We start from the raw sequence: 288,358 nt of genomic DNA, 5'->3' as shown, positions 1-288,358 counted from the left end.
ATGAGATATAGCTTAAAATGAACCGTGAATTCGATAATGACACAAATGAGGCATTTGTCCCTGGGAAGGCTGGTTAGTGTAGAGCTGAACTGGGCTTTGAAAACCTCATTTCTTACACACCCCTGACTTCTAGGCTTTCCACACCTGCCTGTGTATGCTGGTCAGTTAAGAAACACAAAAGGAAATCAGACAGAATAGGCATGACATAAAAAACATAATAGGAAAATTACACTGGACTACTACAATTTTCATTAAAACCTTTTTCTCCAAGAAAAAAAAAAGGAATATGTTTTTTGAACATTTGTAGTTTTTAGAATTTAAATGGGCAGCATTCAGAGACAAAAAGCTCTTTAAGGAAGGTGTAAATTGTGCCTTTTTAAAATGACTTTTCTTCCCTACCCTAGTACCCACAGTAATGAACACTCCTACCCAATCAAAATATGAAAACAAAATTGGAGCTGTGTCAGCATCTTGGCTGCAAATAAAACTCAAAACAGGTTATAGCACATGCTAGGAATACAAAATAAGGTTAGAAATAATGCTTCAGCTGTGAGTTCTTCAGGCTGTGGAAATAATAGAGCATAATTTAGTAGAAGAGGAACTAGGCAGTCAGCATACACAGGAAAAATGAAAGAAGCAAGAAAAATGCAAGGGGTAGGAAACAGGGTTGGAAGAAATTGAAGGGGGGCAATGGGTGGCTAATTATTAGAGGAGAAGGAAGGCCCAGCTGGTCAGAGAACGTTCAGGAGCATAGAGGGTGGCCTGCTTCAAGAAACTGCTGGTCATGTTGAGTTTTCCGAGGTGATTCCAAATGGATATCAGACCTGAGAGAGGGATACTCGTGGCATAAGGGTTTATAACATCAGTGTCTGACTCCCGACGAGACCAGAAAGAAGGAATCCACTGAGACCTAAGCAGGTTTTTGCTGCCTGGTGACCAGAACATTCAAGGATGGTTTATTTTATTAGTCTAAGATTATCCCCTAAACCCTAACCAAATTTGCAGAGCAGCTCTGTAATTATCTTGGCTTACAGGTGCAGATGTCAGCTCCAGTGCTCTAACAAATGGGTTTTCTTTTTCTTTTTGCAACTTCATCAAGATATTACTAGACCAGATTCCCCCCACCCCGTAAGAGCACGTAACCCTGGTGAATAAAGACGAGACAAAAAGAGTTAACAGACTTTCTGCTTCATATCGTATTTGCAAGAGGCTTATCGAGACATTTCTCTCAAATAGCAGTTTGCACATTTACTTTCATTCTAACTCAGAGTATTTTTCTTAAATATTTATTATGGAAGTTCATTTGCCTTTGTACTTTACTTCCTGGGACTACCAGTTAAGAACCTGTTATCAGAAGAAAGAGCTGGCCTTCCTTTACTCTCTTCATACCAGGTAAAATAGTTCTAAAATGTGATCGCCAAGCATACACCAATCTTGAATAGGGCATCAGTTGGCTGATTAGGATGATGGCCGAAGTTTCACAAGCTGTGTTCACTGTGAACATTTTAAAAATAACCACACATGCAGTGCACATTCAGTGAAGATTTGTTAGGGATGAGAAATGAAATAATGACGATTGAAACTCCCCTAAATGTACTACAGCCTCTACTCCGCATGCTTTTTGAAATAATCATTTTGTGTAGAAGACACATCATTGCCAAAGTCAGCTCCTCCCTCCCACCTGGTCAGTTCTTTCTCATTGTCTGCATGTGATGAGTTCATTAGACATAACAAAAATCCATTTTATCAGGGCAGCCTTCACCTCTGTCTGTCAGTGCACCTGCTCTTAATTTTACCACTTATGATTCAGTGGTGAGATGGATTTTAAGCTTTGGCCTCTGGTTTGGTTTGTTCCATGCCTGTACTGTTCCATATTGATTTTTGTTAAATGAGGCCTTTAGCGGTTAGCTGTAGAAGCAATTATTTAACACTTTCAAAAATAGTATGGGAGTGGAAAATAAAAACTGAAAGTTCAGTTGAGGTCCAGCTAGTGATTTGGAGGCATATTGGTTTCCCATAACCCACATGAGAAAGAGATATTCAGCCAGCCTACAGCTCACACCTGGGCAAACCTGCCCACCCTTTCAGGTATGTTCACAGGCTCTTGGTGGAATTGTTTCTTTCTTGATTAACTTTACAGCCCCATCATGATCCCACGGTGCACATATGCCATTTCCTCATTACCTGTTCCATGCCCAGCTAGTTTCTGATGTGTTTCAAATTTGAAGTCGCTTGATGGATGTATCTGGGTATTGGAAGGAGTAAGTGCGTTGCCATCTGGCAAAAGAGGAGAGAGCGGCAAAGTCTTGTTAAGCAGAAAGTTTGCAGGATAAGCGAGGGTGTCATGATGGGGGGTGAGAAAACAAATGAAAACACAAATGGAATTTACTGTTGGCCCTTCCAATTCAATTTCACTTCCCCCAAGGAGACCTTGATAGGTGTGTGATTCAGCCTGGAAAACTCCACCCATAGGCCACCCTGCGTGGAGTACTTCCTGCATGTCAGGCATCTGTGCTGGGCGTGGTGGTGTGGAGTGATGAATGAGATTTGGCCCTGCCCTTTAGGAACTGACAATCCAATGAAAAGCAACCAGTATGTTGACCTTTTACCACAAGACACTTGAGGAAAAATGGAGCCTCTAGGAGCCCCAGTGTTAGAAAAACTGACCCAGGGGTCATGAAAATCTTCATAAAGGAACTAGCAATTAATCTTGGTCTTGCAAAGAAAGAAGTTTGCAGGTCCAGAAGGGAAGGTGAAGACAGGGAATAGAATACACAAACACAAGACGTGATCAAATGACCAAGAATATCTAGGGTACAGTGAGAGGTGCGGTGTGTCTAGACTAGAGCAGAGTTGAGTGATAGTAGGAAAAGATCTGGGAGCCCATATTGCACCCTTCCTGGGGACTTTCTTGCATTTCCAATTGGAAAGAAGAATGCTTCAAAGCTGATAGCTCTAGTTCCAACACCCAACTCCTCTATCATCAGCTGTGTGAAGTAGGGCAAGGTACTTAAAAACAGAAAGTCTCAATTTTTCCTGTGTAAAGTGGTTATTGTAATCCAAGATTTGCAGATGTGTTGGAAAGATCAAATGAGATGGCGTGTTTAGAGAACCTGCTGGTGTCCCCCAAATATTCCAGTTGGTATTATCTGCCTTTGTGTGTGTCTTTATCATGGACCACAGACTCAAAAGGCCAACTTCCCAGCAGGTAACATCAAGATATCAAGAAAGCCAAGGCTGAGGTGCCTAATGGTATCTATCCCACCAACTCAGTTTAGAAAAAAATACAAATCCCAACTAAAACGGGACCCATGCAGGCAGGAAGCCCTGTATAATCACACCTTCCAATTTTCCAAGAGGAGCTTGAAGCGCCACAGATTTCCAAGTGAAATTTCCCATCCTTTCTGTGTTCGTTACTAATCTGAATTTAAAACAGTGTAGGCAAAACAGTGCATGTCTATGGGCCATACACAACCTGTGGGCTGCCAGTTGACAGCCTTTGATCTGTCTTCTCTCCCACCACATTACAGGCTCTTACAGGGCTAGTGCTGTGGTTGTTAATGATTCATATCAGGGCCGGCTCATGGCAGATGCTTCATGGTTGGAGGGCACTGACTTTAGCCACATACAGACATCGACACCAGGGGCGAGGAAAAGCAAGCCAACAAGTGAGGTGTTCAAAAGTGCAGAATTCAAAGAGTGACCCAATGCCATAGCACAAGCCCAGGAATGAAAACTTTTAAAACTCGGCCCCAGCAAGAAGCTCCTGGGAGAGGAGCAGATCCTTGGGAAAAAAAAAATGTGCAGTCTGTGAAGGGCAAAGTTTGGCAATCTATTAAACAGCAAGTTACAATAGGCGAGTGCAGAGATCACAGAGGCTGGGATTAATGTACACACATCTATACAGGGAACTTTGATGCTTTCAAATGCCTCCTCGCCATCTGAAAATCAGGCAGCAGGCATCGCCTACATATTTCACAGCAGTCTACCTGTCTGGGTGTTTGGGCTTGACAGTAGGAAGCTCTTTGAAATGAGGCTGAGGCATTTCAAACACTTCTGCTTGAATATCCAGTTTGTATATTCTGTCGATGCCTTTTTAAATTGGCTTTATTTTACTTTATCATTTTATTTTACTAATTTTGGAATCTCTTATTAAGTTGAAACTACAAGAGAGCAAATTACAAAGCCATGATGCCTTTTGGCGATCTCAAGTGAATCATATGGACACAGGCTTACAGGCTCACACACAATCCCATGTAACAAGGAAGGAGAGAAGTTACATTCACAGAGCACGACTGTTTTCAACAAGAGTCCAGTGAAAAGTGCCAAATGTTTGAACCTTTTGACTTCTGCCCAGATAATATCATAATGAGTTAGGGAGGGATGTTTACAGCTTTCTATGAGTAATAAATAATTTAGAAGCCATTCATTAAAATCTTCTAAATTACAGACACTGCAGGCAAATTCCTTCTTTCAAGAAGGAAAGGATGACCTGAAAATTGGTCCCCAGTTTCTTGCCTTCTTCTCTTTGATTCTTTTTGTTTATTCTTCTTACTAGAAGCTAAGTGAGTAAAGTACCAGTATTGGGGGGTTTGGGCGGGCATGCGGGTTACAGCATTGCAAATACTTAGAGCTACAGTGCATGTAAAAATGAAGCTGGGCTGCCTTGGCCTGGTGAAATGATGCAATGGAAATCTGAAGATCTTGCATTTTATTCCAAGGTCCATAGAGGTCCTGTTCATGCTTCTCTACTCATTTTAACAAGAAGGTGCCAATATACTGTCAGCGAGGAGGAGAGTGGAAGGATTTGCATGAGGCAGGTTCTGTGACTCAGGTTTTCAAAGCTGTTTCATGGAAGGCAAAAAAAAATACTATCCTCATCCGAATCGTGATATAGGTGTGGTAGCTTGGCTATCTCTTCTAACACCACATTGCAAGGCCTTGATTGTGGGGTGTGGGAATCTTACACAAGACCTAACCAAGCCAGAGAGGATTAGCTTTAATATCATTCAAAATCTGTCAGTAGGAGAAAAGACTGTCAGTATCCTAAGGCAATACTTAGGAACAGGGAGAAGTAGGTAGGAGTGTTTTGGGAGTGACAGAAACACCATGATTCTGAGTTGATCTCCAGAACTCCCAGGACTGGCTCAGTGGGCATACGTTGAATTTATTTTCATTTGGTTTGGTCAGGGGTCTTGGGAGCATGCTAGTTTGACTCATAGATGTAAACAGTAAGAAACCAAACTGTTGACTTGGGCCAAAGTCCTTCTCTTTCAAAAATAGCCTGTATCAGGGAAAACAAGAAGGGGGAATTAGAAATGGGCCCTGGGTTCAAGGATATTCCCCATATAAAGCCATCCTTACTTCTAATGTAGACGTTTCAGATTCCCATGGCTTTGTTATCCATATTGAAACTGGGCATCAACTTTCCGATTGAATAGAAATCAAGGCAACACATGATGCTGTCTTTTGTGATGGCAGCCTCCAGGCTGGCTTCCTTTCATGGAGGCATACCACCGAGAGGACAGGCTTCCGGTTCCAGGCACATAAACCATCTCCAGCTAAATGATGATCCCATTTTTAAAGATATCCTTTTTATGGTTTCTTAAATGACAAGGCATTTTAAGTATAACATGGTAAAGGGGCACGATCATAAAGTAATGTGGATAGAAAGAAGGTATTTCAGAGTGAGCAGGGGTGTTGAAGCAGAGCTTTATCAATAAGTGGAATTTCCTGTAAGTAGAAAGATAAATGAATTAGTAACTCAGAGTAATTTTTTAAAAATACATATCCAGATGAAAGCTCGGATAAGTTTGATCCCTTTTAGCCAATGAAGTATGATCTCTAATTAGGTTTCCATGCAGACAGTGCAGCCTTGGAGTACATTTCTGAATCTAGTTGACCTTTTCAGCTGGAGAAGCCAAATGATTTCCATTCCATGCTCTTTAATTCTGGAGGAATTTCTAATTTGTTGCCAGAGATAAAAAACTCACTCCAAACATGAAAAAAGTTTTAAATAGTCCAGAGTCTCATTTATAGAATATTAAAATTTTAGAGCTGAGAGAACCCTAAGAGACCATTTTATTCTATCCCTTTATCTTACTGATAATAACACTGAGGACCAGAGAAAACTCAAAGACTTGCCCAAGGTCACTCAGGGACTGAGGACCTAGGATTAGAACCCATGCCTCCTGCTTCCCACCCCAGCTTCTCTGCTTGATGGGCCTCTTATTTGCCTGCCAGGCTTTTTTTTAATGTGGTCCAGATGTTGCTGCATCAAAGGCCCCTCGCTCAACTCCACCAACAGACCTGCTTCAGGGAAACTTCCACGGGCCAACACCTACCCTCTTGCCTTTCTTAATTTCTTTTGGAAATTCTCTATTCTCTCACCTTATTAATGTTAAAACAAAACGGGTTCTTTTATTGCCACAGGCAGCAGGAAAGTGAAGTTCTTGATGGAGGCAAGTGTCTTCCCTAGTGAGAGCAAGTAAATTAGTTCTGAGGTCCTCTCACTCACTGTAACTGTAATGAGAGACACCAGCCCTTCTTCATTAATGAGATGCCAATCACAAAGGGAGCAGCCTCAGAGAGCCTTTGGGGAAGGGGGCGGCGGGAGAGAGCAGTGATTGGCACTGTACTAAGAAGGGAGGAAGGGAAAATAAAAGCCTCCAGAGGTGGGAAAACACACGTGGGTGATCTCAAATCGGACGGGTAGGTCCAGCGGGAACGTGAGGGGCGCCTGAATGGGCGAGTCAGCCTAGTCTATGGCAAACATCTTTGAGCAGTAGAATTGGGGAGCTACCCCCACCCGCGACATATTTTCCCATATATGCTTTCCGAGGCAAGGTTGTGTTCATGCTAAAGTGTGTCCCACATGGGGATCCATATGATTGGTGACAGTTGGGGCTCATTAATGACTGGGTTCTCCTGGAAGGTTGTCAGTAGCGAACCTCCTCGCTTCTCTGCCTTAGATTTCGTCAAGAATTTAACATGCCGTGTAACCTCCTAAACTTTTGAAAAGGAAACTTTTTTTATTTTCTTTGAGACGGAGTCTCGCTCTATCGCCCAGACTGGAGTGCAGGGGTGCAATCTCGGCTCACTGCAACCTCTGCCCTCTGGGTTCAAGTGATTCCCCTGGCTCCGCCTCCCAAGTAGCTGGGACTACAGGTGTGCGCCACCACGCCCAGCTAATTTTTGTGTTTTCAGTGGAGATGGGGTTTCACCATGTTGGCCAGGATGGTCTCAGTCTCTTGACCTCATGATCTGCCCGCCTCAGCCTCCCAAAGTGCTGGGATCACAGGCGTGAGCCACCGTGCTGGCTGAAAAGGTTAACTTTCTAAAAGAAAGTTAAGGAACAATAATTTGATGCTTAAGGGAACTTTTTTTCTTGCATGAGATAATTTCCCTGGTAGGAGACACTGTTCCTCAATTTGTTCAAAGACCAGTTAACCCAAGGACTATGTTTCTAGGGCAGGGGAAACATCTAAATTATATTTGCTCAGCTCTTTCTCTCAAAAGTGGCTTGAGAGTAGGTTCTGCCCCTGGCAAGATGGTGCTTGCTGTCTTTCCCTCCCAGCTACCTAGAATGGCATTTGCAGCATCGTTGAGAACATTTTGGGAAAATATCTGTGCAGTTTTCCCAACTCAGTTTTTACCATCTGCAGCCTGCCTTTGCTTTGGTAGGCTGGCAGAAAATCTGTGCATATTGGAAACAGTACTTTTATTTGTAATTAAATGCCTTTTTCCCTGTTATTTTTTCCCTGAAAACATTTTTTTAATGAATATGGGTCTATATGAAGGTTAAAAGACTTTCAGCACTGAAAACAACTTAATAAAATGTCTGAGCACACAATTAGGCATGCTTATGTCCTTCAAGAATCAGGTAGCGGAAGTTCTAATTGGCAAAGCAGCATCTTGAATGTCATTTTCTAAACCCATTAGACCATGTCTAACAGAGAAAGAGGAGAAGCAGCAGCAGTTTACAAAATACCAGTAGTGTCCCCCTTGGAGACATAATTTTAGGGTAGCACTTAGATGATATTGAACTTGTAACAAAATGTAGCTACAAAGCCAGAGTTGCTTCAAGTAAAATGACATTTCTTGAGATTATGTGTAGGCTTACCTAATAATAGTAGGAGTAAATATGTGTATAAGCAACCTGGAGATGCTCCTTTATTCTCTCTGTGTGTGTGTGTGTGTGTGTGTGTGTGTGTGTGTTTCATGCAATTCTTTAAAGGCACGCAGTCAACTGTAATATATCCTCCTTTCTCTGAATTCTGGTGACCTTTCACCATATATTGTGCAAGGCCCAGGCCTGTGGTTTTGGTTTGATAGAAATACAGCACATCTGTCTTCAGTTATTCACGTATAATGCCTTAACCTTTGTGTCTGGCTGCTTCGGGTCTGTCACCGCTAAAATTTACATTAAGAACCGGAAGTTTTTAATACACTCAAGCCAAAGTTGAGCCTCCCAGAGATGTTGTCTTGCCTGGAATCCCCTCGTTTAGTTCAGCAGTACTTTTGGAAAATCTGACGAGACTTACCTAGAAATTCCATTCTGTGTTGAAGACCATAAAGGAAGAATCACCATGGAAAATAAAGATCCATAAAGCTGACTGCATTTTATTCTAGACACTATGTTTCTGCTGGAAACCTGTTTTTCAAAAACTTGGTGGACAAAATCTCATTTGTTTATTTTTCCCCTTATGTTTTAGACACCTGGGTTTTTAAAGATAGATAACATTCTTACAGATGTTTTGGATAGATTTGTTTTCAAAAGTGCTCAAGGACTTGATTTCCAAGGACCAGTTTTTTTCTTTTCATTGCCAACCCCAGTACTTTTAGAAGAGGGGGAAACTTAGCTTGCGATTGGCCTGAATGCGATAGAATCACACACCCTCCTCGTTTTAAGGAACATTTGAAACCAAATCATGCCTAAATGTGCCACCTGACAGACCTTTCTAAAAAACAATTGTCATTTTTGTCAGACCAAACTTCTCATATAGTGTTTTGAATTTAATTAGAACATACTTAAATGGTTAAGAAGAAGGACAGAAGTCTACCCTGGAAATGGCTCATAGGAAAATGAGAGAATTTCAGTTTTACTTACTCAGGCACACCATAGAAGAGGTACTTCTCCAAGCTGGTAAGTGAGCCATTTTTGCAAAAATAGAAGCAACGTTCTGGGTAAGCGCTTGAAAGTAGAAAAGCCTGGGATAGAACATTATTTTTTAAAAAAACATATCATAAAAGAGAATTGCCCAGCTCTTCTACACATTTACCATAAGATAATTGATGTTTGTAATGCTTCCCCTAAGGCACTACAGGATCCTAAAATGCCTCCTGAATCATCAAAGAGTGATTCATTGCGTTCTGGGTGGTTTTCTTGTTGAGTGTATTTTATTGTATACTAATCCCTTTGAAAATTGGTAATACATCTGTGATGGGTACCAGAGGTTTGCAATCCAGAGCACACAGCCACAACCGGTGAGTGGGAAGTGTCTTTGGTGCACAGGCTGGGTGCCACCCCCACATCCTCGATCCTGCTGCTTCGAAGAGGCAGTGTTGTCCATGGAATCTGCAGAAGTTGGTCTCTGTGAAGGTTTCATTCAACTCCTCCCTCTCCTCCCTTTCCTGCTCAGCTTGCTAGAAGGAGCCCACATGTAAACAGCGATTCCATATTCCCACCCCTCCCTGTGCCCAAAAGAAGAAAGGCGAGAAACTTAGGGTGGCACTAATTAGGCAGAGTCCTACAAAAATTCTGATATTTGACCTCTTTATCTACAAAAGCCACGTTTTCATGTGACCAGTTGCAGTGGTTACAAATATGAGGCACCTGTGTGTGTCTGGGCGTGTGTCTGTGTGTGTGTCTGCGTGTGTGTCTGTGTGTGTGTCTGCGTGTGTGTCTGCGTGTGTGTCTGTGTGTGTGTCTGCGTGTGTCTGCGTGTGTGTCTGTGTGTGTGTCTGCGTGTATAGACCTGCAGAGATCATTCAGTTACCCAGAAGACTTGATTAACAAGAACACCAAAGCTCCACCGGATCACACCATTTGCTGCCCCCTCATTTGTTAAACAAATAACTTTTTCCTTCTTTGCTGTTCCTTAGCCGATAACCAGGAATGGAGCCCCAGCATGTTCACAGCACTGCTATGTATTTGGTGAAAATGGCCTTCCTACTTCTTGGTATGCTCTGTTTATATTTTAATGCTATTTACAGATGAAATATTCCATAAATATTCATACAGTGCCTGTACAAAGGAAAGGATCCGAAGAGCTCTTTATTAACAAGCTCCCTTATGTCAGGGTAACTATGGGAAAAAGGGCTTTAATCCATCCTCCTGAAGTTCCCACACAAAAACTGAACTATCCTCTTTGCACATAATATTGGGGTGACCTGGGATTTACCAGCTAAATTCACAGCTAAAAGTGTCAGCTAATGAATTATTCCAAGTAAATTAACAGACTAAGGGAATCCTGGTTTTTAGTCCCATACCAATGCTCTCTTCATTAGCAAGTACGCTTAATGTGGGAGAGATCAACTAGGTGCCAGAGAATGTTTAGCCCACATTCATCCTCTGCGTGGTTCCTCGACCCCAGTGATCGATTGACATTTGTTAGAAGAGCATTTTATTCTTCCAAAGGAAGGCTCAGAAACATTAGAAAAAAAAATTTTTTTAAGCTCAGAGAGCTTGTAATGAAGCAAATTAAAACCTTTTTTAAAAACACACATACAAATTGAACTTTTTATAAAATATTCAGGACCTTCAAATTTAAAACTCTAAAAAACCCCACATACACTTCAAGGTCATGCTTTTAAAAAATTTAAAGTACTGAGCTGAGTGACTGACGTGTCCAAAATTCTGTCAGAGTAATCTTTGTAGCAAAGAAATTAAATCTAACAAATTATTTTTTGTCTCGTCGATGGGGGAAAAGGGGATAGCAAGTCGTATTTCCCCCTCCCATCTTTGTATCAAAGATGGTTAAATACTTCTTTCCATTCCGTCAGATTGTCTCAACTGGCAAGATACTACTTGGGAAAAGAGTAGGTACAAGTGAAAATGAAACTGGCAGCCCCTGAGGTCCACAGGGCATCATTTGGCATGCACTTCTTTGAGGCCTACCCAAAAGTGGTTAATCAGAGAGTAGGGACGATGTCAGATTACATTAGAGGCAGATTTCTCTGTGTTTATGGGCAAATCTGAGACGGCCAGTCTTTCAGCTCTGGAGCTGTGGTTGCACACAAAATACGATCCTAAAATGAAATGCCAGTATTTAGTCCTTCCAACTACTCAGCTTCCTCATTATTCTCTTGTGGGAATTGTGGTTGCTACTGACTCAAATTTGCCCCCTGTTCGATGATGTATTCATTCCTAGAGGTGGCCCCCATGTCCCCTTCAACCTGGATTCCTGTTGAGGATCCTATAGTGAGAATTCAGTTAATCTCAAGATAAAATCCAGCAACAAGAACTTTTAAGCCTTGAAATGCACAAAGCTGCGTGTGTATTTACGTGTAGTGCATTGTCCACCCTCAAACATAGTCCGGGCTGTCCTCTGTGGGGCAGGACTCTCAGTATGTTCTCTCAGGCTCTCCTTGGGGAATATTTCTTAGCAGAGTGCATTTTTGTTACATGAGGCCAGAGCTGCATGTGGCTACTGAATCAACCATTTTGACGTCAGCTAGTTCTTTCCAGTTGTCCTAATGACTATTCATTGAGCATTTGATTGGATTAGGATAGGTTGATGCAGTTCAACTGAATCAAGGTGTAGCAAGGAGAAAACCCACTGGATTGTAAATCTACAGAATGGTTTGAGCCTCAGCTCAGCTGCTAACTTGCTATGTGACATTCAGATCTCTTGACCACTCTGAACCTCAGTTTCTTTGCCTGTAAAGTGGTAACTGTCTAGCCTCTCTTATCAATCTTTCAGAATCGTTAATTCAGATTCAATGATCTGGTACACGTGAAAGCTTTTGAATCCATCTGAGTTATCAGCTGGAACTTTGTAGAGTTAGTTGGCACAGTGCTTCAGGAGATAATTTGAGGATGACTTTGCAGAGAATTCCTATGCCAATCAGAAAGCATTCTTTTATTATGTACCAATGGCAGTAAAAAAATGAGAGAGACCATTGTAACAGTTGGACTCGCTTGATCATCACCACTTTAAAGATGAGCAAAAAATAGTTGAGAGAGTTGTGGCAAATCCCTGGTATTCGCTATTACCATGGTGGTGAAGAGGAAAATTCCCACTCTCCAACTGTGTTTGAAAACAGAGAGGTCTAAAGCCTTGGAACAAGTTGTGGCAAATGGACAGGATGTCCTAGAATGACACCCTCGGTGTAAATAAATCACCGGAACTGATGGCAGCCACCCAAGAGTTTTGAAGGAACTCAAGGGTGAAATTGTGGAACTATTGGCCAAAACGTGTAACTTGTTACAAACAGGTATTGTGCTCAAGACCTGGCAAATCGCCACCATGACTCTGAAAGAAGAGAAGCACAAGTAGGTGAGCCTCCCTTTTATACCTAGCAAGCTGGTAGAGACTATCTGAGTGGGTAGTGTCACTGAATACATGCTTATCGTAGCATGGAGATTTAGGGAGCATTCACCCTGTGCCAAGCATTGTGCTGGATGCTAGAGGTGAACAAATGAAAGTGTCTAGAAGGCTGTTTGACAAAGGGGTCTGAAAACTCCAGTGCTACAAACATAGATTTGGGAAGTCATTGACATATAGGTCAAATAAAGCAAATAGCCTTCACCTAGAGATGCTGGTCCTATCGATTAGAAGATCCTGTCTGGAACAGCATGCACACATTAGTAGATTATCTTGAAAAGAGAGTGGAGATCTACTAGCATTGTCTGCATTGCTGGGCTATACCACGCTCTGTGTTTGCCATCTCCGTGTGAGTGAATGTTGGAATTCTGAGGGTGACAAGTGGCTGTGATAACCCAGCAAGAGTGTGAAAAGGAAGAACAGAAGAGGTTGAAAGGCAGACTCCTGCACAAAGCAAGCATTTGGGGGTTAGGACAGAGGGAAGAAACCAGCAAGGGAGGCTGAAAGGGTTCATCACGTATTCGTCTATTCCTTTATGCAACAAGTAAGCCTGGCCACTTTCTATGTGCCAGGCACCATTTTACACCCCTGGAGTCACATCCAGGGATGTTCTCTGTTTTTGGAACAATAAGAGAAATGTCAGATAGTGATAAATACTCAGAATCAGAAGAGGGATTGGTTGGGCACTGTAGCAGGGTTGGTCAGCTCTTATTGGAAATGAAACCTGAATGGCAGGACCCAGCCACTGATGCAAAGAATCGTGAGAAGAACATGCTAGGCAGAAGAAACAGCTAGTACAAAGGCCCTGAGACAGAGAAAATGGCAGAAAAATACTCTTTCCAGAAGTTTGGCTGTGTAAGGTAGCAGCTCGAGGGGGAGACAGCACTGGGAAGGAGGTTTCCTGATGCTGTGTATAGATGGTTGGCTGGCTGTGTAGAATACAGAGACCTGATAATGTTTGTGGATTTTAGGGAAAAAAGAAGTGGAAAAGGCAAGATTGATAATGCGGGAGAGAGAAAGGATGATCCATGGTGCTGAGAGGGACAGTTGTCTTAGAGAAGGTGCAAAGATGGTAAGGGCAAGGGCAGATACACAGAGTCTAGAACAGCATTCCCCAACCGCTTCTAAACTTGTAAACTCATTTCATAGTCATACATATAACTTGAACATTTTTTAAAACATCTAATCATTTTGCATATAATGCAACATGAAGTGGGTTAATGTTTTTAAATGTATGTGTCATTTTAGATAAGTATATATTAAAGATATTATTACAAAATTAATTGAATACAGTATTTACTAATATTCATGGATTATAATAATAAATTCTGAATGAGTTCCATCTAAAAAGTGATGCCCATGGTTTAATTTACTTTAATTATGTAAGAAATGACAATTTATGAAACATACATTAAAATGACATCCATTAGTATGCTTAGTTCGGCAACTAAATAAAAATCGAACTGTGGGTTGAAATTTAACTGTCTCATAGTATCAAAAGTAGAAAAAAACAGGCCAAATCTGACTTACAACTAATGGTAAAAAAGCTTACCTTTTGGGTAAAAAATGTGATTTATTTTTATTCCTTGTTTCTTTATTTCTAATGAAATAAAAGGATTTCTAGCTGCTATTAGTAAACACATCTGTACAAAAAATTAAAAACCAAATTGGACATAAGCAACACTAAATTTTCTATTATTTACGTTGATTTTTGAACTTACGGAGGGATCTTAATGGGTTATGTGAGAGGTAAATGCAGTTCTGAAATCCAGTGAAGAATACCTTGACATATATTTACAAAGTTACCATCAGACGCACACTCTTCATAAACTTTTAAAATTTTTACTTCAGAATTCTTCTACTATTTGTCTTTATCAAAAACCCATTGTGCGCAAGAATTAGACAACTCAATCAATTAAGCAACCAAAAATAAACTTTTTTTTTTTTTTTTTTTGAGGCAGAGTCTTGCTCTGTCGCCCAGGCTAGAGTGAAGGGACATGATCTTGATTCACTGCAGTCTCTGCCTCCCAGGTTCAAGTGATTCCCCTGACTCAGCCTCTCGAATAGCTGGGACTACAGGCACGTGCCACCACATCCAGCTAATTTTTGTATTTTTAATAGAGACGAGGTTTCACCATCTTGGCCAGGCTGGTCTTGAACTCCTGACCTCGTGATCCATCCACCTTGGCCTCCCAAAGTGCTAGGATTACAGAGATTACAGGCCTGAGCCACTGTGCCCGGCCAAAAATAAACATTTTAAATTGCCTGTTGGTTCAGTTGCCACAATAACTGGTAATATTCAGCTCTTCACTCAATGGTGGAGAGTGAGGAAGTCATGAGCACTGGTAGCTAATGCCAAACTCTGTACTTTTAAACGAAAACCATATGTAAGTAGTCATTACATTTATTCAGTTATTTACGTAGACATTAAAATATCTGCTGTTACCACCTTTAATGACATGAACACTGCAGAAACTTTTTGTGAAGCTCTGGGTTTCCCTCAAGTGGGGAGCTGTCACTTAGGAGAAGGTGGAGATATTAAGGGATGATAAGCTCCACCAAGGCAAGGATTTCATTTTGTTCACTGCTGCATCCCCTACAGACACTTTGCAGATATTCAGTGAACAAATGAATGAGTGAATGAATGAATGCAGCTTAGGCAGAAGTCAGAGTTTTCTGCAGAGGTGTGGAATAGAGTGGACATGATTTGAGTTGAAGAGAGAAACTGCTGTAAGAACAAGAGAAGAAACCAACAGGAGATGAGTTAGCAAACAACCTTATGGGTGAAAAGGCAGATTGTTTCCATCAGGAACATTTATCCCAAAACCATTTCTTGAACAGCTAGTATGTGTTGAGCTTGTGAAAAATGCTGTGGGATTCAGAGATGAAAAAGACTCAGCTCTCATCTTCAAGAAGTAGTCTGAGTTTATGGGGATGATAAGAGAGATATTCATTCCAGACTGAGAATACACAATCCATGTTCCACAGACTTTAGAAGGAAAGGAAAGGCAGTCTAAGGGAAGCTGTTCAAGAAGCAAGAGAATGGAGCCCTAGTTCCAGCTTTGGCACCAACTGGAAAGTCATTTGCCCTCTCTAGGTCCTAGTTCCCTCATCTGTGTAAGAAGGAACTAGGACCAGAGCTCCTCAGCGTGCCTGTGCAGCAAACCTCTGGCAGTCTATGGGGTTTGGAAATTCAGAGGAGGTGGATGTTAGTGTTGGCAGAGGTATTGTGGACATGTATCCTCAAGGATGTGGAAGTTGAGTTGTCCCTGAAGAATGAGGGAAGGGTGTCAAAGTTGGGGGTCAAGCATTTCAGGTACAGGAACCAAGCCATAAGAGTAAAATGGTCCAAATAATTTTTTGATGTCTATTTTATGAAGTAAGAGAAGTATGAAAAAGCACAGATGATATAGATTCTACACTGCAGAAGGAATGAGCAAGAGTTTGTTTGAAATGAAGGGTCAAATTCATCTCATTGGAATAATCCCAACTTTGGAAGCCCCACACACTGGTATTAAGAGGAATCTTCTAAAAGAGCTAAGTGAGAGGAATACACAGTGAAACCTCCGTGTTGGTGAAATGTTGATGATGTTAACAAAAGGTGATGGGAAAATGTGACACGTTCTCATAAGGTGGAAAAGCAGCCGATGATTTTCAAAGCAGACAAATAGAAAAATAGCTCATGCTATGTTGCAAATATGGATTTCTACCCAAAAAGGGATGCCATTGGGACCCAAAAGACCAACACAATATAGGAAGTGCCCATAAATCTATCGAGGCCAAAACTGAAAACATAATCCTAGCCTTGTTCAGACCCACTGAGAGGAGGTTGAGGGTAAAGAGCAAGTGACTAGCCACTGACCAGTGTTCCGAGTGTGGGTCAAGGGCCTTAGCCAGTTGCATAATGTTGGTCTCTTCGTCTGTCCAGTGGGAGTAATAATACTTTCTCCACGTGTATCACAATGCTGTTACAAGGATCAAATGGGGCAATGGACGTGGATTTGCTTTAAAAAGAATCAAGTGCTGTAGTCACTGGAATAAAGCAATAGAAATTCATGCATTTGTGACGTCTGTCTAGTGTATGAACAGCTTGTGCAAACACACTTAAAGCAGTTCCTTGTATTTGTAGAGTGCTTTAGAGCTTGTCAGTTTCCAAAAAAATATAAAGGGATGTAGTATGGCTTTAAATTCTGAAAACCTAGGTTGGAATTCCAATCTCTTTGCTTGCCAGTGTGATTTGGCATAGTGTTCTTTAACGCATCTGGGCTCAATTTTCTCATCTGTGACCTAGAGATAGAGATACCTATGCTTGCATGGTGACTGTGAGACTCAAATACGATAATGAGGCTGGGCGCGGTGGCTCACACATGTAATCCCAGCACTTTGGGAGGCTGAGGCAGGCAGATCATGAGGTCAGGAGTTCGAGACCAGCCTGATCAACATGGCAAAACCCCATCTCTACTAAAGATACAAAAATTAGCCGGGCATGGTGGCATGCTCCTGTAGTCCCAGCTACTCGGGAGGCTGAGGCAGGAGAACTGCTTGAAGCCAGGAGCCAAAGGTTGCAGTGAGCTGAGATCATGCCACTAAACTCCAGACTGGGAGACAGAGTAAGATTCCGTCTCAAAAAGCAAACCAAAAAAACAAATAGGATAATGGATGAAGGGTGGAGAGTCACTGCCTGCCCATGCAGGCCCTCAGAGCACAGTGGCTGTTTATATTTCCATCTTCTACTAGAACATAAGCTCCTAGGGCTGAGACCATGTCCGTTGGTATTCCCAGTTACCTGTAGAGTTCCTGAGACAGAATTGGTGTTCAATAAGTACTTGTTGAATGGATGGATTAACGGAATGAACGGATGGGTGAACACCAACCCTGTAATAGAGATGAAAGATGGTAATATCTGCTTTCTTGGGTACAAAAACCAACGCTCAGAGAGTTTGAGTAACTGTCGAAGGTTAGTGTCAGAACTAAACCGGGAATAGGACCTAAAGGCATCCCTTTTCTATGCCATCCACGTGCTGTTCCCTGTTCTGAACCTCTAACCTTTGGTGGGAACCCGGGCAACAGTTTTCTGAGCTGTTACTGTCATATCTTTTAGAGAAGCAGAAGCTTTTTTTTTTCTGGATTTTTGTTCAGGGCTCACAGAGTAAAAAAATTCAAGTCAACTTTTACGTTCTTTTTGTTTTTTTGAAAAGGATCCAAAAAGCAAAGCAAAGAAACATAAGCAAAATCTCAAATATCTCTGGTTTTGACAGTCCCTGGTTGGCTGGACATAGCTCCAGGAAAATGGATCTAATCTGCACCGAAAGGTACGGTTTGTTTCTTTCTCCTGCAGACAGACGGAAATGTGTGTTTGGGAGGCTGATTCATCCGATGGCCCCTGCACCAGGCCTGGGACCAGCACTATTCATTATTTGCTCTGTTCCTCCTTCGTTTACAAGGTCAGAGTCGATGTTTTGGTTGTTTTCCCAGCAGTGCTCTACTGACCGACTTCGCTGTAATCCCTTGATGTCACTTAAATAAACTCGAGGCGGGTGGGGGTAGGGGGAGCAATTTGAGAACTCCAATGATTTCCTACCGCTGTTGTTCTCGGCGGCAAATTAATTTGATGCTGTTATGTAAGTGTAATCATCCTCTCTAATCACATCACAGGATTGGGAACTGCCAGAAATAACAGAAGGGAACATTGGAGATATCAAAGGGGAGCCACTGAAATAGATTGTTTATTTAGGTACCAAATTGAAACTCTATTATTGGAAGATGGAAAACAACCCTCACGCTTTCCTTTCACACGTCCCTGCGCTTTACATACTGTATTTGTCAGGGTGCATCAGCCAGAAGGAAAGGGAAATACGAAATCAGAGCTTCCAGTGTGCCATCGGGAAGGAAATGGGGAAAGTCAGAGGTGTCTGAGCGTCAGCGGGTTTGTGCTGCTGCCTGAAATTTTGGTTGTGATTGCTGCTCTAAGAGGCTTCTCTCTTTGCCCAATGTTCTTTTCTGCCTTCTCTCTTTCTTATTCGCTCCCATACTGGCCCATTGCCTTCTCCCTCCCCATTTTTTTAGCAAGTCAAAGAAGACTCAGCCTAGCTCCGATGACCCTTCTCCCCCTCCTTATTGATGGCCCCTCTCTCAAGTGATGGTGACCCCGGGAGATATGTTATTCATGCATATGGCTTCCCTGTCTCCTAACACAGGTTGTCGGATCTGTCTCCTCTCCCTGAACTCTTTAACTCTTTTTCTTTTCTTTCTTTCTTTTTTTTTTTTTTTTGAGACGGAGTTTCACTCTTGTTACCCAGGCTGGAGTGCAATGGAGCGATCTCGGCTCACCGCAACCTCCGCCTCCTGGGTTCAGGCAATTCTCCTGCCTCAGCCTCCTGAGTAGCTGGGATTACAGGCACGCGCCACCGTGCCCAGCTAATTTTTTGTATTTTTAGTAGAGACGGGGTTTCACCATGTTGACCAGGATGGTCTCGATCTCTTGACCTCGTGATCCACCCACCTCGGCCTCCCAAAGTGCTGGGATTACAGGCGTGAGCCACCGCGCCTGGCCCCCAAACTCCTTTTCATGTAGTATGGATTTAAATTCTGAAAACCTAGGTTTGGATTCCAATCTCGTTGCTTGCTAGTGTGATTTGGCATAGTGTCATTTAACTCATCTGGGCTCCATTTCCTCATCTATGAAATAGAGAGAGAGACACCTACACTTGCATGGTGGTTGTGAGATTCAAATACAGTAATGGATGGAGGGTGGAGAGCCAGTGCCTGTCCATGCAGGCCCTCGGAGCACAGTGGCTGTTTTTATTTCCATCTTCCGCTAGGACACAAGCTCCTAGGGCTGAGTCTGCATCCATTGGTATTCCCAGTTACCAGCAGAGTTCCTGAGACAGAATTGGTGTTCAGTAAGTACTTGTTGAATGGATGGATTAACAGAATGAACATTGGAGATATCAAAAGTATCAAAGCCACTTTGATGGCTCCCCTCTCGAGTGATGGGGACCCCCAGAGATATGTTACATGCATACAGCTTCCCTACCTCCTAACACATGTGGTCAGATCTCTTTCCTCTTCCCAGATGCTTCTGCTTCTACCTAAACACAGAGTCATAGCGGTGACAAATAATGTCCCATTCTTACTCAGAGTATGTTTCACAGAGTGGTCTATGCAATCGTGGTAGAGGAGCTTAGAGGCTGTTTTTGTTCCTCAGCTCTGTTCCTCCCCACGAGCAGATTGATTACTGTTTCTGAGCCTCAGTTTCTTCATCTGTAAGAAGGGAGAGCCATGCTCAGTTCAGCCTGGTGCCGTGAGGATGCAGGAAGCTAACACCTGTGAAAGTCAGGCACGTGGTGGTCAAGATAGCAGGCACCGGAGTCACAGTCTGCAGTCAGAATTTGGGATCTAGGCCCCAGCACTACCACTCAGCTGCCCAGGACCTTGGTCAAGGTACTTATCTCCTTACACCTCAACATCCTCATCTATAAAGTGGGATAATGAAAATACTGATCAAAATAGCATAAAGATTAAATAAGCGTGCATATTTTAAATGGTTGGCATAGTGCCTGACCTACTAAATGCTAGTTTATGGTTATTATTATTATTCTCATTGTTATTATTTATTATTGTAATAGCAAAGCTTAATTAAATAATAATGATACTAATGATGATGATCCGTTTCCTGCTAGTCTGTCTTACTCCCACCACCGATCTTCACGCAACTGCCAATTCCTCCTGACGTTATTTGCCATAAGTAATCAATGCATGACAACAGCGTTGGAATCACTGTCAAAGGAGGCAGAACAAGGTGAACGTGGACAGGGCGTGGAGAGAGATGCCCCACTATGGGGAGGGAAAAGACATTCAGCTGAAGGCTGTTAGGAGACGTACTCCTTGGGGCCTCCAACTGTGGCCTCTCCCTGTTTTCCTGGTCTCTCAGGCCCTCTGCACTGTCTTACGTTCAAGTCGCCACCTGCCTTGTTTCCCTGTTCTCCTCACTGCCTGCTTGAAAATGCCTTCTGCCATCCAGGTCCTCACAGTGGAATGAAATAATCCCTGTATCGTGGGGTAACGAGACACCCAACTTGGAGTTGGAACTAAGATGCTTGAATCCTTCCCCGCCCTTGGCACCTTAGATGACTGTTAATGGACCTAGGTGGCTTTGTGTATGAAGCATGCATGGCAGAGAGCCAACCGATTTCCTCTTTCTGAAGCAACTGCTAGGATACTGAGTGCTACTTTTTCTTGCCTTCCCTGAAGGGGATACAAATATTTTTTTCAGTGAAAAATGAAAATACATTTCTGAAACTGTTTTCTACATGCTGATCACAAAAGGGAATAGATTACAAAAAGGAATAGATCCGCGGTCCTCTTTCACTCTTTTTCCTCTAATCTAATCTCAGTGTGATGTCCTCTCTCCTTGAAAGATTCTGTACATGGAGAGTCTAATTATTAGGCTGCCCAAAACAGCTGCTGTACCTGGACAGGATGCTCACTGTGGTTTGGTCACCAGATTCAGACAAGATTGAACATGGTAGCAACTGGGACAAAAATATGCTTGCAAAAATATGTTGAAACTGAAATTTTAAAAGGGATATTTTTTCTGTTTCCTAAAGAAAACTATCCGCACAATGATTCTCTGTATGTCACTTCATTCGGCATGAACTTTTCAAACTGCAGGTTTTAGCTAGCTAGTTTACGCCTAAAACAAAGGAAATACTGATTGAGGAGACAGTGGCAGCGTGGAGAGCGAGTCCTTTCTCAGCTGTCGATGTGACCTGGGTCTCCTAGGCTTTGGAGTCAGATTCGGCTCTGTGACTTTGGGCAAATTACTTAACCTTTCTGAGCCCTCCATTTCCTCAACTGTAAACTGGAGCTGATAACAGTATCCATCTGTAGGGATGTTGTGAAGATAAAATGAAATAACAAATCAAAAGTACTTGGCACATAGAAAGGGTTGGATTAATATTAGCTATATTCTTTTCAAGACAGGGTCTTGCTCTGTTTCCCAGGCCGGAGTGCATGGGTGTGCTCAGAGCTCACTGCAGCCTTGACATTCCAGACTCAAGCGATTCTTCCACCTCAGTCTCCTGAGTAGCTGGGACTGCAGATGCACACTACCACGTCAGGCTAACTTTTTTATTTTTAGCAGAGATGGGGTTTCACTATGTTGCCCAGGCTGATCTTGAACTCCTGGGCTCAAGCAGTCCTCCTGCCTTGGCCTCCCAAAATGTTGGGATCACAGGTATGAGACGCTGCACCCAGCCCTAATATTAGCTATTATCATTATTCTTTTTGTTATTTATTAGACATCCGAAATCAGGGAACAGATTTCTCTCTGTCTTATCTCCTGGTAAAAGGAGACACTAAGTGTGCTAACAGACACCCTGCAACATTTACCTGGGCAATTCTGGTTTGCATTTACTTTTTCCCACAAAATTTAGTCTATTAAGGCAAGGGTTACTTAAATTGATCGTGAGCTTACTCTCCCTCTCTTAGCTAGTATAAAAATAGCCTTTAAATTAATCTCCTGAAATAGCTAAAACAGTTCAGTATTTGACTACATATCATAACTCACCACTATAGAATATTAGTTAGAAAAAAATAAGCATTTACAGAAATCTCATTAATTTGCATTTCATCCCTGCTTAGAGCAATTTGGGATAATTCATTCTGGATCAGGGTACGTTAACTTTTACATCTATGTTTTATAGAAATAATTTACTGGAAGAATTAATGGTGCAAGTGAGATTGTAAGGGATACACTAAACTCTTTAAAGACAGTAAATATTTTTATAACAATAATAGTCTGTATAAAATTAAAATTTGTAATTTATATATGGATGTTGCTCAGTGAAGGCGTAGAGCCATGTTTCTCAAAATTCCACCCGAGAGAGAATAAGGGGAAAGTCCACAACTCATAAACTACACCCCACAGCTTCTTAATCAGGACCCCTGGGGATGGACTCTAGGAATCTGGGAATGTGCTTTTTTTTTTTTTTTTTTTTTTTTTTTGAGATGCAGTCTCGCTCTGTTGCCCAGGCTGGAGTGCAGTGGCATGCTCTCAGCTCACTGCAGCTTCCACCTCCTGGGTTAAAGAGATTCTGCTGCCTCAGCCTTCAGGTGGGACTACAGGCACCCGCCACCACACCTGGTTAATTTTTTTGTATATTTAATAGAGACAGGGTTTTACCATGTTGGCCAGGCTGGTGTTGAACTCCTGACCTCAAGCAGTCCACCCACCTCAGCCTCCCGAAGTACTGGGATTACAGGCATGAGCCACCGTACCTGGCCGGAATGTGCATTTTCTTAAGCTCCCTGGGTGATTCCTATATTTACTAAAATTCATGAGTATCTATTACACAAAATATTGACAATCACTTACACCTTGATTACAGTAACCAGGAAATTCCTTTGCAGCTATCTAGCATTCCCCTGTGTACTGGAAAACACTAGAGCTTCCTCTTTTTAAAATATTCTAGAATTCAAACATTCTCACCAGTGCAGACTTATCTCCCCCTTTAATAAGGAGATATTACTGAAACGTACACCAACTTCCCATTATCAATGCCATGCTTCCTGCAGTAGAACCCTGTAATGGAAATCCATACGCCTAAAAATTACAGTGGTAAGACTGAGATTCAGGGGAACCTGTCTGAGACCTGGGAGGCTTAGAACGAGAACCAGGATAAAACAAACAAGGACTCAGTAACTGAACCAGGAGCTGGATTGGCCGTTAGGGACAGGTTAGGAACCTCGTCAAGAACCCAGCCCAGGACAAGTTGACTGAGGCTGCCTTGATTTGAAACCACTGCACAATCCACCGATGAGTTGACATACAAGTCAAAGAGACGTGAAACATTAACGTATCTAAGAACCACATGAAGAAGAACCTCTTACTTTATTTGCATATGGTCTTTAGAATGCAGATGGTTCAATCTCTGGACCCATTTCCTTGTTAACAAAATAATCCCTATATCTGAAGGCGTGAGATTATATCTCCTTATGCCTTTTTTTTGCCAATTATACCAGTATTGGGTTAGGACTACTTTTTTCATCTGTTTCTTTATATACTGTATGGTGGAGATGTGCACACACATGCAAACACACATATTGTAGGCCAGCACATATATGTACATACTTAAAATATTCTAAGCTAGGCTTTGACTTAAAAACACATCTTTTCATCTTACTTTATAATGGCAAAGGATGTACAACAAATACAAAGTTGACCCCGAGGTTCATTTATGCCACTGTTTACTGGAGATTAAGACCATGGGGTGAGCAAGTTTGCTTGTAACTAAAGCACAGACTCTTGGCTATTTGCAACATTTTAAACTTTAACAAGTGGGCAATGCAATATAAATGATGCTTTAAACATTTATGCATTGGGTGGGAATCTATATTAATTATAAAACAAAAGGCCAAGTCCTAGAAACAAAGAAGCATTATTTTTTTTTCTTCCTGAGTTGCTTTACCAAGAATTAGATCCCTAAAGGAGAGGCATAGAAACAAGAAAGGTTCTACCTACTTGATTTGTAGCTTAACTGAGAGCCCAAGACAATTCATCTGAGAGCTTACCATGGCCTGTTTGTGTATTCCACTCCGTGCCTCGCTTGTGTCCTCCAGCAATCACATACTGCACGTCTCAAAACCGCCTCTCCTAAGGCACAGTAGTCGTTCTTGTGGTCCACATGGGACAGCCTCATCTATTCTGAAATCCTGAAATGGTGGAAGCAAGTCCAAACGATAGGAAGTTTACAAAGTGTCTTTGGCAGGTGATTGGGGCGTGTTAGAATTTTTCTTTCTGCATAAAAATGGTTGTATATATTCTTCTATTTAATAGAGCGAGGCTAAGTAAAGAGATGCCAATTTGAAAACATCTGTTTCATTATCTTTGCTCTACTTCCAGTCACTGGAGCCCTACACTTGATTTGGGGAGTAAATCAAGTTCATCCATACACTGCCATCTCTCAGGCAGTGTTCTCAAACTCCCTTGAAGCTGGCAGATAACAAACCTTGAACATGCCCATCTCCCAGTTAAAAAGATCTCAGCTTCCCTTGTTTCCAAGGATTTCGACTTTTTTGGAACTCTCCCTTAAGGATTAAAACGTTGCTGTTATCTGGGAGGTGGGCCATCCTCAGCTGTTTTCACCTTAACCGAAATCACTTTATTGGTTTTTTAGAGAAGAGATTGAGCAGGGGGATATTCCCCAGCCGGGGGTGCTGCCAAGCTTTAATAGAGGGTCTCTAACATTAGGGGTTAAGGGGAACAAGAGGGGAGGGCAGAAGGCTGTGAACACAAATGGTAATCAGTTCCCAATTCAGCCCGAGGCTGACGCTAACTAGAGTGGATCAGTGGGTTTGTACTCACTATTTTATTCAGAGTAATTTGATATGGAATTCGACTCTTCCCCACTGGAAAGGAAGTCCCTAGTTCCTTGGGTTTAACTAAGGTAGGCAACCTACAGCATGAAGTTGAAATAATAATCTGAATTATTTTTTCAAAACCACCTCAGGAAAGATATTTTTATGACCGCCTATCTGAGATGGTCTACATAAGACCAAGCATCCATTTAATTGTACCACCCTCTATTTCATCCCGTCTGTCCACACATAGTCTCAGCAAGACATAGCCATGCACAGTGAACCTAGGCTTAGAATCTTGACCTCTTCTGGAAAGTCAGTAGAAACTTCTGTCTCCTTGGATTTGTCTTTCAAAGGTTTCTGTTTTCTCTTGGGTCCGGCTACCAGGAGTCTGCGTCGTTGATCACAGGTAGTTTAAGGTCAGAATGTTTTTCTTCTCTCCCTTTCCAATTTTTAACCATGCTTATATTGTGAGTTCCGAAGACTAGAATTTATGAATCTCAAGGCTCATAAACCACTGTCCACCCACCATGTAGTTGTAAGCCGCAACTATACACATCTGCAGGGCATACCTGACATGTTCAGCTTCTGAAAAGCTACAACTGGGCAGCAAGCTGGAGGAGCAAACCTCCATTCATTAAAGTTAAAAAAAATGCACATGGGCCCACCACCCCTGGCAGCTGGCAGCCTATATTTTTACAGCTGGGTTTTAACTTAACACCTTTTGGGATGCTGTCTTCCAAGAGTATGGATTTGTGCTTTTCAAATCTGACTTTTGGATTTAAAAAAATGGATCCCAGAGACTGTGTTGGAGACATACTTATAAATCCACGAAGGCTTAGCCTACAGAAGCCACAGGAAATACTATGATATTTTGGAAAAGGTCGAGTTTCATGGATTCTGTAAGGCACTCAGCAGGTTGTAATTATTTCTTTTATTTAAAAGCCCTCCAGGTATTTTTTTTCCAGAGGGTCTGCAATTGAGGGTAGTAGACATTTTTTTCATACTGTACATTCTTTTTGGCTGAGTGCTGGAAATACACAGGAAATAAAGTGGCTTTGAAAGACCCAGCAGCAGCCAGTCCAAGGCATGAAGTCACTGAAACAGAATGGGAAATCTCCAAATCAGCAGCATCAGTTTTTGGCTGCCTCTGTCCCTGTCTTTGTGCAGGAAGGAAAAAATGAAGCAGGTGAACACACCGATCTGTTCTGTTTTAACAGAAACCAAATGTCACTGTGTCTACAGGCATGGCTCAGCAGCTGGAATCGCTCAGGAGGTTGAGACACAGGCCGACAAGACAGCTGTGTTGAGGCGGCCAGGAGAGTGAAATGAGTTGCCTGTGTCTTAATTCAAGATCCTGGTGCTGCTTTGGGCCCTGGTCGCTGCTGGCCTGGCTCAGAGCGAGGGCAGAACTGGCCGTGCCGAGGCCAAGGAAAGCAGGCCAGTTCCTTATTGACCAGCCTCTGGGCTGCCTCTTAGGAAAATCAGATGCAAGGACTCTTGCCTCAGACCAGAGACAGAATCAGCCAAGTTTTTGGTCTCAGCAACTAAAAACAAAAAGGAAAGATCTGCCTCTGAGGCAGCAGATAGATACCTGGACATGAGTCTGACTACTTTTGCACAGGGAGGTGCAGATCCCGGGAGTGCCGGGAACGTGTTAGGAGAGGCCTCCACAGAAGGTGGGCTCTTGGCTCCAGCCTAGCAGTTGCCTCTGAGGTTGGATGACATTCTCTTGGAATCCTGGAAAGAGGAGAAAACTCCCCTGGAAACAGATTTGGAGTATGCAAGGTCTTCACTCACTCATGTCTAGTTCGGTTTCTTTTTGGCTGCCTTGGGCTGAGTGGAGTTAATTCTGAGCAAAGAAGAAAGAGCTTCAGCCAGCGTGAATGAAGCACTCTCAAGACGAGTCACAAAATGGCCTTTCAGAAAGAGCCATCCATTGAGACGGGAGCCAGCGGGTGAGGTCACCATCAGTACAGGGCACGGTGGCCAGGCATAGGCTGGATTCAGGAGAATCCTGGCGTGGGCCCATCATGCCCTCCGGCATTTCCATTTAATCAGTGGTGGAGGCCCCGGGTGAAATGAGGTGGAGAAGTTGTCCAGTTCCCAGTAGGTTTCCTAGGACTGAGTTTATTCCTCCCTGCCTCCCGACTCAGAGAAGAGACCAGGAAGGAGTAGAGAAGAATTGCTAATGGCCCTGGGCAGAAACAGTCTCAGAACCATCCCAGCCACCATTGTTACCACCAGGACAGTAAGTCGGTGAATATCGTGCTGTCCAAGAAGCCTTAATCAGTAATGATTTGGGTGGCTCTTCACAGTCCTCAGAGCAAGCTGACATACCCTTACCGTACTGGATTCTCATAGAAGTCCAGGGTGCAGGCAGATGGCACCATCCTTGCCCCAGCTGGTGGTGAGGACACCAAACTTAGGGAGGGTAGGTGACGTGCCGTAGGCCACTCAGCTGGTGAGAGCGAGAACCAGGACTCAAATGCAGGTCTTCAAGTTCCTACTTCAGAGCTCTTGTAACTATGACAAGATGCCTCCCTGGATATAGCTGAATCAGCTGCATGGGTATGGGTGCCTGTCCTCTAGAAACCAAGACCCCTAAGCAAACAACACAGGGGTTTCTACCTAACTTGTATAAAATGGAGCTGCCTCGTGTCCCCGTGTCAGCACAGTGTCATCCCCAAAGAAGCACATACTGGTTTTCAAAAGTCATTTAAAAGCAATGTGTATCTTTATTACAGTCTTTCAGAAAATGCTAAAGGAAGAGTTCCATCCACAGCTTACAGCAGATTTTCTGAAAAATCTCTTTATCCATCTATCTCCTCAAAATTCCACCTATCACAATATGACAGCTGCCTTAATCACTTCTCCTTCTCAAAAAAAGAAAAAAAAGAAGTTTCCCAGAACTTTTTTTTAAATCTAGTGCTTTCTGATGCTTATATTTTTCTCACCTACCCTTTATCTTACAGATGTAGCGTTTCCCCTCCTGTGAGTCAGTTTCTCCAATGTAAACTAATCAGATGGTCTTGGCTTCTTTTTATTCTTCTCTTTCATCCCCGTTCCATGACTCTGATTGGAAAAACAAGGCCCCAGATAAAATTGGACGGAGGTTCTCTTCTCCCTAGAGGCAGGAGGGAAAGCGAAGCTGCAAATCACTTTTTCCTTGTCATATATGCATGAAACAGAGACAGTGACCGCGAACCTTAACCAAGCTCAGCCGTACATGAGATGGGGCAGCAGTGCCTCCCACTAAATTTGGGCTTAGAATCAGAGTCATACTGTCTGGAGATGGGTAGAGAGATTGGCAGATCCACTCACCATGCCTTGCGGGTACTTCTTTTGTCAACCTGAGTCATTTTTTTTTACTCAAACTAATGCTTCCTGCCTTTATAAGCCTCATAAGTGTCTGTAGCAGAGTGACAATGAGATTGAAGCTCACTCATCTTCCACTTCAAGTAGATATGCTGTTCACGGTTTTCTTATGATAGTCTTAGTCAAGCTTAAGGTTTTCACTTAAGCTTAAAAATAATTCTTTCATGGTAGGCATGTAAATAGGACCAATTAATAAGTAGCTACTTCTGCTTTGCTATGGAAATTAGCCTCAGTTTAATTTTTGCCAGCGTCATAGAGCTAATATCAGTCATGAATAAATGCATTTCCCGCCGGGTGCGGTGGCTCACACCTGTAATCCCAGCACTTTGGGAGGCCGAAGCAAGCAGATCACTTGAGGTCAGGAGTTCATCACCGGCCTGGCCAACATGGTGAAACCGTGACTCTACTAAAAATACAAAAATCAGCCAAGCGTGGTGGCATGCACCTGTCGTCCCACCTACTCAGGAGGCTGAGGCACGAGAATCACCTCCTGAACCCTGGAGGCAGAGGTTGCAGTGAGCCAACGTTGTGCTGCTGCACTCCAGCCTGGGAGACAAAATGAGACTCCATCTCAAAAAAAAAGAATAAATACATTTACATAAATAGGCATATCATATAACTTGTTTCTGTGTATCTGCATCCCCATGTTCATTGCAGAATTATTCACAGTAGTCAAGATATGAAATCAACCTAAATATCCATCAAATAATGAATGGAAAAAGAAAACGTGGTATATATACACAATGCAGTGCTATTTATTCCACTTTAAAAAGCATGAAATCCTGGTCATTTGTAGCTACATGGATGAACCTAGAGGACATAAAGTGAGTGAACTAATGAGCCAGGCACAGAAAGACAAACACTGCATGATCTCACTTATATGTGGAATCTTAAAAAGGCAAACTCATTGAAGTAAAGAGGAGAATGGTGTTAGCAGTGACTGAGCATTGGGCGGATTGAGGGGATGTTGGTCGAAGGACACAGAATGTTAGTTAGATGGGAGAAGTAAGTTCAAGAGATCTATTGAACATCATAGTGACTGTAATTAATAATGATACATATTTATAAATTGCCATGAGAGATGATGTCTGTGTGAGGTAATGCATGTTAAAGAGCTGTGATTTAGCCACTCCACTCTGTATACATGTATCAAAATATGCTGTATACCATCAATATATACCATTACCTGTCAGTTAAAAAGAAAAGTTGTGTCTGTGTGTAGTGGGGTTTGTGTGATTTTCACATTCTTCTGAATAGATTTCTGCACTTACCTATCTACCTGCTTACGTGAGCATATAATGTTTTTATAATCTGTAAAACATTAAAGTTATTTTCACTTTTTAAAAGAACAACAGCATTCAATGTGGGTGACAGTGAGGAGACACCAAGAAACTTGGTGACTGTTGAAGATTATAACTCCTAATATATACACTATGTATCTGTATATACAGAGAGATATAGATAGATAGAGATAGAGATAAATATATCTCCAGTTGTAGCCACAGGAATTATTTGCATTTCTCTCTAATCAATCTAGAATGGCTTCTTGGAGGAGGTGAGGTTTCAGAAGTTACATAAATGCTGTGAGAGAAACTTCTGTCCAGCTGAGAGGGAAGGAACTCGCAGGGCTGTGCTGAGGAGGCTTGGCAGGGAGTGGCATGTTGGTTCCCAAGGAGATTTGCACAGTTGTTCTGAGGCGGGTGAGGGGGTCAGCTGTGGCCATGCAGGAAGTGTAGAAAGAAGATAGGGTTGCTGAGGCCTCCCACTTGAATAATGGGGAGATGAAAACAGTGAGAAGGTCCCTGAGGCTCCGGAATTCCAGGGAGAGGGCTGCATCTCTTTGACCAACTCCCTGGTCCATTAGGCCAGTGAGGTGTGGCTCCCACGCCTCTGAAGTAAGGCTAGGGAACCAGACCTGCTTTTGGGAATTATGGGACATTTACTAACGCCCCAGGTATAAACCTCTACATTTCCAGTGCCGGACAGGGAGGAACCTCGCAGCAGTCTCTGCCCTGGACCACAACCCTCTGAGCAGTGTTGATAAGAATTTTTCGTCAGTCTGATCCTATCCTTTGCTTTATTCCATTCTCTAGAAGCTCTTACCCAAGGAGGCATAGACCCATCTCACTTTCCCCTGATCTTGGTTTTCATAGCATCAAAAAAGAACCTCTGAAACCCATGGCCTGTTGAGTCTAATATTATCAGAGATCATATGAACAGCGAGTAAGCAGTCTTTCTCCTCTGAGAGAGGGAGGAGCCTGAGACCGCATGCAGCTCCTCCAAGGTGAAGAAAGCCTCAAGGTCGTATGAAGCAAGAGCCACTGTTCCGTAGGACACTGGCCTCTGTGCACCATGAAGTTTCTGGCTGGGAACTGAATTGAGTCATTGGTTCACTGAACTTTCTCTTCCTGTCCCACATTATTTGTTAATGGTCAGTGTTGTAAGATTAGTCGCTTGAAGCACTTGGAGAGGATTTGGGGATAACTCCAACGGTTTATCACCGACCTGGAGCATGGAGTGTCCATTCACTCTAAACCACGCCATTGCCACTGCCCAAGAAGAATGCCTAGGGCTTATATTTTGCAATTGTTCAACGCCACGGAAACACAGGTGAACGGATTGCACAGCCTCAAAAAGCACCACAGCTGCTTTCTCGCTGGGGTTTGCTCGACCTTTCGGGTTGGTCCGGTAGGTTAACCAACCCAAGCCCTGTTGGTAGCAGTCCAACCAACAGGATTCTGCTAGCTCCTTCGATATGGTCATAAAACCCGCAAAGCCGTGAGAGAGAGGCGCTACGAACAGCAGACAGTTACAAGAAATACATCATTCGGTCCCGCCTATGTACCTAGCAATGTCACGTTTCTTTAAAAGTGAACCAAAAAAACCTAAGAGACTTATGGTTCGGAGTGCCACTGCCATTTTTCTATTATAATTTGTGCCGAAAGAAAAAGTCTTCCTGGGGTGGTTTCAACAGCTCCTCCATGTAAACGGCAGGCTCTTCATTTTTGGCAGGCACGCTCTCAAAGCAAAACTGTTATTCACCTCTGCCTGCTCAGAGAGGACCATTTCACAGAGACAGCCCAGCTTTCGACACAGCCTCACGGGCATTGTCCTCGGTGCCTTTCCTGTCGTAGGCTCCAGTTCACATCCAGGACTGTGAATGGTTTTGCCAGACCCAATTGTGTGTCTGCGAATGAGCTGGAGATTTTGCAATTTCAGTGGTCAGGCAAAGTTCATGCACTGTTTCGGTTCTCGCTTGATAGGCCTTCTCGGACTGTGTGGCTTTATTTGGCTGTTTTTGTGTAAGGTGATTTTTCTTCTGAAGTGGGGGGGTAACAAGCTGGGTAGCCCACACGTTGTTGGGGTTTATAGAATCCTTTGAGAATTAAACCATTGAGCCACAGACTGAGAAAGAATTCAGAGGCCTTTGTTGCCATGGACTGATAGTAACTTTAAAAAACTGAAGCAAAGAAAAAGGGAGTGATAATCTCAAGTATCCTTTCCAGTCTCCCCTGCTGCCTCTCTCTCCTTTCTAATAGAAGAGGAGTCAGGTAAGAAGAGAGGGTGGTGTCCAGGGGAGATGGACAAGTCGCTTTCTTTGGATGGAACCTCTCTTTCTACCCCTCTGTTTTGGATTGTCAGTGAAGACCCAGGGGCGAGCTGAATGTTTCTTTCAGGAGAAGAGAAAAGCTAGTTCATACGGGGAAAAGAGCATGCAGGTACATGGCTCCATGAAAATCAGATTTCTTTAAAAAAAAGAAGCCGTTTCCTTTCTCATTACCTAGTGGGGTTCAGCTCCCAGGACAAGTGGTAAATAAGCAGGAGGAAAAGCTCAAGGTGGAGGAAGGTTTGCTCCTAAATCAGAGACTGGGAGGTCCCCAATGCAAGGCAGTCGTTTGAAGCGGGGCATTGAGAGCAGATCACCTTCCCCCGGACTGAGTTAGTCCACACAAAGTCTTCCTGAAGCGTGGTGAAGTATTTCCTTTTAAAAAAAAATGTTTTTTTGAGATGAGGTCTTGCTGTGTCACCCAGCCTCGAGTGCAGTGGCGCGATCAGGGTTCATTGCAGTCTCTGCCTCCTTGGGCTCAAGTGATCATCCCCGCTCAGCTGCTCGAGTAGCTGGGACTACAAGTGTACACCACCACCACACCTGGCTAATTTTTGCATTTTTCTTGTAGAGATGGGGTTTCACCATGGTGCCCAGGCTGGTCTCAAGCCTGAGCTCAAGTGATTTACCCGCCTGGGCCTCCCAAAGTGCTGGGATTACAGGTGTGAGCCACTGCAGCCAGCCCCAAACCAAAAATGTATCTTCCCCAACCCCTGGGTGTTTATCTCATTTCTGATGCTACTGAAGACCCTGGGTTTCTATGTGGCCTTCAGAATCCCAGAAAAGGCCCTTGCAAGAGGTGACTTTCTCATTAGCCACAAGGCCACAGCCCTGTGTTATGGGTTGGACTCTGTCCCCCTTCCTCAAAACTTATATTTTGAAATCCTAGTCCCTAGTACCTTGGAATATGACCTTATTTGACAATAAGGCTGTTCAGAGCAATTAGTTAAGTTAAAATGAGGTCATCATGGCACAGAGTGGGCCTCTAATCTGACATGACTGGTGTCGTTATAGAAGGGGGACATTTGAAGACACACACACACAGGGGGAATGCTTTGTGAAGATCAGAGTTATGCTGCCACAAGATAGAGGACTTTGAGAAGCTAGGACAGAGGACTGGCATGGATTTTCCCCCAGCACCTTCAAAGGAAGCGTAGCCCTGCCAGCAACTTGATCTTGGACTTCCAGCCTCCAGATCTGTGAGACAATGCACTTCTGCTGTCTTAAGCCACCAGTGAGTGGGACTTTGTTCCAGCAGTCGTAGGAAACAACCACAGGCCCACGGGACTTGTAGGGATTGACGAAACTGCTTTCATTTTTATTTCTTTTCGAATCAGGACAAAATAAATACAAGAATAATGAACACATAACCAATTTGTCTTAATACTAACGAAATCATAAAATGTAGTTTTTATTTTTATTTTTTTCTTATGGAGAAAGGGGCTTGTGAAAGCAAAAGTGCTCAGGACCCACAAAAGATGTGATGTGGCCCCGAGACCCCGAGTTGATTTGGAACAGGGGAGTGGCCCTCTACGTCCTGGGGCAGCCCAGGAGTTTGTTGGTTGAGGCAGGAGTTAGCCCTGGGGACCTGGGAAAAGAGAAAAGTGTCGAATGGTCTGTGTAACTGTGTTGTAAAGTATTCCTCAGTCTTTGCTGACGTTCCTCCTTCCTCCTTACCTCTGGTATATTGAAGAGTCGTTTTTGCTTTTTATGTCTGAGAGAGGAGGACAGTTTCAAAAATGTCTCCATTTGGTACATTGTCGATGTTTGGCTGCAGCTGCAGCACAAAGTGAAACAGAAACCGCCATGGTCTCGGCTCATCCCTTGTGGAACTGCTTGCTTCACTAACATGAGAAGGTAGAGCTTCAAATTAAGTCTGGGCTCCCTCATTCAGCTCCCAATAGGTCTCGCTTTTCAAGCGTCTCTTCCCATTCACTTTCAAAAGCTATATTACTTATTTATGACCCAATCCAGTGGAAATAATATGCACTTAACTTGCACTTGTAACTGTTATCCTATTAATTACTCAGTTAAAATCTGTAAAAGTGGACGGCTGTCACCGAAGTCTCTGCTAGAATCATCACAAAAAGGAGCAGCTTTTGACAAATGTATTAATTAGGATCTTGTGTGTAGTTCTTCGAAGTCAAATAGCTCAGCTTCCAGGAGCCCAGTGGCCTGTGAATATTGTGTCCCATCCTCTCCAGTTGACAGTTAACACGGTCTGTGGAATGCAGGGGATGTCTCTTCCTGACAAGCAGCAACAAACAGAAGGAACCTAAGCCAAACAAGCAGGTGATTCAAAATTGACGACTGATACAGTCACATGATGCTCGTAGCCCCCGTTCTATAGACCGGGGGCTCTCAAAGGACTGAGCATCAGAATCACTTGGAGGAGTTGTTAAAAGCAGATTGCTGGGCACATGCCCAGAGTTTCCGATTCAGTCGGTCTGGGATGGGACCCAAGAATTAGCATTTCTAACCTAGTTCCCAGGTACTGCCCATGCCGCTGGTCCAGAGGCCACACCTGAGAACCATTAGTCTAGATGTTAACGTTCCATTGGTCTTTTTGCCAGTAGGTGAAAGAGACTTCAATTACTAGGGGACATAATGAATTTTAGACATAGGAATGGGTTGCATGAAGTTATAGAACTTACTTTCCTGGAAATAGGTAGGAGTAGACACCGTCACTTTTCCAGAAGGGCTGTGGGCAGTTGGATCATGAGACCACACAACATGATCCTCTTGATTGTACCCTCTCCTGTTCCATGCAATGTGATACCTTCCCTTCCCACCCCCTGGCATCCCCTCTAGTGATGTGTCACTGTTAAATGCTTGTAGCAGGATGGTCCAGGAGAAAGGTGCTGCCAGGGTAGGTCTGAAAATACCCTTGGATGCCGAGGCATTTAGAAAGAGCTGCACAGGCAGGGTCTAGGAAAGGACACAGTGGCAAAGAGTAGTGGTAAATGAAGGTTTAGCAAGACCTCAGTCTTCCCTCTTCCAGGCAGTGGGAAGGTGGCAAGAACTTGAATTCTCACTGCTGTGTTCCCTTAGCCAAGGTGTATCTATTTATTCTCCCATCCAAGTACTAACCAGGCCTGATGCTGCTTAGCTTCCAAGATCAGACAAGATCGGGCACATTCAGGGAGGTACAGCCATTGTTGCCTATATCTATTTATTGAATGTTTCCTCAGGATAAGTTTTTAGATTGAGCAAGGTAGAGAATGTTGAGGTGATTCATCCGGAGTAGCTGATGGTCTAGTAGGGGAGAGTGAGGCAGACCCCTAAATCCTTGTAATACGTGGTAGATAGGGCCACACAAACAGATTCACACTTCCTCAGAGATGCTCTGGAAATCACCATACCTCTAATGCACTGTTTTTTCAGGAAGAAAAAAGAGAATATCAGATCAGAGTTTGTTCAGGTCACAGAACATCAAATCAGACTTCATGAACTGAGAAGCCAAGGCTTAAACTGAATGCTGGACTATGCAAAGGTTTTCCTTTGGGTGCAGGAGTCCTTTTTAAAATAGTACTGAAACTGAAGGGTCTTCCTGATTATTGCTAGCTGGAAGAGGGAGACAGAATTTCAGATGTTTTCCTTGATCTTCCTGCCAGGCTGCTAACACCTCTGCCATCTGGTTCCTGTACCAACTAAGATTGCCACCATGAAAGCTCATAGCCCAAGCAGAAAGCACTGTTCCAGGATACTTTGGGACCAGGGGAACAAAAGGAGAAGACTGAATCTGGGCCCCAGTCTTAGCCAGCAGTGAGCTGACATCCCTAGTGAGAATCCTCCAGCCCCATAACTTCTTCAGCCCCTCCCCCAAACTCAGTCCTGGCTTCTGAGGGCATCGCTTTATCCCTAGATGTCTCCTTAGAATTGACAGGTAAGCAAGATAATTAGGAGAGGTGACAGCTGAAATGTGTGTTGTGAAGGACATGGAACTGGGGATGGAGGATTTCACTGGGCTTGGCTGGTCAAGTCAATAAGTCTATCTCCGATGGCGAGTTGACCTTCCTGCTGGTGACACTTTTGCTGCTTCCCAGTATTTCATCCCAAATGGAAGTGAGGGATTGAATTTTATCTTCAAAACCACTGAACCTTGAATCCATTGTGCTGCTTTGCTTGTGTTTCCTGCCAAACTGCCTTGTGAAATTTTACCCACTGAGCAAAGTTCATCTCTTCTATGAAAGCTTCTCCTGCCACATTTCAATTCACATGGAGTTCTCTAAACACAAACATTTTGAACTCACCTTCTGTTTACCTTGTCTCTTCTGGAGGCCAAAGTGCAAACTGGTCTTTTTTTTTTTCTTTTTTCTCTATGATGCTTAGCGTAGTTCTAAAGGTGGTAGGCTCTCGGCAGTGCATCTGGTTTTATTTCAATTAAGTAGCATTAGTTTGTATCCCTAAGTAGCAAATTAGGCAGTTACGATGGAGGTGTCATATGCTTTCCCAGACACAGATTAGAATGATGTCTACCGCAGATTTAATAACACTTGCTGTTCTCTCTTTTCTTAAAAGAGCTACAGAAATAGTGTTTAGCAATATTATATAAAAAAACAACCTTTTATAAAGCAGCTATGTTTAGTTAGGGGTCAAATAATGCTTTTTGTTCAGTATGTCTTGTCACAGATGTCTTTTATCATAAGCAACAAATCTTTCTGTGTTGGTGAACATCTCTGAGGTAGATGTCCTGTGACCCAGGGTGGAGGTTTATTCTTTGTTCTGTGATATATTTGCCTTCTCTTGAATTGCAGGCTCAGTGACTCAGCTTCTTTCTCTCCTCTGAAGAGATGTCAGTGAATGTTGTTTTGCTCTCTGATGCTTTGTACCTCACAGAGATTTGCTTTTGTAAACTGCATGGCTAAGGTACACACCTTAAATAACACCATTAAATAACTCTCTTTTATACCCAACTGTGCTGCCCACAGTCGTCTGCAAGTCAAGTCTGAGTGTGAATAGCAGATAAAATGAACAATAAAAGCAGGCTAGAAACAAATACCAGAATGATGTATTGGAAATGCAGGAACACAGTTTAGTTAGCCGTTGCCAAAAGTATCACAGCGATTTCTGGCCCCATCTGCCACCTCAAAGTCTCTACATGATTGCCATCACATTATACATCATGCTGAATAGTCTTTTGATAAAGTATGTTAGATCTTTCTACAGCATGTTATCAAGGTGTGGCTCTCTGTCATATCAGGGAAACCTACTTTTCTGTAAGCGTGTGAAAATGGAGAGGTCAGGGGTCCCACGAAACCTGATGGTGGACCATTACCTTGGTGACGGTCTCCTATTGGCTGAGACAAGCTTTCAGCTCCACAGACTCAAAAACTTGTCTTTGCAATGTTCAGAGATGAGAGGAGACTCAAATCTCTCAAGCTCCCAAAACTAATGTATAAAATAATCAGTTCCTGTGTTAAAATCAGAATGTTACCGTGTTTATTTTAAAAGAGAGATTTCTCCAGCTGTTTTTTCAGCACAGCTCCAGATGTGGTAGTTGGCTTGTGTTTAGGGGAGTGGTGTCCAAACTTCATTGTGCATCAGAATTGCTGAGAGAACTTGTTAAAACACAAATTGCTGGACCGCACCTCCAGAGCTTCTGATTCAGTGGGGCTGGGGTGAGACTCAAGTTTGCATTTTAATAAGTTTCCAGGTGATGCCGATGCTGTTGGCTCAAAGACCTCAGTTGGAGAACACTGATTTAGGGGTCCTGTTGAATTAACAGCAGCTGTAATTTAAACACTAAAACTTTTGCTGAGCACAGAGAGATGTTCATCTTCTGAGAAGCTGAAGAGGCTGATGAAGGATTAAGAGTTACATCTCTCATCTCCATCTCACTCTCTGTCTCCTCCCACTCTGTTGCCCTCTTTCATTTCTTCTTCCCTTCTTCATTCCCATCTCAGTCCTCTCGCTCTTTCTCTTTCCTCTGCCCCTGTTCCAGCCGCTCACCTGTGTGCAGAAAGTTGGATAAATGGAAGTTAGGCAACTCAACTTCCCAGCCACTGGGAACAACTGATTGGATCCTTAGGCCTGAAAAACCCTAAAAGGCCATTGCCTAGGTTTGTTTCCATAACTCTCCTTTCTCTCTGTGTCTGTGGCCAGGCTTGATTGTCATACCTCCTTCTCATGGATTTGTAAATTCAGGCCGGTTCCAGTCAAATTTTTGCCTTCCAGAAGCTCCATAAAGTGACTTTGCTTATCTCTGCCTGCCCCTTTTATGGGAGATCATACAGTTTAACTTTCAGATTATCGTCTTCTTTCTTCCTCAGTACTCATTCGTGAGGAATACCCTTGCTAGTTTCCAAATATTGGCAACATTAATATTTGCATTTTAATTAAAATCTAAAGATCTCATGTCAAAGTGTGTTCTTTCCTTGGAATCTCACAGTAGCACTGCTCACTTTTCGGTGGAGTGCGGCATGACATGAGTTGGCTCGGCCCACACAGAAACTGCTTGCCCTGGGGACTCACCCATACATCCTGGTCATACCACGTATGAGATTGCCATTCGTTTCCTCTTCTTCCACTGTCCTCACTCCCGTCTCAGTATTGTGCCTTGTTTCTGGCCTCTATAGTTGGTAGTTTTTACTAATTTGAAGAAATCACCCCAAGAAAGCAGGGGGAAAAAAAGATTGAAGTATGAGTTGGGGAGGAGGTTGAGAAGGACATTGACTAATGCATTTCCTTCTTTAGCTCCATTTCCATATTTAGGGAACTCATAAGAAGCATAATTGAGTCTCCTACTTACGAAAGTTCTGAGCCGGAATTCCTCCAGAGGAGCAGGCTAATGCCATCTTGGCAATAAAGGGGCCGGCTGCAGAGCAAGTGTGTGCTGATTTCCCACACAGTCCCCAAGGCCTGATGTTTATGAGAGTGTCTCTTTTGCAGATGGAGGTTTCTGTCAAAAGAAAGTAGTTTTTGTTTTGAAAGAAAATAGTATAATGGGGGATGGGGCAATATTTGACTTTGCATCTCCAAAGGCTGATAATAGAATAGTCTTTATAGGTGCGTGTGTGAATGTGTGTGTGTAGCTGTAGGTATGTGAGTGTATGTTTAAGTCTTCATGTGTCAGGGCATGTAGGGTTGTGTAAGTGTTCATGTGTTGGTTAAGTAGAGGGTGGTGTGTGTACGTGTGTGTGTCTGTGGGTGGGTATGTACGAGTAAGAGAGAGAGAATGAGAATGATTTTTTTTTTTTTTTGAGACAGAGTCTTGCTCTGTCGCCAGGCTGGAGTGCAGTGGTGCAATCTTGGCTCACTGCAACCTCCATCTCCTGGGTTCAAGCAATTCTCCTGCCTCAGCCTCCCAAGTATGTGGGACTACAGGCATGTGCCACGATGCCCAGCTAATTTTTTTTTGTATTTTTAGTAGAGATGGGGTTTCACCATGTTGGCCAGGATGGTCTTGATCTCTAGACCTTGTGATCCACCCGCCTCAGTCTCCCAAAGTGCTGGGATTACAGGCGTGAGCCACCCCGCCCAGCTGAGAATGAGAATGATTATTACATCTCAGATAAGCTGGAAGGGCTTGCTCAACCTCCCTCTGACACAGTTAAACTAAGCTGGCCAAATCAGGTTAAGACTTTCTAATTTAATTTGCTTAATTTTTTTGAGGACAACTTTTACACTGAAACTCCAAGTAAGCCTCCTGAAATGTGGTGGTGGATGTGGTGTGTCCTGAGCGCAGGGAGCTGGCTGTTTGCCGAAGATTTCCCACAGAGAGAAAAGCTTCAGCCTGACCTCTGCACAGGCACCCCGTCTTTGCTGCCTCTCAGGAATCTGGAAGGTGCTGGCTCACCCGCACCTACCTTTCCATCTTACATAATCCAACAATTTGACACTCACATCCTCTTCCTGTTAGATTCAGTCTCTGTTTTCCTTGATGGTTACTATATTTTAAAATGTTACATAGTATTTTTAGATAATAGAACTTTTTAAAAATAATCTAATTTGGGGGTGTATATGCAGAGATGGCCCTATCCAAACAAGACATTTTAAGGCAACATCTTTTTTAAATTCTCGAAAGCTCTGTATACCCAGCATCTGCTGAAGGTGCAGCCTATTCCATATCACAGATGATTTAGATGACCATTCAACTCAGCCTCTAAGGGGTTGGATGCTCAGTGCTCTCCTTTTACATGCTCAGAGCTTCTAGTCTGGTATGGCAGGATCCTAATCCATTAGCTAAGAGAGACCTCCTATTTTCCCAGGGACGTGTCCTCCTCTGCAGATACTTGGCTGTAAAAGAACCCTGACAGCAATTTTAAGCTTTTGCAATTCATGTCTACTTGTGAAATTCCAACTCATGGTTGCTAATAAAGGAGATGATGACTCCCATGACTGAATGACAAATTGTATTTCATCTTGGGCACTAAGTGCAGTCAATTGGTAGAGGCTGCCTGGAGTGCCGAGTCCTGGTTTGGTGGGAAAGAATTCCACAATAGATTAGTGATGTCTGCTGTAAACAAGGAATGGGAGTGTTAGTGTGCTTGCTCTACTTGCCTCCTCTGTTCTAGTTCGCCAAAGAAACCACTTACCTTTCTAAAACAATCTATTGTTATTCACCTGAAGTTAACTTTTCCTCTTAGCAGTTGGAGCCATCTCTAGGCAGGGAACTGATTCTTCAGCTATTTTGGAACCCTTGCTGTTTTGATGTTTTCTTCTTTCAGTACATCTTCTCTATTTTGTGTCTCCCCCTCCCCAGTGTTAGAATATTCTTTCACCAGAAACACTTGGTGTTGTCAGATTGAATCATGCTTTCTGGAAAGGAAAGCATCACACAAACTAAACTGTTGCTTATCCCAAACACCTATGCATGTTTAAAGAGAATGCTTAGTATTGGCCTTGTTTAGACGAAAGAAATGAATTTCTATTGTCGAAATTTAAGTGTATTGTTTGGGGGTTTGGGACATCATTCTTTTCTAAACACACCTGCTCAAATGACCTTATTCACCATCACTGATAGTTGGTTACTCTGTATGGCTCACCAGGGTTCACAAGCTTCTTGAATTAAAGATGCTGGGTTGCGTTCCTGCTTGCTGGGTTAGCCTTTATATGTGACAGATTGTTATTGAGAAGCAATGAATGTGGGAGGAAGGAGGAGATTAGGAAAAATAACTAATGGGTATTAGACTTAGTACCTGAGTGATGAGATATTCCATACAGCAACCCCCACGACACACATTTACCTATGTAACAAACCTGATGTATCCCTGGACTTAAAAATAAAAGTATTTTTTAAAAGAAGCAATGAAAATACTGTCCTTTCTGTCAAAAGAAATATTATTTTCCTATATGAGTAGCTCACTGAGATTTTGTTGAGACATAAACTTTTTATATTGTAATATACCTTTCTATTTATTCCTTGTAATACAAAACAGTGTTAGAAAGTAACCAAATATAGATACATTGTCTTGGAAATGAATCCATGATATAGTATTAAGTAAAATAAAATGATCGCAGGAAAACATACAAAGAGAAATTATATTGTAATGTACCTTTCTATTTATTCCTTGTAATACAAAACAGTGTTAGAAAGTAACCAAATATAGATACATTGTCTTGGAAATGAATCCATGATATAGTATTAAGTAAAATAAAATGATCGCAGGAAAACATACAAAGAGAAATTATATTGTAATGTACCTTTCTATTTATTCCTTGTAATACAAAACAGTGTTAGAAAGTAACCAAATATAGATACATTGTCTTGGAAATGAATCCATGATATAGTATTAAGTAAAATAAAAGGATCACAGAAAAACATACAAAGAGAAATATAAGTGAGCACACACATACATGCATCTTTATTTAAGCATATATTTAAAGCATGGACAGTAGGCTAGAAAAAGTTACATTTAAAAGTTGGACCTCCAAAGAGAAGAGAGGGATTCAGGAATGTGGGGGAAGTGAAAAGCTCCTTTGATTTGTATTCTACATACTACTGTATTTTTAAAGATATTTACAGCCAGCATGTATTCTTTCTATATTTTAAAGAAATAATGGTTGATTTAAACTAATTGGAAGATGATGACAACAACAAAAGGAATCAGGCCATAAAGGGTTGAGACCATTTAGCCAAATGCAGTTATTCAGAATGAGAAGAATGGCGCTTCCTACAGTCCTTGGTAGCCCCAGAGTTTCCACCTGCTAACAGTCACGTCCAAGGGTCATGCGTGCACACCTGAAACCGTGTGGGAGGAAAGCCATCTTCCTGTATAGAGGAGACCTTCCAGCATCATTTAGGGCAGATCTACTCCTGTGGTCAACTGAAGGAAGACAAGATGCTTGCGGCCTCATTTGGAACTGTAGGCTCTTTAAAAGTGATAGCAAGGTCTGCTTTTAAAAATTGCTTCCCCAACATTAGCTGTTTACTCTTGTTCACGGTTTTATTTGTGCTAGCATAACAGGAGATACATGTAAAAAGGGACAAGGGACAAGTCATGACAAGGACCACTTTGATTCAGTGCTGCTAGTGTTGCTATTTCCAGAAATGGAACCAGAAAAGAAGGAATGTAGCAATTTTTTTAAAAACTAAATCTATTGTTCACAACTAGCCTTAAAGCAGAGAGGTAAGATGTTCCATAGAAAATACCATCTGTAACCCTGACTGTATAAAGTATGAGTGAGATTAGACTTTATATTTTAGATTTAATACACAGAAGAACAAATCAACTAACAACTGTGTAAATGATTACAATCTACTTGGGATGGATTCAATGCTATTTGTTGGCACAGGTCTTGCCTCAGGACAAACCTACCCTACCCAAGGTAATACACACAAGTTTCCTGTCAAAAGATTCCCTGCATCTCACTAAAATTTCCTCTCATGTTTGTATTTAAATGTATTTACATAATTCATTAGAGCTTTATATTGCATATTATATCCTCAGAACATTGGGAATCTGCTATTGGTGAATTCTAACAATGGAGAAAATGGAGGCTCAGGTACATAAACGGATTTGTCCAAGGGTATTGTATTGAGTGACTAATCTGGGACTGTAATCCAGGACTCCTGACTCTGTTGTCTCCAGCTCTCCTAAGATGGACTTTCTTTTGGCTTAAGACTCATCTCCGGAACACTCTGTTAAAATACTATTACTGGAGGTTGGAATAAGGAAAGTGATCAAGAGATTGTGCCTTTCCAGTTAATGTGTTGTCCTCTTTAGTGGCATCCATGAGCCTCTTTGGCAATGAAGTTTTGATGGAGCAGAGCCGAGGTGGGCGGTACTCAGAATATGGGGTGGGGTAGGGGGATGTGAGAGGGAGCCCAGTGTTGGGGCCCACCTTCTCAAAGCAAGTGACACCAAAAACTGGGAGGTAAAGATCAGCCTCAGCTTCAGCTCCTCCTACTGGCTTCCAGCTCCTGTCCTGCTAATGGTACTTACACTTAGAAGAAAAGTCCAACAAAGAGAGTTGTAAATATCTTGCCTATGGATATAACAGTGTTAGCTCTGTGTTCAAATGGGACAACTCAAGGGGAGACCTCTACCAGATAAAATTAATGTTATCCTACATCTGTATTCTAATGTTATCGTTGTATGAAGTTTTTAAAAATCTGTACCTTTCTTATAGTACTTTTCGCACTCTGACTTGCAGTTGAATGATATGTAAATGTGTGTTACCTCCCCTACGACACTTTAAGTTTTTTTAGGGCAGGATCTGTGCCTGCCTCACCTTCAGGTGTTGAGAAATGACTAGCACTTGGCATATACTTGTTGCATTAATGAACGGAGCAGGGATGTTACTGCAGATCCTTTCAGTGGATTTTACTGGTAAAGGCATTTTACTTGTAAAATTTTTTCAAATGGGAGACTTATAACCTGTTCTTCATTTTTAATCCACTTGTTCAACTTTATAAGTGAATTGTGTGTCTCTATAGGTATTTTGGATGAAATGAATGATGATTTATTTAGTAGGGATGTTTTAAAGTGGAAACAAACTAACATCCTATGTTCTTCTGTGTTAATGAGCTGTAACTTGCTATTAAACCAAATAGGTAAGTGAGGAGGAGCAACCTAGTCCCTACACAAGCAAGGTCAATATAATTCCTATCCTATATTGCCTAGGTCCAAGGGTGAGTATGGGAAGGGGTGGTGGGTATACTGCAGATACTTAATATTCTTGAACAGTCAGAGAATATTTGTCTGTTGGTTATGGATTCTGTTTACAAAGAAAAAAGTATTTTAGCCTGGGCAACACAATGAGACCTCAATCAAAAAAAAACAAATAAAAAGCAAAAAAGGAAGCATCTTCTTATCTTGTTAAATTCTACATGAGGAGTAGTCACCTGGATGGGAAGTAGCAGTAAGGTTTTTAGTTCCAATAACGTGCAAGGAGAAATGGAAAAATTCCTTCGGCATTCATTATTTTGATACAGAGGAAAAATACTAAGCTCAATGTTTCACAGACTTTGGTGTCCCAGTCTCCAAGTTAAAGTGGGGATGTAGCCCATTGTGAGCAGGCAGACCTTTCAGATACGTCTGCTGTGTATTTGCCAGGAGGAGGTGAAGCCAGGTCCAGGAGTGCATTCAGAGGAGACGAATACCTTCAGAGCGCTGTCAATGTCAGGAGTGCCAGTGAACCTCTCCTACAGTTTCACTTGGCAGGCAGGAGCCCCATTGAAACTATCTCCCCAGGGATCTCATGGGATCTGAGATCCTGCTCCTTCTCTTACTAGGTGGGATAAGAGCGATGGCTGGTTCATTTGAGGACAGGGACAGATTCTTTTCACTTTCAAGCCATTTTTTATTAAAGTCCCAAACAACCTGTTCCAGGCCCTTCTCTCTTCTCACTCTGGTCCCAGTTGCTTTGCCTCTGGATACCGTGGGACCCCTGAAGTCTATAACTGTCTGCATTCTTTCCTTGTTCTGTTCTGTACCTAAAGTTTTCTAGTTGACAGTTTGGAGCTTTGGTTCGTAAGGGATCCGCTGTCGGGGAGAGGAATGTGAGGCTCTTATTTTGGACGGGATTTGAGCAGAGTCCGTCTGAATCCTTGCTTTTGTCTGGAAACGTGAAGAACTATTACAGCAATGTGTGCCCAGGAGTGTAGGTAAATCTAAGCAGGGGTCTTTTCACCAAAGAAGGTATGTTGGGAATTCAGTGCGTTTTGCAACCATGAGATGTTCCAAGTCACATTAAAGGTTAAAAACGAGCATAGGGAAGCAATTACAAAGAAGGGAAGGAAGCACAAGGATGGTTGGCTTTCGAGCTGTTCTTGCCAAAAAAAAAAAAAAGAAAGCAATGGGCTGAGTTCAGCGAAGCAGTGGAGTTAGCTGAGGGCAGAAATACTTGTCTTTTTGGTTATGAACAGCAGTGTAATCCCCGGGCTTGCTGGGGACCAAAACCAGCCAACCTGTGAGAGCTGCTGTTTGTGAGGCGTTCACAGGAGTTTGCGATCAAAACGATTGTGAATGTGAAAGTTATTACTGCTCAAAAAACACTTTATATCAGGGTTAATTATAAGGAGATTCTGTAGTATAATTAGTGTTCTTTCTATTGAGGATTAAGGGCCTCTCCTAAATGGCCTTTTTGATTGCCTTCTTCCCTTTTTTAATTTCCTCCTTGTCCTTTTTGATTATCTACCCCACGACCCTCAGGGCTCCTCAATGTAATACAATTAAAATAACATTTTTGTGTTAGAGGGTTTTATTTTATGAGCTATTAACCCCCTGCTTGCCTGAAGTCTGGTTTCGTCTCCTGGTACACCCGCCGGCCCCTAGACACAGTGGCGCGTCTGCAGCCCCACGGGAGACACGTGCAGACGGGGCTCTAGGCGGGGCCCACTCAGAATAAAGCTGAGGGACTACCTTGGTTTGGTCTTTCAAGAGATGATTGGCTGCTGGCTTTCCAGCGCAAGGAAAGGGAAATGAGTCCTCCTCGCCCAGCTGGCTTTCACATAAGCTGGAGCCTGGGTAATATGACCTTGTCGCAATTCTGTTGGTGACCTGTGCAGTGGCAAACTGCCTTACACACAGTAGGTGCTCAACACTGGCCATTAATTACCTTAGAACCATTGCCGCCTTCATTTTTGCAATCCCAAGACAACAAGGAAAGTAGACATTTCCACTTTCCTTCCTCATTGGCCCTGACCCCCTTCCCCATTGGTCCTGACCCTCTTCCCCATTGGCCCTGACCCCCTTCCCCATTGGTCCTGACCCCCTTCCCCATTGGCCCTGACCCTCTTCCCCATTGGTCCTGACCCCCTTCCCCATTGGCCCTGACTCCCTTCCCCATTGGTCCTGACCCCCTTCCCCATTGGTCCTGACACTCTTCCCCATTGGCCCTGACCCCCTTCCGCATTGGCCCTGACCCCCTTCCGCATTGGCCCTGACAGTCTTCCCCATTGGCCCTGACCCTCTTCCCCATTGGTCCTGACCCCCTTCCCCATTGGCCCTGACTCCCTTCCCCATTGGTCCTGACCCCCTTCCCCATTGGCCCTGACCCCCTTCCGCATTGGCCCTGACCCCCTTCCCCATTGGTCCTGACCCCCTTCCCATTGGTCCTGACCCCCTTCCCCATTGGCCCGGACCCTCTTCCCCATTGGTCCTGACCCCCTTCCCCATTGGCCCTGACCCCCTTCCCCATTGGTCCTGACCCTCTTCCCCATTGGCCCTGACCCCCTTCCGCATTGGCCCTGACCCCCTTCCCCATTGGTCCTGACCCCCTTCCCCATTGGTCCTGACCCCCTTCCCCATTGGCCCGGACCCTCTTCCCCATTGGTCCTGACCCCCTTCCCCATTGGCCCTGACCCCCCTTCCCCATTGGTCCTGACCCCCTTCCCCATTGGCCCTGACCTCCTTCCCCATTGGCCCTGACCCTCTTCCCCATTGGTCCTGACCCCCTTCCCCATTGGTCCTGACCCCCTTCCGCATTGGTCCTGACCCCCTTCCCCATTGGTCCTGACACTCTTCCCCATTGGCCCTGACCCCCTTCCGCATTGGCCCTGACCCCCTTCTGCATTGGTCCTGACCCCCTTCCCCATTGGTCCTGACCCTCTTCCCCACTGGCCCTGACCCCCTTCCCCATTGGCCCTGACCCTCTTCCCCATTGGCCCTGACTCCCTTCCCCATTGGCCCTGACCCTCTTCCCCATTGGTCCTGACCCCCTTCCCCATTGGCCCTGACCCCCTTCCCCATTGGCCCTGACCCCCTTCCCCATTGGTCCTGACCCCCTTCCCCATTGGTCCTGACCTCTTCTGCATTGGTCCTGACCCCCTTCCCCACTGGCCCTGACGCCCTTCCCCACTGGCCCTGACCCTCTTCCCCATTGTCCTTGACTCCCTTCCCCATTGACCCTGACCCTCTTCCCCATTGGCCCTGACTCCCTTCCCCATTGGCCCTGACCCCCTTCCCCATTGGCCCTGACCCTCTTCCCCATTGGCCCTGACCCCCTTCCCCATTGGTCCTGACCCTCTTCCCCATTGGCCCTGACCCCCTTCCCCATTGGCCCTGACCCCCTTCCCCATTGATCCTGACCCCCTTCCCCATTGGCCCTGACCCCCTTCCCCATTGGCCCTGACCCCCTTCCCCATTGGTCCTGACCCCATTAGACTTGCCAGCATGACCTCTCACTAACCTTCATTTCCTTCATTCTGAGCTTAAAGGGGGGATTCTGGACAGTGCACACAGTGAAAAGTGAAGGCAACTCTGAATGCAATATAGAGGAAACAGTATTATTTTGGAGTCAGGTGAACCTGGAGTCACACCCCAATCTCATCACCTAATAGCTATATGGCCTTAATTATGGGTAGAAGGGGAGGCAGCATTATGTCAACATCTGAGGGTTATGCAGACGGTTAAGTGAAATCAAGGGTGTAAATCATTTATCCTAGTTCCTAGGCTATGTGGCCATTCAAAGTATGTTGCGTGCCCCTCAAACCACCACCACCACCATTCACCCCTTGCCTTTCTTGCCTTTCACTTGTAGCCAGAATTTCCGCATTTCTGACCAGAATTCTGCCTGGAGACTGCTCTATATGGCCTCCCTCCACTTCACGTGTATGAATGACCCAGTGGAGGACATTTAATTAGGTTTATTAGAGGGACATAGTCTTTGATGAAATTTCATGGCCTTTCCCGAAGCACTGTGGAACCAGTTCTCAAATGACTAGATCCCAAGAGGCACAAGTCACAATGATCGCTTGTCAAGAAATTTCCATGGGAGTGGGTACAAAAAAGAAGAGTTACGAAGAATAAGACCTAGTATTTGACAGCACAACAGGGTGATTAGGGTCAAAATAATTTAATTGTATATTTTAAAAGAACTAAGAGTATAATTGGATTGTTTGTAACACAAAGGATAAATACTGGGGGGCCCCATTTTCCATGATGTGATTATTACATGTTGTTGCCTGTATCAAAGCATCTTATCTACCCCATAAACATAAACACCTATATACCTACAAAAATTAAAAATTAAAAGAAAAATTTCTATGGGCGATAGAAACATGGGTACCATGAACTAACAAAGCAGGAATTAAATAACAATTGAACACAATGACTCATATCACTAAGTTACACGTGATTAACCATCAAGTAAATAGTCCAGGTAATAAGAACACAGAAAATACGGAGAAAGACCATGTGAGAGTAGGAGAGAGGGGGTGCTGGCATTGTGCGAAGCTGAATTGGGGGAAAAGAAGACATTGAAATACCTGAACTCATAAGATAATTAAAAGTGCCCATTCCAGTTCTGAATGTGGCACTTCTGAATATGGTAAATTAGATTGAAATCAATTCAATTTTATAATTGCTAATCAGAAAGACCTTTTTCCTTGTAAAATGTGCTTGCTTTCTGCTTTGATAAAATCTGAATGCGTATGCTTTAGTATTCACAGATTGATAGTTGTTCAATTTTAGAAGCGTCACCTAGACAGGTAGAACTTGTCAAACACAGGCAGGTGAAGCTACAGAGCTATCATGAAGGGCCCGGTGTGAGGAGTGGGGAGGAGGGAGTCAGGACCTGGGAGTGCCTATCTGGGAGGGTGGCCAGAGGATCCCAGGCACAGTATTCACTAGAAAGTGGTGGGACCCTCATTCATTCAGTCAACCCACACCAACCTTTCTTAAACACCTGCTGTGGTTCATGTCTACCTCCAGGTACTCACAATTAGAAAGCGAGTAGGACACACTCTTTTCTTAAGGACCTCACCCTCCAGAGACACAGTACTCAGATAAGGGAGCTCCTATTAAACCGACCACAGGATCAGAGAAAATGGAGGCAATATTCAAGAAGGTCCCTAAGACGGGGTAGGACACAGCATCAGAGTCCCAAAGTGAAACAATAGGAAAGCCTGCTGAGTGTGACCAGTAAGCAATGGGCTTCTGAATACTGGGATAAAACACAAGGAACTGCTCCGCACTCACAGTGTATGGGTTGAAATCTTGGTTCCACCACAGACTAGCATATTACATAAACTCTCTGTGTTTCATTTTCCTTTACCATGATAGGGATCATAATTGTAACAATCTCAAGAGATTATTGTGAAGAATAAATGAGAAAATACGTGTAAGGTGCTCAACGCATATGAGCCCTCAGTGAAAGTTACCTGTGATAATAAGAATTACCATCTTTGTTATTGTTGTTAGTGATCTAGTAGGGTAATTGTATTTATCCTTTAAGAACGTAGACCCCTTTACTTCCCTAAGGATTTGAGGTAGCTTGTAATACTACATAGAATATTTAAGATAAAAATTCAGTGACTAAGTCAGGGTGGAAGGAAAACAAAGGTGGGAATCATAACATGAAACCAGAGGTAAAGTAAGTATACAGATTGCACGCTATCAGATTTGGTACATTTGCTAAGCATTAAAGGAATTAACACCTTTACCTTAAGCACTTAGTTTCTCTAAGACAAGGTCAAGGGCTACAGAGTTGGCTGTACTGCCTAGATTCATCTGGTATCTGAAGTGCTGAAGAAAGCTCTACACAACTGCACATGCTCCAACCTTCTTCCTTTCTCTCACCCTCCTGGTGGACTGAGAGCTTGCCTTGGTCCTTCTTGGAGCCTCCAAGCTCCAAGAGCAAGATCTTGCATAGTAAGCACTTAATAAATACTTCTTGATTTGTTTTGAATAGATGAATAAATGGATGTGTGGATGGCAGGATGGATGGATGGATTTGTGTATACTCCTGGGTACAGTAAGCACTCTGACCCTGATAAACTCGCATGAGTTTCTTTCATATTTGTTTTGGTGTGAACATCTCCGAGAAGGATCACTTGCAGAGAATCTATTGTTTATTTTATTTAGGGGAATTTGATCTTTGAAATCATTTCACTGAGAAAGTACTCAACTAATTTAACTTACCTTCTTCTCCTTTGCTTTTCCCCTGCTCCTGATGTGCCCTGAGGGGGAAAATTTTCCAAAAAAATGTAATTTCCCACAAATTTTCAAAGAAAGTGGCCATTTTATGTGAATGGGGAAGTGGTTTTGATAGGATCACATTTGTCAATCTCAACCAGTTTTGAGATAACAAATAGTCTTTATTGTTCTCTTTCAGCAAACCTTCTTCAACCCATAGGCACATCTAAACTAAGGGTGGCTGCTATTGCTAAGATAAAACTTCATCTGTTAAGCCATTTATTTATGTGTAATGATTAGCCTTTTTATAAAATTTAGTCTTGACATTATCTTCCTTGGGTAAGGAGTCCCTATGTATTATTTAAATAATACATTAAATTCCTTATGTGTTATTATAATATAATTATTGAAAATAAGTGAAGTTTAACTATCTGCATGCCCTTGAAAATCCCAGCAGCCTAAGAACAGATAATCCTGAGAGCTGGGGTTTCCTGAAAGCTAGTTTTCTTCTGTCTTTGCAGAGATCTGATAAGAAGTTAAACTCAAGGGGTAGCATGCATCAGCGGCAACATGCTCACCTGTGGGATTACTTGGGCTGCCCGGCTCACTGCACCCTGACCACTTCTCTGGGAAGTAGACTTGGTGTCTGTGAGACGTGGAGAGGGAAGGACAAGAAAGGGGAAGGAAGGCCTTCCCATCTGATGTTGGAAATGTTCATCAGAATGACAAGGTCTCCAATGGCCGAGGTTGTGCTCCCCCTTTCCAGCATCCTTCTGGGATGACTACAGGACAAGACTGGCCAGGAATGAGCAGGGCCCAGCCTTGTTTGTGAGATCTGGCATGGGGCACAGGTCAGGGCAACAGGAAAGCAAGTCCAGGGAAGTCAGCTGAACCAGAGAGGAGCACGTGGACATGATGTCCCTAGGTGGGACTCTGATTCTTCTGAAAGACAGCTTTCTGCTGTGTCATCAGCCTGTTGCATGTGAGTGATCCAGGTCCCTCAGGGGCTAATCAGAGCCAGAGGAAGGTCAGAGAGCTACAGGGAGGTCCTCTATACAAATAAGGCAGAACAGAAACACTCTGTTTATTTGTGTATATGTAGAGATGAAAGTTCTGAGAAAGAGTGCAGTGAGTGATGGGGGTAGGGAACTACTGTTTTAGCTGCACCTTAGTTTGCAGGATTATCTTTGTGATTTTAGTTCCTCTTCAGTTTCACTTACTGGAACACAAGCTCAGTTTTGTTAATGACATGTAGAGAATTTGATGTGCTTATGTGAATGATATACCATATGTTGATAACACATGGAAGTCTTCTTGAAATTCGGAATATAAGAAAATAAATAACAAACTGAAAGGGAAGAGAATAGAGTTACGGGAGAAAAGGGCAAGAATCCATATGATAATGTGCACTGATGTTATTTCTTTGATAGGTTTTTAGTAGAAAAGGTATTGGTATAGTTTCACTAATTCTGATCATTTAGACTCTGGCTGGGCTAAATCTGTGACAAAATGATTTGCTAAGAAAATGAATACAGGCATACTTTGTTTAAACAATTGATGTTTCTAAAGAGTTGGTTGCATGCTGTCTAGGGTGAGTCCTTCAGTAAAATGAATCACCATCCAGTAAGGAATGGCCCCAAAAGAGAGACACTCGGTCTGAGAAACAGGCACCTCTTACTAGAGATGACCCTCTGCAGAAATAATCTTTGCTCAAATTGCAAAATGTTTTGCTTTTTTGTTTTAATAAAGAAGACTGAGCCCTGATTTTGTCTGTTTTAGAAATGTTCCATATATAAATGTTTCCTATATCTGGTTTATTCCAAATAGCCTTGTGTACTGAAGGTGTAAATAAGTTTTCCAGCCATTATTTTTTCCTACTAGAAGAGCAACTTGATTACTAGCAGTTAAGAAATCGCTATTGACCAAGTTCTTCGAGGGTGCCCAGGTCTGCCTGCCCCACGGCACTTCAGACTGTGAATTCCACGTAGCAGTACTCAACGAATCTGGTCTGTATGAGTAAATACATATGTACTTAAATAATGTGCATGAGAAAACATAAATAAGAATATGATTGTGATGGCAGCCCAGCCTTGCTCTCCTCAGGGAGGTGCTTGGCCAGTGTGGTTTCAATTTCCTCTTATCTCTTTGTGACTTAGAACATACACTGGGCAAATTTATTTGTCTAGCTCTTGAGACCGTGTGTAAAATAACAAAACTGTATTCCAATCACTCTGATTTTTTTATTAATTTGCACTGCCCTCCCCCCGGCAACTGGTGCAGCTTAATAAGGTCATTTTTCTGGATCTGCAGATCTCTCTCTGAGACGTGGAGTCAGAACCCACAGCCTCTGTTTCTCTCTTCTGCCCCTGACTCATTCCATGACCTTTAAAACGAAGGCAACGCTACCCCAGGAAAGGAGGTTGAATTGATTGCAGTTGAGAACTGAGGTTTCTGTGTTTGTGTGTTTGATTGATGGTGGATGATGCGGGGAAAACAGTGCGCGGGGCGACTCTCAGGTGTGGGGGCAGGAAGTAGTAAGTTCGAGAGTACCACACAGTTCTCCAGGCTGAACCGAGAGCTGGCTGGGGGTTTTGGTTACATGGTGCTTGAAAGTCCTAGCAAGCCCCCAGACGAAATCTGGCAAATTCAAACGCGAGGAAAGCTGAGGAAGTCGTACCCACAAACTCTGGGAAATTACAGCTGACGGTTATTAGTCATTCTTACGGGCAATAGAGAGTGTTGTTGTAAACCATTCGAATCTGGTGCTATGAGCAAAGACCTGTTGTTTCCTGGACCAGATAATCACTGCCCGGATTGATTTGAGAAATTAATCGGAGGCCTTGTCCTGTGCTGCCAGCAAGCTTTGTTTCTTGTCAAGTGCAGCCTGCACGTGGGTGTTCGTAAGTTCTTGGGGAACCATCAGTACCCAGAATCCCAAGACACTTCCTTATTTACACACAAATACGGAGTTTCTGAGGGAAGCGGGAAGGGAGGGGCCGTGGATGGAAGCAGCCACCAATGGGGATGGTTCCATGTACCATGGATAAAAGGTGATTGGGTCCATTCCAATGTTTTTATTGGAGAGTTTGGGTTTTTCATTGGTTAGCTTAGATTGTGTCAGCTGTCGTCTGCCTCTTTCTGTTCGCCTTAAACTTGACAGCCCAAGCAGGACCCTTGCGTGCCGTCTTGCTGTCGGGGCGAGGACTACAGCTAGTGGGGTGATGGAGGCATAAGTCTAGCTGCCATATCACAGCCCATGTACTCAGGTGTGTTAGGCCCTAAGGGATTCAAGAGACCTTCATGGGTGTGAGACGTTGATCCTGTGTCACAGAAGCAGCACCCAAAGCAGGTCATGGCCTAGTGATTACAGTAACACACAGCAGTGAGAGAAACTCAATTTTAGGCTCCTGCTGCCTGCTTAGTGCTTCTTCCAAATGCTGCGGCTATTAAGGCTGGGAGGCGGGGCTTTGTGGACTTGAAATACTCTCTCCCGACGTGGTATATTTTGCATTGCTGAAAGGCACCACCGCAGTGTAGCTACGCCCCGCCACGTATATTTAGAGCGAGCTAGCTTCTTCTGAAGCATACAACACATTTATTTTACCTGTGAACCTCCACCCCCACCCCCAAATTAATTTTGCCAATACCCGAGCACCTCCACCAACCCTTGAGGTAGGAGTCTGCAAGGTGAATTTCCTAACAAGCTGACTTTTCAAAGGATTTTCAGCTCTCAAAAACATGAAAGCTGTGTTTAAAAATTTAAGGGTCTGATATGTACCAGTTCTGTGGAGCAGCAATAGGACGTAGCTTTTTGCCGTGCCATGATTCCCCAAGCCCCAACTCTTTAAATTAAGATGTTTATGACAGCTGCTCGTGCTTAATGGAATGCACATAAGATTGGCCATTAATTATTGCTCTTGGGTTTTTGCACCTATTCTCTGCGTTTCTCAGCAAGAGTCAGTATTGTTGTGTAAACTATTTTTAGCGCTTTTTAAGAAACCCTATTTTTTTGTGGATTGGATTTTTAAACTTTTATTGTGAAAATTTCCAAAAATACTTGAGTTGAGAGAAAGTGCAGCGCTCCAGTGAACCCATCATTCAGCTCCAGTGACCATCAACATTTTACCACTTGTTTCGCCTACCCCTCCTGCCAACACACACACACACACACACACACACACACACACACACGTACTCTGGGTATTTTATGAAAATTTCAGACATCATGTCATCTCAACATTAAATAATTCAATGTACATATTTTTAAAATATGTTTATGTAAGTATAATGCCATGATCAAACAACAGAAAATTAATAATTATTTAATGTTATATAATATTGAGTCCATTTTCAAATTTATAATTGATTTGATCCAATAAAGACCCAAATAAGGAAGAAAAACATTAAATCATAACCAAACAGTTTTCGTAAGGTCTTTTTGCATCTTTAACTAGAAATGCCACACACACATACACACACACAGATACACACACCACACACCACACACACAAAGCTGATGATCTTTTTAAAAAGCTTAAAAGGGCCAGTCCTTGAACTGACCTCTACACCTCACTTTCAGAACAGAATGGGAGCCTGTACTGACCAGAAGCTTTGCCTAGGTAATAATCCAGTGCCCTGTGTCACTTGTGGAAATCCTTCAGCTTTTAGAATTATTTTCTTGTGGTGAATATTTGTACAATTCCTTCTGATTTCCATCAGTGAAAGGCACAGGTCTTGGTGTGCTTTTGAGAGATTCTTTTCCACATATTAATGACTTCCTCATCTGCTTCCTGCCAAGTTTTGTATTTGGGTTAGAAGGAGGTCAAGACATGGATGGTTAGATGAATTCTTTGCTACCGGAGCTTTGTGTATGAAGTTCTCACTACTCGGCTCTGGCTCTAGGTATTCTTTGTAAGTCAGTTTGCAACATGGTGACGATTTTGACAGGAAAGTCAAATTTAGTAACAACCATTATTCAGTTGAATGTAATTAAACCACAGACAGATACCTTTCATTCATTTAGCCAGAAAACCTTACAGAGTGTGTTTTTCTACTCAATTTGTAAATCTAAGATTTTTTCATTTGCTAGACTCGTTTTTAAAAGTGAGGAGTGACCACTTTGTAGGTGCATGTCTTTACTTCTCTGCTGTCACCTTCATTTTGAATTCCACAATAAGAAAACCACCTTTAGAATGTTGGCAGGTGTGGTGTTTGCTTCTGAATGCAGCATCAGGGATACCATGAGAAACTTTAGCATTCTAGCATGATCCTTATACCGGTAACTGATAGATGAACTTTACAGAATAAAAACTCTGCCCAGTGATGTCCAGACCATCGTTTGTTTTGCCTGTATGTCGAACTAATTTTATTTATGCCAACTCTACCATACTGACATAACTTTACTGTTACGAAGGTCCTATCTACAGAACACCAAATCTTAGAATGAAAATGCAACATGGCTGTAATCCCAGCACTTTGGGGGACAGAGGTGGGTGGATCACTTGAGGTCAGGAGTTCGAGACCAGCCTGGCCAACATGGTGAAACCCCATCTTTACTAAAAATCAAAAAATTAGCCATTGTGGTGGTACATGCCTGTAATCCCAGCTACTGGGGAGGCTGAGGCAGGAGAATCACTTGAACCTGGGAGGTGGAGGTTGCAGTGAGCAGAGATCATGCCACTGCACGCCAGCCTGGGTGACAGAGCAAGACTCTGTCTCAAAAAAAGAAAAAAAAAGGAAAAGAAAAATAAGAAAATGCAACCAATTATCCAGAGTTTTCCTGCCCGAACTCCAGCTAATCTGGAAGCTGGTTGCATTGGAGATTTCATTTCTATTTTTGACTCATTGTCTGGCACATAACAGGGCCTAGTAAAGTGTGTTAATTAATTGGCAACACCAAATAATACCAATTTAGCGTTGATGACGAAAGACAAAGAAACATGATAAAGGTTTTATAATTTACTACCAAGAAAGGAAGATTGTACCTTGCCTTATAACTGCCAGTGCCATAGAACCCTTATTACCTGCTGTGGGTATTACAAGCTGTGCACTCCTTAAGTCTGTCCTTCTGGGACCGTGTATGAAGAACTGACTTGGGGCATGATGCTTGAAAGGAAAGAGGAGAGGGTGCTGCTGTTTGTTGCACTGTTGCATACAAGGCATTGTTCTGGGTGCTGTACATTCTCTTATTTAGCCACAATAATAACAAGCTCTGGGGTAGGTTTCTACTTTGGGAAAATTTCTCACAAACTGAGTTTTTCCTCTACTTACACACCAACACAACAATTCTCAACACAGAAGACTTCTGTGACCAGATGTGTGGGAGTTTTTTCCCACACACCAAGCAGCAGATACCACCTGGGTATCCTTTGATTCCATTCTCACGCTGTTTACCTGGAGGTATTGTCAAATCCCACAGCGTGAAGGCTAAGTCCCCAAGACGTCCCCCCATGCTTTCAGACATCAGTCACAAGTCCAGGCCTCCAGAACTTCTGGCCAACCAGCTTCAAGTTGGGAGTCCTACCACCACCACCCTCTCTTTGGGTTCAATTAATTTGCTGAAGTGGCTCATAGAACTCAGGAAAACATGTTTACCAGTTTGTTATAGAGGATATTGCAAAGGATACAGATGAGGAGATGTTTAGGGCAAAGTATGGGGGAAGGGGAATGGAGCTTCCACACCCTCCCTGGGACACCATTCTCCTGGAACCTCCACATGTTCAGCTCTGAACTCAGCCCTCTTGGGTTTTTATGGAAGCATCATGATATCAGCATTCCTTCCCTTCAGAGTACAGGGTGGGACTCTCTCTGAGGAGGGTCTTAAGACCTACAAACAGAAAGGTGGGGAAAGACTAGAGTCCTCCTTTGGGGCAGCTGACCGTAGGGCAGAAGGTCAGAGACCTGTCCCTGATGCCTCCTACAACCAACATTATAACCAAAGACTGCTACAAAGGATATGAGAGTTATGAGCCAGGAACTGTGGATGAAAACCAATATATATCATAACACCACAGTATCTCAGCTCCGTATTACAGATCCGGCTCAGAGATGAGAATCACCTGGCTTGTAAGTGGTATTGATGAAATTCAAACCCAAGTTTGTGTACCCTTCTCCCTGGGCCGGTGCAACAGGCTGCTTCCTTTAGGTTTGCAACTGCAAGTGCATTCAGAAGAGAGGGAAGGAAGATGAGACAGAAGGAAGTATGTCTGAATGAGGGGAAGATTCACAGGAAACACGGTACCTCCCTGAAGCCTACCATCCTAGCCATAAAATTAGCTGTGGCCCACTTCTTGCCCTAGTGAGAGAACTATGTTAAGTGGTCTTGGGCTAGAATCTTGCTACCCAAAGTTTATTCCATGGGCTGGAAGTTGTAGCATCATTCAGCAACTGTAAGAAGTATAGAATCTCAGGGCCTACCCCAGACGTACTGAATCTGAATTAGCATATTTAATAAGATCTCTAGGCAATTTGTATGCACATTAAACTTTGAGAAGCACTGGCCTAGAGGCTGGTGGGAAATGATAATTAAAGATGCTGACCGAGCAGTTCTAGTGTAGTGGAAGATCATTTCTGGGTGAAAGCAATTCCCTACATTAGGTTGAGAGAAAGAATCATAATTTTTTCATTTAAAAAAAAAGGTGTAGCAGAATTTCTCCCAACTGTGACTTTTAAGACTGATGACTTCAACTAGGAAATGGATCTTTCCTTCCCCTAACATTTAAGAGTAATTTTTTACTATTAAATGGTGAGTGTGTTTATACACATGTATACAGTTGTGTGCATTTACACAGACACAGCTGTGTACACAATTAGAAAAAAGCTAGCTCGTTACTTTCTTAGAAACTACTGTTGGGCACTATTTGGGAAGCTAAAGGAACCCCAATCGTGTTTTCATTACATTCCCTTTCTAAAAATAAAATTTTGGTTTTGTTTTTCAATGTGCAGAACAATTGGTGCAATTTCTGTGAATGCAAACCTTCAGGAGTGAATGAAGTTGTGGTTTTCCTAGCTTTGTTTGCCCAGGCTTCTTTTCTAGACAATCTCCAAGGAACCTCTTTGCAGTCTGCCATGAGACACCATATGAAGGTCTTTGGAGAAACACCATGAAAGTTTACACCAGCCTGTTGCTGGGAGGCTTTGGAAGAAAGCTAACCAAGGGGGAAGATGTTTTACAGCTGACTGTGCCACATCACTGGGTTCAAAGGAGCTTCTCATTATTGGCTATTTTCGAGCTTCCGCCACTGCAGTTCTAATCTCCTTTCATGCCTCTTTCCTCCTCACTGTGTCCTTGTATGTTGGATTCTTGCTCCTTGTAGGTCTTCCCATGGAAATGATGACACACGGGAGGCATGGCCAAGGCCCTGCATGACAGGCTGCTCAAGAATTAATAGGGTGTTTGTATAGTTATTAAAGCTTATCCTCTCGCACAGAAGGAGCTAGAATCAGAAAGTCTTGCAAGGCCCAACACCTTTCGATGGCATAGTCATCCAACCCACCTATTGGAGGTAGTTTGATGAAATGAAAAACTCATTTGATGGGAAGCCAAAAGACTTGAATTCCAGCCCCATCTTTACCCCTCACTTGATTTTGGTCATATTCTCTCAACTCTCAGGGGTTGGATGGCTCTTTTGTGAAAGAGGGCCTCATACAGCCTCTTCTAGCTTTCACATCAGAGGATTATAACATTATTCAGTCTATAGAATAATTTATAGACCACATTTCAAGTGCAGCAATGGTCTCATTAGATGGTCACATATCACATCAGCATATTTTCAGACTGAAAAGGCAGCACCCACTTTGACATCCCAAGATCCCCCTTAAACACAAATTTTCTATGTAGGAAGAAAAATCCTTTAAGAAGAGAATTTGCCAGACACAGTGGCTCATGACTGTAATCCCAGCACTTTCAGAGGCTGAGGCGGGTGGATCACGTGAGGTTAGGTGTTCGAGACCATCCTGGCCAATATGGTGAAACCCCATCTCTACTAAAAATACAAAAATTATCTGGGCATGGTAGCAGGTGCCTGTAATCCCAGCTACTCGGGAGGCTGAGACAGGAGAATCACTTGAATCGGAGAGGCGGAGGTTTTAGCGAGCTGAGATCTCACCATTGCACTCCAGCCTGGGGAACAGAGTGAGACTCAATCTGAAAAAAAAGAGAGAGAGATTGAGAATTGGCTGGGCACAGTGGCTTATACCTGTAATCCTAGCACTTTGGGAGGCCAAGGTATGTGGATCACCTGAGGTCAGGAGTTCGAGACCAGGCTGGCCAACATGGTGAAACTCCATCTCTACTAAAAAATACAAAAAAATTAGCTGGGCATGGTGGCACACACCTGTAATCCCAGCTACTTGGGAAGCTGAGGCAGGAGAATTGCTTGAACTTTGGAGGGAGCTTGGGAGGTGGAGGTTGCAGTGAGCCAAGTTCGCGCCACTGCATTCCAGCCTAGATGACGGAGGGAGACTCTGTCTCAAAAAAAAAAAAAAAAAAGAAAGAAGAAAGAGAATTAAGAAAGTGCTAATTCAATTTCTCTTGGATTTCTAGAGGCCCCAGTTTTGCCAAGTGAGAACACTTCACTCATTTGAAATGACTGGAGAGCTTCATTTCATCACCCTGCAAAGTCTTAGCTTGAAAGGCGAGGGCCAGTGGTCTGCCATTTGGCAGCTATTACTCTGTATTGCAAATCCTGTTGTAATCAGGTGCTTTCCTTAGAAAATTCAAATGATAATAGCAATTTATATGTATTGAGCCCTTCGTATATGACAGGTTCCAGAACTTGGCACTGTTGTTAACCTCACTTTACTGTTGTGGAGACCGTGGCATGAGATGTTCACTTCCTTACCCAAGTCCTCACGGTTAGGTAGGCTGAATTGGGATTGGAACACAGACAGTCTGAGGACATTACGTCACCTCCCTCCTGGGGGAATATTCCTAAGGGCTGAATATGACTTGGTTGAGGAGGAGAGAAAAGTGAGGAGAGTGGAATGTATGGGGGCGTGTATTTTTAAATGTTCTTTTAATTTTGGATCTTTTCCTCCTCGTTGCCACTGTTCAGTCTCAGTTTCACAAAACTCTTCAAATATCCATTCAGTGTTCTCTGAGAACTGGGAATGCTGACAGTAGGAACCAAGAATTTTAAGTGCAGAATTAAACATTCCCTTTGTCTTTTTGCCAAACTGATAAAAGGCGCCATTGGTTTTCTTAGTGGGTAAAGCGGGGGTAGGAGAAGCTGAGGAGCCATTTCCTCAAACCAAGTGACCGCTCCAGCCTCAGGCTGTGAAGGGAGGAATGACTTGTAAGCTCCAGTGTTAGCCGGACACCCTAATAAGGGGGAACATTCTTGGGCTCCTCTGGCGTGGATTGCTGGCTTTATGACATTTGTTTTCTTAAGGAAGATGGTTATATTAATAACTATCATCTACATAATTTAGAACAATTTGGTATGGTCTTTTATTGCCAGGGAAGCCCTGGCCACAATCTGAAAAAATAATAAAGGAAATGAAAAGTCTGTTTGCCTTGCTGATTAATGTAACCTAAATTGTTGTTTTTTTCCCCCCGCTTAACCCAGGCTCAAAGTATTCGCCCTATGGAATAAGATATGTGTCCAATAGCCATGAGCAGAGAGAGGCCAGGCTTTCTAGTCCAAGAGAGAGTATTTTCGTCTTCAGGGATTTTCTCCCATAGAAAGATAAATCTGTCCTAAGTCAAGCAACTGAACGACAATGTGAATTCTCACCGAGTGGTGTCATTAGCTCTGGATGCTGGGGAACCCACGTCAGGGAAATAAAGAAAAGCTGAGCACCAGCAGTCACAAAAGGCTTCCTCGAAGCAGTAGAGTTGTGTTGGGTCTTGTGCAGTCTGCAAGAAAGGCTTGCCTTCTGGCCTCGGGAAGACGTACCAGAGCTTGAATTGGGCCCAGTCCATCATGTAATGCCTTGCAATACACCGGGATCCGAATGCAAATGACTGCAGAAGTTAGGTGGATACCTTAAGCTGTCTGGGCACATATTAAAAGGATAAGCCAGAAAAAATCTAAACCATCATGCAAACCCAATGATAAATGGCAACTGACACATCACCTCAGTTCCACTAGACAATAGAGAGTGCTATGGATTGTGTCAACCAGAGAGTTTGTTTCCTGGCTAAAGATGGCAGCCACCCATTCAGACCAAATTTAATTGCATAATGCAGGAACAAAGGCCTGTATTCCCTATTTTCTATATTCAACAAAACACATCTTTTTAGAGAAAACATCTAAGTGTTGGAATATACTTCAATTATTTGGAAATGTTAGCTAATCACTTGTAACCCAAATAGAACATTTAGGGAACAACTGGTATACCACCTCTGGAATAAGTCTTCATCATCCCCAAATTAATGCAATGATATTTTCAACATGTCCTATGTAGGATATGAGTCCCATCTGAAAGTATCAGCCACACTTACTAAGATAACAAACATCACTTCTAATATTCATAGAAGAAAAACATACTGTCATTGACATTTCAGATTTCATTTCATTTTTTAAAAATCAGTGTATTATTAGATGATGTATCACAAAATAGTTTTATTGTAATGTTGCAGAAAAAAAGAGAATTGAAACCACTTCTATTATAATTTATAACATCTTGAGGGTGACTGTGGGAAGGCTAAGGAATTTGCTGCTTTATTATCATATAATTTGTTTCAGTGGTGGTGTTTTAAATGTTGGATCTTCCCAGTAAGTCATGGACGAAAAGGTGGGTGGCTGACAGGTTTTGAAAAAGCTGGAGGTCCAATCAAAGGTTGAATCATCTTCGCCAAAAGAAGTATCGTCTCCCTTTAGCCCTTGACCTGAGGGCCTCAGGACCAAAAGAGACAGAAGGTCAGAAAACTGAAGGATGGATGGGACAGAATTTATTAGCCAGCATTAGGGGTGCTTCTCACAAGACAGGGAAGGTGATCTCAGCCTAGCCTCCTCTTCAACCATAGAATAGCTCTATAAAGATAAGCCCTGGTTCACGGTGTGAGTCCATGGAAAGAGGGACACAGAAATGGGGAAGAAGAGCCACCTTATATTACCCCTTGTTGCAGTTGGCTTCTAATTAACTGCTGCCTGAAGCTGTCCATCTTCTTGAGTACTATAGGCAACTTTTTGACGTTTATACATTCATTTATTTAATAAATATGTATTTATTACCTGTTTTATGCTGGTAGCTATTTGGATAAAAAGTTGGCAGCTAAGAAAGATAGGTAGACCTGGGCCTGCAGAAGTTATGCAGTTTAGAAGTAGGAGTGAGGAATGTCTATGAGTGACTAGTCCCACGGAAAGTGAGAAATACACATAGCCTTGAGGGTGCCGAGACTGTGTTGGGAGCTACTCAGAGCAGGGACAGGAGTGACTCGTCCTTATGAGGCCATACAGAGGCAAAATCTCTTTTGGGATTAATGTGCCCAAATTGGGCTGCAGGGGCAGAGCAAGGCTGGAGAAGCTCTGATGATGTGGAGTTTAAAAAGCCCAGAATTCTAGTCTCAGCACACCACTTCCCAGCAGTGTTCAGCCTGGAGCGTTCTTTCTCATTGCCTTGGCTGTCCACCTCTAACTGCTGGAGTTGGAGGGACCATCTCTGAGGCCCCTTCTGCTGAAAGCTCTGCAGGTCCTAACTGTTTGTGTGCCCTGGAGCATAGACAGTTGGAGGTTTGCCTGGGATTCCTCCCTCCCTCTTCTGTGTCCTGGGACCAGTGTAGTAAGCAGAGTCCTGCTTTTCAGAGGCACCACAGGAGCTGTCCAGAAAGCCACCAACATCATCGCACTGCTCAGGAAGGAAATTGGGCTTCAATCATGAGAATGTGCGTAAACGCATGCCGGGCGAAAGCCACGCAGCCATTAATTGTCAACTCCTCATCACAGAGCTCTTGCCTGGGTTGAGACTTGAACATCTCCCGCACCATACCTTAGACAGGTTACTTATCTGCACTCTGACTGAAGACTTACACTGGCAGTGTTGTCTGTTCTGTTTTTTAATATAACTAATTCTTAACATAAGGAGAAACCTGTCTTCCCTAGTCTAAGTGCAACCAAGATAGGGCTTTGTCCAGAGTGGCATAACCTGGATGAGAATCCAGTCTCTCCTGTCAGACCTCCAGCCCTGAGTGTTTCTGAGACAGTGAAACCAAGGTAAAAACTCGTGACAGACCAGACACATGATATTTAAGTTACTTCTTCCCTCCTGAGCAGAACTTTCAGCGCACGCCTGCTAAATGCAGCCACTGCCTCACATGTGGCATACAGAGGCAGGGTGGTCTAAAGTAGTGGTCCCCAACCTTCACCAGAGACCGGTTTCATGGAAGACAGTTTTTCCATGGACTGGGGCAAGGGCGTGGGGGGTTGGTTTCAGGATGATTCAAGCACATTACATTTGTTGTGCACTTTATTTCTATTATTATTACATTGTAATATATAATGAAATAATTATACAACTCACCATAATGTAGACTCACTGGGAGCCCTGAGCTTGTTTTCCTGCAACTAGATGGTTTCATCTGGGGGTGATGGGAGACTGTGACAGATCATCAGGCATTAGATTTTCATAAGGAGCGCATAACCTAGATCCCTTGTGTGTGCATTTCACAGCAGGGTTCATGCTTCTATAAGACTCTAATGCTGCTGCTGAGCTGACGGAACACGGAGCTCAGGTGGTAATGCTCATTCACCCTCTGCTCACCTTCTGCTGTGTGGTCTCATTCTTAACAGGCCGCAGATCCGTACCAGGGGTTAAGGACCCCTGATCTAAAGGAAAACAATGGGCTTTAGAATCAAAGGAGACTGAGCTTTAATTCTCAGTCTGTTACTTAGTAAATATCAGGTTTTGAATCTTTGAGTTTCTTAATCAGTAAAATGAGAGTGATGCTAACGATGTCTCAATGTTGTTACAGAATTAAATGAATGGTGTATGGTAATACCAGGTGCATAGCAGAAACTCAGCAAATGGTAGTAGCTGTTAATTACTGCTCCTAAAAAAACTTAAATGTAGTTAGTTCAAAGATATGTTTACATAAAGTTAATCGAGCTAGGGTATATTATATTGTAGAATCCCACCACTGATCTTTCTGATAAAGTTTTGGGATGTGAAAGCCTGGAGGAAGGGACCGAAAACCAATGGTTTCCTGAAGGCCTCTGGGATTCTCCCCATGCCCATGGGCTCTCAGGAGCTTCCCTAGGATAAGACTGACTACCTGCTCACGTATTCCTTGCTAGCTCTGCAGGCACTACATCAAGGCCTTGGCCCTGTGTGGCTGTGCTGTTTGAGGTTAATAGTAAAGCTGACTGTAGAACATGGGTTTTACCTTATCATCAGTACTGTTTTCAGCCTGACCCCTGGATGCCCTGTTAGGGAATAGATGTCTTGATTCACTTCCTTTTCATCATTCTACTGCATAAACAAGCTTGAGCTCTGATATATAAATAATTCTAACTGAATACCAAACAGACTTAGCTGCGCTATTGCGGCTATACCCTGGGAACAGGGTGGGGAAAAAGCATAGGGAACTGAAAAGGCTTGGTGGGTGGGGGAAGACGTTAGGATTTCTATGGAGAGTCTGGGGAGTTAAGTGCAATAATTTTTGTGCAAGTTATTATGGAAAATTCCTTCATAACCCTTTATTCAATTGAAGCTATTTGTGTTTCTCCCACCCACCCTGGGACACACACAGGCATAAAATGACAAAGAGCTCAACTTCTGATGCTAAGCCACAGTTGAATGCCACTTGGATGTGCATTGGTGACATTTTTCTTTCCTTTTTTTTTTTTGGAGACAGAGTCTCACTCTGTTGCTCAGGCTGGAGTGCAGTGGCATGATCTCGGCTCACTGCAACCTCCGCTTCCTAGGTTCAAGAGATTCTCCTGTCTCAGCCTCCCAAGTAGCTGGGACTATAGGCGCATGCCACCATGCAGCTAATTTTTGTATTTTTAGTAGAGACGGGGTTTCACCATGTTGATCAGGCGACATTTTGTTTTATAAAAGAACATAGGTACCTAGGAAAGTCCTAGTTGGGCTATCTACATGAATAATACAGATGGCTCCTCTATTGCCAGAATGCTAGGAGGAGGTTCAAAGGACCCAACAGATAAGCTCTCTATCTTGAGAAACCTAAACTCTAAACCTCGGTCCAGGGAGATGACAGTTTGTTTGGAAGGAGAGGCTGAGCACACATCCACAAAAAAGGCCTGCAAATGGGTGGTAAACATGAACTCAGGTATGTATACAACATGTTCTATACAAATCCTACAGAGTGGCTGAGAGAAACAGGATAAGAAGCAGATCTGGAAGAACTCAGTTGTGCCCCAGTGGTAAAGAAGGGGAGAGGTTAAACTTAGAAGGTGGGGTGATATTTCAGGCTGGAGGATGGCCAGTGTACCAACCAAGAACTAGGCACAAATGGGAACTTCCTGGAAACAGAAGTGCTGTGGGAGAGGAAGAGGTCAACGAGGTTATTAAAAGAGGATTCATGTCAATGGGAGGCCTTAAGGACCCGTCGAGTGGCTTCAAGAAAAGATGACCGTAGATGCTTAAAGGGAAGTACTCATACTTATACGAGGGGCAGACTAGAGTGAATTCAGGGGATTGAGTGAGATATCTTCTCTTTCCAACAGCCAGAATGGAAGCCTCTTCCATTCTGAGAAGCTTCAGTAGATGCTCACCTTTCTAGTGGCAAACCAACCCCTACAGATTCCAGTGGCCAGCTGAGGGCCATCGAATGGATTTATTATGTTCCAGTGTGGAAAAAAGTGGTGTCTTCCCCCTGAGCGTGTTGTATGCCTCCATTTGCAAAACAAGTGACATTATTAGTGTCTTTTTCTTGTAAAACCACTATCAATTTCTCCTGAGCTAGGTAAGTAAGAATCAGAAACTATTGTCTCAACGTGTCAGAAATGTAGTTCACATCAGAGGCAACTAGTTTATTAATTTGACTGAATTTTCTCTTGGGGGCTTTTTCCTTTCTGGGAGGTGATTTTAGCTGAGCGCCAATTCCCCAGAAGGCTTGTCACTAAAAGAGTTTCAAGCTTAGGAAGTGCTACTTCGGCTTTTATTTGAAGACTTGCTCACTCTTTGCAGAAGCACTCTCCTCCTGCTCATCAGTTATTGATCAAGATGCTGGTATAGGCTTCTGTCTCTAGAGAAGATTTGTGACCATGGGAAGCTGAATTCTGCCCATGGAATGTTTAAAAATGAAATGGAGCCTCACTGCAGCAGGGCAAATACTTCCCTCTCTCAAGACTCTCAGGTTGTGATTTATCTTGATACAAAAGATGTAGACCCGGAATGCATCCCCTATTGCTTCAATAGAGAGAGGCCACCAAAACAGATTATTTAAGTCCCCTGCCCCTTTCTTACCACACTGCCTTCCTTCATGCCCCACTCCCAACCTACCCCATACAAACCCACTTGGCAGAGAACAACGGACAGACTCCAGGCAAGCAAACTTAAAAGGACAATGAGAAACAAAACCACAGCCACATGGCTGATGTGCTATTAGAGGGTGCTGTGTCAAGCAGCAAATGGGAAATTGAAGCCATCCATACTACCCATGCTGTGCTTCTGAAGAAACCACCTGACTAGAAGTCAGGTAATGTGGCTTCTTTCACTGGCAAATCTACTAAAACTCATGCTACGTGAGCCCAGCTGGTGGAAAAGGCAAATCATTCAGTCCAACGATCCTGTTCTTTTGCTCAAACGTGATTAGTTCTTCTTGTCAATGAGTGGATTTGGCGCTTTCAGGTCATGCAGACATAGCCTAAATAACTAGGCATGTACCCTTTTTACCATGCTTTCTAGCTCCATTTCCTCACCTGAGACACGTTGACGGTGCTGATGAACTTTCACAATACCCGCCACTTCCCTTCCACCTGGGGACCCTAAGAGGATTAATTAGATATTCTCTGTAATATACTTTACACTCCTTGGAAAAAGATGCTATATAAAAGCAAAGTATTACTATTTCTAAGAGAGATGATACTTAGTAGCTCCTTGTAGGATCATTAAGCAAATAGATTACACTTCCCTTTAGGGAAATTATCTCCCAGTCTTCCTAATTCTTACAGTCTATAGAACAGAATATATATTTTAAAAAAACATTTTTTAATAATAAAAAAATGTCAGTTCGTTGGTTAGTGAAGGGAATGGGGTGGATTTCCGATTCTAACCATAACTTCAGAAGCTTGTTTTTAAGGTTTTAGTTACCAAAGAAAATAGAGACTACAATCACCTCTGTGCTTTTAGAAAATGCCCTTGTCTCCTTTATAATAATTACATAGTAAGGACAGCTCTACAGTTCTAAGTTCATTCATTTTACGGCCTTTTGCCCCTACAATTGTTGAATCCTTTGATTAAATCCCATTGTAGTTAAGTAACTGTTCAGAAATCACAGGGTCATCATTACACACATACTTGGGGTGATAGTCTACAAATTGATAATGTAAGTTATGAGTGGAAAATTTTAAGTCCAAACTCCAGTCCACAGAAATTCCAGGGAACACTCAACCCAGTATTCATTTTATATTTGCCTCATTTTCCACATTGTGTAAAAATTCCTTATTTGGCATTTAATACAAATCTAGTCTTCAAATGAAACCAGTTCAGCATGCCCTGTGTTTTGGATAACAATAAAAACCACCTAGGTTTCTTCACTGTATAGGCAGGAAACTGCTCACTTTTTCTTTCTTTTCTTTTCTTTTTTTTTCTGGTACAAAAGTGTCATAATGAGAACGAGACTCTTACTAGGAGGAAAGCAAAACAAAACACAAAGCAACATTTTTGAGAAGAAAACTCAGAGTGAACGTCTGGCTCACAAAAAGCATTGCCAGCCCTCAGCAGTCACATGTGGAAGCTCATGCGAATCAGATCTTAATCCATTAGACTCATTCACAGTCAAACGTAATGTAGGTCAGAGTGGGGAGCAATGTGATGTCGTGTGCAAGCTCATTCACCATCGAGAGCAATATGAGTCGGGGGTGCAAACGTGGAGGACTTCAAGCCAATATTGTACAATACCGAAAGGTAACCACGGTCTGGAACCGAATCAATAACCAACAAGGCTGGCTGGGAGGGTCTCTCATATAGTGTTCTGTGAAGCGTGCCCATCCGACCTGGATTACGCATTTGAAGCACCCCGAACTTTAGTTCTAGCTCTACATTCTTTCTATGGCATTCCTGGCCACCTTTTTCAAGCTTTTACTTGATTTCCTTTTTATATTTTATTTCATTCTGAAAGAAGGTTAACACTTCTCTATGAAAGATTTAAGCCAAACCCAGCCAAATACTGTGAACAGTATGGGCAAGAAGAAGAAGACCACAGAAAACCTTGCCCAACAGAGCCCTGGCCATTGCTTTTGTATTTTTGCATCTCAGCTTCCTCGGCCTCACCCTCTAGGGAGTGTGCCTCCAGCACCTTCGGGGAGCCACCCAGGCAGTGTGACAACCGGGTTTGTGGGTTGCGTTTGCTCTTAGGATGGGTGTGATGCTGGGAGGCAGCAACACCCTTCTCTCCTTGCAACCGCACGCTGAGGTGGCCCCTCCCACAACTCACCTCCAAACCAAACCATGAAAAAGCACCAGAGAAGAGCTGCGATTAAACACTTTGGGAAAATCCTTAAATTTAGACTTTGTCCACTGAAGCTTGGAGTCACTATTTTTATCACGGCTGTGTTGCCTAGAGTCAGAGGTAAAATTTCTTGAGGGTAATAGGACTTTTAAAGCACATCGTATTCGAATTGATGTTTTTGGAGAGCAGTTTTAGTAAATGATCAAGATCAAGTTCATTTTATTGTATCCATCATAAAACAATACTATAATAATTATGGAGAAGACATAAAGGAAGAAAAATACTAGATACAATCACAGTTAAAATTTTGGTATGTGTCCTTCTAGACTTTCTTCCTTCCCTTCTCTCCTTTTTTTTCTTTCTTTCTTCCTTTCAAGTGCTCAAATATTTCTTAAATCCCAGGTACTGTGTTTTCAGGTGCAAGTATGAGGTATCTGGCAAATATTGTTCTAACCAGAACACAAGGATGTGTAAGAATGCACCCTAAATTACGACATAGACTTCTCCAGCTCCTTCTCCATTCATGTCATCAGAAAGGATGTGTGATGTGAGCTGGCACCTTCTCAGTCCCTGAAATAACCAGAGAAAATGTTAGAGTGGCATCAACCTAATCGCTATTAAGAAGATTAAGCCTCCTAGCTGTAGTGGTAAGACCGGCTTGTGTCTGTCCCCACCTAAGCTGCACACCCCCCTACCTTAGATCTACGCTGATTATTCATGAATTTGTGTGCATTAAGGCAGAGGGATGAACACGTGTGCCCCTCTGGTGCTCTCTGTGCATTCTATGTTCATTGAGGAACACAGAGCCAAGTGGGAATGTGGCCAGTGAAGCAACTGGCTTTCAGATGCAATTTTCTGTAACACATCTTAGTGCTATATTTGTCAATGGACTTAGGGCCTCAGAGAACTTTCCAAGGTGAAAACCTAACATCACTTCCATGGGCGTTGAGGGTAAAGCCCTTAACCCTGCGACTTAATGAGAACAAAATTAAGTGCTTCTTTAAGCAGCTTAGATTTATCTTGTCAATATATGTGATGGGAGGTTTCTTTGTGTGCTTTAGAAAAGAGATTGTGTGTGTGTGTGTATGTGTGTGTGTGTTAATCTGAAGCATCGTCTCCTTGCTCCATTATGTCACCATTCACACTGTTCCTTTATGATAGACAGGGTTCATCTATTCCCCTGCTCTAAACTTAATTACTTTGCAATTAATTCTTTGTTGAAAATAGCAAGACTCCTAAACTCGGAACATCTCATTGTGAGAAAGGCTGTTTATGGATAGAGGTCAAGAGGACGTATTGGAATATTCCGCAGCACTGCCACAGATATTTTGAATGAAAACGAGAAGAGAGAATAGGCCCATTCCACACAAGGTGACCATGGGAGGAGAGGGCTTCCTCCCAAAGAAACCGAGTTAAACTCAGCCTCTGAGAATGAATTTTCAAACAGGGCATCATAGAAAAATCTAATTCCAGTAATCTTAAAGAACTAACATTTTTAGGACCTACCATGTGACAGACACTTGCACATGCATTGTTTCAGTGAATCCTTGCAAAATTTTCCAAGCTAGGTAACAGTAATACTGACTTATAGGTGATGTGACTTCCTAAGTTTATTCACATACCCTTAAAGGAGTTCATTCCGCACTGGTCATTGCTTAATGGTTTGCAGACATAAGATCCTTGAAGCTGGCCAGGCGCAGTGGCTCACACCTGCAATCCCAGCACTTTGGGAGACCGAAGCAGGTGGATCACTTGAGGTCAGGAGTTTGAGACTAGCCTGGCCAACGTAGTGCAAAGCCTCGTCTCTACTAAAATACAAAAATTCTCCAGGCGTGGTAGTGCGTGTCTATAATCCCAGCTACTCAGGAGGCTGAGGCAGGAGAATCACTTCAACCTGGGAGGCAGAAGTTGAGGTTGCAGTGAGCCGAGATCACACCACTGCACTCCAGACTGGGCGGCAGAGCAAGACTCTGTCTAAAAAAAAAAAATCCTTGAAGCTGAATTACAGCCATATGAGAAGGTTACCATCATTATTCCAGTTTCACAGAAGAGAGAGCCAAGGCTTTGAGAGGATGAGTGACTTGCCCAGTGTTCCACCGCTGGTAATCACTGATCCCAGCCTCTAACCCCATCATCTGCCTGTGCTCTCAGCTGTAATCCTAAACTACTTCTCTCAGAAAGATCTTGTTTTTATCCTCCACTAGCTTGTGAAAACTATCTTTTAGACAATTTCCTGCGTGTTAGTTGATCAATTAAGTGCTCCTCAGGAGGGTCTCAGGGGAATTACAGAAGCGTGACCTTGATGAGAAGTTGCTGTTGTCTCACAGTATTCCAGGCCTTCGAAGAGTCAGAGACTGACGTAGCAGTCCCTGATAACCTCACAGCCCTTTCAAAACTCCGCCTCATCACTCTTCACTCCAGACTTCTGAGGTCACTGGTGAGCACATTTGCAATACGGAAGAAGCGGGCACCATCCCTCTCTCCTTTAAAAACAGCATGGGCGCACAAGGACAAGACCAGGAAGAATTACAGCAGACCGAGTCAGGGACAGGGCACTCCCCAGAGCGTGTGCTGTGGGTGGAGGGCCTGGGCACTGCCCAAGATCTGCATGTGGTAGGTGATGGATAAATATTGTGGTGAGTGATTGAGTGAGCAAGTGAATGCATTCTCACAGTTACAGGGGAGAGCAGAAGCAGTACATTGGTGAGTTCCAAATCCTTTGTTCACCGTACGCTAAATTGAGAGAAACTGATTCTCCAGTTAGAAGTTTCTCCGTGAGATCCTGTGAGATAGTGACTCACTTCCTCCGTAAAACTTCTCCTAACTTCTTCAGTCCCCTTTGATCCGTGGTGGTTCTTGCCCATGTGAAGCTTTTGTTACAGTACTTCTAGGAAGCTAAGGCAAACTTTGCATAAAGCTGCACGTTTCCTGAAGGCATATTTGATTCATTCGGCAAATATTCAACTGATATTTTCCAAGAGGCTATTGTGTGCCAGACACAATGGCAGGGACTTAGGATCTAGAGATAAAAGATATTGTCCATGTGCTTAATTGGAAGGAGTGGTGTTCTCTATTCTTTGATAGGGAGGATAGGAGGGGATAAATATACATGGTGGGAGTAGTGAAGAGACAGACGAGTAAACAAGAGAATACTAAGTGCAGAGAGGAGTAGGCCACCTTTGGGAGATTTTTTAAAGGTGCCTCCTTTGGTGGAGGCAAACCCAGACCTGGGCACATGGCTTGGTGAATGAAACATATCCCCACCCATCCCTTTACCCATGACCTTGGACTATGACCAAGCTGCACAATAGACCATAGCGGGCCGGATTAAGGATGTGCTAGGGAAAGACAACCGATCTACCCTGGGTGTGATGACACAGTGAAGCCCTGCTTTAGATCTTGAAGGATAAATGGGAGTTAGCCTAGTAAAGAAAAAAGAAAGAGCACTCCTAGAAGAGGGAAGAGAAGACCAAAAAACTTAGGGTCTTTAAACTCATGGAACATTTGGAGAGCTATAAAGGCTGAGAAGCCAGGTGTCTTTCTTCACTAAGTAACTTTCCTGATGCCTTGAATACAGTGTTATACTTGGGGAAACATTTATTGCTGATGAAAGACACCAGTGAAAAGATGCCTGACTTTTTTTCTTGCTTTGTCTATCAGACTGTTCTTCCCCCTCATGAAGTAGAGCATGAATGTAAATTATACTCATACCTTTGAGGAATGAGTTAAAAATGTCCTTTTGATTCCTGTCCCCTATCAGTGGCATGACAGATTTCCCTTAAGCATCAGCACATTGGCTCTGCTTCTTCCAGTTTCTGCAAAGTTAAGGATTTCAAGGATTTGGGGTATGGTCAGACAGGAGCAGAGTTCAACTACCTTGCTGTCCTTCTCTTCCTTCTCTTTAAGGAATGCATTGCTGCTGAAAATCATGTCCCGTAGTACCTTTGGGGTGGCAAATATCCTGGCAAAAGGGAGTAATAAAGAGGGGTTGTTATATTGTAGACATTTTTGAATAGAGTGGTAACTTGTTATTCACATCTCAGTTGATGGCCAGTGTGCACATTATTCTTCCCATGCTCCAGTTTTTTTAGAAAATATGTGCTTCCCCTCCCCGGCTAGTTTTCCTAATGAGCACAGTTCCATATCTGGGCAGGGTGGACCTCTCTGCAAAGAACTTTCTGTCTCTCTGACCTCCCTGGCTTTCCTTCTGGACAAAAAACAGAAAACTAGTGGGACAGCCTCAGCAGTGTCATTTCATGTTCTATATGTGTACTTTGTCTGAAATCAGCAAATGAAACCCTCTTAGCTTCTGGAATATAATCCTAATCTAAACAAGCTTCAGTAAATAGCACAAGGGGTCTTTTTTTTTTTTTTTTAATAGAATCAGCCCTATTTGGAAAATTCTTGGTAAACATTAAAATATCCTAAGTAGTTTTTGTGGCAGACAAAAACTAAATACAATAAAGATAAAATGAAACTTCCTGTTATACCAGTAATCTGTTACAGCAAGCGTTAAATTCAGATGCTACAATACTGTGCTTCTCTTACTATTATCTCCGTTTTACAAAGAAGTCAGAACTTGCCCAGGTTTACTCAGTAAAAACAAATTTAAGAAGTAGATGCCCCAAATCTCAATGGTTGGCCTCATTTTCTAAAGAGAGGTGAACCAACTCAAATTCTACACATAAATTTTTTGGGCTAGAATTTGGCTTTAAGCCTTTTTGATAATCTTGTTTTTTTTTTTTGTTTTCCTAACACAACAGACAGAGTGATGTATCTCTCGGGAGAACAAAGAAAGACATACGATAGTTGGTATGTTGTTTAGATTCGCATCTTGAGAAGTGGAGTGAAATAATTTATGTACAAGTTAAACTAGAGCAAGAAAAAAACTATATTTAGATCATTTTATTTGAATTTTTAAATTAAATATAAAAGGTAAAATCATATATATGTATATGTTTCTTTCTTTTGAAACGGAGTCTCACTCTGTCACCCAGGCCAGAGTGCAGTGGCACAATCTTGGCTCACTGCAACCTCTGCCTCCCGGGGTTCAAGCAATTCTCCTACCTCAGCCTCCTGAGTAGCTGGGATTACAGGCGCCCATCAGCACACTTGGCTAACTTTTGTATTTTTAGTAGAGATGAGGGTTTCACCATGTTGGCCAGGCTGGTCTCAAACTCCTGACCTCAGGTGATCCACCTGCCTCGGCCTCCCAAATTGCTGGGATTACAGGTGTGGGCCGCTGTGCCTGGCCAAATGTTTTTATGTATAGGTGAATAGGTTTTTGGAATAGATAAAGTCCTTATAGGCATGCAAGCAAAAGCAGAAACCATAAATAAAAGATTACTATGTTGGATATTTTAAAGAGGATATTTATAGTAGGATTATTTTTAATAACCAAAAAGGTAGAAATTACATAAAGAACTATGATTTTCAATAAGTGGTATAGCTAATTTACATGCACGAGAAACAACCTAAACAAAATTAAAAAGAAACTGGGAAGAAAAGCAACATATGATTAACTCTACAGAATTCTTAGAAATTAGTAAGTAGTAAAGGTTTAATACCACAATACAAAAATGAGCAAAGATTATGAACAGGCAGTTAACAAAAGAGGAAATACAAAAGTCAAGAAACTTAGACAATAAAAACAAATTTTTTTTAATGTAGACAGAACACCACGATAAATAAACAGAGACATGTCAATTTTAAAGGGACACCTTTATAGCCAATTAAATTATCAGGATTTATTTTTCATGATAAAATTCTGTGTTGGGATAAGTGTACACTAATCTAGGAATTATAAATTGCTAAACACTTTTCACAGAACATGATGATATATATTCAATGCTTTTTAAAAGTTAAACTTTCAAGAATGTACTTCTAAATAACCACAAAGGCCGAAAGAAAGATGTATAACAAGGATATTTATGGTAGAATTACTTGTAATAACCAAAAAAGTAATAATGACATAAAGGGCTATGATTATCAGTAAGTGGTGGCGTTCATGTAAATTTGAATTCTCTGCTAAAAATATTAAAAATTATTTTTCTAGATGTCCTACAGTGAATATATAGTACTTTCAGTATTTAAATGATGATGTATCCTTCTTAAGAAGGATATTGGAGTGCTTTCACAGTGCCATATCAACTAGAGGCAGGCATGGGAGTGGTTGGTCCAGTGATTTATTTTATCACTGACATTACTTAGAATTGTCAGCACAGGGTGATAATCAAAAGCAGGCCAGCTTTTAGTGGGGCTTTTTAATTGTTTTTAGGTCATTGCCTGCACACTCCCACAGCATTCCCCATTCTTGAAACTTGACTACAGCTGCTGACGCTCCTGGAAAGAAGGAGGAACAGACAACATCTCAGCTGAAGCATGGAGTATATAAAAATCACTTGAAACTGATACTTGATACAATTTCTACTATAAAATACAGAATCACTTCATGACTACAGACACTGAAGCGTTTTTTCCAGCTTACCCACGTGATCCTGCTTTAAGTGTAGCATGGCATCATTTTCACTTTGTAGGCGTTTATTTTACACACATGTGTGGGATACCCACAGGAGCCTTGCTTCTCATTATTATATAGGAACTTCACAAGCGAGAGTGCTGTTGGCTGACTGAGAGGTATGACTCTGTGTTTCTCTCCCAGAGGAGTCATGAATGAGATACCATATAATATGAATGGAGATCCCCTTAGGCACCCTATAAATTTATTATAAAGCACTGGATTTTGAAATAACAAAAATAACATATGAAATTTAAGGAAAGTATAAAAATTAGAAATTTATGGCTCTTCAGGGTCACCCTAGACCACAGATTCTACTGAGTAACTGGCCTGATTTTGTGAACACAAGAGCAGGCCTTATTTTACGTAGAGCAGACAGAATTACTGCAACGTGTGAGTGGCTCTGAAGTTTCCAGTGTTTGGGAAGAGAAAGTAGACTTGAAGGAAATAGCAAATGTAGATGACTCTGCAGGTTAAAGCAAAAAGAATAGATGGTTTGATGAGGTTTTATTCACGTTTAACATCCACTTTGTAAAGGATCCTTCAAAAAGTTGTCTTTGTCTTCCAAGTTGTTCTTGGAAGATGGGGGAAGGGAGGCTTCACTTGAGCAGCAGTATGGAAGACAAAGCACCTAACCTAGGCTTGTGGCTTTTGAAAAAACGGTATGTTGGGGTACACGTAGCTCTTTACTTTAGATGTTTATTCCAATGGGCTTGGCATTTGGTTATCTTTTAAGGAAGTCATAAGCAGAGGTAACACTTGTAATGTGAAATTACTCGAAATTCTGTAAACAGCAATCCATAGCAGTTGACGTTGCTTTTAGTTCGTGAGAGCTTAAAAATCTCTCCCCCTGTTTATTGTGGCAGCCAGTCAAGAATGAGAGCAGAACATAAACCTCGTTCGGAAATCAGGCCCGCATTTTTGCTCCCCTTACAAATCCTTTAGAATCCCAGAAAACAGTTGCCCTCTTTCCGTTGCCCACCCTAAATGCAGGTGATATTTACCTATTATATCAGTTTAATGAGCAGGCCTTCTCACACTCATTAAGTTGATTTGAAAAATGATCAGAAGAATCAGGACTGGGTCCTCCGAGAATATAAATGCCTCTAAGGCTATATCCATTTTAGGAAATCCAGGTCTTTTACCTTTGCTCTGGCTTCACCTCAGCATTTTCTTCTACAGCAGAAATAATGCATTTAGTCATTTCGAACACTGGCTTAATGCATTAATAATTGCAGGTGCTTTTCCTAAAATTTTGGCTCTGCAAGTGTTACACGGTGAATGGGTCAAAGGCAGCAAGCAAGGGTCACGTAAAGCGAGTATTTTATGCAATGTAAGCAGAAGCACCCAATATAATTAAAATAGTTAAGGAAGATGAGCCATGTATACTGTCAGAGGCGTATGTGGTGACGTGGTGGTGTGATGGGGTGGGAGAAAAGGTGGGGAGAATGGAAAGGCATGAAAATTATAGGAAATCAGACTAAATGCTGGCCTTCTCTTCCCTCACTTCTGGAATTAGGGAGTTGTTATATAATCCAAGCCAGCAGCTAGAGGGGATTTGGCTAATAGTTAACTTAATTTTTCTGGAATGTCTTTTTTTTTTTTTTTTTCTTTTCTGTAAATCAGCCTAAGTGGAAAGAAAGTGGAACTCTCGTCAATGAATCAAATGGCGGGAGGGGCCAGCTGGGAGGACTGATTCCCCCTGGATCCTGTACATATTACTCGGCTCCGTGGCTGTACTTGGAGTGCAGGTTAAGTGAATTGTTCCCATTAGCGAGCTGATAGGACAGCTCCTTTAGATGAAGGAGACTCTGAACTCTGAATGTCACCGCCAGGAAAAGAAAGTGCTCATAGAAAAGTTGGCAGTGCCACTTGTGGCAGGATTTTACTGTCATTGTGAAAACTATATAAAATGATGACTTACAGTAAGGCTCAGAATTTCAGCATAATATATAATAATAATAAGACTTCTGTCAGCTTATAAGTGATGTAGGAGTTCTTTGCAGCCTGGTGGTTTATCTGTGGCTTGGTGGTCGCAGGAGCAGTACTTTGTGCCAGACTTGTTGGCTGAGGCTGATTCGTTCTGTGACTGATGCTGCTGAGTCCAGTTCGCTCTGATTAGTCACTTTTGCCTTCATTTGCTGGAACTGAAATCCTAAAAGTTGATTTGCTTCCTCCGTGTACTTTCTCGAGCCATATTTAAAGCACCCTTCAGCAAGCCACAGGAAGTATGGCTGTGGGGGCAGTGCGACTCGGGGGAGTGTAGGGCGGGGATCATGAAAAATGAGAATGTAGAGCTGGCTGGAAACTGCCTGGTGTCTGAGATCAAAGCCGTCTGACCTTCATTGGTATGGGCATCACGGTGATGACTTGTTTTCTTTGTTCTATTACCTTGGAAACTGAGGCACGGGTTTCTTGTATGTAAATAAAGAGTAACAGGATCCGTTCTCTTCATCATATAGAGGTTGTAAAACTTATTTGGAATATTTAGATCCCGTAACAGGATCTGGTGAAATGCAAGTGAAAAAAAAAATCAAGATGTTTGTAGGAGGAAAAATATAAGCAAGAAGAGGTCCCTGTCATGTGCATTCTTAGATGGATATTGGCACCCTCCAAAAAAAAGCCAGGCCTCAAGTCACCAAAGATAAAAAGAGAACATGCTAAGGGTTAGGCTGAGTTTGTAGAGCCTGCGTGTTTTCAGTGTCCCTGAAATGCCTTTTGCTCCTGAAAGCCTGTGGATATGAAGAGCAGCGTTGGGGCCTCCCTAGGGAGAAGAGATGGCTTCTAGGAACGTGGGTGGGGCTGATGCAACATGTATGGGCAGAATGGAATTTGGGTCACTAGCAGAGGCTTTGGCTGCTCCTGGAATAAGAAGGCCTTTCCTCCTGAGCACCATGAGCACAGGGATCGTTACTCTCCTGTCTGCTGTTACATCCCCATCACCTAACATAATGCCTGACTAACACGGGGCAGGGCAGGAACAAACAATTACGAAGTCAGCCAGGGGTAGATGCCAAGCCTGAGATTTCACAGACAAATACATCCCACTTGGCGCTGAAAGATCAAATTGTTCTTACATTGTCCATTAATGAGGCATTCAAATTCCTCATTCAAGCTTCCCTTTGGCCCTGTAGACCTGAATTTAAAGAGATCCTGGGAACAATTAGTGACAGCTCTGAAATGAGAGGTAACTAAAGTGACCTCTCCGCATAGGGGTTGATTTCCCAATTTATAAAGGCCTTGAGAGTGCTATTTTTACATTATGCGGGGGAAAGCGAAGAGAAGAGAACATTTAGCTGGGTGTGGCAGGGTCGATCCACATGCATTTGGATAAGACAATGTCATAAGGGTCCAGTCTCCCACCCTGGCAGCGAGGAGTGTCCTCAAGGTTTGGCTGAGGCCCCTCCAATCCTGGACATCTCTTGCTTACAAATTCGAGGTGGGTAGAACTGAGGAGCAGTTATGTGCACAACAATATACCATCAAAACTCTCATTTGCCAAATCCAAACTGCACAAAATGAGAAGAGACAGCCAGGATGTAAAGCTAGGAGAGCCTATTGGTGAAAGGGTTAATGCTGCAAAAGCGTGGAGGCTATAGGGAGCTCTTTGAGCCAGAATTCAGGTGCTCATCTCTGTGCTTTTTGCTGGGTACCTTTGGCTTTTGATGTGGGAGGAGCACTTGAAGGACTCAGCCAGTGTCGACGAGGAGGAGGAAATCAGTTTAATGGCCACTGGAAAAAAAAAATCCCTTGACTGAGCTCTGGCCCAGCTCTGTCTTACAGGGACCATTTGACCTTAAACATGCCCCTCCACCTTTCTGACACTCAGTTTCCTCACTGAAAAATGGATCCAACAATATCTTCATTATTTACTTCACAGAGGGAGATGAGGAAATCAAAAAGTAGATTGAAAATATGCTGCCAGCTTTTTTGGTTACTGTAGCGTTGTAGTATAATTTGAAGTCAGTAGTGCCATGCCTCCAACTTTGTTCTTTTTGCTTAGGATTGTCTTGGCTATAGGGTCTCTTTTTTGGTTCCATATGAATTTTAAAGTATTTTTTTTTTCTAATTCTGTGAAAAAACCAATGGTAGTTTAATGGGAATAGCATTGAATCTGTAAATTACTCTGGATAGTATGGCCCGTTTCATGCTATTGATTCTCCCTATCCATTAGGATGGAATGTTTTTCCATTTGTTTGTGACCTCTCTTATTTCTCTGAGCAGTGGTTTGTAGTTCTCCTTGAAGAGGTCCTTCATTTCCCTTCTTAGCTGTATTTCTAGGTATTTTATTCTCTCTGTAGAACTTCTGAATGGGAGTTCACTCATGATTTGGCTGTCTGCTTATCTATTGTTGGTGAACAGGAATGCTTGCGATTTTTGCATACTGCTTTTGTATCCTGAGACTTTGCTGAGGTTGCCTATCAGCTTAAGAAGCTTTGGGGCTAAAACAGTGGCATTTTCTAGATATAGGACCATGTCATCTGCAAATAGTTTGGTTTCCTGTCTTCCTATTTGAAAGAAGATTTATTTATCTTGCCTGACTTCCCTGGCCAGAACTTAAAATACCATGTTGAGTCAGAGTGGTAAGAGAGGGCATCCTTGTCTTGTGCCAGTCTTCAAGGGAAATGCTTCCAGCCTTTACCCATTCAATGTGATATTGGCTGTGGGTTTGTCATTAATGGCTCTTACTATTTTGAGGTATGTTCCATCGATACCTAGTTTATTGAGAGTTTTTAAATGAAAGGATGTTGACTTTTATTGAAGGCCTTTTCTGCATCTACTGAGATAATCATGTGGTTTTTGTCTTTAGTTCTGTTCATGTGATGAATTACATTTATTGATTTGCATATGTTGAACCAGCCTTGCATCCCAGGAATGAAGCCAGTCTGAGCGTGGTGCCTAAGTTTTCTGATGTGCTGCTGGATTCAGTTTGCCGGTATTTTACTGAGGATTTTTGCATCAATGTTCATCACGGATATTGGTCTGAAGTGTTCTTTTTTTGTTGTATCTTTGCCAGGTTTTGCTATCAGAATGATGCTGGCCTCATCGAATCAGTTAGGGAGGAGTCCTTCTTTTTCAGTTGTTTAGAATAGTTTCAGAAGAAATAGTCCTAGCTCCTCTTTGTAGCCCTGGTAGAATTCAGCTATAAATCCATCCGGTCCTGGGCTTTTTTTGTTGTTGTTGTTGGGATCACTCATATAGTTTAAGAGTGATTAAACCTCTTTTTAAAGTTTTCCAGCCAGCCCTTACTAGCTTGAATTTTTGATTATGAAAATATCAAACATGTATGCAAAGAGGGGCAGCAGTGGAATGAACTGCCGAATACTCTGCACCCAGATTCAGCCTTACCAGCATTTTGTCACACTTGTTTATCTATCCCTTTTTCCCTTTGCTAAGACATTTTAAAGGAAATCCCACACATCATATCAGTTCATCTCTACATATTTTAGTATGCATCCTGCTCAAAATCAAGTGCCCAGTACCCTCACATTCTCCCTTGTGTCCTTTTCAAGGCTGCTTAGTACGTGTTGTGATTGTTACTGCGTTCTGCTTTCTGTTACCTGCTGTGTAACATGAACTCATTTTTCCTTTCTGTACTGCCCCATACACCTCCCATGTGGTCCAAAAGAGTATTAACCAAGAAATGATGCTGCATTGTTTTATTTAGGAAGAACGACCCAAAATTCACATACCAAGTGATAATAGTAATGAACTAAATATTTACAATTGGGATTATGCAAATATAAAACAGTGCTATCTTTAAAAATAAAATAATTTGGCTGGGCGCAGTGGCTCCTGCCTGTAATCCCAGCACTTTGGGAGGCCGAGGCAGGTGGATCACGAAGTCAGGAGTTCAAGACCAGCCTGACCAATATGGTGAAACCCCGCTTCTACTAAAAGTACAAAAAAATTAGCTGGGTGTGGTGGTGCGTGCCTGTAGTCCCAGCTACTCGGGAGGCTAAAGCAGGAGAATTGCTTGAACCCAGGAGGCACAAAGGTTGCAGTGAGCCGAGATCACACCACTGCACTCCAGCCTGGGTGACACAGCAAGATTCCATCTCAAATAAATAAATAAATAAGTTAATTAAATAATCAAGAAAAAAATCTGGCAAAGAGAGTTTTACCAAACTGCTATTCCACCTGATCCCAGCTTAGTTCAATGGCAATGGCATGCTGACTTTTATTATAAAATCACTTTGAATAGGAGAGAAATTGTTAAACTCAAGTTAACCTCTAAGCTGTTGTGTCTAAGAACTATGCATATTGAAATCACTGTTTCCAAAATAGCTTTCTCAATCTCAGAAACAGAAGAGTTATCCTGAACTGTCATGTAGGGGAAGCCACAAAAGCCCGGCTTCTTGCTGTATGTAGCATGCCGTTAACTGGAAAGTTGTCTGTAGATTCTTTATTATCCCAGAGCCAAGATGAGATTAGTTTTACAAGTTGGGTTATAACCTTTACAGCTTCTGGGTTGGGGATCTGCTGACAAGATCATAAAGATCTTTCTAACAGATGAGGCATGCATGCCCTGTGTTCAGCTCTGGTAATGACCAAATCAATTTTATCACAAGTGTTTAAAAGTGCCATTTTAACTTTTCCATTGATTGCCTGACCTTGGCTTTGGGTCCTGGGGTTAGTGTGTGTCTCTGCCCTCTCGCTCTTTGTACATAGCCTTCCAGTTTCTCTTTGGCTGTGCAAACCTCTCTTTAGATGTCCCCCAACCTTCTCAGCGCTTGTCTCGCCCTCCATGCTCCTCTTGTCTTCTCTCCATACTTCCAGTAGCTTTGGAGTCACTACTGGTAAACTAGATGTGTGGCTTTGGGGAGTCAACTTCATTCATTTAACGTATTTTTCTGATCTTCATTCAACAAGTTTTTTGTAATTATCTATGTGCCAGGCACCATTCTAGGCATCATAAATACAGTGGTAAACCAAGGATGGGAAGTCCCTGCTTCAAGAATTGAAATTGTTGGGAAGACATACAGCTGTATAATAGAATGTCAGGAGGAGGGAAATATCGTGAAGATGCAAAGTAGGGCAAAGTGGAGAATGGGGCAGGGAGAGTGATTGTGGATAAGCTGGCCGGGAAGCATTCTAACAGGAGATGAGAGGTGAGAGCTGAGCAGAGAGCTGCATGGATGTGAAAGAGAACTGCGGAGAACTGGAGGGAAAGGGAGACAGGCAGAGGTGACTAAAAACAGAAAGGACGTGAATCTGGAGTAAGCTTAGAGCTTTAGAGGAAATTTAAGATGGCTAGTGTGGGCCCAGTGCGGTGGCTCATGCCTGTAATCCCAGCACTTCAGGGGGGCCAAGGCAGGCAGATCACGAGGTCAGGACATTGAGACCATCCTAGCTAACATGGTGAAACTCCATCTCTACTAAAAATACAAAAAATTAGCCGGGTGTGGTGGTACATGCCTGTAGTCCCTGTTACTTGGGAGGCTGAGGCAGGAGAATCGCATGAACCCGGGAGTTGGAGGTTGCAGTGAGCCAAGATTGCACCACAGCACTGCAGCCCGGAGGACAAAGCAAGACTTTGTCTCAAGAAAAAAAAAAGATGGCTAGTGTGGAGGTGTGAGATGGGTGAGACAGAGAGAGAGGGAGATAGTAGGCTGGAGAACCAGGCAGGCTGCATCATGTATGACCCTCTTAACTGTGGAAGGAGTGTGAGCAGGGGACTGATGTGGTTGGATCTATAGTTCAAAAAGTTCCTCTGGCTTACATGGAGCTTCTAAATGAGGCTAGTGAAATTGTTCCTGGGTCCAGTTGATGTGTCCTGTGCGGTAACAGGAAAACTCCAACACGTCCAGGCCACAGAGCCCACAGAGCCACCCCTGTGTAGGGTGCCACTTTCTGCTCTGCCCCTAAATGGCTGGTTGACTTGAAACCAGTTGCCTAATCCCTATGAGTCCCAGTTTCAGTTTTCTGTCCTTTCTCAGGGAGAGGTACAATTTCTTTAGTCTCTTTTCTTCAGTCTATTCCAGATCTAACATTTGGGGATTTTAATCTATAAACTAGTTATTTCCTAACCCTGTGTATTTGTTAGGGTAAAGGTTGAAAACTGTTGTAGTAAAGAGACTCAAGAACACAGTGGCTTATATGAGGTAGAATTTGGCTTCTCTCTCCTGTGGTATTGGAGTCAGTGGAGGCTGCCAAGAAAAAGCTCTGCTCACAGGTCCTGTCTGGGTGCTCTCTCCTGTCTCCAAAGGTGGCCTTGCCCACATGGCCGGAGCTGGGTCGTGGCCTCATCCAAGTTCCAGCTCGTGGGAAGAGAGAGAAAGGATATTCAGAGTGAGCAGCTTCCTTTTAAGTGACATGGAAGTTATACACACCCCTTCTGCTCACATGTCTTGGTAAGAATCTAGTCTCATGGCCATACCCAGCTGCAAGGGACTCTGGGAATTACAGCCTCTAACTGGATGGCTACGTGTCCATCTAAAACCTGACTGCCCTGGAGGAGTGGGTAATCGATTTGGTGAGGCAACAAGAAAACAGCTGCGCTCTGTTTTTGGAAGATCTCAGAGTATTATTGCCAGACACCTTGTACTCATAAGAGTTCCTGGACCTTTGTATTAATTTCTTGGGACTGCGGTTACAAAGTGCCACAACCTGGGTGGGTTAAAACAGCAGAAATATGTTCTCTCGCAGTTCTGGATGCTACAAGTCCCCAAATCAAGGTGGCAGCAGAGCCTTGCTTCCTCTGAAGGCTCCAGGGAAGAAGTTCTTGAAGCCTCTCTCCTGGCTTCTGGTAGTTGCTAGAAATCCTTGGCATTGCTGAGCTTACAGCTACATCACTCCAGTCCCTCCTCCATCTGCATGTGGCCTTTTTCTCTCTGTGTTGTCTGTGTCCCCAAATGCAAATCTCCCTCTCCTGCCTCTTAGAGAAGTAGTTAATAGCCATTAAATTGAGACTAAATCTAAATACTTAGCCTAAGTATTCAGATGACTGGACCCTAGACCAGTATTACTTTATCTCCTTACATCTATAAAGATATGATTTCCAAATAAAGTCACATTCACAGGTATCAGGAGTTAGGACTTGAATGTGTCTTTTTGGGGGATGCAATTCAACTCATTACAACCTTTTTAAAACTAAAAAAAAAAAAAAAAAGAAAAACAGAAAAAGAATAAGTTAGAAGAGAAGAACTGTGCTAGTTGAAATCAGTCAAAATATGACAGGGTATGTCAATCTCACAAAGAACCCATAGTTTGTCTTGAAGCTCAAGGCCACCTTAGTGTCACAACCCAAGGACATGTGGGCCTTTTTTCCTTCCCTTCTCTATGGAACATTCCAGTGCATTCCTATAAGATGCATTGCCATCAGATATGTTGCTTAGGTAATAGAATTCGCTGACAGCTGACCACTTTCAGCTTTGCACTGCCTGTACCTTTTGATAATCACAGCAGCCTCATGGAAAAGGTATCCTTACTTCCATCCTACAGAAATTGAAACTGAGGCTCCAGCCTAGTAGCTTGCCTCGAGTGAAATGACTAGTTGGTAGGTGAAGCTGGGCTTGCAGCCTGGGTCTGATTCCAGAGATCCTCCTCTTTACGTTACGGGGCGCTAAGTCCTGAAGATGTATCGGGGGTCCTGACGAAAGGGCTTGCTGCTGCTTTGAGGGATCTGTGATCAGTCTCTGAGGCGGCACCTGTCCTGCAGCTGTCTCCACAGGCTTTTGGTTGCTGGTATGTATTGACACTGTAGTCATATGCCCTATAGTCACTGGCGTAAGGAAATGCCTGTCTGGTAGCTAAAGGATGGTGGTTTTCCAAGGAGTCAAAAGTTGTCTCACATCAGCCTTTAGGTCTCTCACTGCATTCTAGAGCACTATGTAAAATGCATGCACTAAGCAAGGCTTATTTTTCAGACCTTTATCAGCATATGGGTCATGATTACCATTTTAACAAGTATTATCAGATTATCCATCACCATAGGGCCCTCCTGAAAGTAACCAGCTATGCGATCACGCTTTCACTTCAGACTTCACATAGGGTTCTCTAGAAAGGATAATACAATCAGTGCTTGCCATAGGATACTGGGTCTCCTAACAGTCACAGAGAGGTGTTTGCAATATTAACCAATATTAGGTCAACTCTCACTAATTTGGAGTATGTATTGTTTGTCTTTTTTCTGTACGTGTTGTTTTTCTTTTGTGACAAAATGGTACACTATGCTTTGGGACTTTGCATTTTTCTGTTTCTCATAATGCAGCTGAAACATCTTTGTGATTTATTTTTCATGATTTTAATGATGGTAGACTATTCCGTTAGGTAGACATATGCTTTTTTTTTTTTTTGAGACAGAGTCTCACTCTGTTGCCCAGGCTGGAGTACAATGGTGTGATCTTGGCTCACTGCAACCCCTGCCCCCCTGAGGTTCAAGTGATTCTCCTGCGTCAGCCTCCCGAGTAGCTGTGCCACCATGCCCGGCTAATTTTTTTGTATTTTTAGTAGAGACAAGATTTCACCATGTTAGCCAGGATGGTCTCGACCTCCTGACCTCATGATCCACCCGCCTTGGCCTCCCAAAATGCTGGGATTACAGGCGTGAGCCACTGCACCTGACCCATATCATGCTTTACTTGTCATCCTCTACTGCTGACATTTGGGTGTTCCCTTGAATGTTCGGCTGATATAAACAGTGTTATGATAACTCTTGTGTATATTCATCATTGAGTCCAAAAACAACATTTCTAGTAGTGGAATTTTAAAGTGGAAGAAGAAATCTTTTTCCTCTCCTTTTAATGATGAGGAAACTGAGGCTCAGAGAGAGTATCATGCCCCAAATTATATAGCTGGTAAGTGGCAGAGCTAGGAATAGAATCCAGATTTCCTGACTTGAAAATTCCATATGGGAACATCGCTTACATCTCTAATCTAACAATACCAAATTTTTCTTCATAAAATGTGTGAATGCAAGATAAGTATTTTGTCGTTGTTGTTTTGGAGACAGAGTCTCATTCTGTCGCACAGTCTGGAGTGCAGTGGCACAATGTCTGCTCACTGCAACCTCTACTTCCCAGGTTCAAGTGATTCTTGTGCCTCAGCCACCTGAGCAGCTGGGACTACAGGTGTGCGCCACTATGTCCAGCTAATTTTTTGGGTGTTTTTTGGTGGAGATGGGTTTTCACCATGTTGGCCAGTCTAGTCTCAAACTCCTGACCTCAAGTGATCTGCCAGCTTCGATCTCCCAAGAGAAGTATCTTGATGGCTGCTTTCTTTCCTTGAGTTTTTATCCAGCAATCACCAATCCAGACAAACTGCACAAAATTCTGTAATCAGAGGGGAGTAGAGAGACTACAAATAGTAATGATCTATGATTTCATATTTTATACTTTAATCAGTTTTTCATATGTCTTGTTCAAAGTATTAATAACATTGGTACTCTTAAAAATTCTTTATGTACCCATAGTATTCTATATATTAGGGAATAACTGGTCACCACCTCTCTACTTTTAAATATCTGTTTAATACACCATTGGGTCCTAGGGCTTTTACTTTTCATCTGATCTGAGAGTAGATCTTATTTCCTCTAAATTTAGAACCAAATTTCCATTGTCTCCACTTCGGCAGATTCCCTCTCTTCTCTAGGTGATTCGAGACATGAGTGAATGCATGGGATTGTTCCCTCCTTCATCATAACATAGTCATACCCTTGCTCTCTCTATGCTTCTGCCATCAATAGCAGACTTTGATCTGGGGGGAGCTGCAGACCAGGTGATATTTCTTCTGTCCTTTTTTTTTCATTTTTCAAGAGCTATTTACTTTTTTCCAAATATTATCCCAAATAGGTGTTTTACAGACAACTGTCAATATGAAGTCAAACATTATATAGAAGGAAATCATTTTTATAGACATTAAGAATAATTTTAACAGAAAAGAAAAGCTCACATCTATTTAGATGTGGCTATGTTCCATGGGAAAATTTCAGTATCCAAAGTGCAAAAAAAAATGACTGTGGCTTTTCTTATCACATAAAATATTGACCATCTTCCCTTATAGCCTACTCTTTATTGTTAGTTGGGGTGCCAAAAAATGACTAGAATTTGGGCTCCACTGAACAAGGTTGGGGGCATAGGGGTCAAGCATCAGAATGAATTCAATTTTAAAAGAAAAACTGGCTTTGACCCCAAATGAACCCAAAGTTCAGCCAGCAGCACATTCGCGATAAATACAAGTTGTACTTTCACATTTACGAGGTTGTGCCACTCAACACTATTATGAACTGATCATCCAAATTAAAGCTGTGCATACTCCCATCACTAGTTCTGCCCTCAGTGTAGCCCATTTTTATCAAAGCTCCATGTTATAGCTCACTTCATAATGGGGAATAAAAAATTCCAGTTCTTCCGTCTTTACTTGCCTTGACTTGGTATGCTAACCAGGATCCATGCTCTATGAGGTATGATTTAGGTTGTCTATCCAAGGGCCTGATGTATGCAAACTGCCCACAATGTCTGACTTGCTTTGGGGCCAACAACTTCATCATCTTTGGGTCATCCTTATCCGATCAGTTCCGGTAGCTTCGACTTTGAGGGCTGCAGCTACAGCCACGTGTTTGACTGTCACCAACAGACAGTTCACGTCCGCACCTGCCCATATGAGTGACAAAGATAAACAGATTTAACAGATTGCAGAGACATGTAAAGCATTTCCTGGAAAAGCATGGAGAAAGCCACTGATGTTTACCTGAGCTGAATTATTCACTTATAAGATAAAACTGCTCCATTCTAGAAGGCTAAGCTGAAAGTGTTGATATCAGTTCACACCTCTGCCCTCAGAGCTCCAAGATCAAATTTAAATCAACCAGGTAATATCTAATGGATAGCATTGTTTTCCATACAGACACTCAGTAAAAGGAAATCAATTTGGAAAAATAAGGCTTCTTACGATTCTTACTACACATGAGTACTAATCATACATTGGGACCAGTAAATAACAAGAGAATTTACCCTCGTTATGTATGGACTTTTCGTAGTGCATTGAATAGTAATCTCTGAGAAGAGGAATGTTTCCCGAATAAGTTTTGTCTGAAGATTTCTTTCTCAGATAGACTGATGGTCTCGTTATGTTGCCTTTGCTGGGAAACCCGGAATGAGGCTTTGTCCTTGGAACTGTTTTGTTAAAGATAAAGGCAGGACTTGAAAGAGGGCATACTTCTGGTCTGCCTGTCCAAAATTAAAAGATATTTCTGGGCACTAATGTCAGGAAATATGACCTAGAGATGGAGAGCAATCACAGATTTTTTTTTTTTTTGAATTTAAAAAACAGGAAAAATTCCTCTCATCCATTCCCATAACCATTTTTCAAACAAAAATGGAATTTTTTTCATGGCGTCAAAAGCACCTTGGTTGGTAAAAGAGCTGAAATATTATTGCCGAAACAGCTCAACCTAGGCTCAAATCGAACATAAAAGAAACCTCCCATTACAGTATTATTAATGTTCATAATTAGTATATCTAAATGATTTTTAAAGGCTTTTTATGCAATTACAAAATGTTTGATTGTCGTAACACTGCTCATGCTTTGATGCCTTCCACATGTTGTCCTTGGTCCCTGCAACCCTGGCACATAATTTATTTCTCTTTTGAGTGAACTCTAAGCATTAGTGTCCATTAAGAATTTTTGAAACAAAGTCCAAAGATTACTTGGAGCACTTTGAGTAATATGTGCTGATTATCATTAATAGTTCTTTTGTCCTAGACAAGGACACTGTTTTGTAACATGATTTTTTTTGGCGAGGCCCTATGTGGGCTGTGCTCCGGATCCGCCTCATGCACAGATTTTCTTTTTGACTATGTGTAGAATGGAGCAGTCTCCCGGGACAACTCAGGATGGAGGAGCAGGGGGACACAGGGCCAGCACAAAGCGTTTTTTTTTTTTCTTTAGAAAATAATTATTAGCCATTCAAAAGAAGCAGCCTAAATTCTAGGCCTCGTTTCTTAGCTAGTGGTCATGTGCTGCATGTAAATTCACCGTTTTAGCTGCTAGCTCCTTACGATGAGGAAGTCAAAGAGAAGTTAAGAGACCACAAATTCTGCACTGTGCCTGCTAAGCATGTGGCAGCGAGTGGGTTATTTGGGTTTTATTTGGAAAATCCTTTCCTGGGCTCTCAAACACTAACTTCCCAGATTACCCCCTGTTTAATAGCAGTGCCTTAATGGGTATTGCCTGTGTGCATTCAAGGGCTGTCTCTCTGTTTATCTAATACAAAGTGTATTCACAAGGTGCATGCAATTAGAAACATACTTTAGTAGGAAAGAGGTACTATGTCCTGTGCCCCACGTGAATTATCTTAAATTTTACTGTAAACCTGGTTTTATTCCCATTTTATGGAATGTGAAAAGAAAGGCTCAGAGAAGTTAAGCAATTTGCCTGAGAGCTCATAGCTTAAATAATAGGTGTCTTCTTTAACTCAGACATCTTGCAGGGAGGGGGAATAAATCTTGTTAAAGCCTTCAGATTTGGAGCCCTCCCCTTCTAGGAAATAAAGGAAGAGTCAATGTGCAAGGCTGGTGTAGAGACATGAGTTGGGCCAATGAAAGACAGTTTATCACTCAACACATCTCTTCCTCCCAGCCACACTCACTTGCAGTGTAAAAATACTGACATATTTTTCAAATAAAAGAAAAAAGAAAAACTACACAGCATGGGTTTGAGTGTTTCGTTTGATTTTTAATATTAACACAGAATTTTTTCATGTTTATGATACCTCTATCTCAACAGTTGTTATGTCATTGCAAAGGAGGACGAAAGAAGGACGCACACAGGCTGAAGAGTGGCCAAGTGGCAGAGTGGCATCTTTGTCGAGTCTGCAGCCTTATCCAGAATACAAGTCCTCTGGAAATGCTAGATTGGTAGTTGCTATATTTGGGAAGAGGAAAAACGCCACCTTGTACTGAAAAAAAAAAAAAGTAAAAAAGTAAAATTAACTGGCTGCCCAGACAGTTGCTTACAAACCAAGACAATTAGAAGTCCATCAAGGAAGTTAATTGGTCCAAGATTTGGCACTGATGGGAAATAGCAGCTTACGTTCCTGAAGTGCTCTGTTCTGGGATAACTATAATGTAACTTCCCTGCTGATAACCATGGCAGTGCTAAATCTGTGAGAGTTTCATGACATATCCTTTGCTTTACTTTGAAGCATGGTCAGATAAAGAGAGTCAAGCCCTATTTTGCTTTGGACAAAATATTTATGGGGTTTTAACCCTCTTCGTTTAGGGGTTTAATTGGCAATTTGAAACTTCTGTCATATTGTTGTTACAAATTATGCTCAAGCATTACCTGGAAATAAACCTGCTGTGTATGTGTGTGTGTGTCTGTGTGTGTCTGTGTATCTGTGTGTATGCACGTGCGTGTGTATCTGGGTAAAATAGAAGGAGTCTTACAACTTTATCAAAAGGTGCCATTTTTCTCTAGCCCGGATAAGTTTTAAAGATCGCCCAAGAAAAGTGCGTCTTTTACTTATATAACCTTTTGTGGGTACTGCCGTTTTTCTTCTTTGGTTGTTAAAGGGAAGAAGAAAAAAGTTTCAGGGGGTTACCTTTGATTATGAGCTACATTGGATTTTTTACAGTGAGAAATAGCTCTGACAGCCTGTTGCTTGGGAAGACGTGGTCTGGTTTGATAGCTTAGAAGCAGGGCAAGGAGCCATTGGTTGATGAACTGGAAGAGAAATTAAGAAATCATGTTGGCTGGGCACGGTGGCTCACGCCTTTAATCCAGCACTTTGAGAGGCTGATGCGGGAGGATTGCTTGAAGCCAGGAATTCAAGATAAGCCCAGCAAGGCCCCCATCTGTACAAAAAAAAATGTAAAAATTATCCAGGCATGGTGCCACATGCCTGTAGTTCCAGCTACTAGGGAGGCTGAGGTGTGAGGATAGCATGAGCCTGGGAGGCCAGGGCTGCAATGAGCTATGATGGTGCCACTGCACTCCAGTTGGGACAACAGACTGCATATGAGACAACTAAGACCCAGAGAAGTTAAATGATTTGCCCAGGTCGTCCACTGTGTTCACTTTGGTCTCAGGTGTATGTGTATTTTAGGTTTAGAAACTTGGTTTCACCCCGTCGTTCACCACAACTCTATCAAGTCCCTATCTCTGTAGAGAGCATTACCCTGCTCTGTGATCTGTTTGTGAATCTCTGGGGAAGGATCTTGGTGTTCTTCCCAGTCATTTGGAAGTGAATCAAAACCTGTACAACAGCTGGACTTGGTTCGATGCCCTTTGGTGGTAGGGACCAAGGTCCTTGGCTGTGCTGACCGGCAGCCCACTTGGACAATGCAGCCACTGAATCGGGAGTACGTAGTTTCCTTTTGTTTATTTATTTCTTTTTTTAATTTAAGACTGGGTGTCACTGTGTTGCCCAGACTGGACTTGAATTCCTGGGCTCAAGCTATCCTCCTGCCTCAGTCATCAGAGTAGCTGGGATTACAGGTACCCACCGCCATACCAGGCTCCTTTCCTTTGACTTTAGAGAGTAAAGGAAATGGAGCTTGGGGTCTAGAATACAGTATACTTACTTTAAGGAATGTGATTCTCTGATTCTCTGTCTCATGCTCTCTTCCATCAAATATGAGGATATTTTCTAGTCAGAGTACTTGATCTGAAAACCAGAGTCCTAGGCCATGAGTCAGTGTGAAACTGAGGGACGTCATGAGTAGCAATGGCATAGCTTCCAGTAGCACATTGCGATTCAGCTTGGTTAAACTAATACTATGTGAGTTGCTCACCCCTTACCAAAGTCATTTAGGTCACACTTCCCAGTTTGTAAAGCTCTTCATGCATCCTTATTTCCTTTAAAATTTTCACAACAGTTTTTAAGTGTCACCATGATTATATGCGATTTTAAAAACCAAGAAATTCAAGACTAGAAAAGTTAAGTGACTTACTCAAGGTCTCTCAGCCCAGAAGCAGGAGAGTGGGTTGTAAATGCAAGCTCAGGTCAGCTTGACTCTAGATCAAGTTAATGTAGAGCTGCCTTTATTCTTTTCTATGCCTCAGTAGAATTAGAATTGTTTGCCTCCTTAAGACTTGCTGTAGTTTGTCTTTAGTAAGCCTAATTCTCCCAAAAATCTTGATTCAGAGGTACTGCTGGTGGTAGCATTAGGTTTGGATGCAATTTTTTTCTGAAGGCCTTTCTCCTTCCACTTGAGGAAGAACATTGGCAGTGTATGACTGCTGCGAGCTCACTGAGTATGAACTCTCTTCCTGGTGAGAAAAACAGGAATCTTGTAACCTCTAGGAAAATGAGAATAAGAAAAGGGGAGACCCATCCCTCATTTAAGGGTGAGAAAATGGTTGCTGGTAGCAAACCCAGGCACACATGCCTACTGTGAATGAAGGCCTAAAGCAGGAAAATGTGCATAATTCAGACATCTGGATTCCTGGCAGAATATTCTCTTTTAGAATATTCCAGAACATTCTAGATTCATTTCAGTATGCTCTTCTAGTAGTAGGGACTGTGGTTTCTATGTGTTTACATCAGCATCCAAGTACATCTTTCTCCCAAACTCAGGATGAGTCTTCACGGTTTAAATACGGCTGAGGGCACTCCCATAGGTTTAAATGATTTACAGAGCTGACTGCTGAGTGGTATGCTCCATGGAGTAAAACGTTTTTGGGATCTACTCTTTAGAGGGTACATCTACACTAGAGTATTTAAAGATTTGCCATGAGTATACTTCCAGTTTAATATAACTTTCCACAGATAAATGTTTTATTATGCTAATGAAGCTTTCCTGAGCCTCAGTTTCCTCATCTGTGAAATGAAAAAGATGTTTTCTGCTTTTTCTGGTACTTCTATGGAATCATTTACTATGAAGTACTGGTGCTTCTATGGAGAAGTTATGTTTCAGAGGAACAAAGAAAATTCCAGTACATTTCCTGATTTTTTTAATTAAAATTGCCTTTTGTGTGTTTGTATGGTTTTTGTTTGTTCACTTTCTCTAGGGAAATAGACTTCTGTCTTCAAAATGGCTAAGTTAAAAAAATTAAATATCATGCAGTCATATCTCCATAATTAAGTTGTAATGCAATTTAAAAATATATTGCTCTTGTACCAGGAGTATGTCTTCTAAGCTTTTCTCCATAAAAATGTGTGTATTAATTGATTGGTATATCTTCATTGGGTATAATAAATATAATTTACATTATTCCTGTATAGGTTAATGCTGCCAGATAAAATACAGAATGTGCAGTTAAATTTGAACATAAGATAAACAACAAATTAGTATCAGAAGTTCAAATTTTACCAGGTAGCCTGTATTTTACCTGCTAAATCTGGCAACTCCAGTATAAGTGTAGCTCCCAGTTATTTATATTGATTATTAATTAACAGTTAAACAAAACTGAGGGACTGAGAGATTGTGTTATCGCCAGAGTCCTGCTTCCTCCTGGAGACAGATAATGAAAAGTTTTAGCTCCATGCCAGCTACCGCAACCTCCAAGATCAAGCAGCCTTCTTGGGAAGATTTTCAAAATCTATTATCAATGTAATCGTCATGAAAATATTTGATGAGAACACTGCATCACGCTGTATAATAAATTTAAGTAGAAAAGTCAAAGCAGTGGTATTTTCATCAGGTCTTTGGATGGCAAGAGAAAATAGTTCCACACTCAGCGAATATAGATAGGCCTGTTTTGGGCTGTGTTAAATCCAATTGTGTGGAGGTTTTGAATAATCAGGAGAGACAGCCTAAGCACTTTCTCTTCAAAGTGATTTTACAGAAAGCACTATTTCCTAAGGAAAATACACGTATAGCTCTCATAATGCTGAAAGTGCACTAATATATCAATTTATTGGTGCTGGTGTCACGAGCTAGAGCTGCAAATTGTATTCAGATTTTAAACTTTACTCCCTGCTACCGTTGCGGGAAGTTCCCTTCCCACGATAAAGGTTATTTCAAAAAATTCTAGAACGCTTTTGTAGTTTTCATGTGAGATAGTCTTCAAGGATTTTTGTAGAAGGTTCTAACTTCACTTTGTGAAGCCAACTCAAACATGATTTAAAAAAAACAACAACAGTAGTTCTTCTCAATAAAAGTTCTCAACTCGGAGAAGAATCTGAGTTGGGCTATGTAATTTCCGCTTCCCTAAGTAAATCATTTGGAAAGTGTTTTGGGGAGCAAGTGTGTGATTTTAGTCTTGGCTCACAACTTTGGAACTAGCTTTTTAAAAAAATGTGTGCCGTGGATTTTCATAACAGATCTCTTCCCTGTACGACGTGTTCCCTAGCTAAGTAACAGTTCTGCCAAATTTTTCAAATTTTTCAACAACCTTTAAGGAGGGTTAAATAGTTCCCTTAATAACTTGAAAGAAAAAAAAATTCAAGGTTTACCACAGTTCTTAGTCACAGGCTAAATGTTTTCAACAGTTTTATTGCTTTGAACCACTTAGTCTCAAGAATGTCTCCCAATAGGAATGAAGCATAAAGGGTTCAAAATGTAGTAATTCTGAAATGGAGATAGTGTTGTTTGCATCAAACATACATTCATGCTGCCTTTATCAGGACTTCCCTGCCAAACGTTGCTTAGTTCTATTTGTCACCTGCCAGCTATAAATCATCCTGAAATATCAAGGGTGCTGACTCATGAGTCGCTCGTGTTTCCATAGTTTGTGTTTATACATTTCACTCAGTTGTGTTTCAACTGTATGAAACATTTGGGGGCCATTTATGGACAAGTAGCAGTGGTTCCCTTTCTGACCTAACGAGTACAGACACATAGGTACATTTGGTGGATGTATTTCCCCCTCACCATTAAAAGTTGTGCTTCATGGGAACAGGAAGGGGGATCGTTTTCATTAAAGAGTAAACACAGAACCAATGGCTACAGCAAATTAATTGCTCATCTTACCCTCAACTGAGTAGGCTGGCATTGCTCTCTTGTGTCTTAAATCTTTCCCACTCTGCCTAGAAACATGATTATCTCTCCTACTTAAAATAAAAAATAAGAGTCTCCTCTCACCCTGATTAATCCTGTTTAGCTACTGTCCGTGCTCCTCACTTTTACCACAGAACGTCTTAAACCGGGAGGTGATGGTCACTGCCTCGTCATTCACGGTTGCATGGCTTTGGGGTCGGTCTAGTGACCCTGCTGTGTGAGGTTAAAACTGGTCTTGCTTCCACATCACCATCTGAACTAAATGCCTTGCTGAACACACTGGGAATGACGGACATTCAAAGCAGCACACACAGGGCACATTCTAACCTATGTCATGGTTTCTTCTCTTCCAGGTATCTCAGTAACGAAGAAGACACATACATGTAAGTAATGCATTTTTTTTCTGTCCAAAGTTTTCTGAAGAGTTGGAATTCGCATATGTCTGGCTGCTGTGACCCTTCAAGTATAAACTAATGTTTCAGCTGTGATCCATGGTCAACAGAGGTCATTTTTTTTTTCAATCTGTAGTGGTCGGAAGTGGCACATCTCCACCTGTTTGTACTGAGTGTGTGTTGAAGAGAGAGGCTAGAGACATATTCTGATGAATTCCAGTGTTTCAAGCCATGAAGCTTTAGAAAAATCATGAAATCTAGCCAGGAGGATCAATTACTTACTGATCACCCTTATTCTAGATCCTTCTTAGAAGAGCTGGTATGTTTCTAGGAAACATCACCTTGATTTCTTTTAAACTTTGATCTCCTTTTCCTCACCACTAGTTCACAAATTAGGCCGTTTCGTACTCATGTCTGTGGAGCAGAGATGCTGACTGGGAATAGAGGCGCTGTCGCTCGACCACGGGCATGGCCTGCGAGGGCCTTGATAAATGGCATCGGTAGTTTGATGTGGAAACGTGTGCTGGATTTATGCTCTGTATTCATCCCACTTCTCAGGTTCAACTGCTTTCATCAGTTGCCTTCATTTGAAGTACACCATAAGTTACAAACTCACGTCAATGTAAGGTGTTGTGATTTGCAATCTGAGCAATGATGTTTGACTGTCCCTTGAACCTCAGGATGAAACAAGACATCATTGATGCAGGCAGTCAACTTTCACTGTACTTGACCAGCATATTATTCAGGCTTTGAATTAATGGTGTCATTAGAATTTGATGACTAATTTAGACCACAGATACGGGCTACCTATGAGATATCTTTGGGCATCCTTCTAAGGCAAGCAGTGGAGATATTTATGGCACAATACAGGGACGACAAGGATGTATCCCCTAATTTTTCCTAATTACACTTTAAATTTGTTTATCTCACGTGAAACGTTTGGGGGAAAACATCTGTGTAACATCAAAGTAGTTTATCTTGTGCCTCAGTTGATTCTTGAAATCCGCTCTTGGGTTTGTCTGTCTGTCTATCTGTATTTGTAGAAAACAAAAATGAAAAAAAAAAAAAAAAAGCAAAACCAAAAAACATCAAATTGGATGAGAAGCTGCCTGACTCTGAGGACCCTGTCCTGCAGTCTCTCCACGTGGCTCTCTCATGGGCTTCAATGGAACGTTTGCTTGCGGAACAATGAAAAGGTCAGGCCTGTACTAGATGCATGATCAGGACGGCACCTCCATCTCTCAATGCACAGTTCCAGTTGGCCGTCCCTCCATCAGGGTAGTCTGTGACCCTTAGCTTTTTTTGGGGTTGTTTTGTCGTTGTTGTTGTTCTTGTTCTTGCTGTTGTCGGTGCATAATTGAGCTCATGATGACTGAGAGATTGACAGTGCAGGAGACTGAAGTCCTCTGTATATCCGCAGGGCAGGCATGGTACAGAGCGCTTCCTTGCACAGCCTTGCCCATGAGCTCGTCCCTGGCCCGGAGGGACCCACTCTAGAGGTGGTAAGTAATTCAGTCTTTCTGCTAGCTCAGTCCTGGGCCTCTCCCCAACAGGGGCTGATGATTGTGCCTACTGTTTATGGTGGTTTGGGGTATGGACTCCTGGCCACCTGGCAATGTACAGAAAGCTACTGACTATTTGCATTATGACTTGGCTCTGAGATACGTGGACAAAACCGCTAGTTCAACTCCACTGGACATGAAGAGTACATCTCAACTAATAAGATAACATAAGACAGAGACTGAGATGTTAGCTGGTATACAGACAGTCCAGAGAGAGAGACATTCGAGGAACTGTCATCCCTGAAAATAATTTTCTTGGCCTATTGCAGAAATAATAACCTGTGGTTGAGTTTAAATTCATGGAAGGACTTAGGTGACAGCATGAGAGTGGTGGCTAGAGAGGAAAAAATTGTGTTCTAATAACAGACACTTGAACCAGGTGGCTCTCTCCACAAAGCCTTAAAGAATTTCATCAGCTGTACTGGTTTTAATGCAAAATCAGGATATAGCCACAGAGGGTGAACTCTGAGTGCCTTTCTAACTGTGAAAATCAGCAGGCATTAAGCTTAAAGTAAATGTAGAAAGACTTAAACCTCCTTTTATATAATTGACAGAAAGTTTTGCATCAGAAATCATATCGTTTTGGTTGATATTTACTTTCATGATTTGGGGGAGAGGGCTCTGAATGAAAATGGCCCAATGACAGATTGGAAAGAATAGCACCTGAATACACAGTTGACACACAGCTTTACACATGCCAGGGAGAAATTGAATTGTCCAAGTTACATGTGAGTGGAAGTCCTCGGTGCCACTTGAACATGGAGATTGTTTTTGTCACCCAGCTCAGCAGACAGCCCATCGTATTTCTGATCTTAGCATCTCCACAGGGCCCACAGCCTGTGAGGAGAAAGACAATCAATCGGTTTTTTTCTCTAATAACAGTCACCCAAATGACTTCTTCTTTAGCATTTGTCGAATTTTTCTTGAAATCTGAACTGTCCTAACTTGCCTATACGTTTTTTTTAAGATGTTAAATTCCGGCTTCTCTTAAATCATCTTGACATCTGTTCTTCAAGAAGTTTCACTCTCAGTGAAGTGTATGAATTCATTTTTGTACTGTCTCAAAACTTCCATTTTTAGCCAGGGTTCTGGAAACCTTAGTCAAGACTTGACTACATAATAAACGACAGCTGAAGTCACCCGACATTAGCAATTTCAGTCTTGGTTTCTTAACTGCCCTCATGGAGAGATTGTTCAACATACAAATTAATATGTACAGCTGCAGAATATATTATCAGACCAGCGTGTCAGCTCACAGGTACACCAGACAGAGCTGCAAGTACTGCAAAGTGAACCTGAATAGTTGTGACACCAGATAATATTTTAGTCCACCTTGTTATCTGGAAAGCGCAGGTATTGTTTCTTTAAAAAAAAAAATGTTTTGGGTGACTTGAACCAGAAATTCCCATGAAAGGAAATTTGATTGTTAGCTTCAGAGGAGTCCATGAACATAGTCTTTGGAGAGCTGGAGAACTCAGTTTCTCCTGAGTTCCTGAGAAGGGTACCTTAAATGTTTGTTTTCTCTTTAGTTGGCCAGTGGGAGAAGACAAAGCTTTGAGACATCTAGTGGTTCTTATACCCACATTCTTCAAGGACTTCTTATATTTGTGGTCTTCTTGAATCATTGATAGGAAATGTGGCTGTTGGTTGTTGGTGTGCAAACATAAAAGAGAGTTTTTACTCTTAGATCAATTTTACACTGTGGTGTGGAATTTCAATTTAATTTTCATGGTGATTATGTAGCACATGTATTTGGTTGGACCCCTTCAAGATTGCTTTGCTTTGGTGTTTCACAAGTTTGTTCTGGTCTCTTTCCTGCTGAAATAGTCACCATGCAGATAAGTATCATTTTCTTGGAATCAGCTGCTGTCTTGGTTTTTATTATTTGCCAAGGGCAACTAGTCATTCACTCCTGAATTCTTAATCTAATTCTTCTTGGACAGTTCTGCATTCACTACAACGTTACAAGAGGATAACTATGGAAGTGAAAAGGTGCAACAAATCATTCGAGCTCTTTCCAGCTACTGGAAAGTTTGACATCATGTAGTCCGAACCTTAGAGGACATGTATCAGACAGCCACCACAACACAGACCCAAAAGATATCTGGTAGGGCCCTGAACCATTTCCAGAGGCATCAGACCATTTCTACTTCCTTCTGTTCTCATCCTTGTTCACAGTGCTTGTTCCTTCTGTCCTAGCCTACCCTGCCTGCTTTCCGCCACACTGAGGGACAGATACGTGCTTCTGGAAAGTGCAGGTTACTCAGTGGAAGCAGTCAGGAAAATGTGTCAGTTTACTCCCAACTTGAGTTGTTAATTTTCCCCAGTAAAAATCCAAACAAGACATGCTTCTGAACCTTCTGAAATATTTTTATTTAACATGAATAGCCATTGTAAGATAATATAGTACATTTTCAAATGTTTGATTGCAGCAGGCTAATGACTACAGTATAAAATTAAAGCTCTGTATTATTTATAAAAAGATTTAGTTCTACAAAGTAAAATATTTTAGCACAAATCAGAATATTTCTTTGAGAATTAATCTTTTGCATCCATTTTAAAAAGTGTTTATTGCAGTCATTTAAAATGGAATCGGTTAATGTATTCACTTTTTACCCCAGAGACTTGGCTTTGAATTTGACTTAGAGAAAATTAGTTTTGAGGCCTCAACCTCCTCTCCTTAGACATCTGTTGATATCACAAAATGAACCCAACAGTTTGTCACAATTGTTGCCATTTACTCAGGAGATCTAAAAACTAGAATAATCTTATTTTCTCAATTTTTTTTCCTTTCCTTAAGGCCATACTTTTTTATTGTAGACTCTTAGCAACCCCAAACTTGGGGCTCACCCACATTGTTTTCACAGTCCAGGAAAACTCAGGAACCATTCTTGGCAAAGCTAATGGAAGGTGCTTTGGTGATATAGTTAGTAGGTTGCCGTGGCAACCTATGTGACTCACAGTGTGACTCACGGCAGTTATAATTTCAGTTGCTGGCAGGGTGCTTCATTAGGACAGATGTGAGAAGAGCCACGCTGAAGTTCTTTGAGTAGGCCTTCATCCAGATCCTGTCTGCCCATTGACAAATAGAAAAAGGGATAACCCAGTACTCACAAAGTAAGTGGAAGGCGCACTGCTTACCTTACCAAGGCCACCAGCTATCCCAGACATTAAGCTTGCTGGCAGTGGGACATGACTAAAATACAGGTCTTAAAGGGCTAATTACGAGACAGCTATTCACTGAGGACCTACTCTGTGCCAATAGGCTTTTACCTTTCAGGTGTTTACAGACTAGTTGTAAGTAAAGACTGGGGGGCGACAGGATGGGGGCTAGGGAGGCGTAGAAGTACATAGTTACATAAAACAATCTGCAAACACGAACGCCAGGTGTACCAGTTCCATAAGTCAGCTCATAACTGAAAACAGACTAAGCTGGACGTATGGGTGAGGAAAAGAAAATTAGAGAAAGCATCCAGGATTCTCCTATCACGATCCAAGCATAAAATGGCAATAAAGCCAAAGGCAGAAATTTAACCCTGGGTGCTAAAACCCAGCCCCACAATAGAGTCACATCTATTTAGTTTCTTCAAGATCAGCCAGTCTGAGAAAGTAAAAGTCTCTCGTACTGTCTGGAAACATTTGCCTTGTTTAGACTCAGCCTGCACAGCTAGAGCCAAGCCCTCCTAAGCTTAACAGGATTTCTCTGTCTCATCATATTAAAAATAAATGGACTGCATTTGGCTCTGCCAGTCAGTTCTTCCAAAGCAGAAGATTTGCATAGTCAAAGCTCACAGTTCATGGTGAGGACCTGTGAACTCCACAGAAAAACTGAATAGTTAGCAGAGCATTTCCATCCCAACATCTAGTTGCTTCAAGTTTGCCCAGTTAGTAGACTTGAGGTTCACGAATTGCACTTGGACAAAAAGTATTTGTGTTTTCACTTCATAACATAGGTTCTAAAGGGTGTGTGAAGATGATGATTGGCTCCTTAAAATCCATAATTACTACCAGGGAGAAGACAAAAATGCCTCGCCTACCAGGTATTGGTGTGGACTTGATAGACTTATTACATACTTGATAAATGCTTAGTTAGACATGATTGGATTTGTCTTTAAAGAAGCGCTGGCTGTCTATGACGTAAGTTTGCATTAGGCCTAGTTTAATATGCACAATAATAATGGCGGAAGTAATAGCAGTAGTGCCGTTACTTGTAGTAGCAATAGCAGGAACACCACCTACCAAGCAATTTGAATATTCTAAGCTTTATGTTTGATGCTTTATGTGCATTATCTCATTTAATCTGCTCATCAGCTTCATGAGCTGTGTACTGCTTGCACCCACATTTTAAATAAGAAAAGGTATGTGAGAGACAAGTAACAGCTTAGAGAAGTGAAAAACCTTGTTAACTAACCCGGCTGGGCAGAGCCTGGAGTCACAACAGAGTCGATTGCCTCCTTGTGCACACATAAGAGCTACACTGTTATCGCCGGTATTAACATTAACCAATCCTTATGGAGCACCTAGTGCTAGGCACTTCTCTAAGCACTTTCTAAGTGTTCCTTTATTTATCTCGACTGCAACTTTGTGAGGTAGGTGTTGCTACCGTCCCCACTTTACAGATAAAAACCAAGGCCCAGGGTCCTACAACTAGCTAGTATGTGGTGGAGCCAGGATTTAAAGGCAGTCCACAGTTTCAATGCTTTTAAAATTAAGAGCTTCATTTTTCAAAGTGGTTCTTCCACTCTAAAGTATAGGAAGAAAACCATACAATTGACCCAGGTTTCCTTTTACCTTACAACTATGCTACCTCCATAGGCTTCTAGGCTTGAAGAATGAACTGATTATAAGAAAGGGGAATATTATTCCCACTATGTGAAAAAAATTATTTGAACAAAGTAGTCTACTGGAAACTATACAGCCTTCTTACTTTATTATTTTTTTTTAGACAGGGACTTGCTCTGTTGCCCAAGCTGGAGTGCAGTGGCGTGAGCATGGCTCCCTGCAGCCTCGACCTCTTGGTCTTAGGAGATCCTCCTGCCTCAGCTTCCCAGTAGCTGGGACCACAGATGTGCACTATCACGCTCAGCTAATTTTTTTTTTTTTATTATTTTTTTTGTAGAGACAGGATCTTGCCAGCCAGGCACAGTGGCTCACCCCTGTAATCCCAGCACTTTGGGAGGCCAAGGCAGGCAGATCACCTGAGGTCAGGAGTTTGAGAGCAGCCTGGCCAACATGGTGAAACCCCATCTCTACTAAAAATACAAAAATTAGCCAGGTGTGGTGGCACACATCTGTAATCTCAGCTACTTGGGAGGGTGGGGCATGAGAATCACTTGAACCCAGGAGGCAGAGGTTGCAGTGAGCCAAGATTGTGCCACTGCACTCCAGCCTGGGCAATGGAGTGAGAGTCTGTCTCAAAAAAAAAAAGAGAGAGAGAGAGAGAGAGAGAGGGTCTTGCCATGTTGCCCAGGCTGGTCTTTGAACTCTTTGCTCCTAGCCAAGTCTCTTACTTTAAAATGACCATTACTTACCTTTTAACAATTTAACTTAGTGCATCAAAGAACTGATATCTACTTAATGTCACAACTGATTCCATAATAAAACAATTATTCAAAGTGGTTACTTCTGCTTCTAGGATAGCTATGTTCCCCGCACTGGTAGTAATATATATTTTGTGTAGCACAAACCCATCTTCCACAGAAACAAAGCCTTTAACGGACATTAATGACATTTATAATAAATGTATACTTTTTTGTTAGACCAGCTTAGTAATTCATTAATAACTTTCATTGCCACAAAGCACTACAATGATTCAGGACACAGTGATTTCTTTGAAACCTATCCAAAACCCTGGAAGCTAACAGAATGCTCAGGAAAGAGATACGTATATATATCAAAGGGATATATAAGAAAGTTACCATCTAGATTTTGAGGATGTTTAAGCATACCTGAATTTAGGACTGGATTTACACTTATATCAGCTTCTCTCTTTATTGGGATCTGTATGCAAAGGAATAAAAACATAGAAGAAACAGATATTCCAATGCGCTTAAAATGAAAAGAAAGTGATCATTCTACATTAACTTCATCAATTACACTAAATTTTTTACACTGATTTCTTTATCAATTCTGTGACCAGAAAGTTGGTGTATTTGTAGTTGCATGGCCCTTTGGATTATAATTGACATCCACATCTATACATTATAATGGCAGAGGTTTTCATTTCCAGGCTATTCAATTAACTGTTTTCCTCTGACTGCCAAAATCCCTCACAATGGAATGCTCTCCGCCCAATCCACTTCCGCTTCTGGGAAAGCATGTTCCTATGTAGGAGTGATAGCTGTTTCCCTCCTTGATTTTGTATGTCACCTAGGCATCAACTCCAGCTCCTAATGTCTTAAATAATTAATAGACAAGAATACCGATTAGAAGCCATATTGAGGAGTGGCCAGGTGCACCGTCTCACACCTGTAATCCCAGCATTTTAGGAGGCTAAGATGGGTGGATCAGTGAAGGTTAGGAGTTTGAGACTAGCGTGGCCAACATGGTGAAACCCCATCTTAACTAAAAATACAAAAATTAGCCAGGCATGGTGACATGCACCTGTAATCCCAGGTACTAGGGAGGCTGAGGCAGGAGAATCTCTTGAACCTGGGAGGTGGAAGTTGCAGTGAGCTGAGATCACACCACGGCCCTCCAGCCTGGGCAATGGAGTGAGACTTCATCTCAAAGAAAAAGAAAGGAAAAGAAAAAAGAAAAAGAAGGCATACTGAGGAGAAAAAAATGCTAGGATATATGAGATTAAGGTTTGGATTCAGTGGAAAGGTCTTAATCCATAAATCTTTGATTTTACATTTTCTTCTTGAGGGAAAGGGGAAGGAGATTATTTGGTGAGCAATTCAGACACTTGTAATATCAGAGTCTAAGGAACAGAGCCTGGAAAGGAGACTGCAGCCCATACCTACAGAAGGATAGGGCGAGGAGCCAGGCAGATGTTCTTAGCTTAATATTGTTTAGTACCTGCTCTGTGTCTAACATTTTGTAAGGCACATTGCAGTATAGATAATCTAACTTATATCCCTCCCTGTCTAACAGTTTCGCCTGTATCTAGGAGAAAGGACACACACATGTGAGGAACTTTCAGTAATGAAAGAATTGCTGGAAAATGCAAGGCTATGAAATTTTGCCATTTCAATGGCAAAAACCGCAGTTACTTTTGCACCAACCTAATAGAGTACGTGTTTAAAAGCTGTATGAGCTGGGAACATGTGTGATGAGCCGAGCTTGCTCTAGAGGGGCAGCAAGAATTAGGTGTGATCACGGATGAGTGTGTAGATCTGCCTGACTGGAGTAGAGTATTGACAAGGAAAAGAGAGACTCTGAAGAACAGAGAGCAGGTTTTGGCTTTCTGTCATAACCAATGTGGAGCCACAGAATATATGTGGAAAAAAAAGCAGTGACCTATAAACAATGTTTTTCTGCCACAGTCATTTAGTTAGGGTTATGTGAATCAGATGTTCCCTGCTTCAGTCTTTTCTCTGAACCCAGATGAATTTTTATCCTTAGATAGAACTTCTTCTCTGTGTGCTCCTGTGACCAACTATATTTTTTTAAAAAATGCTTATTGAGAAGGAGAAATCTGGTCCAAAAAGAGAAGGCTGTTCTGATTATTAAAGAAAAAGGTTGTTCACTTTTTCTCTAACTCCACAGTTTTAAGGTCTAATTTTGTAAGACCCGTTCTTGCCATTTCATTAAAATCTGAGGCATGGAATGCTCAGTGAAACTTGAAAAATACATAAGCACTTTGAATTTTGTGGCTAATGGTTCGCCTCGCTTTCTTTCATTTGAGCTGCTAATTGGCTGAAGGCTACTGTGCTACCGTGGGAGCCTCTGTCTTTCCAGCCCTTTTAAACTCAGCTACAAATAGCTTTATAAAAATTTAAACCCCAAATTGCAAACCTTGCTCACTCCTTAGGTAGGCAAAGTCAACTGCACTGATTATTACTTTTTCATCAGCACAGTGAATAATTTCCCTCATGAAGCTGGACAATTACGGTCAGAGGACAACTAAGCATCCTTTTCGCATTGTGGATTTTTCTTAATTTCCTTAGGATACGTTTCTGTCATTTTACTGAAACAATACCAAGGTCCAGATGAGGCATTTTCATTGGCTGCGCGTTCTTAGTCTCCAGTATAATGAACCATAACGAGTTAATTTATCTCTCCTCTTATACCATGTCTTTTTGTGTCGACAAAACTGAAAATTCACTTTCCCTCACCAAGTTGGGGCGTCGGGATAATTGATTGTTACCAGTCTCTGCTGTTAGTAGACAGGATAACACCAGTGCCTCTAGAGAACAGGTGAAAACTAAACTCTGTCCCCCGAGGCCAATGAAATAGCTGTTTGGTCCCTTGTGTGAAACTTCGTAATAACTTAACTGGGCAGCCTCTGGGTCCCTGGAGGGTTTCTCCACAAGAGTATTCCCTCTCTTTGTTAAGATTGCTTATTAAAAATGATTTTATAATGAAGTTGCCTCAAATAGCAGCCCTTTTCCTGGTTGTCCTTGAAGCTGTGGTGAAGAATCTTAGAGACAACTGTCTAGGGTTTTCCTCCTTGTTAAAAACTTCTCTCTTACTACTCTTGCTCTTGATTTTTAAGGAGACAAAGTCTAACTGACACAAGTCCCTCTCTGGCTGATTATGTCGCTTAAAACACTGTGCAAGGCATTATTGGTAGTTCAACTTGTCATTCGGGCTCAGGAATCGAACTGATCTACATGGAGTGAGGACAGTTAAGTCTGCGGCGGAAACAAGGCTGTCAGGCTTCCCCCTGAGAGCAGCAGCGAAGGAACGCTGTCGCAAACTCTGCCCCGACTCTAGTAAAACAATGATTGCCAATTATTTTATCTCTTAGGTCCTAGATTTCTTCTATCTGTAAACTAACCACTTTCCTGCCACAAGAGACTGTCATGACGAGGAATTAAATAATAAAAATAGAAATAAATAGAATCATACTCTTTAGGCCGGGTACAGTGGCTCACAACTGTAAACCCAGCACTTTGGGAGGCTGAGGCAGGAAGAGCACTTGAGCCACAGAGTTCAGAACCAGCGTGAGCACACGGCGAAACCGCATCTCTACAAAAAAAGAGAAAGAAAATGACCTGGGTATGGCGGTGCATGGTGATAGTCCCAGCTACTCAGGAGGCTGAGGTGGAAAGATTGCTTATGCCCAGGAATTTAAAGCTGCCACGAGCTATGATCGCGCCACTGCGCTCCAGCCTGGGCGAGAGTGAGACCCTGTCTCAAAAACAAAAACAAAAAGAAACAAAAAACGAACTATACTCTCTGCTACCCGTGGCCTGTATAAATTCAAAAACTTCTAGTAAATGTAGGCAGTTAGAAGAAAAATCAGTTTTTTGTTTCCACACCGTAACCTTAACTTCTTGGCTTGCAAGGGCTTAGGTATGGCGATGTATTTAACATAAAGCATGATAAAGCACATGGCGCGGAGGCTCCCGTCAGAAATACCTGCCTCCGATTTGGTTTCTCGGTGGCCAGGCATTCTCAACAAGCAACACAGGCAACCACAAACCATATAAAGTTGTTAGTGACAAATTCAGCTTGAAATATTTGTCTAACTTTAAGGCTTGTCAGGCAGTAAACCTGCAGAGCAGAGAACTCAAGGTGTGGCTTAGCCCGTCTTGTCTAGTTGTACCAAGCGTCATTGTGTGCTAAGATTGTGATTAAAAATGTTTTGGCTAAATTCTGTTCTCTGAGATGAGACATATTAGAAAACACCAGCCTTACATTCAGTAATTCCTGCTCCCCAGCCAATAAAACAAGAAAAGTAAGGAAAAAGAAAAACTGTGGCCTTCTCTAGAATTCCACTGCTAGCAGAATCTTCTTCTTCTACCTCCTTATTCTTCTTATTCGACTTCCTCCAAGGTTTTCTATCGCCTGAGGAGTCTAAATTCTAAGTATGGCATTCAAGGCCTTTTACCACCTGGCCTTCATCTTTCCACTGGTCTTTTCGTGACTTCTCCCGTGCAGGCAGTTTTTGCCATCCTCGATGATCTGTTCCTAGGAGACGCCATGCAGGGGCATACCTCTGTGCCTTTGTGTCTTGTTTGTCCTGGAATGTCCTTCGTCATCTTCCGCACCTGTAAAGTCTTACTGCTCCATCAAAGGCCAACACAAGTAGCATCTGCCATCCAAAGCCTTCTCCGATTCCACCTTGTTAATTGCTGCAGCTCCTCTGCTCCCACAGTACATTGTTAAGGTGACGGTAGAAAAATGTATTGCAGAATAGTTGATGTTTATATAGCTTTGTCCTACTAGGTATTCTTTAATTTCTTTGGGCGGCTGTGGTGGCTCACGCCTGTAGTCCCAACACTTTTGGGAGGCTGAGGAGGGAGGATTGCTGAGGCTGGGAGTTCAAGAACACCCTGGACAACATAGGGAGACCAGTATCTACAAAAAACTTCTGTGAAATAGCCATGCATGCTGGCACATGCCGATAGTTCCAGCTACTTGGGAGACTGAGGCGGGAGGATTGCTTGAGCCCGGGAAGTCAAGGCTACAGTTAGCAGAGAGTACACCAGTGCACTCTAGCCTAGACTACAGAGCAAGACCCTGTTTCAAAAAAAAAAAAAATTATCTTTGTATCCCTTGGGCTTAACAGAAGGTCAGTATCTACTATGTGTTCAATTAATATCTGTAGATTTTAAATAAGTGTGTCTGTATGTGTGTGTATACATATGCAATTTTATGACCAGACACTCTTGTCACACATTTTAGTTTGGCCAAAAATAATGATCTTCTCATTGTTAACAGCTATAAGAAAGAATAGGCTGGGTGCGGTGGCTCACACCTATAACCCCAGCACTTGGGGAGCCCAAGGCGGACAGATCACCTGAGGTCAGGAGTTCAAGACCAGCCTGGCCAACATGGCAAAACCCCATCTTTAGTAAAAATACAAAAATTAGCCGGGCATGGTAGTGTGCGCCTGTAATCCCAGCTACTAGGAAGGCTAAAGCATAAGAATTGTTTGAACTCGGAAGGTGGAGGTTGCAGTGAGCTGAGATCACACGACTGCACTCCAGCCTGGGTGACAGAGTGAGACTCTATCTTTTAAAAAAAAAAAAGGAAAGAAAGAATAGGTATTTATTACTTGAAATTATATTGTGAGATTTGCATAATAATAGTTTGGAAACTGATAATATAACTCAAAGGGCTTCTTGATGTCTGGCAATGTACCATATGCTTTTTGAGTGTCAGTTTTAAGGCTGACTTTTACAGCTGATAGCTTTAAAGTTTCTTTCTGCAGTTTGTAAGATTTAAGTCAGAATCTTATCCAGAGGTTTAAAAATACTTGCCTGTCTTTCTAAATATGAGGAATGTGTTAATTTACTGAGTGACCCCTTGAACACCGTTTGTTTGCATTATCCATGTAAATCGGATGATCAACTCTACAGAGTAAAAGGTAAAGGGACATTTTCAGTCACCATTGGCATCTACATTTATGCAAAGTGGGAATCTACCCACTAGAAAAGAGAACTGGCTGACCTTTCCAAGAATGAAGGGTATATTCTGTCAAGGGAAATATCCTGTGTTTGTCCAGTCTAGAAAAGAAAAAGTAATCCTAAAATGTTAAACAGTTTCTGAAGTAGATGTTCTGATAATCCCAGATTACTTATTGAATTTTAAGGTAAATTCTGGAAAGAAATGACATTTATTTGTTCAAGGTCAGAACATGTGACTTGCTGTGTTTGGTCTAAAATGTAAGCATGTTTCCTTAATTTAGCAGGAACCAATAATTTCAGAATTACCGTTCCCCTCATGAGTGGCTGCACGCAGGCATAGTTTCTGTGCTCTTTTCCTTGGAATCCTTTTAAAAATGTCCTTTAAGCTTCAGATGCAGCTTCCTCCCTACTTTTGTTTGTAACTTTTTCTTGAGTCAAAACAAGAGGAGCAAAATTATCCCCTGCAGTATCAATTGCTTGAGTGGAAGCCTTGCTCATAAATGAGAGGATGAGATGTGACCCAATAAAAGAATCTATTTTAATTTTAATTTATTTCCTGGTGGCCTTTTCTGCCTCCTTAGGCGATGACCTAACCAATTCTATCTTAACACTGATTTTCTTCTTCCAAGGTCAAAAAGCACTTAGGAATTATTGTAAGAAGAAAAAAAAATGTCCCTTGCCTGTAACGTGAAGTCCATCTCTTCGTAGGAAATTTGAATCCTACTTTCTCAGCTTCACAATAATTCTTTTCTCATGAGACATCTATTAGCAAACTAAATGAGAACACGATGAAGGAAGGAGATCTTTTAGGCTTCTGAAGTTGAATTTTTGATAGAAAGGCCATCTCTTATAGCCTCCTCCACCCATTTTCTTTCTCAGATGGGAGTCTTTAGCAGTGCAGTGAGAGGAGCTATTGTCATTTTGTGCTGCTCTTTCACACAGCCAAGTGCAATCAAAGTAGAAGCTGTCCTGGAAGGCCTATGGGTTTTGATGTTGGAAAAGGAAAAGCTGTTACTCTCACACACACAGCCTCACCACCATCCTCCTCTCCTCCTGCTCCCACCCACCTCAAAAAAAAGAGTCCTGCCTGATATCTCTAAATCAAAGAACTTTCCATGGCCTGATTTGTGGAAGTTACCTAATCCTGTGTATAATTGGGGTGATTTGAGAGATGGGAAGATGTTCTCATTTTCACTAGGGGAGGCACTCAGAGACAGTATCATTTAGGAGAATGTTTTTATTGCCCTAAATTGCTTCACCTGAGATTCTGTTGCGGCGTTTCTCTTAGGTTAAATTTCTGATGAACAAAATGACCAATATGGGTGTCATAGCCCTTTACCTACTCTTTGGTGGCCAGTGAGTTCTTCCTCGTTCTGTCCCGGAATCTCACTTATAAGAAGAATTCTGAAGAGTTGGGTTAATTATGCTACTGAAACATAGAAGAGCCAAATTCTCACTTTCTGTGTGTGACTGATCATCTACACACTGTATGTGATTCTTCTATTATTTTCAATAGCAAAGCCTCATAAACTTTTCCTATTGTGACCAAGAGCAGTGGCTCATGCCTGTAATCCCCACACTTTGGGAGGCTGAGGTGGATGGATCACCTGAGGTCAGGAGGTCGAGATCAGCCTGGCCAACATGGTGAAACCCCATCTCTACTAAAAATGCAAAATCAGTGGGTGTGGTGGTGCATGCCTGTGATCCCAGCTACTTGGGAGGTTGAGGCAGGAGAATTGCTTGAACCTGGGAGGCGGAGGGTGCAGTTAGCCAAGATTGTGTCATTGCACTCCAGACTTGGCAACAAGAATGAAACTCCATATTAAAAAAAAAAAAAAAATCCTGGCTCAAGCCTGTAATCCCAGCATTTTGGGAGGCCGAGGTGGGCGGATCACGAGGTCAAGAGATCAAGACCATCCTGGCCAAAATGGTGAAACCCCGTCTCTACTAAAAATACAAAAAAAATTGGGTGTGGTGGCACGCACCTGCAGTCCCAGCTACTCGGGAGGCTGAGGCAGGGGACTTGCTTGAACCCAGGAGGCGTAGGTTGCAGTGAGCCTAGATTGTGCCACTGCACTCCAGCCTGGCGCCTGGTGACAGAGTGAGACTCTGTCTCAAAAAAAAAAAAAATCCTCATATTGTACCATTACCATTAATTAAGCTCACCTTGCAATGCTGGACTTTTTGAAAAACTTCTAAAACCAACCCTCTTGAGATAAAAGCTAAGCTGGGTCTATCTCACGTTGAAGAAAGTGAAGTTCTACCATATTCTGAGCTAAAATTCATCATTATGCCCAGCTAATCACTCCACTAAAGTATCCTTAAATAAATGAAAGTATCTTAGATTGAATTCCCCAGAGAATAGATGCTCAGATTCTGAAATTGGCATACAGACAATTTGTCGGAGCGTGCTTATAGGGACACTGCCTATAAGGAGTGAGGGGAGCTGGACCGGGCAGAAAGAAGCCTGGAAGTGCTGTGAAGTTGCAATGTAGGCATCAGCAGATGCCACAGGGACATCAGAGCATGGGTGGCCCTTTAGTGATGTCCCAAATTGAAGCAAGGGGATTTTCCCAGGTAGAAAACCCTTTTACTCTGCATCAAACAGCCACTGGGTGTAGGCTGCACCTAGAGAAGAGCACAGCCTTGGGCAAGGCAGCTTCACTTTACCTAAGGACAAATCTCAGGAAGCGGTTCAGCTGTGAGCCACTGGCGGTCAATACTCTGGGCCCCAGGGGGAATGAGGACCTCCATCCTAAAGGGAGGGACCTTGGCAGCACACCACAGCATCAACTGCAGGGACACACAAATGGATGAGAAATTTAACTTTTGTGAAAAACATATTCTCTTTTATTTAAAACGACACACATTTTATTGCTTAGCTAGGATTTAAACTAATAAAATACATGCTTGGCCTCAGCATGACAGTATACCAGAATTGCAAATACTGAAGAAAAAAATTTTTTTTCTGTTGAATAGAAGCTTCTTCATTAGGATTTCTGGTCCTGGAAGCGTGCATTATAAATCATATGTGTGTGCAATTCCATATAATGTTTTATTTTTCCACACATGGACATTCCAAAGCGTTAACACATTTTTCTCAATTATAAAAATGAATAACACATTTCCAACCATTTGGGCTCACATAAAATGTATTCACATAGGAACAAAGAGAACGCCTGCAAAGAACTGGTTACACATATTCCATGGTAGTTTTTAGATTTTGACAGTTTGCTACTGTCTAATAATTGAGATACAGTATCTTAAATATTTTTGCAGGGCCTTTTTATTTGCATAGCAAGTCTCTCTTTTTAGTGGTTTATGAAACTCCACCCTCATTTTGCCTGTTAGCAACTACTTGCAAATGAAGCCAGAATTAAGTAGGAGATTAGTGGTAGCTGTCAAAGATGGGAGCTATCATAAGCTAATAATACCATCCCCCAACTGTTGTCATACGAGAAAAAGCTTCTCAGAAATAACTGATGATAAAGTACAAAATGAGTTTTAGTTTCATTCATCAGAATCCCAACATTACCTCTGATTTAGTGAAATTTGACTTTCACTTTACTTCTAAGAATGGGAGATCCCAACCGGAGACAATAAATCCAAACCATCTTCATAGAGTGTGGTCAGCTGAGGGAAAGAGGTTAGATGTTTCCACTCTTTCCACCTAGGTTCAATGTACATCTCCCCAACACAGACCTCAGCCTTCTAAAGTCCCAAGGTTTTCTTCATGCACTCGTGGGATTTTAACAGTTCAAAATACCCCTGTTCCCTCTGGGACCAGAAGCTTGAGATACCAGACAGTTCTAGACAAGGGCTTCTAGTTTCACAGGTGCTGAAGTTTCAGACAAATATCTGAACCTCTCAGGTTCAGATGGAGTCAGGGTTTATCTAAATGGAATTAAATCTTCCATAGCTTTCCAGCGTTTAGTTCCCGTGCCTCTGCCTTGGAAAAGAGGGGGCCCTTTCAGGTTGATAGTGAAGTTAATTCAGATTATTCTTTCCCTTATTCAAAAAGAATTAATAGATGAGAGAAACCCTTTACCTGGTCTCAAAGCTTCCATGGTTGCAACAGCTTCTACCTGGGAAAATCCCCAGCCATTCTTTTGGAGATCCCTGTGTCTGAGTGAAAGGAATTCTGAAGCTGCCCATAGACATAAATGGCAGCTTGATCAGTCTGCCCTGGGTATTACCATAATAATTACAAGGTCCCAGGCAGATAGCAGCTTTTCAAGTGGCAAAATCACTGGTAGAACAGTGTCCTGTAACTCACTCTTGGGCCAGGAATCCCATGTATGCTATATCGAGTAACCCATCTAAATTTACCATTTTACAGATTGCCCTGGCCCAGCCCATCCGATCACATGCCTTGTGCAACTGCACCACTTCTTTACAACACTTGCTGATAGTGCAAATTATAGTGATTTTTTTAATATATAAAGGTAGCTAATGAGCTGAAATGTAAAGTAATTGCTATTTTCAATGGACAGGATGAATCTGCTCTTTAATTTTTTCCTGAAAAAAAATAACTCTCTATTTTTTTTTTTTTTGCCAGAATTTCAGTGAGTGATTCACATTACTGTCAATTACACGCCCTTATTATGGATTACAGCCACTAGGCAGCTGTCCAGGAAAACACAAGTCTGAAAATGCTTCTGTTTTAAGAAAATTAAATTCATGGTTGCTCCTCCTGTGGGCATGTGCAGCAGGCAGGAAGCCTCTACTTTCTTGCCAAGGAAAGGGATAAGGCCTTGCCTACTTTATCTGGATTAAATAGCCACTCTGACATCTTGAGATCTTGATACCAATGCCCAGATGCAGGGCTTGGTTTTGGTTTCTAAATAGTTTTTTTTTTCTTTCAGTGTGTGTTACAAAACACAGACTGGTGTTATAAAACAGTATTTGTAGCTATGAGTCACGGCAGTGCCTGTGTGTTTCCAGAGAGGCCTCATGGAGGCTGAATGGAGAAACTGTTCACCTCTCTTTTCCCCAAAAGTCAGAGTTGACAGTTTGAGGCTCTTAGCTCTGTTTTCAAAGATGGCCTCGTTGCCGCCATATTCAGTTAGATTTCTTTTTAAGGTGCAGGTGAAGCTACAGCTGAAAATGCTACCTATGCTATTAGGCTGCTCCACAGTCTAAGAGATCGAGCTTTTATATGGGAAAATAAAAGCTGCTAGAGTCTGTCAGAAGTATTCTTCCTAGGAATGGTGTAAGATTTAGCAAAATATCTTTAAAGCATTCCATTAAGGTTGCCTGAATCATTTATGCATTTGAGAAAACTGTGAGAATTACTGGAGATTTTTCCAGTTCTGAGCCTTTAACTACATTTGTATCTGATTCCCAGAATAAGGCATTTCAAATAATACAGCAGTGAAGCTGACCTTCACATTATCTGTGTTCCAAATACATTGTGTCTAAGTAATGTTAGCATCTAAAAGAAATATTTTAAAGACAAAGGATTGTGAATTCGGTGAAATCCCAGTTTCACCTCTTAGCTTGTTTAGATGCCTATTCAAGCCAAAAACTGAAAGAAAGGAAAAAAAAACATTTTAGATGATTGATGAAATTTGAATATGGATTGGTTTTTTATATGATAGTAAATAACTTTTTAATGCTGTCAGGTGTAGTACTGTCATGGTAGTAGTTTTTAAAAAATCCTTAGCAGTTGAGATGAAGACTGTAGTAGTTATGGATGAAATGACAAGATATCTGAGATTTATTTTAAAATGCTCCAGAAAATAACTACATTGGGGAGGACTGGGAATAAATAAAGGCAGAGTGGTGAAATGTTGTTTTAGCTGGGGGATGGGAACCCGGAGGTGGATTATGCTGTTCAATTTTTGTATGAACTCAAAAATGTTTGACTGAGTTCTTTTTTTCACCTCCTTGTTGTCTGTGATTTATAAGATGATTATTTTTACATTTGGAGTTTGATCACTTTGGATAATTAGTATTTAGTGAGAAGTACGTGACAAGGATGAGCATATCAGATTCAGGCAGTCAATAATGATCTCTTGAACTATACAAAGTGTATGCATTGCTATGTAAATTATGCATTGATCGTTAGCATACAAGTAAGAAAAGTTCCCTTTTATAATAAGGTTGCCTGGCCTTCCTATCAGGTAGCAAAAAGGCATTACTTGCTCTTGTTTTAAAATTTTTTCCATGTTTTCATAGTCATGAAGGCCTAGATTCGAGTGCTGGATGGACCAGAGGGTTAACTTCACCTCCCATGTTAGAGATGAGGATATTTTCTCAGGGCAGTGTAAGGTGTTTTGTTGAAAGTCAGTTCCACCTGCTTACAGAAGTGGAAGCAAGGCTGAGACCCTTCAAAACTAGTACCCTTTTCAACTCTATCATGCTTCCTCAATCTTGTCCTTTAAAATACTCATTAACAATCTACCCTCCGGGGATCAAAGCCGTTTTCTAAATCCAGACCAGTGACTGCATGTCAGATGTTCATTCCAGGTAGTGTGGCCCCAAATTATCTTTTCTTTTATTGAACACTGTTTCCAGGTTGTGTGATGAGTCCCAGAAGTGATCCGTTTTAATTCTGTTCTTGTTAATGCTCTGCAGCAGGTTTGCGGCACGTTTCTCCTCCTCGGGCTTGCATAGACTTTCTGTCAGGGATGGGTCAATATACTCAAATGACAGTCTGGGTAGGAGGGAGGAAACACTTGACCAGCTGATTCCACGAGGACCATCAGCCACTTCTGCAGTGCCTTTCGGAAAGGCACTCTAGAAACAGTGCCTTTTTTATACTTTAAGCTGAAATTCCAAACATCACAATTGAAACAGAAACATTTTTCTTCACGTGGGAAAATGGACCCTGTTTAGCCTTTGTGGCCAAAACTCTTTAAGCACCTGTATCGTGTTAAGTTCTTTGCACTTAATAGCAGCTCACTGAGGATAAAGTAGATTGAGTCGGCATTTATAAAATAATTTTTACAATTTAAAAGAAGGTTTTTCAAGAGTTTTACACATGGAAACCCTCTGATTTCTAAACATATGGTTGTGCAGATACATGTGAAAACAGAAATACATAGAAAAGGGCTTTGCCCTGTTGGTGTGGTCTGTGGGGAAACCTACCTGAAGTGTTTGGTCCTCTCCTCTGCTCATTGCACAGACTCTGGGTTCTCTTGTCCATCAGATTCCTAAGAAATGCAGATTTTATTTATTCATTCTGGAATCCCCTTGATCTCACTGACCTCCTACTATAAGGACTAATCACGAAGGATAAGAAAGAAAAAATGGGCTGGGCATGGTGGCTCATGCCTGTAATCCCAGCACTTTCAGAGGCCAAGGAGGGCGGATCACTTGAGGTCAAGAGTTTGAAACCAGCCTGGCCAACATGGTGAAACCCCATTTCTACAAAAACTAGCTGGGCGTGATGGTGCACGTCTGTAATCCCAGCTACTTGGGAGGCTGAGGCAGGAGAATCACTTGAACCCAGGAGGCGGAGGTTGCAGTGATCGGAGATCGCACCACTGCACTCCAGCCTGGGTGACAGAGCGAGACTCCTTCTCCAAAAAAAAAAAAAGAAAGAAAAAATATAATCTCCTCCCACTTGCCACTTCCTCCTTTTGCATTTTTTGGAGGAGGCAGGGGTAGACAGAGAGAAAGGACATGAATGCACCCTCTAAATACTTTGGATAGAGATGCCAAGAAAAGAGACAACGTAGGAAACCCCACCCCCGACTGGGGGTCCTGGAAGTCACCGTGGATGAAGTGTTGGCTAAGAAATATTTCAGAGCCTGAAAAGCAGTGCAGGAGGAACCGAGAGAGCATCTCAGATGCAGATAAAGGGAAGTGCAGTATAAAAACATGGCTATTTATCTGTGTCCAAGGTATAGTTAATCCTTAGGATTTTATAAACTTATTTCATCTTTTCCTTTTTTTTCTTAAATTATGCCTTATAAAAGACATCTACTTAGCTTACTTACAACCCAAGATAGTAATTCTGCAGAAGAGTCACCAACTGGACAGGTGAACACAGGGAAGTACTGTGTTTTTATTTCAGGCTCCCAAGGAGGAGGTTTTAAAGGATCTGCACGCGGGCATCGCTTTTCAGGAATTGGCTCTGTTGTCTATACAGGGAAGTTCATTCCTTTTCTGGGCCCTCAAATGCAGCATAATCTGACTGGGGAGTAACTCTTCTAGTCCTCCAGGGGCAAAAGAATCCACTTACCTTGGTTTCTTTCATAGAAATATGGTTTGTCCCATTGTCCGGAGCTCTGTGGATTCCGCGTCAGCGGAATGTTGTCATGGAGAGGGCCTGCTTCCCCAGGGGGGTATTGGCAGAAGCAAAGCTACAGTTAGAGCCACCAAGATGCAATATCCAAAATGAGAGGAGAGGGAGGGGGAGAGGAGGAGGAGAAGAAAGAGACGGAGAAGGAGGAAATGCATAGGGAACTTTGGAGCTCACCCAGGGGCTTCTTTCACAAGCCTCCAACCTGGCAATCCGAAGACAAGCCCTTTTACTTTGTTCAAGAAACCCTGGAGATTTGTGGTTTCTAATATTCACGGCGTTGTGTGCCAACCCACATAGCCAATTCTGCAAGCAACTAGTGCTGCAGATACATGATCCATATTTCTCACAAATCCCACTATTCAATGGTCTTTGTATTCTTCTAATTATACCAAGAAGACAGTCACTAGGGAGTAATAATCTCTTTTTGCTATTACTTTGTAGTTGGGTCCCAGACCAAGGGCTTTCCTCTGTCACAGCCTGAGTGTGGTATTTTTATTTTAGAGCAAGCCACTACTAATGGGGAGGAAAGAGACCTTGGCCTCCTGGAGTGGTAGTCAACAGATTTATCCTTTACTTCTTCCTTCCTTTTTAAAACTCGGTGCCTTATTTAATTTGGCTTGCCTGGACAGACGGGGAGATACCTGCCCAGCAGATTGCAACCAATGTGCATTGTGTGGTCTGGCTCTGTGGCTTCGTTTTCCAAATCAGATACTCAAATAGTGTGTGTTGTGTAATCCTTAACCAAGTTATATTCCAAGTACTTGTTTTCGAGGAATCTTGCAAAATGGAGGAAGTTCACTATTTCACAAGTTTGATTGCTATTGTTTTTAAAAATGAAAAAAAGCATCGCAAGGTTCAGTGACTTGAAGATTCCTTTTTAATCCCTACCTGTCTTGTAGAGCATACTGCTCTTTACTTTGTCGAGTCATTTTTTAATAGACCTGTGTGTTAACCTCCCCTGCTAGATTGTAAACGCCTTGAAGGCAAGATCGGCATTTGTCTGTTTTTGTGTACTTCCAAACTTGCTGTGCCATTATGTAATGAAACAAGGCAGACACATATGCATATTACATTGGGGACTCACAAGGCCCTAGTTTTGAGCCTGCTGTTTTCTGGCTGTGTGATCTGAGGAAATTCCAGCGAGGCCTGCTTTCCTTATCTGCGAAGCGAGGAAGCAGGACTTCATGATCCCCCAAACTTCTCTCTTCCTAAATTCTGATTCTGAAGGCCAATCAGATGTTGATTTGGGGGAACTAGAGCTATTCCAGTCTTTATCATTAATTTTTTTTTCTGAACCTGTATCTCAAAAATAGATCATCTGAATTCCTCTAGTTTGGTAGAAAATACTGATTTTACCTCTATAATACATCTAAAAGAATACAAAGTGAGAAGTACTGTACATCACTAATAGAATCACTGAGTGTTAAATTCTTTGGGGGAATTATTCTTTAATTAGCCAGCATGGCTTAGTTTATTTTTCTTTAAATTAAAAGGCTTACATGGAATATTATGCAGCCATGAAAAACGATGAGTTTGTGTCCTTTGTAGGGACATGGATGAACCTGGAAACCATCATTCTCAGCAAACTGACACAAGAACAGAAAATCAAACACTGCATGTTCTCACTCACAGGCGGGTGTTGAACAATGAGAACACATGGACACAGGAAGGGGAGCACTATACACTGGGGTCTGTTGGGGGGGAAATAGGGGAGGGACAGTGCGGGGTGGGGAGTTGGGGAGAGATAGCATGGGGAGAAATGCCAGATATAGGTGAAGGGGAGGAAGGCAGCAAATCACACTGCCACATGTGTTCCTATGCAACAATCTTGCATGTTCTTCACATGTACCACCTAAAATACAATTATATATATATATATCAAAAAAAATTAAAAGGCTTACAAATACTGAACAAGGGAGAGGGTCCCAGAAAAGGTGCGATACATTGCTATGGTCTGCAGTCCCTGTGTTCAGAATATGTGTGGCCTGTTGACAAATTACGTGTCTGTGTCTGAGGTTGAAGGGTTCTTCCCTTTGCTCTTCTTCTGCAGATATGAAGAAGATATTTTATTTTCATAAAATCCTATGAAAATGAACATCCAAGGAGACAGAGAAGGTAGAAGTAGGAGTAGACTGACTTCTACTGTAGGAAGCATTAGGAGAGGTGGGTCATGCTTATGTGCTAGCTCGGAATGTCATTCATCCTAGCACTTGCTTCCTGAGTGCCTACTATATGACAAATATTCCTCAAGGTGCTGGTATTTGCTGATTGTATTCTGCACTGTTTGACACTGCCTCTCTTTCCTGCCTGTCTCCCTGGAGTTTTGAGTCCCTGGAAACACTAAACAGGTATTCTGAAATCAGTTGGCCTCTAAGTGCTGTTTATCGTGGCCTGTGGTCTTCTTCACTTGCTCCCAGGAAAGAGCTCGCTAGGCCTGAAGGGCTAAACCACGACTGTGTAACCACTGGGGCCTTACCATGGATATCTGGGTAACTGTATACCCTTCTGAGCCTTAAAGGAATGTTCCTTTAATCCTAAGAAAGAGGAAACTTTTTAAATCAGAAAAAGTTGCCATGAATTTGGTACATTCCATTCTCACGACATCTTTCCCTTATGTTTTCAACTCATTCCATCGATATTGCTTTATGAGTCCGTGTCATGTACCAAGCATAGTGCTAGACACAAGAGATGCAATAAATGGTCACCAAGTGTATTCCTTTCGTATTGCTTTTATAGCAAAGTACCGCAAACTCGGGACTTAAAACAATGCAAAGCTATTCTCTTAAAGTTTCAGAGGTCAGAAGTACAGAACAATTTTTTGTTTTGTTTTTTTGTTTTTTGTTTTTAAGATGGAGTCTCGCTCTGTCGCCAGGCTGGAGTGCAGTGGCATAATCTCGGCTCACTGCAACCTCTGCCTCCCGAGTTCAACCAAATCTCCTGCCTCAGCCTCCCGAGTAACTGAGATTATAGGCACGAACCACCACACCCAGCTAATTTTTGTATTTTTAGTAGACACAGGGTTTTACCCTGTTGGCCAGGACAGTCTCAATCTCTGGACCTCATGATCCACCCGCCTCGGCCTCCCAAAGTGCTGTGATTAAAGGCGTGAGCCACCGCGCCTGGCCCAAAATCTGTTTTATTGGGGAAACACCCGGCCAGTTCCTTCAGGAGGCTCTAGGGGAAAATCTGCTTCCCAACTTCCAGTTTTTGAGGCTACCTGTATTCCTTGTCTCGTGGCCCCTTCCTCTGTCTCCAAAGCCAGCAACGTAGCATCGTCCCGTCTCTTCTGCCCCTCTGCTTCCATAGTCACATCACCGGCAGTGTTTCACCCTCTGTCCACTTCTTATAAGGACCCTGTGATTACATTGAGCCCACCCAGATAATCCAGAATAACCTCCCCATCTCCACATCCTGAATTTAATCACAGCTGCAAAGTCCCTTTTGCCTAAAATAACATGTTTCTAGGTTCCAGGAATTAAGATGTGGACATTTCAGGGTTGGGGTAGGGGCACATCACTGAGTTTCCTGCCCTAAGGTACACAGCATTTCAAACTCAGGGAACCTAGGCTCTACTTGCGTAGTTGCATGGCACGGTAACTGTGGGATGGGTTTCTGTGAGCTTGCTTGCCTGCTTTGTTTTTGATGCTGTATTCTAGTCATGCAGTTTCAGTACAAATAAATGTGTAAAGTGAAATACGGAAAAAAAAATTTGTTAAATTCTAATTGTGTCCAGGTTAAAAATAAATCTGCCTTTTCTAAAAGTCTACCTTGAAAACAGCTCAGTGTACCGTGGAACATTTTCGGGTAAAAATCAAAACAGTTGCATTACCCCTGTCTCGGGATGAGAAGTTTGGAATCTTTATTTGCAAAGAGAAGAAATAAGACTTCTCTGACCTTAGCCGGTGAGAAACTTTGGTCAATAAGTCTTTATTCAGCAGCTCCTTTGACTAAAATGTCATGCTAAATCCCAGCTATCCAAAGAGGCAGGCTTCACAGGAGAAGCAGAGAAGCTGCTTCGTCATGTGACGTGTTGGCTGCAAAGGTCAGGGTCTCCTGATAGAATCCACGCTCCTGTTGAGATTTTAATTGTCCCTAAAGCTGTTTGTAGTTTTGGACATTTAAACATGAAAACAAAAATGATACCCTGGAGTACCTGAAACACAAACCATAACATTAGGGAAATAGGACAGCCGACATGGAGGAGGAAGAATTTGGCCACTATTTGTAGAAAACATATCAGAGTGAAAAAAAAAATGAGACAAAGTGACTGAAACCGGGCTTGAGAGGCAGCTACAGTCAGACTCTGAACTGAGAAAGCCTCTGAAAGTGGACAGTGCCATGAAAAGTCCACATGCTTCAGAGACATTACCATGGACTCAACTTCCATCACAACCACCTACGAGTAATGTGGCTGTGGGCACGTTATGTAATCTTTTTGAGCCTTATCTGTAAAATGGAGACAGTAATACCTGGCTGAATAAATAACAACTTGTTGGTATGAACACGTACTTCCTCCGTGACTGGCCGATCAGCGTGCAGTCCATCCTAGCAGTCACTTTGTGAGGAGGGTGAGGACAGGAGCCCTAGGCTTAGCCCTCCCATCATTCCTTGCTGCAACGAGCCTGCTTCATCTTCTGGTGGTTGTCCTTGATATTCACTTTAGCCAAACAGAAGACACTAATTTGCACTTCTGATTTGCTTCATGACCTGAACATGTTCAAATACACACACACACACACACACACACACACACACACACGCATGCATGCATGCACCTGTACACATTATGCTAAAGGAGGACCTTATATCTATGGCTCATATGTGGGAGCCAATTTTCCCAGCAAACTCAAGCACTATAATAAGGGTTTGGGCTTTGCCCAATCAGTTGAGATTTGTCTGCAGGCTCATAGGTCATTCCCCCTAGCAAGCTAAAAAATTCACTTTCAAAGTGGTTCATAACCTGTAGAAAGGAAAGCCCACAGTGTAACATCTCAGGTAAAAAATCCAGTGTCACTCAGATCAGGCTTACGGGCTGCAGTCTGGTGATTATGAAGTGAACTCTGTTGTTGCAAACCTGTGTGAGCATCAAAGTCTGTCATCACTTTTATTGGCAGGTGCCATGGGCTCAGACAGCAAGAGGGCAGGATGGGAAAGTGCCACTGAGCTAGTCAAACAGAAAACAATGGAAAGGAAGAGAGCAAGCAGCAGCATCGAGCATTTTGATTTTTCTAAAAATGGACCTATTTGTGCAGTGGGAACTAATTAAAACTTATGGCCATGTGGCTTGTGTTAAATGTTAAGTGTTTCAAAATGGTTAGATGTGTTCTGTGCACTTGACGGAAATGTGATTCTCTACCAACTAATTGAGGGAAGGGGGAAAACATGGAAGGGATTAGTTTTCTAGAAGGAAAATGGAAATGAAAAAATATAATGTCAATTTACTTTTCTTCCGCATAGGGGATTTGAGAAGATTTATCTTAGCTTTTCTGGAAGGACACATATGCAAATCATAGAACCATGGAATTTCAAGATTAGAAATCCTTTGCAGTGGCCAGTCTAAACTCCTATCTATTCTCGGGATCTACCACCCTGCATCCGGCTTATGCGCAAAACCTGTCACAGAGAATATTCACTTCTTCATTTCTTTTCAAGGCAGCCCATTCTATTTTCGAGCCAGTCTGGCTTTTAGAAAGTTCTTCTGTCTACTAAGTAGGCAGTCTGTCTTTTAACCATCTCTACCCATTGGCCCTACTTATGCCTTTCTTATACTATTAATTATCTTTAATAATTTCACAGTTGGATAAACAAGCTAAGTTGGGTTAAGTAACTTGTGCATTATTTCATAGCTACTAAATAGCAGGGCGAGGATTTAAATCAAGATCTGTCAGAACTCCGCATCTCTTGCTCTTTCCATATGTCACCCAACCTTTCACTCTAGAGGGAAAAAAAAGGAGTCTGCTACCTAGCACAGAGGACACCTGACAAGAAGTAAAGGAGAAGTTGAGGTCAGAGGCGGGAAGGGAGAATGGGTGAGTGGAGTGATGGAAGAAGGTAAAAGGACACCCCTCTCTGATGCAGGGCTAGGCTTTCTTAAGCCAGGCCCCCGTGGTTATCTCAGTGTAACTCACATCCAGCTATTGACGGCTTTCCACCTGGTGACATGCTTAACGGCCCGTGAAATTCTAGCCCTCAGGGCTCAAGCCTGATATTTATGGTTCCCCACATAAACCTAAAGTGGGTTGTAAATTTATCTCTCTCAGATTTAGGTGGCTAAAGTGGCTGTTCAAAACTCTGCAAGGGATAGTCGACTTTATGGACATGTTGTACTAACTTTTTAAAAGATTAGGGCTGGAGGAGGGTACAGAAAGCTGTTGCTGTGTGTGGGAATGCTCCCAGAAGCCCCCCAGAGTGGAAGCCTTTTCAGGTTGTTCAGCGTATTGACGTTATAGGGGAAGGGAGGTTGGGGAGAGGGACGTAGATTGATTTTGTACCTTAGAGTAGTTGCATGTTTTGTGTAATCAAAATCTGTTATAATGAAAAAGTCATGACAGTTTGCAAAGGAGCAAGCCAGAGAAGTTGTTCAGCTTAGGCAGGAACTTTTTCGAAGCTCCAGAAAATATGCCAAGTGGATATTGACATAGCTAAGTGTGTCTGTTGTGGGACATATCTAAACAGGAATACTCCATGTTGAAATTTGGGCAAACCTTACCCGAGACCTTCTCCAGAGGCAAGCAACATGTGGTACTTATATTATATGAGATTTGACACATCTAGAAAGAGCGGCTTTTTCATCTCTTGCTTCTCAGAGGTGAACTTGCACCATATGCAGGGTGTGACTCAAATTTCACTGGCAAGTTCTGACATGTATGTTTAAGAGAAAACCTCCACATGTTTCCATGAAAGGATGGGAATGTCGTAACAATAACCAAAGTGATAATATTTCCTCTGCCTCATGTCTGCTCCCCAGTCAAAACTCTTCGGTATTCCACTTCAAAAGTTTCTGTCTCTTTCCACCACTGACAATATGGACTGTTAGCGGAATTTATTGTATAACTTTGGGCTTGTTCCTGAATCTCTAAGCCTCACTTTCCTAATCCATCAAATGGGCATTAAAAATACCAACCAAAACATGGTTATGAGGATAAATGGCATGAACAATTGAAAAGTAAATAGATTTACAAAACAAAAATATTGTTTGCAAGGGGTTGGCATAGTTCCTCCTTTATTCTGGAAGATGATTTGCTTGAAAATTCAACCATATACTAAATCTTCCTCCCTAGGGACCAACAGAAAATTGCAAACTCCTGAGTGGAATCCGACATGAGGGCTCCACAAATTGGCGCTCTCTTCTCCTGGTTTCATCCCACAGGAAGAGATAGTGTCCCTGTATGAATGTTTGCACCACAAGAAACCTTTCTCACCCTCTCCCAGTGGAATTTCTCTCCCCAGTTTTTGAGATATCCTCCACTCAAGGCCAAAGCAGTGGTTTGAAAGTGTTTGGAAACCAGTGTAAACCAGAGTCCTTTCCCTCCCCCACTCTGAGGGTGGGATTTTCAGGCCAACTTTTCTGAAGCTACTTGTGAGTTAACCTGAAGTTGGAATGCCCTCCTGAGGTCGAGGCATAAAAGCCAGCAGCGTAAATAGAAACCGAAGCTGAAATAACCATAAATGTTCTCGAGCAACTTCAATAGAGAAAGCCTTGTTTGATCCTCTCTAAGCTTCCTGAAACCAAGCTGAATATTTGTTTGTTTTGTGGTAGCTCAACCTTTTTTTTTTTTTCTGGGGCTTTTAGTGCATGACTGTTGGTTTCTCTGTTTAAAAGGAAAATGCTTTTTCTCAGTAACGATATTCGCATTCTGAAGTTGGTGATACCCACTTCTAAAGGCCATTTTATTGTAAAGATAGAGTTCTGCGAAGCCTTAGGATGAAAAGATAAAGGATGTGGTCAGTTACCATGACTCGTGCTTACCTCCCAAAGTGTGTCATTTGGTGCACATACCTCAAAACGTGTGAACAGAAGGTTTCTAGGTTTATTTTTATACATGGAGATTTGATTCCACAGCGGAGGGAGGGCGTCAAGGCAAATGACTGTGCAAAAATGACAGAGCTGCATTTTGAGCTTCCGGTTGCCAGAGATACAAAGGCCAAGTTAAGGTGAGTTTGTTACTCGATTGCTTTTTGAGGGATCTATTGGTAATTAGCACGGCTGTTTATTAATCTTCATGGAACTTCAGTGTTTACACAGCTCCATGGATGCTCAGTCCAGATGAAACACGCCCAAGAGCAGCACAGGGAGAAAACACCCCAGGGCAAAGTGAGGGGCTGCAGTCACGAGGGATCGGATCATCTGCAGAAGAGAGCAGTAGAGGGGCCCTTCCTGGCATCCTTTCTGGCAGATGTGTTTCAACACCATTAAACTACATATGACATTGGGCTGATTGGCAACTCCTAATACAGAATGTTCTGATGTTAGAAGAGCTAGGAAGTGGCATGTCAGAGCTGACGTGCTTGGCAGAGTTTTCCTTCTATAGCTTGCCTCCAAAATGCCAATGTCCCTAGGTTTCTGTTTGTGGCAGAGCCCCTCAATGTGTGTGTGGGAGACAGCACTTGAAGCCAAGACAGCGATGGCCGGATCGCCTCTCTGCAGCCACGAACATAAGGACAAAGTGCCAGGTGTCAGGAGCAAGAATTTTATATGCCATGGATTTTTTTTTTTTTCCTGGAAGCAACTGGAAACCAACTTAGTGACACTTAAGTCCTTCACCTGCTACATGACTGCAGCCAGTGTGTGTGAGTCAGAGTGGTACCAAGAAGGGCCCTCATCTGAGCAGCCACAAAAGCGCCGGGCTCTGGCTTGGAGTGGGACTGTTATACTACGTTCAGAGTCATGGCAACTTGAACTTGGCAGCCGTATCGGCTTCTGAGATTACGAGTGCCCCACAGCCAAGTGCACGTGTGAGGAGAGTCGACTGTGGAGTGGGACATAGACTGAGAAACCTCTTTTGGAGCTGACAGTCCATGTGAACTCCATTAATATGTGGATGGTTAAGTAGCAGTTTAAGTGTTGGAATGACCTGGCCCTGCTTTACCATCTTCTACATAAGACACACTGGGAATTACCGAACGCTTTCCTCCCCGCCTCAAAAGGGTGGACGGTGCTTAGAATTAAAAGGATGCTTCCAGGGTGTCTTTTGTTTCCATTGTCAAAGCAGATAAAATTAACTCTATTAGAAATGAGACCCCTGCATGAGGTATGTTAGTGATAAGTTCTCTTTGCAGAAAGGCTAGTCTTCAGAGGTTTGTTAAGATCAGATTTCATGACAGACATGTTTCAACATATTTGTACTTCTCTGAACACGCTACATTTGCCTTCGTGTGTTGTGATTAGCTGGTTTCCGTGTTTAATCCATGGCATGTGGCATTTTTCTAGCATTGTTTCTATGGAAAACTTTTTTCTAGGCTTGAGGGAGACCATTTATAATGCTTTGGTTAAAGTACGTCCAACATTTCTAAAAGCTGCAGTCTTCCAAAAAAATGATCTATGAGCACCTAGGGTTAAAATCTTCAGACTTATTTTTTTGTGTTTTCTTAAAGCAATTTTTAAATGAAGTTGAGAAATGGTTCTAACAACGTATCCAATATTGATAGAATTAGGATATCATCATATTCTGCTAAAGTTAACCTTCTTTAATATGTTCATATATAAAGAGGCCTGTGGTTTATTGTATATCAGAGTTTTCATTTATCTAAACCTTCTTCAGGATCGTATTTAAAAGGTACCTACGTGTTCACTTGCAAACAGATGAGACACCGTCATGCTTTCTAAAGCGTGTTCCCTCCTGCCCTTCTCCTCCTCCCTCAGTCTGCCTCATATTACCTTAGCCAGTTGAAGTCAGAATTACAGCCTCCCCTTTGGCCTGCGTTCTCCATCCTCCTAACATAAGCCTTGGTGGCCCCACACCTTTTCACAGCCACTGGTCCGGCAGCCTGTAATAGCTGTGTCACTCTTCCTCCTCCTCACCTGATGCCTGCGGCTGACCCAGCTGCCCCCGAGCTGTGATCCCACAGATTCTGACAACAGCTGCAACAGGCTGAGGATGACTCCCTGGTCATGCCCATCCAGGGTACCGAGAAGGCCCTATTTCAATAGTGGGCATCCCCTGACATGTGCTTTTCTTTCAACAGTAAACACCTCACATGATGTTTCTCTGTATCTCCTGAGTATGAGGCTCTGGGCTCTTCTCTCTTTCTGAAGAGTTTTGCGTCTTTAGTCCTAGTGCAAAGACAGCCTTTGTGATTAAAAGACCAAAAAAAAAATGTACTAGTAATGACAAGGTTTTCCAAGGCACTCACTCCATCCCCTCTTCTGGTTCGTTTTTCTGTCTTTCCCTCACCTCTTCATTCTTGCCTTGGGACTCGTTGTCCTTTTGCTCAATTCATTCAGCAAACAATTAGCAACAAAGCCGCAGGCTCTGGCAGTGATCAAAACACTGGCTGAAGCTGCCAAGGTCTTCCAAGCACTTAGAAGAAAGGCTGGGATCCACAAAGCCAGGCAGTTTTAGGGTGTCACCTTTGCAGGGCTTCATAAGTCTCTGTCTTTTCTGGCTCAGGGAACCACCCCATGGGGTCACTCACAAACTCGTATGCCTTCCCCCAGCCTTGTATCTGAGTGTGGCTTAAAGGTATAGGGACTAAGGAAAAAGCTTAAGCCATCACAGCATATCTGAGCATAAGGGTAAGACAGAGAAAGTCCTGTACAAGAAAACTGAGGTGTAGAGTCAGCAAGCCATACCCAGAAAGTTAGCAGCAAGGGCCACAGAAGGTACTCAAACAAAAGCAAAGAATGACATGGCCCATTTCCCAGTCAATACCAAGTGAACCATTTTGGAATGAGAATAGCTAGTTACATCTCTTGCTAGACTTCTCTTGAGGCCATAAACACCTCCTACCACAGGTTACTGAGCCCAAAAATAAATATGGGAAATTTGCGTGTATGCTGCACTTTGTATTTTCTGCCTCCTTCTCAATCTTTAATTAAGCTCTACAGCCACCCTGTGAAGCCGGTCATTATCATTGGGTGAGGAAACGGAGTCCCACAGGAGCTATGTGACTTGCCCAAGCATACGAGCCAGACAGGCTGGGCAGGGTGAGACTTTCCAGTTTCTGATGCCCACACCCCATGTGCAATCCAGCTTCGTCACCCTGCGTCTTGGCGCAGGGAGTAAATAAACAAACAAATGATCACATTGCTTTTACTTCTAGAGAGCAATGAGTTCTTATTCAAAATAGGAACAAGGGGCAAAAAAAAAAAAATGGCGGCTAGTAACAGAATTATTGGGGGACAGTGGTGCCCCCATTTCGGGGTTTAGAGGGCTGATCTTCCTGAAGCAGGGCATTCACTTTTCAGTTTCACTTTATTGCTCACATACCCAAGTTTTGTTCAGCAAAAGTGACATATGTCTCACTAGGCAATGGGAATTCAAAAGTGATACCGTGAGGTCCACTTTGTATTAAGGTTGAAAGCCATGTGATCCCATGTGATACATGCTGTAATAGAGAGATATCTGGAGAAATACAGAAGTTCAGAAAAGGAAGATTATCCTCCCTGGGGGATCAGGGAAGGCTCCATAGATAAGGTGATGTTTAAATAGAATCTGAAAAGATGAGTAAGAGTTCGAAATTTGGAAGCAAAGAAAAAGAGCATTTGTGCAGCCGTGGTAGAGGTTTGACAAATTATAACTTCAGAGTCTACCGCCACATTCAAATCATGTTCCTATAACCTACGAGAGTACAGCTATGAAACAGTAAGCTCAATGTACTTTCCCAGCGCCAAATGAAGGTCAAGACCTTACCAGGATTTCTGAGAATTCTTAGCTTTGAGAGCATACGGGGGAGGCCCCGGAGTTGTGTTTTCATGCTCACCGATGGTGCCGAATTTCTGCTTTTCACTGATTTGTTTCAGTTTATCTAGATATCTCTTATAGAGAGAGGTGTGTATATGTGTCTGTGTGTACGTGGCACATATGTGTATATGCTATATATATGTATGATAACATATATACAAAATCAATACCTTAATTAAAAGAAAACACACCCTATTTCACTGAACATTTTACTGCAGCGGGAAGAAGAGGATGGGTAGTAAATAATGGGTTTCCTTCATATTAACATAAATGACTTCAAACTGATCTGTAGGGAAGCTGGTCGCCTTGGCTGATGCCTGTAATCCCAACACTTTGGGAGGCCAAGGTGAGTGGATCACTTGAGGCCAGGAGTTCGAGACCAGCCTGAGCAACACAGTGAAACCCATCTCTACCAGAAAATACAAAAATTAGCCAGGTATGGTGGTGCATGCCTGTAGTCCCAGCTATTCAGGCGGCTGAGGCAGGAGAATACTTAAACCTAGGAGGCAGAGGTTGTAGTGAGCCAACAGAGTGAGACTGTCTCAAAAAAAAAATAAAATAAAAAAAAACTGATCTGTCAGGACTTTGTTTTTAGAATCCTCCAGCAGCTCAGCCACTGTAGATTTCTTTTCATCATAGCCATTCCACAGGCCCTTTCATCTCCCTCCTTTCTCCTTTTTTCTACTCTCATCTGTCTTCTCTCTCTCCCACCCTGAGATTCCTACTTCCCCATCTCCTCCTTCCTTCTCTCCTTACCCCCGTCATGCCACGATCCTCCTCGCCCCACGGTCTCTTGATTCCTGCCACTTATATCCTCAAGGTCATAGCTTATCATGGAATTTTTGTAAACCAGGACAGTTCCTTCCCTGAGAGAGATTTTGGAATTACGGTGTTTTTAATTTCTACTTGTTTATCTGTGACACGTTATAAATCAGCACATAACTTACTTCTTGGCAACGGGGGAAGTCAATATTATTTGTTTTATAGGTGATTCAGTTAATGAAATAGTACTTTAAGAAGGATTGCCTTTTCCTGTTGTTTTACTATTCTGTAATTCTGGCCTTGAATACTGAAAAAAAGAAGGCTTAGCCATCTTCATATATAAGACAGGCCCAGTGACTGGCCCCGGCAAGGTGAGATCCTCCAGCCACTGAAGTCAGTCTGCCTAAATACTCCAAAGGTCATATGCATTAGCCCAAGTGGCTACTTGGTCAGGCCTGCATTAAAATCCAGGATAGAGGACACACACCACCCACAGAACACGGTTTGTCTCTTTGGGAGGAGAAAGAAGGAGGCCTGGAAATGTGAAGGGTACAACCATAATCTTTAATTTCTTTTGAAATGAGCCCAAGTAGGTTGGTCTAAATGTAAAACAGTTGTGAAAATCGGGGGATAAGTATGTGCGTTTACCAAGTCTCTGCGTGTTTATATGTTAATACTTTCTCATTTAAAAAATATGTCATAATTGTAAAAAAAAAAAAAAAAAATCCCAAGTCAAAGATGCCATTTGAAAATGAAGTTGCCCTTCTAATGAAGAGACATTTCAAAATATAATCCTCTTCCAAGAAGAGACGTATCTGGGGCTGTCAGCCCCTCAAAACAAGACATGGCTTTCAGTGAGTGTTACTAGCGTGGGGCAAGTTTCAAGTTTCACAAGAAGTTGTTGTTGCTTGAGTTCTTTGAGCTCTTTGCCTCTTACCACTGTTCCGTGTTTAAATCATTGAGGGCCTGTGTCAAAGACTCACATACCTGTCCACAGCAGCCTTCCCCGGTTGTGTGAAAGTCTTAAAAGCTTGGTAAAATAGTCCTCTCCCCTCTCCCTCATGCTGTCTGTATAAGAAATGTTACAAAGAGCTTCAAGGAATTTTCTCAAATTAGTCCCCTCCTCAAGTCTTTTTCAAGGCAACATGGAAATAGTATTGCAAAATCAATCTTTTTATTTTTTTAATCCCACTGGCTTCCTGTGCTATTCTAGTAAGTTCCTAGGAAGGTGAGAGAAATGCACAGACATTCCCAAAGTCACTTTGGTTACTAATAGGTCTCAGAGAAGCCCTCGTCACGAGGTTCCGTCCAAGTTGCCACACACTGTCCTGAACCTTCCTTCTCAGTTTTTTTATTTATTTTTTCCCATTCTAGAACAGCCAGCAAATGATTTCACACCTTTTTGTTTAGCTGCTAAAAGCAACACAATAACTCCCCTCAGGGCTGCCTCTGTGGGTTCCAAAAATAAAATGGGCTCATTTTCATGCTAAGCATTCAAAGGCTCATAGGAATTCTAATGAAAGGCAAAGGAAGGAAAGAAGGAGAAAAGAGGGGTCAGGCTTGGGGGAGTCACCAAGGAGGTTCAGCTTCTGCTTGGAGTTGTAAGCCACCCCTGCTGAAAGGCATAGGTAGAAAATAACATAGTGGCTAGGCTACTGATTAAAAGGAGATCTAATACAACTCTTAAATTCTCTGCCTTATCTTCTTATCTTCTATCCCCAAACCCAGGGTTATTCTTGGAACACAAACTATTGTTCACCAAGAAGAGTAGTAGCCTACCTCAGCCTTCCAGATTAGAAATCTCTTGAATAGGAAATAGCCAGTGACTTGCTTCCAAGTCAGCATATGCAACCATGGATCTCTGAGATTGTAGTTAACTTATGAAAATTCAAAGCTGTCTGGGCCTATGTTACTAACAAGAGCAGACTTACCACATTCCACACATGACAGAGGAGAAAAAACACTATTGATACAAATCAAATAATATTAGTCAACCTAGAATATGCAAAAAGATTTCTTCTTTAGTTTCATTTAATGTGTGTATGTATGTATGTATCTCGGTCTTTGTTTTGAAAGCGAGTTTTGCTCTATCCCTCAGGCTTATCGCTGAGGCTGTATCGCTCAGTGTAATGGTGCGATCTCAGCTCACTGTAACCTTCGCCTCCTGGATTCAAGCAATTCTCATGCCTCAGCCTCCCAAGTAGCTGGGATTACAGGTGCACTTCACCAGGCCTGGCTAACTTTTGTGTTTTTAGTAGAGACAGGCTTCATCATGTTACCTAGGCTGGTCTCAAACTCCTGGGCTCAAGCAATCCACCCACCTCAACCTCCCAAATGGCTGCCACTGGGCCCGGCCTGTATTTATTTTTTAATGACGGTGTCTCACTGTGTTGCCCAGGCTGGAGTACAATGGTGCAATCATAGCTCACTGCAGCCTTGAACTCCTAGGCTTAACCAATCCTATCCCTTCAGTACCTAGAGTAGCAAGGACTGCTGGCATGCCACTACCACACCTGGATAATTTTTAATTTTTTTTGTAGAGCTGGGGTCTTTCTTTGTTGCCCAGTGTTGGAAACGGGTTTATATTGTCAGGAAAAATTCACACCGAGACAACAGATAACTCGGCAAGGCTAGTTTACTTCCTGCAGGAAGGGTGCAACTCGCTGCAGTCTTGCCACGAGAGCACACCTGAACAAAGAAGACAGGGACATTTATAACTTAGCCTGATGCAATCGCCCTACTGCTGTGTTGCTTCCATTGGCTGGAACGAGACCTCACATTCTATGCTTGACCTGATTGGCTAAAAACTTGGAAATTTTCTAAAGAGGTAAAGGCAGAGGAGAACAAAGGAAAATAAGTAATTTGAGGAATGCTTAGAGAAGCGATAACATTTACAAATAAGGAAGGGGAATAAGCTATGACCTAAGATTTGCCTGGGCTTGTCCAGGCATGTCAGGGCAAACATCTAGGTTAAAGTTTAAGAACTAAGAACACGGGATGCACGTATTTCTTTATTATCACTAACAGCTACTTTAAGATTATTAGCAAAAGCTTTAAAGTAAATTAACCTTTGAAGAAACTATTATTTATTCATAGTGAACTACGAGAAAAGCTTTGAAGAGGAACCTTTTATTTATTCTTATTTCCTACATCCAGGCTGGTCTTGAACTCCTGGGCTCAAGTGATCCTCCTACCTCAGCCTCCCAAAGCACTGAGAATACAGGTGTGAGCCAGTATGCCCAGCCGTGTGAAGAGATTTCACTGAGAGCTTGCCAGAAATCTGCATGTTACTCACCCACAGTAAGAGGAATCCTTGTAGGAAGGACATTGATGACTAGTGGTTTACTTGCCTGAAATTTTAACATCCAGAAAAGGCAGCTGCTCATTATATTTCCAAACAGGGCTTTACTTAGGTATGAGGCCAGACTGTTGGAAATGCCCTCCACTGACTGGACCAACTCTACCTTTCAGTAGCTTCTACTCATCGGTTCCAAATTTGTCCCATGGAATGGCACCAAATCTGTATTTTTGTGAGAAAGCTTCCAGTAATTGACAACTCTCAGGTCTCCACAGTCCCCTCCTTTTTAAGTCAGGTATTTCCATTTTCTTCTATTTTTTTTCTCCTAACATGGTTTCTACTTCCTTCCGTGGGATGTGATCCACTTTACAGTGTCCCTCTGAAAGCACGGCCCCAGAAGTGGTCTCACGTGCACAGAGCACAGAGGAAAGAATGACTCTCTGAGCTAAAGGACATGCTATTCACACAGCCTGAGCTCACCTGAGCCACTGCTTTCAGCAGATGTGTTATGTTGTGGGGTCACTCTCCTTTTCAAGATCTGTGAAGAAAGGGCATGCTAAGCAAACTCTAAATAGGTTTGCTCAGAGAATCGCAGTGCTACTTAAAGGTACAAAATTTTAAAACGGGTTAGAAGGATCCTTTTATATACAAATACTTGACATCCAAAATGTAAGTCATTATTATTTTTTTATTAAAGCAGATACCCAAAGTGCTCTTTACTTGGTAAACTTAATATGAGTTCCTATATGTGGAGTATTTGAAAAATTTTTAACTGCATGTCTTTAAAATTATCCCAGGATACAGCCTTTCTGACCAAGGAATCATAGAATCTTTAGAAATGGAAAGGATATAGATTTTTCAAATCCAGTGACTGACTTTCAGGATGATATTATGACCCCATTTTACATATTTATTAAGAATCCATTCGTCACATGCTTCCTAAGGGTCTCCTAGGTACCAGGCATTGTTCTAGGCTTATTCAGCAATGAAAAGCATAGTCCCACGCCAGGCACGGTGGCTTATTCCTGTAACCCCAGCACTTTGGGAGGCCAAGGCGGATGAATCACTTGAGGCCAGAAGTTTGAGACTATCCTGGGCAATGTGGCAAGACCCCATCTCTACAAAAATACAAAAAATTAGCTGGGCATGTTTGTACACACCTGTAGTCCCAGCTACTCAGGAGGATGACTTGAGCCCAGGAGGTCAAGGCTACGGTGAGCTGAGATCACACCACTGCACTACAGCCTGGGCGACAGAGCGAGACCCTGTCTCAAAATAAATTAAAAGAAAAGCACAGTCCTTTTTTTTTCATGGAGCTCACATTCTTGGTGGCGGGGGGAACAGAAAATAAACAGATAAGCAGTATTTAAGATAGTTTCACATAGGGACAAGTGCTATGAAGAAAATAAATTAGGGCTGTGATAGAGAGTGACTAGGTCAAGGATGACAAATTTTAGGAGGAAACCTTTGACCTAGGAGAAGGTTTCAGCCACAGGAGAGTCTAGAAGAAACATCTTCCAAGCCATGGAAACAGCAAATGAAAAGGCCCTGTGGGAGAAATAAACCTGGAGTGTTCTGGGAACTGAAAAGGTCCAGTACAGCTGGAAAAAAAAATTAACAGAAGCAAAATGCAATAGCAAATGGAGTCTATAAAGAAAGCGGCAGTCAGGGGCTTGAGCACTAGGGCCTTTGAAGGCTGTGGTGAGGAGCTTGCATTTTACTCTAAGTTCACCCATGGGAGGGTTTTAGGAAGGGTAGGGGCATGATGTGATTTACATTTTTTAAATGCCCTCTCTGCCTACTGTACAGAGATGGATTGCACAGGGTTTAAAAACAGAAGGAGGAAAACTAGTTAGGAAGGCATCGCGGTGGCCTACGCATTGGACTGACATGGCAGCAATGACAATCGAGAGAAGTGGATCAATTCTGAATGTATTTCAGAGGTAGAATTAATAGGACTTGCTAAGAAAGATGCAACTGAAGTCCAGGGAGCTTAAATGATTTGCCTAAAAGGGGAGAAGGGGAAGGGCGCCGATGAAAGCTGAGCACTTAGTAGTGCCATGTACTTTACTCATAACATGAATCCCAACGATGGTGTGAGGGGAATATGATTTTACCCCACGTCTTATAAATGAGGACTCAGGCTCAGTCAAGTAAAGTAATTAACTCCAAAGCTAGGATGCCAACCCACGCCTGTTTGGCTCCATATTTCAAAGTCTCCCTCCACTATACAACAGTGTTTTCCAAAGCAGTGGTAGAGGAGGAACTCTGAGCACAGAAGACTCCTGGGGTAGGGCTCCTTCTACTCTTTCCTTGCAAATATTGATGCTTTATGAGATTGTAGCAAACACCATCATCAACTGCACATCTTTCCATGTCATTGTGTTTAACCAAAACAAAGACACCTTTCTCTCATTACTCTTCAGTCACCTTCCCTGGTCCCTCACAACCCATGAGTCAGGGTCGGCTCAGCTCTATGCACTTTATCGATCAGAGACAGGAGCCCACCTCCCTTCCTGGGGTGCTGTAGCTGGAAATTGCTTGTGCAACCCGATGACAACTTTTCTATATTTAGCAGAAAAAGTGGTGGCAAGGATCTGTCCACCTCAATTTTTTTGACGGTTTCAATGTTCGAAATCTCTCAGACAATCTCCTGAAAGGCACATTGGCCTTGACAGTATGTGAGCGGAAGGAAATTTCCCCCATCTCACAGGGGTGTCCACTGGAGCCCAGGACGTGGAGCTCCACTGTAGAGCAGAGACTTGACATGCTGATTCCTCCTCCCACACCTTGCTCTACACCCCACTAACCGGGGTGACGCTGGTCCTGTGGAAGCTTCGATGGCTTTTAAGTGTTATTCTAAGGAGGCAAAGTAAGCATGAGAGATTTAACGGGGAAATGGACTATTGCTTAATTGTTTATGCCTTTAATTGACGTGTACGGCGCTTGGGTTTTATTTCTTTTCAATGTTGCATGCAAAAGAAATACAAAAGCCTGCTTATGGTTTAAAGAACAAAGATACACTCGCCTGATTGAAACAGAGGAGGGGGGTGGCGAAAAAATTGCAGTAGGTATTCTCAAGTGCTTACTATGACAAAATCATTGCCACAGAGACTGCCCATCACTTAGACTTAAAGTGACTAATTCGAGAAGGAGGCACGGTTTGGCTGTTCTCAAGCCGGACTAATGCAGACATCGTATATTACCCGTGACTCTGACCCTCATCCCCATTGGTCAGCCGGAGAGAATTATCTACTAATGAAAAGCGTAACACTTAAGAAGAGCTAAGAAAAGGGGAAAGTGGAGACCATTAAAGTAAAATGGGAATCTTTAAGACAGCAAAATAGGGCCAACTGTATCACAAAAAGAGAAGGTACAGGGGAAAAAAAATTATTTCCACTGAAAACTTACTTATAGCCCTCTGCTTTTTAACATGCAAGATGTATCAGTCATTGGTCGTCAAGGGAAAAAAAGGCCACTGCAAAAGAATTCCTATTAGCTTTAGAAATAGCAGTTTTAAGAAGTAGTTTTTTCATAACTTCATCCAGGCCCCAACCTCATTTTGGGTGAAATCTTATTCGGAGGAAAAGCACTTGGTTTAGAAATGTCCTATCTCATTTTCAAAAAATCTCTTCTAATGAGATGAGTTTTAATGTTGCTGTGTCTATTAAGGTAAGAAGTGAAGAAATAAAAATTCCACTTTTTGTAACTTTGCACTTCTTGAGACTAATGTTTCCAGTACTGGGTTCTTGATGTTAATTAACAGGCCATTATTAAGAAAAAAAAAAAAAAAGGCTTTTATACAATTTGACAAAAAAATGAAAATACAGTGAATAAGAACAAGAAAAAAGTCACTTATAACAGTCCCTCACCCTAAGCTACGCACTGTTAACAAGCCTTAAAAAGAAAACAAAATTATTTGGCGCACACCTTGTGGAACCCAACTGGACTATCATAATTCAGGCCTTCTCCCATTTTTTATTTTGTGACAGTTTCTGGCAATTTTCTACAGATGGGTGAGTTGATATCTTTACTCGTGCCCTAGAAGCCTGAGCAGAGAGGATCTTTTTAACATTAAATCTCTCAATCTCCTCACAGGAAATTTTCTTTTCTTAAGATGAACCAAAAGGTCCCTAATTCTTCTTTATATTAATGTTTCTACAAATGTCAAGAAAGTCCTTTCTGATTTTCTGTGTCATACCATGAACCCCACCCTTTATAGACACCAGAGCTAACACTGCATCGTTTTCACCTAAGACCTAAAACTTTAAAGGCAAAGATTCTCTTTCTCTAATAGTTTTAGACAGCCTTCTGGTATGTCATCTTGGCCACCTTTTAAGTTGAAAGAAATGAGTATAAGAATAGCTAAAAGAACTTTGAAAAAAAAAAAAAAGAAAGAAAGGAAAGAAAGAAAAGGACTAGGGGTGGAGAAACTACTGATAAATGAATAGGCAAAGAGATCAGTAAAGTGCTGGAAGAAAACCCTAAAACATAATCTTGCATATGTGAAAAGAGTCTCGCATCTGTATAAAGAGAATACATATATAAGCTTCGGGGAAAAAGTAGTCAACAAATTGTGCATGATGATTTTTTTAGCTTAGCATAGCAAAATAAATTTTTTCATGCCATATAACAAATTAAGTCCCAGATTAAACATTTTGAAAAATTAAATAAGGAGAACATATTTCTGCACATTTATCTAGATATGGGAGATTTTCTATATAGTAATAGAAGAAATTACAGAATACAAATGTCAATACATTGAAATATAGAGAAAAACAAAATTTCTATATGTCAAAAATGATCATGATCAGCAAAAAGGACAAAAGCAAACTGATAAGAAGATGTATTTTTTCAAAAATTAAGGCACGAAGTTAATAACCTTAATATGTAATGTGTTTAACTAATTAGTCTGTAAACAATTTCCAGCCTCACCAGCAAATACAGAATATCAGAGGGCTAACAAAATAGCATGATTTTAAATGACATTAATTAATTCAGTTTCAGGAAGACATTAATATAATGTTAATATTCAAGTTTCTTGGTGATAGGCACTAAAGTCTTGAAAAATGATGATACTCTTTGATTTGGTAATTCTACTTCCAGTCAGTTATTCTAAGGAAATAATTTTAAAAGTAAAGATTTATGAACTCAAAAACCATGTTTATTTAATACTAGTTATAATGGCTAAAATTCTAAACACTGTGAATGACCAGTATTAGGAAAATCATTATTAACAAATTGTAGTCATATGATGGCAAATTATACTGCCATTAACATAATATTTAAAGAATTAATAAACATATCGGAAAATATTTTTGATAGAACAAAATTAGTATGTGAAATTCTGTGCAGAGAATGACTTTAGTTGTGAAGATTTTTTTAAAATCATAGGAAAAAAATAGAAACAAGATTGGCAAGAACCATCCCTGGATGTTCCTGGTGGTTGCATTTGGCTAATAAGATAATATGATGTGGTGCTATTTTACATGCTTCTTTTAACTTCTTTCTACATTTCAAATTTTCTACCATGTATATATGTGTTATTTTTAGAACCTTTTAAAAAGTAAGAAAAATCAAACTACAAAAATAAAAAAGAGCCAACGGTAGGCATCCTTTTCCTTCAGAAATCTATGTCTTGTACTGGTTAGTAGGGATAATCAGATACTTATAAGCCAAGAGAAGTACTGCTACCTACATTTAGTTTACTCCAGAGGGCAGATTGCTAGATGATTTTGGGGGGCGAGGGTTCGCTATTAAAAGTAATTGCAAAAACCGCAATTACCGCAATTACTTTTGCATCAAGCTAATACTTTCTCTTCTTCCCCTTTCTCAAGTTTTCATTTCCTCTTCTCTTTTATTCCTTCCTCCCACATTTGACCCAAGTAAAAGCCAGAGGAATATAAGCATCACATCCCTACCTCTTTCTAAGAGGAGAAAGATGGGGTTGTTTTCACCTGCTTTCCAAGCCTAAGTGGACAGACAGAAGATGAAGAACATGGGTTTCTTGTTCAGGAAGGGGAAGAAGTGGTTTCTGTGGGACGTGGGTGAGCTCCTCTAGCTCTTATTCTTGGAGAACCAATGTTTCTAGATATGCACAGAACGTTCTTCCTCACAGAGTTCATTTGAGAATCAGAAAGACTATTTAACCTGAAGAGAGCCTTTGGCGTTTTAAAATGGTAAGTCTTACAGACTCCCTAACTGCTACCACTGCCGCCACCACAACCACAGAGAGAGCCAGATCTGAAAATACAGGAACTGAAAATCCAGTCCATCAAATTTGAAGTTGATTTGAGCAGAGGATAGGAGATGAACAGGCTGAGGATATTTCTCCAGCCGAGACCAGAGTGCAGCACTTTTTTTAGTTGAAATTAAAAACAAAATGCAGAGTGTACTTTGTCTGACTCATTTACCCTGACGATTTTAGGCATGCTTCTGATCCTAAGGAAATGGAGGGCCCCAGTCTCTGATTCATTTCCAGAATGCCACATAGCATCCTTGGATGAAAGCGTCTCTATCCAGGACGACTTTGGAAACGCCTTTTAAAGTGTTCTTTCCCTTTAAATCTTGGAGTTCCATTTTGATTGCAGAAACTATATTTTAATCAATAGAGGCAAATGCAATTAAAATCTGAGTACATAGAATTTGAATATGTCTGGCAAGAAACACCTTAATAAAGATGACAACTTGACAGCCTTCTACAATTTAGTACATAATTAATTGTGGCTACTTTTTAAATATCTAGAACCCAGGAACCAGGAAACTCTAGCTTTTAAAATCAAATTACCTTTGGATGCAGTGCTCCCCCCACCAAAAAAAAATCTAATTTATTCCAAAATACAGAATTCAGCAATATACTACCATCACCCTAAGGTTTAACATTTTTCCTACTAAGAATAAGTTAAAACAGCACATTATCCTCAAATTTGGAGGTTAGGAAGATAAATATATGGGAAGATATAACCTAACAGCTATCCTTAAATTGCAATTTGAGGGCCACCGTCATTTTCATTCTGCTTGCCCTGAGGCGGCACATCCATGTGCAGAGTCATGGTGGCGGCAGCCTGGCCTGGGTGACAGAAACCATTAAAGGGAAGCAGAGGGCCAGGCCACGCTCTGTGGGTTTCATTAGCTTATTCCTTGTGTAGGAGGCAAAAGGTATCTGGAGGGCTCTGGGCTTGCCAACCAAACTGTTAATCGCTTAGAAACAGCAAGAAGTTCGCTAGTGAGATGTTTATCACATACCTGGAACAAGAGCTGATGTTCTGTGAAACATCATTCTGGAATGAAAGCCAAAATCTCTCTGCTGTTCAGTTGAGCCTGAAAAAATAATCACATCAGAATTAGTAAAGCAAAAGACAAAGAGAGAGAAATGAAAACAAGCTGGTATTCAATAGGGCTGGGCAGGGTCGTGGCGGGTAGGGAATTACCTGAGCTTCAGTAATTACAGAAGAGTTGGGGTTTTGAGAGGGTCAGAAGTGGTAGCACTGCTTCTCTCAGAAAGACAAATGTCTAGAAGCCCAAGTGGCATTGAACGTCTCAGGCCATTGAGAGAGGCTGGACAAAGGACTATGGGGAGGTGCAAATACGAGGTGATTTTAAAGGACATCCCAAAAATCCAGGTTGAAGTGATTTTTAATGAGAATGTGCATGTTTTGTATCTTCCTTTTTTACCTATTATAAAAGTAGCCAGGCGCAGTAGCTCACACCTGTAATCCCAGCACCTTGGGAAGCTGAGGCTGGCAAATCACAAGGTCAGGAGTTTGAGACCAGCCTGGCCAACACAGTGAAACTCTGTCTCTACTAAAAATTAAAAAATCAGCTGGGCATAGTGGTGGGCACCTGTAATCCCAGCTACTCGGGAGGCTGAGGCAGGAGAATTGCTTGAACCCAGGAGGTGGAGGTTGCAGTGAGCCGAGATCGAGCCACTGTACTCCAGCCCGGACAACAAAGTGAGACTCCATCTCAAAAAAAAACAAAACAAATCAAAACAAAAAAAAAACCCGATTGCAATTACTTTGAAACTCCAGCATTACAGGAAAACATAGTGGAAAAAAAGACCCCATCCATTTCCCTAACCCAGAGATTATCACCTGTGAAAAGCTGGATGTATTCTTCATATTTCTAAAGAATAGGCTAACATATATTTTACTATGTATGTGTATATTTAATTCTTTGCTTCAACAAGCCCTTGAAGTTGCAAAGGATACTCAGTTTGCAACTTCACAGCCATGTGAAGAAGAAAAGAATATTTAGGGATCATTGGTACATAATACCTTGCATCTCTCTGCAGTATATGAAATTGAGTTTCAGTCCTATTTAAAGAAGAATTTCCCGGGTAAAAACACCTTTATATACATTTCTCAGGTTGGAGGAAGATAAAAGAAACCATGTATGAGATTTGGTCTGGGCAATTGATTTTAATCATGGTTCCTCTTAATTACTCAGCAATTTCAGGCAATCGTCCACTTTGACACTAAGGTTTTCCCCTGTGTACAATGGGAAGAGTGATAGAAAATCTGAACTTGGGGACTTGGTCTCTGAGCACTGCTACCAACTACACCTGCCTTTTGGCAAATACCCAACTCTTCTCAGCTGGGGTCACACATTCTGCCAGCTCGAAGGAGCCAGGAGGCTTAATTACCTGTATTTTCAAAGACCTCTGGACTCTCTTAGGAAGGAGGCTATTTAAGTTCAGTGTCACGTTATCCAGTTACTAAAGCATTCATTTTATAGAGATACAGAGGAAAAGTTCAGAGATTGAGCTGTGCTCCAAAGGAAGTTTAGAAAAATGTTTTCTATATAAGTTAAAGAAATGCTTTGTGGTTTGAGAAAAATCACACTATACTTCCACACAAATAATATACATCTCAGAAATAAAACGCTTAAATTAAATATTAATTTAAGATCATCAACATTTGAACTGGCACATGTTCACCTTCTCTTTCCTTTACTAGAAGGTGCTCTGTGGTTATCTGCTACCAACGCACACCTGTGTAAACTACAGCCTTGCTGCTGTCATTTTACAGGTGCAACTGTGGCACAACCTGATCTGCATATTCTCAGATCTCAGAGCCAGCACCAGATTGTGATGAAATTTCCGCAAAAATGAGGGCAACCCGTTGTAAAGCTGCCAACTTTATTTAAAAAACAAGGAAGAGTGTGTCCTTCCTACTTTTGGGATATTGAAATGTTGCTTTCTTTTATGAATTAATGGTAATTGAAGATGGTGGCTGTGGGGTTTTTTAAACACCCTTTTTTGATCAGATTTATACTTGGCAACAGTATATCGATCTTCTCACAGTTTCCCAATTTCCTCTTCTTTTCTTTTTGGATTTTACTGGCCTGCAAAATCCAGTCTCTGGAAAACATCAGTTTATGGCTAATTCTGTCCATATGGTAATAGAGAGAATGCAGATAATCACCACTTTTAGCTCAAAGTAGCAAATCCCTCCCCTCCCAAAACTTGTGCCTCAGCTAATGATAAGTAGGACACCCGATGCGTGTGAGTTGTGTTTCTCCCTCTACCCTCTAATAGGATTCCTAAAATTAAACCGCAGAAGGTCAGAAAAGAATGAAGCAAGGGGAACAATAATATTAATAAATAAACCAGCTGGTTAATGGACCCAGTGTTGATGAACAATGAATAAAAGTATGTCCTATCATTATTTGGAATATACTAGAAAATTCTTCATTGTGCATTTGAAATTCAGATTTAACTGGGAACTCTGATTTTCTCTGGCCAACCTACACCCAAGTCTATTTGACCTTTTAGAAAATACATAGGTAGGCCGGGTGCGGTGGCTTACACCTGTGATCCCAGCACTTTCGGAGGCCGAGGTGCGCAAGTCACGAGGTCAGGAGTTCGAGACCAGTCTGACCAACATGGTGAAACCCCATCTCTACTAAAAATACAAAAAGAATTAGCCAGGCGTGGGGGCAGGCACCTATAATTCCAGCTATTCAGGAGGCTGAGGCAGGAGAATCACTTGAATCCAGAAGGCGGAGGTTGCAGTAAGTTGAGATCGCACCACTGCACTCTAGCCCAGGCAAAAGAGCCAAACTCCATCTCAAAAAAAAAAAAAAAAAAAAGGAAAAGAAAAGAAACTACATATGTAGGGAAACATGAATTTAAGCAGCTACTACACGTAAATGATTATTAATAAAAATACTCTTTCGGTTCTCTTTGGGCTGTGTAGTTTTCTTGTCTGCATGTGAAATATTTAGATTACTAGGTTCTTATAAAATTAAAACCACCTTGTATTAAATCCACAGAAGAGTAAAGCAAGTTAACCTGCCCCGGTTGGCTTACCTTGTAAAGGAGTTGATAGCCAGTGTTTACAAACGGGCCCTGCCAAGTTGCCCCCGCAGCCCACCTGTGAGCTGGCTTTTCTGTTGCTGCAGAGTAATTCCCTCCAACCCACACTGAAGCTACAGGATCTGAAAGTTTGTGGGTGGGAAGTGAGGAAAGCCAGGATCCTGCGAGGTTGCCCCTAGCCGTATTGGGCCTGCGGCCAGCCCACACATTCTTTGTTTCTTGTTTTCCCCTCTGATGTTAAAACTAATACAAAGTTCACAGCTCTACATTTTTTGTCCGGTATTCTACCTGGCAAATGTAGAGTCCCCCACCTTAGCTCAAAACAAAAGTAATAATAAAACTGTCAAGGAGTGCCAGTAACCTCTCTGGTAATATTTGCAGGGAAATTACTTTCCATCTACCATGTTGACACCTATTTTCTGTTAGGGAAACGAATTGATATGAGCTGGAGATTGGCAGGGAAGTAAAGTCTGGGTCAGATACCTGATGTGTAGTTCATTAAAATGCCTAGGAATGTGGGTGGTGTTTTTTCTTTTCCTTGACCATCTCAAGGTTGTTATAGAGGTAATATGAGGGAAAAATGCCGACAGTGCTTATACATTCAAACACATGGAAGTGAAAATCAAAATGTGCAGTCAGAGGCAGTTTTAGTGGTCAGTCACATATCTCCAGATGGGCTGCTTAGGATTGGGAAAAGAAAGCTGGGTTAGAAAGTCTTGTCCTGGCTCAAGTGCTAGCTACCTGTGTGACTTCGGGTGGGTTGTGTTGTCCTCTGCACACCAGTTTCCTCCTTTACAAATGAAGGGGTTGGACAGGCTAATCCTGGGCTCTCTCTTAGCCCTAAATCTCTAAGGAGGTCCAGAGGAGAAAAGGAATTGCTGCGCTGTACACGAGACTCACCCACTTACCTGCTGGGACTTCAAAGGCTATAGATCTGAAATAACAAAGACACACTCCTCGATTTCTTGTTCTGACCTTCACAAACACAAGTGTAGTCATTCTTTCTGCCTTCCACTGCCCGCCCCTACCTTGTCAGAAGACTGTTGGGTGGACCATGTGCTTGGTTCTCCCAGGAGCCTGGTGAGCTCCGTTGCTGATGGTCTCTCTGGACTCTGTACCCACAGGTCATTGTTATCTCTCTTTTTCAAAGCTGTTACTTAGATTGGATAAAAAATAGCCGAGTTCAGCCATCGTGATTATTTATATGGGCATACAGAGATAAGACGCACCACTCTTTTTGTTACTAAATCATACTCTGGAGTCTCAGAGTTTCTTTGCCGTACGTTTTCCAAGCCTTTTCCCACTGGGCTAGTTCTAGGCAGAATCTATATAAAACACTGCCCTTTTGGTCAGCAGTTCATCATGAACCTGGATGGAAAATATACACCTTCCAAATCAGGGAATGCATATCCTGATTCTGTCCTTCGCAACAATGTAGAAAGCTTGGTGGAAAAGATCAGAGATTTCTATGGGGTTCTTTCCATTCTGAGCCCTCAAGCTCATTGTTTCATTTTTCTAGGTTTCCTCATTTGATGGCTGTCCTTTACTATAGCCCAATAGCCAAATCACAGGTCTTCCATTTTTATCTTTGTTACTCAAAAGTATTCACCAGAGTTCCCTTTCTCTTCTTGGGCTTGTGATAACACTGCGGAAGTTAGGCTAGGATCCACCCTGGCCTTCCAGCAGCTTTCGTGTTACTTTCATGCATGGAATACATTCTCAGTGTTGGTTTATGCGGACACTCCTATAGCCCTTGACCCTCCCTTGACCCCAGTTATTTCTAATCCCCCCCATCTTTGTCCTGTGAATGCTGGCTGGCCTTCTCAAGATGGAAAATCACTGGGTGACCCATACATCTGTGCAGCCCACACCTAGTACATTGCTGGCCTTTGCCCAACTTATGCCACCCCATTCGGGATGACCTGACACCATTGTGATCAGTCTGATGACTTGGCAGCATCCCATCTGCCTACCCAGTTCACTCTTGCTCCATTTCAATGCCTCTTACAGCAGCTGCTCACGTGTCTTCCTGTCACTGTCTCATGCCTTCTCAGTCTCAGCCAACATCAGCCCATTCATTGATTCAGCAAGATAATTTGAGAACCACTATGTGCTCTGCTAGAGTGAATAAAAAAATACAGTACTTGCCCTCAAGGAGCTTAGACTCTAACGAGAAAGATGGACAATAAAGAATAAACAGTCAATCTCTATAAATGTTGACAAAGCCAGGAAGAAAACAATCGGGGTGCTGTGAGACAGAGAGGCAGGTGGAGCCTATTTCACATAGTTTAGGTCTGCAGAGATCACATTTAAGCTGAAGCCTCAAAAATGAGAAGCCCTCCAGACATGAGAAGGGAGGGGTAGAAATACCTTTGGACTTCAAGCTCAGCATGTGAGCAGACCCCAGGTCAGGGAAAAGCTCCGTGTACTTGAGAACCGAAAAGGGCCTCTCTAAACTCATCCCCTTCCCAGACACCTCTTTCACACAGATGCTGACTTCACCTGCTCATCCTGATTAATTCATCTCCGGAGCTGCCGTAGGTCATTCTCTGGGTTCTCCTTACTTGACACTTGGGTACATACTGTCTTTTATTATTCAACTGTGTGGAGGATCTTCACTGGACTTCAGTTCCCTTCTTCACCTCTACAAGGGCATCAGTCAGGCTTCTATTTATATAGAAGATGCTGAAGAAATACTTGAATTCTATTCAGTTCAGTAAACATTAATTAAATGTCTGGTCTGTGCTAGGTGGTACATGCTGGGTATTTAATTCAGTGCTGGTGTTTAAAAATAATCAAGCCTGGGCAAGATGGCGAGACCCTGTCTCTATTAAAAATCTAAAAGTTAGCTGGTGCAGTAACACATACATTTGGTCCTAGCTACTTGGGAGGCTGAGGCAGGAGGATCCCTTGAGCCCAGACATTTGAGGGAGCAGTGATTTATAATGACATCACAGCACTGCAGTCTGGGTGACAAAGCAAGACCCGTCTCCAAAAGAATAAATAAATTAAATAAACCCAAGTCTAACCATGAGAAAAACATCACACAAATCCATTAAGGGAGATTCTACAACACAGCTGATCAGTACTCCTCAAAACTGGCAAGGTCATCAAAAACAAGGAAAGTTCGAGAAACCGTCACAGACCAGAGGAGGCAAAGGAAACGTGACAGCTAAACATAATGTGAGATCGGATGGGATCCTGTATTTGGAAAAGGGCACCGGGTAAAAACTAGTGAAATTTAGTAAACAGTCACATGCCAATGTTGATTCCTTAATTGTAACAAACATACCACAGCAATATGCTAACCAGACAATAAAGTCTACAGGAACTGTCTGTACTATTTGTGCAACTTTCTGTAACTCTAAAACTATCCTAAAATCATCTATTTAAATTAAACAATAAATAAATAGATAATTAAGACATGTTCCCTGCCCTCCAAAAGCGTATACTCCAGGAGAGGAAGCACTCAATAAATATTTGCAACTCAGTATGATAAGGGCAACAATGCAAATGTATGCCAAGTACAAAAATGGTCCAAATGAAGGCATGATTATCTCAAATTTAGAGAAGAAATCACTAAGGAGGGCAATGCCTGGAGCTGGGTTTTGAAGGATTAATAGGAGTTTGAAGAATGTGAAAGACAAGCTTGGAAAAGGTTAATTTGAGCCAAGGAAATGGCATTTAACAAAGTATGGAATTCTTTTCAGCCCGTTTGGTATTGAAAGAAGGCAAGAAAGAAAAGAAAAGAGAGGAGCCCAGCTTTGGAATTTAGTGATTAATTATGGGAGAATAGTTAGTAACCTCATTCTTTGTGGCTTGGATTCCACTGCCCATGGTGGCAGATTCGCAGACCCTCTGAGCATTATCCCCCAGGCTCCTCCCCATCATTCTCCACCCAGCTGTTGGAGCCATCTGTTTGATCGCCTTAGACTCCATAGTACACAGGGGCAAGGCACAGCCCCAGTTTCTGGAGGCAGATGGATAACCAGGAAAAGGCATGAATGAGGGGACCACAGGAGGCAGTGACTTAGAGAAGGAGGCAAGAGTGCCGTGGTCAATCACGGGTCACTGTCTCTGAACTGGACAGGCCAGAATGTCTGCCACGCCCACACCTACAGGTGAAGGAGCCAGAAGTTAAGAGCCACTGAGAGCAAGTTCTTTGCTCTGCTGATCACTGTGTACCACCCCCTGCCCCGACCCAATGTCCGGCTTAAAGTCAGTTCTCAAAGAATATCTGATGAGTGAAGGAAAAGATGAAGCCCACGAGGACTGTTACCTTTCAGCCACGAGGAATGAAACAAAATGGGAACCTGAGGTGGGATGCCCACCCCGAAGGTCAGGAGGCGACCAGTGACGTGGCTGGCCTCCAACACAAGGTTGAGCTCTCCAGTCCTGTCTTGGGGAAATCTGAACAGGAGGAGGCAGTTAGGCAGCAGCCGAAGCACAGAGATTTGAGGTGGAGAAGGTCAGGAATCCCTCTGTAGAAGCTGCTGTTAGAAGGAAGCAAAGTCTATGAATGAGCCCAACAGTGGGTAGCGAGTCTGCTGGTATCAGAACAGAGAGGCAAACATGCAGGGAAAAGCAGCAACCTGAAAAGAGGGAAACTGTTCTGCCCACGAGAGGGACAGCAAGAGAGCAGCAGATTTTCCCGATCCCACTTCTATGGGGCCCACCACTCTATGGTGACAGTGACCTCTATGAGCCTAAATGTCCTGTAAAATGGGGGTAATAACAGCGACCACCTCATGGGTTTATGATGGGGTTGAAAGGAGGTAATCCACACAAAGCACTTAGCACCATGCTCGGCAGCTAAGTACTTCATCGCTGATACTTTTGAGGTTGTTGTCTTACGATTCTTATTAAATTCCATGAGAACGTGGCTATTCTTATTGCTCCACGTGTGTTCTGGCGGCCATCATCCTCCAGTTTGGTGAGTCTTTGTTCTTTGCAACAGCAGCAGCAACAAAACCCGAATTTCAAAAGGATCCTTGGTCAGAGTTGCAGGAACTGTGAAATATGTTTGACACAGCCCAGTGGGGGCCCTGATCCCCAGAGATCACTTTCCCTGTCCGTCCTAACATGGGAAGTCCCTGTGTGCTCGGATAGATGTTTGACAGTGACTAGGACAGCTTGCGGGCTTCCGGGTTTGGGGAGATTGAGCTCAAACAGAGCCCAGGCTACCCACCCGGGGCTGAACTGTGGGGAATTAGAGAAGTCAGAGGCAGGAAAATAATCATGAGCTGACATGGGCCGAGCTTTCCTGGCATCCCCTTGGGCCCCCTGAGGCAGCAGGGTGCTGAGAAGCCTGGCCTTGGTGAGGAAGGAAGAACTCAGGAGCTCTGAAGACACACCTCGTTGACCCCCATCCCCAAAACATGTTACAAAGCTCATATTTTCACTTCGTTGTTTAATCAGTGGCTTCATAGACATTAACTTATTGTCTGAATAGGACACATAGGTACATGATAAAATATTCAAAACGATATAAAGTTAGAGGTAAGCCCTACGCCTTAGCCTCAGTTACCAACATCTTATGCAGCCTTCCAGAAATCCATTCTATGAATATATGAGCATGATGAATTCAGGCATACATATTCAAATATATCTGTTTGTACACACTGCTCTGCATGTTGATTTTTTCAATTCACACTACATCTTTAGAGATAATTCCGTAGCAGTCTTGTACAGAATTTCCTTGTTCTTTTTAACAACTGTGTGATACTCCATTTTAATGATACACCAGATGTTATTTAATCCCCTACTAATCAATTTTTAGTTTGTTTTCAGGCCTTGCAAATACAAACAAAGTTACAATGAATATCCTCAAACATGAACCATTTTGTACATATGCGAATAAAGGTACAGGATAAGTTCCTAGAGGAAGAATGGCTAGGACAATGGTAAACACATTTATAATATTACTAGACATTGCGAAGTGTTCTTTCATGGAGACTTTGCCAGATTATGTGGCCACTGACGATGTATGCGTCTGTTGCCCTATAACCTCACCAGACAGAATGAATACGTTTTTTACTTAACAAAACAAAAAAAGATTTAGTTTTATGGCAAATATAAACACGGACAAAGGCCTTTTTTCTGCTTTTTTTCTGAGGCCCAGTCTGTCTTTCTGTATGTCTCTCTCTCATAAGTATATGCACACCCACGGTCCCTTGCCCTCTCTCCATTGGAGCTTGGTTGAAAAGCTTTAACATAATTATTTCTTTTCCATATTGCAATAGGTTTTAGTCTTTGGTGGTTTTAATTTGCAAAGGAAGAAAAGTAGTTCTTGGGCAAGTGTTTTCACTAAGCCCTACATTTCCCAATGTAGAGGGTCTTTAATGCTTTCCAGAAGTGATTGCTGCTCTCAATATGCCAGGCCTCATTTCTTGGTTAATTTTTCCAAAGCCTTGGTAATACTGAGGGGACTGATACTGGGGTTGCTAATGCTCAGTAATGCTCAGTATTTACAGAACTTCTTTGTCTGAGATCTCAAAGCACTTGACAGCGTTAAATCATTGTTCCCTTGGCCCTCTCAAAAGCATCTTTGAACATAGATGGATGCTACGCAGAAATGAAAGCTGTGCTTTCTATCCAGATTGCCTGAAAGGTGACCAGGAAGAGAATACCAGCTAACCAACATAGTTTCTACCCATAAGAGCATGTCCCTTTGTTTACCTCAAATAATTTACCTTTTGTAGATACATTTCCAATGAGTAATTGTGTGTGTGTGAGTGCGTGCATGCAGCAAATATATATATATATGCAGCAAATAGAAGAGGACCTCTTTCATGCATGTGGTAAAGGGCTTAAATTATATCAGGGGGTCGTGTCCCTGGATTCAAAGGAAAATATACTCAAGTCTTTAGGCCTCTTGACTCTCTGTGGTCTAAGTCTCTGCTAGTCTTTCCTATTGGATAAAATGTGTTACTATGGCCAAACATTGCTTCCAGTGGCCCAGAAACAGAAAGAAGGAAGAAAGGAGGGGAAGAAGAGAGGGATATAGAGAAAAAAGAAGGAAGGAAAGAAAGGGGGAAAAAATCAAAATCCTAATTCAGATCTGATGTTTCTTTTTCTTTCTAATGTTGAACGATATAATACCTTATAAATAGAAAGCCAGCCCCTCCTCATGCATAATATCTGATCCTACCAGTGAGTAACTGTCCCATGGAGTATTTCTGTAGTCACACCACCATGGGCCTTCCTACCCTTTCCCATCCCCTAATCTCCACCCGCTCCGAATCTTACACATACCATACACAGAATTTCAACCTTCGAGCAAGGATTTTGGTGGGAAAGTATTAGCTCATATTTCAAATACAGAAACCAAGTCACAGAGAAGCTAAGATTCTATGTTAGGCACATAGCTCAAACTGGATCTCCTGGGTCAAAAGTGATCAAACAATAGGTTTGATTTTTAAAAAGTATTTAATACATAAATAACACTGAGCATTGAAATAAAAGTAAACATCACGGCAGTCCTGCCACCCCAACCGATCACACTGCTTTCATCTCCCCTCTGTAGCCTTTGGCCATATTCACATAAAGTGGTCACCAGAGCCTACAGCAGGATAATGTTGTAGGCAAGAGCCTGGCTCTGGAGTCAGGCCACTTGTGCTGGCTTATATCCAGTTCCACCACTAACCAGCTGGGCCTTAGTTCCCTTGTCTGTTAGTTGGGAACGTTAGCAGTACCTACCTCACGGTGCTCTCATGGGGGAATATCGATTCCATGTTAAGTAGTTAGCCAAGTGCCTAGAGTATAGTCAACACTTGGTAAATATTAGCTGTTGCTGTTATTCTTTTTAATTTTTGCTTTCTGCTTTTAAATTTTTATCATAAGCAAGTACAGTGGAATTGTACTTGCCCATAGATCCCAAATCCTTGCTAAGCTGACTGCCCCCTCCTGGGTGAAACTACTTTCTCGAGATTCCTGGGCTGTCCCTCCACTGCAGAAAGGCAAGCAATATCTTTTGGGCCCTCCTTTTTCAGGAACTTTGCAGACCATCCCTGTGGTGGGCTTCACTGCTATTCCGGCCCTTTTACACTATAAATCTCAAGGTTTCGGGAAAAAAAAAGGGAGTGAATAAGGGAGGAGGGACTCACAGAAGACATGGCATTCCTTAAGGTTTCCAGGGTCTCACTGCATTGCAATCAAAAATATGTCCTCGCCGGGTGTGGTGGCTCATGCCTGTAATCCCAGCATTTTGGGAGGCCAAGGCAGATGGATCATGAGGTCAAGAGTTTGAGACCAGCCTAGCCAATATGGTGAAACCCCATCTTTACTAAAAATACAAAAATTAGCCGGGTGTGGTGGCTCATGCCTGTAATCCCAGCCCTTTGGGAGGCCAAGGCGGATGGATCATGAGGTCAAGAGTTTGAGACCAGCCTAGCCAATATGGTGAAACCCCATCTTTACTAAAAATACAAAAATTAGCCGGGTGTGGTGGCTCATGCCTGTAATCCCAGCCCTTTGGGAGGCCGAGGCGGATGGATCATGAGGTCAAGAGTTTGAGACCAGCCTAGCCAATATGGTGAAACCCCATCTTTACTAAAAATACAAAAATTAGCCGGGTGTGGTGGCGCATGCCTGTAATCCCAGCTACTTGGGAGGCTGAGGCAGGAGAATCACTTGAACCCAGGAGGTTGAGGTTGCAGTGAGTCAAGATTGTGCCACTGCACCCCAGCCTGGGTAACAGAGTGATACTCCATCTCAAAAAAAAATTTTTTTTTAATTATGTCCTGAGTATTGCTGATCCTTTTCAGGATGATGGTAATAAAAGGCATTGCCATCTTGTATTTTATTTCTTTTTGTTTGTTTGAGGCAAGGGTCTGTCTTATCACCCAGGCTGAATGGAGTGCAGTGATGGAGTTTTGTCTCACTGCAACCTCCACCTCCCAGGCTCAGGTGATTCTCCCATCTCAGCCTCCCGAGTAGCTGGGACCACAGGCACACACCACCATGCGCAGCTAATTTTTGTATTTTTAGTAAAGACAGAATTTCACCATGTTGCCCAGGCTGGTTTCAAACTCCTGAGCTCAAGCGATTCACCCGCCTTGGCCTCCCAAAGTGCTGGGATTACAGGTATGAGCCACCACGCCCGGCCAGCATCTTGGTGTTTTAAAAATGGATTTAGTATCTTTTGTATTTCGTACATTTTTGTTAACATTTTGTGTTAGTATAATTTCAAACTTATAGAAAAATTGCAACTATAGCACAACTAATTCCCATACACCCTTTATCCAGATTCAGTAATGGTTAACATCGTGTTTTACTTGCTTTGTTATTCCCATCCCCATGTATAAATACTGCTATATATACTATTATAGAGGCAGTATACACATCCTATGGGGACTACGTGGAGGGGACATTCCCCTTCAGTCTTTTTTTTTTTTTTTTTTGAGTCGGAGTTCCGCTCTCGTCACCCAGGCTGGAGTGCAGTGGCATTACCTTGGCTCACTGCAACCTCCGCCTCCTGGACTCAAGAGATTCTCCTGCCTCAGCCTTCTGAGTAGCTGGGATTACAGGCATCCACCACCACGCCTGGCTAATTTTTGTATTTTTAGTAGGAGAGGGTTTCACCATGTTGGCCAGACTGGTCTCAAACTCCTGACCTCAGGTGATCCGCCCACCTCAGCCTCCCAAAGTGCTGGGATTACAGGCATGAGCCACCGCACCCGGCGCCCAGCCTTTACTCTTTTTCAGGATGGATTTCCTAGGAACATGGCCTTTCTCTTCCATGATCACAGTACAATGATCATAATCAGGGAATGTAACATTGATACAATACTGTTCTCCAGCCCACAATCTGTTTTTGTATTTTTAAAGCCTCGCTTAAAAAGCAGGTGTGGGACAAAGATGATAAATGTATATCACAGCCTAATTAGGCCACTTGTTCACCTGGTGACCTCCTCACTGGAGTCATTCTTCAAAGCCCAGCTCTAACAAGGAGCCCCTGCAAGCCTGTGCGGGCTGCTGTCCCCACCTGGCAGAAATAATTCTCTGCCAGGCAGCTCTCTGTGTGTGCCCTGGTTATAGTCCTTCATGTCATACAGCAACAATTTACTCTCTGGCTCCGCAGTGGACTGTGAGCTTCTCTGGGTTTCCAGGGCCTAGCTGGGTAGCTGACAGATAATCGGTGCTTAGGAGATGTTTGTTAAAAAGTAGGTGGGCAAATAGACAAATGGAAGCCTCTGATGGGTTGAACTTGATAAAGAGGCTTTTTTTCTTTAAACAAAAAAAAAATCTATTCGATGAAAGTTCAGAGATACACAATACATTGGGTGAAATTGTAAGTTTTTCTTAGGAACTGGGTAGTTGGGTAGCTGACAGATAATCGGTGCTTAGGAGATGTTTGTTAAAAAATGGGTGGGCAAATAGACAAATGGAAGCCTCCGGTGGGTTGAACTTGATAAAGAGGTTTTTTTCTTTAAACAACAACAAAAAAATCTATTCGATGAAAGTTCAGAGATACACAATACAGTGGGTGAAATTGTAAGTTCTTCTTAGGAACATCTTAGGGCAAGGAAGAAATTGTGTATGGGTTCTTGGCTCGTGTCTCCCTGCCACTCCCTCAAACTCGTATCTCCTCCCTCTACGCCAAAACATAGTAACTGCTGAGAGAATACAGTTATGTGCAGGAAGCATGTATAGACTAGACTCCCCAAAGAGCCGGTGCCTGTGAGCATAAGAAATGCAGCCCGGGATTGCAGCACTTGGCAGCCCTGGGCTTTCCATCATTCCTGCCACGTTCGCACGCAGTAACTTTCCGTGCCGGCTCTGGGCGGCTAGTCGGAGGCGGAGCTACAGGCCGTGCCCCTCTCCCCAGCAGCCACCAGCGCCAGGGTGCCCGGCAACTGTGCCTTGGGCTAACCCGAAAAGCCACACGTCCCAGACCTGGGAGCACCCCAGCTAAACGAGTTTGCGGCAGAAGCTGGTAACGTCCAGGGCCTTTGAACTGGAGTGCGGAGCTTACTGTGTTCCCAAACACTGCTCCTCCGGGAAGGCACTGTCATCAGCCAGCCCCTTGGTCCCAGCCGCTGCTCCCTCCCAGGTCCACGCTGGTGCAAGTGTCACAAAACAGACAGTAGTTGAGTTTAGCCTTTATTGAGCAGTTACTCTGTGGCAGGTACTATGCTAGATTTGGGCATTACTGTGTTACTTAATTTTTATTTTCGTTTAAAAATACATAGTATTTACTGCGTGCCTGACACTGTTCTAACCACTTTGCACATATGAACTCATTTGATCCTCATGACAGTCTGTGAAGTAGGTTCTGTTACGATTTTAATTTTTTGGATATGGAAACTGAAGCACAAAGAGGTTAAGTCACTTAAGAGGGTGAGATGGGGTCCCTGTGCTTATTTGAGCTAATGCCATGATGTCTTTTTCCCTTTCACATTTTCTATGTTATTTTCACTTACTTACTTTCTATTTGATGGTTATTTCAAAAATATTATTCAGATCCATCAGACCCATCTATAAATATGCATTAATACGTCCTGTGCACCAGATACCCTGGGACTCCAGAGAGGTCTAAGGTAGATTCCTCCCTCTAAAAATGACAGAGTTCCGTTAGGGTAATGAAGCATCTATAGTTTAGCAACAAAAGGAGACAAGGAGAGATACTGATCATGGAACCTTCAGGAGTTGAAGGGAAGGAGAGAGTCTTAGGGGCAGGAGTGATTGGGGAAGACCTCAGAGAAGGTGGATGGAGCTCTTGGAAAATTGAATACATGAACAGAGACAGTCAGTCTTGTGGACTAAGGCTGTGTGTCCATTGAGGCCTGCAAAAGCAGGCACAGATGCTGTACACCTTCTGCAGAAAGTGCCTTAAACAATGCCTGTGGTTCTGGATCTTAAAAGCATAAAGCCCTGAAATCTTGAGCGGTTTGGTGCAGATCCTGAGCCACAGTGATATGGTCAAGATGGATGATCCTTGTGTGATAATACATTATGACTCATTATGATAAAGTGACCATACAGAAAACGTGGGGACCAACTTGTATGCGGAATTCCAGCTTGTATGCAGACAGATTTCAATGCTTTGAGACGAGAGGAAGGAGGGAAGCAGCTAATGTGTATCGTGTTACAGGATTACTACTAGATTTCTCAGTTGACTTATATGTTATGATATTCTTATGCTATAAAATTTGAAAAGATTTTAGGAAACAAGGCAAAACAAAATTTTCTCAGCCCCGATGATTATGAAGAGACGTAAAAGGCATCATCGTGATACATCATCTGTGAATACGGGTTGCCATATTTGTAGCCCCAAGATAGTTTGTCCCCAGACTGATCAAGTGCAGCTGAGATGGCTGCTGACAGTGCATAAAACTAAATCCAATCCTCAATAATAGGAGGAGTCAGAACGTGTCTTTGTCTCCAAAGAAATATGATCTATTGGAGAATGTGTGTCAATTTTGGAAGTCATTTTGTTACCACGATCATGCTTTAAATCGAAGAAAGCATCACTGAATTCTGGAGTGCACTTTACATTATGAAACATTATGGTAAGCAGCTTATGTCCAACATGATTGCAATTAGAGTTTAGTGAACCACAAGAAGGGACAATCCATGTAGGATGCATTAGTGTAACTGTGTTTGCGAGGAACAAGTTTTAACCTTTTGTACAGCTGTTGAGGGAAAGGTGCCAGTATTCCCTATGAGAATACCTGTCAACTTTGCATTTGAACAGGGAACACCTAGTTTATGTTTTTGAAGACCACTCCCTTTTTCAGCTGAGCACCTTTGGGCATGTGTCAGCAGGAGGTGTTAAGACAGATGGGAAAAACAAATGCATGAGCTTCAAACCCAGCAGATTAGCAAGATTTGGAGAAATGGCAAGGCAGGAAAAATTACAAAGAAATCGCCTATTCCCATAACATAGAAATATTGGGAGGCGACATTTGGAGAACGAGAAGAGGATTATCTTTAAAATAGAAAACTCAAAGGAAAGATGACTTTCTCCTATCTTGAAATGAGAAAATACATTAATTTTTCTTTTTTTCATCAAAGTAGAGAGAACATGTTACCTATGTATCCTGCCTCTCATAAAGCTCCTAGAAAATACATATATGTTTTTAAAGTTGTGTTCACATATTTTATAGTGAGTTGAAATTTGGTAGGGCAAGTATAACATGGAGCAGGTCTCCTGCCTCCTAATATTTTAATTCAGTCATCCGACATTTGACAGGTTTTTGAGGCACTGCTGTGTGCCAGGTGCCCAGGGTGCGATACTGGGCACAAAGGATAGGCTTCAAGATATGTGTGTAAGAGCTCTGTGTCACCCCGTGCTACGCGTGTCTGTAAGGGGCTGTGTGGGTGAGCAGGGGTCAGAGAGGACTGCATTGTAGCAGAGGTTGTCTCTTATAGAGGCTTGAGTGCTGGTACCCAAGCATTGCTCCATCACTGTTTCTGAGGATGGTGTTACTGTCAGATTCTTAGAGTCCCCAGTTACCTCTGCCCCACCTCTAGGAATACAGAAGAAAACCAGCCAAGTGTTACTGGCCAAGAAAAGAAAGATATGGGTAACAATGAAAAGAACATGTTTAACACCTTGTCTGTGGCCTGTAGTAGTCTATTCCTATCTGATAATTAAAAATTGCCCTCGATACAAGCCCCATTCACTTCTCTATGACTTCTCAGTTTTAAGGACCAGAGTTTGGCTTGGCAAGAGTACAGCAAACTTCTCAAGCACCTCTTCTCCTTAGCTGCCCTCCATATCCTTATCTTTCCTCCTTACCACAGCAACACCCAAGTTCCTAATATACCTAGGCCCAGCCTCTGCAACAGTCCTGCCCAAACTTGGGCATAGCAACTGTTGTCAAGGACTGGATGAACTGACATGTCCTTCCCACCACAGGGCAAATCTGCCCATCACCAGGTATGAAGTTCTTAATGAAGGCCAGGCGGTGAAGAAGCTCACAGTTTTAGGTCTTTCTCTTTCTCTCTCTCTCTCTCTCTTTCTCTCTCTCTGTCTGTTTTTTCTTTATTCTTTCTTCCTTCCTGATTGATTAATATAGCTTATCATCCACTGTGCTATGAATCTGTAACACGCATTGAAATTGGCCAGGGACAGTTCTGCAGGCAGTCCCTCCAGGGCATTCTGTGGATAGACGTTCTCCAAGAACAATGCTCAGTGTCACGTTCTGCCTCTTGTGCAGTTGCTTCCTCAGACCTTGCTGCCTTCAAAACTCAGTACAGAGTTTACCCTTTGCTACTGTGTTGCTGTGGTAAAAATAGGGACTCCACATTTCAGTGGCACCAGGTACAATTTATTTGCCTCAATTAGTAGATAAGCACTTACTGAAGATTGGGTCTGGGTTCTCTCCCTTGTATGATTGATTGATTGATCGATTCAACAAATACAAGCAATAAAAATGGTACGTACTGTATACCAGGCACTGTGATGGTCTCTGGGCCCGTGACCCTGAGCCAGAGAGATATACTGCCAGCGCTACTGGGCTCACTAGCAAAGAATACATATCATCATATCGCCCCTGCCTCTGATAAGTTGTGCTAGGATAGAAAGGTGAAAAGGCTTGAGGCTACTGTGTTGTTGTGGGCTTTTTTGTTTGTTTATTTCAGAAGCAATTCAATATTGTGCAAGTCTTCCCCCAAATGCATCGTCTTTTAGATGAACCTTGCCTGTCACAGTAAAAGCATGTCCATCAAGTCTTCTTCAAGGTATTTGCTCTGAGAACTCAACTTGTTTCTTACAGAGGTTGGTGTGAGGCTGGTCTGAGAACAAATGCGGTTTTGAGGACCAGGGGGTTTCCTACAGCCTTTCCCTTGACCCAGCAAACCTTGGGGCTGGTCAGGCTGAACCTGGAAGTGCCTCAGCCACAGAACACAGGTGTGTTCATTCTTATTTGTGCAAAGTACAAGATTACTCAGGGAAATCAGTTCATTTGTACCTGAGAAACTTTCTTTCTTAAGCTCTTTTCCTGAAATGTAGTTTTTTTGTTGTTTGCTTGCTTGTTTGTTTGAGGCAGAATCTCGCTCTGTCGCCAGGCTGGAGTGCAGTGGTGCAATCTCAGCTCACTGCAACCTCCACCTCCTGGTTCAAGCTATTCTTACTGCTTCAGCCTCCCAAGTTGCTGGGACTACAGGCACACGCCACCATGCCTAGCTAATTTTTTTTTTTTTGTATTTTTAGTAGAGATAGGGCTTCACCTGTTGGCCAAGATGGTCTCGATCTCTTGACCTCGTGATCGACCCCGCCCGCCTCAGCCTCCCAAAGTGCTGGGATTACAGATGTGAGCTACCGCGTCCAGCCCTGAAATGTACTTCTGACATGTTTAAGGTCTGTTTCGATTCCAAGATAAGAATTTCTTAAGCCCTGTGACCCCTGGAATTCTTCACAACTTCCCCCTAACACCCCTTTGCTGCTCTTCCTGACTCCTGTTTCTTTCTGAGCCTTCACAAGGACTCAAAGAATATTTTCTAACTTTTGGTTCGCAACAGATACCGGTAAAACAACAAACAAATCAGTTTCTCAATCCTCACCAACCAGTGTCAGCCCTCGTGCAACTGGGAGGAACCTGGCAGGTGTGGGAGGCGAGATTTTAATAGACAACAAGGTGAGAGAGATGAGAGGGCAGACACATGGGCTAGCATCAGTCTCACGCACGCTGAAGACCCGTCCTAGCACCACCCTGAGCGCGCACACGCCCTTATGGGATTTGATCAGCACCTTCATCAAGTTGTTTAACACGGTCAATTCACATGTTCCTTGATTTACCTTGCTCTTGGTAGATCCCCAAACCCCAAATAAGTATGTGTGCATATGTTTGTACATGCATACATTAAACAGGACATAAAGTGTTTTATGCGTGTGAGTGTATATATGTTGACAAAATTTGAGGTATTTTATAACAGTCTTCACAGTGAGTTTTATGAGTCCAATAGAGGCGTATTTGCTTTTCCTGGAGCAATGGCACTTTTTTTGGAGGAACTAAATTCAGTACTCCCCAAATCAGACATGCCCATAACGATAATGCTTATGGGTTGCTCACGTGTGAAAAGCATGGGCATGTGGGTGGATGGAGAGTGAGAAGACAGAGTTCTTTTCAAAGCAGCCCTCTCAACCTTCATCCACAGAACTCCACGCAGCTAAGGGGTTCAGGCAGCAGGGCCTCGTCAGTCATTCCTTGCTCATTAGCAAACTGGCTTGTCATCTGAAGAACTGTTTGCCATGCGTCGATTGTTAGGAGTTCAGGACAAACAGGTTTCAGCAGCACACAAAGGTTTTTTGGCAAACAGAAAACATAAACAGTTTCCTTATGAGCTGGACTGGCAGGGAGCAGCTTCCCCGACCTGGGCTATCTTGAGCTCACATTCTTCCTCCGCCCACTGAAGATTGTTCCCTGTTGGTTTTGCTGGGTAAACTCAAATCCCATTATCAGCCTTCTGTTCCCCGGCTGCTGCTGGAGCACACGGTACAGAGTTACCTGCTTAGTGAGCTCCCGATGATAAGTCCTCAGAGCCCCATCTCGTGAGACTTTGGAGAGAATCTTCCCTCCCCTTCTCATTTTACACTTGTTGCAAGGTGAGGGTTAGAGATACCAGCTGGGGTGTTATTATTTCCTGTTGCTGGTTTCCCAGATGAGATAGGCAAACCTTTAGGACTTAGAAGCAGTCGATCTCAGGGCTCAGTGGAGAACAGAAGCCACCCAGTGCCCCTTTATCTATATCCCCTGACCCCAAGCATGGTCAGCACGGGCTATGACAGGATTCAAAATACAGGAATCAGAGCCATCAGCTCCGCCAGGTGCACCAGCGCTGAGATGAAGAAACATGAGAGAGCATTAGGACTTGGGCAGCTGTCGATAGTGGCAGCTAATCCACCACCAGGTTCTAGGAAGCAGAAAGGGGGCTGTGTGTGGGGTGGCGCTGCTCTGTTTTCCCTGACAGCTCTTCAACCTGTAGCTCCCTGAGCAGGCTGTTCTGGTCTCAACTGGAGCATATAAACAGGGATGGAGCCCAGCAGAGAACTTTATTAATTTTATTATCTTAGGATGGGAGTTCTTCTCTTTTCTGCTCCCTGTGTTGAGAACAGGTGCGTTGAGACCTTACTATGTTCCAGGCAGTTTACACCTATGTAATCATGTCAGTCTGGATGTACATGTGTATAATCTCATTTAAACCTTATGATAACAATAAATATTAAGTATCCTATTTCTTGAGAAAACTGAGTTTCAGGTGTTAAGCCGCTGGCCTAGCACACATGGCTAGTGCGTGGCAGAGGTGGGCTTGAACCTTATTCGGTCAAGCCCTGAAGACCTTGTTCTTTCTCCTGTGCCATGCTGCCCCCTCCCCACAAGTGTTCATAGAAACAATGCAGAAGCCATGTCTTTATAAACCAGATTGTCAGTGAGCTGCATTCCAAACTCTTGAATGCTTTTCTCGGGACCTTCTCATCAGTGCACCCTATGAATGCCTCTTTTCCTCAAAAGTACACAGAAACACTCCAAAAGAATCAATCTTAATGCTCTTTCCTACACAACTAGAACCTTCCAGAGGCTGCATTTGTACTGCTTTGCCTTGCTGCTCCAACTTCTTTATTTCCATTTAGGGTCCACTATCTCCAGGTCTGCTCCCCTCAGCTGATGGCTCACGCTCCAAAATTGTCCTTCCTTCCTCTTCCCCAGAAGTCAACGCCAATGCTTGCATTTCCCCTGTGCGATTAGGAGAAAAGTATTCCATTAAGCCAAACTGTACTTAGCTTCCTGAGATACTGTCTTTTTCAACCGATAGGCCTGGTAGCCTATCAGCCTAAAAGAATGAATTTCCAATCATACAATTCTCTATTTACCACTTAAATGTTCAAATGTCATATAAGAATAAAGTATATTACAAAGGAAAAAATGACCATTTTTCTTTTACTGATCTGCCAAAAATATTTCCAGTTTTCCTTTTTTGTCTTTTATCATATACATATATCATTTTATGTTTTTGCAATTATGGCACAGATTCAATGTTGTAGTCTTCTTTTTTCCACATAATTTAGCAATGTTAGAGATCAGTTGTTTGTCTGAAAGAAAGGCTACCGAGGTTGCAGAAGCAAATTTACTGTTCCATAAGGCCTTCCCATGAACTCTACCTGAGATTTTGGGGGTGCCCTTTTACTAAATAGGAAGGAGAAAGTCTTTCTCTTTGACACCTTTTTTTTTCAGATGACTTTGTGGCAGTAATCCTAACACACACACACGCACACACACCCCATATCAAATTGAGATTTTATGATTATTTTATATATGAGTAATTTTTAGGATTTTCAAAAGAGTTCACAAAGAAACATTCATTTAATGAACGCCAGGTGTGCCTAGCAACCTGGTGGGAGTTTTATGGCAAGTTGTTTTATTTAAATCATAGGACAACCCTGTGGAAAGACACCATTACCCTCACAGGTGAGGAAACAGAGGAAGGAGGACGCTCCCTGCCCGACTGACAAGTGACAGGACAAGATTCAAAGTCAGATCTGACTGCAAAGCTCTTTTTAATTTGTCGCCAGACTTTCTCTCCTTAGAAAAACCTTCACTCTATAAGGGTTAGTCTACATGTCATTTCCAAGGCACATCAGAGAAAATGTAACTAAGAGAAGGAAATAGAGAAGCTTTTATGGTCAAGTGACACCATTGTATATTACAGGCACACAGAGATACAAAACAAATGTAAATTTATTCAAATATTATGAGAGAGGCGGTTGTAGTGATACATGTTAACAGGAGACCTATTACTCATAATTGATTTTACTAATATTTTAGCATCTGACCTGTTTCTCTTAATTGAATTGAAATGACTTATGCAACACATTTGTTTTACTGACTTTGGAAAGATATAATCACCTTCACCTACACTTTAAATAGAATTTTTAAAAAAAATCCTCAACAGTGGCCTTAAAGACAAGTAAAAAATACAGAGTTTTCTTCCCTAGGAAATGCCTAGAAAATTGCAGTTATTTTGTTTTAAGGAGGGGGAAAAAAAGAGAGGGCATATTCCACAATGATCAGTGAGGTCACCCTGAACGAAAATAAAATATGTCCATTAAATCCTTCCCAAGAATCACAGATTGAGTCACTTGGGAGAGTACTAGGATGCTCTGCCCTTTTTAACTTAGTCAAAATTAGTAATTCCAAAGCCCTGAAAATATAAACTAATTTTACGTTTGCAGAAAATACTTACCCCTGGGGACAGAGTGAAACAGAGAGACAGAAGAGAGAGAGATTCTTCTAGGTACAGAGGTGTCTCAGATCTCAGCTTCCTTAGGACAGCAGGCTTAGCAGGCTTCTTCCATCAAACTGCAGAGAATGCCAGTCTGCTGGGCTTGCCAATGCCTGGTTCTAGCAATATACCAAGAATGACAATTCAGGAACATACCAGGGAATTGTTCACTAAGGGAGGTAAAAATTATGACTCCAACCTCAGGCTTCAACTGGGCATACATCCACCAGTTTCTGCCCGGGGTTAGTTGAGGCTTGGAGGAACATGCCAAAATGAGGGGAGGTTCATTTTTGTTTTTCAAGTTGGCAGGTCTTGTCTTGGAATAGAAACAGAATTGGTACACCAATTTTAATGGATTAGAAGATGACTGGGCGTTGGACGAGGGCACAGGGGGAGAAAAGGCAAGCAAAAAGGAAAAAAAATATTTTTGAGAACTTGCAAAAAATCAGTCTTGCTGGCCAACCCTGGCCTTAGATTGACATCTGTTGTACGTTAGTTTCAAATGTGTCTGTTTCTTAATACATGATCTCAGAACTTCAGTGATAGCATCCAAGGAAAAATTAGAAAATGAGCTTGAGGAAACATTTCTCTGGGTTCCTTCTCCCTGTGCCCAACAGGGAAAGAGCCGATAGAAGCCCTGCCTAGTCTAACTTGAGGCCACCCATTGGCTGGTAGGACTAGGATGAAACATCAGCACCTTTAATGTGGGGTTGAAAAACGGAATGCCAGGAAGTTAAAAGGACTTAGGGGAAAATGTCCTTTGGCCTTCCGCTGCGTGACAGGATTCTGAAGTGGCAGCTAGTGAGCAGAGTAGACTCAGTTAGTCCAGTCAGAGGAAAAAAGCAGCAAAACCAGAGGACCAACATCAGTAATATCTTTGAGTGCAGTGATGAAAGAGTGAGGATGGCTCTGCCAGAAAGGCGGGTCTCTCCATCAGGTTTCCCAAAGCAGCTTGTGTCTATGGCCAGCTGTCAGAGGAAAGGAGCCCTGCCTGTTGGCTGGTATTTATTGAGCACCTACTAGGTGCTAAGAGTTCTCTAGACTTCTCGTGCAAAGAAGACACCACCTTTTTTTTTTTTTTTTTTTTTTTTTTTTTTTTTTTTTGCCGAACTCAAGATTGTTTGAGGTAAAGACAGATGTTGATTTTGTTTTCTACCAGGAGAAAGAGAATGCAGAATACAGTTATTAAAAAGATGCATTTTCTGATTGCTAGAAAACTCATAGTACATAAACACAGAAGACTTTAAGGAAGGTTAAAGCTATGGTGAATTGAATCCCTTTTCCCTCCACTCATGTCCTATTCTGGGGCTGATTCAGTGCTGGAAACATGGTAGGATATGAAATGAACAACCAAGGGTGAGAGACAGAAGATACCGAAACAAGGGTCTAGCCACTCCTGCTATAGAAAGTCCCTTGGAGAGCTTTTGAGATCTGAGAGATTAAACCCATTCAAGAGGAAAGAATTTTCCATTCCCCACTGTCTATGCAATAATACCCAGCCTGGCAGAGTGAAGATAATTAAGCGGGAATAGAAATTTTATTTACCTCCAAATGCAAATTCCCTTTAACTTGCCCCTACTTAGAGAAAAATGTTCTTTCTCCCTTTGTCTGAAATTAGGAAAGACCACTGGCCCATATGCTTTAGGCAACATGACTTCTTAGCATTATCTACTAGAAACTTTTTATTGTCTTCTGATTTTTCTACCTTGCACAAACCAGAATACTCAGTTCTGAGAAGTTATCAACGTCAATCTGTAAGAAAACAGAATCATTTTCTAAAGTCTCTGTATTTTATCTCCACACTGCAATTTATCCACATGGCACTTGAATGAAATTCCAAGGTTTTATCTGGATGGTTGCCCTGGATAGGACACAGTCCTAAAGAGCCTCTCTGATCCTTCGTTTTTGTTTTTTTTTTCCCCCTTCTCTCTCTTTCTCTCTCTGATCTCAGTGTTACTGCTCAATTGTGCTGTTTCTATCACTGCCTACTTAGTAACAGCAATGGGCAATGAGCCTTGAAAGTGATCACCTATCATATATACATATATATTTTTCTTCTGCTGGTCTCATAAAAAACTACCAGTCATTTGTTTCATCTCACTTATTGTCGATCAGTCCTGCATTTTTCACCTCCTTACCGTGATTTTCTTTGTGCTGTGGTTCCCAGCCACAGCCCGCTTCCTGCTGAATTAAACTGCAACCCAGACAAAACCAAAGAGCACATCTCTCCCAAAGTTCACTGAGAAGGTCACCCCTGGTGAGATGGACATTGCAGATGTGCTAGAAAGATTAGAGGCTGCTTTGATGAAACCTGCGTCTGTTCTTTGCTCCTGGTCCTCAGAGTGGAAGATCGGATGGATTGCCATTGCCTTGCATTATTTAAGACTTTTGATGAGCACCTCCCATCAAAATTCCCCACAGACCCTGGACTGTGTGTGTGTGCGTGTGCGTGTGCGTGTGCGTGTGCGTGTGTGTGTGTGTGACTTACAGAACACTTTAGAATGAGTGAGATGTTCAAAAGGACATTGCCATGTGAGCTCTTTGCAGGGCCCACATTCCATTAGGTTGCCCTTCCTTAAGGTCTCTTGGTGGCCCTTCTGTTCTATTTCATAGCAATTTCTGTTCATTCCAGATTGTATTAAATCTCTTTAGCAGCTTCAAACGGCTTTCTCGAGCTACAATTTTAGCATGTGGGTGCTGATCACATCAGTCCCTGGACTTTTGTTATTTCTCACCCCTTTGATGGTTTTCCTCCCTGCTTCTGTTTTCATTGGCTCCCACTTTCATCTCCACTGTCTGTTCTGCAATGGTGTTATCTATTCATTCGACAGAGTCCAGCCATTCAGCCCTCTGAAGAAGAGGCCATTCCCTCACTTCTCTGTCCCCGCTGTCCCAGTGGGTAGTCCGTGATTTGTGCCTTTCATCAGGCAACCGTGGAGACCCCTCTTTGGGCAACCACTTTGGTGATAGGATGAGGATTCGTGTATCATGATTTCATTTTTATCAACCTCTTCTGTGTCTTCCCGTTTTGGGTTGAGATGCGGCGGTTTCTGTTATGGCAGGTATTTTTATAGATGGCTTTGTCTGTGATCATGGCAAATGATGAAAGGTAGGCCACCTCATTTCCATCTTATGGACTTTCCACAGATATATATTTATTGTCTTTTCCTGGAGTGTGACCGAATGGTCAGAACATTGAGCAGGTATGAGACTTGAGGATTTTATTCCCAGGTCTGCCATTCTCTATACCTGAGACTTTATATAAAAGTCATTTAACCCTAAGGCTGCCACATTTTTGTTCCCTCTCAAATCCCTGCCATTAATGTTGCATGTTATTTTGCCTAATTAAGTATTTCACATTTAAATTCAAAAGCCCTAGTATCTATTATGGTTCTTTTCTTAATTAATTCAATATTTCATACCAAGCATGGTGTTAAGAGCAAAGGTCTGTGCAGCAGAGATGCCAAATGATCATCCCTTAAATGTGGAACGAGGTCAGTTTTAGACTTAATCATAGGAACCCCTCCTTTCGGCTATTGGTAAGCAAATATGAATCAGCCTGCCTGGACCTCCCCCACCATGTGAATGTATTAAAATGTACAAGAAAGGTTTAATGAAATTAATGAAATACAGAGCCATAAAAATGAACAGACATAACTGCAAATATATTCTTAACTTCTAAGGCCAATGTCATGATAGACACCGGGGCCCTTTGCACATGATGTGTGTTTCTGGTTCACACAGAAAGGACCAGAGACTGTAAAACCCCCATCCTATGACCAGGCTTGGTATATGCTCAACATCATATGATCTGGTTTACTGTAGATTGATATGAGGTCTGATTTATTAAAATGTGTTTCGTGATTTATTGGCGGCATGTTGTTGAAGAGCCATGTAAATTATCTCTTGTGGCAGGAATGATTAGACAATATAAAAATGGATGAACAGAAAGAAAGATATAAGTGATGACAAAAATCTTCTGAAGAAGAAATGTAAGACAGCCTCCTGTTTCCTTTTCAAAGTCTTACCATGGAAAACTTTCCTTAGAGTTGCCAACCTGATGTTTCTCAAAATATAAATGCCTCAGGAACAGGAAGACAGTTTTCAATACTTAGCATGTTGCAACATGTAGTGAGCACTAGAGTGGGAGTAGAAACCCTCGTGTAAGTCCTAGCTCTACCATCAGCGGTGTGATCCGCTGAGCCAAAGGCCTCTCTGAGCTTCACTTACCCCATCTGTGAGTGGGGATGATTCCTGCCTGCTGGATTTTTGGCCATTTTTAAGTGTCAAACTTAGCCTTTCGGCTGTATTCTCATTAACAACAACACAATGATAATACTAATAACATTTAAAAGCAATTTGGAGGTGACCATGGTGACTTTAATACAAAAAGTATTATTCTCTGCATCCTGGACAATATGTGGAGTGAAAGAGACAGAAACCCAAAAGCATCTGAGCTCCGCGTCCATTTCCAGGACATTCTCAGAAATAACTTCCCTTTCCTCCGTCTATGCAGGAGCCGAGAAAATATGTCTCGGGACCCTCAGCTCCTGCCATTGTAGAGCCTGTACAATGTGGATCTAGCTTGGCAGGTGGAGAGGCAGCAGTTTCCATGCCTCCAACAAATTAACTAGTTTTCACGGATGTTTTGCAGCTGCCTTGGAAACAGGCTAGCAGTTTTGAAAAAGAATTGGTGCAGCCATGAAAAAGGTATCGGTATCATGCGTGTGCATGGATAAAGCGTACTTTTAAAAACCTGTCACTTCACCTGCACTGAACGGAAACAACGCCAAGTTGTGTCGATGGCTTTCTTCTTTGTTTCCCATTGAACTTGCTTTAACTGCTAATCTTTCTTTCTCCAGAATTCTGGCAGGTTAAACATTATTATATAAATAGCAATGATAACAAATACCTTCACAGAATGATATCTATTTAAACTTTAGCCCTGAACACTCATGATTCAAGCAAAAATATTCAAGCTTTAAATGGGGGAAGGGGTTGTGTTTGAACAGTTTTTGTGTTATTGATATTTGGCTAATATTAGAATTAAATGAAATACCTGTATATAATGCAGGTATCCTCCTGTGAAACACGCTTTATTTTTCCAGTGTGCTTCAGAACATAGCTCAGCGAAACAGGAACACCTAAGTCTTTGAGTGTAAGGGCTTAAGTAACTAGGGTTATTATTTTAGGTATGTATACCATGCTGCTTTCAAGGCTTTATCAGAAAATGAAGTACATCATAAAAATTAATTTTCTACAGCATAATTCTTAAGTGCCTAAACTACTTCACTTTATAGGGGGAAGGGGAGCTTTCAAAATATATTATGTAAGTCCCCATCTTCTTATAGACTTCGTGGGTTAATACATTCTTAGTGATTCAAAGTCATTATAACCATTAATTATTATGGTGTTCACAGTATGCTGTAATACAGGATGCACTCAGACACTCTGCAGGTGTGGTTGACTGTTTGTCCCCATGCGACACGGCTCCATGCTACCATATTGTTTGAGTTCTTATGTCTAACTTTTTATCATTTTTAAAATCTCTTCCTTCACTATTTATTGTTTCTCTTTGTGCCTATGAGCAGAAGTCTCTGTGGTGCTTCTAAAATATCTCCTGTATACCGGACATTCAGATATCAAGGTTATCAGAATTATGTCTTACATAAGAGAAAATCGCCTCGGATAAATGTCAGAGGGATGCTTTTTAAAGCACATATACAAACTTTGGTCCTTGGAATTTTAGCAGTGTCTTTGCTGATCTTTGTTTCTTTTCTTTTCTCTTTTGTGTTTTTTGGCTTTCTTCTATCTTCCGTTTCACAAGGCTTTCACGTGAGAGATGTCTGATTATGAAAAGTATTATAGCAATTATTTATATTTCTCTGATACCAGTTCTAATTTAGTTTTTCTTTAGATAGCCACTCGCCTTACTGGAAATTGCTGCATACCTTCTACTCCAATTTTGGGGGCATATTCAAGAATAGAACTTTTTCCTTTTAACTGTCTTTTTCAAACGTTTCACATAGTGCCTCACCCAAAGTCTGCTCCGAGAAAATATATGATGATTAACTGAGATTTAAAAATAATTGTCACATACAAGCTACATAGAAATGAAACCTTCTACGAAGTATACTGGTCTTTCGTGTTCTGGAAAATGCTTCTGTGCTTTTCACATCTTTGTTTAAAAAAAAAAAACCAGAAAGACCAAGTTGAGCATAAATAATAAAAATAATTTGTAAAGGAGCTGAAAATAGAACTTTTCATGGATAGTAATTCCAAGTACCTTGCAGCTTTCCTATGGGATTATTTTGTTGATGGAAGAATTTGTAGCTCATAATTAGGAACCCTTTAATTCATTCATTCGTTCCAACAATAGTATTTACTGAATGCTTGCTGAACCCCACCAGGGATGCACAGGCATATCAGACACAATCTCAGGAAACAGACATTTTGGCCAGAATTTAAAGGTTGCTGTGAGTCACAGCCCAGCTGCCATATGTTAGAAGCATTCCTCCAGTTAAAACTGAAAGCTTTAAAGTGAAGCTTAACTTGTTTTTTCAAGCTAGTCTTGAATCAATTAAAATGATCCCAAGTATTTCATGTTCTGGGAAGAAATCTGGAGAAGTGGTGTCATAATGTTTTCCTGTTCGCTGACAAGTCATTCAGTAGCCCTGTCCAAGATCATTTAAAATAGCCTGGGAATAATCAGAAGTGATGTGCCTCTGCGGAAAACACTTGGAGGATGCCTGTCGGCAAATGATGTTTTAACCCTAGGTTTGATTCAGAACTGTTGTTAAGTTCCTAATGATAATTTATATGTTTAAAAAATGTCATCTCCAGAAAAGTTAATATGAACATAAGCTAAGAAACAATGAAAGTTTCATATAATATAATTATAATTGATTCTGCGGTTTTACTTATCTGTTCTGCTTTGTAATCAAATACACTTATCATCTCTCCCTCCCTGCTATTAGCTCGTTTTGTTAGTGAGTCATCATGTTTTGCCTCTATTAAAGACCAGTAATCTTAAATCATGTCATTAATCATATCTGATCATCATAATTTTGTAAGGAAATCATTTGTATAAATTTTGAGTGAAGTAACCATATGCACTGTTTATGTAGTTTCTTTTCCACTATATATTAACATTTACATTGTGTTGTTAGCCTTAGTTATATGTGGGAAGATGGACATAATTGTATAAAAATTATTGGTTTTTTTTGCCTTGAAATCTTAAGGGATACAATAGGTTTTTGTAAGAAAGCATTTCGTACAGAATCATAGTAAGCTTCTTAACTAAATGTCTTTGTTTCTCTAGGAGTGCTTGAAAGCAAAAAAAATCTTGTTTCCAGGGAGTACAAACTCTAACTACATTACTGAAGAATTGCTTTTAAATGTTCAGGAATTTTTTTAGTGCAGTAGACAGATTATCAGTTTTTATCGTGACACGTACATGGTATATAGTCTGTAGAACCTTTGAGCCTGAAGAGCATCGCTAGATGGACAGAATAACAAAAGATCTACTTCTAAGGTGAAAAATTCTCTTAATTATTTGGGTGCTCAGAGTATATAACACCAAATACATGGAGAGTTAGCACTATCTGTATGTCCAAATAAACTTACCGTTCACACTGTTTGTTAGTATATTTTATGTTGCTCATGCAGTTATAAATGTCTAGTCGTAGGTCATATACCACTGCAATCCAGTGATTATTGAGTTATCAGCAGTGTGCCAGGTGCTAATGGTTTTCGTGTTTATTGCCTTACTTTTAAGGTATTAAAAACATCTCTAAAGAGAGGTGTTAGGTTGTACAGGTGAGAAAACTGAAGCTCAAAGAACATAGGTAACTTGCCACCAATCACAAAGCCAATGTTGGAACTAGAATGGAAAACCAGATTTTCCAACTCCAATTCCAGTGCTTTTTCTTGCATACATACTACTTTCAAAGAAGTATTCACTGCTTCAACAAATATTCACTCAACATCTATGAATGCCAGGCACCTATGGTCAGCCTTAATGATGTAAGGAATACAGTGGTGAATAAGACAGGTATGTGTCCTGACTCTAGTGTGTAGAATCTAGAGAAGAAGACAGAAAAGATAACAAATGATTCAAAAAGAGGGTGACGAATCAGGTTTACAAAAAGAGGAGAACAAGATGACTATAGGCAGTCATAGACCATAGAATGGCGAAAATGAACAGGTAAACAAGGTTAGTCTCTTCACATTACTGGAGGATTTTGTGTTTACAAATTTGCATACTCACTCTATTTGTTTATAACCCCAAAATCCACACTGGCTGTGCAGTCATTGGCAGACAAGTGTGTGCACACAGCGTCCTAGCACAGATTCCCCACTGAGGTTCATCAGGGTGATGTTCTGCCATCTTGTTTCAGCTCTAATATTATAAACAGGTGTCCTTTTTAAAGTCTGTTCAATGCCATGTTTTTCTAATGTTTGTGCCTTTTTTTTTTTTTTTTTTTTTGAGATGGAGTCTTGCTCTATCACCCAGGCTAGAGTACAGTAGTGCAATCTCGGCTCACTGGAACCTCCATCTCCCGGGTTCAAGTGAGTCTCCTGCCTCAGCCTCCCTAGTAGCTGGGATTACAGGCACGTGCCACCATGCCTGGCCAATTTTTTTTGTATTTTTGGTAAAGACAAGGTTTCACCATATTGGCCAGGCTGGTCTTGAACTCCCAACCTGAGGTGGTCTGCCTACCTCAGCCTACCAAAGTGCTGGGATTACAGGCATGAGCCACCATGCCTGGCCCTTTTTGTGCTTTTTGTTGGTAATCTCACTGTTTAAAATGATGCCCAAGCACAGTGCTTGCTGAAGTGTTCCTAAGTGCGAGAAGACTGTGATATGTCTTAATGGAGAAAATACAATGTGTTAGATAAGCTGTCTCCAGCCATGAGTTATACTGCTGTTGGCTGCCAGTGCAATGTTAGTAAATCAACAATACATACCAAATAAGATGTCTTTAAACAGAAACACACATAAAACAAAGTTATGTATTGATCAGTTGACAAAAAACCCATGGGTACAGACTCACAGAAACCTAACCCTGTATTTCTTGTAGGAGAAATAGTTTTGTCTCTTTAAATTCTGTGTTCCTGGGAACTTTATAAAACTTAACTACTTTGAAGAGCCAAAATCAACAATGAACGGATAAATATTTAACAACACCAAGTGCTGGAGAGGATATGGAGCAACTGGAACTCTCATATATTGCTGATAGAAATGCAGAATGGCACAGCTACTCTGGAAACCATCAAGCAATTCTTATCATTAAATGTGTATATCCGTTCCATATGATCTAACAGTCCCATTCCTAGGTATTTAACCATTTAAATGTAAATTTAGGTTCACACAACAGCCTGTACCATGAATATTTATAGCAACTTTATTTTTGATTGGCATAAAATGGAAACAACCCAACTGTCCTTTAATTGGGGAATGAAAACAACTGTGGGATGGAATATTACTCAACAATAAAACGAAGCAAATTATTTGTGTACTCAACAGCATGGGATGAATCTCAAATGCTTTATGCTAAGTGGAAGACACCAGTCAACAGGCTCTATAGCATACTATTCCACTGAAATAATATTCTTTAAAGGCAAAGCTGTAGGGACAGAAACATTTCTGGTTGCCAGGATTTGGGGTGGAGGGGATAAACTGGCTATAAAGGGGCACAGAGAAATATTGGGGGGGCAGGGAATAGAGCTGTTCTGTGTCTTGATTGTGTTGGTGGTTACACAATTAAATGCCTTAGTCAAAACTCAAAGAATCATATCCTAAAAACTGTGTTTTCCTATTTGTAAATTATATTTTAATAAGAAGATTAAAAAACTGAGACCTGAAAGACGAATCAAAGTACAATTCTTCTAGTTTTACACAGTGACATCAGAAAATACCATTAAAATAGAGAACACCCTATATGTTTACAGTAGTTCTAGTTGATAAAATACTGTCAGTGTAAAATAAACACTATGTGGTAATTTATGTTACACTGCAGATAGAGCAGTGATCTCTCGGAACATATAAAACATGTTTTCTTTTCTCTTGTTCCGTTATGCCTAAATCTAACATGGTGACAGGAAACAGTTTCTTACTGGTTTTTTGACAGTTCTGTAATCTGCAAATCATAATATGATTCCAATATATGCGTTATTCATAAGAGGACAAACTTTTGTTTGATTTGGATTACCCAGTTAAGTGACAGTTGACTTTGGGATAATATAACAAGACAACAGAGCAAATATGATAATATCACTTATCTTGCTTATATGTGATTATTTAATGATAGGCCTCTGTCAGAAACAGACAGTTTAACTGTTTGTGTCCTTGAAAACAGAGGGACTTACCATATGCCCTCTGTGAATGTCTTCAACTCTGATAGTTCCCTTTTTTATTCTTCCTTGTTTAGAATGGCTTTGCTACATTACCTCTGTTAGATTTCAAGGAGCAAAGATGTTGTAAATCAAATCACCGTTACATTCTGGTTTATGAAAGTCAGTTTCACCATATAACATGTACCTAACCTTTGAAGTAATGGGCGAGTTGGGCTTTCCGAGACTATTACTGTACTTGAGGCTTTACAACAAATTCAATAACGCATATCAGTAGTTTCTCAATAATGTATACTGTAGCTAACACACACAAGTCACTCTCACTTATATTGTATTTTGAAGATTATTTTATCTATGTTTTACCTAAAATGTGTTGTCAAAACATCCCAAGGCTATGTATGTACTGCGTTCTTATATAAATAACAAGACTATGCATCACTACAGTCCCTTAATAAACATAGACAACAGTTTACTCAAAGGATATTGAAAATAAGTGGCTCTGCTTAAGATTATTGTGCTGTCAAAGCCATTTGTCGGATGATTAAAGTAGGTGAACAAATTGCTACATTATATGACATATGTTGCAGAAACTGTGAAAAGAGCTGCAGTGAAATAATTTGGAAAAGTAAAAACAGTAAATATATCTTGTATTTTTTCTGTAGAATATCATGAACTGTGAAATCGTTATTTTTCACCTTTATAATTTTTTTTGTTTGAAGTCTTTTAGGAACGTCAGCATTGGTTTGTGCATTTTTTAGTTTCCTGTAATCCTATCTAACATCCATTAACACCATTAACAACATTTAGAATTGTCTGATTATCCCAAAATACAAAATAAACTTCCCTCAAGAGTTAATTCAGTATGTAGCAAGTGTTTCTTAAATGTACAAATGGCAACATTGTTTTCCAACAGGATAATTACAACCATGTAAACTATGTTTCCTCATTGGTAGTAATTAAATAATTTACTAAATTATGCAATAATTCATAATGACACATGCTAACCTTGCTCAATTACAGGAGCCAGTGATCAAAGAATTTCTCACACACATGCCTAGATGTTATTAGAATAGTACTTTTTGATTTCTGGAGAAGTCAGCTTGCTATTTTCAAAATACTAAGCAGTGCTGAATTCAAGGACGAATTAAAACAATTGTTGAGAGTTACAGCATAATGTCTAAGAGTACACATGCTAGAATCAGTGTACATAGATTTTTCTTATGTTTCCACCAGTGACTGGCCCTGGCCTGTTGGACGAGTCACTTAATTTCTCTGTGTCCAGTGTCCTCATCTCTAAAGTGAATGTAATAAAAGTACAGAATGTTTTTGGGTGAATGAAATGATTTTTAAAAAGAGCATGAAATCAATGCCTTCCACAGAGGAAATTCCGAGGAATGGTTAAGAAGTAGGGAGGTGGCAGCAGCAACAGTAACGGCATTATATAATTATTGGAAAGCCATTTTGATTTCACAGAATTATTTTTGGGGACACAAGGTTTCGCTAGATACTAAAAATCTAGCATGAATTTTGGAACTTCTGACTAAAATGCCTAATTTAATCTACCTCCATCTTACAAAATGTAGGAAGAGTTTTTAAGAGAAGAGTGGTTTTTTAAAATGTGGATCTAACATATTTAGAACATTTTAACATTTTTTATTAAAACAAAAAATACCCAAATCTATTCTCGTTTTAGTGCTCACAACACACTTCCACAGTGTAGGACTGGCCATAAATAATAGATCTGCTTCTGAGAGCAGAGAATAGACTTCTGATCAGACACTGTCAGCCCAGATGAATCCCATCCTATAAGCTGGAGCTTAAATGTGAGCATCAAAACCACTATTGGCATGTGGCACAACTGTCTGAAATGTCAATAGTTATAAAAGGAGTATTTCATAATGCAGAATAATTGATTACTTTGCTTGACTGAACAGGAACATATTTTCTCTGCAAAAGCAAAATAATGCGAGCAGTTGCTCCTGGAACGCTCCTAGCTGCGAGATTTGGATTTCCCAATGAAGCCCACGTTACTCTGCAGCCCTTGATCATGCATGACAAAAATAGGGAAAACCATCTGTAACCGCTTATCTTTTCTCCATTATTTGAAAATATATTTTAAGATAGTTCTTTAAAAAATAAAATATGGCCTATATATGAAGCATCTATATTAATAGAACTGTCTCAGATAATTTTCAGAACTGAAATGGTTGAGATACAAAATCAAATAACATTCCATTTATCTTGTTCATCCTAAAATGCTCTGCTTAGCTTTTCACTCTGATGAAATAACATCCATTTCCAGTTTTATTCTTCCTCGGTGTGCTGTGATGTGGAACTCTTTTTCTCTATGTGTTTTATTAAGTGTAATTTAACTTTATGACTATCAAACCAACTATTAATCCTTACAATAAGACTGTGAAATAGGCAAGTCGCAAAGAGATTTATTTTCTGAAGCACAATTCCCTTTTTCTACTTCCAATTATTTTTTCAAAAATCATCCTCTGCAAGTGTATAGTTTGCAGAGCTCCGTGCTGGGCACTGTAAGGGAAGGCAGAAGAAATAGCTACAACCTGCATTTTCGGCTTTCTCCTCCTTCTTATCTGTGTGTATTTTATCTATGGTAAATGCTCACTATTAGTTTCCTTGAGTCAACTTTCTGTCTCTGTACGTTTACAACTGTATTCTCTTTTTTGGGACCGTCTTGCTCTGTTGCTGAGGCTGGAGTACAGTGGTGCGATTTCTGCTCACTGCAGCCACTGCCTCCCGAGTTCAGGTGATTCTCCTGCCTCAACCTCCCAAGTAGCTGAGATTATAGGTGCCCACCACGCCTGGCTAATTTTTAGTAGAGACAGAGTTTCGCTGTGTTGGCCAGGCTGGTCTCAAACTCCTGACCTCAGGTAATCCGCCCACCTTGGCCTCCCAAAGTCCTGGGATTACAGACACGAGCCACCGCACCCAGCCTGTACTTTTACAAGTGTGTTCTATCCTCCTTCTAAGAGGCTCTTCATTTTCACTTCTATCCACCAAGATGTGATTTGGCCTTCAAGCTCTAGCTCAAATCTCCTGCATGAAGTCCTTCCTCTCTTAAAGTTTCAGATGAACCCTGCACACAGTAACCTCTCTTATTCTTGACTTACATAATACTTTATTTCTGGAACACTTAGAGTCTGTGGCACACATTCTGCCTTACGTTATAAGCATTGCGTTTATTTTCCTACTAGATTGCAAGCTCCTTGAAGGACAGACTGATGTCTTGATCTTTGCCCTTCCCTCTCGACATCCTAGCACAGTGTAATGCACACAGAAAGTGTTTAGTCATTGCTCATTGGATGGGAACTTGCTCTCCTATAGGAAATAAGACATAAAAAGCCTGCTAGACCACAAGGCCTCTTAGGCCAATGGGTAATTTAATTCTTATTCATCTTTGTGTCCCCAGTACTTAGCAGGTGCTTAATAAATGCAGTTGATTCTTAAACAAAGTAGGTGTTAAAAGTGCTGACCCCCTTGCAGAAAAAAATGTGCGTATCTCTTTTGAATCCCCGAAAACTTAACTACTAATAGCCTACTGTTGACTGGAAGCCTTGCCAATAAAATAAGCAATCAATTAACATATACTTTGTATGTTATATATATCATATATTGTATTCTTACAATAAAGTAAGGTAGAAAAAAATAAAATATTATTAAGAAAATCATAAAGAAGAGAAATTATACTTACTATTCATTAAACGAAAATGGATCATCAGAAAAGTCTTCATCCTCATCGCCTTCACAGTGAGTAGGCTGAGGAGGATGAGGAAAAAAAGGAGTTAGTCCTACCATCTCAGGGATGCCAGAGGTGAAAGAAAATCCTCTTATAAGTGAATCTGCACATTTCAAATCTGTGTTGTTCAAGAGTCAACTGTACTTGTTTTATATACACCACACACACACACACACACGAGTTTCAAAATTGTAGAACGCTCAGCAAAAGTGCATGCTGAGAGACATTTCAGCAAATTTTGATTAAGGGTCAATAGTTTATGTCAGGTACAGGCTGTGTGTGTGTAACAAGGTAGGGGCTGATGGAGTGGTGGCAGTGCCATTTGTAAGCTCTACTGAGAGATATCACTTTTTCCTTTCTGTCTATTTAATTCTCCTAGTGGCCCTACAGGACTCTACTCTCCTTATTGACATATGGTGAAACAAAGGTTTGGTCAAGCTCATACAGCTAGCGAATGGGATGTAGGTTAGTTTTGAGCCCAACTTTAATGCCAGAGCCCATTCCACCATATCATGGAGTTCAAGGAAATAAAGAAGGCTTCTTGGAGAAGCAGCAGACATGGCACAGCGCAGAGAAACGGAAGAAAGCGTTCCTGGAAAGTGGATGGGGAATGATTCTGAAAGCAGTCACAGGATGTTTGGGTTGTAGGGCCCGTTGCAGTCATTTCCTACTCCATCAGGCTACAGTTGAGGGGCCTGATGTCCTGAAAGGTAAAACGGCTTGCCCAATGTGACGTAGAAAGCTAGTGACAAGTGCGAAACTATCCTGGACCCAGGATTCCAGATTCTGAGTTCACTTGTACTTCTTGTATTCTCTTACCTAAATAAATATATATATATAGTTTCATGAATGACTTGTTCCACTGCCAGGTATAGGAGTGGGGTGAGGACACAGCATGGGGACATAAAGGAATGGAGGTCTCCCTTGGCCTTGGTTTGCATTTCTCCCCTTCCTGCCTTGGCTGTTGTGTGCATAGCGAAGCACCTGCTACCTACCTATTCTGTGGAGGTTGCTCAGCTCTGTATGCCTGTGAACTTTACCCTTTTCCTTATTGTGATGATTACAAAACATAAGCCAGTCCTCTGAATTTCGTAATAGGTGTATGAAATATATGATTCCAGAAATCCCAGAAGCGCTGCACTATTGTCTCCATTCAGTCAGATCTTTCACCTCCAACATCCCATTACACTAATAGCCACACTAATGATTTGCAGTCATCTGTCAACTGTTAGTAAGTGGCAGAGTGCTGCGCAAACATCTTTTCAGTGGGCAGCCAGACAGGGTACACCTTTAGGAATGTTCGGACCGACTCATGACACTCTACAGTTTTCAGAGCACGGGTCAGCTGATTTGTGACCTTCTCAAGATCAGGGCTACTGTCTTATTCTTGTTTTGATTCTCCATCACAGTGTCAGTATAATACCTACGGTAAGTGTAGTTGATTATGAGGGAGTGTGTGTGTGTGTGTGTGTGTGTGTATGTAAAATTGTAGGTGTCTCTTGCCACCAGAATGTAGTTTATTTCATTGTGTTTCATGGACTATGCATATGCATACATACATGCATATTTCAATCTACATCTATATTTGTTTTAAAATCATGAATAAGGCAGATAAAGCACATTAATCCATTTGTCCTCTCCCCCTTAACACTCATAAATAGCAGAGCTCTTTGTCTTACTGTTGGTTTCTGGGTCTCACCAGTAGGACTCCATTTGTAAGTGTTCCTTTATGAGACACTGGCTGCTTCTGGACCCAAATTTAAGCAAGGCTGTGATCTCTTCTAGGTTAGTTTGTGACATGTCCATAGCTTCCCAAGTATCCTTGCTTTAGAGCTCTCTAGGTCTGACCCTATTTGGTTTATGGGAAACCTGGTCCCCTGGCTCTATGTCAACCAGAATGGCTCAGCTCCTAAAGGTCACAGTGCAGTGGTGGCTAAGGATTCCATTGAATCAAGCTACCTAGGACCACATTAACCTTTCACTGATCCCTTTCTTGTTCAGCTAGAAAGAAATTAATTGAATTAGCAAGCAGCCACACACTGGAGAGAGACACGCGGGATCTGGGTGACACAAATCCAAAATGCTGTCCCTCACGAGCATCAACAAATGTTGAAATCACCTTTGTCCTAGGAGCCACTTGCAGATTCAGGATAAATGTGCCAGTCTACTGGTTTGTCATTCTCCCCAATAGCATTGTATCTGTGATTTGGGGTGGCACATTATGAGATCAGAACTTGTGTGGTGAAAAAATATACTCTCAAAAAGTGAAGTATCATTTATTTAACCTGTAATGTAGGAAGATTGGCACCAATTTACTAATATTACTCCAGTCTAGACTCCTGCAAAAACGTACCAGGCTTTTCTCCTAGGTGTTCTTAGGAACAACGTGGCATTAGAAGTGTCTCTCTACTTTCTCACTAAGTGACAGACTCAATGTGGAACCGAGCACACAAGGACACCACGTGGGGCTGTGACTGACTCTGGGAGACTCTGAGATGAGTTACATGTGTTTATAAGTATGTTGTGTGCTTTCTTTTTCTGAGATTAGCCAACAGAAACCTTTGAGCTGTGAATTAATATAATAACAAACTCCCACTCCTGGTAAAGAAGTCCCATTCTGTTTAATTATCTTCATGTAAGCAATATTACTTTTTTTTTTTCAGAACACTTGGTAAAAAGATAGAATACATTCCTTAGCACTGTGTTCTCCCCCATTGTTGGCACTCATAAGCATTTGTTTAATAAAATCCAAACAATTATTCCAACATATTTATTGCATTTTAATATTTTATTGTATTTTTACGTGATTAGTTTTTTGTTTTTTGTTTTTTCTTGAGATAGATTCTTGCTCTGTCACCCAGGCTGGGGTTCAGTGGTGCGATCTCGGCTCACTGCAACCTCAACCTTCCGGGTTAAAGTGATACTCCTGCCTCAGCCTCCCGAGTAGTAGCTGGGATTACAGGCATGCACCACCACACCTGGCTAATTTCTGTGTTATTGTATAGAGAGGGTTTCATCATGTTGCCCAGGCTGGTCTTGCACTCCTGACCTCAAGTGATCCACCCACCTTGACCTCTCAAAGTGTTGGGATTACAGGCATGAACCACCACACTGGCTTTTACATGATTGTATTTTAATACAGTGGGTTAAAGTTTGTGCTGAAATGTATCATTTATGGCTCTAATTTGATATTACTGAAAGGAGATGTGTATCCTTTTATTCCTAACTGATTTGTCATAGAAGATGTGTATTATTTGAAATACACATTTAAAAAATGTTTAAAAAAACATTTTTTTTAACATTTTTAACTAGAGGTTAAAAAAAGGCCTCTAGTTTGTACTCTCAAAGAGCTTTGTGTTAATATAAAGAACAGTAATATACCCTGGGTTAAAAGCTGAAGACATTTAATAGAGGCATGTATTACAAATAGCATCTAGCTGTACCGCAGGGTTAGGACTTCATATCTGAAGTCCTGTTGCTCATTAGTTGCAGGAAGTGAATGAAATACCTTTCTAAAGGGCAAGGTCAGTATTACATTATTCTGGCAATGTCTTTGTTGAATAAATGTGTAAATATTTCAGAGAAGTATTTTGAGATTGTATTTCTATTGGGGACATATCTATAGTATGAAAGATTCTACTTGTAATTGCAGGAGCAGATGTCACGTTACATGTTGTTCCCAATGACTGATTTCATTTGAAATGATCTGGAAATAAATACTGATTACTAGTGATGTCAGACTATTCACCTTGGAGTCAGATGTCTGACAGGCAGGCTAGCGCTAATAGACTTGGTTATTTTCGAAACATTGTTTTCTAAAGAAGGATACTGTTTTAAAGTAGCATGGTGAATTATCTGAATTGTATATCTGGCTTCCTTTGCATTGAGTATGGAAGAACATACTTATGAGCATGCAGTCTCCGATGCTTTTCCATCCTTTAGCGATACAAAAGAAAGAAAATTGTACCTGGGACCTACCTGTAGGAGAGCTTGGCAATAGTCGTTAGCACAAGGGAAATCAAGAACCAAATTTGAATGATGGTGTCAGTGTAACTGAGGGGCGTTGCCTCATTGGGAGATATAGTTGCATCATAGGAACATGGTGTGATTTAATTTCATAATTGTAAACATTGCAGTGGGTATGGTTGATTCATTTGAAACTCTTGTCCACTTCGCTATGGCTGGACAGCTGAGTTAACATGGGTAGGTCTTGGGTTCACCTTTTTATAATTTCTTTTCTTTGTAGTTTTATTTGGGGGAAAAATCTAAAAGAAAAAAAACTATTAGAATGAATTTATCTGAAATCAAACTTTGATAAAGCCATGCCTTGACTGAAGGACAATGAACTTTATTGGCCTTCTAAATCAGAGCGCTGTATAAATGTTTGGAAGACTCAATTTTGCCTTGAAAGGAGGCTGGGGAGGGAGTGTATGAATCCTTGTTTTTGCAGTGCTGATTATCTGCTTGTGTTTTACATTGTGGCCCAACTCAGGGGCAAGAGCAACTCACTTACACGGAGAAAAATAATGCTAGAATTATCCTTGCTTAATCATCATGAACGCAGCAGCTAATAGCCATCTAATATTTTAAGTTGTGCGTGGAAACAGACCAACAGAAAAGAAAGCAGCATGAAATTTCGTGAAGGAACAGCAATAGGTACGGAAACTTGACTTTTGAGAATCTTTTTTCTGTTATGCTTGGTACTATAGACATCCTGACCAAAGTTTTAAAAAAATGCAGACTCTGGGTATGTAGCATGTGAAATTCATCATAAAGAGATTGATCTGTAAAATAATAACGTCATGATTTACAGTTCCATAAGGACAGTAAAAATAAGCTTCAAAGTTTAGAGGGAATTAAGTGTTAGTTGCATGTTAAAATGTACAAAGTTGACCTTTAGAGATCTTTATTTTCTGTCAAAAATACCACGACGTTTCATTTTTAGGGTATGCAAACGATAGCTTTTCCTACTTGTACATGGGTTCTCTGGGGAGGTATGGAAGAGCCTGGGAATTTAGCGGCTCAGATCAGCTGGCAGCTGGAGTTCATTTAGGTGATTCACGAACAATTTTCGGCTCTCCTTGCAGGTGTCAGTGGTCTTGGACACGGGGAAGGGGATCTGGGGAACAGGTGTAGACCAGGACCTTGGAGATTGGTCTAACTGCCAATATCTAAGGGTTGCCAAGGGTTGCCAAGGGTTGCCAAGGGTTGGGTGGGCGGAGTTCCCCCTGCCGAGGCCGTGAGTCTCTCCAGAAAGACAGGAGGAGCTTACTCCACTCCCCGGACGGTCCCAGTAGCTTAGTTCTCCACGGCCCAGGAGGGGCCCGTACCTTCCGAATAGAGCTGGGGCGCTCTGGGAAATGAGGGTGGCCGTAGGTTCCCAAACCAAATCTGTCTTTTCCGTCAACGAGCTGGCGCATTCATCGCCCCCGAGGGCCCCGGGAAGCCAGCGGGAGAGTGGTGTCGGGTTGCGAGCCTCTTGCCCCACCGAGTGGGGGGAGAAAGTGGTCAGACGCGCCTTCCGCGGAACGCTGCGTGCAGAAAAGCGACCGGCGGCCACAGGTGATCCCGAAGGCGAGGGGAAGGCGAGCGCCGGGGCGAGGGCCCGGGGCGCGAGAGGGCAGGCCCCGCCGGGGTGGGCCAGCCGAGCCGCCGCAGCTCACCTGCCCGCGGGGGCGGGGCGGGGCGCGGCGCTGGGGCGCGCCGGCCTCCCGCCTCCCGCCTCCCGCCTCCCGCCCGGGGAGGAAGCGGAGGGGCGCGGTGTAAACAGAGCGGCGGCCGTGATGTCAGCCGGTCACATGGAGCCTCTTATGGCTCGGGATGGCTCTCGGCGGGCGGGCAGCTGCGGCAGCTGCTGCTGTGGCTCGGGCGGCGGCGGCGCGGCGGCGGCAGAGGGGGCTCCGGGGTCGGACCATCCGCTCTCCCTGCGCTCTCCGCACCGCGGCTTAAATGATGTATTTTGTGATCGCAGCGATGAAAGGTGAGTCCGGGCGCCGCGCCTGGGCCGGGTGGGCTGGCGGCTCCGGGGGGTGGGGAGGAGGGTGCGCAGGGGGAGGGGTGGGCGCGCCTGCCCGAGCGCACGTACTGCCCGGGGCTCAGCGCCGGAGCCCCGCCAGGGCCTTCTGAGCCACCGCCGGGGCGCCACTTGAGCCCGGCGACGGGATCAGCCTGTCTCCGATTAGGGGCAAAGGCGCACGGGGTGGATCCCCCTCTGCTGCCCTCTCCGGCTCCTGTCAGTCTCCTGAGTCCGCTTGGCACCCGGCGGGGCTCCCAAAAGAAAGTTTGCCGGAGTCGCCGCGCTTCTGGAAGGAAGGGGAGGGTCTACGGAGTTCAGAGGAAGCCCGGGATGCCCCGCGGCCGGTCCCTAGAGCCCGCACCCGGGACAGCTCCGGCCTAGGTCGGGGAGGCGCAGCGACCGGTCAGGGCCGTGGGTGCGCGCGGTCGCGATGCCATCCCCGGGAACTGGTCAGCGCCCCAGGCCTTGCGCCCTTCCCCCGCGGCCGCGAGCGCCCCAGCGGCCGCCGGTCTGGCAAGTGTCGCAGGTCCGCTCTGGGTCCCGCGCTGGGTCCCTCCGCGGCCACTTCCGAAAACGCGCGGGCCAGAGCGAGACGGGCGCCTCGAGCGTGCCAAGACGCCCTCGGCCGCCCCGGGAGCCGCGGCGCACCCCCGCTTGACACTTTGGCTGGTGGATGGAGGTGGGGAGGAATTCGGCAGCCCACGGGATCTGCGGGCAGGGGCGGAGGTTAGACCGTGGTGAGGGCCGACGCGCGCGGGTTAGTCGCGGCCAAGCCTCCCGGCCTGGCCTTCCGCCCTCATCAGGACTCCTTAGCCGGGTCGGGGCCGGGAGAGCAGGGGGATCTGGTTGGAGGGAGGACTGGCTCGAGGTCCTCTGAGATGAGGAGGAGAGAAACCGTGGCAAGTCAGGGAACTTTCTGCTGGGAAAGCCAAAGTTTGGAGGTGTCCAGGAAGTCGCCCGTGCTGCCGGAGAAACCGAGACTCGCTCTTGGGACGGTTGCAGACAGCTCCGGAGAAACTCAGCCCGCAGCACGCCGCCCGCTTGTGCGCCCGCAGGTTCCTCGCCGTGGGTAATCTGCCCGAGCGGCTTCGCAGGCCCGGCCGCCAGGCTGGGGGATTTAGAGCCCCATCTGTTTGCGGCGGACGCGGCTTCCCTAATGGGCAGCAATTGTGCAGACCCAGACTGTCCTGCGGGTCCTGCCCACCCGTGCGGGTGCCAAGCGTTCGTTAAACGTTTGCTAGGTTGGGGTTTTCTTGCAATCTGGAATGAAGGACACCAGTTTGGTATCTGCACTGGGTTTACTTTCGGATCACCGAGCTTTGCCTTTCTTCACTAGAGATTGGGTGGCATCTCTTTTATTAATTATTAACAGGCCGAAAGGTACTGGACGTTAAGATGAGCTGCTTGAGATGAAATCTTTCTATAAAATGTGCCCACAGCAAATTTTCTCTTTTCCCCTGTGGCTTGAGGGAAATGGGATTTAATCATTTTTAGAATATGCAACTCATAAGTAAAAGGAAACCTCCAGTGATCCATGCTCTTAAGCACTTAAAATTATTTGTGAGGAAAAGTTATTAAGGTTTCTTACCGACTTCTTATGTTAAAAAATCTATTTACCTCCTCCCTATGCTATTCCTGCATTTCATTAGCCCTGTAAGCATAAAACAGATAGCCTCTGCAGTTAAAACATTTTTTTGTCTTTAAATTATAAAATAGATTTTGCTATTTGGAAGATGTCAGTGCCAGTCTTTATCCAGTTTGTTTAATATAATTTGTGTTGGTTGGAGGAAAGGCAAGAGGCTGCCACATTTTAAACTGCTTTCTCCCCTAATGAGCAGTAACCACCCACGGAACAATAAGGAAAGTACATTTTAATATTTTGATTTAATGTTGATGCTTCCTAGTACATAGGCTTTTGCTTCTGTAGTTCTTCAAAGTGAAGTTCCATACTATCCCTTACTAATAGAATAATGAGAATCACACACTACCCCCACACATTTGTCTTGGAGTGACCTCTGTCTGCCATAAAATAATAGATTCATAGTATTGGGCTTTGAAAACAGTGGCTCATAAGCACTGGCAGTGCAATTTTTCTATAAATTCAGCTGCCTGGGGATGGCGGGAAGGGGGGCAGGGAAGGAGGGAGAGAGAATGCATCTGGACGATTAGAATATTTCACTCCCAATATCATAACATCCTGTATTTTAATGGGATTATATTGCTTTGGTGCAAAGTTAAGCTGAAAAAAAATTGTGGGAAAGTGAGGAATGCTGTAAATGTTTCCATATCAGATTTAAGGGGGAAAAAACTGGCCCAGAATCTTATTAAATACTTCCCGATTGCCTCAGTTTTAATAGTTAATTGGTTCCATATGTAAGAGTTTGTATAATTAGGTTCTTCGTGCAAAACAGAAACACTATTTACAATATAGCCTTTTGGTATGTGGATGCATGTGGACGAGGGAGAAGAGAAGATGCCACCATAAAAGAGAAAGATTCTCTTTGTTGGCTGATTTACTTATGTTTTTAAACATCATTAAATCAGGCCTTTTGAACTCGCCAAAGAAGAAAATCCTCCTTTGCATTAGTTGTCAAATAAGTTTAGGCTTTAAAGTAGTTTCATGCTTGGATGTAATAAATCTTCATTTGAGCAACTCTAGTCCCTTCCTTCAATTTTGCTTTTGTTTAATTAACAACAAAATTCCAATACCATTTGGATTGTTTCTTGGGCAAAGGGAGAGAGCCAGCGATAACATTTATAATCAGGGGAGCACTTGCTCTGTTCGTCATAAAAGTGCATTGGCCAAATGTATGCGGCGGCTGAGTACTGAAAGGAAATGATAGAGCTTCATCAGTTTCAGATGATACACCCCTTTGCTTCATACGCGTGTTCAGCCTGTGTTCGTGTAAATGGAGTTACAAGGGCACAGGGAGGCTTAAAGGGAATTCATGGCCCATAATAGATTCTTCCTCCGGCCTGATTCATGTGCAGATGCAAGACTTCACCATTTTGAAAAATACTGTATGTGTTGGTAGTATGTCCAGCTCTAATAAGTATAATTTTATAGTTTTGAAGAATTTGGCCTTTCTTTTTACCAAATGAATTTAGAATTTGATCTCAGATCTCGTTGTAAGGACCCTTTCCCTAGTATCCCTTGTACCATTTTTGTTACTTGTGATGGGAAGGATTGGGAAAAGGTGATGGCTGGATCTTAAGAAAACCCAAATGGTTGCCACTACTGAGCAGAGTGCTTATCTGGCAAGAAGGGATCAGTTCTTTTAAAGACAAAGAGGATTTCTGAATTCATTTATCCATGGGAGGAGGGGGAAGCCTGGACCTTCCATGAAGTAGAGTGTATTTTAAAAGCACCATTTTCATGAGCAGCCTCTTGATTTTATATATTTCAATCACATTACTGGGGATACAAAGGAACATCATATACAAGTCCTTTTGCCCTCTATTTGAATTGAGAACCATATAATTTATTTAATGCTGCCCCGTCATGAAATAATACAATTTCTAAACAGAAATAGTCATTTAAGAATATATATACAGTATGTCATCTAAATCTTAGCTCTTTAATATGTGGTAGTTATACTTGTAAATATATTAATAATTCTCGGTAGTTTTTTTTCTCCTATCTTTCCCTCCCACTCAAGTGAAACACAATAAAAATGGATGAGATCAGCAAGGTGATAACTGCAAAGCACCTACAATAGCACCCAGCCACTTGTTTATATGCTCTGGAGTCCCTAGGAAAATAATACCCAGGAAAAAGATAGGACCATTTACTGGGGAAAAGAAGTGGGTAGATGGATGGATGGATGGATGATTTGTAGAGGTAGATGTGGGGTTCAGTTTTCTTAAAAATCTCTTAAATTATTAGGGGAGCAACAAAAACCCTTATATTGAAGAAATTTCTTAAGGATACTCTGCCATGAAGTGGTTTCTCCACATATACTAACTATTTACAGCATTTATTAGTAAATCAAGGCTGCCCTAATCTGTATGTTTCATATTTAATAGTTTTTAAGACCATAATTAGACACTCAGAGTCAGCAGCTACACCATTTTTATACTTATGTACTTAAAACATAGTTTTTATGAAGCCATCCACCAGTGACGAGTCAAGTGTGAGTTGACATTTGATAGTATCTCAAAGACCACATACAGACCCTCTGAGGAATGATTTACAAGTTCTCTCTCCCCCATCTAGCTATTCTACTGAAGATAACTCCCTTCCATCCCAACCTTTTGACTTATGAACTGAGAGATTCATAGTCAGAGCTTTTTCTGTCCATCAGTATTTAGTGTGACATGATAGAACATGGTTTTTCTGTTAATTGTCAAGAGTGCTATATCCAGAGATAAGAGGGCTAAATATATGGATAATAGTGTCTGTTAGCCAGTGGACAAAATGCAAGGAATCAGCTGAAATCTTTTGTTTTTGGATTTTCTTTTTGGAATGAAATTTGTTAGCCCTCATCATATTTTCAGGAAATAATATGATAACTTTAAAAGTCTTTACTCCTGTGGGGAAGAAAAAAAAAAAAAAAAAAAAGTCAAGTTTATTCCCTAGGTTTGCCAGTGATTTCATTTTTTAAAATGTTACTGCTTTTGAAGTTTACAAGGCTTTTCATAAACAAATAGGGAGATGATGTTAATCTGTATTTATTTTGTGCTTTGTTTTATAAAAACTCTTACATTATTTAATCCTCTGTAGAAAGTCACTGATAGTCCCATACTTTTTAGCTGAAGAAACTAGGCTCACAGAGGTTGCGTTATAGCCTAGCCTTTCCAGCTGATACATAGTGAAACAAGAACTACAACCCTCATTTCTATCTTCATGCCTCCCCTGGAGGAAGCTGTGAAAACGTCCTGGATATAACTTTGTCTCTAGTTAGTGGAAATTATCACTCTGGCATTTATACGGGGGGAAAAAAATAGATCCAATTATGTAATGCTTTGCTGAGCCTAATATCTTTAAATTACTATTTAATAAAATCAATTTGGTACAAATGGGGTTATTCTTACTTGCTTACCATTAGCTCTCTTCATCCATGATTTTCATTAAGTCTGCTGTTGTAAGAGGATATGAGTGAAACGGAAGCATTATTTTCCTGAAGAATACAGAATATCGTGAAGTAGTGCTAACCTGTATATCCAGTCGCCATTGTGATAGAAGTGAGAGATTTATCAGTATGTTCCACTTATCCTTAGGCACAGGGAACATTCACAAATGCATCTTCTAGTTTTAGTATGCCTTTATGTAGTATAAAACTTAAAAATTCCTGTGCTTAGGGGTGGTGTCCTGTTTGTTTCTATGACAGCTTAGGGGCGTGATTGTAGATATATTCTGGAGAAATCGGTTGTCTTTTAGAACAATCACGTGAAGTCTAAAAGTTTTCAAGTAGATCTGAAAAAGCTCATTTCTCACTTAGTGGGGACTGGCCTTACTGACTGCTGGATTAAGGTGTGTTTGTCTGAAAGCAAATAAGGATTATTTCAGTCTCAGAAATAGAAGAAACCTTATAAGTCACTCAGATGAATGTCCCCACTGGCATTTGGACCCTGCCCACAATATTTCTGCCAAGTAGTTATCTGGTTATGCTTGAACACCTCACGATGGGGAACTCACTATCTTTAAAAGTAGCTTATTCCATCTTGAATTAGAAAAGTCTTCTTACATCAAGCATAACTGTCTCCTTTGTGCTTTTAATCCCTTAATTCTGATCCTTTCCTTTGGGCTGAGCAGAACACATTTACTCCATCTTTCAAATGAAAGACTGACATTTGAAGACTAGTAGCGTATCACACATAGACACACACAGACAAGCGCACACCCTCTCTAATACATAATCTCTGCTGTCCCTCTTCCGTCCTTTTTGCTAAAAGTGTGGTTTTGCCTTCCCACCCTCTTGGTCAGTTTCTTCCTCAAACACACTTCAGTTTGCCTAGAACCACTTGAAATGTTGACGCCAAAAATGGACTCCAAGTGCCAGTTGTGATATAATTCACTTGACACTTACCCCACCATGTAGTAGAGAGGAAGTCATGGCTTAAAGATGAAAAACTTGTTTTAAATTTTTGAAGATAACGTCAGCTATGCTGTTTCTCTAGCACCTCTCACCACCAGTGTTTGTGATATCATTGTTTGTGAAAGTGGACTTTTAAACTGTTTAGGAATAATTTTAGTTCCATTTGAAGTTGATTGTTAAATATCCAGGAAAATCAAAGATACTACAAAAATAATTAAAGGAGCATTAGAAGTATTTTAGGTATTTTTCTGCGGCATGTCAGATCTGAGATAAGGCTGCCCTCTAGCGGTTAGTTGACCATGGAAGGCTAAACCTGTAATGGTGCCAGTGAATTTCCCATCAGGCTAGTGGGAAGGTCAAAGGTTAAAGTTTTTTCTCAATTGGAATGAGACATTCTACATCAGATTCAAAAATTTAACTCGTTGTTTTTTATGGTTATCAGAAATGTAACTTTAAAGGAGATACTGAATTTTAAAAGTTGGCTTGCCAGGATGTAAGGGAAAAAAATTTTTAAGATAGGTTAAAGCTGATTTATTTGCTGTTTGGCTCCATATTAAATTTAAGTGAAATTTGGTTTGTGAGTAAACAATTATTATGACCTTTATAGTAATCCTTGTATTTTTTAACTTTCATCCTCCATTCTATTTCCCAACCCTTGAATATTTTTTTAAAAGAGGTCATCATTTGATGAGCTAAATTCAGTATTTCCCCTTTTTAAATCTAGAGCTTTTCTTTTTAAGAAATGATAAACATTTAGAAGAAAGGTAAACTACAGTAACTGATTGGGGGGCATTAAAAGAATTTTAAACATGGATGAAAAAACTATTAACCCCTTGGTTTCTGAAGATTTTTGGTTAGATCATTTGGTTCACTTAAGTATATACAGTTTGCCTAAAAAAATAAGAGTGTATGTCAAAAAATCTGCATGAGGTAGAGACAAGCATTTGTTTGCATAATTTTTAAGATAAATAAATAATACAAGTGGATTGTGGATTTGTATTCTGGTATTACAACAAGTATGCAACAATCATAAAACAATCCGATTTCTGTTGGAATCCGAGGAATAAATATAAATCTTCCTATTTGCTTAAATAATATTTGTTCCTGATGCTACACAGAGGTATAAGTATGCACATTTTTATGAATTTTGCGTTGCTCAGGAAGTCAAAGCTGATCTGAGGTAGAATAACCAGGGTAATAATAATGACAAATAATCACCAGGGTTGTAAAGGATAACAGTGCTTACCTGCTCCCATTAGAAAGGTGAAATTGCATCATTTCGTGAAACACAAAGAAGAAAAAAAAAAAGCAAGGAAAACCTGCTGTTTAAACCTTCCTATCATAGAAATAAGGTGGTGGTTCAGACGTCAGGACTTGTGGTTAGGTTTCAGATCAGTTACTGAAGCCAACCGTTTCACAAACTGCGCCACCCAGAAGTGTGATTCCTTCACCACATGAGAAGTATTCTTTTTCACAGAATGTTATTTTCATTTTTCAGTTGTTGAGGTTTTTTCTTTTTATTTATCTCACTTCAAATCTTCTGTAGAATACTGGGTGAAAATAAGTAAATACATTTGTTTCAGCAAATACTTAAGTGCCTATTATGTGCTAAGTAATTCAGGTACCACCTTTGCACTTTTGTAGTAGAGCTGAGACACCTTCCTCCCAATCAAGTGTCTTCAGCCGTGAATCAGCGTCTAAAAAATGCACTGAGAAGCTGGCAGCCCTACTTAGAGAAGACTGCTTTAGGACTGTTGGACTTATAGGTTTGCAGTTGCCGTAAGCTACATGCCATTTAAAACAACGGAGATTTTTGTGACATGCCAAACAGGGCAATGAAATGTTAATGTAACTGTATAAAGTCAAACCCTGTGCTTACAAATGAACATGATTTGCTTCCACCTAAGCCATAAGTTAGCTCTAAAATCCTGCCTGAAACAGTGGTTCTGAAACTGTAAAGTACAACCCATACTCCAGAGAGTCTTTTTTTTTTTTTTTTAAGAGTCTCGCTCTGTCACCCAGGCTGGACAGTGGACAGTGCAGTGGCGCAATTTTGGCTCACTGTGACCTCTACCTGCCAGGTTAAAGTGATTCTCCTGCCTCAGCTTCCTGAGTAGTCAGGACTACAGGTGTGTGCCACCAGGCCCGGCTAATTTTTTGCATTTTTAGTAGAGACAGGGTTTCACTGTGTTAGCCAGGATGGTCTTGATCTCCTGACCTTGTGATCCACTCGCCTTGGCCTCTCCTAGTGCTGGGAGTACAGGCGTGAGATCCCTGGGTGTCACCCAGAGTTTGATTCTGTCAGTCTGGAGTGAGGCCCACGAAGGTGTATATTTACACAGCATCTCAGATGTTTTCTGAGGCAGCTGGTCCTTAGGCCTCACTTTGTGAAGCTCTGTCCTAGCCTGTCAGAGCTGGGGTAGGCAGCAGAGTCCTCTACTCCTTTAGTGGGTCCCAAATGTCATTGATCTTCACAGTCATCTGGGAAGCATTTAAAAAATAAAGGCTGTTCTCCAGTAACACCTGCACAGATTCTGCTTACAAAGGTCTAGGGGGAGACCAGGGAATCTTCATTTGTAAAAACTCCTCTGGTGAGGGTAAGGCGGGTTTGTGAACCACTGCTTGGGGCTCTTTCCTCTTCCTCATGAGGAAAGGGAATCTCAGAAAGGTAAATGGTATTAAGGTAGGCATTCACTTCGCTTTGGTTCAGTTCTTCAGGGTGGAAGAGGTGCCAGATGTGAGCAGTTTCTGCTATTGTTATTAACCCACTTGAAATACTTTTCTGGTAACTTTGGCCTTGCGATCAACCAGCATGCAGAAGAAAGTGGGCAGACTGTTACCCCAAATCTCTTACCCCAAGCGGCCCAAACAGGAGAGGACCCTGAGGCTGTTTTGGTGCTGGAGGTGGCTATGAAACTTGCCAAATACTCTCTTTCGGCATAAAGCTTTGGAAGCTCCAGCCTCTGCTTGTGGCATAGACACAATGCCCTGTAGCCTTCAGTGTGTGCCTGGGCCGGGTCTTGCCAATACTGTGACCACTTAGCAGAGGCAAGCTGGGGGTTCTGTTGCTGGAGTCAAGGCCAACTCCGTGGAAACAGTGAAGTCTTTTCAAGGTTGCTTTAGTCAGCAGCAAAGTAAAGCTTTCAGTGCCCTGAAGCCGATCAGTGCCTCGTGTTTAGCACATGGACTTTCTCAGGACTGAGCATCTGGCATGTATTTGCCAGCGTCCAGGCTCTGGAGGTGACGTCCAAACAAGGGAGACCAAATGCTGCCTTCTTGCAGCTTAGGTTCTAGTCTGGTGGAATAGATCAAAGTAGACTTGCTCTGGCTGCTGTGAAGAAGGCCCACCAGACCCCTTCCACACTGCGACATCAGCCCCCTTTTTCTTTTGAAAGTGCTGGTGTAGTATTGCATTGTTGTGGCAGATGTGACACTGGTGGCCGAGGGGACAGCAGTGATCATGTCAGACATAGACTCTGGTCTCTGCGAGTGTACATTCTGGTGGGGGAGGTAGATAATACTTAGGTAAACATATCAATAAACTAGATAAATACAGATAATGACAACTGCTAGGCTACTGTAGAAACAGTGTAATGGTTTAGAAATGCTTACGGCCTCATGGGTCAACATCAGGGAACTGAATCAAAAAATGTTTCCAGCTGATGGTGAATATTTTGCAATAGACCCAGAAGGGAGCTTACAGGTCATCTGCTCCCAACCTGGTCCACATATTAATCTATCTACAGAGTTTTTTAAAGATATACAAGCCTAGTATTTCAGATTTCTGACTTTATTGGTCCAAGGTGTAGGGCTCAAGTATTGCTACATCTTTGAAGATGCTCAGATAATTCTGGTTGAGAAACCTCTGAAGTCCAATACCCTCCCTTTATATGTGAGTCACGCTGTCTGCAGTGTAGCCAAACAATGTTGAGTAGTGGAAACCCCCTTATGCAGGGTGGGAGGAAGATGAAGACATGGGTTCTTGTCCCAGATCTGCGATGCAATAATTGTCAGGTTAATCCTCACTTGTTCACTTTCCCCATTTTTAAAGCTAAAGGGTTGGACTCGATAGCCACCAAGATCTTGTCCAGCTCTTCCGTTCTATGAAAGGGTTTCTGTTAAGACAGAAACATGCTCTAGTTTCTTGTTTGAGACTTGGAAGAAGCAAACAAAAGCCTCCTACTTTTCTTATTCCCTGTCTCTATCCTTAATTGCTATAGGTGCTTCGATCAGCTAATCAGTTCGTTTTGGAAGTGAAAATTTAAGGTAGAAAGAGGTAATTACTTTATGCTGACTGTTTAAATAAATTTCAGTAGAAGCAAATTTTAATTAATATTAATAATAAATATGCCCAGACTTAGTTCTAGTAAATTACAGTCATACCTTATTTATTAAATTCTAGCCCAAAGCTTTTTCCGTGTTTGATGGTTGATTTAAAACCGAGGGGCGAGGGCAGTTGTTTAAAAATGGAAACCCTGGAATAGCTGTAACCATTGCATACCACAGTAATTTTATTCTTTACCAAATATTCCAGGCCAGGAACCCAAAGAAATTGAGTCTCTCCCAATGTATGGTCTGCAGTTTATTAGCAAGCAGAAACAGTGTATATCTTGTGATGCCATCTTATTTTATTAAAAAAAAATCAGAACTAAACTCCAACATGAAATATATCATTTAATTTCCTCATTTGAGACCTGGCATCTCTAAGAACTTGATTTTCATTGAAACATTTATTCAAAAAGACAGCAGTTCATTATAAACCAGCATGGTGAGCACCTTAAGTTTATTTCCTTGTGTGGAATTTCCCAGTGGTGTTTGATAATATTCAGCAGTTTCAGAAGCGATAAAGGAGTTCGAAAAGAAAATCTGATGGGAGCTGGTAAGTGAAATTAGAGCCATATCTTTTTCAATAGAGATCTTTAAAGATTTGCACATTGCCCATTTTCTGTCTGTATTTAAGGAACAGTGCATAAATTGTATTCACAGCCACATGTTTGCTTTAGACACAAGATTATGAAAAATCATCTTTCTCTAACTTAAGTTGCATCCGTAATAGCAAGCAACTTTTGAAAGTATTGTTGAACAAAACAATTGGTTTAATAGAAATCCATCTCAAAAGCAATGTTTCTACCACAAGCAAAATCTTGTAAAACAGAAGTGTTTTGTTTCCACCATTGCAGAGAAACAAAGTTGTTTAAGATGAGTTAAGATGTCTCAGAGTTTTGGCAGTCTTTGTAAGCCCCCTGCTGCTGTTGCGTTCAGAATCCCTTTTGAAGTGGCTTGGAAGTTGCTATGCAATTTCAGTGGCTGCTTAGGGGAAATATTGGCTAAACTATTCATTTTGACTGTTAAGATGGATTGAGCGTTTTCAGAATGTTTTCATTTGCTAGAAATGTGTTTTGCACTCGGGCTCCTCTTGTTGAAGTAGGAAGGTTGGTTACCAGCCATCTGATGATGCCTCAGGCTGTTTACAGAAAATGTGGGTGCTGTAGTTATATTTGAGCACAGCCCTCCCCCAACAAAGATAGTGTGGTAATCAGCAGGAATGTGAAAACATGTATTTAAGGATTGATGCTTGTAAAAGAGGTACTGTAAAGAAACATGGTCGTTCAGATGTAAGAAATGACTGACAGCTCTCCTTGTAGGCATGCTAGTAACAATAAAGTCTAGAAGTTCAACATCAAAGCGATCACAGCTTACTCCACCAGTGACTTGCACATCAAAGAGGGAGCACAAGACAAAGGAAGTACACCGAGGTATTTTTCTGCCTCATAGCCAGATCCTCAGGGGGAGCTCCCAGAGCTCCTTTCATGAATGCATAGTGATTTTTGCAGATCAGCGTCTTCATTTCGTAAATGACCGGGAATATAAAAGCAGGGCAAATGAACGCCTTAATTGCCCCCATCACTTCAAGTTTGGGTAGGAAAGATTCAGCACAGCAGCGATTGGTCTCTCTGGTTTCCTTGAGTAGTGAATTCTATCCCTGTGTGGGCAACTCTGACTTCACCTAATATAGTACAGGGAATTATTCACAAAATAAGAGAGAACACAGTGGATACATTTCAAGTTGGTCATTTGGAATTATGCTTGAGAACATAAAGCTGGACCTAAGTTAGTGCAGTATGCCTCTTTTTTCTTTCCTCCTGATTGCCTAATTTTTTGAGATTAACCTTGTGGGTGGATTTCTGCTGAATCAGGTGTGCATTACTTAACAGGTGTGTGTGATAATGAAATTTAGACCTGTTAAACAAGTTCGAAATTAATCATCAGACCTGTGCCTCAGTTCTCCAACTCAAATCATGTGCATCCAAAATGGCAAAAGTAGAACAGGAAGAAGAGTCTGGGTTTGACTTTTTTTCCCTCTCTTGATAGTAAATTGAAAATGAAATTAACCATGCAAGTATTATGAGAGGTTTGAAATAATGTGCTTTTTTTTTTCGCTTGCCTTTGAAATTTAAAGTTTTTTCATAGTTCATCTTTAGTAATTTACTCATTTTTTAAATGCTATTGAAAAATAGTAATGCTCTGTGTAGTCATTAATAAATACAAAGCAGGTTTCACAAGGCTCTAGGGAGACCTAATAACACAACTGTGTTACTAATTGATGCTATACTGAGCTAACAAAAGTAGTGCTTTGGTAAACAGAAGTTAGAAAGCAAGAAGTTAAAGAACTATAGGGGATTATGTAGACATCAAGGGTTGGAAATTATAATAAGGCCTCTTTAGGGGAGCATTAATTTGCATGTAGCTGAATTAGGACAACCAATTATTTTTGAGGACACTACTAAGAGCTTGTCCAAAATACCCACAAAGTGAAAGGTTTGGGAGAATTGGGAGCTAAGTGAGATGGAGAGGGGACTGAGCATGTCATATTTCCTGTAACTCATGGTAGTCGAATAGTTTTATCAGTAGCGTGTTAGAATAGCTAGCTTTCTTTGTTAGAAAATGCTGACGAAATCAAGAGTACTGTAATTTCTTTGTTCTACATACTCAATTTATGTTGAACTATCACAGTGGAATTTTTTTTAAGTAGGAAGGGCAGGAGAATGGAGACAGAAATAAACCTTTTAAATCTTCTTTACGTGAACCCCACAAGGACATAAGCATTTAGCAGATTAGAGCGTGTTTGGACTTATAGATACGGTCCTCTACGGTAGTGGTCTTCAGTGGGTGATCCTGGGACCCCCTGCTGGTCCCGAAGGCCCTCTCAGGAGCTCCAAGAGATAAAATTAAAAAATAAAATAGTTCCATAACAATCCAAGGCATTATTTGCCCTTTTTACTTCAGTGACCATTTGTATTAATGGTGCAGAGCATAGGTGGGTAAAACTCCCGGCACCTTAACAGGAAGCAGGGCAGTAACGCCAACCTGTACTAGCAGTCATGGTATTCTTCATTACAGCGCAGTTACTGTTTAAAAAAACATTGCCAGTTTCATTTAGGAATGTCCTTGACGAAGCAGAAAAAAATTATTAACTTTATTCAATTTTGACTCTTGAGTCCACACCCTTTTAACGTTCTTTATGGCAAAATTGGAAGTAGGCGTAAAGCGCTTGTGCTCCGTACCTAAGTACCACGTTTGTCTCCAGGGATAAGTAGCTGTGTCATTGTTTGAGTTAAGAGCTGAACTAGCTGTTTTTTGAATGGAATGCCACTTAATAGAATAACAGACTATAATTATTCAGATTTGGGTATGTTTCATATATTATTTTCTCAAAAGTGAACTGTGAGTCTGTTTTGTCAAGAAAAACCATTCACAGTGTTTACTGCCCATAAATTCAGGCATAAATCAGAATTTTGGAAAACTTGTAGCCAACCCCATGAATTTGACAGCTTCCCAATACTTAAAAACTTTTCTGATAATATGGGTAGTGATATGAATCAACATAATTCCTTAATATAACCACATCTAATAATGAAATGTGTCAACATCTGGAAAGATATACACAACTCAGTGAACCAGTAGTGTCCAAGTGACCCATGCATGATATTATAAAAATACACATAGGTAAATGATCCACTCAAAGCGCAAACCGTACTTAAGTATTTTAATTTAACAGAGTACAAAAAGTCACTGATAAGGATTCAGTTTCCATATTCGAACTATTCTTTAAGGAACTACCACTTGTTGAGTTTTGGTGTAGTACCACAGAATAATATCCAGAATTATCTGCAAAGGCTATTATAATACTTCTCCTTTTTCTAGCTACATATATTTGTGAGGCCAGATTTTCTTCACATACATCAGCCTTGAGAACATAGCACGACAGATTGAATGCAGAAGCAGCTACGAGAATCTACTTGTCTTCTTTTAATAGCCAGATATAAAAAGATTTGCAAAAGTATAAAATAATGGTCTTCTTCATGCTAACTTTTTTGTCTTATAAAATATACTTATTTTCATATGTTAATATGCAATGTGTTTATTACTATTAATTTAAGATGAATTACAAGTAAGTGGTTTAAATGTTCCCAGGTTTTAACTTCTAATATGGTAATGATTGGTATATAACCCACAAAAACAAAAGCTGTTTTCTGGATTTTTTTGTTTTGTTTGTTTGTTTGTTTGTGTTTTGGAAACAGAGTCTTGCTCTTACACCCAGTCTGGAGTGCAGTGGCATTATCTTCGCTTGTTGCAACCTCCACCTCCCAGGTTCATGCGATTCTCCTGCTCCCTAGTAGCTGGGATTACAGGCACATACCACCACACCCAGCTAATTTTTGTAATTCAAGTGGAGACAGGGTTTCATTTTGTTGACCAGGCTGGTCTCGAACTGCTGACCTCAGGTGATCCGCCTGCCTAGGTCTCCCAAAAGTGCTGGGATTACAGGCATGAGCCACCACACCTGTCCTCTTTGCAGTTTTTAGGAGCATAAAAGTATACAGAGACAGAAAAGTTTGAGAACTCTTGCTCTATAGTTTAGGAGACACAGTCAGAAAATTGTATGACAAAGCACAAAGACACTGCTTTCTGTGAACTGCCTAGCTCTTTGCTGAAGGTTGTAGCCCTAGGTAAGGCTAGCATTAGACAAACGGAGTTATATTTTCAAAGTGCATGTTTTCAAAGCACAAGGTAACAATAGAAGGGGCTTTAAACTCAGGCAGATTTATTAGATGAGCCATAAATTATACTAAACAAAGAGCTTTCAAACATGAATTCAAGAGCAAATATTTTAATCCTCATTTTCTTTGTAATGTCTTCATCCTTAATCACAGTGGAAGACCAGAATCTTTGCTGATATTCTATTTTCAGAGATTTTGTTGTTTTCTTTATTAGTATAGCGAAGATCTGGGCATAAAATTTGCAGTTTACGCAGGCTTACATTTTATCTTTAATCATCTGCAACCTGTGCTTGCAAAAATAGTACTAGTAAATGACGGCTGTTTTTCTTTTTTTGTTTGGGCTTGGGTGGAGGAAAAAGTTTCTATACAAATAGTACCACTTCCAGAGCTATCTCAGCTCCTGAAAGACAAAAGTGAAACTTTTGTCACACGTGTGGGCACTTTGGAGAATTTTATTACTGTGTGTAGAGATGAAAAGCCCTTGCAGGCCCTGCCACCATGCAAGTGATGGGCACCTTAACACATACATCATTCTCCCTCCCTCAGACCTTCTCCACTGGAGAAGAGTTCTGCCCAGATGGCTGTCAGCACCTGAGTGTGACAAGGAGGCTAAGCCCTCAACTAACAGATACACTTGGCAGAATCAGTTCCATTATACTAATTAAATATGTGAAAGCCCAACCTTCCCTGAAATTTCTTGTGAAAAATAACATGCAGTTTGAAAGCAGTGCCCCTAAATACTTGTCCCTAATTTTATAATCACTTTGTTGGCATCTGACATATAGACATTCACATTGCCCTTTGTGGCTGGGCCATCTGCCTCTTTGTTATTATCAAATAGGGGGCATGCAGGTCTTGCATTCCATTTGGTTTCCTATCAAAAGGCTGTCAGTTGAGTGGGAGCAAATGTGTTTTGGCACATTCTGCATTTCCAGGGTCTTGCTTATGACTCTTATCACTAAGAAAGAAGTTGGTGCCCGTAGAGCCAAATCAGTCTCAGAGTATTGGGATGTCTTGCTCCCGGCGTCATTTTATTGGCCAGTTAAAAGGATAGGCTGAAACCCACTCACTGTATAAACAGAGGTTGTGAAATGGCCCACAGCCACCCTGCCCATGAGAAAAAGCACCTCCTCTCTTTGTGGATCTGCCCAAAATTAGAAGGGCTGAGGAGAATGAGATGGCCCACTTTCAGAACAACTCACAATGGTGATGTGGGGGAAGGATGAGAGTGAAAGGGAAGGACAGCAAAGCTAGCCTTCCTCTATTCTTGGAGAGGATGTTAGGAAGGTGAGGAAACCCTGGCTGTTTAAAGGGTGAGAGAAATAACTACGTGCCCACTCATGGTAAAAAAGAAAACAAAACTTCTGACTTTCCAATTTGGGAAATAAAAGTGCAACATAATTGTTCTTGTTGAAATAAAATGGCTCATGTTTAGGCATTGTATTTTATTAAATTTTTAGCATTTTCTGGCTAACGGGACTTTAAACAATAGATTTTATATGCTAAGTTTTGCATTATTCACTGGTTTTGGACCAGGCATGGAAAACTATTTAAAAAAAAAACCAAAGGGACTTTTTTTCTTGATCTGAGAGTACGGACTGTGAAAATTCATCAGGCTTACATTTATTATTTCTGTCTGTTTCTATTTGCATATTGCAGTTCAATAAAAAGCTTACCAAAGGGCAGAGGATTCTAGTAAATTTTTTTTGTGAATAATATATTCTCAGTACTGAACATATTCTTTAGACTCGACTTTGGAGTTTTTCCACTCTGTCATTTACCAAACATTTTGTTTATTCTCAGTTCCTTCATACCACCGCCTCACAAAAGGAAATTTAATCTACGACCTTACAGCAGGGAGACTAAAGGCATTTATACTTCAAGTACGTGTACAAAGGCATAACTCTGTATCATGAAGGCCCAGTATCAACCTTTACGGATTCTTTTCTTGCTTTATTATCATTGGCTTTCGAATGACCTGCTAGGCAAGTGGGGAGGAAAAAGTGAATCAGAAGATTTGGTGACGTTGCTATTGGAATAGGAAGGTCTTCTAAGACCTCATGCTTTCTGTGCACTTTCTAGCTCTTTGCCGAAGGTTCTGGCCCTAGGTAATTCTGGATTAGACAAATGGAGTTACGTTTTCAAAGGTCATCATCTCCTCTCTCAGGGCTCTCAGTGGCCTTCTGGTTTAGCTGAGGGCAGAGTTGCCTTCTCACCACATAAAAATCGAGTACATCTCCCCAGACCTCCTCTTCTTCTCCTGCCCCCGACTCAGTGTTTTGATCTTGTGTCCCATTCTCTCCTGGCTCTTCTGGGTGACACAAGATACATAAATAAGAAAGACTATCAGAAAGTTGGCATAGGCATAAGAGCAAGCATGGATCTGGAAATTTTTCCAAATAGAAGGCTTAAGTCCCAGAAATGCCACGTATTAGCAGAAGGATCTTGGGCAAGTCTTGTAACCCCCCTAGACCCAGTTTTATCATCTATGAAGCAAAGATGATAATAACATCTACCTCATAAGGGTGTTTGGAAAGGAGGAAGTAACACATGGAAGGTACTTAATGTAGTGTCTCACATGTGACAGGCATTTAGCATACGGTAGGCACTGAAGAAGTGTTAACATCCTCATCCTCTCACCCTCTTGTACACATGGTGAATGGTACACAGCATATATTCAAATTGAAGTTAGGGTAATGATTTCATCCAGCCTCAGCTAGCACATACTGCATTTTAACAGGGGCCTTGGCCAGCGCCCAAGCGTATGAGTTATGTGGTCTGGTCAGATGGGGGCTGATGGAAGGAGAACTTGCACGATATTTCTCATCATATAACATAAGAGGCTTCTAATTCTGCATTATCCAAGCCCTGCTATTTGTAACCAGTAATACATGTTCTAAGCCTATCATTTAGAAAGCGCTTCCTCTGTGCCAAGCACCATGAAATGGATTACCACATTTAATACTTACATTAGCCTTTCATCCCCCTTTTTACAGAGGAGGAAGCTGAGACTCAGAGACGCAGAGCAACCTGTCTAGGATCACAGTGCTAACACATAGCTGCAGTTGGGGCTGAATCTGCCAGACTCCCAGGGCTGTGCTAACCCCGCTCTGTTCTGACCCAACAGCCCCAGCACCACCGGAGTCTCAGAAACACACATTCTTCCAGCTTCTGAGATTAGGAGATATGCAAATTGAGGTTAGGGGTTCTTTACGAACACTTCAGTAGAATGGGAGTAGACAAAATACACATAGAAACGGATGGAGCGTCTGATGTGTGCCAGGCACTATAAAAACTGCAGGAACCAGAGAGATGAAAAGATGTGGTCCCTGCCTTAAGGAGCTCACAGGCCAGGGAGGGCCCAAGGTGAAAATAAAATCATGACACAGTATAGATGCCAAATTAGAGGAATGCAGGAGATGATACGAGCACAGAGGAGGAGCACAAAGCACACTGTTAGGAACAGCTTTTTGTAAGAGGTGAAGGCTTAGCTGAGCTTTGAAGCAAAGGAAGGTGATGGCCAACAAACGGTAGAGCTTGTGACAATCCTTGAAAGCTAGACAGCGATCAAGGCAAGTGGGGGACTGCAGGAGATGAGGCATGTGGAGGAGACCCGTGGGGTCTGGATTATCACACGTTCTCACCCTCATTCTATGGGAGTTGTTCTTTCTACTGAAGATGCTGGGAGGCCACGGAGGGAGGTCGCCAGATATTTTTAAGGCACATGAAGAAACACAAGGAACAATCAGATATCCTCAGTATCTTCCTTTCCCTTCATTATTTCTGGGGGAAAACTGCTTTTTGGATGCGGCAAAGGACCCTTCTGTGGTATGATTTGGGTTTCTGTGCGGACGCTCTGCCTTTTGTATGCTGTTGAGAGATGTATGAAAGGCATCCGCCACGAGTCTCCTTCCATGGATTTCGGCACTTTGCTTGTTGTAAATTGATTCAGGGACTTCATTATGATGTCGCTAAGATGAATGGGGCAGTAGTGTTTTGGCTTATCGCTGCCAGAAGGAGGGAAAGCAAGTTTTGTGGTGCCGCAGTTCAATCACGCTGCTTACAGAAGTGGGGCCACGAAAGGCTGGAGGAGTGTGCCTTTGATACTAGAAACGCTGCAGCCCTGTTGCTGCTACAAGCGAATGCTTAAATTAAAGGTTGGAGCCTGCTTTCAAGTATTGACTATCGAGCAGAAAGCTCAGCCCACACTCATGTACTTACTCAGGCTTGTTAAAATAAAAATACACTCTCGGCTGAGCTCGTGTCACAGCCAGTGTAATTATTACATTAAAGATTGTTGTTTGAATTAGAGTTGCTGTAGCACACGTTTATTTAAAGATAGGCGTGGTAATTTAGTACGTGTTAGTCGGGACTCATGCCCAAACTGTGAAGACGTATTCGTTGCCAGCCGCCCCTCAGGTTGTTTTTGTATTCAAGGTAAACACTTGAAACTTGGCAAATTGATCCAGAATAGTGGTGATTTGACTGCCCCGCCACGGGGCCAGCGGCTTGACTCACTCAGCTCCCGTCTCCTGCCCAGGATGAAAATGCCATCAACCTCACTGGATTATTTTGAGGATTAAATAAGGTAATACATTTAAGGTGGTTGGCCCATCAGTAAGTGCTTCTTCGTAAATATACTTTTGTTATCTATGTTACGTATGGATTTGTTTTTAAATTGGTAGAATGGAGGATGAGTAAAAAGCCACTTTTTTTTTTCTTGCTACCGATGGTAAAAGCAGGATGATCAAGTTGTCTATAATAGCCATGTGTTTATTAAGCCCCGTGGGTTATATGCCCTATATATCTTGTGGTTCACTATGCCCAGGGCATTCAAGTGTGTAGTAAAGTTGGGAAAGACTGTGCAAACAGGAGGGACAATGTCCGTTTTCTGGTAGGTTTCTCATGGGATTCTTTCCCCCGCCGTACACATTTCTGAGTGATTCTCCCCCCCTTGCCCTTCGCTGACCATGTGAAATGCAGAATCTCCAACAAATGAATCCACTTTAAAGCCACTCACCGACCTGCTTTCTACACTTAAAGCTACTCAGCTTTGCTATGTAATTTTAAGGCCCCCAAGTTCAAAGCATGGATATTGAGTAACGGATAAGGGTATACCTAGTATTTTTTCCATAGACTTACAGAATCTCAAGCATGGAATTTAGATATCAGGCCTCTCTCTCCTCGTCTGGGAGTGCTGAGATTTATGAGCTACCCCTATTCGCTCTGGAGTATGTTCTGGTATGTTTAAGGTAAGGTATTATTCTGTTTACATAAATCACCCTCACACCTTGTACTTTTTCATGGATTATTACTTTTTTAATGAGGTAACAGAAATATGCTGAGGTCAATTTATGTGTTGGCATAACATTCTAAAAAGTGAATTTTGATAACTTCCCAGCAGGGAAGAAAATTTTCATCGTAGAAGGTGGCATAGCTAAATACAACAGTCCCACAGCTAGCTGCACACACAGACTAGTAGACCCGTAAGAGGCCTTAGCGGTCATCTAGTCAAGTCTGCTAACTTTATAATCAGGTAGTTGGGAGATTAAAGGCCATGTCCAGGATAAGTTAGTGGCAGGCACTAAAATCAGGGACCCCTCATGCCTCTGCCACAATCTTTCCATAGCAAGTGCTTCGTCTGAGAGTGCCACAGACAGCTCAGGTGTAATATGATGGTATCAAAAAGTGCTGTAAGTGATGTACTAGGCCTCTTTAGCTCTTTTAAAAACTAAGGCTGTTAATTTCTATCACAAAGTTTAATTGGCCCGCACAATTATTTGTGTTTTCATGGAAAAGGAAAAAAAACTAATTCTAGTTAAGAGTAGCAGCACACAGTAAGACCCATATGCACTGGAGCTTTAATTTAGTCTTTAAAGGCACAAAAAAACACAGGAAACCACTTCAAATATACCATTACGATGAATTCAAACTGTGTCAGCGACAGCAACAAAACGGTGTCCCTTCATGCTGAGTGTTGTGAAAATGTATCCTCGTTGTTTGCTGCGGTCTCCTGTGGGAGGCCCATCAAAACTACTACACCCCCCGGGAAAAAAAAAACAGCAAGAACAGTAAATAACAGGCTTCAGATAATACAGATGGGTAAACATTTCCAGAATTGATTATAGAAACTACTGTTGACAAGCCTCTAGCAGGCAAAATGAGGAGAGAGGGGAAAAAAAGAACTTTCATCTGCCATTCAACACTGGGCATACAAGGCAGGATACGGACAGGACGAAATAAATGATTAATATGGTAATGCACTCCATGGCACGTGTGGGATCGTGAGAGAGGCCTGCCTGAGAGTTATCTGGTCCAAGCCGCTCCTGTTACTCCAGAGAAAACAGAAACTCAGAAAGGTTAAGTGGCTGGTCCAGCATCACACACTTAGCAGCAAAGCCAATTTTGGAACCCTGGTCTCTTGACTCTCAGTCTAGTGCTCCAGCTACTGTACTGTGACCCTCTAATTGAATCTATAATGGCACCTGTGTCAGGGGTACAAGCTGAGGCTCATGGAAATTTATCCAAATGAATAGCTATTTTAAAATCATCATTAAAACTATTCCATGGGCCAGGCATAGTAGCTCATACCTGTAATCCCAGCACTTTTTGGGTGGGCAGATTTCCTGAGCCCAGGAGTTCAAGACCATCCTGGGCAACATGGTGAAACACTGTCTCTACAAAAAATAAAAACATAATAATAACTGGGTATGGTGGCACGCACTTACAGTTCCAGCTACTCAGAAGACTGAGGTAGGAGGATAACCTAAGCCTGGGGAAGTCAAGTCTGCAGTGAGCTGTGATCACACCACTACACTCCAGCCTAGGAGACAGAGCAAGACCCCGTCTCAAAAACAAACACTCCATACACACACATATACAAACACAAATACCGTCCATGGTTTTAAGCATTCTCCAAAAGACAAAAGCTTGTTAATATGGTACCATATAAAATCTCAGTTTATCTTCACATCCAGAAAGGAAGGCATTTTTTGTGCACATTTAGTTAACAAATATTTATGAAGTGCCCGTGCTGTGTTTGTGTTACGGACAGCCCATGATCGGCTATCTTCTCTCTTGTCTCTTAGTCAAAGAAGCAGGGGGATTGTTGGAACTGTCCCCGTCACCTCCCTTCTGTCTAAGGATCTCATGCTCACATTGTCTTCCTTTTCTCTAGTCTTTCCTATCCTTTTAATCTGATCTTTAAATGTCAGTCTCTGTTCTCATCTCCCTTTTTAACGAGTGTGGGTTTCTCGTGTTTATCTTGCTCTCCTTTTGCTGACGTATTTGCATCACTTTAGCCACAGTTAATATCTGCTAAATCAAACCATATTGGCTTGAATAGCTTCCATTGATTTGTGAATAAAAGAATGCTTCAGCTGCCTGGCCCTGCTCTCTGTACGGTCTTTGTCACCAGTAGGTTTAACTTACTCAAAACCTTCCTTGTCTGCATCCCTCTTTTACCCCTGCGTTATTCATCCTTCCCCGTTCAAGCCAATTGACCCTTTTGAGCTGTCGTTACTGTAAGGGGGTGACTGCTATTTCACTTACTCATTGTTCAGTGAATGAGGAGACTAATTGTCATTTTGCTTCGCAGTTGCCCGGTTTCCCCTTTTAACCAACCCCCTTCTGCCCAATTATCGTGAGGACCAAAATCACTGTTGTCATTAGCTAGCCTGTATTGAGCATCTACTACATATTTACTAAGCATCATTCGGAAGACCTAAATTTTATAAAAATGAATCCTTTGGGTTTTTTTCTTTTTAAAGAGACAGGGTCTCACAGGCTGGAGTGCAGTGTTGCAATCATAGCTCACTGTAACCTGGAACTCCTGGGCTCAAGTGATCCGTCTACCTGAGCCTCCCCAGTAGCTGGGACTATAGGCATGTGACAGTACCCCTGGCTATTTTATTATTGTTATTTATTTTTTATAGAGATGGGTCTCTCTATGTTGCCTAGGCTGGTTTCGAACTCAGGCTCAAGCAGTCCTCCCACCTCGGTGGTTTCTTTTAAGGAGTACAAAATGAACAAGCCACTTTCGTTGATTAATTTAATTCAACCAATTTCCTATTATAATACCTCTTACCACAGAGAAATGATTAGATTGTAAATGCCAGAAGGTAGAGGTGTGAAAAGACACTAACCACAAAAAGGCCTTTTGTAACTTGTATTGTCGACCTATTTTACACTCCAGAAAATGCTATCATCTTGAGATTTTTTTTTTTTGGTGCAGAACCATCTAAGCTGAAATCCATATGAAAAATAACAAAACTATTCAATCAACTTTTACCTACTTCTTCACTTTGTCGTTCAACAACTCCCTGTTCCTTCCTTGCAAAGCAACTAATCTTTTCAGCTTATACTGGGAAAACATACAGAACCATCCTGACAGTTTGATGATGTATCAACAATGCTTAGATTCAAGATAAATGTATATTACATGAAAAGTGAAAGAAGCTTGGGTGAGTGAGCTCTGGGTCAAGGGCCTTCCAGCCGAAGGACAGGAGGTCCCGGACGTTGGTCTGATGTATTCCAGGATCTGTGCCAGGCCTGCTTCCTGCCTCCCAGGTGTAACCAGCAGCAAGTCCTGCTCTCCCCATTGAGATCTAGACTAGACTACCCCTGTGCCTTGTCGAAGAGAAGAGGCTCCTTCCTTCCTCAGAAGCATTCTGACACCACACTGTGCCGGGGTATGTGAACAGGGAGATTTGAATCTTGAGAGTAGATCATGCAAATTCCTTTCTTCTTTCCCTTAACCACATCAGCAGTAGAGAAGAGAGAAAGAGAAGCCTTCACTGCCATGCTGCCTTGTGGAGGTGCCGAAGGTTCTCCCAGGTAGGAGAGGACTTGGGGCTGCTTTTGGCATCCCTACGTCAGCATGCCTGGCTATTCCACCTTTCTGTGGGTGGGGCAACCCTTGTCTCTGGCAGTACAGAGAGGTGCACAGGGGCAGAGGTAACAGCAGGAGACATGAGCATTTGTCCTATCCCTTTTCCAGCAGAGCACCACTCTCCTTTCCAGAGAAAATAATCCTGGAAACCATTCTCTCCATAAAACAGTTGTTCTCAACTGGGGGCAGTTTTGACCACCAGGGAACATTTGTCAATGTCTAGAGATGGTTGATTAATACAATTAGAGAGTGCTTTTAGCATCTAGTGGGTAGAGGCCAGGGATGCTGCTAAACATTCTGCAGTGTTCGTGACAGCCCCCACAACAAAGAATTATCTCACCTAAGACGTCAGTAGTACCGAGGCTGAGAAGCTTGGCCACAGAGCGTGCATTCTCCTTGCTGTTCATCGTAGGCCCTTTACATCTGACATCTTCATTTTCATTTTCAACCCAAACACATTTCATTTAACGCCATATAATTTCAATGTTAGGTAAAGGAATAAATGGAAAACTTTATTGGCATGAGAAAGAAAAAAAGAGGAAAGGAATGCAGTACCAAAAAAGCTGGAGATAAGCAGTATATATGAACTTATACAACGGTAGAATTATTCTTGCTAATAAAAGAGGGTATTGGCTGGGCACGGTGGCTCACGCCTGTAATCCCAACACTTTGGGAGGCCAAGGCAAGCGGATCACTTAAGGCCAGGAGTTCAAGAGCAGCCTGGCTAACATGGTGAAATCCTGTCTCTACTAAAAAAACAAAAATTAGTTGAGTATGGTGATGCTTGCCTGTAGTCCCAGCTATTCCGGAGGTTGAGGTGAGAGAATCACATGAACCTGGGAGATGGGGGTTGCAATGAGCCAAGATGGTACTACCGCACTCCAGCCTGGGTGATAGACCAAGACTCAGTCTCAGAAAAGAAATAAAAAGAGGGTATCTCTCTAAAAGAAAAGGTATAAACCCAAACATTCAGTGCCCCTGGGCAGATGGTGTGAGTGTGGCAGATAGAGGAGGCACTTGGACCACCGGACAGCACATAAATGCTTTGGAGAGGGAGCACCGCCCTTGGCTCTGTCGCCGTTTGGAATAACTGGTCTGTCATCAGCAGGTCTTTGATTTTCTTTAAAGAGATTCTATAAATCTGAACATTAATGTGAAATTCCCTGGTTATTAATGACTAGAAAGAAATTTTAAAAACTTACCTGTATTAGTATCTTTATCATTATTGAGATTGTGTGGTTGAACATTGGACAGATGGGCTCTAACACGTAATCTAAACAGGCTCCCTTCTGTTCTGAAAGCTTAAGGCACCTGGAAAATAAGTCCAAACTCCTTAACAGAGTGTTCAAGGCCCTTTGGGATTAGGTCTCGCCAACCTAGCTACCCACTTTCCATCCTCACATGGAGCCATGTGCTCCTCTCTGCCCTGCCTCTGAGACACAGTGAGCCTCTGAACACATCAGGCACGTTCACGCTGGGACCTCTGCTTGGCTTTTCTTCACTCCCATCACAACTTTCACTGCCTAGGGAAATGTGATCTTCATTCTTGTGGCCCAAATGAAATGACAAATGATCTTCCTGAGTTCCCTAAAAAAATCTGGTTTGGTATATTCTGTTATTATGATCTTTCTAAGTTGCTATCATGTATTCATCTAGTCATCTCCCCAACCTCAAGTAATATATAAGACTTGGAGGCTAGGAACCCCACTTCAGTGCTCTCTTTTTCATATAAACCTAGCTTTCAATAAATTTAAATCACCTTCTTCTTAACCATCCAGCAGTATGCACTGTGATTAATAAGGCAGTTTCTGCATTAACACCAAACTTTCCCTCTTCCCTTCCTATGACCAAGTTTTCAAAAATATATATATATATTAAAATGTTATTAATGGCAAAAGGGAATTAGGATTTTTTGAATCATCTATGATTTCTTACTAAGAGAAAAAACAAGTGATGAGTAATACTAAATATTAGGAGTAGCATTAAAATAAGTATTTTTACCGAGTTAAATATTTGCATCTATACTTAGATGTATAAATTACTATTCTTTGAACTTGAAGTGCATTTTGAACTGTGCTCTCCATAATTATAATAATCATAAGCTTATTTATATATAGTTGGGGTATATAGACATTAGCTAATTAATCCTTGATCACATCACCTAGTAGGAAGACTTTCCTTGATACCCTATTTTTAGAGTGCACATATGAGTGTGAGTTAATTATAGACCTCTCTTAATAACTTTGCATTATATTACCCAAATGCTTACTTAACAGTTTACCAGCATCAGGGTATAGGTGCACGGGAAACTTGTATCAGAATTCACTTCTGTGTTCAAGCCAGGAGGTGAGTGACATTTATAAATCCGTCAAATACCTAGCCTTGAATCCAAGGACAATTCATTTTCCTTAAGTGTTTAAGTGATTTCTTTGAGAGGGTGTGTTGACTTTATCAATTCAGGCCACATCATAATTAGCTAATTAAAAAAAAAAACAGGGGTGGTATCTGTGTATGTTTGAACCAAATTAAGTTTTATTATAATCCTGGTTCTCTGTAGGTGATATGGCTAATAATTAAGTTATCCCCATTAGGTTATACTTTCAGAAGCTGCTGTTGCCTGCTGCCTATTCCATTAAAAACTACCTTTATCACTAATTTGAACATGAAACAGATCCATTTGGAGAAGAGTTGGCTGTTGAATAACACTGGTTTAGGCTCAAGTCCGGATATAAATGTGATACAGATAGGAAGATATTGGACAAATGCAATTTATTCCATTATTCAGCAGCGAGGTATTCCACATGCCTCTGCTAATGAATATATGAAAATAGATGACATATAATGTGCACACTACGAGTTGCATTTGCAGAATTATTTTTGCCATCTCTAGCACTATCTGAAACCAACACTGAATAGCAGTAGTACTTGAGCTTCCAGTTGCAAGAAAAAGCAAGTGTCTTATCTGTAGAATTTACTTTTATGGGATAATTCTTGGGACTATAACAGTTTTATCTCGGTCACATCGTGTTGTCCTGTTAAACCTCTATTGTCCCTTAAAATCAGCCCACATGAAAAGAAGACAGTGTTCTTCTTCAAAGCTCTGATGGATGACTTTAGAGACTGAAGTTTCAGGAACACTCTGTCTTTTTGCTGAGGTGTTGGTAGAACACAATAGATAACATTTACTGAGCTCATAAGGGGGTCACTGCTTGCCCATGGCAGTTTATAAGCTGTTGGTTGTAGCATTAATGTAAAGTCCCACAAAGTAAAGCAAAAATATATAATAATGATACTACTGTGCTGGTTGCAGGGTTTTAATTTGAGTGTAATTGGGGTATTGAGTTATTTAAATATCAGAACTTTTATGTTCTCATATAATTGTCTTAGAAGAATCACTGTTTTGCACTGATAAAATACTTTTAATCTAGGATTCTCTCAGATGCCCTATCCCCCAAATATATTTGAGTAATAAACCTGTTGAAAGTTCAGCACATCAACGGTGACTTGCTCTAACAAGCGGTAGTCGTCCCAGGCCCCTGCCTTTCCTGGTTAGAGGATTATCGTGATGAGACCAAAAGATCAGATTTAATACACTCAGCAGACTTAGAACACAGGAAATAGTCTTTTGTGGCCCTCGGGTTACCCTGTCCCTGGCTAGCTGTCTCATAACTGAAGGTAAAAGCAACTAGATGAGAGTGTGGATCATTCTCACTAAATTGTTATCACTGGCAGTAAAAAAATGACTCCAGAAAATGATCTTATTTGGTGGGCCAAACATGAAGAGCATTATGTTAAGATAAAAAGGGAAACAGCTGCATCTTAAGATGCCATTTATTGCATTTTTTTTTTCTATATACCAAACACTGGGCTAAACACTGAACAAGCAGGATCACTTTTAGCTTTCAACAACTCTGGGAATCACCCAGAATGGGGATAACCTTTCTATAGATGAGGGGAACTGAGGGTCAAAAAGCTTAAAATTTTTGCACCAGTTCACACAGAAGTGTGAGCTGGGATTTTAATTTAAGCATCTGGTCCCAGAGCCTCTCAACCATGTCTCCACAGCTGTGCTGTATACCAATTGTTAGCATGTGTATTTCTCAGACTTTGAATTGATTATCTGGATGTCAAAGTCACAGGCTAATAAAAAGTATGTAGTAAGAAGTGTGCTCAAGTCAGGCAGCACATGAGAGGCTGTACAATCGAGGGCAAAGTGAAAGCCACATGCGGGTCTGCGGGGTACTGTGGGATGTTTCCTACAATACTGAATGCCATGTTTGCTGGAAAACATTGCTTGAAAATAAATACATAGGCCATCACTACCTGTGTGTGTACTTGCTATATTGGAGCAACCTTCCCAGTGGCCACCAAGAATGAACCACAGTGAACTAGAAGACGTGTCCTCTGATAAACAATGTCGGTGATGCAGCCGCACAGGAAAAGCCATGGTTTGAAACTCTGGGGAGCCCGTTTCCTGAGACTCTCTGGGGCACAAGAGTAAGAGCTGCTGTTTATTGAGAGTCTCCTGTCCGCCAGGCCTCGTGCTAGCTCAGTTTGGTTTTAGGACGCTATGAGGTAGGTTGAGTGGTAAGATCCCCAAGCTGCAAATGAAGAAACTGAAACTCAAATTTCCCTAAAATCAACCATGTAAGTGGCAGAATTGGAATAGAAAGTGTTACCGATGACTGAAATAATTGGAAATACACATAAGGGCTAAAATCTCGTGAAAGTTCCCTAATTAAATTCACAAGGTAGACTTTGTTTTGAAGTGAAGTGAGATACCTTCTAAATCAAAGGTCTGTTTAATATTCTCCACCATTAGAAAGGATGTATGCTGACGCCAAAGTACAAGGAGAATTCCATGTGGAAGACTGCAGGTGTGTCTAGTTAGGCCAAGAGGTATAAAAGGCTGGGCAGTTGTCTGGCACACCTGCTATTTGCTTCATCAGCTTCTTGCGCGTAGTGGATGCTAAGCAAATATTTGTGATTTGTTTCAATAGCAGGGATTTTTGTCTGAATGTTTAAATATTCACCTTAGTTTGGTTTTCCTTTGGTAGACTGACTCCATGTTCGCTTTGGGAGAATTTCAGCTTATACATGTCAGTCTTAAATAATGTTCAGAAAATATGATTAAGTATAGCATTTCTTTGAGCCCAAACTTGAGGATAGCCACCTGGGAGTACAGATTCAAGTTGCATTGCACACTCGGATTAACAGCAGTTACAAGTGAATTTTTAAAGGAAACAATAAGAAGCAGCTCTTAAATTGTTTACCAAGAATTTGTATTTAAATAACGTAAGCTACTGTCTGGGCACGGTGGCTGATGCCTATAATCTCAGCACTTCGGGAGTCTGAGGCGGACACTTACTTAAGCCCAGCAGTTTGAGAACAGCCTGGGCAACATAGCAAGACCCCCATCTCTACAAAAAATTTGAAAACTAGCTGGGCATATTGGCACATGCCTGTCATCCCAGCTACTCAAAAAATTGAGGCAGGAGGCTTGTGTGAGCTCAGGAGGCAGAGGCTGCAGTTAGCTATGATCATACCATTGCACTCCAGCCTGGGCAACAGTGAGACTCTCTCTCAAAAAAATTTTTGTAAACCATAAGCTATTGTTCTTTGTACCACGAATTCCAGTAAAATGAAGATAATGGAGGCAGCATCTAGTCAGGAACAAATTGGGTTTAAATAGTCCCCCCACCACCACCCCTGCCTGGGAGGAGCGTGACTGAAGTCCCATACTCATTTCTCTCAGGGCATGATAAATTTTCCATACCTCATATAGCTCACGTGGTTCTGAGCTGTTTTTCTTTTCTCAGTGGATATAGGTTTAGATTGAGATGTACTTTCCTTCTGTATTTCTTGACCCTTTAAAAAAATGTATTGGTATTTTGCAATTCAGAATCTATTACATTATGGAAAGGTGTCCAAAAACCTTGAGAGCCATCTTGTGGTTAAAGTGTCTTCCCCAAGTGTTCCTGGTTCTACAACACAGAATAAAATTCTTAGGTTAGTTTCGGAGTTAAAGAGTTTAACATTTTTTTTTATTACTTTCTTGTCATCACAGTTGTGCCTCATTATTTATTACTATTTTGCATTCTCCAATATTAAGAAAAACTCCAATATTTAAAGTTAAAACTTCGCCTGTATAAAAACATTTACATTTTTAAAAATACTGCCAACAAGTGTGTGTGCTCATTATGAATACAGATGTGTATATTTATGTACATTTTTAAAGACTTGGTTATCTCTGGAGTGAAAACAATGAATATGTTTTTTTTTTTGTTCCATATACTTTTCCGTATTTTCTATATTTACTTCAATAAGCTGATGTAAGTTTTCATTTTTTTAATTAAACAAAAATTTAGCCTAAAATTACACTTAAACATTAGCAGCTGCTGCTGGGGGAAGATGGACAAATTGCCCAAGCTGCCGTATTAGAAGAAGAAAGTCATCTGAATACAGTTATGTATTTATTTTTATGGGGACAGTATCTTGCTCTGTCACTCAGGGTTTTGCTCTGTCGCCACGGTTAACTGCAGCTTCGACCCAGCCTCAAGTGATCCTCCAACCTCAGGCCCCTCTCCCCCACCAGTAGCCGAGACTTTAGGCAGGCACAGGCTAGCACCACCACACTAAGCTGATTTTTTTTTTTTTTTTTGAGGCAGGATCTCAATATGTTGTCCAGTCTGGTTTCGAACTCCTGGGCTCAGAGTGCCGGGATTACACGGCAGCTGGCTGAATACAGTTATTCAGTATAAGCATAATAAAAACAGAATGGCAGTCCAGTTCCTGTGTTAATGAAACAGTAAGGGTGTAACTAGGGCAAGCTGACCCTGTTTATGTCACATGAATTTGCTTTAGAAAGCGCTCTTGAGAACACAAACAAAACAAAACATTTTAGAAACACACATTTTAATATAAAATGGACTGCATTTTGTGGCTTTATGATAATTTTCAACATGAAGCTCCTTGAGAAGTGAGTCAAATGCTCTGGAGAGATCTAAAGGTAATACAGTCTCACAGGGAACAAAATAAGGAGTTGCTGGGATAAACTTTTTGCTTTGCCAGCTATGAGCTACAATGATTGGTTGATCTCATCCAAAAATGAACCAAAATCACAAATTCATTTTCACAGATTTCTTGTTAGAATTTACGTTGCTTCCTGAAGAAAAAACAACTATATTAACTCTTGGCTATGGCAATTAACATTAAAACAGTCAAGGGGGAAAAAAATGGTCAGATTTATAAAGTTACACGTATTTGGCTTTGAAATATTTTTGGAACATGAAATTGGCCTTGCTTAAGTAAATATGAATTCAATTTGCCATGTCTTAGAACGTACCTATTTGAAGGCATTGAGAAGAGATTGAGAAATTCGGAAACTGAATGTACCTGTGATCATTATCAAGCCGTAATGCAAATAACAGAAAGGTGATTGTCCCATTCCTGCACAACATCTTTCTCATGGTAATTTGAGGAACAGGGTCTTTGAAGTGTCTTTTTTGCCTTCCTACTTCAGCAATACCTCACCTGTGATGAATCTGTCCTCTTACAACCTTCTCTATCACGAACCACCTGAGAAGTTAGGAAGTAAGCAAATAGGCCTTAGGTGCCAAAACAGGGTCCCAAAGTTCAAGCACTGCAGTGCATGCACTTGATTTCAGAGGAATCTCTTTAGACCCAGTACATCCTATTTATAATTGGTTTCTGCGCAAGCTTAGTTATCTGGTTGGGTTCCAAGACATAGCTAATTCTAAGTCAAAATATTAATTACAGGTAGAGGGAGGGCCTCATAAGATCTAGCATGTGACTACAGAAGGAAGGAAAACAACAAATGGAGGAGGAAGAAAAACATTAAAAAGGATAACATTCAATAACATCCAGGGCCATTTAGTGTTGGGGCAAAATGTCATATAAATCTTAGAAGGCCTTCAGAGCATTACAGGGTATATAATATATACTTTTTTTCATAAATGTCTAATTTTTTGAGAAGAGTTAAATAATCTGCATTTGGTATTACACTTTGGTGTATAATATTAAATATTCTTTATTTGATTTTTATTAGATTTTGTTATTTATAAGATTTTTTTTTTTTTTGAGACAGAGTCTTGCTCTGTTGCCAGGCTGGAGCACAGTGGCGCAGTCTCAGCTCACTGCAACCTCCACCTCCCGGGTTCAAGCGATTCTTCCGCCTCAGCATCCCAAGTAGCTGGGACTACAGGCACGTGCCAAATGCTTGACTAAGTTTTGTATTTTTAGTAGAGGCAGGATTTCACCATGTTGGCCAGGATGGTCTTGATCTCTTGACCTCATTATCCACCCACCTCGGCCTCCCAAAGTGCTGGGATTACAGGCGTGAGCCACCACGCCTGGCCTTATTTATAAGATTTTATTTATAAAGTATATTTGATATGCTACACCCCAAAGTGTAATATCAAATAAAAAATATTTAACTCCTAAAGTATTACACTTTAGTGTATAATATCACTCTAAATATTGCACACTTCTGTAAAGTCCATATTAAAAAACATACTAATGTGTGTGTATCAAAGAAGTGCCAAAATATCAAATAAATATTCTTTATTTCATAAACTACATTAAAATACCTTTCAGTAAGTAAAAAGAACCATTGTAGATACAGGGAATTCTAATTAGATTGGCATAAAGCCAAAAATATAAAGTAGACATTGCTACCTTATCTTCAGCCCTTGCCTTTAAGAGACAAGAGAATATGAAATAGTGGTAAATTTTGCTTGGTTCCAAGACACTGAAGGAATCTCCCCAGTATTTAAATATATTCACAGAACCAGTTATATAAATCTAAACATAAAACCAATTGCCAATAGGTTAAGGTGGTATTCACCATCTGTATGAAAAGTTGAACATTACTAATGAAGTCTGATCATATCTTTAGAAGGGGGAAACAGAGATAGCATTTACTGAATCAGAATTACTATTAAAATTCAAAGAAACACGGAACATACTCATTTAACCACAATCCAGTCATAGTTAAATCAGAACTGCCCAACAAAAGTATTCTGTCAGTTGTAATGATCTGAATTCTAGTGTATGAGATCTATTAAATTATGGGACACATAAAAAAGTCATGACATGTTCCTGTTTTGTAATAAATAGACAAGGCAGTGGCTAATTAATGTTCATTGTTAGCTTTTTTGAGGTAGGCCATCAGGTCTGCCCTTTCTGCCTTCCTCTTAATGCCAGTGAAGATCATTTTCATTCCAGGGATGTACTTCTTGGGATTCTCCAAGTAGTCCATCAGTGTGTCCTCGCTCCAGGTGATGCTTTTGTTCTCAGTGGCATCTGTGTAAGAAAATCCAAAGCCTGACGTGTCCTCCCTCCGGAGACCATGGAGATGTGGCCCAGTCTTGTGTTTGCCTCCCTTTCCCACAGTGTGGCACTGGGCACACTTTCGGACAAAAATCTTGCTTTTCTCAACATCACTCATATTTAATTCTCTCTTTCGTCACTGGCACTACTAAGGTTCCCATTCAAAGGCCCAACATCCTGCTCTCCAAATTTCTAATAAATTTTCTAATGACTGTTTATCATCAAGAAAGTAAATTCTATTCAGAATTCTCTAAAAACAAATACATCATAATTTTAGCAATATTCCTTTAAAAATATTTATGATAACTGCCCCCTTTGTTTTCGTGTGTTTACGTGGATAAAACACTAGCTATTTGGAAATTCAGCTATCCAATTACTTACTAAAGCTCTGATCAGCTGAGCTTCATTGCTGATGTTCTAAAATACGTGATCACAGAGATTTCTGAAGTTCAGATTTACTTCATTATATTCTTTGAGAGAACTACCCAGAAAGTGACTTCTATTTCCGGTTTGCAGAATGTTTCTCTTGTAGCCCAAGGGAATGTGTTCCTTTTGAATACAAGTAGACTTGACCAACTGGAGGACCAAGTACAGAATGTCCCATGTTTATAATGCCTCCATCCCAGAGTTTATAACAGTTCTTTATGGTTATTTAAACTCATGCAAGGCTGAGCTTGTATCTCATTACATAATAGTACAAAGTAACTCAGCCAAAACTCTGTGTTCACTCCCCTGGCCTTTTTTGTCTTGTAACCACCACCTCTGTGATTTTTGCTGCTTCCAAATAAAGGCCAAACCACATGTGTCATCTTCTACATCCTCTTATAGTGCCAGAAAGCCTCACTCTCTAGTTCTCCGATAACCATAACAGTTGTGAGCATTCTAGATCTTATTTAACTTAAGACAGTGGGTTAATTTTAGGTATGACTATAGAGGGATAATGCAAATTCTTTCACAGCAACTTGAAGTTCAGCCTTCACAGAAGCAAAGAGTACTACAGGTGGCAGAAAATTATTCCTGCCAGCAAATAGTAGTAGAACGAGTTTCTTTAGAACAAAAGGAGAAGAAGACACATCCAGTAGCAGTGGGATTAAATTAGACAGTGGGATCGGTTATGTAAACAGTACTTTTTTGGGTGCTTCTTGCTGTTCAAGCATTTGGGGATGTGCTATGCATAAATACATGCTCTGATAAATCTTTTATTTGTCCTTTATCATGTATTGGGGTGGACACACAAATGTTCCTGGAGGCAAAATAGCAAGCCACTATATTCACAAAAGGAAGATAAGGAAGTACAAACTGGTTACATGAATGGTGAGGGGGAACATCTATTGTAATTTTCAAGGTTTCTTCGTTTATGAAGGCTTTTAGGAGGAAGTGAGGTTCGAATCAAAGATGAGCCTCCAGCGGAACCTGAAATGATGAAGAGAAAGGGGAAGCTGTGAACTTCCAGGCGTATAGGATCTCATTCGTGGCCAATAGACTCATGAAACAGGGTTATACCTCTTTTATCCCAAAAGATGCTACCTTTGGGTTATGGTCCACAGGCACGTTCGCCAGTCAATGGCAATATCTTCACCTGCAGAGTGAACATGAGAACTGGGAAAGTAGCCTGGACAGTCAGAATAGGAAAAACACTTCCCTAAAATATTTAGACAAGTAATACAAAATTTATTTTAGGAAACTGCCTTAGTTCTCTGCTTTTACATGACGTGTTCATAAAAGAGAAGAGGCGGGATAGAAATGGGGTGGAGGTGAGAATAAATGGCTTAAATTCAGAAGTTGTCATGCCAGATTTTTCTCCTCCCTGTTTCTATTTATGAAACTTTGCACAGCACCCTCAATTTTGAGGGTATATTTAGGATGTATTCCCATTTGACAATGGAGAACACAGATCCCCTTGTTCCACAACTGGGTGGGTTTATTAGAAGAGAGAGCATGAAATAAAGATGAGAGAGACACCCAGGATGAGGTGCATTTTTTCCTAAACACTCACCTGAAGTGCCAGACACTCCAAAAGCTTTTGCATTTACAGAGAGTAAGAAATCTCTGCTGTCTGTGCTTCGTTGGAAAGTAGAGGGACTATTGCTTTTTCAAGTAGGAGAGATTTGTGTAACAGAAGGAAACAGCAGAAAATAGGTCAGAAAAGTCAAGTGACCTGCAGAGATGGGTGTTTTGAGATGTGTAAGCTAAGGTTCCACAATCACTTACCAGATTCACTTACAAATATCAGGAGTAAAGGCCGGAAGTAGAAACATATATTCTGGGCAGGGAGGAGTGGGGAAGAGGGAGGAGTGGGTTAGCATTTTTCCTTCAAATCACTACCATTTCCAGCATTTTAAAAAGCAGTTCCTTAAAGTCATTTTGTTCAACAGATGACAGTAGTTCTTGGGAAGATAGTTTTGAAAGAAAGGAAAAACAATTCAAGCAATTTTTTTTTTTTCCTTTTCAACCACCACCTTCCTTTTCTTCCCACCTGTGAATACAAGACAATTTCATTCTTTGGGTACTTTATTGGCCCCATTCTGCTTGAATATCCCAACATTGTACAATCACTTTTTCTTTCAAACAGTAACCTAGTACCAAACAGAATTTTAACATCATCACTAATTCTTTTGAACAAGGCTGTGTTGGCAATTATGAAACAGGGTAGACATTGGCAAGTGCTTTCAGAATAATTATAGGGTTTCTCGAGTTGTACAGTATAAATAATTGCTGGTTTAAAAGCATTATTGTGAACAGCAATTTATACTAAAATTTATATTTGCTCCTTGAAACCAATATATGTTGAGAGTGTCTCACTCCCTCTCCTACCTCCCCTGCCTCCTCGCCTTAAGCTCTCAAGGGCTTTGGAACCTTTTGATTTTATTACACTTTAAACTTAGCAAGGCAACTACATGTCTAGGCCATAGTAAATAAGAGTAAGAGTAATGTATTTAATCAATGGGCATGAATGAAGTAATGAAACTGTTTCATCTGTGGCCACCTGGTGTGCTCCCCGGACGCTGACCTACAGAAAGACCATTTCGGTACAGAGAGAAGCTAAGAACTGCAGTGGCATCACTTTTGCCTGGCAAGTAGGGCACACTGAGGATTATCACCTCTTCCTTGGCTTATGATGGTGTGGATACAGGGCACAGAGGACCGAGACACAGGAAGCTCTTGGAGATAATGCAGCTCTAAAGTGGCCACAGAGACTTATTAAAATATATGTTTTCCTCTCTGTGGAAATTTTAATTTTATCCTACGGTACATTAAAAATGGGTGGGTACATCAGAAAAGTAGGGGAGTGAGCGTGGGGGAAAGAAAGCCTTGATGAATGGGGGAGAATGGTTTTTGAAGGGTTCTTCTCTTGAGGTGAATGCTAAATAGCAGTCCTTCTTTTCCAAACAGGTGACCGTACGTGTCATCTTCTTGTCTTTCTGTTGATCCTAGTGGCTTCTCTTACCCAGCCTGGGAACTCCCCTGAGATTTTTCACATCCTGAATGTTTCTCACCAAAGTAGCTAGTGTTCTAGGATAATGTGTTTTTTGTTTCAACTGTGGTTCCTGGTTTCTGCTCTCTAAAGCCCTTTTAAGCCATATTTTCCATGATTGTTCAGTGCTGGCTTTGGTATTTAAATAAGTCTTTCAATGGGTCATTAGCCCTGTAATTAATTCTGGCTATTTTTAAATGGTGCCTTGGTTATTAAAGCGCCACCATATTCGCAACAGTCTTGTCTTTCTTGAAGAATTACTAAGCATTTGCTGAATTTTTTTTTAGGGCCAAAAATATTGCAGTTTTATCTCATTGTGAATATATTCCTCATTGATCGGAAGAGTCAATCTTTTTGAATGAGGACAGAAAATATTTGACTGTTACACTTCCATATTATAGCATTGTGCTTTTGTTTTTCTTTGAAATAATCACAACAAATACCCATAGTGTACCCCAGGCCCTGTCATAGCTAGATGTATTTTACTTATGTTTTAAAAAATCAGTATCAGCAAATCACAATACTTCAACAGAAAATAACTTTACAGAGAAAGAGAAGTGACTGGATTAAAATCACTTACCCAGTGTTAGAGAAGAAAAAAACCCAACTTCTTTCTCTATCCCCTTATATTCATGTCTGGGGCCCCACAAAATAAAATTACAAGACAGGTTACCAGTAGAAAAAGGATTATTTTATATGTATATGAGGGGGCCTCACAGATATTAAGTGAAAACCCCCAAGAAGGACGTCAGATCTGTAGACTTATATACCATTTTAACAAAGGGCAATAAACTTTTGGAGAAGTGACAAGATAAAGGAAAATGGTTTGAGGCTTCTAGGGGCAGTAAATTGTGGGAAGGTAAATATATGTGGGAACTAATGGAAAACAAGGGTTATTTCAATAAGGTTTGTTTTAGCAGATTTAAGTCAGTGAGTGCCCATCTCTAGTGATAAGGGTTGTCTCCTCTTCCTGGTATGGGGTTGGGGCAAAGGGCACCTTGACAAAGGGAGATGTATGCCTCGCCTTTAGCCAGATAGGGGGAGGGTAGAGAACTTTTTCTGCTATTTCTCAGTTGCTTCCAGCTCAAATTAATCTTCATGCCAAAGTGTCATAATTTTGGATAGCATATTCTGATCTTCTCACCAGTTAGTTGCAGAGTTAAATTAGAACTTAGACCTCTGACTCTTAGCCCATTCTTTTGATTTCTCAGTGCTTTATTATATAATATTAAAATAGCTGTTAGTCTCAGTGATACTACTACAAGAGGCTTACCAATTCTAATTTTAGAACCAACAACAAGCCTGGCTCCACACCTTTGGCACATGTCACAGTCAATCACAGCACAGTGCATCACAACCGGCCCCCGCAAGCATTCACTTGAAATCCATGGGACTCAGAATATGAACTGAAACTCGCTTGCCATCTTGACCTTATAGTAATCCCAGGATAAAGCAGTAATTCCTGGTTCAAAAAAGCAGATGGAGATTAACTTTGATTATTGAGTATTATCTGGGATCAGATAAAAATATCAATAGCTCATATAACAATAGTAATAGCAGTTACCATCATATGCCAGGCATTGAGCTAGTTGCTTACATATATTCTTGCATTTGAGCCTCATAACAACCCTGTGAAGTAGTTACTGTTATCTCTGTGGTAGAGATTAGGAAATAGAGAGTTAGAGAGGTTAAATCACTTGCCCATGATCACAGTGCTAATAAGTGGAAGATTTCGCATTGGGGTCCAAGGCTGTCTATCCGTAAACCCACTCTTTGACATCCAACAACATATATGGAGAGGTTCATGTGCTGACCCCTTGTAGTCCAGCCCTAGATGTCACAAGAGTAGTTATTAACTTTCTACCTTCAGCCTTTTCTTATAATCCTATGAATTCCTTTGGTGTCTGTTGGTGGCAGGCCGTAGTAAATGTGGTTCAGAAGAAAACGCCTCCCCCAGTTGACTTTTTATACACTTTAATTTGTGTTGGTTTTTGCCATAGAGTTTCCACACTAGAAGGAAAAACCTGAGGCTGTCATTGGGTATTGTAATAACCCTTTCATTCCACTCCTGGGTGGTAGGTATTACATGCTGGAAGCAGGTGGTAGGATTTCCTAATTTATTTATTCCCATGGAGCACCTGCTGTGTGTCAGGCACTAAGGCAGGCACTGGGAAGATAGGATGGGGAAGAATGACAGGTTCCTACTCTATACATCTTATTCTTAATGTGTAGAGACAGCTAATAAATAAGTGGCATTCCAGGGAGTGATAAATGCTTTGAAGAATGAAGGCAGGTGTTGGTAGCAGTTGACTTATGGGAAGAGGGCTAGGGATGCCTCGGGTTTTTTATTTCCTGCGGACCCTGGGACAAACATTAAGAAAAACTTTTTAAAATTCAACAGAAGCTTCTGTATCTCTAAATATGACTGCAGTGCACTTGTGGCTAGGACGGAGACTGAGGAAAATGTAAAGTGGACATGGTGTAATTTCAGCGTAATTTTTCTGTTTGACACCACTATCATTTTCCCAGTCTTCTGGGCCCTTCTCTCCCTGATAACTCCCTGCACCTGCAGCTGCGTCGTGTTCTACCTACTGTGCAAACTCCCTGCCTCTCCCTAACACCACCACTGTGAACCATGAAGGATCCTGTGTTTTGTGTTCTCAAGGTCAGGCCCCCTGTGGCTACGGGAGTTCAACCAGCTACACTGATAAAAGAGCCTGGGCTCACTCCTCCCAAGTGAGTTGTTTCTGTTCACACTGGTTCTGTTTTTCTCTGTGAAATGAGGAGGTTGGGAGAAACCCTAACTGAAAAGGTGGCAGGAGAATGAACAGATGTGCTGGCAGTACCACCTGGGTCTCACCCTAGCTTGGTAACCTTGGGACAGTCACTTTATGTCTCCGAGCCTCAGGTGTCTTGGCTGAAAAGAAAGGGGTTTGATTTGTCAATCACAGAGGGCTTGACGGGCCTGGCACTGAATGATTTAAAAGATTCCATATAGCTCTTGAGAGTACACTAAACAAAACCAAAACTGCGACTTACTAGAGGCAGTACATCTCTTTCCAGAGGAGTGTCAGACTAGGAAAGAGGAGAGAAGTAAGGTATCGTTGTGGGGCAATAGGAGAAATTATTCCAGATCTCTTAACTTTCCTTCCTGAGGACAGTTAATGAGGGAAAGGAACTCTTATGAGGTTGTTAATGAGATCAGAGCAAAGGGGATTCTTCGTACTCTCAAACTATGTTTAATTTCTTCAACTTTAGAAATGACAGGTCTTAACTAAGTCAGCCATGTCAGGATGTTGGAACTGAGCAGGGAGCAGGATGAGCCAAAGCATCAGAATCACTTTCTTGTGAAACTGACTGGCTTCTGCTTGTTATCTGTCATTTACTCTATACTGAGGTCAGAGTGGTAAAGCTATTATGCAGTATACATTTCCTTTTGCTTAAAAGACATGAGATTATCAAAACAACAGGGAAAGGCCCTTACTCTTACCAGTAATTTTCAAATGCTGAAAATAAATGTGCCTAGATATAGTCTATGCAGATAGATTAATGTGCTGCATATTCTCTATATAGCTATAGTTATTTCTTAATTGATTTCACTCGGGAATACTGTGAAATCGCCTTACAGAAATCTGAAAGATAAAAAGATGCTACTTACTTGGTAGCTATCTGGTGTTCTTCTAAAGGTGTTGGTTAAGTGTCATGAAGCACCAGTGGTCCACACAGTGAACCTTGTGGACAGACTAAGGTAGCAGAGGGAGAAGCAAAACCAGCGTAGTTCTGCAAAACGCTGCTGCTTGTTTTCTTTAATTGTGGTAATGAGTTCATTCAGTTGAAAGTTTATTTTTGTATGCCTGTCTTCCATGCAGCTTTGAGGTATGAATTCAGCCATTCATTGCTTGAGTTTTTATTATTTCAGAATTAGGGTAGCATTACTTCTGTTCCCACATCAAGCCCTTGGAGAGTCACCATCTACACGACAATATATACTTCTATTTACTTCTTTTTCTGAGTGTCCTTGAGCCTTAAGGAAAACAAATAACATCAGAAAATATTAATTCTTTTCCATTGAAAGCTGGTACATGTGTGTGCTGACAATAACTTTAATCCCTTTAATGTCCAAGTGAGGAGGACTGAAAACTGGTAACACTTTCATTGAGAGAGATATATATATATTTTGTTTGTTTGTTTGTTTGTTTGTTTTTTACTTTAGATTCCGGGGTACATTCATTGATATTTTAAAAATATGCTTTTATAACAAAAGAAAGTTTGATATCTTTTTGGTGAGAACTTAACGGAGAAACTATCGATGCATAAATTATAAATTCTGTGGCTTTATTTTTTTAGATGAATGTGTTTGGGCTTGAATATGACCAACTTAAAACTTTAAAATTACCATCTAAATTTCAAGTCTTAAATGTTCCTCTTCTATACATTTTTTTATTTTTTTAAGGAGTCTCACTCTGTCACCCAAGCTGGAGTGCAGTGGTGTGATGTCAGCTCACTGCAACCTCCTCCACCTCCCGGGTTCAAGCAGTTCTCTGCCTCAGCCTTCTGAGTAGCTGGGATTAAAGGCGCTTACCACCACACCCAGCTAATTTTTGTATTTTTAGTAGAGTTGGGGTTTCACCATCTTGGCCAGGCTAGTCTTGAACTCCTGACCTTGTGATCCACCCGCCTCGGCCTCCCAAAGTGCTGGGCATGAGCCACCGTGCCCAGCCCCTTTTCTGTACTTTTTACAAGGTCAGAAGCAGCTCAAATATAGACAATTAAATCTTCAGCCATTTAGTTTTGAATATCACTTTTATTTCATAAAATGAGCTATGTTGTCCTTACAATTCAATCGATGGCCAGAAGAAAATCAGACACTTTATAAAAAGTAGGACTTTAAAAAACACTCGTGTCCTATTGGAGGCTGTTTCACAATACACAGTAAAAATATGAATTTTATTTTTTGTTTTGTTGACTGGAAAGGAGATGGGAGAGGGTGGAGAGTGATATTGCAGTTCAAATTTGTAATTTGAAAGCAGAGAAAATTGATGAAATTAAAAGATTACCATATGAGTATCAGCAGATCCCCCCTCCCACACATACACACCTATCCCCAGGCCGTCTTTCTGTCAAAATTTACCTTGGTGTTTAAAAATCATTGCAATTAGAAAAGTGATACTAAAAATAGTATACTACCACTGTAGGAAGTATGCCAAGCGTGAGATCCTGAGAAACTGCACAGTATTTTCTCATCCAAAGTTTAGTACCTTGGTCTTACAGTGTTTGACACCAAAAAACATAGCAAGTACTGCTTTGTATTTAGCCTATTCCCTAATGCCTAGTTTGTTTCTTAAATTAATTCATGGGCAACGAATGGGGGAGGAAAAATAACAACAACAAATATGCCTGTTAATATAGTAAGTGCTGCTTTCCAACACTCGCTCCCTACCTAAGAAGATAGCTTTAGCTTCTTCTCTGGTGCCCAGCTTGATTGCAGACAGCAAGAGAGTAGATGGAAACGCTGGGGATTTTTACCGTTATACGATTAACTCCATCCAACACAATATGCTTATTAATTCCTTGTTTTTCATAACTTTGGGATAAAGTATGGTGTTTTGTTGCCTGTTTACAAAATAGGCAACAGACGCAGAACGTAAGAGCTGCTACAAATCATAGAACATATCAAGAATGCCAGAGATTTTTCCTATTTTCATCAACAAGACCATGTTAAACTGTGTGTATCAAGAAGCAATGTAATAGAAGCAATGTAAAGTTCCTTGATTACATTTTTATCCACGGCATTATTTTAAACTAGGGCCATTTACCGTGAAGTATAGTATTTATATTTCTTGCCTTCCAACGCTTGAGGGTTGGGAAAACTTACATTGCAGTATTTCTCAGAAAGGCATTCTCCCCTGGAAATTGTCGGCTGACATTAGCAAATTCAGGCCACCTATTCATTTAAGACTGTTTGTGTTTGGTAATCTAGAATGACTTGCCCGAAGAGTCTCTTTTGGAAAAGTAGTAGCACAGTGCCCGAAATGCCAGGGCGTGGAAAGTCTTGGTCTCGGTGGGGAAATGACTGCAGTGTTGGTGGAGACAGTGTTTTCGCTTGGCTGACATTAATGACAACCCAATGCTACACGCTCACTGAGTGTTTTCATTTCAGAAGAGCATCAAAACCACTGAGTGCTTTCAAGTCGTCTTCTTTTACTGTGAAACCAGAAACCATGCCGACGACTACTTTCAGTAATAACCTATGTCCCAACTGCAGGCTGCGTTAAACTTCTTGTCATATAATTTTCTAATTTCTGTGTAGGTAGTTGGAGCAAACAACTTAAGTTTCTTTCAGAGCATGACATCAGAGAGCGTACTTTCATGCAGCAGTGATGGGTAATGAAATCAGAATTTCCACAAAGTCTACCCTAATTGAACAGCATTGTCAGAAGAAATAAAACGTGAGACTTAAGAGTTTTCTCCCAAAATCATTTACGTTATTAGGTAACGAGACTGATTTTATTTTAACAAATGTACTGGGAGATACACTTCCACGTGAACATTGCCCCTTCAAAGCAGTCAACTGGGGAGGCTAAATGTCCATTCCCATAATGCTGTCACTGCCAAAAGCTAATATATAACTCCTCTTCTGAAATGGCTTTCACTTCCTTTAGCAATGTTTTAATATTCTCCTAGAAAAGTGAGCTTGATGTTTGAAAACAACCAATAGTTAATGTACTGAAAAAGGTAAGTGAAGAAACCAAGCCAGGTCATTTTTGTTAAAATATATATTTAAACAAAAGGCCAGGCACAGTGGCTTACACCTGTAATCCCAGCACTTTGGAAGGCCAAGGTGGGAGGATCACCTGAGGTCAGGAGTTAGGGAACAGCCTGGCCAATATGGAGAAACCCCATCCCTAATAAAAGTCAGGCATGGTGGCAGGCACCTATAATCCCAGCTACTCGGGAGGCTGACACAGGAGAATTCTTAGAACCCAGAGGGAGGTAGAGGTTGCAGTGAGCTGAGATCATACCACTGCACTGCAGCCTGCGTGACAGAGCGAGACCCTATCTTGAAAAAATGAAAATAAAAAAGGAGGAAGGACTATAACTCTGTCTTATCTCATTGGCACTGAAAGCAGCTGCATAAGCAGTGACGCCAGGTAGTTTGGGGCAGTGACATCAGAACTTCGATGATCATCCTCATTTTGGTGTTGAGGCTGGAGCCAGTGAATTTGTTGGAAGAAAATATTGGCCGCGTGCTTTCTTCATCTAGAAAATTAATAGAGTGTGTAACAGTGAAGACAACGAAGAACTTTCGAAGGCTATCATCCACCACAGCACAGGAGCATCTCCACGCCCACAGTACGTGTCAGATATCCAGATTAGCCCGATCTTGATCGTACACGTTATCGGTTGTGTCAGAACCGCTACACCCCTAACAAAATTCTACACAAGCAGTGAGTGTGGGAAGCTGAACAAAGGGACAACACAAGGGAAAATCCTTCTCAAAAGAACACAGAATGGTGACTTTCATTGTCATCCTGTGATAGTAATCATGCACAGTTCTGACTTCAGCCACCAGTTCAAAAATGACTAAGATACAGGAGACTTTGGTCATGAGGCCGCTTGGTGCTTTTACCGCAGTCACACAGAATTCCCTATTTGCAGGCTCCGCAAACCTCCGTTACGCAGCCTCGGGTTGAAGACAAGGGTGTGCTGGGGAATTTGATGTAGGTTTTAGTTGTGACATTGAAGCTTTCCCCCACAGGAAGTCCTTTGGAACTATCATCGTTTTCTTCCACTTCCCAGTTTGGTGTTTGAAAATATAAAAATGGGCTTTATTAAAATTCCATTTTTTTAAGGTTTATGAGCTGTCACTGAAGACTAGACAGAACTGCCCCCTATCTTCCTGTCTCTGTCTGCTTCTCCCGGGGACTGCTTTGGCTTCCTGCAGTTGGGGGAACGTGGCCACACTGGAGTGAAATGAATGGTAACGTTCCTGGAGAAGTTTGTCACGATCTCAAAATCTTTGGCCCACTGGTAATTTATAGCTGTTGCTAAAGTATTTGTGACCAGTTTCCTTGAGTTTAGCAATTACTCTCTCAGTAGACAGACATCCAAATAACAATTCATCCTAAATCAAATTCCTGGAATATTAAAATACATCATTAATTTAGGAAATCTGTTAGTTGGCCCTCAAAGGTTTTCATTTTTTTCTTACACAATCCTTTCTTCTCCCATTTTTCAGTTAGAGTTGAATGAGAAGCAGGGCCTAGCAGTGTCGATGGCATTTGTCAGGTTAGGAGAAGGGTGGGAAACTGTGGTAGCAGGTGGGACGGCTGGTTCCGCAGCCCCTTGACTCCCTAGAGGAGACTGAAGGCAACCTGATCACCACGTGCAGAAGTTGCCTTTCTCCATTTTAAGTTCTTCCCTAAAGCCTCTTTGAGGAAAGTCCCTGCAATGATAACAGTAGAAAAATCGCACACACTTATTTATTAAAAACAAATTCTATCCCTGTTCCTGAGATCTCACCTACCTCATTGAGGACGTGTTTTCACAAAGTGCTTTGAAATGGGATAAAGGATCTTAAAGAATAGTTGTAAAATTATGCCCAAAGAAGACATCCTTTAAGGTTAATTTGCATTGTCTTAAAGTCGGGAATGAGGAAGGAAAGGAAAATAATAGATTCACTTGAAAATGGACCGTGCTCTCTAACTGGACAGCGAAACGTCCTTCCATCACACCGTTGAACTTAGCAGACCAGAAAAGCCTTGATTTTTCTCTCGTAGATAACTACAACTCCCTCTTAAAAACATTCCTAAAATAGACTGATATTTCTCTGGTAGAGTACCTGTTTTCCTACTGCCAATGTTACGTTCCATACTAACTAGCTCATATAGCTTAACTGACAACTCAAAAAGCTGATTCCAGGAACAGGAAACTGGCTTCAATAGAAATATTATTGTTTATTGTGAAGGGTGGGGACAGGTAAGGACTAAACACATTTATCTTTGCGACATACTTTAAAGGGTATTTTAAATGAATAATAATTCCTCATAACTGCTAGCCATTCTTCTCATTATTAGTGGGTATGTTTAAAGTGTGGCTGATTTTTAAAACATACCAAAGGTTATGAATCCCCCCAAAAAATCTGTTCCATTCAGAATTTATTTGGAAGTCTACACACTTATTCAAATGATTATTTTCTAAACTTTAATTCTCTCTTTTTTTAACTCAATTTCTTGAAATTGCTTTCAATGACTGCTTCAGGCCTTCGAATAGCCGTGAAGGCAAAATCGAGGCAAGTCGTGGTGAATACTTGGGTTGGCTTTTTTGGAACACTGAGCGGATCCAGCCACCCCACTGGGCTCGGTTCCCCAACATCTCACAGCGAAGGCACTTGTCTGATGAATACGCTTTTATATTACCACGGTGGGGGCTACCTCGGAAGTTCCCCCTCCGTCCTCATCCTCCTTGACGTGGCCTTCGACTTCGTCCATTACCTCCAATGTCTTAGACTCTTGCAGGTGGGAACAGTGTAGCTTGAGGTTCTAAAATGCTTCGCTGATGGAAATGGTTTCATTTTGAATAGTGATTTACAATAGGAAATGGATTTGCATTATTGACACTACCTGCAATGGGCTTTGCCTCTATTGATTTAAAGCAAAAGTGCACAATTGGTAGACTTCAAAGAGAGAGGAAAAAAGATAACCTAAGTTTGTCCTAACACGTTCAATTAAAATTGTTTACTTTGAAGGGGGAAAAAAAAACTTTTATTTTTACATCACCATATTAGCATAGTGTTGCCTTGTCTCATCTGTAATAGCAAGACATGGTATTGAAAAAATTTCTCTTCATTTGGTAGTAGAATTGTTATTTTATAAAATTAAGTTTATAAAAGGGGGGAAACGCAAGGGGTTGGGTGTATAAAAACGGTGTTCTAGCTGCCACAGTGTTCTGGGGGCCAGAACTTTTATTTTGGGTCTTGAAGAGAAAACTTCATTGTGTTTTCTTTCCTAAACCGAAATGCAATGAAAAGGGAAAATGAGTCGCCACGTAGTCTGCTCTTCCACTTTCTCTTTTCCCTGACGAGATGACACCTGCTGGGTTTTGCCATAAAAAGAGGTCCCTGTTGTTGGGGAAATGGAAGGCGGCTCTTCACATCACAGTGTAATACCGCGGGACTGGCTCTGGAAGGTGATCTAGTGGACCACTGTGTCCAAGAACAGATGAGGAAGCTGAGCCCTGGAGAAAGAGAGTCACAGGGTATTACAGGCGTCTGCTGAATTTTGCTCACTGCACGGGCAGTTGTGAACCCTCCGAACCCTGCAGTTCATTCTGTTCCCCGTTTTACCTCAGTGTGTGAGGCCTCTCTCCCACTTCCTCCACTTACCACCTCTGCAACATGCCAGCCTCGCTGTGGGCTTTCCCTAGAAAGAAACACTGGTTTCTTTCAGTCATTCCCTGGTTAGTGTTATTTCTCACATTAGGCCTCTGTGTTAGAAATAAAGCTGCTAAACTCCATGTCGTTATACAAAAGAAATACAGTGACCTATCCTTCATTCTTCTGATAGTTTCCTCCACTCCAACTGCAGCCCCTGCCAAATACTATCATCCTTAAAAGATAGACAGTGATCCCAGCACTGTGGGAGGCCAAGACAGGTAGATCACTTGAGTCCAGGAGTTCAAGGCCAGCTTGGGCAACATGGCAAAACCCCATCTCTACTTAAAAAAAAAAAAAAAAAAGCTGGGTGTGGTGGTATGTACCTGTAGTCTCAGCTACTCAGGAGGCTGAGGTGGGAGGATTGCTTCAGGCCAGGGAGCAGAGGTTGCAGTGAGCTGTGATTACACCAGTGCACTCCAGCCTGGGTGGCAGAGTGAGACCTAGTTTAAAAAAAAAAAAAGCCAGTGATGATGATTATAGCTAACATTTATGGAGCACTTACTATGTGCTGGGCACTGATGCTGTAGGCACTTTACTTGTGTACCCTGTAATAATGAGATAGGGCTTGTTTTAAAGATGAGGAAACTGAGGCACAAAGAGATTAAGAAAGTGCCCAAGTTCTCATAGCCAGCAAATGTCAGGGCAGGGATTCAACCCTAGACTCTAGAGTTTGCAAATCAAATCTCTATACTTTATCTTCAAGGTTATAATCAACTTTCCTCTTTCTCCTTAAAACAATTAAATAAAAAGTTTTCACTTTCATCCTTAATTCCTATGCAGTAAAGCTCATGCAACAGGATGAGGGACACTCATGGGTTCTGTGCATCCTTTTTCTGTCCCTGGTGCCCAGTCATGCAGGTTCTCAGCAAGTGTTGGCGGGACTAGCAGCTGGATAGACCCATGTGTGGACCCATATGTTGAGGGGCGAGAGGTGATGTGTATGTGCAAGCATGTGGGGGGGGTGTGCGCAGTATATGTGTGTGTGGCATGTGTGGTGTGCATCTGTGGTGTGTGTGGTCCGTATGTAGGGTGGGTGTGAGTGTGTGTGTTCTGTGTCCTTGGTGCCCAGTCATTCAGGTTCTTGGCAAGTGGAGGTGAATAGATCTGTGTGTGAGGACTTGCAGCTGAATAGACCTGTGCGTGAAGTGTGCATGTGTGCCGTGTGTGTGTGATGTGTGTGCCATGTGTGTCGTGTGTAGTGTGCATATGTGCCGTGTGTGTCGTGTGTGGTGTGCATGTGTGCCGTGTGTGTGATGTGTGCATGTGTGCCATATGTAGTGTGCCGTGTGTGTGATGTGCATGTGTGCTGTGTGTAGTGTGCATATGTGTCATGTGCATGTGATGTGTATGTGCCATGTGTGTGTGCCATGTGGGTGTAGTGTGCATGTGTGCTGTGTGTGGTGTGCATGTGTGCCATGTGTGTGACATGTGCATGTGTACCATGTGTAGTGTGCCGTGTGTGTGGTGTGCATGTGTGCTTTGTGTGATGTGTTCATGTGTGCCGTGTGTGTGTAGTGTGCATGTGTGCTGTGTGTGTGTAGTGTGCATGTGTGCCGTGTGTGGTGTGCATGTGTGCCGTGTGTGTTTGAGGTGTGCATCTGTGATGTGTGTGAGCATGGTATATGTGAGTGTATATATGTATGTGTGGTATGTGTGAGCATGTGTGGTATAGGTGTGTAGTATGTGTGTATATGTGGTATGTGTGTGCCTGTGTTACCATTTAAGATGGTAGCAGCTATTGGCATTAAAGAGGACCTGCTATTCTGAGCTCTGGCTGTGACAGTAAGATGTGCCTGCAGCAGCTGTTAGCAATCAGAGTGTGTTTCCATCCGACATGAAATATGCTGCCACCACTTGTGAAATGGATTTCAAAACCTTGCCGTACTGAAGTACCAAAGTGTGTGAATGGTACACTTTTACTGCAAATTAAAAAGATTCACTTACTGCAGTGATAATGTCACACTCACTCAAACTATCTTAAGTGACAGAGGCACCCATTGACAAACAGTGGATAGCTTATAGCAGTATTTGCAGGATAGTCATAGAATAGCATCAGAAATGTTTGTCTCTGCAGGCAGAAGAACCACCTTGGGCTGGAGGAGCATAAACTGAAAATGGAATAGGAAGGACAGGATTGCGGGCCTCGTTTTGACATCTTTACATGGCAGTTGTGTTCTTACCTCTGGTGTATGTCTCACATAAAAATAAATAGCTTCAAGATAAACACACAGGCTATGCATTTCTTTTAGTTGGGAAAAAATGACATTTATGAGGTGTTATATTGTCTGCATTGATGCTCAGATGTCAGACCTTCTCAAAATAAATCTGACAATCTCTTAGCTTGGTCGAGATCATTTCTTCTCCTTATGTCTCACAACTACTTAAATCCCCAAGGCCTGCTGCCTTTTTCTGTATTTCCCTTTCCTGCTGAGAAATAGCCACCAGCTCCTGCTGCTTCCCCTTGGGAACAGGCATAGACACAATATTGCTATCCTTTGTCAGGTTGAGCTTATATGTTGTAATTAAGAATGGAAATGTTTCTTTAATCAGCAAGTTTAAAGATTATGCATTTGGAGAAAGAGTCAGAAACAAGTCTTCAGGTTGTTTGGTCATTAGTATGCCTGGCTGAACTGGTTGTCTAAGAAAAGCATCATAAAAGAATTTTTTAAAAAATGCCATTGAGCCATAATTCAGAAATACATTGGTGACGCATTTGAGAGGCTTAGAACTTGGCATATTTTGTGTCTAGATGTTAATGACCATGTCCTGGAAAATTGGAGGTAAATAAACTTGTTGAATTTCTAGGAGTTGGTCACTAAGTCTTTAAGATCTTACAGTCTTAAAGTGATTAATATGTAAACATTTACACTTCTGCTTCTGGCAAGCCCAAATAATTTGCCTGTGATTTTAAATAAAACCTAGACCCTTCCCTCATGTCTCATCCAGAGCTTCATCCTCTTATTGATTCTAAGGACACTTTTCTGAAATGGAAAACAGCACAGAAGTTAAGCAGAGATACAGGCTGTGGTCTAATCCTCTTAATGATCCTCACCCACTAAAATGGTCTGTAGACCAAGAAACTTTTGGTCAGGACACCGTGTTCCTGTGACTGTAAATGTATTATCTTTTTAGTCTTCTGGGCTTGCTATAGACGGACATAGATGCATTTTCAAGGTTTAACGTTGTAAGTTATTTCCAGTCTTTTGCCATGAATCCAGAGTTTGTTTGGTTGGGGACTATTTCTTGAGTGACATCTATTCAGTGAGCAGTAGCGGATCTTCAGAATGTCATCAGAGCTCATGGAAAGAAATGATGGGTTCCTTTGCCTGGTAAGCTTATATGACTTAACCTGGATTCTTGTTATTTTGACCCATTTCTGCACATCTTGCTTCGTGCAGCTGAGTTTTGTGATGGCATGGTTATGGGGGTTATGGAAATTGTGCAGGTGGTATTCGTAATCAGGAGTTGTTAAGGATTTGTGGGGTTTTGTGAAATTAGGTGTGAAGTTAAGACAGCTTTAAAATGGAGTGGTTTTTATCGTGGGCTTAGGTGTGAGAATGTTGGGGTAATTGTGTAGAGTAAGATTGTTTCATAAAATGCAGTTAGAGTAATTCTGATGTTTTTGGTTGAGCAGAAACAAGATAAGATCACCAGATTTGGTTTATTTTTAAAGGTGTTTTCTTTTCTGTTGTGAAAAACAGACCTTGAGCAATGAAAGCAAAGAGCTGACCCCAGTTCTCTCAGCCGTAAGTAAAGGAAGACTTCACCTAAATGTAGCGTAATTGTTCTTGTTAGAGAGAAAAAAGAAATTGGTACCTAAAGTGAGGTTGATAGCAAGAAACGATTACATGTGGTTCTGTGAATCAGATGACTTTTTCTGGTCTAGTATTATCCAGAATTATGTAAGGGACACCATTGTTGGAAACAAAGTTATTAGGAATTTCCCTTGAGCATAGTCTAATCACTTAGCAAAATAAATGGGTTCTCTTTACTGCTGATATGAAATGACATTTAACCCACCCTGAGGGAGTCTAGAGAAGGAGGGCTTTTGTCAGACGTTACTGACTCCAGGGTCCTAGAACATCTTCGAGGACTTTATATTTTAAAATGTAGTTAATTCTAGAATCTTAGAGGGACCTTATGCCAACTAAGGACCATTGGTTACCAGTTACCTTTATCTCAGCCCCTGATGTCACATAACCCCACAAACCCTTAACAACAACTATGATCCGTTGTTTATAAAACCAAGAGAGAAGAAAAACAAAAAGTAAAAAAAAAAAAAAAGATTGTATTGCTGATCGCGGTGGCATCATTTATTGGGTGAGAACTTATTTAGTATTTGACCCACTGGATGAGTATGATGAAGTATTACAAAGCTTATTCTCTTGCTGTTCAAGTCTTTCACTCAAGGTTTAAATTGGATACCAAAAAAGGTAAAGAGTCAGTTGCCTTAAATTTAAACAGTTTGTGCATTACTATGTGATAGAAGAATTCTAGAGAGAACTGGATCTAAAAATCAGAGCCACCCACTGTTCTTCTATATGAAAAATCTGTTTCCTCTCTGATTTGACAGAATTTCCCGTCTAGGGATAAAAGTGCTCATTTGGATTTGGCTTTTAGCAAAGATACATGTGCATCAGGGAATGTGAGTCAGTTTCTCTAGAAAGCTTAATCTAGTAGGGATGGAAACATATTACAAAGGATTAATATTCAGTTCCCATTGTCAGAACTACCTGCATATTCACAGAAAGCCACATGAGAAGTTGTGCCTGGCTTCCTTACTCTTCAGAGATTTCCTGCACACACAGCTCGGCTTTCTCGAATTCAGACGGAGCATTCTGGCCCAGCATTTTACCTCTTACACACCTAGGTCTTGACTGAAGAAAAATCGTCAAAGTTCCAAACTTCAGTTTTGTCTTATTTTAAATTTAGTTCACAAATGTTTGATCTCTTGATGGTTTGAGGGGTGTGTGTGTGTGTGTGTGTGTGTGTGTATTTGGCAGGTATTTATTGAAAAATGATTTTTTAAAGTCATTAGATTTCCAGCAGAAATGACAATCCAGTTGAAGTTTTTAAGAAGTGGCTTATTTAGTAGGTACAGAACTTTTTTTAAAATGGCTGTAATTTGATAGAGTCATTTGAGTCAGATGTTAATAGTAAGGCTTGATGTCAGAGGGTGACATGTATGTTTATTATGTTAAGAAGTGGGAATCATGCCATTTCCATGATGCCCCAGCAAGACTGTACAAGCCCTAGATAAAGCTAGGTCAAGGAATTTGCGTAGAGAGGCGACTTCTCCGTCTAACTGCTCTTTTTCTTCTAAGTTGTGGATAAGATAGTAACATCGGGACCCATCAGTCCCTCGGGAAAGCATCTCAGAAACCAGTGATTAAAAAATTTAAGTCCAGCTAGCAAATGAAAATTATGGTTCTATGTAATTTTTATTCTCTTTGTGGCGTAGCTGAATATGGTGATAGAACACAGCGTCACAATCTTTGCCAAGCATGATATGGCAAGCTTCCTGAAGCTTCCCATTTATATAGGTTTTTCATCTTCAAAGAGCTTTGTGAGCACTCATTTACCACCACCTGCCTGGGAGGTAGGAATTATTCCCACTTTATAGCTGGAGGAAGTGGAGGTGTAAGTGACTTGCTGGAGGCCACCCGGGGAGTCCAGTCTCAGATGGAGACTTGGAAGGGCCACCTCTGCCTCTTAGCTGAGTTCACTCCCAGTGCTTTCTTGTTGCTGTCACGTCCCCTTGAGAGCCCCAGATCAGTAATGAATCCAATAATCTTAAATAGGAAAGAGACACCAAGTCTATCTCATTTATGGCTGTTTCTGCATCAAACCCTGGGAAATCTGAACATAGAGAAGAAGCCATTTAACCTTCCTGAGGCTCATTTTCCACATCTGTAAAATGGGGATGGTAAAACCTATCTGCCTCCTTTAGGGATGTTGAAAGCACCAAAATCAAAGCAAGCTAACGAGGATAACAACTTTGAAAACTATGTAGAATTCCACACAAACTCAGGCATTATTACTGTTGCCAAGAATGACGATGAGCCTGCTTACTGAAGGAGGAGGGCTTTCTAATTGGAGGTCTAATTGTTTTGGTGATGTTCAGCGAGGGTGAAATACTGTCGTGAAAGAATCCAAAATCAAGAAAAGAAAATAATGTACTAGAAAAACACGTTAGTGTTATGTGGAATATATACTTAGACCAAGTGGCCAAACAACTCAGTCATCAGTTTGCATAGGATGCAGCTAGAACTCGGCTCTCCTCATCCCTGAGGGCCATTGAACACGCCTGGGCTGTGGAACATACCCATGCGCTGTTCCAAGTCACAGCTCCAGGTCGATGGTCTGTTCCCCTTCCACATGGAGCTATTATGAGAACTCTCTGCAAACCCTTATGGTGGCCCGGGGCCTCCCATGGCAGGGTAGAGAGAAAACAGTTTGCTCCCTGAACTCTCCACTGCTAGCACAAGAGAGAAGGGGCACCACCCCTGGAAGGAGGGTTTGCCAAAAAGGAGCTTGTTGGGGTAGACAGATGGAGAAAGGCTCTCTCCAGGCTGTTGCAGCCACTCTGCAGCAAGACTCACTGCCAGGTGCATTTCAGCCCCAACTTTTGCCCCCTCACTAGGCCACACTGGGCACAGCACAACGTGCATGACCATCTTTAGAAGTCCTGGAACAAGGGGGCCATGAAATTCTAGAAGCCTGGCGCTCCTGAAGTCCCTCCAAGGAACAAGGTGAAGACTCCACAGCTCTCCCCTGGCCAGCCTTGACACACAAGCCAGGCCACCATTCAGGCAGCGGAAGCCTTTAATACCCTGGCAGTTTTAAACAGGGGATAAAATGAAGTGACTAATCCATAAAGGACTCAAGCCATTTTACTGAAAATAAAATCAAATGCCTTAGGGTTTTTCTTTTTAATCTTTATTGGTTTTTCTGCTTACAAAAGTAATGCATGCTGCTTGTAAAAAATTCAAACATTAGAGAAATAGATAACATAGCAAGTGAAAAGTCCTCCATATTCTCTGCACTCCAGAAAAAAAAAAAAAAAACAGATTTGTGTAAAAGATAGGCTTTTGAAAGCACTGGTTTTTAACCATTTTTGCAAGACACACAAAATTGGTTGACATTCATAAGCATGACAGACATATTCTCATAAGTGTACCCAACCAAGTTTTGGCATTGGCCAGCCAATCCCCATCCCACTTAGTTCTATTCAAGAAAATATATGATTGTGCAAGTGAGCTAGAGTGAAAGATACTGGGGTAACCTTGGGTCCATGTTAGTTTACTTTTTATGTGAACTAATGAAAAACTTTAATTCTTTTAAAGTTTTATTAGAAACCAATTCCCTGTGACGCTCCTGCAACTTACTGCAACACACCACTGTGCTGTAGCAAACAGTTAAGCAGCAGTGTGGTGAAGGATTGCTGTGGTAGCCGGTATCAACTGCCTGTCATATTAGTTGGAGGATAAGCAGCTTTTCTCTATCCCCACCTCGGAAAGAGCTTAAAGTCTGGAGGAAGGAATTTCATTTCACTATAAGGCAGGATTTCTTATCAATAACAACAATAATAATAGCTACTATTTATTGAGTGCCAACTGTTTCTAAGAACTATGTGATGTGCACATATAGAGAATACATATATAAAATGCTCATACAGATATCATATATGCTGTGTCATTTATGTATCACGTAATGATACATAAATGTATCATACATAAATACTGCACGCCTTGAACCTTCAAGTATGAAACTGAGGCTCAGAGAGGTTAAGTGATTTGCCTGGCCTTAAGAATTGTCAAATGCTGGCATTGGTCATTCTAGGGTTAAAATTCTAACCAGAAGTTTGTGAAACTGAGATCAGTGGCCTGGAAGGTTGATGATTATTTTTAGTTATAAACTAAGCAGATAACTCGCAGAAAGAGATGTTGACATCAGTTCCTGAGTCGTATGTAAGTTTAAACAAACTATGTAGGCGAGGTCTTTTGAACCCTGGTTAGTGATTGCTTAACAAGAGTGCAGTGATGACGGTGACAGTGACGACGGTAACAATAAATAGTGATGCCTGCCGCATAGGGTGTTGGAGGAGTGAGTGAGATGTGATGTGTGACACATTATTAGCACAAGTGCATGTAGGTATTATAAATTAATTTTATTATTATTGAGAGATCACTACTGACCCACAGCATGAAGTACTGGGTGACTCTCATACAATTTTTATTATTTTTCTAAGTCTTTGGAAGAATGGGCATTGTTCTCTGGACCATGATATCTCTAAAGATATGTCCTGAGGAATAAATGTCATCTTAAGAAGGCTAGTGCTCAAGTTCTTGTTCCTTTATAATTAAAAATTCAAAGCGAACTTTTTATAGAAGTACAGTGCTAAATGACAGCCTAGCCCCAAGGACCACTTGGTTAATTAGCGCCCTTGCATTCCACGGTTTCCTGACGCCCGCTGCCACTTGTTGTCAGCTCCTTGAAACTGCAGAAATTTGCCTCTGCAGGTGTGGAGAGCCTGTTTGAATTATATAGGGTACATGAGAGAGCAAATTATTGAGGCAATAGAGCTGAAAATGTGGGCAATTAGAATTTTTCATAGCAAGATTGTTCATTGTGAAGCCAATTCATGATTATGTGCGCGCTTCTTGGTCCAGATACTCCACTACACAATAAACTTCTTTGCTGGGATGAATATGCATGTGGGCTAATTTAATCAATATACTTGTGAACGTTGACAGTAGTGCTGTCTGACAGAACTCATCCTTTGAAATGCTGGCTGAGTTAATGTGTGCAGTATATATATGGACCAAGATTCATAATTTGTGTTAAAAGAAGATTGTTTTGAGAAGACACAACACTACCTGGTGGGAAGCCGAAAAGCCTACACGATGAAAGGCAAAGGACAGAGGGATTATTGTCCTCCTCCTTCTTGTTGGACAGAAAACTCAAATTCATGAAGCTAAACTGCATCCTTTGGAGAATTTGCAAGGCACGGACTGCATTTTTCCTCATGGATTCATTTGAATTCTGGAAATTGACTAAAATGGGAGATGGAGACGGCTTTGTGCGTTGTTGGATTAAATGGAGGGCTGAGCAAGTGCCCTGCTCCAATCTGCAAATACTTGCTTTCTGGGAATATCAACACGTGTGATCAGATCACATTCAGAGGGTTTGCTTTTGGAGTAGGGGAATTGTAGTCATTTCCTAAAGAGCGCTTGCAACTGGAATTGTCATCTGAGATGAGAGAACCATGCAGGAGGGAGCCTAGGAGAATAATTTAACCAATCAGAATACCAATTTGCTATCCAGAAACCCTAAGATTCCCCGTGAAGCTTGTTTCAATTAATTCTGGTGCTTTAGCCCACTGGAACTAAGCACAGACACCATGGGGACAAAGATCTAAGTGAATGGCCCCCTGTTTGGAAGTACAAGTCAATCTACAGTGAGTCCATTTGTCCTAAGCTTCTTGGCCTCCACAGATCTCTGTGGAGATCTCAGCTGATACTTGACTGTCTCAGCTCAAGTATCCTCCAGATCTGAAAACCCCTAGGAGTTGAAGCCTGGCTGAGGCCATCAGTCTTGTATCACAGTGGCACCAAACTCCTGGGTCTGCACCACAACTGCTCCCCACCTGCACCCCTACCCTCACCCCCGCCAAGCCATGAGCCATTCCAAGGGTGGAAGTGCTGGGGCCAGCATGGTACTTCCAAGGCCACCCCCATCATGAGCAGACCTCCATGCCACACGGGCATTGTGGTCACAGCCTTAAACATCCTTACTTCACTTCTTGTTAGTAATCCACTGTGAGTCCAGGCTGACTGGACGGGAATACTGCACACCATTTTCATTTTGTCCAGATGCAGTTCGACTCAGTGTTCCCAACATGCCCTGCCCAGGGCCTTCCTATTCTTACAAAAGACTAAAGAGACACGCTTGATCTCCCCTGTTTTTATGATAGAATCGAGATAACTCTTGAAAGGCCCAAGTTGCATGGTGGCGCGTGCCTGTAATCCCAGCTACTCAGGAGGCTGAGGCAGGAGAATTGCCTGAACCCAGGAGGCGGAGGTTGCGGTGAGCCGAGATCGTGCCATTGCGCTCCAGCCTGGGCAACAAGAGCAAAACTCCGTCTCAAAATAAAAAAAAATAAAAAAAAAAAGAAAGGCCCAAGTTTAGCGTCAAGTAGTTTTGATGCTGACTTAAATGGTGGGACCTAAAAGAGGTTTGTTCATCCCTAATTCCTGTCATTACACCCTGAGGTGAGACATGAGCAGAAGCAGCTCCAAGTGAGTCTTCTTCATTTCATGTATAAATTCTGTTTACCAGGTGGTTCAAGGACTTTATGTTGCCTAATGATTCTATTCCTAGGGACCAGGGTAGGAAGAGGCTGGTTTTCATTCTAGACCACTCAATTCATGTAGAGAAAAGTAGCCGATAACTCGCAGCCAGCTGATAATCACCTTTCAGGATTTCTCTACTTCCACTTGGCTTTTGAGCATCTCTGCAAAGTGTTAGGCATAACTCACTTTCTCTAGAGTTTCAGAGCTGTGGCACAAACCTTTGCCTTGACTATATGGAACATATTGGAAGGGCTGTGAAGTATGAGACATTATTAGATGTTATGTTTCATAAAGAATTTTACTTGAAAAAAAGCCAAGTGTTCACATGAGGAGGAAGACTTACAAATGACAATTTTTGTTGAATACAACCTTAAACATACTAAGTTGCTTAACTCAAACTGTACCTGTTAGTGTCCAAAGTCACCATTACTAGAGTATTAGAAAGCCTCCAGAGTCTAGAAAATACACTGGATGTGAGATTTGGAACAATCTCTAAATCTGGACAAGCAAAGAAACTCCATATGCAAGCACTGAAAAAATGATGGCTAGCTTTTAGAATAGCTTGCACTCCCTAAAAGTCACCCTGAGAAAGAGAGTTAGCAGTACACACGGTTTATAATGAGGTTAAATCCAGTAGTTTCACGTGTGCTCTAAGTATTGAATCCAGCATCACCTCAAATCCAAAGTAAGTGGTTGTGGAATTATCCCAGGATATGGGATTACATGAGAAGAAAAAGTGGGCTGTGGTCTATGTGTGGTGCTTACAGTGTGGGACATATTCTTTGGACAAAGAAATTACTCTGTGTAAGGCCTGGGGCTAGGTAAAGGCTGCATGAAAATGAAATAGACTAGGGCACGTGCAATTGTGTGTGTGTGTGTGTGTGTGTGTGTTACTCAGAGACTCTAACATGATACCCAGTAGTGAAAACCATGGGAAATGAATTTAGTGTAATGACACATTCCAGGTAAACTGGTGACTGTTCCCATCCTGTCTATATAGCTTAGCGTTGGTCTTTATTTGATACATAAATTCTATTTAATAGTTGATCTAAGCATTTTCTTTTGCCTAATTATTCCTTATTTTTTAATCCTTAATTATGCTCTTTTTAACTTTGAGATATTTGTGTTTGCTTAGAAATGTGCTTTGTCTTATTTGAGAAATTTGGTGTGATACATGTTATTTGCTAGTCTTCCAGCATGAGGCATCTTTAAGTCATCAATTGGATAGAAACACATGCCCTCTGTACCAGAAATTACTCAGGGTCCAGCATAAAGAACTCACAAACAACATATCCTATTTGTCAGGATTCATCATTATTAAATTCCAACAGGATATTAACTCTGTGGTTAAAAGGTTTTGATTGTACACAAATGTACTAATTCTTAACACATGGCAACTGCATTAATTTTTTAAGAGATAAGGAATTCTTACCATCATATATAACTTATTAATATTTTAAATGGAATCATTTTCCTAACTAGACCTGACTTTTTGGAGTGTATTTTTCTCTAGCAGTCAAGCTATAATGCTCAGTCAAGACAGATTTATGACCTTTTAAAAATAATGACGGAAAATGAGATGGGAGGAAACATTTCAGTATCTGCTTTGCTCTGAGTCCTAAACTGCGAACTCTCCAGTTCTTGAAGGCTTTGAAATGCTGATTCCAGTCTTCTTGTGGGTTCTTAAACACCTTCTCAAATGACCCATTTTAATAACCCGAAAGCTATTATATAACGAGCAGCCATAATTTAGTCCAGGGCTCTAGGGGGACCCTCACAGTTCAGCAATGAATAGTTAATGCAGTATAATGTTTAGCAGGTTATTAGTTTTCACTATACAAATGCTGATCAGGGAACGCTTTTATAAGGTGTTTAAAAGAAAATGTAATTAACTGGTTGCGTGCTTCTGTTGCAGCTCAAATTGAAATTATTCCATGCAAGATCTGTGGAGACAAATCATCAGGAATCCATTATGGTGTCATTACATGTGAAGGCTGCAAGGTAAGCCTTTTTAATTGTTGTTGTTTCTATTAATGTTAGAATGTATCTTCTTGACTTTTATGTCTCTACTTTTAGAATTTTGAGTGATAAGAAATGACAGGGTAGAAGAAATAGTTTGGTGTTAAATTATAATTAAGGAAGTTATATATATTTTTACTCCTTCTTTCAAAATAACAGGAGACCACAAAAGGTATTTGAGCATTTCTTGTTTGTCACTTTCGGCCCCAGAGTTGAACTGACGAGCAGTCTCTTTGGTAATCTTTTTTAAAAAAGAGCTAACTCCAGACTTGTACAATGTCCCTGTCATAAGCTTATAAAAAGGTGTCTCCAGTAAGTTTCATTGGAATGTCATTGAGTCTTATTGTTGGCACACATATGTTAACACATCCGGCAAACTGCGGGAAAGCTATCAGGAAGACCGAGTTCTAGTCCTGCTGCCTCCACTCCTCCATATTGTTTTGACTGTGTCTTAATCTTCTTGTGACTCACTTGCTTCATTTTAAAAGTGGGTATAATACCTGATCTTCCTACCATGGAGTAGTCTTCCAAGAATAGAAGGAGAAGCTGTATATAAAAAAGTCCTTAAAAATGGAAAAGTGCTATTTAATTCTAAATATTATCAGTATTATTTCTGTTATGACTATTTTTATTATTTCTGACCTTGATCATGGGGTGGTAGGTACAGCACGTGCGTAATGTGCGAATCGGAAATAGAGATGCTTATCCCAATAATTCAAGACCCTTCAAGCCCAGATTACCTCTATTATTCAAATTTCAGTTTATTAAGATTTAAATCCTCATGCTTGTATTGGAAGGGCCTTGAGACAGCTTACAGGATAAAGCAGTGCAAAATAAACAGGAGAGAAGCTATTTAAACATGCAGGAGGCCTTTGAGACAGCCGATTGCTACAACCAGGCCTCAATCAGCTCTAAGGCTTTTTGGCACTCAGGCAAAAAATAAAATCCACAAATTTGGTTAGCTTTCCTTTCAGGAAATTAGAAAATACAAGGTTGTAAAATACAAAATCACCTATAGACATACATGACTACTGAGAAACTTCAAGGAAATTAACCTCATAATTGAGTTAATTCTTCATTTTACTGTTAGTCATGGTAACATTTGCTAATTTGTACATGTACAGACGCATCATGTTGATCCCAGCTTAGCAAAGCTTTAGATTTCAGCACACTACAGAACCATCTATGCCCTTTCCTTCCAAAATCTGCCCTCCCTCAAAATTTGTTGACTAATTAAATAAATTAAGCAAAATGAGAGGCCGGGCATAGTGGTGTGTACCTATAGTCCCAGCTACTCAGGGAAAACTGATGCAGGTTTATCACTTGAGTCCAGGAGCTCAAGGTTACAGTGAGCTGTGATCACAGCACTGAACTCCAGCCTGGGCAACAGATCAAGACCCTCTTCCTAAAAAAGTAAATAAAAATAATGAAATATGAAGAAAATGAAGTAATCTGTCTGGTCTCTGCAGTCCCAGATTGTAAGATAAGAGTGATCTGCCTGTGGCCAGCGTCATCTCCTTGTTTTTGGAGTTGGTTTGGCCGAAGTGGCCGGGAAGCCATTGCCTTTTACCCTCACCCCATCTGTGTTCCACCTCCCGAAGCTGTGTCCCTGGTAGGCATGCCATGGCCTTTCTCGATGACGCATTTATAGACCGCATCGTTTGGCTGCTGGGAGCGTCAGTGCTTTTTGCGCCTTGCGTATCGCTGGGTGTCTTCTTAAACGGACAGGGTTCTAGGCAGCATCCTGGATACCAGTTCGCTACTTGTCCCTTCATTCTGCCCACAAAACTGATCATTTCCTCTGAGTCTGTCAGTAAGGCAAGTGAGTATCTAGGACTTGATAGAAGTGATTGATGGAAGTGATTATCTAGGAATTGAGTCTGTGGCAAGGACAAGGGTGGGGGCACTACTTCATATGAAATACCTCAACAATTTGGAAGATTAATTAACAGCATGCTGTTGAGTAAAATCTAAGCTGACTCTCTGAGTACCGCTGTTCACAGAGGCACAAGCGATTTTCTTTTTACCCTTAATACTTAACGTGACACAAATAAAAGCAGTAAGGAAACAAAAGGTGCATTCCAAAGCTGTCATTTTTCCAGATTCCCTTCCAGATCTTGTCTGCATATGTCCTCAGTGCCAAAGTGGCTTCCATTTATCTGTGGTTCTGTTCCCCTGCTCTGTTGACTTTATGCAATGAAAAGCACAAAACAAATAAAACATAATTTTATTAGCAGATTGGGCCTATGCCTAGCCAGGGACTTGAACAATGTTATGTATTTATATTTGATACATATACGATTTGTTCTCCATTATAATTTCTCTCTGTTGTAACTAACATTTTTATTCCTAGTTCTAAAAATAGACTTCTATTTTGCCATTTTATGTTAATTGTTTATCATGTTCTAACCAGGTGAAGGTGATTCTATCATGATTAATTGTAAATAACTTGGCTGTGATTAAACATCAGAAAAATTTCACATTAGACATATCAAATAGATATCTAAGAGAAGATGATCAGTCATCTTCTGAGCTAATCATTTTGTGAATGTATTTTAAATTGCATTTTTAAATGAACAACCTGAAACCATAAGAAACTAGAGAACCTGTTTAATTGCTGAAATAATTATTTTAGCACATAGTTGTGAAGCATTGCACATGCACAGCAGAAATGGTAGAAGTTTTGGTAGCTCTTTCTGTCGTTTCTGGCTGTTCCTAGCTCATCCTCTCCCGGTCCCCTTTGCTGTCTGTAGAGAAAGAGCAGATGCCATGCTTCTGCTCTAACTCTGGAACCAGACTGCACGAGTTGAAATCCCCGCTCTGCTGTTTACCAGCTTGAGTACCTACACCACGGCTCTGTGCCTCAGTTCCCCCATCTGTAAAATGAGGACTGTAATTGTCATAACTCATAGGGTTGTCACATGCATTTAAGGAAAGTACCTGGAAGAATGCCAGATGCATCACAAGCACTTACTGAGTGTTGGCTGTTGTTATCATTGTCATTACTAGGCAGACTTCTTGGTGGCTTGGTAATGCTGCTCTGTATAGTTAGATACTGTTTCTGGGACATCTGTGGGTGTAATCTCGATTTTTGTGACCATTTGCGATGTGTTATGTGGAATCTACCAATAAAAAGAATACCATGAGCACTCCCCGGGGGCCAGGGACTATGCAAGCACTATAAGGATCCAAAGACATAGAAGACCAAATCTTTCCCTTAAGCAGTTTATGGTCTAGTTGTAGAGATGGGGCTTGCGTATGGAAAGCTAAATAGCAATGCAATAACTAAATATAGAGTAAGTCCACAATCTGTGATATACATAAGAAGCACGTATAGGCTGGGCACAGTGGCTCACGCCTGTAGTCCCAGCAATTTGGGAAGCTGAGGTGGGAGGAACATGTGAGCCCAGGAGTTCAAGACCAGCCTGGGCAACATAGCGAGACTCCATCTCTACAAAAAAATTAAAAGAGATTAGCCAGGCACAGTGGTGTTTGCCTGTAGTCCCAACTACTCTGAAGCCTGAGGCAGGAGGATCCCTTGAGCCCAGGAGTTCAAGGCTGCAGTGAGCTATGATGGTGCCACTGCATTCCAGCCTGGAAACAGAGCAAGACCCTGTCTCCAAAAAAGAAAAAAAAGAAGCACATATCCACTAAGCAACATGCTGAGGTGGTCTAGAGGAGAGCGGCCTGGCAAGGGGTCACTGAGGAGGAACCAATGGTGGGCTGGAGGTGAGGAGGGATTTTCCCAGTGAGGGTGGACTGGGAGGACATTCTGGGCTGAGGAAGGAGAACAAGGAATGGCAGAGGCAAGAGCCCAGAAATAGGACAGTGTTGGATGTATTTAGGGGATGGCACATAACCCAGTTTGATGGAAGCTAAGGGTCCTTTTCTGTAGATAGTGGAAGATGAAGGTAGACAGGCACTCCATCCCCAAATTTTTAAGGAACTCCATTATGCCGAGGTTTTTACCATAAAGGTATTTGACTTGTTCTCTTGAAAGAATCAGGAAACAATGTATTGGCACTGCTGGAGCCCTGAATATTGCATTTCAGAAGAACGTATGTTAGAATCCAGGCCTGGAAGGTTTTAGTTCTGTTCAGAGATATTTCTGAGCTCTTGGAAAAGACTTCAATTTCAGCCTTGGGTGAGCATGGTGAGGGGGCAGAACATGCGTGGGAGCAGGCCTGCCAGGGAGGAGGGGCAGCTCGTGCCCCATGCCAGCAGAGGAAAAGGCCATAGAAACACTGGAGGCTGTAGATATTAAAGTTCAGTCTTCAAAGTGAATACACATATGAAGTGTTACGAGGAGAATGATCATCGGTTAAGGTTTTCTTTTGAGAAATTGTCTTGTTTGCCATTCAACTTGTGTTCCTAATTTCATTATGAGAACAGTGGCTGCTCAGATAATGAGGAGGAAAATATTATCTCAGGACACACACACACACACACACACACACACACACACACACACACACATTTTAAAATCCATATCCTTTTAGACATTTTGGCTGTACAGTTTTAACTGCAGGTTTTTTAATGATAATGCATGATCCAGTATTGGGGTTAGTGAATTGGTTTCTGATTACATTTAAAACCTTTTCCTCTGTATAAGGCTAAGAACAAAGTGGCATTCATTTGCCCAATGTATACTCATCAATTAATACATTTCAGATGAGGTCTTATTCATAGCTTCCTCTTCTACCCAGTAAAGTTACAGATAATATCTCTGTGTTAACAAATCTATTTTCTTAAACTAACAATAAAAAAGCCTTCTCAAAAATCTCTAGAGTATTTAAGTGACACCTTGCCCCACTGAAGTTGTTAAAGCCATTTCTGGAGCTTTTTATGTTTAGGTTAAAAAGAAATTTTTATGAATGTTCCTTTGAGGCCCAAATTGTCTTTTAGAGGATTGTAATATTTTTATCTCAGTTGTGAAATGTCTCTAGCCCTGAACTAATTCTGTCCACTTTTCAGCATTGATACATTCATACTCAACATTTTTATTTTAATGCTTTTAAACACGTGGCCCCAGTATTAGAGCTAGGCACGTAAAATGAAAATTAGACTTGGGGAAGGATAAGCTATTATTGCATCCTTAGGATGTCTGAGTTTCAGTTCTGTGATACACGGGCAATAAGCAAAAATTTTTGTTTAGCTAAATCTTCCAGTCCTGTGATGAAATGTGCAAGTGGTAGGCTGTGTTAAATCCCAATTTTCATCAAGATGATTCAGATTTCTTTTTTATTTGTTTGTTTTGATCTTAATCATGTCTCGGTAATTGCTGCCCTTTCCCAGCTCACAGAAGACACTGGGCTCAAGGCCATGTATGTGGTAGAGAGATCCCTGACAGAGCACCTGGCTCGGGGCAGGTCCTCAAGCATGCTTGGGAATAGCCATTGCTGCAGGTCTTCACTTGGATTGGATCTGAGCACGGCAAAGTACAGGCAAAAGCAGACATCTACACTTACCAAATATGACACATGGCAGCTTTAATCAGAGACCACTTACGCATACAATTCTACAGGGAGGCCAGTCACTGTTGAGCAAAAACATAGCTCAGGAAATCTGAATTTCTATGATTTATTACGGCCAGATGTATGTGTGTAGAGCTGGACCAGCTAACTTTTGTGAATGAGGCTGCCTACTCTTTGTAAAGAACAAATTTTTTTCTTCATACGCTTCTTTGAGGACTGTTATTTCTGCCCCCACCCAACTTTAATTTTGTCATTTCCTCTGCTTGATTTTAATCTGTGCGTGCCCTTTGCTTCCCCTCAATAAAATGAAGTTCTCCTATTTTTTCCCCTCTAGCCAGATCCCTAACTTTTGGCCCACAATGATCCAAAGACATTTCTTTCTTCTAACCCCCATGCTTCTAAACATTCTCAACAGAAAGTTGCCATGATAAATAAAATTGTAACATAGGACATGCTTTTACATAGAAGATTCTCTGCTTTTCTTAGTCTCAGATGTAAAGCAAAAGGTAGACATACACCCACTTCAGCAGTCCCCCAAATTCCAAATTTTTACTTCTGTTGGAAAATACAATAATTTGGGCAGGCATGTGAGCATTCACAATAAATCACAGAGTTATGAATAAATCTTGGTTGTCAAAAGCAAGCGTATAGCCGTTCCAAAGCGTCTGCCATTAGAATTCAGCAAGGCAGCTGTCAGCTGTTTTCTTGTAATTAAACAGCCAATGAGCAGCTAATTAAGACATATGTGTATACAGAAGTGGAAGTGGGTATGTTAATGAACTGTAGGAATCAATTCATTAAGTGAAAATTGTCAAAAGACCAAACATCAGATCAGCATTTCAGCCTGTGTTTCACTGAGAAGGAGCCCCGCGCAGGAGAGGACCCCTCAGAGTCAGACCCCACCCCCGCTCACCTTCCTGGCCACACCCACAGTGCAGTGTCCAGCCAGCCCGTGCTCCTGGGCAAAACTGTTAAGAACTCCAGTGAGAAGTGCCAGGCATGTTTCTAGACTTTTAAAGTATCTGTAGCAAATGAATGCTTTCCTATCAGTTTGGAAACCTGGGACTTGATACCCTGCAAAATGCGGTCTCCCTGGTCTGAACCATTACAGGGAACTCGGGCTACAGAAACGAAAAGTGGTTTTTGCTTGTGTGTTTTGTTGTTTGTTCATCTTTTGCTGTTGTTGTTCAGTCGACCCTACCTGTTTGTCTTGGTGCTTCTGAGGGGGTGTAGTAAGAAGTCTATGGCCTTTGGAATAAGATGCGCCCCGGATTCAGGAATTCAAATCCTGGGCCCTCCCCCTACCTGCTCTGTGACTTTGGGCACATGGCTTAACCTCTCTTAATTTTAACTTTGTCATTTGTAAAGCAGATACACAGATCCCTAATTTGCCAATTGTAGGTCATCGTAGATTGCAAATGAGGACGGCAAAGCGTCCTGCAAGGTGCCTAGTGTGGAGTAGGTGCTCAGCCTGTCGTCACCACTGTTTGTATTACTACCACCATTTCTTCCTCTGGTCATTCGTTCAACAAATATTTGTTGATTTCTCTAACTATTGGGTTAGCTACTGGAAACAAAGAAACAAGGCAGTCAGTCCCTGGGAAAAGTAGATATGAATAATACAACAAGGTAAGGCTATAGGAGGGGGATAAATACAGGACTGTAAGGGTATACATGGGAGGGGCCCCTCAACCAGCTTGGCGAGGGCCAAGGTCAGAAAAGGTTCCCAGAGCAAGTGAATGTCTTCTCAGTGAATCCTGAAGGGAAGGTGAGAGTTTCTTTGGGGAACTGTGAACATAGCAGTTTAGGCTTGGTCAGAGTATGACTTTGAAAAGAGCTGGCTGGACATGTGGCCATCGCCTGGTCATCAGCAGGGAGCCATTAAGGGCTCATAAGCAGAGAAGTGACTTGATCAGTTTGATGTTTTAGAAAGATATATTTAGTAACTGTGTGAAATGGATTGGAGGGAATGAGAATGGAAGCAGGGGTCCCAGCTGGGAGGCTGTATACCAACTCAAGAAGTCAAAGACATGGAAACATAAGAAAACAGCAGTAAAGATGGAGACAAGTAGATGAATCTGAGAAACGGGAAGGTGCCAAGAAGCAGCTCGATGTGTAGTGATGCTTGGATATGGGTGGGGAGGAGGCAGAGATGAAGGGAAGCCCGTCTTTCTGCCTTGAGTAACTGACAGAAAGATGGTGCCTGTCACTGAGCAAGAAAACACTGGAGGAGACAAGGCTGGGAAATAGGCTGTGGGTGAAGATGTATTCTCTTCTAGGTCAGGCACAATGGCTCATGCCTGTAATCCCGGCACTGTGGAAGGCAGAGGCAGGAGGATCACTTAAAGCCAGAAGTTCAAGACCAGCATGGGCAACAAAGTGAAACCCTGTCTCTGCCACAAAAAGTTAAAAAATTAGCCAGTCATGGCAGCATATACCTGTGGTCCCAGCTACTGAGAAGGGTGAGCTGGGAGGATCACTTGAGCCCAGGAAGTCAAGGCTGCAGTGAGCCATGATAGCACCATTGCACTCTAGCCGGAGGGACAGAGACCCTGTCTCTAAATATATATATATACACACACACACACACACACACACATATACACACACATATATACACACTCATATACATATATATATACATACATACATACAAATATATATATATTCTGCTCCAGAAAAGAAAATAAAAATCAGCTGAAGTTTTTAGAACTTAGTGAGTAGGGGAAAGGTAATGGGGCTCTAGAAGGCCAAACCACAACTTTGGGTGAATGCCTATCTGAAGTCCGGGGGATGCATTCACAAAATGTAATGGGGAGCTGGGGACTCAGTGAGGATGAGACCCAGGCCAGCCACGTGCTGGCAAGCTGTGAACAACTGGCGCTCTGGAAAGCAGAAAGTGTCTATCTGTACGTAGTTAACTTTGGCATCTATCTCACTGATACAGTTTCTCACAATTTTCAAACAATAATACAATATACAATATTTTTATTATAAACTTCATGCAGACAAATGATTCTCACTGAATGCTCTCATGATTTTGGCTGAATTCTTACATCCATCCTGTGGTTACAGCTGAGGAAAGACTAGTTCTAACATGAATGTTCGTTGATATTTTGTTTACATTAATGAGTAAGAAGAGAGTGAAACAACAAAGATATTTTGGAGCTTCATTCATTCACCAGTGATGACATGAACAACTTTCTTGCTGAATCAGTAAACAGTTTTCAGATGCTAGAAGAACATTTCCTCCACTTCTTGTGTTATTCACAATGCGATCACTAGACGTGATGTACTGTTAAGTTTAATCTGCATTATTATTTTCTTTGGATTTTTTTTTTAAGGGACAGAGTCTCACTCTGTTGCATCGGCCAGAATGCAGTGGTATAATCATAGCTCATTGCATCCTCAAACTCGTAGACTCAAGCGGTCTTCCCACCTCAGCTTACCAAGTACCTGGGACTAAAAGCACATGCTGCTACATCTGGCTGTTTTTTTTTTTTTTTTTTTTGAGATGGAGTCTTGCTCTGTTTCAGGCTGGAGCACAGTGGTGCAGTCTTGGCTCACTGCAACCTCCGCCTCCTGGGTTCAAGCGATTCTTCCGCTCAGCCTCCCAAGTAGCTAGGACTACAGGCACGTGCCAAACACCTGGCTAATTTTTGTATTTTTAATAGAGACGGGGTTTCACCATGTTGGCCAGGATGATCTCGACCTCTTGACCTTGCAATCCACCCGCCTCGGCCTCCCAAATTGCTGGGATTACAGGCGTGAGCCACTGTGCCCAGCCAATTGTTTTATTTCTGTAGAGACAAGATCTGTGTTGCCCAGGCTGGTCTCAAACACTTGTCCTCAAGTGATCCTCCTGCCTCAACCTCCCAAAGTATTGAGATTACAGGCATGAGCCACTGCACTGGGCCATCACTTTTAAAATCTAGACGATAAGCAAAATAATAAACCAAAACCTGATTTGTAGCATTTGCCAATTTCTGTAGTGTAAATAATCCCACCAATGGCCATCTTCAAGCCACCTGACCTGCTCTTTCACAGAATGCATAGTAGGGAAGGGATGCACAGCAGCATACCATGGTATAGTATTTTCACCCTTCAGATATAAGGATAATTGATGTAAATGACCTGAAGAACATCGATAATACTAAAGTAATCATTAAAAAATAAGTTAATTTTTTTGGTCAGGAATGTATCAGTTAATGTGTAATAGCAGATTTAATAACTAAACAGAATTCCTGAAATTTTAGCACTCAGCTCTTGCAACCTGGTATGAGCCTTCTAAACACCATGGCCTCCATCCCAGTTTGCAGAGCTCCCATCTAGTGGGGTCAGTGAACAAATTCATAGTGTGCAGTCATACTTTTTTTTAAGAAAAAGCATTAGGGAATAGAATTTCTCAGCAAAGGTAAGGCACATATCAGAAATAAAAGTAAGTGAAAGGTGTTTTGAAAACCTAGGTGAAATAAGGGAGGAAACGCTGAAGAGATGTCTTTGAGACTCTAGAAATTGAAACAAAAGGTGGATATGCAGGGACTCTGTTTCAGGAAATCGTGATTGTGTGACATCGTTTTGTTTTTCCCACACTGAAGAAGATACACGTAAGTGAGAGGGTACTGATTGTAAAATCAGGTCATGAGATTGAGTCCCAGCACTGACCCTTACCAACCATGGGACCTTGGACAAGTCATTTAACATTCTGAGCTTCATTTTGTTTTTGGCAAATCAGAAAACTAGAATCAATATCTGGTTCTTTGCAAAAGGAAATCAATGTCTTCAGGGAGCTTTTAAAAAATATTTACTAAAAAAAAGGACTTTTTTTCTTTTTTGACCTATACAAATGGCAATTTCTTATCGTTCAGACTACTATGTGTGCCTGGACCACATCCCCGAGGTTTCTGGTTTGATAAATCTAAGGTTTATCTTTTGAAAGCTCTATGGGTGTTTCTGATGCATCACCAGTTTGTGAACTACTTTACCTGAGAATCTCTCAACTTCTTTCAGTGCCAAAGCCCTGTTTGTTCTGATTTTTTATTTGCAATAGCTGCATGTTAATATGCTGCCACTAGGTGGTGGTAGTGCGCCACAGTCTCACTAAGCACATACTTCCCTGAAATGTATCATGGTGGCTCTCTGCTCAAGCCCACCATGTTTGTAAATGCACATCTTCATGTATTTGGACATCCATAAAAAGTGAACTTTTACGACGGCCAAGGAAGTAGTTGGTTAGCTTATCTTTTAGAAATAACAAAATTGCCCAATTATGTACTTGATGTCTTTCCCAGCTAACTCACAACTTCAGCACTTTTTTTTTTTTAAACACCTCCTCAGTTCCACCCGAAACTCCATGCCCTAGCTTTGGGCTTTCCCTGCTCTCTGTATGGCCTCCAAGCCCAGGAATTCATCTCTCAGCTCACTCACTTCCTAATCCTTTTATAGGATTTCCCCCCAGTCAGACAAAATCCTATTTCTATATTTAAAAGCACACTACTTCTACCTTGAGGTAGGAAGGTACCTACCACGCTTTCTACTTTTCTTTTTCTTCTTCCTCTCTCCTAATCCTTCTTCCTCTTATGTGTTCTTTAACCATAATATTTTATCTGTTTAATTTTCTAAACCCTTAATCCTCTGATAACCCCACCAAGGAATATTGAAAACAAGAGGTTTTTAAAAAGAAAAAGCAGCAGCAATCTTATGATACCTCATTAGGTATCATAAAGCGTCTTTCTGAAATGCAAAGTTTAGTATTCATCTGAGCCATGGAGGTCTGCTTACCCTGTTTCTCCCTTCTCAGCCCTTACCTTATAACCTCACTTCACCTCTCACATCTGATATTTGATAGTTCTCCTTGTGGGCATGACTCTGTTGACTTAATCCAAAAGAAAGACCTCCTTTCTGGTTCTTAGCTATGCCACTCACAGAACTTTTCAGCAGGCTTTGGCTCAGCTGACTTAGTTGAGGCATAAGTGATGCTGTAAAGAATAAGGCATGTCTGCTTGTGTGCTTGCTTTCCCCAAATCCTCAAAACTGAGACTTCCAAATAAGGGTAATCCTCTTCCAAGCAGATAGCGTGGAAGCCGGACATGGGTTCCAGCTGCAGTGCCACTGCTCAAAGCACATATGGAATGCTTCATGAATTTGCCTTGCAATTGATGGCACAATTACGCAGACATCTTTGATGGTAGTTGCGCTCTACCCTTGCACTGAGTTTCATCGTTCGTCTGTTGTTTGTGGTCTTAAATGAGCTAAAGTGGTTTTGAAATAAGTGAGGTGAAGCAAGTGGGGCATAAAGCCTCTGGTCAGAGATGAGGAAAAATGATGGACTCATGAGACTAATTTTCTTATGTGACTCCTAAGTTCAGATCAGGAGGCAAGATTTTGTAAAATGTCTGGGCGGTAGGAAGCTGGGTCAGCTAAAGGTGCTGATGTGAGGGAAAACACTGATTTCAGAGTACATCACTCTCGCTCCTCTCTATTCTGCATAACCTGTCTTTCACGGTACCTCATTTAATGGCTGCCCTGTATGAGAGCAGCTAAGGAGGAATTCTTTTGACACACAAGACAAGCAGAAAAACAAAACGACAGTGTAAGTTTTGGAGTTCAACTGTGAGAATTCATATCCTGGCCTTACCCCATGCTAGAGGCGGGACTCTGAGCAAGTCACTACACCTCTCTAAGCCTCCAGTTTTCAGCCTTAAAACCAGGGAAATGATAGCACGTGCCCTGTATCACTCTGTCAGAAGTAAATGTCACAGTCCGCATAAAGCATAGAGTACAAAGTCAGTGCTGTTTTAATGGTACTTGGGATTTGTGGGGGGGGGGGTTGTTTTTTGGGGTCTTTTTTTTTTTTTGAGATGGAGTCTCACTCTGTCGCCCATGCAGGAGTGCAGTGGTGCAATCTCAGCTCACTGCAACCTCTGCCTCCTGGGTACAAGCAATTCTCCTGCCTCAGCGTCCTGAGTAGCTGGGACTACAGGCACACACCGCCACACCTGGCTAATTTTTTGTATTTTGGTAGAGATGGGGATTCACCATGTTACCCAGGCTGGTCTTGAACTTCTGAGCTCAGGCACATTGCCCACCTCAGCCTCCCAAAAAGTTCTAGGATTACAGGTGTGAGCCACCATGCCCAGCCGGGATTTCTTTTAATGAGCTATCAGAAGACGCACAGATATGGAAGTGACTGTGAAAACGGAAGAAGTTCGTTACACAGCAGTCCTCCCTTAGCCTCAGCGGGATGCCTGAAACTGAGAACCCTGTAGGTACTGTTTTCTCCCATACAGCCAGACCTGTGATAAAGCTGAACTTAAAAATTAGGCACATTGAGAGATTAACAACAATAATAAGAATATAGAACAATCATTAAAATATACCGTTATAAAAGTTATATGAATGTGGTCTCTCTCTCTCTCTTTGCTTCACTTCTCCCCTTTCTCTCTCAGAATATCTTAATATTCTTTTACTACAGTTGACGCAAGTAACTGAAACAAGGAAAACAAAACAGCGAATAAGGAGAGACTGCTGGACTCACAAATCCCTAGAGACAGGGCCCCTGCCGTGCCACAGGGGACACACGGGGAAGCGCCGGGATCAGTGAGGGGGAGAGGGAGGCAGGGAAGCACTGCCAGGAGCCTCCACTGTGTTTTCCACAGGAAGGAAGGTGCAGCAGGGTGAGCAGGATTAGGAGTGGCTAGTGTGAACCATTAGAGAGCGCTGAGGGCTGAGGGCTGTTCTGATTGTCAGGTACCTGGCCTTAGGGTGACTGGGGCAGGGGAATCATGGCTGGAAGGGTGACGGCCTGATGAAAGAGGTGTCTTGGGTGTGGGCTCTGGCCAGTTGGACTCCACGTGGAAGGTGGCTGACAGCAGGTTGTTGCTCTATGTAGGAGTTACCCAGCCCTGCAACGGCAGCCCCTCCAGGGTCTGCAAAGCTCTAAGATGTCTGCATCCAAAATACAGGATAAAAAGATATGGTTAATATAGGTACTCATTAAGACTGATAATCTGTCGTTCTCATCCTCATGTCGTCTCAGAGTTCCCTTACAGCAGAGCTCACTGATGATTATACATGGCTTCTTTGTTAACAGTATTGAACTTTATTCATAGTGGGTGGAAGTTAACTTAACGTGTGTGTGCAAACCAAAAAGTGGCATCCTTTTCACTAATGACCCAACCGATATTCAAGACCTGTGTCTAGTTCGGAATTTCAGACTTTTGAAAGAAATGAGGAAATAATGCCAGATATAGGGGTTCGCAGATTCCTGTAATCTCAGCTACTTGGGGAGCCGAGGTGGGAGGACTGCTTGAGCCCAGGAGTTTGAGACCAGCCCGGGCAGCATAGCGAAACCCTGCCTCAATTTTAAAAACGAAAAAAAGAAGTAGTAAAGAAATTGAAGAGGATTCTGAGAAGAAATATACAAGGTGGAAAAGAGCCTGGAAAGAAAGGTGACAGATGCCGGGATTTGGGCTTCAGAAGACATATATAGGAAATAGCAGGGCAGCCCTCAAGTGATAGCTCCACTTAAGGAAAAAAAAGATCCTTCAGACATTCCCCATATTCAGTGATCATACAAGAAACTCTAACAGGCTTAATGTGAAGCAAGCAAAATTCGACTTCAACTAAAGGAAAAGCAAATAAAGTTCCGACGTTAGGCATCCACAGGGATGCCTTTACACAAGGGCATGAATGGTGGGAGAGTGTCAAGAAAGATAAACACCTTTCAGCTTGGACAGAGATTATGGGTCTCAGAGGAAAATGAACACCTAGACAGCTGACCTCCTTGTATCTCTTTCTAAGGGTTATCTGCCTCTGTGACCGTTTATATTTTCTTGAATTCTCTCTAGTAAGCCCCAAAGAAAGCTTTACTTCTCACTTCCTTTTCACAGGGGAAGCACACACACAAACAATGAAATAAAATAGAAAACACAGCGTTAGATATTTTCAGAAGAGAGCGATTGCTTTACAGAAGAGGCGGGACTTGATCGAGGGTAAGACACAACAGAGAGACAGTCTGAGACACTAGGCACCCAGCTTTGCCCATGTCAAGGTTAGCAAGCAGCTCGGCTGAAAGCAGGAGGAGTGAGAAGTCAGGGTCTTGCCCTGTCCCATCCCAGGCTGGGTTTTCCAAAGAACTGGCAACTGGGGTCATATACATCCACTTGGTCTACAAAGGCCCCCAGCCATTACAAAGGAAGGCAGATTCACTTCTCCTTCTCAAGTCGCCCACGTACCTTCGCACCTGCCGATTGTAGAAAAAAAAAAAGCACAGATGAACAAAAAGAAAATTAATATCTGATTGGCCCCACCAACTACTGCCGACAATTTGGGGCATAATTTTCCAAAGCTTCTTTTATAGTAAATATATGGGTACCCTTTCTTCCCCCAAAAAATTGGATTATACTACATTTAGCTCTTTAGTTGCTTTTTTTAAAAAAAATCATTGGTTTATTTTTATCACCTTTTTTATATCAATAATTCTATTTCTGAAATACCATTTGTAGTGGTTGCTGAATTCCATTGTATGAATGTACAATATGACCCTTCTTTCAGTAGTGTTGGACAGTTAGGATCTTTCTATGTTTTTTTATATAATAGATAGTACTGTGGAAAAAAAGCCCTTGTACAAAAATCTTTGTATCATTCTTAATATTTCTTTAAGGTGTATTCCTTAAAAGGTTAGCTCAGTAGGTAGGCTTTTAAAAATTTTTTGATAAAACTACCAAATTGACCTTCAGAAAACTCTTTTGGTGGGAGAGCACCCTTACCAATCTGCCTACCGCTCTGTTAATTCTTTAGGATTTTACCTCTTCCCGCGAGTATCACCTTCATTAGGGTCATCTATCGTCATCATTAAAGTTTGAAGATAATAATACTCACTTGTACCCTTCATGGCTTTGCTTCATAAAAATGACTCCACTTACCTTATTTTTTTTTCTGCATACATCCCTAACTTGCAGAACGACTGAAAGATAAATCAGCAATAAAAAGATAACAAGGTGGCTCATGCCTATAATCCCAAGACTTTGGGAAGCTAAGGCGAGAGAATCACCTAAGGCCAGGAGTTCAAGACCAGCCTGGACAATACAGTGAGACCCCCGTCTCAACAACAACAACAAATATATATATATATAAACTAGCCAGGCATGGTGGTGTGCACCTGTAGTCCCAGCCATTCAGGAGGCTGAGGCAGGAGGATGGCATGAGCCCAGGAATCCCGGTGACAGAGCAAGACCCTGCTCCCTCCCCTGAAAAAAGCCCCCATGTGTTTAGAAATTCAGAAATATGCTTCTAAATCACAATCTGGGCTAAAGAAGAAATTACTGAAAATTAGAACATGTTTTTTACTGAATAAGAATGAAAATACTACATAGTAAAGCTTTTGGGTTGCTGTTAAAACATCACTAAAAGAAAACTTGACACTTCTAAGAATAGATGGGGAAAATTAATCAGCTAAGACTACAACTCAGGAAGTTAGCAAAAATAATAATAATAACAAAATTAAAGTATTGAGGTCAGTAGCTCTTTATCCATCTTTTATTCCCTCTCATTTCCAAAACAGCGCTTGACACATGAGAGGAACCTGATGAGCATCAGATTGGATTTGTTAAATCTTAAAGGCCATGATTCTGAACATGTGGCCTTTCTAAACTGTCAGGGATAAGGGAATATTCCCACTCTGACTGAGCTGTCAAAATAATCCATCCAAGTGTTCTCTAATGCTTGCAACGGTAGGTTCAGACTTGGGGAGTGAGAAACGCCTAATGGGCCACGTGTTGAACTGGGCTAGTAGGGATTACCATGGTGTACCAGGTTCACAGTGCCCTAGGTTATGGTGTGGCTGCATTTCCCTTAACTTGGATATTCCAGGGAAGTGTTTTGTGTTTCTTTTACGAAAAAATCTATTAGAGATAAAGGCTAAAGGTAAGTCCCTTTGTATCATTCCATCAGGCACATTGCCTTTGATCATCAGAAGGCAGGAACAGGGACCTGGTCCTGTGCCTTTTACATGGGCAACTTTCTGTGGAAGTTAAAGTTTTGCATGTATAAGGGATGGAGGATTACGCTCTGGGGATCAATTTTACTCAAGGAAAAAGAAGTGACTTTAATTTCATTAATGGTCTCCTGGATGATTCTTCTACAACTTTAATTCTAAATATTAAATTTAGAATATTAAATATTAATGTTGCTCAGTGCCTAGCATCCTGCCTTTAGTTTCATTCCGCTCACACTGACACTAACCTGTTTTATATTTTATGACTGAATCACAGGGCTTTTTCAGGAGAAGTCAGCAAAGCAATGCCACCTACTCCTGTCCTCGTCAGAAGAACTGTTTGATTGATCGAACCAGTAGAAACCGCTGCCAACACTGTCGATTACAGAAATGCCTTGCCGTAGGGATGTCTCGAGATGGTGAGCTCTCACAGCTTGAGCTGTACGGTTGTGCGGGGTTGTGAAAGTGCCTCCTGAAACCTGGGCTCAGATCTGCCAACCTCTGCCCCACCTGCCCCCTCCTCATTCTTCCACCTTACTGTCCCCCATGCTCCTCTGGCAGCTTTATGGAACTCACAGCTACTGCTTCCTCCTCCTCGTCCTCAGAGTCGCTGGGCTTGCTGATGGGTGGGGTGGAGAGGAGGAGAAGTGTCCTGTGGTCAGAACACCTTCAGATTTTTGGTATTGCAGCCTTTATAGGTGGGTCGATTGATGAACGGTGAGTGTCACCTGAGGGCCTTAATAAAGATGCCTCCTCTAGGCATCGTCCCCCGTAGGAAACCCGAACCAGAATTGTTACCTGCTTTACACTAGTAAGTGTACTGGAGATTGAAGTGAATCCGCTTTTATGCTAACTGGCTATTTTAAATCACATGCCAAAGCCAAATATTTGTACATACAGAATGTGTGAAAATAGTGCAAAGCATGGCTCAACGACAAGCGTTCTTTTCATTAAAAGAAGCTACTTTAAGGAATAGAGGCTGTCTACCATTCGAGTACAAAACATTTCAAGATCTTCCTGGAAAACTATCTTAAGTGCACGGAATAATCAACACCAGATTTCAAGACAGTTATGCTTATACGTGGAAACTGGGCAGAAAGCAGAGCGGGTCCATTTTAAGGATTTTTCCAAATATACCAGCTGGCTCTCCTAAGAGATCCCTTTGAAGGAAAATGTCTCCTCCTATGGAATTTCAGCCTGTGGAAAAATAGTTCAGAATGCAGAGCAGGCTTTCCAACAGTCTGCCTTCCCCATAATCTGATGTTCTTAGCGCCTGTAGACCTACATAGGCCCAAGTTCACTTTTGTTCCTGCATATTCTAAGAGGCCACTCTGCACCACTACCAAAGTGAAGCGTTTGTCACTGGAAGATACAAATCTCAGAGTTGCCACTCTATTCTCAGAAATTCCTGTGGCATGCAACTCTGCAGATTTCATTTTCCAATGGTACTAAACTGATAAGGTTATGTCTATCTCATCAATTTGTGAGTTAAATCATAAGTTGTGTGTGTATTTTCTCAAGGGCTGGTCCCTCTATTTCACTTACAGGATGATATTATTACTGTTGTTAATATTAAGACAAAAGTCATCATTGTGGAGTCACAGCAGAAAGAGTTTCACCTGTGGATATTAATCCACTTGGATGTCCTAGAAAATTTCTTACAAAAAAATTAAGCACTTTCAGTATGCCTTTTGAAAATTTTGCATATAAGAAATAGCGCAAGTTGTCATAGGTATAGAATGAATTCTGGAGGCTATAAAATAATGGTTCTGAAATTCAGAGCCCACATCAGCCCGGTTCCTGCCTGAGCAGCCCCACTCAAGTTTGTTGTCTGAGTTACGGAAACTGGAAAGTGACCAGAATTCCAGCTCACTTGTTCCTCTGTGAGCAAAGACAGTGCATCCTCTTTGGCAAGAAAATAATTCACCACCTGGCCACCGTGGGAGCCTCTGTTCCCAGCTTCGTGTCCATCTATCCTGCCTCCTGCCCTAGACTCTTAGAAATACGATGATAGTCAAATGGATGAATTCATCCACCCCATCAGCTATAAATTTAACCACAATCAATTAGGATAGCTAAGTCCCTCCAGCAAAGGCTGAGTCTAGCTGGGAAACAAATGAGTTCATGAAAGAATTCAGACCAAGAAATCATAGTTTTGCTTTTTTTTTTTTTTTTTTCCCAATTATCTTGGTGTTTCACGAGAAGTCATTTGATATTCTAAATGAACTGGAAAGTTACTATAGTGATTACTCCACTTTAAATATGGGGACATATCCCAAAGAGAAGCATTACAAACAGATCTGTCCAACAAGGATTATATATTATAAGGATCTCATATTATATTATAATACCATATTTGTCCTTTCCAAATCCTGATGCTGTGACTACTTGAGACTAAATGAGAACAGCAGAAAGTGTTGTTTAAAGATGGATCTGGCTAGGTGTGGTAGCTCATGCTTGTAATCCCAGCACTTTGGGAGGATGAGGCTGGAGGACTGCTTGAGCCCTGGAGTTCCAGACCAGCCAGAGCAACAGAGTGAAACCACATCTCTACAAAAATGAAAAAATTAGCCGGGTGTGGTGGTGTGCACCTGTGGTCCCAGCTACTTAGGAGGTCGAGACAGGAGGATCACTTGAACCCAGGAAGTTGAGGCTGCAGTGAGCCATGTTCACACGTCTGTCTCTAAATAAATAAAAATAAAGATGGGTCTCAGGGTTCGGAGGAGGGAGCTTCTTAGGTCTGGTACTCTGATAGAAGTCAGAGAATTACAAAGGCCCCATCCAGTTCATTCACACCTCACAATGGAGCTGCAGAGTTGGCCATTTATCAGGAAGTACCTCTTGGAGCATACAGGATGGTGAACTGAATGAATGCTGAGGTTGACAGCTTATTCCCCTAGGAACCCTGTGAGTTTTTGCATCCCTGCGCCTTGGTCTGAACATGAGAGAGAAAGAGGTAGCCTAAGGCAGCTGCACGGTGGAGAGTGAACAAGTCCACTAAGTTTTGTCATCAGTCGGGCCCAGTGGGTATGGGGGGGATGTGACAGCAGGAAAACAGAGGTGGCATCTCTCTGGGCCTCTCCTACCTGTACCTGGTCTCTTTCTGAAACATTCGTTTCTCTGCGATTTGTGTTTGCTGTTGGGGGGCTGGAGCGAGCCTGTGTGGGTTGGAACCCTTTTCACCTCTGGATATGTCCCTGTTTTGTGGTCATGCGGTTTTGGATTGAGATTGTCTGAGACTTCAGAGGAAACCCCAAAGCACGCAGGAGAGAACATGGAAGAAAAGCGCATTGTATATGGTATGCTTTGGCTTTTTTCTTCCAGCTGTAAAATTTGGCCGAATGTCGAAAAAGCAGAGAGACAGCTTGTATGCAGAAGTGCAGAAACACCGGATGCAGCAGCAGCAGCGCGACCACCAGCAGCAGCCGGGAGAGGCGGAGCCGCTCACGCCCACCTACAACATCTCGGCCAACGGGCTGACGGAACTTCACGACGACCTCAGCACCTACATGGACGGGCACACCCCTGAGGGGAGCAAGGCAGACTCTGCCGTCAGCAGCTTCTACCTGGACATACAGCCTTCCCCAGACCAGTCAGGTCTCGATATCAATGGAATCAAACCAGAACCAATATGTGACTACACACCAGCATCAGGCTTCTTTCCCTACTGTTCTTTCACCAATGGAGAGACTTCACCAACTGTGTCCATGGCAGAATTAGGTAATGGCTTGCATGCTTCCACTGGGATGCTCTGTTCATGCCCTTTGAAGTAAAAGGGGTGTGTCTGACTTTCCTCTCATGAGTTCTGTTATTTAAATGATGCGACTCACCTTTGCCATTTGGGCCCCTTCATTTTCCACCCTGCCCCTTGCTTTTCGCCCTCTGCTGTTTCCCGTGCTTTCCCCAGCACACGCATTGACCTCGCAGCATCCGAAATGGGACAAAACCGACGTCCACAGTCTTTGAATTCTGCAGGAAACTGTAAGCTCAGGGAATGGCCACATCAGCTTCGTTAGTGGTTTACTTTAGTTATATGCCAGGGACTGCTTTATATCTAAGGTGAACCAAAAAAAATGGCAGTCCACAAACCGAACTTGGCCCATAAGCATATTTATTTATTTTTTTGACCAGTGCAGAGTTTTAAAATTTTTGAATCAGTTCCTAATATTTAAATTTGGATAATTACACCTGAAAGTTCAGCTTTTTTAGCTTCTTGTGGGAGGGGGAAAATGATCTATTTACACTGGGTCAACATTTATGAAGGTCATCAGCCAATTGGCAGCAGCCAGGCCAGAGGCTTCCAGCTTTTAACGGCCCATCCGACCCCTACCATTATATCATCTGCACAGCCCCCGTAGGCATCTAAGTTTTGCAAGTCTGATATATGCTATAAATGTTCCACAGAAATTACCTTCTTTATTTATCAAAATGCTCTGATGAGGCCGGGCGCGGTGGCTCAATCCTGTAATCCCAGCACTTTGGGAGGCCGAGGCAGGTGGATCACGAGGTCAAGAGATTGAGACCATCCTGGTCAACATGGTGAAACCCCGTCTCTACTAAAAATACAAAAAAAATTAGCTGGGCACAGTGGCGCGTGCCTGTAATCCCAGCTACTCAGGAGGCTGAGGCAGGAGAATTGCCTGAACCCAGGAGGCGAAGGTTGCTGTGAGCTGAGATCGCGCCATTGCACTCCAGCCTGGGTAACAAGAGCGAAACTCCGTCTCAAAAAAAAAAAAAAAAAATGCTCTGATGATGGATATTGGTGACAAAATTGATGTTTAAGGCTTGCCATGCAAAAAAAAAAAAAAAAAACTGTCTTATTCTTATCGCTGGGACATGACTGCTTCTTGGGAGATGTGACCTAGAATGTTGATAACACAGACAGCGGGCAACTTTCCATTTCAAGGAAGTTGTGTTAACATCCTCTGCTATATTTAATCGATTTTTAAGTACAGCACTATTATTAGAAAAACTTTGATAAGAACCTTTGTAGCTTTTGAATTTGATCTGCTCCTCCTGGTGGTTCCTCACACAAAGTTATAATCCTTTGGGATATTTCAATTAGTTGCTGTAGAGAAGACTAAGTTAATACGAGGAGAGAATGAAGACTTCAGATGGAAAAGAACCAGCAGGTTCAGACTGAGCACAGAAATCCTCAGTTCACCGAAATAATGGCTGTGTTCTTTAGACGGCTTCTCTACCTCTGTATCCCATAAAACATTTTTTAAGTGAAAATTTATATTCCCAGTAAAATCTTTCTCCAAATAGAACAAATTGAATGTTCTTTATGGTTTTTACACAAGCATCTCTTTATGGGTCTAAATTTAAATCCTCAAGAGCAGGGACATTTTAAGCCTGGCCTGTAACCACTGAACAGCATTAAAAGGTGTATTGCAGCTCTTTTGATTAACGGAGAAACCTTTGAACTAGAAGCCAAGCTGAGCAGAGGTAGGTTGTTTTTTTTTTTTCTTGAACTAGAACAAAAACCTTCCATTTTCGTCATGAAATCTTGGTTTTCTGAGCCTTAAGCAGAACTGTAATGAAAGTGAAAGTTTCAGAAATGAATAAGGATTTGATTGAAAGCTGACACGATACCATGAAAAATGACCTGACTCACTTCATGTTTGCGTCCACCTTACCATAAATACTAGTGACTCTGTCCTGTTTGCTTGTCAAATGTTCAATCCTGAAATAAATCCCCAGGCCTTTGGCAAAGCATTGCCCTTCAACACGGCACTTTGGCTAAAAAAATGCACTGATGCCGAAGTGGGACCCGAAATGGCTGAGCTGATACCCTGAGGCTCCCAGACAAGTCAGCTTCCTCTTCCATGGGCTCACTTTCCAGTGCAATCTGGGAGCCCTGCATCCTCACGCTTGCTCTGTGTGCTTTTAAATTAGGGATTTGTCACAGGTGTTGTGGCATTTTCCAGAATAAATTAAATGAGATCATCAGTAGAAGTCCCAAACCCAAAACTAAACTAGCATTTATCTGGAAAGGATATAATTGGGCTCTAATTCTCTTATCCCATTTATACCTGCAAAGTGTTTCAGGGAGCTAAGAGTTTCATGAAAGTGGCCCAAGTCTTGCTGCTGCTTCTCCAAAGCTACTTAAATTTCTCGGATGTTTCTTTTGGGGCTTAAGACCTGCTATCTCTTTAACTAAGACTCTTGACTTCATTTTAGGCTACACGTTGTCACTGAATTTTATATGAAACTAGTTGTATAATAGGAAAATAAATTATAAACCAACACATCCTAAGTCCAATTCTTTCTTTCAAGAGTGGTATGCACAACCTATTACTTTTAGTGGAAAATACGTTTTCATACTTGGCTAGGAAATTCTGACCTTGGTGTATGATTAGTATCTGAATTATACATTCCAGATAAACAACCTAGGTTTTGTTTTTTTTTTTTTTTTTTTTTTTTTTGAGACGGAGTTTCGCTCATTACCCAGGCTGGAGTGCAATGGCGCGATCTCGGCTCACCGCAACCTCCGCCTCCTGGGTTCAGGCAATTCTCCTGCCTCAGCCTCCTGAGTAGCTGGGATTACAGGCACGCACCACCATGCCCAGCTAATTTTATGTATTTTTAGTAGAGACGGGGTTTCACCATGTTGACCAGGATGGTCTCGATCTCTTGACCTCGTGATCCACCCGCCTCAGCCTCCCAAGGTTTTTTTTTTAAGTGCAAATTATGTTTGTTACTATAATTGATATCTAAAGCTTTGTGCAGGAGAGACGACTGATATATTGGGCAAAGCATGAGACAAGAAATCTGCTCATATGGGTTGTGGTCCTAGCGTTAATGTAATACAATCCAGTATAAGTCACGTAAGTAACATCTGCGAGCTGTAGTTTCTCCACTCCTAGAATGTAAAGTTCTGTGTCTGAATCATAGCTCTGTCACTTGCCAACTGTGACACCTTGAAGAAGTCACTTGACCTCACTGTGGTTCAGTTTCCTCATCTGCGAAATGGAGATAATAGTACTCCCTTTCTCCTGGGGCTGTTTTAAGGATTAAGTGAGAAAACATATATATTTAGGATAGACACAAATTATATGGGGCTGGCACATAGTAAATGCTAACTGTTATAATTATTCATGTCATTATTATTTGTTAAACAAGGATAGTTTGGACCAGATGGTGTCTAAAGTTCCTTCCCATTATGAAAATCTGTGACTAACTCAGAAGCCAGGACTTCCCATCTGAAGCATCAAGGCGTTGGCTGCATTGCTGAAGCACTCATGGTTGGGGCACGTGACTTGCCCCAGTCACAGAGTGAGGTAGATAGACGATCTGCTCAGCTCAGACAGAAGCCAGGTCTCCTAACTCTTAACCGAAGGTATTTCACTACTCCAGACTTTCTCTGAGAGACCACACTTAAATTCTCGACTTTTATTCAGCATGACCATACTCTCCTTTGCTGAAATGGAGATTTAAAAATAGCAAAGTGTCTAAAATCTTACACTTGCCAAATCGACTGTGAATTGGAATCAAAGGCAGTTGGTGAGCAGATGGTAGGAATGCAACCACTGCCCTCTACTGGTATGTCTTGTACATTGCATGATTTGTTGTGTCACTTCTTATTGGCTGTTTAAAATAGGTAGGGTTAAAGTGGCCACAGTTTCTTAAGACAAAGTGAAACTGCAAGGTGCAAAGCATCTTATTAACTAGAAATGAAGCATACATAACCTGGAAGGAAATGATATGAGCCTCTTCTTATCCTTCACTCCTCAACATCCCCCGATTCCCCATGAAGACTCATTTTTTATCAGCAAAAATTGGTTTACGTTATACAAACGATCTTACATATGAGCGTTCTTTCTGAAAGAGGTAGTTCACTACCTTATGTCTGTATTTTCTCGTTTCCGACTCCCCATTATTTTTGTCTGTACTCCCCTCTTTGCAAGCGTCATTGATTCTAAGGCACATAATTTACTGGCTTCTCCCTCTCACTCTCAGTTTCTCATTCTTTCCTTTACATTTGTTCTTTTATTTGTGTTTTATTTTTTATGTTGTTTATACATGTTGTTTTAGTGTCCGTGTTGCCAAGTAGGGCCGTTCAGGTTTATTATGTTTCAGTGTCTCTAAGGAGATTCTGGTTTCAAGCTCCATTTAGGTGAACCTGCTCTGTTTTCACACAAACAAGTCTGCTTCTGTTTGAGGAAAGCAGTAACAAATTTCCAAATAAATAGACACTCTCCCTAGTGTTGCCAGGTTTGCATTCAGCACCATTCTTTTAATAGGCTTGCCTATTCTATACTCAAAACACTAGGGAGAGGGATCATTTTTTGATATGCTTTTGTATTCATGGTGTTTCGTTAATTCTTTTTAAAAATATTTCTTTAATCATCCTTCCCTTCCAGAACAATTACTACTAAGCTGCTCCAAATTGTTAGTTCCTGGAATCTAGATTCTAGCAGCCTTCTATGTGGTCCTCCTACCCAAGCCTCTCTGTGTTCCAGTCCACCAAGCACAGAACTAATTGTTCCATTTCCCCAGATAGAATTTCCTTCCTTCCTCCTTTCCTCCCTCCCTCCCTTTCTTCTCTTCTGTTCTCTTCTTCTTTTCTTTTCTTTCTGATGGAGTCTTGCTCTATTGCTAAGGCTGGAGTGCAGTGGTGCAATCTGGGCTCACTGCAACCTCCGCCTTCCAGATTCAAGCCATTCTCCTGCTTCAGCCTCCTGAGTAGCTGGGATTACAAGTACCCACCACCTTGCCCAGCTAATTTTTGTATTTTCAGTAGAGATGGGATTTCACCATGTTGGCCAGGCTCGTGTCGAACTCCTGACCTCAGGTGATCCACCTGCCTCAGCCTCCCAACGTCCTGGGAGTACAGGCGTGAGCCACCACACCCCTACCCCCAGATATAATTTTTCCAGTGTGTTCATACGTGTTCACCCGATGATTACAAGTACCTAGAGAAAACTTCTTTGGCCTCTACATCTTTAACATTCTCAAACTCCTTGCTCAATTATAATAATAACTAATATTCTGTAGTACATTCTAAGTAATCCTCCCCATTTTAAGGGCTCAACTCATTTAATTCTCACAGCAGTCTTATGAAATAGGTCCCATTTCCCTCATTTTACACATGAGGAAACCGAAACACAAGAGGTTAAATAACATAACCTAGATCACACAGCTAGTAAGTAGCAGAGCTGAGATACGGACTCGAATGGCCTAGCTCCAGAATCTATGTCTTAACAACTGCAGTATGCATAGTTACCTGCTAGGCCCTCGGTAACGCTTGTTCTGCAATTTGCAGAAAAAAACAAGACAAAAGAAAATGCCTAATTGTCACCATAAAAGAATGTCATTCTCTAGTTTTTCAAGAATAAGAATAATCCTTCCCGGGTCAGTGTTATGCGGCAGATGTGTGTTCATAAAAATACCAAGAAGAAACACCACGTCAATCATCTCCTATGTGTATCTAGGTCAATATTTTTTCATTCCTAGACGTTGGTATAAAGGCACAGAACAAGAGCAAAGTCAGGAGGGTCTTTGAAGTCACCAAGTCTCATCTTCAAATGTTGGCTTCGCAAAGCCCCTGTCCTCCTTCATCTTCCCAAATACAAGACGGTTCCAAATTACGTGTTTAAATGTGTAAAGACGGTCCAAACCTGCACAGCACATTGCTTTCTACTTGTTACTTTTTAAAGCAAATACTAAATCACCAATCATTTAAAGAATTTGGCTTCTCATGTTTGTGATCTCCTGTTTTCTCCTTAGAACACCTTGCACAGAATATATCGAAATCGCATCTGGAAACCTGCCAATACTTGAGAGAAGAGCTCCAGCAGATAACGTGGCAGACCTTTTTGCAGGAAGAAATTGAGAACTATCAAAACAAGGTATGATCTGAGGACTTTTTCCTCCTAGGATTGAGGCAACGTTGGGAAGGGTGTAGGTATAGGAAATTTGCTCAAGAGTTAAAACAGACCAAAGAATGAGTGTCTCTCATCAGATAGCAAGTTTCTGTTTAAATATCTTTTTTCCAAAGCTGCTCATGTACTTGAAGCTTTGCCATTTTACTGAGATGCCTGCATGTACAATTTCAGCAGTAGCAAATAATTTCTATTGTGCTTTACAGGTCTATACATGTCTTCTTCCAGCTGTCAACAGGAGACTAGATTTAGCAGCTTCCAAAAGCCTAAATGAATTGAGATTTGTCTCAATATCACAATCGAAGATTTTAAGGTCTGGAAGTTCATGTAAAATAATCTCAGCCTCATGTTTCTGGAAGTTGACATGAGTTGTATATACAAAAAAAGTTTAGAAGCTATAATCGTAACTCCAGTCTGAACCTAGCAATGTGAGGCTGACAAATAGTGCCCTGCTTACCTTTTTCTATAAAACACTGAGATCAACAAGATTATCTAGGTGAATCCATTTTACAGATGAGGAAAACTAACATCTGTTGCCATGTCTGGATAGTGAAACATCAAGACCAGACCTTGACTCCTGGCTCCTAATTCGCTGTTTCTTCCACCCCATCATGTTGGTGGAAACAGTCTGAAACTAAGATTGGGGAAACAAGTTAGCAATAAAACTGATCCAGATCATTCTGTAACTGAACTGGAGAGTACATAATTAAAAGGAATTTAACCAGATATGTTGAGGACTAGCAGCACATCACTTTGCTTGCCTTTGAGGTGGCGGGTAGTGCCAGCAGCCAAAGCTACAAGGGGAAGCAAGAAAACAGTAAGAAGCAACAAGGTATATGCGGTGGGATTTTAGAGTCAGCGACGCTTGGATTTGAATCCCAGCTCCCCTATCTACTAGTTTTTTAGTTTTGTTGTTTTGTTTGTTTTGAGACAGAGTCTCATCCTGTCGCCAAGCTGACACTTGCGATGGCGTGATCTTGGCTCACTGCAACCTCCGCCTCCCAGGTTCAAGTGATTCTCCTGCCTCTGCCTCCCAAGTAGCTGGGACTGCAGGTGTGTGCCACCATGCCTGGCTAATTTTTGTATTTTTAGTAGAAACGGGGTTTTACCATGTTGGCCAGGCTGGTCTTGAACTCCTGACCTCAAGTGATTGCCCGCGTCGGCCTCCCAAAGTGCTGGGTTTACAGGCATGAGCCACCGCGCTCAGCCAGAAAAATAGTCTTATGAACGGGAATTAAGACAAGGGTGTCATAAAACACCTAGCTCATAGTAGGTACACAATAAATTCAACTAATTCCCCCTTTTCTCCCTTCCCCACAGTAAAGTGATGTTAAATTTCCCAAGGCAAAATAATTGCTTAAATGAACATCCAGGCCGGGCGCGGTAGCGCATGCTTGTTATCCCAGCACTTTGGGAGGCCCAGGCAGGCAGACACTTGAGGTCAGGAGTTCAAGACCAGCCTGGCCAACATGGTGAAACTCTATCTCTACTAAAAATACATAAATCAGTTGGGCATAGTGGCATGTGCCTTTAATCCCAGCTACTTGGGAGGCTGAGGCAGGAGAATCACTCGAACCTGGGAGACGGAGGTTGCAGTGAGCCGATATCCCGCCACTGCACTCCAGCCTGAGTGACAGAGCAAGACTCTGTCTCAAAAAAAAAAGGAAGAACCTACTTTGCCACTCTTGATGGCCCAGGGTCAAAGCAATGGCATGCTTTGCTTTCATGACTCTCCAGCTTCTGCTACAAAACCTAACATCTTCCTGGAAGATGTTAATATGTTTCCCTCTTTAACAGCAGCGGGAGGTGATGTGGCAGTTGTGTGCCATCAAAATTACAGAAGCTATACAGTATGTGGTGGAGTTTGCCAAACGCATTGATGGATTTATGGAACTGTGTCAAAATGATCAAATTGTGCTTCTAAAAGCAGGTATGTGCTTTGCAAGTGAATTTTGAGATCTCTTCCTAACCTGCTTTCACCCACTTATTAAAGAAATGCTGGGTAAGGAAGGTGTCGGGAGCAGTTTTGATAATAGCTCAGGTTTTCCTTGGCAGAAACAGAGTTCTTTTGAAAGGTTTTGAGATATGTGCAGGAAACATTCCCCCCGCTTCGCTTCTCTTCTGGGTAAAAAGATTAATCTGAAGGACACCGGCGTTCCCACATTTTCCCGTCACCTGTGTTTTGTTTCTGCACTCCAAGTCCTCTGATTTATGATGTTAGGAAGAGGGATGTAGAACGCAGAAAGATATACTTGTGTTTGAGTCTTTGTTTTAGTGCATAGGAATAAATATTTTCCTAGCAACTCTAAGACTCCACATTGCAAGGAGGAAGAGTGCTAAGGAAGTAAATCAACCCTCACTTCAAGTAAACAGGCCTTGGCTTCAACACAACACTCTTTAACAACATAGAAAACCCTGGCCTTTGGGATAGACAGCTGATGTGACTGAGAACCCACTAGCTAATTGCACACCACACCCACCAAGCTGTCTGAGAAGGAGTCTTCCTGAGCACCTTGGAAACAAACTCACTAGCATCGAATAACCCAAACCATTTCTTCCCCTGCCTAGGTTCTCTAGAGGTGGTGTTCATCAGAATGTGCCGTGCCTTTGACTCTCAAAACAACACCGTGTACTTTGATGGGAAGTATGCTAGCCCCGATGTCTTCAAATCCTTAGGTAAGGGAATACAAAGGTACCTTTTCTTCAAATTGAGGCTATAGGAAAAGATGGGAGTTGAGTGAAAGATCTGCTTGGACAAAATAAAAACATGATTTAGAACAGAAATTAAGGAGTTTTATACCTATTTTACTTTCTAGTTAGTCGCTGTGGAAAAGTCATGTAGCTCAAAAGTGTTTTGTCTACATTACATGTAAAGACCTAGAGTTTCATTTTACCGAGATTGCATGTCCTTCCAGTTCCCTTCCAGATTTTAAGAAACCAGATTTGCTGGGGGTGTATTATTCAGATAACCTTTAGGATGTGAGTTGATACATAAAATTAAGCAAAGGGCAAAAGCTCTGCCCTTCTGTCCCCCTCAAACAGTAACCATTAATGAGACTGAAATGTAGATATCCAAGAAGTAAAAGTTAAACCTAAGGGAAAACATAACACACAATTTATAAATAAATAATTTTGGGCTAGGCACAGTGGCTCATGCCTGCAATCCCAGCACTTTGGGAGAGCGAGGCGGGTGGATCACCCGAGGTCAAGAATTTGAGACCAGCCTGGCCAACATGGTGAAGCCCCGTCTCTACTAGAAATACACAAATTAGCTGGGTGTGGTGGTGCATGCCTGTAGTCCCAGCTCCTCAGGAAGCTGAGGCAGAAGAATCACTTGACACCGGGAGGTGGAGGTTTAAGTGAGCTGAGATAGTGCCACTGCACTGCAGCCTAGGTGGCAGAGTGAGACTCTGTCTCAAAATAATAGTAATAATAAACTTTGGATTTCTGTAATTTAAATAAAATGAATATAGTTATTAAGAAGAATGGATAAACAAGATTTCTTAAAAAGCTATATGACAGAAGATATATATATATATACACACACATATATATAGCACATTGTCATTTAAATATATACATTTGCAAAAATGCACAAATCTCAAGGAATAGACACCAAACTTAAGCAGTCTTTTGTGGAATGGATTATTATTTTAGGGGACTTTCACATTCTGTATTTTCTTGTTAGTAAATAGTTGTCATTAGTTAACATTTTTAAGGATGTTTCAGATGAAATAGAGTTGAAAACAAAAGTGAGTTAATTTCTCATTAGCTTACAGCTATTAGACTCTATAGGTTAAAAGTGCGGCTCTGAAATCAGGCAGTGTAGCTGTGCTTCTCGGGCTGTACATTCTACCTGTGTGACCACAGGTGCATTATTTTCCTCTCCAAGTCTCAGTTTCCTCACCTCTTATATAGGGATAATAATGATCCCTCCTTCGTAAAGCTGTTGTAAAATGAGAAGAAACCCAAAGAAATATCTTAGAGCAATACTTGTCATAGTCATCACATAACAAAAGTTCAGTCTCATTATTTTGAATGAGGATGATGGTGGTAATGGTGATGTGATAGAAGTGGTAGCAATGGTGGTGATGGCTAAACAGATTTTACTTTTAAGATTGTAAGCTGTTAAACTGTAGAAATGTTACTACTGTTCCTTCCAATCTTGAACCACTGGATCTCTCTTCACCTTCCCCCATGTTTTTCTCTTAAGACCTCTTATGGGTCTTAGAAGAACCTTAGGAAAACCTGGGACCTAGGTTTTTCTCTTAAGATGGTAACCAAAATTCTAAACTGTCTTTATTTTAATTTTGGCAGGTTGTGAAGACTTTATTAGCTTTGTGTTTGAATTTGGAAAGAGTTTATGTTCTATGCACCTGACTGAAGATGAAATTGCATTATTTTCTGCATTCGTACTGATGTCAGCAGGTAAGATAACCAAATAAAAATGGTTTTAGAATTGTCTTAAGATAAAGAATTTTTACAAGGTGCATACATTTAATAGCCATAAAATATGTGAGAGGTATTAAGAGAGGTCTCCACCGTTATTAAATCTAATTTTAAGTCTTCAAATGATACCCTCTCTTCTCCCTCCAATACAAACATATATTCTTTTAAGAAAACGTCATGCCTTTCAGATAAACTGAAAAGAAATGAGAATTGAATAAAACCCAGTCCAGAATTAACCTCCTGATACGAGAGAAATGCTTTCGTAGAATAGGGTTGCCTTTCTTAATACATGTCTCCAGGATAACATGATTTTCGAGACATCCTGTTTTTTGTTAAAATTCACTTAGATGTCATCCACTAGATTATCTGAATTTAATCTGTGTTTTCAACCAGCACTGCATGTTTGGGGATGATCACTTTTGCTTAGTCGCTACCTTCCATTTGGAAGACTTACACATAAAGACTTTATCCTCAATTAACAACACTTAAGTCACTTGGAATTCTATTGACAATTTTGGTTCTCAAAGATTATAAGAAAACTTTCATATTTTTCAAAAAAGCTAGCAGGATTGATGATGAATATTTCATTCCAAGTATAATTATTTGAAAATCTTGAGGGGCCATGGTGGTTTCATTTGCATTCATATGAGTATGGCCTCATGTTTAATTGTTTATCCTCTGGAAGGGGAGGATCCTTCCTTCCCCTAAGTATTGGTAAAAATAGAAAGATTTAACACTCTGTTCTTTTCACTCCATTAGCAGAAATTTTCAAAGAGGAGTGAAACTGGCCTCTGCGTCTCTAAATATTCACTGTGATACAATTATCTGTATCAAAAGAATCCAGAGAAAGGGGATCCTGACACCATGTGGGAGGAATGCTAAAGAATATCATTTTTTTATGTTTAGATCGCTCATGGCTGCAAGAAAAGGTAAAAATTGAAAAACTGCAACAGAAAATTCAGCTAGCTCTTCAGCACGTCCTACAGAAGAATCACCGAGAAGATGGAATACTAACAAAGGTGAGAGCCAAAGGCATGGCCTGAATTATCCCTTGGCACGAATGATGCTGCCAGTATGGTCATGTTAAGTCATATGAGCGATTCCCAACAATATCAGAAAGCAACAGGCTACTAAAAAGAAATCATCTCCATTTGAAAAAAATTCTGTTGAGCAAAAACCCATTATTCAGTCTAAATTATATTTAGTATCACTGATTACAAAGTGTCCTGCAACAATAAGGCAATGTAGGGAAAAAAAAGTTACATTCTAGAAACTCTCCTCTTCCATCAAAGTTGGGCATAAAGCAGAGTTAATGTTCCACACCGAAATAAATTAGAAAATTAGTCTTTGAATTTATTTGTTTTTTAGAGAGAAGGTCTTACTCTGTCTCCCAGGCTGGAGTGCAGTGGCACAATAATCATAGCTCTCTGCAGCATTGAACTTCTGGGCTCAAAAGATCCTCCTGTCTGAGCTTCCTGAGTAGCTGAGACTACAGGCACATGTGCTACCATACTTGGCTAATTTTTTTTTTATTAGTTTTTGTAGAGATGTTTTTGTAATTTTTTTTTTATTAGTTTTGTAGTTTTTGTGTTGTCCAGGCTGGTCTCGAACTCCTGGCCTCAAGTGATCCTCCATCCTCTGCTGAGATTATAGGAGTTAGCAACTGTGCCCAGCCTAGAATCTTTGAATTTAGAAGGAAGTTACAAAGGACTAAAAGACTTAATCAGAATGACTGTGTATGATAATATTAGTTCCACTTCCATTCAGTTCATTTGTCATCAACAGTAAATGACTTTGGCGTTGTCACCACTTTCCCATCACTACTCTGTATTCACAGCATAAGGTTTCATTTTTACCGATCATTATCTTTCACAATAAAAATATAATTGTAATGCCAATTTTTAAAAATGTGCTAATACCCTTCAGTGCCCTTGCTGGTAGTATGTATTTGGTCTTAGAAAAATCAGCCCTATTCTTTCTTATTTTATGTGTTTTATTGTGTGAGATGATATGAGAGGTTTTTGGTTTTGTTTTCTTGTTTGTTTATTTGTTTGCTTGTTTTTTCTCCTAATAACTAGGTTATATCAGAAAGGGGTAACTGGGGATTAATTGCTGTTTTTGCTTTTCATTTCCAACCTGTTGGGTCAGAAAAGGGTAACCAGGGGTTAATTGCTGTTTTGCTTTTGATTTTGCACCTGTTAAATGAGCAAATGGGGCACCAATGGGAAGTAAAAGGGAGGAACCCTGTCAGGAACTTCACTCTCTTCTCCACTGTTTTGCCCAAAGGCAAGGGTACCATTAGGATCTTCGATGATAGACAGCGCTTAACACGCGGACAAGATCTGGTGAAAACATTTCCTAGAGAAGATTATTCTGTGTTAAAATAATAAGCAGTTTGCCTTCGTGAGGTGCTTTGAAATTTAAAAGCAGTTTTGCAAATTGTGTCATTACCTTCAGCTGGTAAATGATCAATGGCGGTACCTCCATCCAGGCCTTCTGACTCTATTCTTGTGCTCAGGCCCAGAATTGGTTTGTTACAGGCACAACTCTCTTTATCGAACAGAAGCTGATCATTAGAGTTGACTAGTGCCAGTTCTGCATAAAATGTATAGGGCATGCCGTCATCTCCAGTTGCAGTGCCCTCACTACCCACCACTGTCCCTCACCCGCTTCTCTGTTGCCAGACCTCTTCTTTGCGCAGTGATGGAGGGCAGGGTTTCAGGAAGTAGAGCAGAAGCCATCTTTGAGTAGGAGGGGGAGTCAAGAGCCTTGGGTTCTGTCTCGAGTCAGCCGCTAACAAGCTGTGCCAACTTTTGCATATGAACACCTTTTCTAGTTATTATTCGGCTTGAAAATCATATTTAATGTATACTTGGCATTCTGTGACATGACTGTATCATCATTTATTTATTTATTTTTTTGAGACTGAGCCTTGTTCTGTTGCCCAGGCTAGAGTGGTGGTGCGATCTCTGCTCACTGCAACCTCTGCCTCCCAGGTTCTAGCAATCCTCCTGCCTCAGCCTCACGAGTAGCTGGGATTACAGGCACACACTGCCACACCGAGCTACTATTTTGTATTTTAGTAGAGACGGGGTTTCACCGTGTTGCCCAGGCCAGTCTTGATCTCCTGAGCTCAGGCAATCCACCTGCCTCGGCCTCCCAAAGTGCGAGGATTACAGGCGTGAGCCACCACTCCCAGCCGTCATTTATTTTTACCAGTCCTCTGCTACTAGATGTTTAAGTTGCTTTAAGTGTGTTTGACCATTATAAATAGTGTCGTAAAGATCATTCGGATTCCCTGATTTTTGATGCTCATTCCTGTTCTTGCCTGACAGTGTGTCCTTTCTTCCATTTACAGTTAATATGCAAGGTGTCTACATTAAGAGCCTTATGTGGACGACATACAGAAAAGCTAATGGCATTTAAAGCAATATACCCAGACATTGTGCGACTTCATTTTCCTCCATTATACAAGGAGTTGTTCACTTCAGAATTTGAGCCAGCAATGCAAATTGATGGGTAAATGTATCACCTAAGCACTTCTAGAATGTCTGAAGTACAAACATGAAAAACAAACAAAAAAATTAACCGAGACACTTTATATGGCCCTGCACAGACCTGGAGCGCCACACACTGCACATCTTTTGGTGATCGGGGTCAGGCAAAGGAGGGGAAACAGTGAAAACAAATAAAAGTTGAACTTGTTTTTCTCATGCATATGATTTCCATTATGCCTACAGATATGGACCCTTTTTCTGTCTTGACTTCTTGATCGTTGACCTCTGTTTACAACAGGAGGGTACTAAAGTCGGAGGATTTCCTTTTCCTGTAGCTCACTGCCCACAGACTTTCTACAGAGTCACCAATCTGTCAGTAACAACAGAGAGTCCAGCAATAATCGGTGACTGGTGTGCATAGCGGAGGTTGCGGCATTACTTTGCACAACTGGCTCTTTGTTTCATGAAGGAAGTTTTTATTTTTTCACTGATTATTGCCAGTCTGCAGGATGGCATGAAAAGGGTCCATAGCAGTAGCAACAATAGCATTATAATATATTACAGGGTAAATGGGCATGAAGACTATATATAGCTAAAAGAGATATTGTTTATATATTGTTTTAATTAATATAAAATGTAGTTACTGGTGTAGCTTTTCCTGTTGAATTGATAAGGCACTTTCATTTTGCACCTTTTTCTTTAAATTAAATGCTAGCGTGTTCACTGTCGTGTCGCATGTGCACCAGAAACACAAGTTTAACTGAGAAGGCTTGGAAGGTACGTCGGGAGGTATTTATGCTGCTGTTTACAAAATTACTTTTAAAATACTGGCTGGTCATATCTAGAAATCACCACGTTGGATTTTTTTTTTTTAACACGTGAATTTGGAATTAGAAACGGAACTCTCCCTAAATGATACTTTGCTTTTTGGTAAGTTTAATGATAGATGTGTTTATGCTTCATACAAAGTTGAGTGATTGATTGGCGCTGTGGACATATACCATCATGCTCAGTTTTTTTAAAGCTTTTTAAAATGCCACCTCATGGAGGCGAGGGAGGGAAACTCATTTTACACAATTCAGTAGTTAAATACGGACTCGGTCTCAACTCGCAACTCTTACGCTTTGAGAACAAATCAATAACCAGAATATTTATTGGAATCTAGCTTTTATTATAAGAAGGACCCAAAGATTATATCTGGAGGAAACACACACTCCCCATGTGAAGACATGAAGCATTTACTTTGTGAATGTTTGTGTTCTTGGTATAATCTAGGAACCCTATGAGTTTATCTCAGAGTGAACTACTTCTAGACTTGTTGTCAATAGATGCTATAATTCAAGAATGTTGCTCTCCATATTTGAAAAACGGTGGATAGGAGGGTGAGGGGAGCATACAATGTCGAACCAGTTTCTCTTATTTAAATATTAAATACTTTAAGCCTTTAAAGTGAAGTTGATGCTAGCTGCAAACATTTACTCTTGTATTTATCTTCACTAGGAAACTGTGGACTGTAATTTATTTTATTAAATATTTAGAAGATTATTTGGCTGGTGTGTTCAGGTGAGAAATACTGAGTTGTTTCTGTTTAATTTCATGGTTTTTAAAAAATAATCCCTAGTGGGGGAAGGGGAAAGGAATAGTCTGATAAACAGGTATGCATATTTTAAAAACAAGTGACCTTTTGAGAATGTAGGCATTTAGACGATGATTTTAGTCACACTAGGGTGGGATTCAAACTACGGGTCGAAGACCATTTTGTACAGAAAAGGGAACATCTCCCATGGATGTTAAGGTAGGAGTTTCCACACAGCCCTTTCTGTCCAAGAAATAGTCTCCTCTGCCGCTGGTGTCCCTGCAGAATCTTCCACAGGAATTGCAGCTCCTCACATCAGGCTGGGTTACCAGCATGGGCTCCCCAGAGCACTTCACTCTGTTTGTAACTCCACTGACTTTTCTGACTTGTTTCCTGAGGGACTTGGAAAACGGGAAGTTATTATTCACACAGATGTGTGTATGAAGCCTAAATAACATCCGACTTTTTTTTTTTTTCCACAAACATAATAAGGGTTTAACCATAAATAGAAGACAAAAGTAATATTCCTTTAAATTTCTTACAGGCATGTAAAATTTTATGTGTTTATATAGAGAGGCTACCTGTCAGCATATAGTATTTATATTGGGGCAAGAAGGGTTAAATCAAATCTTTAATTTAAGTAAGCATAGTTCCTTTAAAGATCAATAGTATTTATACTCTAAGAAGAGTCCCAAGCTTAGTTCAGTTATTTATTTGTCCTTTTTTTTCCTGTTGTTTCTCCTTTGGGAGGAAATGGTGTTTGGTTTTTGTTTGGGTTTTGTTTTTTGGTTTTTGTTTGGTTTTGTTTTTTGTCATTCAGATTCACTAAATTTGGGGATGGTTTTATTAAAGTATATTAACTTCTTTTTAACCAAAGCTTTCTGAATATGACCAGCCTCAGGTACTAGCGCATTAAAGAGCAACTAAACCTAATTCCAGTGTCCATTTGTGAAATAATAAAGAGCAAATTGAATTTCTCAAGGGTGAGAGAGAACATAATGTTGAACTTAAAAGAAATTCCTTTTCCCGGTAAGGATTCTGCATGTACCTAATGCAAAACAAAACAAAACAGACAAGAAAACTCATGCTCTAACCTCAGTAATAGTCATGCCTTGGTGACATTGCTTTTACGGTAAACCATGATAGCATAACATGATGCTTCTTCCCAAGTGTTTCTGAAAGAAAAGCAGGGGTGGAGCTTAAGAGCCAAGTCGAATGATTGACAGAGTAGAATGAAATAGTAGACAGAGACATGCTCCGAGAAACAAGGAGACAACTGACTACTATTTGGATCTAAGTTGGGATCTGATGTTAAACAGTAAATTCAGCTAGAAAAAAGTACGGAGCTCAGAAAAGGATGTGAAAAACTTTGCATTTTCCTTTCTTCATTATTATAAAAACACCTATGTGATGACATAAAATACTTGGGTGATATCAGAACAATTATCCTTAATAGATCTTCTGATTAAAGTTTCCTAAACCTCAATGTCCAGTAGTCTTTTAAGGACTGGAACCACATCACTGTCAGCCTTGCTGCTACAATGCCTTTATAATAAATTTTTTTTACATAAGGCAAATAAGGCTTTTGTACAAAGCCTGAATACCTTCTGTCCCAGTGGTGTCCAAATGGTTATTATATTGTGAAAAACCTGGCCTTGGTCACAATGCAAACAAAAGTACAGATGAAAGTGCTTTTTGGACAGTTTGCAAATTGTGTTAAAGCTATGGATTTTTTTTTAAGTGTTCAGCATCTTACTTTGTATTAAAGCTATGGATTTTTTTTTAAAAGTCTTCAGCATCCTAATTCACCCTTTCTAACTTAAGAAAAACATGACTTAAGACACTGCTTCTAAGTTTGGTTGTTCTTTATAGTGTAGATACCCAGTTATCTGTGAGCGTATGGGGGTGGGCTGAGGGTCAGGTGAGGAAGGAGAGAGAGAGAGAGAGAGTGTGTGTGTGTGTGTGTGTGTGAGAGAGACAGAGAGAGAGATTTGCATGTGTATGATGTGTGTGTGTCGGACCGCTTCTAGGCTACTAAGTGTCAATGGAAAAGAAAATGTATTCAAAATACTTAAATCAAAACTAGAAGATGGGGAAAAAAAAAGATTTATTCTATACAAAGCCTTGTCTGGACCACTTTAGAGAGACTTCTATTTTTTTAACCCTTCTATAAATATTTGATGGCACTTGAAATATTCCTGCAATAAAATGTGATTTGTGTAAAGAAAAAAAGATTTTGTAATGTGAAACAAAGAAAGAAAGTAATGTAATTTTCTAAAAAAAAAAATACAAACAAACAAACTTTGTATTATTTTCTTGATGGAATTTGTCTATCTGTCTTTGGAAAACTTTTTATTTCATTGAATGTGCCATAGTAGAAATGTGTGTTTTTAGTTTTAGACTAAGGAATAGCTAGCTGTTGTGTTCCGACATTCCAAAATGCAAAACAACCTAGTAGTATCTTTCATGAAAAGGTTTTAGTAGTATGTAAGCTTCTCTCATTGTTGCTTTTTTGCACATGTTCTTCATTCCTCTCTAGTGCAATATGTACATAGAGCACTTGCGGGTGTACCTTGATCCCTCAGGGAAAAATACATATTTGTACAGTTTTTTGGGGTTTTTTTGTTTTGTGGGGTTTTTTTGTTTTGTTTTGCCTTTTGTTTTTGGCTAAGGAATGTCGATCGAATCACTTGTTATTGTTGAGGGGGCAGCCAGATAATAATCCTAAAGCCACTGTTTCAAACATTGATTGTTTAAATCATATGTCCTTCCAATGCTATTATTTTAAGATAATAATAAAAAGTTATTTTCTGACAGTTCTTTGTGCTGATTGGTGAAAAACAAGGGTAAATAAGCACCTTATGATTGACTTACTGTGAATGACAATCCATCTTGATATCAACGATAGAAGCCCTATCATTTTGGAGTTGGGGTTAAGAGTCAGAAACAATGTGCTCAGGGATCTCCTAAAACTCTTAAAACAGGGTGGCCAGTACTACTGGGACAAATTGTGTTTTTTATTATTAATAATAATGATAATACTATCCCTCCAAGGCACAAGTGAACTATATAGAACTGCGTGTGTGTAAACTCTTTACTCTCATCTCATTTTGTTGAGTTCAGAACTTGATGTGCTCTTCAGTCTTGTGTTTCAAAACACTGAATAACTTCCAAAGCAAAGTTATGCCAGTGTGTTTAAAAGATAAATTAATAGGTAATGTACCAGCAAAGAGCATCATTCAAAGTATAGTCCTTGCATATTCCAATTACCGTTTCTCTAATGAAAATACTCATTAAAAAAAAAAATATATATATATATATATATAGCATCATATGTTAAAAACTCTTTCAAATTCTACATATTAAGGATAAAAATTTTAAAAACCAGTAATCAGTACAGCTATTTAGGTAAAAGATAAAATATGTTTTAAAAATACAAGCAATTAACTATTGTTATCATGTGTTCTCCTCTAGAAGCAAACCAAAAATTCCTTCATGGAAAACAGTTCTTCTACATTGTAGTTTAGAGCTGATGCATTACAAGAGCTAATGTTTAAAGGCAAAACAAAACCTGCCTGTATGACAGCAGCAACTCGAGCCAACATTTAGTGTTACATTGTACATTTTTGAAATACAGTTTTGCTACCATATTCCACATATTACTTTCCATAAAGTCAGAGAAGTTCAGTGTAACTGTTGGCTCTGATTCTTTCACCTTAGGATATACATTCACAAGAAGATTTATATATTTTCTTTCTATAACAGAGGAGCATAATGTGGGAAAACTTCCCATGTCTGTAAGATGAAAAGGATATCTTTACCATGTTGCTTTTGATAGTAATATGGAACATGGTAGAAATCTGTCCTCTGTGTGTGTGTGTATTGGTATATTTGTGTGTATACCCACACACGCTACTGACATTTTTATATAACGTGTGATTGCCACTTCTTATAAAGTTATGATATGGAACCCCATGAAAATAACTTTATACTATAGCTCAAATAATGTGCCCAGAAATGCAAATGCAATAGTAAATCTTGATCTATTGGTAATATTCTATGACACACGTCTTCATTCTGTCTGTAAACATAATGTTAATAGAGAGGTTCCACCAGATTTGATTATAGAGACCTTCCTATTACTATTTATTTTTAAGAGATGAGAAGACTGACTAGCAACGTCTCCACTGTGTAACTGGTTTCACTTCTGGGTCTGTTTGTTTGTTTGTGTAGGTGAGATCAGTGTTGTCGGGCTCCCAGAATAATTTTTATAAGAATCCAGAAGCCTGACTTCATACCAAGGAGCCATCCTAGATGGGCGGGGAGGATCTCCATGTTCAACCGAACCCTCAGAACTTACAGCAATAAATACATTCAGTCATTTATTTATAAATGAATGACAGAATATTCAGTCCAAATAGAAACAGCCTTTTTCAGTGATGCAACATAACATGGAGTCTTTTATTGAGAAAGTGAATATGAACATTTTAAATAGATGCCTAGAAAATCTGTGTTTGCTGTTTACATTTAGTGTACTTTGCCACATTAGCAGTACCACTTCTTTTTCTTTCATGCTTCTAAGAACTAATGAAAGACAGCTTGCTATTAGCTTTGACATGCTGCACATGCCATTATGTTGTTCTCCAAGAACAACTAAATTCTCTCCAGTGTTCATGTGTGATTCCTTTTTCAACGTTATTACTTTAATGTGGATGAATACTATTTATAGGAACTTGATTATCATTGAGCAGATTGCATATGTAAATGCAGATAATTCTTGAGCAATATAGTGAAAATGATTTCACACAAAAAAATCTGTATGTACTGTATACATCTTCCTGAATCCAAAATTCTCTTCTTATCCACACAGTTTGAAATCTCATATTAAACAGTGGTAAATTTTTAAACATTAGGACATTAGCTGGCTGCTTCTGTAAATGTACCTGTATTGTCTGCCTGCTCCTTTTGTGGAGATGTGTTTTTGTATTGGATGTTTGGGCCAATGGGAGGCTTCAAGCTACAACATATTTTCCCAGTTTAAATAATATTTAACATATGACAAACCCCAGACAAGGCTTTTAATATGTATAAAGAACTGCAGTGTTAGGTGGTTTATTTGCAAACCGTTTTCAATGTTGTCCATTTTTATGGCACCTTTAACAATATTCTTGTTTCCAAAGTACAAAAAAAAATAGGTTAAATAATCTAGCCATAACTGAATGTCAAGCAATAAAACAAATGACTTTTGTGCATAGACTTAAAAAATACAAATTTTAGACATCTGCATGTAAATGCAATCTCTTGTTTACTGCTTTCTTCAACTTGAGCAATCGATTCCTTATTTACTATTAACTTAAGAACTTGTAATGGCCTGTAAACATTTTCTCTCTTACTCTTCTTTCAAATTTACCTGTCCCTGCTTTTGAGTCATATTTAATGTTGTTCTGCACATCTCTATACAGTTAACTTTTTGGCTTTCATTCTGTATAGATAAGAAAATGTTATATTATAAACAGCCTACTCAGTGCAAATATTTATCTGTTTATCAAATCCACAATATGCTGTATAATACCGGTTTTACTATATAATCTATTTTAGACATAGCTGTTTAGAACTAGAGTGTGCTATTTTTGTGTTTTTCTGATGTGTGGTGCTAGACAAGTTACTTTTGTGAACAACAACAAAAAATCCCTTTTATTCCTAGACAATACCACCTTTGGGTCTTGTTAATTTCACTGAGTATAACTATATATTTGTATATATATACATATATATATATATATATCTACCTACGCCCAACTGGCAGCTGTATCAGAGTGCTGGATTTGGGACATGCTTTTCTCTTTAAATACATAATATCGTTATATAAATTATTCTAGAGTGTATTTAATTAGGATAAAATTACTTCCTTAGTATGGATATTTGACATCCATAGGGTGAATTTGTTTATAAATATGGCTATATGGAAACTTACTAGCATTTACTTTATGTTTGCGACTTGGCTTTATAGCATATCTCCTAAGCTGAAAAATAATTTTGCCAGGCCTTCAAGATCCTAAAGAAACTTGTTTAATGGAGTAATACACTTTTTTTCTTATTAAGGAATTATATTGTTGGCACCTAACAGAGTTGTATACTTAGCTCCTATTATAGACAATAGGCATTTATATAAAATATCCTAGGTGGCTTGATGGCAGAATAAACCTTTCCCCTCCTACCTGAGTGATGAGAAGGATGGAGACATCCTCTGCCAGAACATGGGCCGTAAAGCAAATTCGACAAGGGATGTCCTATTGCAATATGACATCAACCAGTTCCATGAACTGAGTGAAGGACCTTCATTTTTTAAAGTTATTTAATAATGAGTTTACTTAAACCTTTTTACCCATTCTCCCAAGATCTATTGGCATTATTGAAAAGCAAAGTATATCAAATATCTAACTAAGGATGTAGTTAACCTTATTAAATATTGATTAGAATTGTTCTGTAATATTACTGAATTTGTAAGATCTTTAGCAAAGATTTTTGAGCAATTTATAAATGTAGAGCAAATGTTTCTGTTTACTGCACTTTTTGTAATTGAAGGTGATAAATTCTCAAGCCATGATTATTGGCTTCCATGCACTGCATATTTACCCACAATTCTAGACATTTTCCATTTTTGTGGAAGAGTTGCTGTTACCTTAATTATAAATGCAATTGTGTGGTTAATGAGAGCTAATGCTAATAGTTAACCTTTTAAAGTGGATTGGCCACAGTTTAGAGAGAAATCTCTTTTAATATAAATCACATCATTCCTTAACTGCCTCGCTTGGAAAGAGATTGAAACCTTTTTTTTTTTAAAAGCACCATTTAGCATCCTAAGCTTCCTGAGAGTAGAGATTGTATATATCTCTTTGCGTCTGCACAAAGGCCAGCACATGTCAGCATTTGACAATGGTTAAATGATAACAAGTGTGCCCCATTAAAACTTTTTTTCCTGGGTTGTTTTGTTAAATTTATAAAGTAAGGCAAGCCTTATGGTTAATATTTTTTCTTCTACAACCAACTATTTAAGCCACATTTAAAAAGACCACATGAAATGCTGATTCTAATTGTGTGTAGGTCTTGAGGATTAAGCACACAAATTTCACAAACCTCTGTGAGTAACAAACTCAGCCTTCTGTAAATATACATGCAGGTTTGGAAACAGTAATACTGTACCTATAAATATATGCTGTCTGTTTTGTGTACAGTATGTAAAAACTCCTTTTCTGCCACACTAAAAATGCAAGCCATTTATGGGAATCCTAAAACTAGTATTGAACTAAAACTTTGCTAATGATCTTTATTAGGGGATCATCCAACTTTTCACTTACATTGGGTTTTCTTTTCAATTCACTCTTACAGTAGTCTGCTTATTTCCAGCTGTTTATTTTATTGAGTCCTGAATTTAAAAAAAAATATTTTGATTCATTTTGTAAATACAAGCTGTACAAAAAAGAGAGATTTAATGTTGTCTTTTAAATACTCCAATTTTCATTCTAATATGAATGTTGTTATATTGTACTTAGAAACTGTACCTTTAATATTACATTACCTTTATTAAAAGTGCATTGAACACATCAATTTTAGATGTGCTTTATGTACTGTTATCCTATAATAAAACTTCAGCTTCTAATGGAACACTTGCCTGGTTTTTCTTTTTTCTTGTTTAATGGGTTGTGCTGTACATAGTTTCCTAGCTTACATCTTGTCTCTAGTGAAGGGTCTAGAAGAAGCTTAGTAAGTGTGGTCCACAGATGCACAGCGTCGGTTGCCACTTTGTTGGAACTACTGAATCCCAAGCACCACTGAGACCTACTAAATCAAGCTGCATTTTTTAAGGATTCCAGGTGATCTGTATGCACATTAAAGTGTGAGAAGCATTGTTCTATAGTATAGCACTTAAAAAAAAAAAATTATTGGCCGGGCGCAGTAGCTCACGCCTGTAATCCCAGCACTTCGGGAGGCCGAGGCAGGCGGATCACGAGGTCAAGAGATCGGGACATCGTGGACAACATAGTGAAACCCTGTCTCTACTGAAAATGCAAAAATTAGCTGAGTGTGTTGGTGCGCACCTGTAGTCCCAGCTATTCGGGAGGCTGAGGCAGGAGAATCGCTTGAACCCGGGAGGCGAAGGTTGCAGTGAGCCGAGATCACGCCACTGCACTCCAGCCCGGGTGACAGAGTGAGACAAAAAAATTTTTTACTGCCATTTTGCAGGGAAAATAATATTTACAAGGATCAAGCAACCCTTTTGATCAGAGAAGGCAAAGCAGTATTAACTTGTGAGATATCACGCACTGATTGACAGTCACTCTTGGCAACGCAGAATTGAGAATTCTGAGGTTGCTTCCTGTCTCAAAAAAAAAAGGGTGCCATGACTCATTAGTCATATCTTCCCTGAGTTCAGAAGGAGAGAAATCCTGAATGCATAGTATATTTTGTCATTTTTGCTTTAGAAATCATTAAAATTGAATTGCAGAAATGTTGTCAAACATGTTTTTTAGAGTCTCTGACTACCTGCAGTGTCATTGGCCCACTCCCGCCCCTTCTTTTGAGTAAATTACTTAGGGGTGAACATAAATTTGGCATCAGCTAAGTATTACACCATTTTAATGGTGCAAAAACCTCATTATCAATTACTGTGAAAATAACAACAAGGACATTCAAATTATAAAATACTCTGAAGTCAGAATAAAGGCAACTGAACTGGCATTTTCCTCAACATACTATAATGCCCAAGCATCCCCTACACTCAGTAGTAGTCAATAAATATCTGAATTAATCCCCAAAGTCGCTGCAAGTAGTAATCCCTAATCCTGCTTTTATTTTCAACTACCTCAGGAAAAAAGAATGCAATTATGCATGTGAAATCTCTGTAGACCATCAAGTTCTACATAATTACAAACACACCTTCCAGTGTCTGCAGAAATTGGGAGTTAGTTAAAATACAGTTTAAAATATGAAAATCTGTCACCTGTAGATCTCTGCCCAAACTCATGCCTAAACTCCTTTTGCTAAAAATAATGATTTACAGCCACCTCTTTATCCTGGATTAGCCTGCTAAGTTTCAAAAAGGGTACTTCAACAGGAATATGAAAGAGACTTCTTAAAATTCTGTTCATGATGATCTCACAGGGAAAACAGAAAGGATAACAAATGCCAGGTTATTAATAAAGTCTAGGAGAGGAAGCAAAAGTAATAACCATGGACTGGTCATCAAGAATGTCTTAGTTGCTACTGTTACTACTAAACTTTTCTTCATGAGAGAAGAGGAAGCAAGGGGCAAGTCTAGCCCCTCAAAAGTGGACTTCGTGTCTAACGTGCATTTGGACCACATGGGCAGGTGCAGAGGCCTCAGCTTCTCCTAACAGGTCTGTGAAAACACCGAGCCTCATGCACGGTGGTAGGAAAGATAACTGCTGCTGTGCTGAAATGCAGGCAAGCACCTTGGCTTCCCCTTTTGAACAAGAAACTGAAGATAGGGCCCAGTAGGGTTCAAAACCATGGTCCAAAGAGGTTATTAATGTCATGTAAGTCATTAGAGACAGAAAGAGAAAAAGATATTTCCATGCTTAAGGAGCTTGGGGAACTTGAGAGTGAGAAGGGAATTTTTGGTCGAGAACCCGCCTGGATTCCGGCAGAATCACACTGATGGCTCCCCTGCTGCTTCTACTGCCCATCCCTAGCTTTTGAAGTAAGCCTGGACTCCCATCGGTGGCAGAAGCCTCACTCTAGGAGATTAACAGGAGCTCTCTCCTTTCACTGTCCCACCAGTTATGACCTGAAGAAAACTCTTGGTTTTTTTCTAATGTCATTTCTCTCTCATGCTGGAAAGAGAGAAACCAGTCCTTCTGTATTTAATTTGATTCTAGATTTTTTTCTCCTTGGGAGGGGAAATGTCGACTCTACCATAATCTAGTCATCTCTCAGTAATCCAGTTGTTATTTACCCACTTGATAGACTTCTCAAACAACGTTTTTAACTCCAGGATGGCTTCCCTTTTGTGAGGAAGCAGCTACTTCATTTATCAATTGTTCTTTGCTTGAAGGACAAAAATTAATATTAGCCTCACACAAAATCTATTATGATAATGACTTCCTAACAAGCCCCATACTCACCCTTTCTACCATTCTTTCTCTACCCTGCTGATAAAACACACACAGCATTCTAAAGACAAATACAGATTTTAAATGATTCTACTTGGAATTATTACTGTTACCAACTTCTCTCTGTGGAACACTTACATGCTCCCTATAAAAGACCATCTTTCAAGTGA

At 41.5% G+C, this 288,358-nt stretch overlaps 1 protein-coding gene across 2 annotated transcripts; it reads left to right on the top strand.

The window, feature by feature from the left end:
* The first annotated feature begins 50,887 nt into the window (after positions 1 to 50,887).
* On the top strand, positions 50,888 to 285,720 carry RORA (RAR related orphan receptor A). Of its 2 annotated transcripts, XM_064361366.1 has the most exons (11): positions 50,888 to 51,177; positions 95,532 to 95,561; positions 242,073 to 242,158; positions 258,924 to 259,065; positions 261,971 to 262,366; positions 268,379 to 268,500; positions 270,331 to 270,463; positions 271,102 to 271,209; positions 272,851 to 272,961; positions 273,889 to 274,001; positions 276,341 to 285,720. In XM_064361366.1, the coding sequence occupies exons 1-11, from the start codon at positions 51,108 to 51,110 to the stop codon at positions 276,503 to 276,505; spliced, it is 1,476 nt and encodes a 491-aa protein (XP_064217436.1). In that variant the 5' UTR covers positions 50,888 to 51,107; the 3' UTR covers positions 276,506 to 285,720. The 2 variants fall into 2 exon arrangements, with proteins under 2 accessions (XP_064217436.1, XP_012298410.1); XM_012442987.3 differs by lacking the exons at positions 50,888 to 51,177; positions 95,532 to 95,561 and adding an exon at positions 182,376 to 182,515.
* The last annotated feature ends 2,638 nt before the right edge of the window (positions 285,721 to 288,358 follow it).

Source organism: Aotus nancymaae, unplaced genomic scaffold, assembly GCF_030222135.1.
Source record: "Aotus nancymaae isolate 86718 unplaced genomic scaffold, 86718_ANA_hifiasm-v0.15.2.pri h1tg000041l, whole genome shotgun sequence".
NCBI classification, from domain to species: Eukaryota; Metazoa; Chordata; class Mammalia; order Primates; family Aotidae; genus Aotus; species Aotus nancymaae.
This window is presented reverse-complemented; position numbering and strand designations above follow the sequence as displayed.

Excerpts from the sequence above, each read along its gene's own strand:
- RORA (XM_064361366.1), top strand. The coding sequence starts at position 51,108 with ATGATGTCCCTAGGTGGGACTCTGATTCTTCTGAAAGACAGCTTTCTG. Across the intron at positions 51,178-95,531 it reads GTGTCATCAGCCTGTTGCAT|GTATCTCAGTAACGAAGAAG; the intron begins GTGAGTGATCCA and ends CTTCTCTTCCAG. Across the intron at positions 274,002-276,340 it reads AAGATGGAATACTAACAAAG|TTAATATGCAAGGTGTCTAC; the intron begins GTGAGAGCCAAA and ends TTCCATTTACAG.